Source organism: Pipistrellus kuhlii, unplaced genomic scaffold (assembly GCF_014108245.1).
Source record: "Pipistrellus kuhlii isolate mPipKuh1 unplaced genomic scaffold, mPipKuh1.p scaffold_m20_p_4, whole genome shotgun sequence".
In the NCBI taxonomy this organism is placed as follows: domain Eukaryota; kingdom Metazoa; phylum Chordata; class Mammalia; order Chiroptera; family Vespertilionidae; genus Pipistrellus; species Pipistrellus kuhlii.
Window position 1 is genome coordinate 32716498 of NW_023425540.1, and position 268849 is coordinate 32985346.

Here is a 268849-nt window from a genome sequence, read left to right on the forward strand (position 1 = left end):
AATAGTTCCTCTCTGGGAACATAAAAATCTAATTTTTACCCATTGAAATGTCATTACTGCCTTACCACGTTTTCAGTATTTAGTTGGTTGTTGAGGAGCCTTTCTTCAACCTCATTAGCTACAAAACTTTAGTACCTTGCTATCATTTTGAAATAAGGCTTAAATCTCAAAGCAATTTATCTTTAACTTGGACAAATTCAAGATGCAGCTGCCTCCTGGCCCACAGCCGGAGCCTTTTAGCACCATATCAAGGACCAAACTCCATTTTAAACAAGGAGAAAAACAAGGACCTGCAAATGCTAAATTGTGACCTCAATTCACTGGCCTCAGTGCTTGTCTCCCCGCTGGGGGGGAAGAATAGATGCAACTCTTGACTCTAGTTGGAAACTGCTGGAGTTCCTGCTCTTTCACACATCACTTCCAACAACAAACATGTATGTGTTTCCAAAACCAACACAGCCTAAACCCCAAGGGGAAGAGAAGCTGGCTTATCTCTGCTTCCCCCACCCCACCCCACCCCACCCCACCCCGCTCAGCTGAAAGTACTTCCTTCCCATAGGCTAGCCTTGTGGGCATTGGTTAGAGGCTGGCCTTCTTGTGTGTAGGCGTTTGCCAATATATAAGTTCGATGTCCCCAGGGTTGAAACCAGAACTCACCTTTCCCGCCTAGCAGCTGCTCACAGTGTGCTTGGTGACGAATTATGAGTAGAGCAAGGCAAGGAAACAGGTGCTGCTCAGAATCCATTTCCTGGCCAGGAAGGAGGAGAGGGACCAAGAGACCTGAGACAGCCTACTGGCATGTGCATGAGGGTCGCTGATTAATTTGTTCAGTGGGGTGAAGTTCTGTTGCTGACATCTAAGAATTAAGACCCAATAATTCACTTTGCATTCATTTCTCTTTCCCTCATAGACACCACCCTTCCCCAAACAGATAAAAGCAGAGCAAATGAAGGAAAATCATGTTTTTCTATCAGACTGGAGAAGATGGAAAGGTTGAATGAACTATGTTGATGAGAACATGAGGAAAAACTGCTGCCAGCGGGAGAATAAGCCAGCACAATGTCTGCAAAGAGAATTGGGTCGTTGACTATCAAGTGTACAGTGTTCTGTAGATCTGAGGCCAGCGAACTTTTCCTCTAAAGGACCAGGGCAGGGAGTTGAGGTCCCTGGACATGTATCACTGTTGCAACTACTCTGCTGCTGTAGCATGAAAGCAGCCACCGAAAGTATGTAAACAAGTGGGCACAGCTGTGTTCAACAAAAATGAACGGCAGGTTGAACTTGGCCCACGGGCTATACAGTTCACCAACCCTGGCTAGGCATCCTGGCACTTAGATATGAAAATGTATATTGCAGACTGCATTCTTCCCAGCAGTAGCCTCAAAATGGACACCACCTGACATCCATCAAGGGAAGACAGGCTGAGTAAAATGTGACACACCCATTCAATGGAATACTTGCAGCCACTGAAAAGAAGGAAGCAGTTCTATGTGTGCTGATCAGGGCTGACATCCAAAATGCATGAAAAATGTTAAATGCAAAGTAGAGTCCAGGATAAAGTGTAATTCCATTTTTTTTATTAAAAATGCATATATGTATATGTATGCATTTGTTTATCTAAGGATAGCACATATCTGAAGGAGAGGAACTAGATGGCTGGGGGATACGAGTATGAGGGAGACTTTCTTTCACATTCCATCCTTTGTACCTCTTGAATTGTATACCATGTGCTTTACCGATGAAGAACACACAAATGGCATTTCATTTTTTAATGCATATGATTTTTTACTAGTGCATTGGACCCTTAAGTACAGACAAAGTGGTGCTCCAGACAGCTGACCTAGCTATTCCCAAAGTCCCCTCCCATGCCCAAAGGCTGTGTGTGCCCATCAAAAGGCATCATAGAGGGCATGAGGAAACCTGGCTCCAAGTCCAGACTCTGTATCTGACTCACTGTGCTACCCTGGGCCAGTCACCTCATCTCTGATCATCCCTTTCCTCTTCTGTAAAAAGGAGTCAATAGTGCTTTTGCGTTATGTTATATAAAATAAAGTAATGTTACTGTTACTTAATGTCTATGGGCCTCTTTCCTCATCTGCAAAATCAAAAAATTGGACAAAATGAGTCCTCGCTGGTTTGGCTCCGTGGATAGAGCATCAGCCTACAGACTGAAGGGCCCCAGTTCAATTCCGGTCAAGGGCACATGCCTGGGTTGCAGGCTCAATCCCCAGTAGGGGGCGTGTAGGAGGCAGCCAATCAATGATTCTCTATCATTATTGATGTTTCTATCTCTTTCTCCCTCTCCCTTCTTCTCTAAAATCAATTAAAAAAAAATATGTGTATTTTTTAATGCTCTTAATAATGATTGAGTTGTGTGTGTTTTTTAAGTTGGACAAAATGAGCCTCCCAACTCTCAAATGCATGATTTCATTAATAAACTGTTCAATTACAAGACTTTAGGCAGAACCACATACTTGGCAAGCCAGTGAGGAGCTCTTCTTGCTTATCTCAAGAAAGTGACTTCCCAGTCCAAAAAAGAAAATAAGATATATGTCTGCACTTAGAAATCCAGTCCAACCTGGAGGTGGGAAGGGCTGCCTTCTTCCCAGGACACCACTTTTCCTTGGCCCCGTCAGCCCACCAGCAGGTGTCAGCAGGCAACTATTTTCTTTTAGCTGCCACTAAGTATAGAACAGGCCCTGTTGGAAAAAAAAAATAAATAAATAAAATTAAATTAAAAAAAAAAAATTAGGAAATGTCACTCATCACGAGGATACACTAATATATCAAATAATAGACTCGTCAGGGCTGGCAGGACAAAGAAATAGACAGATCCAGGTCAGGGGGTCCAGGCAGGGAGGGCCTGCTGCCCCGTCCCGACCTCTGGCCTCTGCTACGAGCCATCGGTTGTATTGTTTCAGGAACTCCAGGGAGATGACAGGATGGTGACAAGGAAGAGCAGTGCTGCACTATCCTCCTATTTCTGAGAATTTCTGGTTATTGTTAAGCAAAGATTTGGAGAAGTTAAACTGACAGGAAATCACACACATGTTGAGTTATTAGGTGGCAAATGTTGTGAAATTTGTTTTCCAAAAAGGCCAAGTGGGTGAGAGTGTGCGGGCGGTGATAAGGAGCAGAGCTCTCAGCACCATCGCAGTCGGTGGGAGACTCTTTCCTTTCCTTCCTCAGTCCCGCGGGCTTAGGAGCAAACACTCGGATGCTTTGAGGAGAATGTGGCAAAGACTCTTCAGGTCCCTGGCTTTAAAGAGCGTTTAACTCTGGCATAGGCCATTCTTTGCCCTTTCAATCTTACAACCAGGGCAGCCAGTCAAATCTAAGAGGTTTTAACAAATCACAGACTCTCCTCAGAAATGCAGAGAGCACTGTGAGCTGGGACGGGGGAGAGGGACTGTAGCACAGAGAAAAAGGAGGGTGGGATTTCAAGTGATTTAGAGAATTGCACTTTCTCACTGAGAGGCAGATCTTAGAGTGTCCTTACTTTTAACTTGACCAAATAGCACTAAATTATTTTCCAAAGTAGTTATAGCAATTTATCCTCACACCCACTCCCCACAGGAGATTATATGACTTTTCATTTCATTTTTGCCATTCTAATGCGAATGAAGTACTTTCTTGTTTTAGTTGTAATTTTCAGATTGAAAGATGGCCAGCAGAGGAGGGCAATTAGGGGTGACCAGGCTGGCAGGGGAGGGCAGTTGGGGGCAATCGGGTTGGCAGGGGAGCACTTAGGTGTCAATCAGGCCAGCAGGGGAGAGGTTTGGGGGTGATCAGGCTGGCAGGCAAAGCAGTTAGGGGCAATCAGGCAGGCAGGCAGGCGAGTGGTTAGGAGCCAGCAGTCCCGGATTGTGAGAGGGATGTCTGACTGCCTGTTTGGGCTTAAACCTGCAATCGGACATCCCCCAAGGGGTCCCAGATTAGAGAGGGTACAGGCTGGGCTGAGAGACACCCCCTGCCAGTGCACAAGTTTCATGCACCGGGCCTCTAGTAGGAGTAGTAATAACAAGAAGGTGAAAGATGGATAATAGGGATAGATACATAGTTCATGAATCCTTCATCTCCTAATTTCCATCTTCCCTTTCTATTAAGGAGAAAGATGATTGGATAAAAAATAGTAGAGCACACATTCAGATAAGACCTAAAAGTCTAAACTGGTGGAGAGATTACAAGAGAGCACCTGTTTTCACTACTTTAGTGCAAACCCCCTGGTTCCAACAAACTCCATCCCTGCCTACCACTGGAAGGACGTGGTGATCAAATGAGTTGCTGTTTATTATAATAAAATAAAATAAAACAATCTTAGAAACTAGGACAGGGATGGGCACTGCAATTTTCAGGCAGGTTATCAAACAACACTTTAAACACAGAGAGAATAACAGGAAGCATTAAACATGCCTAGGAGTCAGGCATGATTTAATGAATTAACAGCACTTCCCCTCTCATCCATACTTGGCCAGACTGGTAAATCAGAGGAAGCTGTCAACACTCTGCTTGCACACATGATCTCAGCATTTGACAGACACTCTCACCTTGTGAACGAGGTGGAGGAATGTGGCCCAGATGATCACAAAGATAGATGCTAATTATGAATCAATGTCAGCCCAGAGTCTCTAATACCCCAGGATTCTGTCTTCAAACTTGTCCTGTTCATTGAGTAAGTAGCTGAGAGGACAGCTGGCTGGCCTTTCCACTTCTTTAATGGTTAGGAGAGGTGGCCAATGTCTTGAATGGCAGAGTGAAAATCCAAAGCCAGATTGAACAATAAAAACTTTAATTTGAATAAATATAAATCCTACTCTATATAATAAAAGGATAATATGCAAATTGACCGAATGGCGGAATGACTGGAACGACCACAGCCCCTCCCCTGAGCCAGCCCACTCCCGATGGCTCCCATCAGGTGGGCTGGCTGGACCCCACCAGTGCACAAATACATGCACTGGACCTCTAGTATAAACATAAAACCTATACTTATTACTTCTTTCTTCTAAAATCTACCAAAATGACAGTATATAAATTTTTCTTTAAATAAAAATGTAAGTCCAAAAGGACAAAGAGAATGAGAGAGGAGAATTAGTAGATGGGAGATGTCAGCAACAATTTGAAATATGGAAAGCAAATGGTAACAGATTTGGCAGAACCCACCAGTAAAGTGCCTGCAAAGAGGGATGCCAATGAGAATGAAACCAAGTCACCTGCAAGAGTCCTGGAAAGACCTAAGATTAGGAGGTCCACATTCTGCAGAAGGGAGCGGTGAAGCATGGAGTGAAAAGTAGAAATCTATGAAAATATTAATAGAATGAACTGTTTAATGAGTGTTTATATTCATTGAGGAGGCTCAACAGAAGTTAGACAACTGCTAATAAAATATGGTATAAAAGTCATTCAAGCATTGGATAGAAACTTGGCTCAATGACTTTTAAAGTCCCATCATCTCTGAAATTCTGTGATTCTAATCTGTGGACGCCAAAGGACTTCAGTAACTTCTGCATGCAGTTTCTAAAAGAGTCCTATAGGTGGCGCTGCAATACAAGACGAGACTCAGCAAAGGGCTACTTTTACCTGATTCTCCTGGGTTTTACTAACGTCTGTGGTGATAAGTAAAAACTAGAATGTTTCTGGATTTTTAAAATCAGAAACCTGACCATTAGATTCACAGAATCTAGGCACTATAAAGTCAAGATCAGCCCAGTAGTAGGTACAGTAGTTCTAGTACCTAGTACGTTATGAGTCTTTATGCATTCTTTTGTCATCCAACTTAGCCCTGGCCTTCTGCCTTATTCATATCTCAGCTGTGACACATCTCTTCAGTGTATCTGTCATTCTTGGACAGCAAAATAAGTCGCATGCCAAAGCAACTGCTCCTTCACATCCCAAGTGTCCTGCCTCATTATGCATGCCCTTTACCTCAGGGCTCCTGGGAGTGTGAGGCTCTCCATAAGCCTTATCTCCCTCGATTTAAATAATAATAAGTGCTCACTTGGGCAGCACTTATACTACAACTGGAACATACAGAGGAGATTAGTATGGCCCCTGTGCAAGGAAGACATGCAAATTTGGAAAGCATTCCATATTTTTTGTGGTACATATGCACAATGGAATGCTACTCCGCCATAAGAAAGGATGAAATAGCTCCATTTGCAACATGGATGGATCTTGAGAATATTCTGCTAAGGGAAATAAGTCAGGCAGAAAAAGATAACAACTATATGATTCCACTCATATGTGGGATATAAAACTGAAACTTGTGAACACACACAGCAGTGTGATGACTGCCAGAGGGAAGGGAGGGAAGGGAGAAGGGGACCTAATATGAGGTGACAGGAGATTTGACTCTGTGTGGTGGGCAAACCACACAGATCTAATAGACAGATCTTGTAACACAGAAACCGACACTTGAAACCTATATGTGTATATTAACCAATGTCACCCCAATCAATTTAATAGATAAGTATTTAAATTAAAAAATAAGAACAAAGCAAAACAAAAAACCTTTTTGCCCCCATACAACGTTAGGCCAGTATCTCAAATATAGTTGTCTCTGGCTCTCCTCCCTTTCCCACAGCTAAAGGAGATTTACATTTTGCTCCTTAAAAGCTAATTACTTAATAGCTAGCTCTTCCTGACATATTTTGCCACTCATAGAAGCTGCAAATTCTGATTTACTTATTTCTCTTACTGGCTGTAAATTTATAAGGTCCATAGGAAATTTTTGCTCTGCACCAAGGAATACCTACATCAATTCCATAGATTCAGAGAACCTTGCTTCTCAATTCCAGAAGAACTTTCTAACATTAGGGATTTATAAAACTCAAATCCATTCACTTTTGGTATAACTAGCCTCTTCCAAAACACACTGCTTTTTTTTTTTGCTTTTTTTTCCCCCCCTAATGCTATTAGTCCACCCAAAATCCCAGGTGCCTTCTTTTATATCGGGGTATAGTCTAGTTGACAAAAAAAAAAAAGGGAGTTGAGTGGGAAAAAACTCCACACGCATTCTTCCAGTGACTAGATTTTTCAATAGCAATGCCATCTTGTACCTAATTCCAAGTGCATGTCCTAATTTGGCCCATTATACACTACTAAAGAACCAAAAACTCAACCAAGTACATTTAAAGGTTTAATTGGCTTTATTAAACAATTCATAAAGGTGCTCTTAGTAGCTGAACAAAATAGAAGGTTTTTTATAGGCAGCAGAAACTGGGACAAGAAAATTATTTCAGACGATGCCACCTCCCCTTAGGGGAAGGCAAGGTGTCTTATCGGGCAGATTACCAGGAAATCCCAACTGACTGCTTTAAAATTCCACTCCGGAAAAAAAGGCTGAAACGCCACTTAGATTAGGTAGTAAGTGGGACTTAGAACAAGTGATTCCTGTTTGGGGTCTGCCGTTTCTTATCAAGAAGGCACAGGTCCCCCAACATCTGACTGACTCTGGTTGCTTTGTCTGTTGGGTTGTTTTCTGAAGCAGCCTCTGTACTAACTTGATCTGAACTGAAGAATTGGATGCAGTATCTCACATTTCCAATCTGTCCTAATTCTTATACCAACTTTCTACAATAGATTTGATCTTTTTGTCCTTTGGAGAAAACAGAAATAACTTATTTTATAATTAAACTAATTAATAAAGCACTAATGGAAACATCTTTGACTTGTTTGTCCCACCGAAGAAAGGGTAGCACCTGGCTAGTTAGTCCTCCAACAAAATCATTTCTATGGTTTCAAAAATGCTCTCAGCACTTCCGTCACTTGTGTAAGTGAACCATGTCACAAAATAGAAAACTTTCAAAGACATACTATGCAATTCATTGGACATGTAGATTCTGAAATGTTTATTTTAAATTTCATATGTTAATAGTACATACTTTGTTTCTTAAGGAGCTTACAAAAGCAGGAAGTGGGGCTCTAGTGATCCTTGTAATTTGTAGCTACCAAGCGAATTACAGAGTTTATTTGTTGAAATGGGGGAAATTTTAACTTTGTGGATTCAAATTCAGCATTCAAACCCCTATTCAAGCCAAATTCATTAATGCGTGGTGAAATTATGTGCTGGGAGACCCTAAGGATAAAACAAATCAGTACCTCTATTTCTAATTCATATATATATCCATATATATATAATAATATGGGTGGGGAAAGGAGGCCGGGGTGGGGGGAATGGCTTGGGGCATGCTCCCTGGAGAGAGAGCACCTAATTCATGCATTTTAAAAATAGACTCGGCTTGTGTCACACCAGAGTTACATATGAGATTAAGAGAAACTTCAAAGCTGATAAAAGAGCTGCTCAAAAAAGCATAAAAGCCCTAGCCAGTTTGGCTCGGTGGATAGAGCATCAGCCTGCTAACTGAAGGGTCCCAAGTTCGATTCCTGGTCAGGGCACATGACCAGGTTGCAGGCTTGATCCCCAAAGTGGGGCATGCAAGAGGCAGCCAATCAATGACTCTGTCTCATCATTGATGTCTCTCTCTCTCTCTCTCTCTCTCTCTCTCTCTCTCTCTCTCTCTCTCTCTCAGAATATGCTAATTACTATCACACCCTCACAAACATGGTGGTGCTCACAACCAATAAAAAGAAAATATGCTATTTGATTGCCATGCCCTCAAAGATGGTGGTGCCCAGTCTCCTCAGTCCCAACAGGGCAGCAGGGGAACCAGGCCCGCCCCCAGGTGGGTCCAGCAACTCCACCCACCTACCTCCAGAGTCCCCCAATCTCCTTAGTCCCCTAGCCGCCCAGGACCAGCTCAAGGCAGAGGCAAGCCTCCGATGTTGGCTGCCCAGCCTCCCAGGGCTGACCAAGGCTCAGGTAACCAGGGCCAGTTGAGGCTTGCGCTGCCGGCAGTGGCAGCAGCAGAGGTGTGATGGGGGTGTCACCTTCCCCTGATCACCGGGTCACTTCCTGCCCCTGAGGGCTCCCAGACTGTGAGAGGGGGCTGGCCAGGCTGAGAAACGTCCCCCTCCAGTGCATGAATTTTCATGAACTGGGACTCTAGTAAAAATATATTTAAAAAAACAAAAAACATAAAAGTGTTTTGGTTTCAAATGCATAAATAAGTAAATAAATACGTACACAAATAAATAAATACCTTGAGCCTACACTTGCTTCAAGAAAATTTAAAACAAACAGCAAATAAAAGCAGTACAACAGATGCTCCAAAATTAATTCCTCACTAGGGCACCAAGAGTGCTAGGTCTCTCCAAACATCATTCAAAGAAGCCTATGAAGAGTTCCCTGATTTGTGACTGTTACAGTGTTTATCTCCTCATGTTTATTTTATTTTTTTTAAATACATTTTATTGATTTTTTACAGAGAGGAAGGGAGAAGGATAGAGAGCTAGAAACATTGATAAGAGAGAAACATCAACCAGCCACCTCCTGCTCACCCCACACCGGGGATGTGCCCGCAGCCAATGTACATGCCCTTGACCGGAATCGAACCTGGGACCTTTCAGTCCACAGACCAACGCTCTACCACTGAGCCAAACCGGCTTCAGCTATCTCCTCATGTTTATAGTAAAAATAAGGCCAAGATTATAAAGAGCTTTGACTGGGGTTCTATGAGATTATGTCATATGAAGTATAATTTTATATAGAATTTTACTGTGTTGACCAGCTTGGTCAACTGATAAATAATTTGGAAAGCTTACTACTATACAAATATAGTTGGGGGGGGGGGGTCTCTCATTTAAAAAGAAATTAACCCCAAAGCAAGAATATCACTTCCCTAATTTATTTTTGTTCTATGATTCAACTTGGCTTACTTCATCTTACAGAAACTTTCCTCATTCACACCCATCACAAGAAGGATTTAACTCATGTACGGTACATACAATTAAAATATAATGCAATCTGTAACAGAATATCTGTGCCTGTTTTTTGGTATCAGGTTGCTGTAGATTATATATGAGATTAGGAAAAATCAGCATCTCGACTATGTAGCCAGGTACCATGGGGCATAGGCAAGCTGAATAGCAGGTCCTACAGAGCCTGGGATGCAGTTCCCAGAACTGGAAGGTACCAATGCAGCTGCAGGGACAAGGCACCCCAGGTTACCAGGCTAACTCCTCAGCCGCTGTATTCCTCAGCCCTCCATCATCCTCGTGATTCAGCAACTCTCTCTGTGTCCCAGCTCAGCTGCCAGCAACCAACCACCTCATGCTGAATATCTTTTCTTACCTCATAGCTTCTACTAATTCATGCCCATCCTCTTGGCAGCGTATGCCACCCTCTGTCTGGGGAGCCCAGATCTGCTTCCATTGCCAATTGCCCGTCTCTTTGTTGCCGGTATAAATTCTTGAGAGAGAAAGCCTAATTAATTTAACTAGTAACTTTAGGCCACCTCGTTTGGCCTCTAGCCCGGTGGTTCTCAAACTTGGACGTGGCCTCGCCTGGGAAAGTTTCCTAAAACACCGATTGCTGCAAGCCACCCAGAGTGTCTGACTCAGGATAGCTCTAATAGGGCCCACTAGTTTGCATGTCTAACAAGTCCCCAGGTGATTCTGATGCTTTGGATTGTGATATCGCACTTTAAAAACAACTGCTGTATCTCTAGGTTGGTGGTCTTTAGATAAGATACGCTAAGACATTTTGTATTATGAAACCCTCGTCATTCCAGGTTGCAGCAGGCTACCTCTCCTTTTCTGGCCACAAGCTCTGCCCATGTTCACAGTGGATTGCATTGTGTTATATCGTCCTCTAGTGGTTTCAAAATTGCCTTGTCTTCCTTTGTTTAAAGGCAGTGTTTTTCAGAGGGCCACCCAAACACATGGTGCTCAACTAATGTCTGTGAAATGGACTGGGAAGAATGAGAGAAATCCTATGGGATGATTTTGACTACACGAGATGACCTTGGTCAGCTTCCCTAGGAAAATAGGTAGTTATTTTAGGCTCAGCCTACTTATGCCATCATTGACTTCCCTTTAAAACAGATGATATTAATATAGTTTGATATACGATATAGTTTGCCACTGCATCTTGTACAGTTTCAGGAAATCCAAAGTAACTCTTTTAGGTACTATAACTTGGGAGAACAAAAGTTCTAACAACAATAACTACAGCCCTAGCTGGTATGGTTCAGTTGGTTAAGCATCATCCCATTCACCGAAAGGTCGCCAGTTCGATTCCCAATCAGGGCACATGCCCAGGTTACAGGTTCTATCTCTGGTTGGGGTGAATGCATGTGGGGGTAACCAATTGAAGTTTCTCTCTCACATTGATGTTTCTCTCTCCCTGCCCCTCTCCCTCCCTCTCTCTCTAAAATCAATAAAAACATATTTTTTTCTATTTTTATTGATTTCAGAGAGGAATGGAGAGGGGGAGAGAAAAACATCAATCATGAGAGGAAATCATTGATCAGCTGCCTCCTGCGCACCCCACACTGGGGATGGAGACCACAACCAGGCATGAGCCCTGACTGGGAATCGAATTGTGACCTCCTGGTTCATAGGTCGACACCCAACCAATGAGCCACGCCAATTGGGCAATAAAAACATATTTTTTCTAAATAAAATAAAAGTGATAACGATAAATTCTCTATTTATACAGACAAATATAGCGAGTTGAAGTCTTTAAAGCTTGTCTCTACTTAAGAGTATTATGTGTAGTCCAATCTCGGTCATGTTCAAAATGCAAACATCCTACTTATTAAGTAAGAAAACTGTGTACGCCTATGTTTCATTGGTCTTTCTTTTGTATTAACTTAGTATATTATATCGGGGGCTTTCTTCTATGTATCCATTCAACAAGTGTTTGTTGCTTCGGCTATATGCAAGGTAGGATGGTCAGTTTGGGAAGGGTGGGGGAGAGGGATGAGACATAGCTTTACTCTCAAAGTGCTTACCATGTAGGGAGAAACCAGAGTACACAGTTTTTTAAAATAATACCTGAACATAGCAAAAAAAAAAAAAAAAAAGTAAATGCTACAAAACACGTATAGTGAAAAACCAAACCTCCTTCATCTTTGCACAGGCCAGTGCATTTTGGCAGTGCTCAAGAGGAAAAGATGGCTCACCTGCACAGGAGATTGGTTACATGCAAGAGGACTAAGGATATTAGTCAATACACTGAGGTTAATGGGAGCCAGGTTTCTCACTACCAGGGGGAAAAGGTAGAAATATGGAAACGGGAAAGCCTAAGATAAAACATAAAAGGTTGGATTATAATTGGAAGTATCAGTATGAACTCCTGGTTTCTCATAGATAGATGACAAACAAAAAGATATATCTACATACATACACACACACACATGAACACTTAAATGTATGTGTGTGTTCAAACACAAGTCCTAACTGTCCAGTGAGAGATCAGAGAAGCAGTGAGAATACCAACAACAATGAGTATATCCAACACCCAGCACATGAGACACAGCAGCTCCTTGGAGAAATGACTTATTTCATAGATAAGAGAGAATATACAGTAGGTCTGGAACATCTTTTATACCTAAAAGTATAGAAATTCTCAAGGAATTATAAGGATATGTCAAAATGACACAGGAGCCAAAGTGCTCACACTGGTTAATTCTGAGAGAATTTGGACATCAAAATAATGATAGCAATTGATTATAATCTAGTGAATAAATTAGGAATCCTTAAGCTCATACTAATATAAGTAAATAGATAAATAAATAGGGAGATAGGAAAGTTTTACCTGACAGTAGAAAGTCAATTAATAAATGTGAAAGGGCCCTAGCCAGTTTGGCTCAGTGGATAGAGTGTCCATACATAGGTTGCAGGCTCCTCCATGGCCCAGGTCCTGTCGCGGCTCCTGCAGGAGGTAACCAATCTACGTGTTCTCTCAACCGATGTTTCTCTCTGTCTTCCCCTCTCTCTTCCACTCTCCTTAAAAATCAATGGGGTAAATATCCTTGGGTAAGGATTAACAAAAATGAATAAATAAATGTAAAAAGGATGACTACCACTTGGAAACCTTTAAAATAATTATTTTAGTCAAGGTGCAGAATGAGTAATAATATAAATGAATTAAAGTGAAGTCAGGAAAAGAATCTTTAGTATCTTTAGAATCTCAAAGTATCTCCAGACAAAATATTTATTTATTAACATTAGATTATAATATCTGGTTGATATTATCTTACCAAATAATAAAAAGTTAACTTCACCAGCAATAAAATCAGCATCATGATGCGATACACTGAGATAAACACAGAGTCACTTCTGTGGTATTCCTACCAAAAAAGCATATCCTAAAGCAATCGGGAGGAAACATCAGACAAATCCAAACTGAGGAACATTCTGCAAAGTAAGTGTCCTGTCCTCTGCAAATACGTCAAGATCATGAAAAAGAGAGAGACCAGGACTGCTCCCAACAAAAGAAAACCAGTAAGCCATAATTAAATGCAACACATCATTCGGGACTGGATCCTGGAGCTATAAAGGACTTTATTGGGAAAACATGTAAGATATTTCTCAAGGACCATTGTAGCTCCAGAGATCTCCATGAGGTCCACAGAGGCTTTAGTTGGACTCACCACTTCTCAACTCCTCCTGTGGCCCGGTTGTTTCCTTTCCCTCCTCTTCACAGTTGTTGGTCTCAGAAGCACTGCTTAATAAACATCCTGCATACTGACCTTCATCTCAGAGTCTGCTTCTTGGAGAACTCAACCTGTAACAAAAAGAGTGAATAGGATTTTTAAAAATATTTTTTTATTGATTTCAGAGAGGAAGGGAGAGGGAGAGAGAGATAGAAATATCAATGATAAGAGAGAATTGATTGGCTGCCTCCTGCATGCCCCCTACTGGGGATCGAGCCTGGGCATGTGTCCTGACCAGAATGGAATCCGGGATCCTTCAGTCCAGGGGCTGATGCTCTGTCCACTGAGCCAAACCAGCCAGGGCTGAATAGAATTTTAATAAGTGAAGACAGAGGTAGTGTATTCTGGGCATGAAAAATAGTCTAAGCAAATTATTTTTATTAGAGGATAAGCAGAACAACTGGGTGGGGGGGAAGAGTGCTGGAACCCAGAGATCAGAAGGCAGCTTGATGTGAGATGAAGCCCACATGGGATGTTGTTGACCATGTTAATGATTTGAGTTTGTCTTAAATGTAATGGAAAGCCACTGGAAGGCTGGAGGGTAGACTGTGGTGCATTCTAAGATTTGTATTTGGAAAATATCGCTATTACTGTTGCACATGTGAAACACATATTGCTACCCAAAAATTGCTATAAAAGAAGTCACTTGTTGACACAGTGAAGCAAGACTGTCACTCTCTTTCTGGTGAACTTGGGAAAACTAGTAAGGAGGTTACTGAAGAGGTCTAAACCAAAAATGACAGTCACCTCGACTTTATGGTGGTGATGGAAATGAGAAAATTTGGATGTAAGAAATATTGATAAGGTAAAAAAAATTGACCTGACTTGATGATGGGCTGGATATATAGCATAAGGAAAGGGAGGTGTTAAGGATGCTGCCTATATTTTTGGTTTGCTTAACTAAATAAATGGTGCCAAGAGGATCAGATTTAGGGGAAAGATCATGCATATATTTTTGGACATAAAGAACCTGAGCCAAAACTGGTTTGGCTCAGAGGATAGAGCTTTGGCCTGCAGACTGGAAGGTCCCAGGTTCGATTCTGGTCAAGGGCATGTACCTTGGTTACAGGCACATCCCCAATAGGGAGTGTGCAAGAGGCAGCTGATGTTCTCTTTCATCGATGTTTCTAACTCTCTATCCCTCTCTCTTCCTCTCTGTAAAAAATTAATAAAATATATTAAAAAAAAAAAAAAAAAAAAGCTGAAACCGGTTTGGCTCAGTGGATAGAGCGTCAGCCTGCGGACTGAAAGGTCCCAGGTTCGATTCCGATCAAGGGCATGTACATTGGTTGTGGACACATCTCCAGGAAGGGGCGTGTAAGAGGCAGCTGATCAATGATTCTCTCTCATCGATGTTTCTGGCTATTCCTCTCTCTTCCTCTCTGTAAAAAATCAATATATATATGAAAAAGAACCTGAGCTTTCTTTGACACAAGCAAATGTGGGGTTCTAGAAACCAAGGAAAGAGAAGGTTCCAAGATGAAAGGAGAGATTAACTATGCTGAAAGCTACAGAGAGATGAGACAGCATACTGCTGAGAAATCTCCAAGGCAGAGTTGCTTCTGGGGAGTGATGAATGCAGAAGCTAAGCTGGAGTGGGTTGATAAGTGAGTAGGAATAAGAAAACCAGAGACACTTTTCCAACACCCACACCTTAGTTAAAGCAAATGTACTTATATTGGCATAAAAAAAAATAGTGTCATAATTCTAACCAAATCAGAAATATTAAGTGAGTTCAAGTTCCACTTGGGATGAAATTTAACTTCAACTTATACATGCCATTTTGCCTAGTTCTCTCTAGGAATAGAACTAGCTCTAGAAAAACATGATAGTTGTTGCTACTGTCATTCAAATTAGAAAATAAAAATTCTATCCAAAAATTGCTACCAAAAAAAGCCACTTTGTGAGACAGTAAAGCAAAATGTCACTCCCTTTCTGGTGAGACGAATTCCCCAGGACCACATACGGCTGGCTAAGAATCTCCTTCAATCCTCTCCAGAAGAGAAGAACAGGTACCGAGTGCAGAGCCCCATTTCCTACTTCATGAATGTGAAATGCCACTACCATCCTTAGACATGCACAAACAGTGGTTCTGTGTGTTGAATGCTCTACGGTCCTCTCTCAGCCGAGAGGAGGAAAAGCAAGACTTCCAGAGACACTACTTCAGAAGGAAGCAGCACTAAAAACACCGGAATCAAGGAGAGTGGGGAACTGTCCCAATAAACACATTTTGGACAGAAATAAAAAAGAATGCTACTCTTTGGTGGGCTTTGCTTGCTCTGTCCCACTCTGGGCCAACAAGTATCACCTAGTGCCTGTAAAAGATATGGCCATTGTTGTACAAATTCAATAAACCAACAATGCTATGAAACATTCTGAAGTTAAAACCTCAATACAGCTGAGGGGTATTGTACAATATGTTTGCTCTCTCCTTTGCCTCACATGGGAAAACAGGCATTGTTAGCTTTAAAAGCCAGTCCTTCCTCCGTGTTCTTCACAGCGCCCGGCTTTCCACGGTGCCGTATCCAAAACGTTTTGCCAGTTCCAGGCCCTGTTCTGCCTATCAGTGAGCCTTTTCTGGTTATACCCATATCACACATTATTTGGGAAACCTTCCACACGAAAAGCCAATAACATGAAATGTTGCCACCCAGGCCTTGCTCTCAAATGACTAAATGTCCCAGACTAAGTTATGAAGTTCCACCAGGTAGAGACTGTGATTCTCATTCTTTTGTATGTTACTAAGACTCGTCATGTATATGCAAATTAAGAAGAGGATTGTGAACTAATCATAATTTACACCGCTCCGAGCCCCCTTTTCCCCTCAGATTTCCCTGAGCAATAATAATGTATTGATAACTATACTTGATTCACTGCTCTAGACAGTCTTCACTTACCAACACATACAATCCTCCCAACAAACCTATGATACAGGTATTACTATGTCTATTTTACAGAGAAGAAAATCGAGGTATACTGATTTCTTAATCCATGTGCTTGGAATGAGGAACAAATAGGACCTTGACTCATCCAGGTCTGGATATGCTAAATCTTGTACCAAAAATAAGGAGCTTACCCAGATTTTGATGAATAGGATCTGGGCACACCCGAAACTCCTTTTGACCTTAAACTCCCCTTTGGAAGCCAATAAAATAAATAAATAAATAAATAAATAAATAAATAAAATCTAAAAACCATATACCTATGGATGAGGACAGAGGGGGGTAGGGGGGAGGTAAGGGCAGAGTGTGGGATGGGGACTGGGTGGAGGAGAGCTGTGGGAGGGGGAAGGAGAAACAATTGTAATAATCTGAATAAAGATTTATTTAAAAAAAAATCGAGATACAGAAAGCCCAAGGGACACAACTATTAAGTGGCAGGACTGGCATACAAACCAAGACGTAGGAAACCATGTTCCTAGCATTTTAGCAACAGAAAAAGAACCCAAATAAGTCCTGGTCCTCCCTCCCTCCCTCTGCGCGACAAGTCTCCGCCATATCCCCGACGGCCCATAGGCGGCGCTGCAGGGCCAGGTAAGCACGCAAATGGAGGCGACGAGAGAGGCGGAGCCTTACCCCGCAGTGGGCGGGGCCTCACCCGCAGTGGGTGGGCACTCACCCCGCAGTGGGCGGGGCCTAGGGGAGGGCCGGGCAGCGAGGGCGCTGTGCGCAGGCGCGGGGCCGGGCACTCCCCCGGGAGTGGAGGCTGCTGGGCCCGATGACGTGGCCTGGCAACGTCCGTGCCGGTGCACCTCCCGGCACCCCGGCGCCGCCGGAACTGCCCGCGGCCTAGTCCCGACGCGATCGCGCTGGTGAGGCGGCTCCGGGGCGGCGGCGGCCCGGCCTGCGGGAACCCACGAGGCCGCTGCCATGGGGGAGTGACGCGCGGCGCCCGCTGTTCCGCGGAAGCGGTGCGACATGAGGAGACCGCGCGGCGGGGGCAGCGGCGGCGGCGGCTCCTGAGCCCGGGATGGAGGAGAAATACGGCGGGGACGTGCTCGCCGGCCCCGGCGGCGGCGGCGGCCGCCTCGGGCCGGTGGACGTGCCCAGCGCTCGGTAAGGGATCGGCCCGCTCCACGTGCCTGCGCTCGCGGGCACTCACCCGCCGATCCGGACGGCAGCCTGGCCGCCCGGACACACCTTCCCCGCCGCTGCCCTGCCTCCCCGGGCGCGCGGGGACCGGCGCCGCTCCCGACCCCTGACAGCCCGGGGCGCCCCTGGGCTGGGCGCGTGGCCCGCGCCCCCGGCTCCCCGCTCATCGCTCCCCGGGCTCCTCCGGCCCCGCTGCCCAATGAATGGTCTGAAGTCGGGGAGGCTTTCGGCAGACCGTTCACCGGAGAACCTGCCGATCAGCTCAGGGACAGGTTTTTCTGATCCAAGAGACGTGTTTTTGTTGGTTTCTCCCTAAAATAGTAGTTTAGTGACTTCTTAGCTCCCTGACATCTTCCAGTGTAAATTAGGGGAAGTTGTCACCGTCATATCTCCCGGGGAAGAAATCAAAGTACAAACAGGTTGAACTTCGAAGCTCAGTAACTCCACACGTCAAGAATCCATCTGGTTTTCTTTTCCTTCCATGGTGTATTGTATTGTTAAATAAGAGATGTGTGTGCTCATTGTCAGAAAGTCCCCAGAACAGAGATTCAGAGTAAAAAGTGAAAACTCCTCTGTAAGTGACCCCAGGAGGGACTGGCAGTGACACTTTGGGGCGTGTCCTCGACCTGTCCTGAGTCCTGAGTGTCCAAGATGCATGGAACATGGCCTGACGGTGTGGTTGGAACTGGTGTGCATTGCCTTCGTTTTTAATGACGTTAAGGTTTTCTCGTTCTTTGAGACTTAAAAGTTGGTTTGATAAATGCTTTGACATCATAGAAATAGTATTACTATTTTTTGTGAAAATGAAACAACACAAGATGCTGAAACAACTTAAATCAACTGCACTTTTGTAGTTCGAGTTTAATTTTTTCATCTATTTTGAGCAACTCATTTTATAAATAACAGATATTAGATGTTTACTCTAACATGACAACTAAATGCAATAGGTGATTCTGGTCTGGATTTAGTAAGGAAAAATGCTGAAAAGGACAGCATTAGGTCACCTGACAAAATTGGACTATGGACGATAGATCAAATTATCGTATTAATGTTTAAGTTTCCTGAAGCTGATAACTGCTGATTTTATCAGAGAATGGCTATATGCTTAGGAAATACAGGTATTTAGGGATAAAGGAGCATAATGTATGTAACTTAACTTAAATACTTCAGAAAAAAATTAAGCCTGTATTTAGGGAGAGAGATAAGGCAAATGATACAATACATTAATAATTAGAGACTCTAGGTAAAGGGTGTACTATTCTTGCAGCTTTTCTGTAAATTTGAAGTTATTTTTAAATAAACAGTTTAAAGTTGTTACTCTAGACTAGAACTTATTGCCTTAGGTTGATGTTGGAAACAGTCCTTTGCAACATTTGCATTATTTACTTAGCAGAGCTGCCCTCCTATTGTAGCATAATCAAATTCAACTCAGGACTGGTTGAATTTTGAATAGATTCCAGGTTTCAAGAGTTTTTCTTGATAAAAACTAAAAAATAAAATACTGGTTATAATCTGCAACAAAAACTAATTGACAAATCCTTTAATGGTGGATTTTTAAATATAATTATTTCAAAGAGGAAGGAAAAGGGAAAGAGATACAAACACCATTGATGAGAGAATCACCAATAGGCTGCCTCCTGCACCACGCCCCCTTCTCCCCGCACTGGGGATGGAGCCTGCAATCCAGGCATGTGCCCTTACCTGGAATGGAACCCAGGACCCTTCAGTCCACAGGCCCATGCTCTATCCACTGAGCCAAATAGCTAGGGCTAATTGTGGATTTTTTAATGCATGAATTCACAAATATAAATTGTTTTAAATATTTCTATTTTGGCATGTATAAGTCCTTTATAGAAATGTGCAGAGAGTGGCAGCCAACATTTGTTTAGCTACTCCTATGTTCCAAATGCTTTGAGTACAGCCTCTAACTTAGCCCTTACCACAGTGCTGCAAACTGAGTAGCTGTGTCCTTGTTTGACAGGTTAGGAAACTAAGATGTAGAAAAGTTAAGTTTCCCAATGTCACACACTTAATAACTGAACAGGGAGTCAGTTATCCAAATCCCATGCATAGTGCTTCTATGTAGTAGACACTTGAATATTTCCTGAGTGAATTGTGTTTGAATTACACAGGTTTTTTTTGTTTTTTTGTGTGTGTGTTTTGTTTTATTTTGAAATATACACTAGAGGCCCGGTGCACGAAATTAGTGCAGGGAAGTGGGGGGGCCCTCAGTTTGGCCTGCACCTCTCCAATCTCGGACCCCTCGGGGGATCTCAGACTGTCCGGCAGTCGGACATCCCTCTCTCGCAATCCAGGACCACTGGCTCCTAACTACCTGCCTGCCTGCCTGATGGCACCTAACCCCTCTGCCTGCCTTCTTGCCTGCCTAATCACCCCTAACTGCCTCTGCCTGCCGACCTGTTCACCCCTACCTTGCCCCCCTGCCAGCCTCATCGTACCTGACCGCCTCTACCTGAGCCCCCAGCCTAAGCTGCAGTCTGGCCTCCCTCTGCCAGTCATGGGAAGGCACCATCCCATCACTCACTGCTGCTGCTGCTGCCACTGGCGGCCACCATGGCTGCCTGAGCCTTGGGCCTCACAGCCGTGGGTGCGCTCTGCTACCTGAGCTTTGTGTATCTAAAAGATGTGTATTAATTCATGGAGATGCAAAGTAAAAGGTTTGGAAGGATGTACGAACCCAGTTGGTCACCTATGAGAAGGAAATTAGGAATGACTTTCTTTAAAACTTTTATAATGACCAGCTTCTCAGGTGTGCTTTTGTTTTTTATTAAAAGGGAATTAAAAATGGAATAAAGAAAATTAGTATCAGAAAGATCATAATAGTAACGTCAAGAAGTATTTAATGTTCCATATGACTAAATCTTGCTGTTAAAGTGCCAAATTTTATTTTTATTTTTAAAAAATATGTTCTTCTTGATTTCAAAGAGAAAGAGAGAGGGAGAAATAGAAACATCAATGATGAGAGAGAATCATTGATCGGTTGCCACCTGCACACCCCACACTCAGAACCGAGCCTGCAACCTGGGCATGTGCTCCTACCAGGAACCGAACTGTGACCTGGTTCATAGGTCGATGCTCAAACACTGAGCCATGCCAGCCTGGCTAAAAGTGCCAGTATTTTTACATTTTGTTAATACATTAAACAAAAATTATTTAGAAATAATTTCATATTGCTCCCATCTTCTTAAAACTAGTATTTAAATATAATTTACCTTGTCCTTAGTGACTTCAGGTCATTTTGAGCAAAATCTGGTGAACTGGGCTTAAATACAGTCATTTCTTCAGTGGCTCCTTCGTAGTGCCAGCGTTTTGTGTATGTTGTTCTCTGTACTTGGAAGTACTCTTCCCTTTTTCTTGATTCAGGATTCCTCTTTTGCCCTCGTGTGCGCATTTATACATCTCAAATTCTGAAGATGATCTTTGCTTTCCTTGATCACAATTACATAATTGCTTCTACATCTAGCCCTTTAAATTCTATTATTTCTTGGGTTAACCTAAGATCTTAACTCCTGGAGGACAGGGTCTCTTTTATGTATAATATTTAGAGTCTTCGATAATACCTAGAAATGTGTTTAGATGTAAGTAACCAAAGAAAGAGCTTTCTGAACAAATAGAGACGTAACCTTACGTCTAAGAAGCCATTGGTTGCCTGGCAGGGTAGCTCAGTTGGTTCTGGTGTCCTGGGCACCAAAAAGGTTCTGAGGTGGGCCCTTACGGGAGGTAACTGATTGATGTTTCCTCTCCCCTCTCTCTCTCATCAATAAAAACATATCCTTTGTGAGGATTTTTTTTTTTTTTTTTTTTTTTTTTTAAGAAACCTTGGAACCAGATTTTTTGTCTTTGCTCTCTGCCTTCCTAAGTGTGACTTTCATATTCAGGCTTGTAAAATGTGTAACATTTTAAAGGTAAGTTTTAGACAGAAGCCCTCCCTTGAAGGCAAGAAAAAAAAAAAGGTAAAAGGATTTCTAGCTATATCTTGCCCTTTTATAAGGAAGAGAACAGGTTGTACCTAAAGCCACCCTGTCAGGTTTCTCTTGGGTCTCGTTGGCATCTATCGTATAGTAAAGGACGCGAGGAATATTTGAAGGATGGCTAAATAGCACATGAAGAATGTACAAGACTCTTGGCTGACATCAATATTTCCCAGACTGCTGTGGGTTTTACTGTAACTGTTTTCCCTACTCTTTGGGTTGTTTTTTTTTTCTTTCTTTTAAACAGAACATGATTATATTTAATTATATTTAATGTATAAGTTTGATACAACCAAAAAGTGAAACACCAGAGTAAAATAATAACAAAAGACATTTCATTTGCAATGTATGAGAAATGGTTAACATCTTTAGTCATAAACAAGCTCTTAAAAACTAGTAACACTATAATGCAAGGAAACTTTTTTCTTTTCTTTTTTTAATTTTAAATATATTTTATTGATTTTTTACAGAGAGAGAGAGAGAGAGAGAGAGAGATAGAGAGCTAGAAACGTCGATGAGAGAGAAACATCGACCAGCTGCCTCTTGCACACCCCCTACCGGGGATGTGCCCGCAACCAAGGTACATGCCCTTGACCGGAATCGAACCTGGGACCCTTCAGTCCGCAGACCGACGCTCTACCACTGAGCCAAACCGGTTTCGGCTGAAACTTTTTTCTTTTAAATATTTTTTTATTGATTTCAGAAGAGAAGAAAGGAGAGGGATAGAGAGTTGGAAACATCAATGTTGAGAGAGAAACATCCATCAGCTGCCTCCTGCACGGTAGGGGATTGAGCCAACAACCAGGCATGTGCCCTGACGGGAATGGAAACGCCACCAGCTGGGCTCTTTGTTTTTTCTTTCCTATTTCGTTGACAGTTGTTCCTTATGTATGTATGTGTTTCTGTCCTATTGCCTTATTTTTACACCTAGTTAAGGCCTTTCCTCTATTTGATTCCATCCTTTTCTTTATTGTGAATTGATGGCTGAGTTGCTGGTAGTTTTAATTGCCAGAAGCTTGAATGCCTCTTATGTACTATATTACTGCACTATATATATTACTGTACTAAATATTACTGTTTCACATAAGTTTAATTGTAGAGTTAGCACTTTTTCATTTGGTAAATGTTTACTGAACACATGTTATGCAAGTCCCTGTGTTAGGAGCTGAATAAATAAAAGATTTCTAGCTCAACGATTATTTTTATTGGCTAATTTTGATTGCTACCACAACAAGAGTATTTAAATAGCATTAATATAGTTAATTTACTTACCTCTCTGATTTTCCCCCTCTAGCTTAAATGGGTTAATATTACTAAATTAATCTTAGATTCTAATATACATTTTATTTAATATGTAAGATGATTTTATTGTTCATGTGGACCAGTGTGAATGTGTAATTGGAACAGTTTAGAGGATGGGAATTTTCAAAATCTTTTGGATGAACTTTGATTTTCTGTGTGACATATTAAAAAGAGCATACTTAAAAGTGTCATGGGCTTGACCCTAGCTAACTCTGTGGACTTTAGCTTCCCTTTTTTGGATTTTTGTTTGTTTCATTTTTTATTTATGTATGCTTATACTTTTTATAATGATTCCTACTACCTATATAATAAGGAAAAGCAAAGATTAGAGTTCCTTGTGATTTCAGTGATACTGAAACTTGTTTCTGCTTTTATTTTTCAGATTCACGAAATACATTGTGTTACTATGTTTCACTAAATTCTTGAAGGCAGTGGGACTTTTTGAATCATATGATCTCCTAAAAGCAGTTCACATTGTTCAGTTCATTTTTATATTAAAGCTTGGGTGAGTGTTTTTGGTTCTTTTTTTCCTTAATGTTTTTTTATTTCTTTGAAAATCCTGTTTTAACTGAGTATATTTAGGAAATTTTGTGTGGAATGTTTTGAAATAGAATACCTAAGGTTAGTAGTACAAAGAGATTGACTTTTAAAATAAATAAATAAATAACCCTGGCCAGTGTGGCTTCATTGGTTAAAGCGTCATCCTGAATACTAAAAGGTTTCCAGCTCAATTCCCAGTCTGGGCACATACCTGGTTTCCAGGTTCCATCTCCAGTCAGAGCACATGGATGTTTTCCTCTCCTCTCTCTCTCCCTCCCTCTCTCTCTCTCTCTCTCTCTCTCTCTCTCTCTCTCTCTCTCTCTCTCTCTCTCTCCTTTCTCCCCTTCCCTTCCTCCCCCTCTCTCTAAAATCAATAAGCATATCCCTAGGTGAAATTTTTTTTACAAAAGGGATTGTTGTACAGTAATAGCTTGCCAAAAACATGGACTTTTACCTTCAATTGTGTTAAGGAGGGTTTGGCAACTTTCTGCTTAATTGAAGACAGCTAGATTCTCATTCTGTTTAAAAACAATCTGTTGCAGTATCTTAATGTCAGCTAGCCTCTGAAAGCTCCCTGTACACCCCTGAGGGAATAAGAGGCAAGCAAATAATGTATTTGTTTGTATAGAGATAGTAGTCCTAAAAGGGCCCTAGTGATTCCCAAGCTATACCACCGGTATAGTCCAATCTTCCAGCAGGCATAGAATGTTACCTGAGACTTGTCTTGGCCCAGATGTTCCTTATTTTCTAAGATAAACCATGCTGGACTGTGTTCTCTACATGTTTTTTTCATAGTCCAAGGTCTTTATATAGTATAAACTTAACATAATTCTGCATTTAATAAGAAATTCTCTAAATATTCTTGAGATTGATAGTGATTACCCTCTGTGTTAATAAAAATATGTTAAAAACTCCTGGGGGTATAATTTTGTAATATTTATGGAAAGTGATACTTGACTAGGAAATTTTAAGCAATATTTATATGCATTTTTATGTAACTATTTTGGGAAAGTGAAAGGTAAGGACATACAATTAGTACTCCATTTTTATTAAGATTTATTATTACTAAATTTTGGATAAGATTGGAATTCTTTTCTTTAGTATTTCAAGTATTAAAAAGTACCCTTTTCTTTTGTGGCTTTTGAACTGGTTCAGAAGGCAAGTGCAAAAAAAGAGTTCCCAAGATATTGCAATGGCTGCCTTATTAAAATAAATATTGTCTGGCCAGTGTGGCTTAATAGCTGAGCATGAACCAGGAGTCAACTCTGGGTCAGGGCACAGGCCTGGGTTTCAGGCTTGAAACCAAGTAGCAGGCCTATAGGAAGCAGCTGCTTGATGATTCTCTCTAATCATTGATTTTTTTCTCTCTCCCTTCCTCTCTCTGAAATTAAACACACACACACAATAAGTATTGTTCTTTAGTGTAATTTCTTTAGAGGTTAACATACTTTTCAAGTTATAGTGTATGTATTTATCTAAAATAAGTGTTTTTACTTAAAACCAAATCTTGTATTTAAGATTAATTAATGTTTCAATATCCACAGGACTGCATTTATTTTGGTTTTGTTTCAAAAGCCATTTTCTTCTGGAAAAAGTATTACCAGACACCAGGTGAGTTTTTTGCTGAATCCTTTTTCCCTAGCTGCTTCCCAGTCGCTGGGCCAGATGACAGTGCTCTTTCCTCGATCAGGGTTACTTAACGAGTAATTTAAGTACAAAGCAGAACATTCCCACAGTTAGCTTATCTATTCAGAATTGGAGCATCAAGAGTAAACTATAACGGAATTTTTAAAAGTGCAGAAGAGGGTAGCTGAAACCGGTTTGGCTCAGTGGATAGAATCGGCTTGCAGACTCAAGGGTTCCGGGTTCAATTCCGGTCAAGGGCATGTACCTTGGTTGCGGGCACATCCCCAGTAGGGAGTGTGCGGGAGGCAGCTGATTGATGTTTCTCTCTCATCCATGTTTCTGACTCTCTATCCCTCTCTCTTCCTCTCTGTAAAAAAACAATAAAATATATATATATTTTTAAATGCAGAAGAGGGTAGAACATTTTTAAAACATGCATATAATTATTTTTTTTAGTACAGGATCTTTATTCTGAAATGTTTACAAGTCAGACATGGAGACATGACCCAGAACCTATTACAAATGTCATTTGACTTATTAAATGGAAATAATAATACCTCACTTTCATAGGAATAAATGAGTTTGTACATATAAATTCTTAAAACAGGGCCTAACATATAAATTCTATAAACAGTGCCTGCAATACATACTATGTCACCCTCATCATCATTATCATTCCCTTTAGTCGTCTGAGGTTCAAGATACATACCAGAAAGGTCCTTCGTTCTGCATAATCTTCTCATATAATCACCTGTTTGGATAGTAGTTATCCCCTATTACATGTTTACTTTTGGAAATCTATGCCATGATTTTTTATTATGAATGGCAAATTTAAGTACCTGTTTTAGAGACCAAGATTGTTTTTAAAAATAGGATTAATATTTTAAACCACATCTTAACTTTTTTCTCTCTTTTCAAAGTATTGAAGCACTTACTATTTCTGATAGAAAAGAATTTAAAGACTAAAATATTAAATGTTCCTAGTACATTAGTGATAAACTAATTTGGGGGGAAGGGGGAAAGAGACAAAAAGATTTCAAGATCCAACAGACTCCTGGAAACCAGAATACTGTCTTCAAATTCAAATTTGGTTAAAGGATCTTAACATTTTCTATTTAATTTCAAAATAATGTAATTATTTAGCTTTTAAAGTATTTGCATTGCCATTATTATATTTCCCTATGTGTATTAAGATTTACAGATATTTATGACTGAAATTTTTAATGTTTTATTTCCATTTATAGTGGATCAAAATATTTAAACATGCAGTTGCTGGGTGTATCATTTCACTCTTGTGGTTTTTTGGCCTCACTCTTTGTGGACCACTAAGGTAAATAAAAATATATATTTTGAATGCTTGTTTATAGCTCTTCATTTTGAATATTAGTTTTGTCTCGTTAGATTTTATGTCAAATATTTGTGTCATACCGGGGTGAGTATAGGAGTCGGGAGGGGGTGGGTATGGGGGGAACAAATATGTAATACCTTAACCAATAAAGAAATTAAAATGAAAAAAATACATATTTGTGTCAAAATACATACAAATACTTCTATGACTTCTATAGCTTTGGGTTCAATTCAACAAATATATAGGGCTTGGTTTTCTTTATAGTTTTACCATATATGTATGTATTTCTTTTTCTTTTTAATCGTTAACTTTGCAAGTTTTTACTTGCATGTGTTTTTCTGCAGCATGCTTTTCCCATTGGGCTGCTATAACCAAATGGCATAGATTTAGTGTCTTATAAACAACACATTGATTTCTCATAGTTCTGGAAGCTGAGAAATTCACGATCAAGGTGAGATATAGTCAGTATTTCGTAGAAGGAGCAAGGGAGTTCCTGTGGTCTCTTCTATAAGGGACCACATGCATGAGGACTCTACCTTCCGGGTACATTAAGGATTGGGTTCAACATATGAATAGGTTGGGGGAGGACACACAAACATTCAGGCTATAGGTTAAAGTGTACAATTCTCTATTAGTATATTCATGGAATTTCATTCTTACTGCTGTATAATATAGTCCACTAAATGGATATATTCTAATTTACATAATCTATCTTATCAGTGGGCATTTCCAATATTGGGCTACTGCAAACAATGCTGGTATCTATATAAATGTTCCAATATTGGGCTACTGCAAACAATGCTGGTATCTATATAAATGTTCCCAAGTATACAAATACAAGAAATCTGCATGATATAATTCTATGAGTAGTGTTGAGTATTTATAGCTTCATTTTTTTCTATGGTAGATAATGCCAAAATATTTTCCAGAGCTGCTGTACTTATTTTTCTCATGATGTGTTATGAATCAAGGGGAAATATTTCTTTTTTTCACTCTAGTTGAATTAATGCTTTTTTATAAAGATCAGATACATTTCATGATGATATGTTTTATTTTTGTAGGACTTTGCTGCTATTTGAACACAGTGATATTGTTGTCATCTCCCTACTCAGTGTTTTGTTCACTGGTTCTGGAGGAGGACCAGCAAAGGTAGAACTTTCCATTATTAGCTACTTGAAAATCGAAAGTATACATTTGAAATGTTATCCAAAACAACAAAATAGTATCTTTTAACATTTGAAAGAATGCAGGGGCTTTTTCTATTAATTTTACATTTTTCTTACAACCTTTTTGTCATCATTATATATTCCTATGAAGTTGCATAAATAGTAGAGCATTCTTTGTGCCCTTCACTCAGTTTCAGTAGTACCTTCTTTCCCAACTCAATTATACGGTCAAAACCAGGAAATTGAAATTGGTACAATCCATAGACCTTATTCAGTTTTCACCAATTTTAAATACACTTATATGTGGGTTTGTATATGTAGATTCAGGTAACTACTGCCACAATCAAGATACAGAACTGATTGATCACCACAAACATCTCCTTTATGTTGTACCTGAACCCTTTCCCACCTCGTTTTTAATCCACAGACATTTTTGGAAATACCTAAGAACTTTATTTAAAGCTTGATGAACATTTTTTATGAATATTTATACAACATTTTGCCAACTAGACATTCCTATTCAACTTAATTTAAATATTTGTTTTTAATAAATGAGTCATCCATCTGTAATTCCAATTCTTACAACTGCAATATTTCTATTTATCAAAATTAAATGTTTCCTATGCATGGTACACTATTCTAGTTATAGGAGAAAGGAAAAATAAAGTATAATAGTCCCCTTAGACTTTCAGGCTAAGTAATGGAGACAAGACGAATAAAATAAAATAAACAAAGTAATGTGCCATGTACAGAGTGAGAGACTGTACATTCCACATTGGATCATTAATATTAAAGCATATGCCATTTTATAAGCTTATCCCCTAACTTATAGAGTACTCCAAAATAAATGTTAAGTGAATTGAAGAGTTTGGTGGAAGATATTTGTAAAAGCATAAAATTAGTAGGGAAAATATCACAAAGTCACTTTGTAAGGTGTATAAATATCTAATCACTATGTTGTACACCTGAAACTAATATAATACTTCATATCAACTGTAATTGAAAAATAAATTTCAAAATAAATAATTTAACCACAAAGGGCGGAAACCGGTTTGGCTCAGTGGTAGATCGTCGGTCTGCGGACTGAAAGGTCCCAGGTTCGATTCCGGTCAAGGGCATGTACCTGGGTTGCGGGCACATCCCCAGTAGGGGGTGTGCAAGAGGCAGCTGGTTGATGTTTCTCTCTCAGTGACGTTTCTAGCTCTCTATCTCTCTCACTCTCTGTGAAAAATCAATGAAATATATTATTTAAAAAAAAAACACAAAGGGAAAATTCAATACATTTAACTTTATAATGATTACAGGCTTTTATATAACAGAAATCATTGTGCAAACTAACAGCAGCAAATTGCCACCAAAAAAAAGCTTTACACTTGTTTAAAATATGTCAATTAAGAAAAATGCTTAAAATCCTCAACAGAAATGAGCAAACAGAGAAAAACAACTCATAAAAGAATATAAAGGACTCAAAACATTAAAAAAAAATTTAAAAAAATTTTGCTGCACCAGTAATCAGAAATGAGTATAGATCTTGCATATCCTCTCATTCGTGTCAGTAATGAATCTCAGCATTTATCCAAGACTCAGTGGGTTTTTTCCTTAGCTATGACTAAAGCACTACAAAATTCTATTGCCCTCTTTGTTAATAAAAGATTAGATTACATGCTCCATATTTGAGTGTTGTTGATGTTGCCATATTCTGATTCAATAAAAATTATAAAATTATAAATTGTATGGTTTATGTATACTGACATTTGTTAAAATATCTACCACAGTAATAATTTATCAAGTGTAGTACCGTGTTTCCCCAAAAATAAGACATCCTCCAAAAATAAGACCTACTTACAGGTTTCCTTCTGAGTGAAATATGAGGCATCCCCCCGAAAATAAGGCCCCCCTAGGCTAAACATGAGAGATTTGGTCCACTGATTCTGAAAGAAATGGAGTCACAAGAAATTCAGGAATTGGATTGTTATGATGATGTTCCAGAAGATGATGACATGATTGTCATTGAATAAATGAGTAAATTCTTGATACTGTAGGATTCACAGTTTGTCTGGTTTGTGTTGACAACTACCGTACTACTATACCGTATACAGGTAATAAATTTCCTTTATTTTCATTTAACAATAATGTATACTGTATTCTTCTTCATGGAAAAATAAGACATCCCCTGAAAATAAGACCTAGCGCATCTTTGGGAGCAAAAATTAATATAACACACTGTCTTATTTTCGGGGAAACAGGGTAGTAACACATAATAAGTATAATAGGATCCTCACTTTTCATTTTAAATTTTTATTTAATGAAAGTATCTGGTATTATACCTGTTAATTTGTAAATATAGACTGTATAATAATGCTATTTAAATTGCTTTTGTATAATTGAGTATTTGTAAAAACTAAGTTAGTATGTCCTTTCTATAATTTTCTTTTGTCAAAATCCTTTCCCTAGAATGAGAACATAAAATGTTTGTCAGCTTTTAAGTGCCTTATACCTTTACTAGATACTAAAAATAACTTTGCTAGTTTTCTTATAGCTTTTTAATTCTTTCCCCTCGAGGAGTGTTACCTAGAATATTGATATTATTATAAATTAACTGTTAATTTCTAATTATTCTTTACCTACTTGGGCTTTTCAATCAAAAGCAAAATAACATTTTCAAAGATTAATTCTGTGAACAATAATTGTTTGTGTATGATAACATGGCTAGCCATATTAATAAGTAAACAATTGAAGTTGTCATTACTATGTGTCTTAAGTGCCCTTAAAATATCCTGCAGAATTTATTAGAGCTCTTTACTTTTACCTTACTGTTAATACTGTAAATTTATATTGGGCAGTTAAGGGCTCTAATGTCAGGTATTATTTTACCTTAAATGTTTATTTGCAAAAAAAAATTTTTAGCATTTGTGTAATCATGGTCTTAAAAATCAATTCTTAAAAAAGCCATTCTTAAGATTTTTCTCTTCATTTCCAGACAAGGGGGGCTGCTTTTTTTATTATTGCTGTGATCTGCCTATTGCTTTTCGACAATGATGATCTCATGGCTAAAATGGCTGAACATCGTATCCTTTTGTAACAGATAAGATTTATTTATTGTTGTAGAAAAATAAAAGACTGACAGAATGGGAAATGGAGTGACTGAATTAAACTGTTAGAAATTTAGGGACAGTAAAAGTATTTTACATTGACCTCATGCTAAATAAATGATTTGACACTCAACAAAATCAATTTGCTCCCTTGTAATTTAATAATTTAAATGGTTGTTTTAGAAGTCAGTGGCAATTATCTATATACTCCAGGCCTGTTGCATGAAGATTTGTGCAATAGGCCTTCCTTCCCCTGGCTGGCGGCACTGGTTTTCCTCTGGCACCCGGGTCCCAGGCCTTCACTCAGACCACAACAGAGAAAGCAAGGCCGCAGTATTCAGTGTACTCTGCAACTGTGTATGTAAATTAACCTGCCATCTTTATTGGGTTAATTTGCATACTATCTCCTGATTGGCTGGTGGGTGTCGTGGAGGTACTGTCAATCTGCATCTTTCTCTTTTATTAGTGTAGATATATAAAAGCCTAAGCAACTGTTCGACCAGTAGCTATGACGCACACTGACCACTAGGGGGCATATGCTGAACCCACAGGCATGGAAACAAGGAAGTTTTTAAATTAGATATTCACTCTCTTGCTCTAAATTATTATCTCTGACTCAGCCCCCAATTCTCTCTTATGTAAACCCAACTTCTGAGTCAAGTATGTCTGTTCACTTTCCTCTACAGATATAATTTGTTTTATTTCATATCCATATATCTTTTTTTGCCTACTCCATTATTCAGAGCTTAGAACACCATTTTTTTAAACTGATAAGAACAGATACTACACTTGATCTTAGCCAAAAGGCCAAGAAGCGATGAGAACACCATTTTTTTAGTCTCCTGATTACAGCTACTCACTGCCCAAAAACTTCTTAGTTATATCAGTTTACTTTGTTACAATAAAAGAGGGTGCATTGACTTTGAAATGTTTGCAATACAGCTGTCTCCATACAACCTCATTTGTTTTTTGCTTGCTTTGATGAGGGCTATGTGGTCAATGACTTAGAAACAGATTTAGGACTGATTTTAAAAGTCATTCTAGCCCTACTGGTGTGACTCAGTGGCTGAGTGTCAACCCATGACCATGAAGTCACAGTTCGATTCCTGGTCAGGGCACATGCCTGGGTTGCAGGCTCAATCTCTAATAGAGGGTATGCAGCAAATAGCTGATCATTGATGTTTCTCTCTCATTGATGTTTCTCTCTCTCTCCCTCTCCCTTCCTCTCTGAAATCAATAAAAATGTATATAATAAAGTCATTCTAAAAGAGCAAGTCCATGGATAGGAGTTGTCCAGGGAGGGTCCTTGCTCTTGTCCATTTGTTCCACTTACAGTAGATATGTATATGTCTCCTGGAAGTTAAGAACTAAAATTTAACAGCTATATCTCAGGCACTATTATAATTGTTTTGGAGACAACAAAAGGAATACAGATAAGCCAACTTATTAGTCATATTCCAAAATTTATTTTTAAATTATTTTTAAGGGAAACTATTGAGGGTAGTCAGGTTTGGGGCATGAGACTAGTCTATAGTCAACCTAAAATAATGTACCAAAAATTCCAGGAGGACTTCAGGGCAGTGAGTTAATATTTGCAATTTTTTTCCTTTACTCCAACTCACTTAGCTGAAGGACATCATGACAGTGCTCTAACTCATATGCTTTACACAGCCATTGCCTTCTTAGGTGTGGCAGATCACAAGGTATGTTCTTTTCTTTGTTGCTAACATGGTCTAAGATTCTGAAAAGTTACAGCAACTATAACTTTAAAGGTGTTTAAAATAAGTTACCAGTAGTTTATATTAATGCATGCCATTTAAGTAGTTCAGGAATTTGGAATATGTAAAAACTAGTTCATCTCTTCAAATATTATGTATTTAAAACCTGAATATTGAACTGTGTATATTTCTAATGAGAATTATCTAATTTTGCTCATAGGGTGGAGTATTATTGCTAGTTCTGGCTTTGTGTTGTAAAGTTGGTTTTCATACAGCTTCCAGAAAGCTCTCTCTAGATGTTGGTGGAGCCAAACGTCTTCAAGCTTTATCCCATCTTGTTTCTGTGCTTCTCTTGTGTCCATGGGTCATTGTTCTTTCTGTGACAACTGAGGTAAGATCAGGAATTTATTGGAATAAGTAAAATGAATTGCTATTACTTATAAATTTTAGTTTGGTACATTGTAATTTATTTCAATTTAAGGTTGCAAGTGCCTTAAATTATCTTTGCTTTTTCTTTGTAATTTTTGAAAACTTTTTAATTTTATTGTTTATAGAGAAATCAAATCAAGTACCATTTATATACTTTCCCATGCCTATGGCTCAAAGGAATCAATATATTTTATTTGATTTAATAATTTAATTTAATATCCACCACATGTTAGGCACAAGGATTATGGGTCACCTATTATTTTAAAAAATATTGAACCCAACTGCCGTAGTTTTTAATATTTTGGGGAATATTGTGCCAGTAACTTATAGGTCTTTATTTGGGCATTTTACATATCATATTGAATCATGAGAACATTAGTTATACATAAAGGGATTAACTTAAAACATCTTAAAAGGTATGAACTTTATACGATATAATATTGACACTCCCCCCCAAATTTTTTTTTTAATTTCTAGAGTAAAGTCGAGTCTTGGTTTTCTCTCATTACACCTTTCACAACGGTTATCTTTTTTGTCATGATCCTGGATTTCTATGTCGATGCCATTTGTTCAGTCAAAATAGAAGTTAACAAATGTGCCCGCTATGGATCCTTCACCGTTTTCATTAGTGCTCTACTTTTTGGAAATTTTTGGACGCATCCAATAACAGATCAGCTTCGGGCTATGAACAGAGCAGCACACCAGGAGAGCACGGAACATGTCCTGTCTGGAGGAGTGGTAGTGAGCGCTATATTCTTCATTTTGTGTAAGAGTTTTTCTCCTTATCAAATTTCTTCTTGGATTCTGATGATTACATCATTTGCTCAATTTGGAAATTTATTCAGTGCTTGCATTTAGTGCTGACAGATACTGTGTTGGGTTTTGATAGCTTAAACTTTTATAATATTTTTTTTTCTCTTTTTAGCTGCTAACATCTTATCATCTCCCTCTAAGAGAGGACAGAAAGGTACCCTAATTGGATACTCTCCTGAAGGAACACCTCTTTATAACTTCATGGGTGATGCTTTTCAGCATACCTCCCAATCCATTCCTAGGTTTATTAAGGAATCACTAAAACAGATTCTCGAGGAGAATGACTCTAGGCAGATCTTTTACTTCTTGTGTTTGAATCTGGTAAGATTTTAAAATGTAAGTGGTATATCTTAAAAGCTTAATCTTTTAATTCTGGTATAATTTTAGTAATTCCCAAAATTCTGGTAATTACAAATGAGTTAAAATTACATTTTCTCTTAAGTAGTAGGAATATTACAGGGTTATATTCAGATTACTTAAGCAAACAGTTTTTGAGGCATTTTAGAAACAGTTTAGTGTAGTGTTTCAAATCAATAAATATAGTAGCTTTTAAAGATGTTATCTATTCTTTGTAGGATCTCACTACAGACCAGATGCTAACTTGTTAAAGCTTAGTTTATTGCATTCTACAGACCTATAAATAAAACTATAAAACCATCTCCTTTTAAATAATTTATGAGATGGACATATCTGATTAGTGTAGTTTCTTACAATTTATATGACATGCAATTTTAGTAGAAATACAAGTTAAATAACTAGAGGCAGTTATATCTTCAAGTAAAGATTGGGTACAATTAAGGTTATAATGTGGGTTAATTGGGGTAAAATCCTCATGACTAAATTCTGGTGACTCTCTCTTGAAACAGTATTTCCCAACACACTCCCCTATATATTTTTTTTTATATTTTAGCTTTTTACCTTTGTGGAATTATTTTATGGCGTGTTGACCAATAGTCTGGGTCTGATCTCAGATGGATTTCACATGCTTTTTGACTGCTCTGCTTTGGTCATGGGACTTTTTGCTGCCCTAATGAGTAGATGGAAAGCAACTCGGATTTTCTCCTATGGGTAGGTACACTATCAAGGTGATGTAGTACAATGAAAGTCTTAAGTGCAAATTCCATCTAAGGGACATGAAATTTTATTATTCTTAATACAAATAATTTTTCAGAGTTTTGTTTTTCTTTAATTTGAATTATGTAAGAGGAAATGAACCAAACATTTAATAAATACTAGTTGACAGTAAGCTCAAGATGGTAATCCCTGGCAAATCCCTCTTATAGACAGAGAGCAAATAGTTAAATATTGAGCTCTCTGCTCAACATGTTTCTTTGAGGCAATGGAATGTACATGAGCATCCACATCTTTGCAGTTAAGAGAATTAAAAATGAAGGGGCTATACATTAAATGTCCTTTCATTAAATGAATAAGTCAGTTCAACAAATATTAGAATCCCCTGTTGGTACAAGGTATTTTGGTGAGACCTATTCTAAATAGATTAATGAATTCAGCTCTTATTTTCAACTGTTTATATTTTGAAAGATAAATGAGCCAAAAATACACATGATTTTGGTATAAAGCAGAATCTATGTGCTGAGACAGAGATATAGAGCACATTAGGGGCTTAAAGGAAAAATAACTTCTTGCTAAGAAATTAGGAAAGGCTTTGTCTAGAAGAGGGAACATTTATATATTGATAAATATATAAAATTTCAACAGATATATGTCCAGAAAGTACCTTGGAACATATTAGTATGATGTTTAAAATCTTAGTAACTTTCTAATATTACTTTTATGTAGTTGAAAATTTGGACTTGTTTTCTCATTTGGAAAGTAATAATGTTATACTTTTAAACTGTTTGTCATTTCCTTTTCTAAAAATATGTTCTACATTTTTAGGTATGGCCGAATAGAAATTCTTTCTGGCTTTATTAATGGACTTTTTCTAATGGTAATAGCTTTCTTTGTGTTTATGGAGTCAGTGGCTAGATTAATTGATCCTCCGGAACTAGACACACACATGTTAACAGTAAGTCTTTATTTTCCTATTGTAATTACTGCTCATATTCATATAGTTCTTTCATGCTAAAGTATAACTATTTGTAGTTACTAATCTAAAAAGATTTTATTTCATTTTTTATTTAAATCAATGTAACTTCCTATCTTGTTATTTACACTGCTGACTCTTACAAAAAATTTTCCCCCTCAGGCTGTGCTAGTGTTCCAGGAGCCTGGCAGATTCTTAGCAAAGTCACCAATCCCTAATAAATACGCGGCCACCCTTCCCTCCACTGCCCTAGGGAAGATCCTATCTTTGGCCCTGCCTCCTAGGCTGCTGAAATACTCTTCTGGGCCCCATCTTTTTTGGAATGAGCCTTCCCCTTCCCTTACTCCTCCTCTTTCCATCCACCAGTGCCCAGACACCTCACTGGTGTTGAAAGGAAAATTTTTAAATATAATTCTTATTCTCTTTTTTTAAAGTTTTTTTTTTTTTTTTTGGTAGAATTAATCCTTTTCTCTAATATTTTAGTAGGCAAAATATTAGATTACATTCTAAAACATAGTCTTTTGGACTTATTAAATGTTTTTGTTTGACCCTGGCTGGTGTTCTCAGTAGTTAGAGTGTCAGCACCAGAACCCAAGGGTCACAGGTTCGATTCCAATCAAGGGTATTTACCTGGGTTGCAGGTTTCCTGCCCCAGTTGTGATGTGTGCGAGGCCGCCAGTTGATGAAGCTCTCACAAGATGTTTCTCTCTCTTCTCTCCCCCCACCCCACTCCCTTCTACTCTCTCTAAAATAAATGGAAAAAATATACTCCAGTGAGGACTAACCAAAATAAATAAATAAAATAAAATGCCTTCCAATATTAAAAGCTGATACAACTTCAAGAAATAAAAAATGTTTTTATTTGAAAGTGTGTTTTTAAGTACCTAAAGAAATTTGTTAGAGATAGAATCAGAAGGGGGAAAAAATTTTTTTTTCTCAAATATGTTTGTATTGATTTCAGAGAGGAAGGGAAAGGGAAAGATAGATAGAAATATCAATGATGAGAGAGAATTATTGATTGGCTGCTTCCTGCATGCCCACCACTGAAAATCAAGCCTGCAACCCAGCATATTCCCTGACCAGGAATTGAACCGTGCCCTCCTGGTTCATAGGTCAACGCTCAACCATTGAACCACAGTGGTTGGGCAGAAAAATATTAATTTTATTCCATAGATTATAGTTCTGCTATAGCAATTTTTAATGTTCTACCTATACCTAAACACCTACCTTTATATGTGCTATTTCTTATAGTTGGCCAGTTCTTCCCTTACTTATGACATTCAGACTTCCTTAAGACTTTGCTATATGTCTCCTCTGGTGGCATACCTTCTCTTAAATCCTCTCTTTTCTCTGGAAAGTTTGTTAGATATCCCTTTTCAATAGTCCCATCGCAGTGTTGAGTTATAACTATGGTTTAATTTGTCATTATCCCACAATTAAGATGTAGTGAAGTGTTTTCTGGACCTGAATTGTGTATCATTAACTCTTAAATTGTAGCACCTGGCTTGTGGGAACTCAGCAATTAATTGATGAATGACTAAAAACAATTATGAGTCTTGTTGGTAGAAGCATATATTAGTAAAATGTTTTTGGATTACAGTGGAAATATATCTTGAATTTTAAGTGCTCATATCCTTTGATCTTTAATATTTAATACAGAAATATTCACACAAGTGTGTAGAGATGCATGATTCATTATATCATTATTTGTAACTAAAGGCCCGATGCACGAAATTTGCACAAGGGCCTCTGCTGCCTCTGCCTCAGCCCCCACCTGCTGTGGCTTTGTCCAGAAGGAAGGATGTCCAGAAGGACGTCCAGTCTAATTAGCATATTACACTTTTATTATTATTTACTAGTGGCCCGGTACATGAAATTTGTGCACATTTAAAGGGGATTAATTAGAGAAAATAATTTAATATTGCTATCTGCCCTTTCTCTGTAATAGAAGTGTCAGAGATGAAAGAAAATTAGTAAAATGTATATGAAAATCTCCATGTCAGAGTCTGGGGTGCGCTGCAGGACCTAGAGTCAAATCCCCGACCACCACCCACACACGCTTCAAAAATGCAGGAAACCCAGACCCAGTCAACTCCACCCCATTAGATGAGACCCAGAATCAGCCGGCCCCACATCCATCAAGTCCCTCCAGGCGGGGGGGGGCACAGACTCAGGTTCCCCAGCCCGATGACCGGGTGTTTGGGGGGGTGCAGTCTCAGGTCTCCTGTCAAGCCCCACTGGGTGGAGGGGCACAGCCTGAGGTCCTCTGGCCCAGCAGTGAGGTGGGGGGGCCTTGGCCCAAGGTCCCCCATCAAGCCCCGTTGGATGAGGGTCACAGCCTGAGATCACCTGTAAAGCCCTGCGGGGTAGGGGGTGTGGCCTGAGTCCCTCACCCCAGCCAGGCGCCATGTACCCTCAGGTCCCTGCTATTCAGTCGTGACATTATGGCATCCTGGCTAATTTGCATATTCCTCTATTATATAGATAGCTAGATAATGTCGAGGGGAGAATGGCCACTAATGAAAGGACTAGTTAAATCTGTCACTCATAGAATACTATGCAGCTATTGAAAAGAATGAGTAGGGAAACAAGATGGTGGCATAGGTAAACACTTGAAGCTGCTGCCTTGCACAATCACTTCAAAACTACAACTGAAAGACAAAATGGACATCATCCAGAACCACTGGAAGGGTGGTTGAGTGGAAATTCGACAACTAAAAGGAAAGAGAAAAACACTCTGAGACTCAGAGGAGGTGCGGAAGTAAAGTGCAGAGGTACGGAGGCATGCGTGTGGAAAGGGCTGGCAACTGAGGATGCTGTTGTCTTTTTCAGTCGGGAGGGAGACACAAACTCCTGACTCCTCTGAACTCCAGTTACGGGCAAGACTCTGGGGACCCAGACTCTTATGGAGAGAAACTGCATTTTCTGGCATCAGATGGAACTCAAGGACGGCTTCCTCTCGGAGGTGCTTGCAGCAATTACCGATTACCGTGGGACCTGAGAACCTGGGGACCTCTTTGGGCAGGACTGAGGATCAGCCATAGCTGTTTGCTCTGCCCTATTGATTCCCTTGACCCCACCCCACCCACACTGTATGCAAAGACTTTTGCATATGAATGGCCTGGCCCTTTGCAATCTAAAATTACCTAACTGCAGCTGGGTCAGAGAGCACCAGAACTTCCAAAAGAAGGCCCAAGACCCCAGAGCAGCTTGCATTGTTTCAGCTGGGCCTCATCTGGGCACTTCCAAACCCAAACAAAGAAGAGGAATCTGCAGATCTCTCCATAGCTCCAGCTGGGTGGGCTAAGGCAGAGGCTAAATTTGCACCTCCTTGGAGATCCAAAATCCAGTCTACCCAGTGGTTAGAGTGTGACCATCCAGATTACAACTCCTCGATCCATAGGGCCACACTCAAGGGGCAGACTCAGTGAGCACCAAAGCCCCACTGAAGCAAGTCTTGCCCCATAAGGGTGTCTCCAGCACAGAAGTTCTCCCATTGCAGACATAGCTGATCCTCACAGCTAATTGGCCTGGAGATCAAGTCCTCCCAATGATACCACCAACAATCAAGGCTTAACTACAATAAGACTGTGCACACAGCCCACAGAGGGGTGCACCAAGAGTGTCCACCTCAGGGAATTGGGGAGGCTAAGCTACTGGGCCCTATAGGACACCTAGCACACAAAGCCACTTTATCAACACAGAGAAGCAGCCAAAATGTGGAGAAAAAGAAACAGATCACAAATGACATAAATAGAGGAAAGCAAACTACTGGATATAGAGTTCAAAACCACGGTTATAAGGTTACTCAAGAATCTTCTAGAAATCACTGATAGATTTAGTGAGACTCTCAAGGATATAAAAAAGGATCAACTAGAAATTAAGCATTCACTGACTGAAATAAAGAATAATACACAGATCCAACAGCAGATTAGAGGATCGCAAGAATCAAGTTAAAGATTTGAAATACAAAGAAGAAGAAAAACACCCAACCGGAAAAGCTAAAAGAAAATGAATCCAAAAATATGAAGATACTGTAAAAAGCCTCTGGGACAACTTCAAGCATACCAACATCCAAATTATGGGGGTGCCAGAAGAATAGAGAGAGCAAGATACTAAAAACTTATATGAAGAAATAATGTCAGAAAAATTCCCCCACCTGGTGAAAGAAATAGACTTACAAGTCCAGGAATTGCACAGAACCCCAAACAAGAGGAATCCAAAGAGGACCACACCAAGACACATCATAATTAAAATGCCAAGAGCAAAAGACAAAGAGAGAATATTAAAAGCAGCAAGAAAAATACAGTTACCTACAAAGGAGCACCCATATGATTGTCAGCTGATTTCTCAACAGAAACTATACAGGCCGAAAGGGAGTGGCAAGAAATATCCAAAGTAATGAATAGCAAGAACCTACAACCAAGATTACTCTACCCAGGAAAGCTATCATTCAGAATTGAAGGTCAGATAAAGAGCTTCACAGATAAGAAAAAGCTAAAGAAGTTTATCGCCACCAAACCAGTATTACATGAAATGCTGAAAGGTATTCTTTAAGAAGAGGACAAAGAAGAAAAAGGTGAAGATAAAAACTATGAATAACAAATACATATCTATCAACAATCTAAAAATCAAGTGAATAAAAAATCTGATGAGCAGAATAAACTGGTGAATATAATAGAATCAGGGGCATAGACAGGGAGTGGACTGACAATTCTCGGGGCAGGGGGAGAGGGGGAAGAGAGGGAGTGCAGGAAGAGACTGGACAAAAATCGTACACCTATAGATGAGGACGGGGTGGGGGTAAGGGCAAAGGGTGGAGTGGGAACTGGGTGGAGGGGAGCTATGGAGGGGAAAAAAGAGGAACATCTGTAATCTGAACAATAAAGATTTATTTTTAAAAAAAAGAATAAGTTATACCTATAAATACATACTGTTGAAATGTACCTAGTAATGTAAACAAGATTTCAGGTATAGTGTATACTTACTCTTATAAGTAGCATTTTCAAATTGTTTATTTAAATAAAACAAAACTTCAGTATCGTTTATTTATCCATAAGTCATAAACCAAATACATATTCTTAATCACTTAAAATTTGGATTTACTTAATGAATATAATGAAGTTTTGCTATGAATACTTTCAAAACTATAAACAGAATACATATATAGCTGTATACTAACTTTTGAGCAGCAAGCTAATTTTTTAAATTACAAATTTAAAAGTTTTCTTTTCTCCCTCTTGCTAGCCAGTCTCAGTTGGAGGACTGATAGTAAACCTTATTGGTATCTGTGCCTTTAGCCATGCCCATAACCATACCCATGGAGCTTCTCAAGGAAGCTGTCACTCATCTGATCACAGCCATTCACACCATACGCACAGCCACAGTGACCATGGGCATGGTCACAGCCATGGACCTGCAGGCGGAGGCATGAATGCTAACATGAGGGGTGAGTCCTTGCCAAATATTGACCTACTTTTCAACCATGTTGTGATTTGCTACTTTATTTTATTGGGCTCTGGTACATCTTATTTTGGAAAAACAATCTGTGGCTAAAAAAAGGTTCAAGTTAATTACTGTATAATTATAGAGTTCTTTTCATAGTGACAATTGCATAAATATTATTTCTAGAGGAAATACTGAGTATGCCATTGTGAATTTCCACTACAAAAACAAAACAAAAACATGAACAGATTTTTACTGTACTATAAAGAAAGTTGAGTAGTATTTAGCACTAAATTGAAGTTTTCTAAATGTTTAATATAAGTTATTTGGATAATGTTCAGACTTGGCTCATACACGATTTCTAGGAAGCCTTCCCAGGGTAAACAACACCATCATAAAAGTCATCACACTGTGGTATAGTAGCCCACATCCATACCTTCTTACTCCTGTGTTGTAAATTCCTTGAGGGTAGTGACTATATTTTAGTCATTTAAAGTGACAGGTGAATAGTAGATATTCAATAATATTTATAGATATTTTATGGATAAGAGGACTAAATTAGATGTGATTTAATTTTTAATGTTTTTATATGTTTTACTTACAGGTGTATTTCTACATGTTTTGGCAGACACACTTGGCAGTGTTGGTGTGATTGTATCCACAATTCTTATAGAGCAGTTTGGATGGTTTATTGCTGATCCCCTCTGTTCTCTTTTTATTGCTATATTAATATTTCTCAGTGTTATTCCACTGATTAAAGATGCCTGTCAGGTTCTACTTCTGAGACTGCCACCAGAATATGAAAAAGAATTACATCTTGCTTTAGAAAAGGTACTGTGTGTAATTTCTTCACTATTTTTTTCCTTTTAAAGTAGCATTTGAAATTGATCTAACAAGAAATATGCAAGATATGAATGAACAAAATACAGTTCTATTTAAAGGACATAAAAGAGGAACTCAATAAATGGAGATATTTTCTTGGATGGTAAACTATGTTATGAAGATGCTGATTTTCTTTCATTTAAATCCCAATGTAGTTGCCTCTCATTAAGATTTGTTTGTTTTTGCTTTGGTAGAGCATAGATAATCCAATATTATTGGGAAGCTTATTGGAAAGAGTTAATGCTTGAGAATAAACAAAACATACATAAATTTACAGAATTAACTATTAATTAAAAGGATTCTATGCTGTTATTATAAAACTGCAGAATTTACTAACAGAACTAACAATTTTGTTCTTGCACAAGAATAAGCACATAAATTAATTCTGATTTTAAAAATCAGAAATGGGCCCAGGAGCTTTCAAACTTCAGTATATACCAAAGATGACATTTCAGGTCAGTGAGGAAGAAAGAGTTGACCTACTTATCATTTTCACTTGGAAAAGCAAAGCTATATATATATATATATATATATATATACCATATCATTTCCAGTGAGTGAAAATATTATATGACAAAATGATAAAACTGCTAAAATAAAATAGAAGAACATATCAGAGAGGTAGGGAAAGGAACGCCTTCTTAATATGATGGAAGTAAAACCAGAAGCCAAAAAAGGGGGGGGCGGGGGGAATCTACACATTGGACCAATTGAAAAGTATCCATTGTCAAAAGATTCCATAACAAATATGAAATACAAAAGTCAGGCCAGGAGAAAATATTTGCAGCACATAAAACAGGAAAAGCATATAAATAGTATAAGTTATACTATTTATAATTCTTTAAATCAAGAAAAAGACAGTCTTTGATAACATAAACAGGCAGTTTATAATTTCTGCTATAAATTAGAAAAATAGAATGTCTTTCAGTTATGGCTTGCCATTATCATATTAAAGTAATTAGGATCTGCTGATGAAATTTTAGCATCTTGAATATTAAAGTATAACATCTTAGCCCACTATTTCCATAAATATATTAGTCTGGTTTTCTCATCTTCTCATTAGTGAATACTACATCCCACTAAAAACAAAAATTTTTCATGTCAAAGTAACATGTCTATTACAGAAAATATCAAAGTACGGAAAAGTACAAAAGTGAAGGGACCACATATAATACACTACCTGGGAAGAAACACTTTTAAAAGTTGTTTTTCTATATAGAAATATTTTTTAAAATAAAAGTAGCAAAAAAAAAAAAAAAAAAAGCCTGCTTTTTAAATTTTTCCTCATTTAATTATGTCATGTTGATAAATATTCTAATAACATTTTTTTAAATCCCCACCCAAGGATATTTTTCCATTGATGTTTAGAGAGAGTGGAAGGAAGGGAGGAGGGGAGACACATGGATTGGTTGCTTCCCACACACACCCAACCAGGACCAGGAATCAAATCCAAGACCTTCAGTCTGACCACTGAGCAACACCCGCTAGGGCTATATTGTAATACATTGTTAATAACAATGTAGTGGTAATGTATAGATAGTCTTTAATTTATTTAACTAGCCCTCAATTGCTGCATATGGACGATATTTTTTGTTAATTCTCACCCAAAGATATTTTTCCATTGATTTTTAAGGAGAGTGGAAGAGAGAGGGAAAGACAGAGAGAAAGAAACAACGATGTGAGAGAAACACATCAATTGGTTGCCTTCTGCACAAGCCCCCCAGGGCCCAGGCCAGGCAGGAGCCTGCAACCAGGTACATGTCCTTGACCGAACCCAGGGCTCTCTGGTCCGCAGGCCGATGCTCTATACACTGATCCAAACGAGAGGGCTGGAAGATATTTTTTGAATGTGTAATAACAAACAATATGCAAATGTGTGTATCAGTTTAAAAGAAACTGTATAGTTTATTGAATGTATCTACTGTTTAGAATAGGCAAAGTACATCATACATAAATGAAAATTGGTGTGCAATTGTTGAGTATAAAGACACCTGTACCTTATTAATTTCTTCTTCAGAGCTACCTTTCATGACATCACTCCTAAGTCAAACATTTTTGGCACTTTTATTTTATTTTTTAATATATATATTTTATTGATTTTTTACAGAGAGGAAGGGTGAGGGATAGAGTCAGAAACATCAAGAGAGAAACATCCATCAGCTGCCTCCTGCTCACCCCCCCACTGGGGATGTGCCCGCAACCAAGATACATGCCCTTGACCATAATCGAACCCGGGACCCTTCAGTTCGCAGGCCGACGCTCTATCCACTGAGCCAAACCGGTTTCGGCTGGCACTTTTATTTTATGCTATTTGGCTCTCCTATTCATTTCTCACTCTGGACTCGCCTTTTTACCTTTTTTTTTTTTTTTTTTTTTTTTTTTAATAATCAGTTTAATAGTGGTTGCTGGACCAAAAAGATTGCTTTGTGTTAAGTAAATCATAACCTTTAAGTCCATTTATATCACCTCAGCTTTTATTTGACAGATACAAAAAATTGAAGGATTAATATCATACCGAGACCCTCATTTTTGGCGTCATTCTGCCAATATTGTGGCAGGAACAATTCATATACAAGTGACATCTGATGTGCTGGAACAAAGAATAGTACAGCAGGTAATAATCTTTTGTTTTTAAAGTAATTTCAATTGTAATTCTTGCATAAAATTGCATACATTATAATTTATACAGTTAAATGGTAATTTAACTGTTTGAAAATATCAGTCTTTCATCTGAGGATAACAAAATTTTGTATCCTAGGTTTTCTTTATATCCAAAACTGGTTAAAATAAAATCAAGTTTTAGTATTTAGAGGATCAGTTAAATGTAAAATAAAATTATTTATGATCCACCTTAATTCCCAATAGATGATCAAGAAATAAGTTATTATAAATGTAGCCCTAAATTAATTATAATATTAACATTGGCAGGGTATATGCTATAGTTGAAGATAGGGATCAAACACAGTTCTTGTATCCCTATCTGGACATACTGAATTGGAAGCAATAGCTGTTTCTTTTATTATACTACTTTGAAAGTGAGATCAGAATTTACTCCTTGTTTAAAATTCTATTTTGTGCTCCCTTCGGCAGCACATACACAGAGAAGATTAGCATGGCCCCTGCACAAGAATGACATGCAGATTTGTCCAAGTGTTCCATATTTTAAACAAAAACAAAATCCTATCTAACATTTGCCCAAATAAATAATAAACATTATTTTGAGGATTTATCTTTGACTATCTGTAGCTATAAAAAATGAAATATCAGTTATTTAAGACATGTGCATTAAATGCATTAACCTAAATGCTTTAAAATATGTGGATTTTTTTAATAACAGGTTACAGGAATACTTAAAGATGCTGGAGTAAACAATTTAACAATTCAAGTGGAAAAAGAGGCATACTTTCAACATATGTCTGGCCTAAGTACTGGATTTCATGATGTCCTGGCTATGACAAAACAAATGGAGTCCATGAAATACTACAAAGATGGTACTTACATCATGTGAGATAACCGGGAATTACCTCTGGAATGTAAACAATAAAGATTAAATGACTAAGTATTAGAATATTGCCAGAAGGAAGAAAATTGAACACACTTGTACAGAAACATTTTGCCATATTTGAAAAAAAAAAAATTAAAGTTCCCTACTATTAAATCAAGGAATCTTAAAGGAAACTTAAATACAAAATGGAACATGCATTATTCAAGTAAAATCATTATTTGAATTATGTGTATAACAAGAATCAAAATTTGAGTGAATATAATATATCACATCATCTTTGAAGATGAACATAAAATGACGGAATCAAGTGAAGACCAAAATTATTCTGTGTTTACTTTGTGCCAGAAAGCATCTCCATTGTAAATAATGTATGTACATGTTTATTACAAACCCCAAATGAAAAATTTTAGTCGATTTTTTTGCATAGCTCTAGGATAAAAAAATGAAAGTTCTATATTTATGGATTTTCTGTATATAAAACTAGTTTCTAATTAAAACTTAAATCCATTAAGTAAAATCTGTATTGCCACTTTAAATGTAAAGTAAATTATTTGGGAGAAACTTCAACCACTGATAATGAGACAAGCAGTGAGAATAGGGAAGTATAACTACAGTTTTTGATGTATTACAAAAACCAACCACTCTGTAAAATAAATTTTTTTTTTACTTTTGGTAATATTTGCAAATGAATACTACTTTATTAAGGTGAAGAACTTAATACTAAGTTGTGTCCATGTTATTCACTCACTTCTGCCTCTAAAGTAGAATACTACCTTTCTTATTATGCATCTGGCATTCCTAGTTGTTTATCAAGCTGGTATCCAAGCAACGTTAGGCTTTTCGTCTTTTCATTTAGTTTCACATGTTGTGGAATAGCCATTTGAGAGTCATAAATAATTGTCAACTCAATTTAATTTTCTGCCCATAAATTAAATGTTCTTTTTTTGGTACATGTATATATATAAGAAATATCAAAATATAGGTAGTCATTTAAAGTCTATAAACACTCGGGTACCATGAAATCAAAATATCCTATAACTATTTTCTATAAAAATATCTAATTTATATATTTTTTAACTTCCAATTTAAAAGGCATATACATTCTGAAAAGACTGTATAATAGATATATAATAATATATGCAGTTTTATAAACACCAAAGAACATTGTCCAAAAGAAACTTTTGAATATCTGTCTATTTATAAGTATCTAAATATTTTCATTCTTAGACTAGAAATTTTGATAAGTAGGATGAATTAATTTTAGTATGGGTACTATTTTCTTATCTAACATAATGGCAAATATGTAATGTAAATCATATTTTTTTCTTACTAATTTTAATATGTGAGAGGTTTAGAAATTTGTTATAACTTATTTGAATAATCCTTGTCTTCTCTTTACACATTATCTGGTCCAGAATCTTCAAAATTAAAAATTTATGAATGGTGGGAAAATAAATGCATATTGGTGTTTCAATGCAACTTTTGTACATTAAAAATTTTTAGGTACCGTATATAGGTACAATGAATATTACACCATTATTAAGCTTATCATTTCCCTTAGAAGGCATATAAACAACAGGAAAATAAAATGAATGTGACTGAGAGAAGAAGACAGGGCTGAAGATTAAGGGGGGTCCAGGTAGAAAGCAGGGAAACTCCACATTGAAGAGCACCTAGGTACTGGTTCCAGCTCATACAAACCATGTGACTTTAGACAAATCAGCTTCGAGTATCTTTTTTTTCTCTCTCGTACATAAAATCAAAATTCAATCTCAAATTCATAGGGTATGAGGAACAAAAGGAATAATGTAAGAAGAAATTGAAAGTTGAAAAGGGCTAAATAAAGTTAAAGGATTTTTAATATTTTAAACTTGACTTCAGCGGTTGCTTTTATTAACTTGTCACTTTTTTCTACTGAAATCAGCATCTGAGAGATTAATTAATATTATATTAAGTGAACAAACAAGCTTAAAATAATACCCAAAACAGAAGCTGTTTATAGTTCCTTTGCCCCAAGAAGGGTGGTGGTGGTGGTAGTGAACAAACCTATTGATTTCTCTTTCGTCTCTTCCCAATTCTCTCCTTTTCCTTCCTTTCCAGCTATTGTTTTCCCTTCTTACAATTTAGGCAATGGTGATTTCCACTTAGAATAAACATTACATCTGTTAAAGTACAGATTGTTTCTAGTACATGATAATTGATCAAACTTTACACTTTTCTCATTACAGCAGAAGAATGAGGCTACACTATTATATAGTTAGATATCCCTAAGGGGTCCTGGCTTTACTTTAAATTTAGATTATTGTTCTCCCCTAAAATATTCACTATATTAATTCAGAGATGGCCAGGTCGGTGTGGCTCAGTGGTAGAGCATAGACCTATGAACTAAGAGATGACGGTTTGATTACCAGTCAGGGCACATGCTTGATCCTCAATCATGCAGGAGGCATCCAATCAATGATTCTCTTTCATCACTGATGTTTTTATCTCTCCCTCTCCCTCTCTGAAATCTATATATTAAAAAAAAAAAAAAAAAGCATTTCTCATGATAGCTAAAAACTGGAAACAATCCAATGTCCATCAGGAGAAAAGGTAAATTGTGGTGTACTTTATTCATAATGGAATACTACTCAACAGTTGCTTTTTTAATTATTGTAGTTACAAACAATATAGGTGATTCTCAAAAACATGTTACGTGGCCCTAGCCGGTTTGGCTCGGTGGATAGAGCATTGGCCTGTGGACTGAAGGGTCCTGGGTTTGACTCTGGTCAAGGGCATATGCCTGGGGATTGGGACCCCAATCCCCAGTAGGGGGTGTGCAGGAGGCAGCAGATCAATGATTCTCTCTCATCATTGATGTTTCTATCTCTCTTCCTTCCTCTCTGAAATCAATAACAATACATGTTTTAAAAACCAAAAACATGTTAAGTGAAAGAAGCCAACAGCATGGAAGGGACCTGGAGAGTAGCATTCTAAGTGAAATAAGTCAGAGAAAGACAAGTATCACATGCTCTCATTCATATGTGGAATCTAATTAACAAAAACTTGATGAATGGAGTGGATCCAGAGACATGGAAGCATGGGAGAGTGCAGAATCTCAGAGGGATGACTGGAGAGGGTAGGTGTGTGGGAGGTAATCAACCAAAGACCCAGAATGCACATATGTATAACCCATGGACATAGACAGTAGGGTGGTGAGGGCCTGGGGCAGGGGTTGGGGTGGGCTGGATGAGGTTGATGGAGGAGGGAAAAGGGACATATGTAATACTTTCAACAAGATTTTTAAAATAAAAAGGCGCCAAACACAAGAATTCATACTGTATGATTCCTTGTATATGAACTCCAAAAGCAGAGAAGACTATGGTAATCAAGCACAGAAAATGGTTTGTATTAACGATTACTATCATAACAAATTACCACAAACTTACAGTTCTGAAGGTCAAACATCCAGTATGGGTCTTACAGGGCTAAAATCAAGGTACTTGCAGAGCTGCATTTCCTTCTAGAGGTTCTAGGGAAGAAGCCATTTCCTGGTTCATTCAGGCTAATTGAATTCAGTCCTTGTAGACATAGGACTGAGGTCCCTGTTTGCTGGTGCTTCCAGCTTCTACAGGCCACCTACATTCCTTGGCTTGTGACCTCCTTCCTCTAGCTACAGGGTCAGCAACAGCTGGACATATGCTTCTCCCATTTCTGGTATCTCTTGACTCTTCTTCCACTATAGCATCTTTCTCTGACCACCTCTTCCCCCATCCTCCTCTACCCTCAAGGCCTCACGTGGTGGCAGTGAACCCACCCAGGCAATCGGTAATTCCTACCTCAAGGTCTTCCGAGCCTCTTTTGTCGGGTAAATTAGTCTGGTCTTTTCATATTCACAGGTCTAGACATTAGGGCAAGAACATTTTTTAAAAAACATTTCATTTTATTTCAGGGAGGAAGGGAAGGGGGAAGAGAAAAACATCAATGATGAGAGAGACTCATTGATTGGCTACCTCCTGCGTGCTTCACATTGGAGATTGAGCCCACAAGCTGGGTATATGTATGCCCTGACCAGGGAATCAAACTGTGACTTCCTGGTTTATAGGTCGACGCTCAACCACTGACCCACACCTGCCTGGCTATTCTTAATATTATATGCCAGAACAGTGTGCCACGGAATAAGTTTTTGTTCACTTATTATACAGGGCAATCAGACATCAATTAATGAAATTCATGTCCTCTCTTGTTTATTTCTGTAACTTCCTCCCTGTATTTTCTCAATCTTTTTTTCTCTCTTATTTTCATTTTAATTTTTTTTTTAATTACAGTTGACATTGAACAACATAGTGGCTAGACCTTTATATAACTTACAAAATTATCACCCCATAAATCTAGTACCCTTCTGAGACCATACATAGTTATTAAAATATTAACTGTAATCCCTATTATTTTGCATCTCAGTAACTTTTTTATAACTAGCAATTTGTATATCTTTTTTTAAATATATTTTATTGATTTTTTACAGAAAGGAAGGGAGAGAGAAAGAGAGATAGAAACGTCGATGAGAGAGACATCAACCAGCTGCCTCTTGCCCACCCCCTACTAGGGATGTACCCGCAACCAATGTACATGCCCTTGACCGGAATCGAACCTGGGACCTTTCAGTCTGCAGACCAACACTCTATCGCTGAGCCAAACCGGTTTTGGCAATTTGTACATCTTAGTCCCTTTTCCCTTTTCACTCTTCCGCTCAACTCCCATTTAGCAAACATTGATTTAGTCTCTGAATCTATAAGCTTGTTCCTATTTTGTTAATTCATTTATTTTTTTTTTTGGGGGGGGGGGTTTGTGTGTGTGTTTTTTTAGCTTCCACGTTTAAGAAAAATCATGTTTCTCTGTCTGACTTATTTCACTTAGCAAAATACCCTCTAAGTCCATCCTTGCTGTTGCAAGTGACAAGATTTCATTCTTTTTTATGGCTGAGTAATATCCCATTGTATACATGTATACCACCATCTTTATCCATTTGGCTATCGGTGGAAGATGGACACTTAGGTTGCTTCTGTAGCTTGGCTATTGTAAATCATGCTGAATGATGTATTTTTTAATTAATGTTTGGTTACTGCTTTAATCTCATTGGTTGTCATCTTAATCTCCTATCCCAAACCTGCTATCCCTTAAAAGCTGTTCATCTTTTAGTCTTCTTTGTTTCAGTTACTCAGGTCAAAACCTGAGTCATCCTTGATTCCTTTTCTTTCACTCAAACCATGCAAGCCATCAGGACCCGGCAAGTCTTTCTATAAAATATTTCTAGAACCCTTCTATCGAGCACTACCAGAACCATCTAAGCCATCATCTTTTGCATGGCCTCTTACAAGAGCATCTTCGTGGCTCCCCTAGCTTCACTTTCTCTTGTTTCTCCTCCTCCCCCTCACTTATCAATATATAACCTTACAGTGATTAAGGTTATCTTTTTGAAAGCTGGATTATGCCACACCTTGGTTTAAAACCCTCCAGCCTGGCCTCGGTGGCTCAATGGTTAAGCATCCACCTATCAACCAGGAGGTCATGGTTCAATCCCCAGTCAGGGCACATGCCCAGGTTGTGGGCTGGTCCCCATGGGGAGTGTGTAGGGCAGCCCATTGGTCTCTCTCTCATTGATTTTTTTCCCGCCTCTCTATCCTTTCTTTAAAAACAAAACAAAACACATCAGTAAAAACATTTAAACAAATGTATGTCAATTAAAAAAAAACTCTAAAAGCTTTCACTTCACATATAGTCCAGATTCCTTATCTTGGTTTACTGGACTTGTATAATTTTGCCCTTTCCAATTTCTTTGAGAGAGAGAGAGAGAGAGAGAGAGACAGAGAGACAGAGAGACAGAGAGACGGTAGGCTATATTGAAAGTGTGTTAATAAGTAGGATTAGAAACATACTGTTTCTCTTGCTTCTCAAACTGCGGCTGCTCCACTGTCACTTTCCAAGGCCACACCTGGTGGCACATCATCCCGCCTCGCAGGGGCCGGGCCGGAGAGCGCAGGCGCAGAGCCCGACGCAGGGACGACGCCGCCTTGCTCTGGCCCCGCCCCGTCTCGCTCTGGCCCCGCCCCGTCTCGAACTCCGTCGCGGGATCGCATTCTCGGGAATCGGCAGCCGCCAATGGGAAGGGAGCGAGTGCCGCGAACCGGCCAATGGGGAGAGCGCGGAGCGGAGTTTAAACCTGCGGCCGGGCCGGCGTCCCGGCGTGCTGCGGCGGACGGTTGTCGGTCTGGTCGGGTTTATCCCCGGCTCCCGGGGGCTCTCCCGTTCTCTGCTTCTCCGCTGAGCTGCTGCCTGGGGAAGAGGAAGCCATGGCGCTCCGGGTCACCAGGGTGAGCTGCTGCGGACGGGAGAGGGGCTGCCTTCCTCGCTCCGTGCTCTTCCTATCTCGTCTGCGGAGCCCCCCCACCCCCTACTCCCGGCGGGAGCGGACCCCGGCGGAGATTTGGGGAGGAGGACACGGGTGTTGGTGGGCCCCTGGTGGGAGCTTGGAGATCTGACCGGCCTAGAGAGGAAGGTGACAGATCTGGATGGGCCTTGGATAAATACTGGGGGAGGGGCGGCTGTTGGAGGTGATAGAGGGGGAAATACTACCAACAATTAGATAAATATTTTTTAATTTATTATTTTTAAATCCTATTTATTTATTTATTTATTTTAAAGCCGAAGGTCTCCGGCAATTGGAGACCTTTATTTCCTTTTAAACGTAAATTCGTGGTATTTTAGGGCCAGCCGGGACTAATCGGCAATCCCTCTATACCAGAGCGAAGGGATTATGGAAGGAAACTGGCTTGTCACAGTCTTAGCTAGACCCTCTGGTTCTCAGCCGACTTCCGTCCTAAAAGCCTCTCTTTTGGCTCATCTTAAACCCCCTCTCCCCATTCCCCCGTTTCGGCCAGCTCTCAAATTGTCTTGCTTCTTTCAGAACACGAAAATGAATGCTGAAAATAAGGCGAAGATCAGTATAGCAGGCGCAAAGCGCGTGCCTGTGGCCACCACTGCAACCTCCAAGGCCGGGCTGAGGCCCAGAACAGCCCTTGGCGACATCGCTAACAATGTCAGTGAACAGCCACAGGCCAAACTGCCTCTAAAAAAGGTAACTATCTTCCCAGCCTCCTCCAGACGTATCTAATCGTCCACTTTCCAAATGTGACCCTGGATAGAAAAACATTTCATTCTCTCCCATTCATTTACAGGAGGCAAAAACATTAGCTGCTGGAAAAGTTATTGCTAAAAAACTACCAAAACCTGTGGAGAAGGCCCTGGAGCCTGCATCTGTCCCTGCTCATGTGCATGTGCCTGTGCCTGTGCCTGTGCTGGAACCAGCACAGGAGCCCGAACCTGAGCCTGTTAAAGAAGAAAAACTTTCGCCTGAGCCTATTTTGGTAAACTTACTTTACTATTTTAGAGTCTGTTGATTGTTTCTTTACGAACCTCATTTTATATTCCAATGCATGGAATAGCATTTGATCTAGAGCCAGGTCTAATCAGTGGCACATATTGGATTCAAACCCGGGCGTGTCTGGCTTCACAACTTGTGCTTTTTTATTGCTGTTAATCCTCACCATAGAATTTTTTTTTTCCATTGATTTTTAGAGAATAGAAAGGAAGGAGAGGGAGAGAGAGGTGGGAAAAGAGAGAGAAAGAAACATTGATCATTGATGTGAAAGAGATGCACCTGACCATGCCAGGATCAAACTTGCAACCCAGATACCTGCCCTTGAATCCAACTGCAACCCTTCCCACTCTCTAACTAATGAGCATCACCGGCCAAGGCACAACCTATGCTTTTTAATATAAATGTTTTTATTGATTTCAGAGAGAGAGAAACATCGATGATAAGAGAGAACCATAGATTGGCTGCTCCTGCACACCCTACACTGGGAATCAGCCCAGGCATATGTGCCCTTGACCAGAATCAAACCGTTAACACTTCAATCTGCAGGCTGGTGCTCTACCCACTGAGCCAAACCTGCTAGGGCACAACCTAATGTTTTTAATCGGTTTGGTGTTGAGTAGTAACTGTCTGGACCAAAGATTGAGTTGTCTTTGATACAAATCATTTCTGACCAGAATTTATTGACTGAAAACAGATTGTTCTCTTGAATCTTTTTTATTCACTCGCTAATTAATAATTAATAACCCTGTAATATATAATGGTGTAAAGCAGAAAGAAAATGGAACTCTCCGAAAATAAGTAAAAAGATGAGTTAGCTTCAAAAACCAAGAATTAATGTATTTACTGTGAAGGAAAAATAGGTCATCTGGAAGAAGCTGTTTTGCTGAAATTACAATGAACTGTATTCTGAAGCCAATTGGGAAAAATCTGTGAATGTCATTCAGCCTGACTTGTTATATGGAAGGGTTTAAGATTTAAGGCTCCTGCTTTAGTATTGACCTTCTGGACCTAGCTCCTGCATAATCTTTAATTGGCCGTACCACAGTGCCTGAGGTTTCCTTGAAAGTCTCATACTGATTCTTGACTTTCCCACTGCCTTTCATTTAGCTAGAAATCTTTTCAGCCTTCAAAACATCTCAGAGCCCTAACCAGTTTGGCTCAGTGGATAGAGCATCAGCCTGCGGACAAGGGTCCCAGGTTCGATTCCGATCAAGGCCATGTACCTTGGTTTCGGTCACTTCGCCAGTGAGGGGTGTGGGGAAGGCAGCTGATAAATGTTTCTCTCTCATCAATATTTCTAACTCACTATCCTCCTTTCCCCTCTGTAGAAAACCAATAAAATATATATATATATATATATATATTTTTTTTTTTTTTTTTTTTTTAAGATAGTGAATAAATGTAAGAAGAAGGTATTTTTCCTTTAAGGAATGAAATACATAACTATCAGCAAACGATTTCTTGAGTTGGTACCAATAATCTGATCTTTATTCTCAGATTTTAAATTCCTCTTTGCTATTAATTTTAAGAGTCTCATGCTCTACCGACTGAGCTAGCCGGGCACTTCTTTGCTATTAATTTTAAAAGTGTCTCTCTTTCAAGGTTGATACTCCCTCTCCAAGCCCAATGGAAACATCTGGCTGTGCCCCTGCAGAAGAGTATCTGTGCCAGGCTTTCTCTGATGTAATGCTTGCAGTGAATGATGTGGATGCAGAAGATGGAGCTGATCCAAACCTTTGTAGTGAATATGTGAAAGATATCTATACTTATCTGAGACAAGTTGAGGTCAGTATTATCATTAGAATCTTTGAATCTTTGTAGGGGGGGGGGGGTTCTAAACTGCATCTAAATTTATTAGATATTTTCCATTAATAGTTTAGAATAATTTAAGTTGGGTGTGAGAAAAACATTTAACAATAAATCCCACTTTCAAATTCTCCTTCATTGAATAAAAAAAAAATCACTAAACCAACTTAGGAAGTCTGTATCTGCCATTTTGAACAGGGATAGTTTGAAGTAAAAGTAGATACTACCATGGTTCTAACAAATTACACAGATTGGATGATGTATTTATTTATATCTGTCACAGTTAGAAACTGGCAAGTCCCAAACTCTGGGTTTAAGGAGGTAGATGGTAAAAGAGAATATGTTGGAAAAGCTATAGCTACCTCCAACACAAGGCTTTTGGGGTCAATGTGGCTGATGTGCATGTGGTATCAGGGAAATTTTTTTGTGTTCAAGTTTTTTATTTCATCCCACTTCTGAAACTTTATTTTAGTGGCATCACCTTTACCCTTCTCCACCCCAAAAAGGGAAAACATTCTGTATGCTAACATAAATTATGCGGTACCAGATTTACCCAATTTTTGGTAATGCATACTCTTCCCTTGGCATCATTAACATCTTAATTCTCTTGCCTGTTTCTTTCTGATATCTCCATTTTCTACATGATTTCCCTGCAAGATGACTTCTTGCTAGGACCAGCTTTCTGTTTTGGGTTTATCCTCCCTTCTTAAAGTTTGTGTTCTAACTTTGGAGGAGAGAATTCAGCAGACGTATGTGCCGCTCCTTGATGGTTCATTCTTCACCTTATCTATGGGTGTTTTGGGGTTTAAACCCTGGGACAGGAGAATGGTAGTAGCACGAGGGTTCCAGCTGATCTGAGAGCTGCTGCTGTTTTTCTCTACTTGATAAAGCTCAGGTTTGGGTTTTGGAGTGTTAGGTGAAAAGACTGGAGATAGTAGTAGAGTATCTTTAGTTGGGAACAAGTGGGTACAGGGTGTGGGCCAATGGCAACAATGGTGAGTTGAACTCAGATCTGCCAATACAAATTGTCACTGTTCTATTTAAAGACTCTGTGCTTTTTCCCTTCAGTGATATGAATGGCTGAGCTAAGGACTGCTTGAGATTCTAAATGCTCCAGAGCTATTATGTGGTGACTAATATTTCTGGAGTCTTGCTTTTAATAATAATCAGCATTTCTTTTGCAGGAAGAGCAAGCAGTCAGACCAAAATACCTACTGGGTCGTGAAGTCACTGGAAATATGAGAGCCATCCTAATTGATTGGCTGATTCAGGTTCAGATGAAATTCAGGTTACTGCAGGAGACCATGTACATGACTGTTTCCATTATTGACCGGTTCATGCAGGTGAGCATAATGCAATAATTGAGAATTCTACCCTCCAGGTGTCTTCCCCACCTTTTTCATAACTCTGTCTCCTTTTCAAATGCATATTACTTATTCATCCAGTTGAAATTCCCATTGTAGAATAATTGTGTGCCCAAGAAGATGCTGCAGCTGGTTGGCGTCACTGCCATGTTTATTGCAAGCAAATATGAAGAAATGTACCCTCCAGAAATCGGTGACTTTGCCTTTGTGACTGACAACACTTACACTAAGCTCCAAATCAGACAGATGGAAATGAAGATTCTGAGAGCTTTAAATTTTTGCTTGGGTCGCCCTCTACCCCTGCATTTCCTTCGGAGAGCATCTAAGATCGGAGAGGTACAGATATCTTGAGAAACCTCTGGTTTGGTATATTAGAGAATATATTGCTGGCCGTGCAGATCTAATTCAACTGACTTATACCTGACTACATGGGGAAGGAATAATTCTTTATTTCTAGTCAGGCTGTATATTAATATTATTAAGGCCTTCCATGGGCAATTGCACTTAAGAGTTTTTAAGCAAATATTTGTGCTTACAGTTATGGACATACTGGTATTGACAAGGCAAATTTTTGATAGCAGCTCAGTGATCTGTGTGTGGATTTTATTCCAGGTTGATGTGGAGCAACATACCTTGGCCAAATACCTGATGGAACTCACTATGTTAGACTATGATATGGTGCATTTTCCTCCTTCTCAGATTGCAGCAGGAGCTTTTTGCTTAGCACTGAAAATTCTCAATAACGGTGAATGGGTAAGCTCTGTCCCACAGACCTAGGTTGCCCTAAGCTTTTACATTGTAAATAGTATTTGCCTGAATGCAGAACTGTTTTAATTAAAAGACAATTCAGATGATTCCTACATGTGGCATCTATGGAGGGAATGATTAAAAATGATATCCTGTTTGTGAAGTCTTCATAGAATGCTTTCATTTAATTACCTAATTTCATCTTTCTGTATCCCCTTGAGAAAAGCAGAACAGCTGCTACTCTTTATAGATGGAGAAGTACAAGCAAAAAAAATGACATACTAGAAGTTTATTCATATTGATTGATTCAACAAGTATTTCTATGTGCCATGTGCTACCCTCAGCCTAGGAATAGAATTATGAATGAGAAGGTGGGCCTCAAGGAGTTTGAAGTCTAGGTTTGGATTGGACAAGTCAGCAATTACAAAAGTGTATCCGTTTGAGCACATTAGTGTATGATAGGTTTATGGACAGGATCTTAGAGAAGCATGAAAAAAGAATGCCTAGGGAAGAAGGGGTCTTAAGCTTATCTTAAATTTCAGTGATAAGCAGTCTTCCTATCATACTCTTGAATAATATCTAAAAACTTGATGAAAACCATTGTTGATGAGCATTATTAACATTAACTCTTATTGTCACAGACACCAGTTCTACAGCATTACCTGTCATACACTGAAGAATCCCTTCTCCTTGTTATGCAACACCTCGCTAAGAACATAGTCATGGTGAATTGTGGGCTTACAAAGCATATGGTAAGTCAATCAGTGACACTTTGGGATGTTGTGGGGAAAGTGAAAATAAGGCTTCATAGCCTGTACAGTGTGGCTCAGTGGTTGAGCATTGACCCATGAACCAGGAGGACAGGGTTTGATTTCCTGTCAGAGTACATGTCCAGGTTGCAGGCTCCACCTCCAGTAAGGGTCGTGCAAGAGGCAGCAGATAAATGTTTCTCTCTCTGAAAACAAAGTATATTTTTAAATAAAATAAAAAATAAAGACTTCATGCCAGTAAATGCATAGCTTATTTTTAAGGACGTGGTGTTTTATGTCAATGATGAGGAATGCCAGCCATTGAGCCCTATAATGGCCCACAATATCATTTGGTCTGGCCCTGCCAAGGCATTAGGGGTGAGTTAATTAAATGTTCACCCAAATACAGCAGGCTAATTTTTAAATTGGTAATTTAGTGTGGCCCACAAATGATGTTATAAATATCCAAATGGCTCTTGGCAGAGAAAGAGCTCCCCACCCGTTTTACATGAATACCTGTACCACTACTCTTTTTATGTTTTCTCTTTTCCTTCATTAATTACTGTGCTTTTCTCTTCCAGACTATCAAGAACAAGTATGCCACATCTAAGCACGCTAAGATCAGCACTCTAGCACAGCTAAATTCTGCACTAGTTAAAGATTTAGCCAAGGCTGTGGCAAAGGTGTAACTTGTGAACTTGCAAATACAATTAGCACCATGTGCTTTCTGTATATATGATATGTTACATTTACTTTTAATAAAGCTGTGGTCCTTTTTACTTCCTATACCTTAATTCATTTGAATGTGGCTACTTTCTACTCTAGGGTACCTTAAAAGGTGTATTAAAGATATGATGGGGAATATAGAATATAAAAAGTGCTTTCAATTAACTTGGGGACCCAACTAATAATATATATATATAACTGTTGCTTATATGGTTTTTGTTTTATGTATCTGGTACCTGGTTTTTACTTTAATAATACAAGTTACTGAGATCATGAAGGCATTCAAAATTCTTAACTTCCATAGAGCATACTGCAAGTAAGCCCAGTGATCATGGAGCATCTCCTAGCTAGCTGCCTGGTTCTACTTAAAAGTCTGCCACCTCACCCCTAGTCCCCCTGTTCTCTGTTTCTTCTGGTGGTTGATTCCAATAATTCTAATCTAGTTTTACCACTATTTCTTAGATTACCAAATTTAGTGTCAACTTTTTAACTGGAAAAAATAACTTTATATTCTAAACCTAACCTACTTGACTTTTTGTTTGTTGGTTTTATTGGTTGAGAAAATAAATGGGGCTCCTAAAACATACAAAAGTATCTTTAAAATTTTAATTTATCCCTCCCCCAACTTCCTACACCTCAGTCCATCCACCTGAAGGATGTCAACAGTTGGAATGTATCCTTACATGATTTCTATAAACATAATCATGCATGTAAATTGTTGATATTTTAAAAAATAGGACTATTGTACATACTCAGCAATTTTCAACATGTATAGGCCTTAACCTATATTTGCGTATTATATTCCATATACTATAATGTATTCAGTCATTCTCCTGTTGACATTCAGATTGTTTTTTTCTCTGTCTCTATAAGCAATGTTGTTTAAATGTCATTAAATACCATGTTTTGTTAATGTACACTGGGTTCTCCAAAGAGTATGTGTAATCTAATTTCTAGTGGGTGCTGCCAGGGAACTTTCTCAATGTCATCAGCAATGTCAAAAGTGTGTTTTCTCTGCAGTCTTGCCAGAACTATAGGTAACCATCTTCAATTTCTGTGAAGTTGGCAAAAAAAATATTCTACTTTGCTTGCTGTTTTAATTTATACTGCTAAAGGCTACTTGAATAAATTTTTGTTGTCTACTAACTTGTCAAATTGTAAGGCTTTCCCAATTTGTTATTTGCCCTTTAACTTTATTTTATCATCTGCCATTACACTCTTAAAAGTTATATTATTAAATCTATTTTTTTTTCTTGTTGCTTTTGGATTTTCAGTGTTAAGGTCAACTCCATCCCCAAACCATAAATACTTAAGATTTCCCATTTAGATTTTTAATCACTGTGGTCTGAGGTAGGAATCTTTAGATGGGTTCCTATCCATGCCATTACCATATGGTTAAAATCCTGTCCAACTAAACTGAAACATCAATGACCATCTATTGCTTCCTGATCTACTTGTTTTTTCCTGTGATAAACAATGTAAAACTATATTACCTAGACTTAGAATACCAAATCTAGCCTATCACTATTTTTCAGATATGTTGAGCTATTTTCAAACACATGCACTTTAGTATGTTGTTACTAAAGTGTTAGAATTTAATTATATAACTAGAGGCCAGGTACACAATACTCATGCACTGGGGGTGTGGGAGGATCTCTCAGCCAGACCTGCACCTCACAATCCAGGACCCCTTTAGGCATGTCAGCCTGCTGGTTTAGGCCTATTCCCCACAGGGAGCCTAAGCTGGCAGTTGGATATCCCCAGAGGGATCCTTAGCACTGCAGGAGAGGCTCCTACCACCGCTGCTGCACTAGCCAGCAGTGAGCCCGACTTCTGGCTAAGTGGCAGTCCCTCTTTGGGAACGGACTGACCACCAGGGTGCAGCTCCTGCGTCGAGCTTCTGCCACCTGGTGGTCATTGTGTGTCATGGTGACAGGTCATTCCATTGTTCGGTAGTTTTCCATGTTAGGATTTTATATCGGACTAGAGGCCCAATGCACAAAGATTCGTGCAAGAATAGGCCTTGTTGCCGAAGCCGGTTTTGCTCAGTGAATGGTGCCTCTGCCTGAAAACCAAAGGGGCACGGGTTTGATTCGGGTCAAGGGCATATGCCCAGGATTGCAGGCTCAGTCCCTGGAGGGGGGGGGGGTGTGTGTGCAGGAGGCAGCTGATCAATGATTCTCATCATTGATGTTACTATCTTTCTCCCTCTCTGAAATCAATAAAAATAAATAGAATAGTTCCCCCCCCCCAACACCTTCACTTAAGTTTCTGTAAAGATCCATTATTGTAGTGGTTCTCAGTGTTGTTCCTAACCAACAATATCAGTATCACCTGGAACTTGTTAGAAATGCAACTCAGTAATTTAGACTCCTAGCAATACTTAACCAGCCCTTCCATGATTATGATGAAGGCTCAGATTGAAGAACTGTATTGTCTTTGTCCCTAATTTGGCCAGTGAACACCTGATAGGCAACTGCTTCAAAGGATGAAATTGATTTTGGAAGACACCCCAGGGGTAAAGTGGAAAAAACGCACAATGGGATCACTTTTGTGTAAAAAATGGGAAACTATGTTTTTCTAGGAGTTTGTGGGGAGGAGTGGGGAACTAACATTTATATCCTACAGTGCATTTCGAGTCTTTTACCAGAAGCTGTATTTTATAGTGGAGACGAAGGAAGGGGAGCTATGTGATCAAGTATAACTCAGGGAAAACTAGCTGCAGGAGGGAATGCTCCTCCTTCAACCTGGGTGCCCTGTGCTGCACGGGCAGTGTCTCTTACTCTACCGTCCATAATGAAAACCTAGCTCCAGCAGGCATTTACATGTCCTGCATTTCCTCCATTTCCTGCTCACTGCCTAACTAAGAAAGCTCAATTGTAACCCTGCCAAGTCAACAAGCTGACACTTTGAGGCCACCCACCTCTGTCATGAGTGCGAACTGGACCGATAGCGGAATTTCACGTTGGAAGTCTGGGGTTCGAGTTCCGCACTGCCCCGTAGGGAGCCGTGGGTGGGTCTGAACTCAGGCCATCCCCCTAATACTTCTCCTCAGCTACCAGGCACACCCGTTTCCCAGGGCCGGGGGTAGGAGGGGAGTGCGAACACGGGTCAAAGCCGGCCGGCCGCCAATGCCCCGGCCCAGCGCCGAGGCTGAAGGAGCGTTTCCGTCGGGGTCTTACCCTCCAGGCTGCGGTGGGGGCATCCCCAGCGGCTGCAGCCCCGCCTCTAGCCCGGCACTCGGAAGAGCTGACAAGGAAAGCCCTCGAACCTTTTGAACTAGTGGTTTGTATCCATCTCAAACCAGCGGTAGGGCCAGGTTGAAAAGGGACAGCGGAAGCTGTGGCCGCCTAAGGATGAAACGGAAGAGGCGGGCCTTAGGGCGGAAAGGGCGGGCCGTGTGCGCCGGCGCTCCATCCTCTTCCGGTCGTCAGTTTGGTGGCGGGAAAAGGACCTCTTCCTAGGGTGTCAGCCGGTCCCCACGCAGGAGGTTGTTCGCGGGAGCCAGGATGGAGCCGCAGCCCGAGGAGCCGGGCGCCGCCGAGCGCGGGGGCTCCGCGGAGAACCCCATCCCGCTGCTGCTCAGGTCGTTCCCTCTGGCCCGCGGGCCCGGGCTCCGCCTTTCGCGCTACCCTGCCCGAGGATTTCAAATTCAGCCTTGGGCCCTGATGGGCTGCGTGACTGCATCGTTAGATTAAGCTCCTTAAGCTCTTGGTCTTCGAAAAGGAGACCAAATGACACCTCCTACCGCGGTTGCTAAGGGGGATAAGTGAGGAGTCAGCGACAAGCGTCCAACATGGTACTCAGGGCCCCAGACTCAGCCTTCGAAGCTGTAATAGCTATGAGCCTTTCGATCCACAAGCTTCATTTGTATTTTCTGCCAAATAGGGTGTTTGTTTGTTTGTTTGTTTGTTTTTATATAGTGTAGCAGTGATCATTTAACTTATTTTTAAATGTTTTTATTGATTTTTTAGAGAGAGGGAGAGAGAAAAAAAAAAAGCCTTCGAAGCTGTAATGTTCCCCTCCCTTTTTTTTTTTTTTAATATATTTTATTGATTTTGTACAGAGAGGAAGGGAGAGAGAGAGAAACATCGATGAGAGAGAGTCATCGATCAGCTGCCTCTTGCACACCCTCCACGGGGATATGCCCGCAACCAAGGTACATGCCCTTGACCGGAATCGAACCTGGGACCCTTCAGTCCCCAAGCCGGCGCTCTATCCATTGAGCCAAACCAGTCTCGGCTCCCTCCCTTTCTTATCCCCTCACCCTTAGTGCCCCGATTTCTAGAGGGTTGAGGGGTGCATCCAAGCCCTGAGCTACCGGAGGTAGGTTGTCCGCCCCTTTATTTTATAGCTATGAGCCTTTCTTTCTTTTTTTCTTTTTTTTTTTTTTAATATGTTTTATTGATTTTGTACAGAGAGGAAGGGAGAGAGATAGAGTTAGAAACATCGATGAGAGAGAGTCATCGATCAGCTGCCTCTTACACACCCCGTACTGGGATGTGCCCGCAACCAAGGTAAATGCCCTTGACCAGAATCAAACCCGGGACCCTTCAGTCCCCAAGCCGACGCTCTATCCATTTAGCCAAACAGGTTTCGGCTAGCTATGAGCCTTTCGATCCACAAGCTTCATTTGTATTTTCTGCCAAATAGGGTGTTTGTTTGTTTGTTTTTATATAGTGTAGCAGTGATCATTTAACTTATTTTTAAATGTTTTTATTGATTTTTTAGAGAGAGGGAGAGAGAGGAAAAAAACTGATGTGAGAGAGAAACATCCATTGGTTGCCTCCCGTAGGCACCTCTACTGGGGATCCAACCTGCAGCCTGGGTATATGCTCTGACTGCAACCAACCAGCCACCTTGCAGGAACTTCAGCCAATTGAGCCTCGCAGGCCGAGGACCACAGGGTGATTTTTATACCTTTCCACTGAGCCGTTATTAGGGGAAGGTTTGATGAGAAGGGACGGCAATCTCTAAACTAGTGGGCAAACCACAGCCAAGTCCACCTTACTGCCTGTTTTTGTGTGATAACACTCAAGCTAAGAATAGTTTTTATTCTTTAAATTACAAGAATAGTATTTAATAACATGAAAATTAAATAGGATTCAAATTTTATTGCTCTAACTTAAGGAAAGTATTATTGAAGTACTAGAGGCTCGATGCAGGAAATCCGTGCAAGAGTAGGAGTTACTTCCCCTGGCAGCCGACCTGGCTTCCCTCTGGCACCGGCTTCCCTCTGGCACCCGGGACCCAGGCTTGGCTCCGGCCCCAGCTTCATCCAGAAGGATGTCCGGAATGACGTCTGGTATAATTAGCATATTACCCTTCTATAATATTATTATAGATAGCTTTCCTGCTACAAGGGCTGAGGAGAGTATTTACAACAGAGACCATATAACTCACAAAGCCTGAAATATTTGCTGCTTAGTCCTTTACAAAAGAAGTTGGCAGATTCTTCTAAATTAAAACAGGCAGATTTTTAAAAATAAGCACTATAACTGTTTTTCAGGTTTACCACTGCTTTGAAAGGCTTTGGCTAATAAAGCTCACTTTAACAATTTCTACTTGCAATGTAAAATGCTAAAATATTAAAGATAAGAGCTTTCCCCATCTCAGCTGAAAAGGAATGATTCTTTCAGTGTATTTTTAAAATGCTAGCCTGATTAACGTCTAATAAATTGCTCTTTTCATTTGGGATTTTGAAACAAGGTACTGTGCATGGAGCTTTAGGAATTTGTCTAATGTTTCTTAGCTTCTTTGTAACTCAAAGACAAAGCAACAGTTTCAGATTTATGAAACTACTATGAAGTGTGAAACATCTTGTAAGTACAACTTAATAGCTAATTCCCATTTACCCATAGCTTTTCTACTTATTTTAAGTCTGGTTTTGAATTAAGTAGAATCTAGACAAGAAACCTTGAATTACTTATTTATCCAGAAGTTAGTATTCTTGTTATTTTTCTGGATCTCCTAAGCATGTTCCAATCTGGTTGTAACTCATTAGTGTTTGTGACTTCCCTGTTTTGATCTAGCTCTTAGTATAGAAGTTTTCATTAACCCTCACTTCACTGTGGTCCATTAAGAATAAATTAAGCCCTGACTGGTTTGGCTCAGTGTATAGAGAGTCAGCCTTCAGACTGAAGGGTCCCAGGATCGATTCAGGTCAGGAGCATGTACCTTGGTTGCGGGTGCATCCCCATTGGGGGCTGTGCAGGAGGCAGCTCTTCGATGTTTCTCTCTCATCGATGTTTCTAACTTTATCCTTCTTCCTTCCTCTCTGTAAAAAATCAATAAAAAAAAATGTATTTTTTTAAAAAAAAGAATAAATTAAGCCCAGCCAGTTTTCGCTTAGTGGATAGTGAGTCAATACATTTCGCCATCCACTGAGGGTCTCAGTTCAATTCCCATCAAGGGCACACCTTACCTCAGTTGCAGACTCCATTTCTGCCCTGATTGGGGATGTGTGGGAGGCAACTAATCGATGTGTCTCTTTCACACTGATGTTTCTCCCTCTCCCTTTCACTCTCTCTAAAAATCAGTAGAAAAATATCCTCAGATAAGAACCAAAAATATAAAGAAATAAAAATGAAAAATACAGATGATGCATTCTAGAATTGTACCCCTGAAACCTATATAATTGTATTAACCAATGTCACCCCAATAAACATATTAAAAAAGTGAAAAATAAATAAATTTAAATATCAAGTTTTTAACTTTTCTTCACAGGTGCTGTTTACCACTATATTCCATTTTATTGTTTTTCTCTAAGACCCTAAAGTTCTGTATGCCATTTTAAATAAAATGAGGCCAAACTAGGAGACTTTAATGCCGAGTTTATTTATATTCATTTTGTTGCATTAGCCCCCCCAAAATGAGTTGCTTTATCATACAGTAATGAGTAAAACCTCAATAAATATATGACTTTCTCTTTTTTTTAATTCGTTTTCAGGCTGAGGGCACAGACAAAACAACAACTCTTGGAATATAAATCAATGCTTGATGCAAGTAAGTATTTGCATTTTCAGATAAAGTTTTGTGAGTTTGATGATGAGCAGTACCCTAGTGAAAAGAAAATCAACTTTACAAAAAATTATTTACTTGGGTACTAGGAGTGACATCATAATGCTATATTATACCATGTAAGAAGGCAAAAATCAGCTTGCCCTGCCCATCGGAATTAGTTAGGAATTTGGGAAATAGATATTAAACAATTAAATAACAATACAAGGCAATTAAGTTCTGTTGATCAAAGAATTGAGAAATCCTGGTGGGCTTAAGAAATCAGAATTTGCTATGCCATCAACAACTTTGAAGATTGAATTAGCAGATAAGATAATTATGAAGCAAGTACTCTGAGACCTATACTTTGTTTATTGTGGTTGTTTGTTTTTTTGGGGTTTTTTTGTTTGTTTGTTTTTGAGACCTATACTTTGAAAAGAACTGGATAATAGGGGATTTTTAAAAAATGTGTTTATTGATTTGAGAGAGGAAAACATGGATTAGCTGCCTGAAACCTGAGCATGTGCCTTGACCAGGAATGGAACAGGTGACCTCTCCATGCATGGGACAGTGCTCAACCCATTTAGCCACACTGGCCAGGGCTAAATTGATAGAATTTTAACTGGAATTTGATTAGTATCTTTGGATCAATATGGGGGAAATTGCTACATTTCTCCCATATCTTTCCATGAAAATATTTGATAGTGTTCAATGTAGAGGTCATACACATATTTTGTTAAATTGATTCTTAACTATTTCATGTTTTTTAATTGTCCATGGTATTTTTAAACTTTAATTTGTACAAAAATAGTTAATTTTTTAAAAACATATTTTATTGATTTTTCACAGAGAGGAAGGGAGAGGGATAGAGAGTTAGAAACATTGATGAGAGAGAAACCTTGACCAGCTGCCTCCTACACACATCCTACTGGGGATGTACCTGCAACCAAGGTACATGCCCTTGACGGGAATGGAACCTGGGACCTTTCAGTCCACAGGCCGATGCTCTATCCACTGAGCCAAATCGGTTAAGGCAGTTAATTTTTTAATATTGCTCTTGTTCATTTTTTACTCCCGTTTATTTTCTATAATTCTAACATTGTTTCATCCAATATGGTAACCACCTGCTCTGTTACTGTTGAACACTTGTAATGTCTTTGGTCCTCATTGAGAAAGCCTCTAAATAATAAAATAAGCACAGAAGAAAAGCTTGTGAAATATTTCATTATTAATTTTAAATTGACTACATGTTGAAATGATACTATTTTGCATCTATTCGGTTAAGTAAGGTATATTAAAATTATTTTTACTTGTTTACATTTGTAATGTGGAAACTAGAAAATAAAAATTACATACTTGGTTTGTATTTGTGACTTACATTATATTTCTGGACAGCACTGTTTTAAAATGTTACTAACTTCGAATAATTATTTATTTGTAGATGAAGAAAAAACTCCCGAAGAAATCATTCCAGAAAAGCAAATTGAAAAGTAACTTTGTGGTTTTTACTAAGATTTAATAATAATATCTGTCTTATACCGTAACTTTATTTCCCTCCTCCCTCCCTCCCCTTTCCCAAGTAATTTGTCATGCATGTATTGAGAACTTGTTGACACAGGATTATATCCTGTGATCCTATTAGCACTTTTGGCATTTCCTTTAAGATATTTATTAAAGTATTTCAGGAGGCATCAGTTTACCAAATCTGTAAGTGTATTGGTGTGGCAAGTCTATAGTAAAATACTTTCATTTAGGTAGAGGCATTTTACTTTTTTCAAAGGTTTACTTGAACATTTATTCCAATAATGCCTTTTACTGATATTGCTGAAATTCTTTTGTTTATGCTTCTTTGATAGTAAAATTGAAGACCTAGAAAATGAAATCGAAAAGGTGAAAATTGCTTTTGAAATGAAAAAGCTTGCATTGGACAGGTAATTTTTAAATTTCAGGTATAAGCATTGTGAACTGAAAGCAAAATTGCTTGAGGTAGAGAAAAGAATTTAGTTTAAATGAGCAAAATGATGATTAGATAATGGTCACACAAATTTTGATCCTTGAGAGAAGTTAAATCATTCATTAATATCTTTATTTGAAAAAGTTATATGAGGGTTAATAAGGAAATATTAATCAAGGCAATAGAAATTTGAGGTTAAATCCCACTCAATGTTGAAAGGATTACATGGATTTGATTATTCTAGTAACTGTTAATTGAGTAAAAAAATTGTCACCAAGTTTAAAGTATATTTTTAATTATAAGTTTTGAGTCCATATTTAAAATTTATTCAACAAATATTTGAGTGCTTATTATGTTCTAAGTTTTACACTAGGTGTTGGTATACCATTGTTTTTTTTTGAAATATATTTTATTGATTTTTTACAGAAAGGAAGGGAGAATAGAGAGTTAGAAACATTGCTGAGAGAGAAACTTTGATCAGCTGCCTCCTGCACACACCCCCTACCGGGGATGTGCTCACAACCAACGTACATGCCCTTGACCGGAAACGAACCTGGGACCCTTCAGTCTGCAGGCTGACTCTCTATCCACTGAGCCAAACCGGCCACGGCAGCATACCATTGTTAATCAAATAAATATGGTTTCTTATATATTTTGTGATCTGACTAATTTCAAATAAGTGAATAACTTTTAAAATTACTATCTTATATTCCTGGTCTTCTCAGAGGAATTTTTTTTATATATTTAATTGAAAAGTAATTAAAGCACTTTTCATTGTTTCAAACAGTGAGTTTTTCCCCTCATCTCACATGCTGGCTTGTTATATATCATAGATCGTATTTTTTCACTAAAATGACTTCAGAGGTATTAAGAGATCTCCTTTTAATGAACTGAATTTTCTTGTGTGTGACATAATGAAAGGGCTCTCATATTGCTGAGCTGATGGCCTTTTTTTTTTTTTTTACTTAGTTAGTAGCTGTTTGAATTTGAAAGTGATTTATGTAGCTTGTTGGTATGTAGGCATATGTCAAATTCACAGTTCAGTGTGGCTTTGTACTCCCTGGCTCTCCAGGCAGGCCCTGTTGATCTCCAGTGCTATAATGCTGTGTTGCTTCCTCCTGGCACCAAGGTGGACGGCTTGGGGAACAAAGCTCAGGCTGGATAACTCAGCCCCTCAGCCTGTCAATGCACAACCACATGCAACAGTCCCAACTATCTTAGTGTTATTTCATATTTCTGTGATTTATTTATCATACAATACTGTTTTTAAGTCTACTTGTTTTACATTATATTTAACAGAAATCAATCTTTAACTTGTCACATATTAAAATTTTCTTTTTCAGTGTACCATAAATGTTATCTATGCTTTGTAAGGCAAGCTTTTTCTTCCTCATAGGATGCAGCTTTCAACGGCACTTAGAAAAAACCTGGAGGACAGTAACATTCAGACTAGGTATTATTTTTTTTTTTTCCTGTATTTGGTAAGGATGGGAATAAGAAAGGGCATCTGCATAATGAGTTTTGTTTCTTGATTATTTAAAATGATTTTAGAGCCGGGTCCGGTTTGGCTCAGTGGATAGAGCGTCGGCCTGCGGACTGAAAGGTCCCGGGTTCAATTCCGGTCAAGGGCATGTACGGTACCTGGGTTGCGGGCACATCCCCAGTAGGGGGTGTGCAAGAGGCAGCTGATCAATGATTCTCTCTCATTGATGTTTCTAACTCTTTATCCCTCTCTCTTCCTCTCTGTTAAAAAATCAATAAAATATATTTTTTAAAATGATTTTAGAGAGAAAGGAAGAGAGAGGGGGGAGAGAGAGAAAAACCCATCGGTTGCCTCCCATATGCACCCTGACCTGGAATCAAACACTTGACCTTTCAGTCTATAGGTCAATGCTCCAACCAACTGAACCACACCAGCCAGGGCTCGTGATTTTTAAAAAAATTAACTATCACTGCCAATCACTTTTTTTTAAAATATATTTTACTGATTTTATACAGAGAGGAAGGGAGAGAGATAGAGAGTTAGAAACATCGATGAGAGAGAGTCATCGATCAGCTGCCTCTTGCACACCCCCTACTAGGGATATGCCCACAACCAAGGTACATGCCCTTGACCGGAATCGAACCCGGGACCATTCAGTCCCCAAGCTGAAGCTCTATCCATTGAGCCAAACTGGTCCCGGCTGCCAATCACTTTTATCTGGGGAATAAGAAAAGTAACAGAATTTTTGTGGACCTTCCTCACTCAGCATTACAACAATTTTTACAGTCCTGCTGGCATCTTGTTCATAATGCAATGCTAAGAAACAAATTAGGTTTTAAGGAAGATTTGAAAGTTAGTTTTGTGCACTATTTACTGAAAACCAAGAACAATGCTATCTCATTTAATCCAATAGCAACCCAATGATAGATATAAAGTATACTCTTTATTTTTCATTGGCAGAAATGAGCTTGTATATGTTAATTTGCCAAGGAATATATAGTAAAGACTCTGGCAGTCAAGATACTCTATAATCTGACCTAAATATCTTGCCATAGGAGCCTTACCTGTGATCTTACCTCCCAAAGGTCTAAAATTCTTTGATGTAGAATCCCCTCCCATGAGAGTAGAAAAATTCTAAGAAGGATCTGGTCACTTCTCCTATCTTAGTTCAGACTCCTACACATTCTCCCCATATTCCATTTAAATCTAGGGTTACATAGATCCTAAAATCTTAATTTGAGCTCATTAACTATTGCTACCCATAAATGAACTTAAAACATTCCTTGGGTGTGAAGAGAGCAGACCACCTGAAGAATGGCTCTTCTGTGTATAACACATCCAACAGCAGCTTAGGCTTACTCCTCCCGTCTGGCAGGAGGCTATGACTTTCTCTGACATTACCCCTATATATATTAAATTGCGGACCAATCATGAGGATTCTCATGTTTTCATATTACACAGTGTTTTGCAAAGTATCATATTTTTTAAAAAATATATTTTTATTGATTTTTTACAGAGAGGAAGGTAGAGGGATAGAGAGTTAGAAACATCGATGAGAGAGACATCGATCAGCTGCCTCCTACAAACCCCCAACTGGGGATGTGCCCACAACCAAGGTACATGCCCTTGACTGGAATCGAACCTGGGACTTTCAGTCCGCAAGCCGATGTTCTATCCACTGAGCAAAACTGGTTTCAGCAAAGTATTATACTTAAAAAGATATTAGCTTGTAAGAATATGTAATAAATAACTTCAAAATGTAATGGGCATTTAATTTTAAGGCGTGCCTTTAACATTTATGTAAAATGTTTTTTGTACTCGTCAATAGAAACTTACCTCGACACTGGGTAAAGGAAGCAATAAAACTACTGGCCTGCAATGTGTTTAAAAAAAAAAATTTCTTGAGTTAAAGGAGCACGGGATAGGTTCATCATAAACTTTAAAACCAAGTATGGTTATAACCAGTAGAAAATTAGTTCAGATCTTCCACATCTGTGTAAACATTCCTTTTTCAGCCTCTGTACTACACTCCTACAATATCAGAATAATTAGTACTTTCATAGTGACCACATTGCTGATCCCATTCAGACCTACTGACTCTGAATCTAAAAACCAAGGTGTGGCCCTAACCGGTTTGGCTCAGTGGATACAGCATCGGCCTGCGGACTCAAGGGTCCCAGGTTCGATTCCGGTCAAGGGCATGTACCTTGGTTGTGGGCACATCCCCAGTGAGGAGTGTGCAGGGTGCAGCTGATCAATGTTTCTCTGTCATCAATGTTTCTAGCTCTCTATTCCTCTTCCTTCCTCTCTGTAAAAAGTCAATTACGGTAAATATATTTAGTTAGTAAATAAATACATACATACACACATACCAAGCTGTGGGGGTTGGTGGAGAGAGCAGCTGGCAGTCTACATTTAATAAGCCTCTCAAGGGGTTGTGGCACTTTGAAGTAGAACTGTTTTTCACACCTTTGGCTCTAGCCATTCTAAACTACTTGAGTTAAATTACTTCATGTCCTTTAAGGTTGATGTCCCTTGCTCCACTCTGCACAATTCTTAGAGTGGTTCATATCCATTACCGGTTGTAGTCAAACCATCCTACAGTTGTAGATTTATTTTTCTCCCCCACCAGGTTCTTTGCTCTTCGAAAACAAGTATTGTGTTTTATTCTATTTTACATTCCTAGTGCCTGGCACAGTTCTTGATATGTTGTAGTTACTCAGAAATATTTGTTGCCAAAACTGGTTTGGCTCAGTGGATAGAGCGTCAGCCTGTGGACTGAAAGGTCCCGGGTTTGATTCAACTGACCAATGATTCTCTCTCATCGATGTTTCTAACTCTCTATCCTTCTCTCTTCCTCTCTCTAAAAAATCAATAAAATATATATTTTTTTAAAAAAATATTTGTTGAAGAAATGGGGATAAAAAGCAGCTTATTCAGTGAACTATTCTGTATGATACTGTAGTGGTGGAGTCATGTCATATTTGTCAAACCCATAAAAAGTACAACATTCCCTCCCACTGTTTCTATAAAAATCAGTGGGAAAAAACATGCTCAGGTGGGGATTAACAAAAAATAAAAGTGTGTTTTTTACAAAAAGCAACTTATTAGCAAGTTTTTGGAATTTTTTGTCCTCCTTAAAAATGACGTTTTTAGAAATATTTTTACATGCTTAAATTTGACATTTTTTATTGTCCATGACCAAACTTTTTCCTAGGAAAATGCATCTTTAAAAAAATTTTTTTTAATATATATATTTTTTTATTTCAGAGAGGAAATAAAGGGAGAGAGAGATAGAAACATCAATGATGAGAGAATCCATTGATCAGCACACACCCCATTGGGGATTGAGCCTGCATCCTGGTCATGTGCCCTTGGCCGGAATCAAACCTGGAACCCTTCAGTCTGTAGGCCAACGTTCTATCCACTGAGCCAAACCAGTTAGGGCTGCTTCTCTACTTTTAAACAAAAATCTAGTTTATGATATATCAAGTGATGACTTCCTATTGAAATATATTAATGAAAGTAAATATGTACTACTTGATTCCTTAATGAAATTTATTACTTTTAACTAAGGTTAATCTATTTTTTATTTCTTTTCAGTGAGCTCATGGACAACATGAACCACATATTAAAGCTAAATAAAATAATAATGAAATTACAGCAGGTAACTTTACGCTACTAATGCATTCTCATGATTTCAGTAATACTTTCTTGCTGGTAACTGCATTATGTATGATTAAATAGAATAGCCCAAAAGGACAGGTATGGTTGGAGTTTACTGTTCTTAAGTTTTCTTTCTCTCTTCATAATTCTATTATTTTTCACTAATATTGCTAAGTGAGCCAAACCGGTTTCGGCAATATTGCTAAGTATTTATAATTTAACACAGTAAGCACCCTGTAGATCACGGGTGGCTGACACTATACTTTCCTTCTGAAAGACAAAACAGGCTGGGCGCTTCACATGTTAAGCTACTGTCTCCTCTCTTGATGTGTGGAAATGAAGGAATTAGTAACAGGAATTTTAGAAAACATGAACTAAGATAAAGTTCAGTAATGTAGTATTACAGGTTTGTTCTTAGGTAAGGTCTCTTAATTTTTTTTTTCTATTAATAGGAATCTTGGGATTTGGAGGAAAAATTGCTTGATATTAAAAAGAAGAGATTTGGTATGTAGAACAATTTTGGTCGTTTGTTTTTTGTATAACACATTTTTACTTACTATGGAGATTGATGAGGGCACATCTCTTGGCTACTGAGAATTTTTTTTTAATTCATTAATTTTTTTAGAGAGAGGAAAAGAGAAGGGTAGAGAGCCAAAAAGGTATCCTCTTTGGCACAATGGCACTTCAAACACTTGTCAACAGCTATTATTGTCATACATACAAACCTTGAAAATTTTCATTACTAAATATAAAATTACACTATTGGTATTTTTTATCAGGGAAGCCATATTTAGATCAAAATAGAACTGCAACCTAATATGCTCCTCATTAAAATAAATTTCTTTACTGAAATAACCATCATTTTTAAAGATTCTTGTTTGTAGGAGTTAGCATATATAGTATATTGTTTTATTTTTAACCTCACAGAATTAAAACGAGCTTCAGAAAGTAAATTTTTAGAAATACAGACTGAAAAGAACAAACAGAATGATGATTTGGCCAATATGGAAAATTCAGACAAGATGAAGACTTTACAACAAAAGCTACAGAAGGAGATACAAATTACTACAGTTATTCAACATGTCTTCCAGGTAAAATGTATATAAACTAGGAAGTGGGGTAAGAACTTTAAAAAAAAAAAGTAATTGATTCTGTTACTTTCAGACTTACTTTCAGTTAGTCTTTGATCTTGACAAAATAATTCTGTACTGCCCTGGCCGGTGTTGTTCAATGGATAGACGTCTGCTTGTGCACCAAAGGATCTTGGGTTTGATTTCTGGTCAAGGGCTCATATTTGGGTTGCATGCACATGTTTCTCTCTCTCTCTCTCTCTTTCTCTCTCTTTCTCTCTCTCTCTCCCTCTCTCTCCATCCCCCCCCTCCACCCTCCTTTCTTTCCAAACTCTCTAAACAATAAAATAAAATCAATGGAAAAAATATCCTCACAGTAAGAATTAACAAAACAAAAATATTCTGTACTAAAAATTAGTCTGTTTACATATATCTGAAATACATGTGTATTTAATGTTTAAGGCCTCGATTTTTCTTTTTTTTAAAAATATATTTTATTGATTTTGTACAGAGAGGAAGGGAGAGAGATAGAGAGTTAGAAACATTGATGAGAGAGAGTCATCGATCAGCTGCCTCTTGCACACCCCCTACTGGGGATATGCCCGCAACCAAGGTATATGCCCTTGACCGGAATCGAACCCGGGACCCTTCAGTCCCCAAGCCGACGCTCTATCCATTGAGCTAAACCGGTCTCGGCAAGGCCTTGATTTTTCATTATGGCAATTTAAGTGGAATGATTTTTAACAGCTCTGGGGGGGCAGAATGATATAATGATTGCGAGCACTAAACTGCAAGTTGGGAGTTGGGGGAAAACATGGACAGGTTGATGAGAATCTACACTTAAGATCCTGACTGCTACTTAATAGAAAAAAGAATCATTTTCATTTTCTTTGGCACATATTCCTTCTTACTGCTTTGCAGTTTCTGTTATTCTGCATTTCTTAATTTTTATGTTCTCAAAATTGATGTTAATCTTGGTTTAATGGATTTATTGCAATATTTAATATTATAGAACATAGATTTGGCCAACTTGGGAGCTCTTGGTTCCAAAAGGAAGATCAGCCTTCGAGGGTTGTCATGTTGAATGCCTTCTTTCATCTGCTTCAGTAAATCTAACTGAATTTATATACACAAGCTCTTTTATTCATTTCTAGCAAGAATTTGCCTTACATAGGCCAAAGTTTTATATATTTTATATGTAATAATATACCACTTATTCTCTAAAATTGATTTTAACAATATTTCATTTAGTAACTCAGTATCATTGAGTCATAGGTTTCAAAGAATAATGACCAGCCGAAACCAGTTTGGTTCAGTGAATAGAGCGTCGGCCTGCGGACTGAAAGGTCCCAGGTTCGATTCCGGTCAAGGGCATATACCTTGGTTGCGGGTACATTCCCAATAGGGAGTGTACAAGAGGCAGCTGATCAATGATTCTCTCTCATTGATGTTTCTAACTCTCTATTCCTTTCTCTTCCTCTCTGTAAAAAATCAATAAAATATATTTAATAAAAAAAAGAATAATGACCAGAATTTTCATTAATTATGGCTCTAATCTTTCCTCCATTGTCTACCACAAGAAAATGTTCTTCACCTTTTTCAGGGTCTTGAAACTTTACAAAGACTAAGAACTAAGCTCTTCTTTTACCTCTTTTTAAAAATAGGACATATTACTTAGGCTTAAATTGTTATTCATCATAGAAGTATTAAGTGAATTCTGAACCACAGTTATCATCTTTTCCCCATAATGTAGGCTGCCACTGCAAATATCTTTAATAGGTAAAAACCCACAAAAATGGATAAAGCATAAAAATTGCTAGCATTATAAATTCTGGCATTATGGGAATCAAGGTTGAAGCCTTGCTGAAAAGTGCAAATGAGGATACAAGAATGTGTTACTTGCCCTGGGTGTGGCTCAGTTGGTTGGACATGGTCCCATGAACGAAAAAGGTTGCTGGTTCGATTCCTAAGCAGGACTCATGCCAGGTCTTGGGCTCAATCCCTGATAGGAATCCTGCAGGAGGTAGCTGATGAATGTACCACTCACATCAGTGTTTCTCTCTCCCCACCTCTCCTTCTACAGTAAAAAAATAAATAAATAAAAAGAATGTATTACTAGTTTTTCTCATGATCAGAGAGTAAATCTTCATACCTAGTTTGGTAATTATGTAATAAGATCAGTGAAAGAGGATTTTTTAAAAGCTTGTTACATTTTTTAAAATAAGTTTTTATTGATTTCAAAGAGAGAAAGGGAGAGGGAGAGTTAGAAACATCAATGATGAGAATCACCAATTGGCTCCCTCCTACCCGCCCCTACTGGGGATGGAGCCTGAAACCTAGGCACGTGCCACGATCGGGAATCAAACCCTGACTTCCTGGTTCATGGGTCATTCATGGGTCAGTGCTCAACCACTGAACCATACCAGCTGGGCAAAGCTTGTTAACATTTTATTTTTATTTTATTTTTTTTATCCAAAATGTGTTTATTGGGATGGTTTCCCACTCATCTTGATTTGAGGTGCTTTTAGTGCTGCTTCCTTCTGAAGGAGCATCCTTCTGTAAACCTTGCTTTTCCTCCTGTTGGCTGACAGAGAACAGTGGAGCAACCAACACACAAAACTACCGTTTGTGCGTGGCTAAAGACGGTGGTGATTTTATAGCATCCTGGGCATTTGACACCCATGAAGTAGGAATTGGGGCTCTGCACCAGGCGCTTCTTCTTGTGTTTCCTCTTCTCCTCTTCCGGAGAGAGATGGAGGAGATCCTTGGCGAGAGGCATATTGTCGTGGGGAGGTCGTCACCGCCAGAAAGCTATTTTATTTTTTTTAAATATATTTTATTGATTTTTTACAGAGAGGAAGGGAGAGAGATAGAGAGCTAGAAACGTCAATGAGAGAAACATAAACCAGTTGCCTCTTGCACACCCCCTACCTACCGAGGATGTGCCCACAACCAAGGTACATGCCCTTGACGGAATCAAACCCGGGACCTTTCAGTCCGCAGACCAATGCTCTACCACTGAGCCAAACCGGTTTCGGCAGCTTGTTAACATTTTAAAAGTACAAAGAACATATATACATAACAATAGACATAGAAAATAGTGATGTAATAGCGAGAGGGAAAGGAGAGGGCATGGGCTGGGTGGAGGTGCGAAAATTGTGGAGAAATAGGGATATCAATAACTGTCAAAAATAAAGTTAAAAAATACTTAAAACTTTAATTTAAAAACTTTTTTTTTTTATATTACAGAACCTCATTTTGGGGAGTAAAGTCAATTGGGCAGAGGATTCTGCCTTTAAAGAAACTGTTCTGCAGCTTGAGAAGAATCTCACCATGATCTAAAAAGAATTCTGTTTTGGCATTACTTGTTTCTGTCTATAATGTGTCATTTAAATAGTAAATTTCAGGTGAAATGTGTGATTTTCAGTGTTTTTGTAACTATTATACACAGCTTTTTTAAATAAAAAAAAAAAAGCTTACCAGTATAATATGGAATCTATTGCTTTAAATATGGTCATTAAAATGACTGGCATCCTCAAAAAGAATCTGAAGATTTTAGCCTTGCAAGCGTCTGGAAGGACATCAACTAGTCCAGCTTTCCGCCAATGTGGACATTTTTTCCTACATCCCTACAAGTTCCAACTCCTCCATGCATTTTTTTTGTCAACCAAAATACTAGAAAAATTAGAAAAGTATACCCACAACTTTATTTTCATGGCTGTCAGTTGTATTTTATTCAAGTAAATCTTATTTTAATTTACCTCACTACAAACTTTTTTAAAATATGTATTTCTTTATTGATTTGAGAAAGGAAAGGAGGAGAGAAACATCAATGATGAGAATCATTGATTGGCTGCCTCCTGCACGCACCCTGCTGGGGATCAAGCCTGCAAACTCAGGCATGTGCCCCTGGCTGGAATGGAGCCTACCCTTCAGTCCACAGGCTGACATTCTATCCGTTGAGTCAAGCCAGATAGGCTCCAAACTTTTTTTATTGGGAAAAAATTGATATATAACATTGTGTAAGCTTAAGGTGTACAGCATGTTGAATTAACCACCATGGGTTTAGCTATCATCTCCATCATGTCACATAATTTTTTTTGTTGTGAAAATATTTAGAATCTAGTATCTTAGCAAATTTGAAGTGTATAATACAGTTGTGTTAGCTGTAATCACAATGCTATGCATTATATATCCAAAACTTACTCAAATTCTACCTGTAAATTTGTACCCTTTGACCAACATCTCAATTCCCAAATCTATCTATATCTTTAAAGAGGCTCAAATGCACCTCAGCCTTGAAGAAAAACATATTTAGAAGAATTGTGACTTTTTTCTTTTGTATTTATGTTTATCATGCTAACTTCTATAAGTTAAAAAAACAAATGTTACTTTTCTAATTCAAAAACATAATTTGCCACTTTTTATTCATCCCATTCCAACTTTTGTAAATTCTGATTTGAGCTCTTTATTAATTTGGAGTTGTTGATCATTTTTATAGACAATGTGTTTTTAGCATTCTTTAAAAGACTAAACAACTTGAGAAGATGTGCTGCAGGTGTAATAGCATTTGAAATCTGTTATTTAGGTCAATAATAAAAATACAGAGATTTGCCTTCAGTTGTATACCAAACATTTATTTGGAATATGTATAGTGTTACTTCATTTCTTTTGATAAATCATATTTATTTGTAATTTTGTTCTTTTTGCCTCATCATATGCTTGGAAATTGTCAACATAAATTGTAAAGCAGTATTTTTCTTCTAGAAAAACATTCTAGCCCAGCTGGTGTTGCTCAGTAGTTGAGCATGGACCTATGAGGGCAGATGTATGGGTTTCAACTGATCCCTAGGGGATGTGCAGGAGGCAGCTGATCAGTGATTCTCATCATTGATGTTTGTGCCTCCTTCTGAAATCAACAAAGAAATATAAAATTTTAATAATGACTCTGTCGCCGAAACCGGTTTGGCTCAATGGATAGAGCATCGGCTTGGGGACTGAAGGGACCTGGGTTCGATTCCGGTCAAGGGCATGTTGCGGGCATATCCCCGGTAGGGGGTGTGCAAGAGGCAGCTGATTGATGACTCTCTCATTGATGTTTCTAGCTCTCTATCTCTCTCCCTTCTTCTCTGTACAAGATCAATAAAATATATTTTAAAAAATAATAAAAAATAAAATAAAAACGACTCTGCCCCTGGCTGGTTTGGTTCCATGGATAGAGCGTAGGCCTGCGGACTGAAAGGTCCCAGGTTCGATTCTGGTTATAGGCTGGTGAGAAGAAATTTTTTAATAAGATTAACTGTAATACATGTTTTAGTGTTAGTTTCCCAAGCTTTTTTTCCTCTTGAATTTAAATGGCAGCCTGAGGAAACACACATTAAACCACATACCCAGTAGGGGCTGTGCTGGAGACATCCGATCAATGATTCTATCTCTCATTGATGTTTATCTCCCTCTTCCTCTGAAATCCATAAAAATATTTAAAAGATTTGTTTCTATCATTAAGGAAAGAAACATTGTTAAATGTCTTCCTGATCCAAAATTGCAGCATTAAATGAATCCGCTGCAAATCATTCTATTAGTGATTCCCAAATCAAGAGAGTATCAGTATCATCTGAAAAACTGCATTTTCCTGGGCTTGGATTATCCTGTGTGTTCCCTCTGAAAGTCCAAGTCAGAAATAACTGGCTGAAGAATTGGATTAAACTCTAGGCTGAAATTAGAAACTGGCTTTCTGGAGAGGAAACGGTCCTGTATTACTCATGGCTAACGAGCAAAATAAACCCAACATCACCAACCCTCGCCTGCAAAGGGAAGCGATGGGAAACACACGGGTTCCGGTCGGGAAGGGGGCGGAGGAGCGGCCCGCGGGCCCCGCCTCTGTGACGCTCATAAAGGGCCCGCCCCCCGGCCGCCCGGGGCTCCGGTATCGCCGCGGCTCGCGAGCGCCCCGGAAGCTGCCCCTGCTCGGGGTCGCGATGGGCAGCAAGATGGCGTCGGCCGGCAGGGTCGTGCAGGTAAAGCGGCCGACCGCCTTCCCGCACGGAGGGCGGCGGGGAGGGTGCTGTGTGGAGGGGAGGCGCCGGGAGGGAGAGCGGCGGCGGGGGCTGTGCGGCGGCCGCGGCGGTGAGCGGGGCCGGCGGCGCCGCCGGGGAGGTGAGAAGCAGACCAGCAGCCCGATGGGTCGGGGAGCAAACCGGTGGCCGGAGTGGAGGGATAGGGCCGGACCGCGGGGATGGCGCGGCGCAGCAGGTGGGCACATGGCTGCTCTGGGCCCCCGCGCTGTCCTCCGCGAGGACCTTGCAGCCCCCCGGGAGCCGGCGGGCTGGGCTGCGGGCCGCCGCCGGCCAATCGGCGTCCGGGATAGTCTGCGACGGCCCGGCCCAGCCAATCAAAGCGAGGCGGCAGCGGCCAGTGCGAGGAAGCCAACCCCGTCCTGACCCCGCTCTCCCTTCAAGGTCTTGGGAACAGGCCGAGAGCGAGTGGTGCCCTTGACCTGCACTGGGTCTCCCCCACCAACTCAGAGGTCTGCTTATAGGCCGGATGGGAGGGAATTTTTTAAAAAAAGATTAACTATAATACATGTCTAGTGTTGGTTTCCCAAGCTTTTTTTTTTTTTCCTCTTGAGTTTAGATGGCAGCTGAAGGAACTACACATTAACCCACACACGTTGATTAACTCCTGGTAGCTTTTCTTCTCTAGCTGTGGTCTCGAGCTTAACTAGGAAAGGTGAAATTGGATATAAAGGGACGTAACTTCCACTTTGGTGGTTGGTGTTCATGATCTTTTTCAGCTCTGAAAGTGTATTGTATTATTAACTTTGATATGAGAAGTGCTTTTCTCTTTGCATACGGTAAGTGTATTTCTTTAAATTGTGTCAGTCTGCCCTAGCCGGTGTGACTCAGTTGCACCAAAAGGTTGTGGGTTGGATTGTTCCATTCCTGGTCAGGTCACAGACTGGGTTGCTGATTTGATCCCCAGTGGGAACCCTCGGGAGGTGTAACCCATCTCAGTGCTTCTCTTACATCTCTCTCTCTCTCCTTTCATACCCCCTCAAGTCCCTCTCTCTCTAAAATCAATTACCATGTCCTCAGGTAAAGATTACAAAAAAAAAAAAAAGAGTCTGAAAGATAATCCCAGATCCCAGTCTTTTAGTCCCTTGCAATGAATGATCCTCATTTACTCATTTATTGGATAGTTATTGAGCATTAACTAATTAAAGATTGTTGGGATACAGCAACCAGTTCTTTGACAGATGTTTGCTGTATCCCAACAATCTTTAATTAGTTAATGCTCAATAACTATCCAATAAATGAGTAAATGAGGATCATTCATTGCAAGGGACTAAAATCTATCTATCAATCTATCTATCTATCTATCTATCTATCTATATATATCCCAATTTTAAAATGGGGTAAAAAAATCATTTTGCACAAAAGAAGATATCCAAATGAGCAATAAGCCTGTTCTTATATAGCTATTAACCTTTGGTCTGTTATGAATTTTTTTTTAACTAGTTGGTATTTTTAAATTTGGATTTTTTTTTTTTGATGTGTTAAAGATCTTAATTTGCTTTTTAGTGCAGTCCAAATTATCACATTTTTTTCCCATTATAGGGGAAAGGGTGATGAAATAAGATTGATTGTATTACTGTTGAAGTTGTGTAATGTGTTTATCAGGGCTTATCACCCTACTCTCTCTACTCTTATGTATTTTTAATTATTTTTTAAAATATGTTTTTAGTGATTTCATAGAGAGAAAGGAAGCAGGAGACAGAAACATCAATGGTGAGAATCACTAATTGACTGCCTCCTGCACAGCCCCCCCTGGAGATCGAACCCACAATCCAGGCATGTGCCCTGACCAGGAATGGAACTGTGACCTCCTGATTCATAGGTCCATACTCAAACACTGAGCCACACCAGCCTTGCTATGTATTTTTTTAAAAAGGGGATCTCAAAAAGTGTGGGAATATAACCTATAGGGCATATTATTGTACATTATAGTTTTATATATTCAAATGCAATGTTGAAATGGATTCTTCCTCTCTGATGTACAGTGTATCTCAGAGGTGGATAAAAGTAGGTTTACAGTTGTAAGTATGGGAAATACAATTTATTCTTGTATGTATCAGGTATTTGTATTACAACTGTAAACCTACTTTTGCCTACCCCTGTATTGTTAAGTGTTTGTCTATATACTTACATTAGAGGCCCGGTGCACGAATTTCGTGCGGGGGGGGCCGGGGGTAGAGTGTCCCTCAGCCCAGCCTGCATCTCTCCAATCTGGGACCCCTCGAGGAATGTCCCACTGCCCATTTAGGCCCACTGGGATCGGACCTAAACGGGTGGTCGGACATCACTCCCACAATCCAGGACTGCTGGCTCCCAATTGCTTGCCTGCCTGCCTTTCTGATTGCCCGTAACCACTTCTGCCTGCCAGCCTAATCACCCCCTAACCACTCCCATGCCAGCCTGATTGATGTCTAACCGCTCCCCTGCCAGCCTGTTTGCCCCCAACTTCCCTCCTCTGCTGGCCTGGCCACCCCTAACTGCCCTCCCCTGCAGTATTGATCACCCCCAACTGCCCTCCCTTGCAGGCCTGGTGCCTCCCAACTGCCCTCCCTTGCTGGCCCTGGTATCTGGAATTTATTTACATTCTACAATTGAAACTTTGTAACCTGGAACAGAGCCAAGCCTTCTGCTTGCTCTGTGGCTGCTGCCATTTCTGTTTGGATTTGTTTACCTTCTATAACTGAAACTTTGTAGCCTTGAGTGGAGGCTTAGGCTGGCTAGGGCAGGCGGAAAGCTTGGCTTCTTCTGATTGGCTGGTGGGCGTGGCTGGTGGGTGTAGCAGAGTGATGGTTAATTTGAATATTACTCTTTTATTAGGTAGGATGCCTATATACTTAGGACTACCATACAAATAGTCTATTCACTCATTTGGCAGGTGTTTCTTGAGCACTTATTATGTAATGTATCAGGCACTGCTGCAGAAGTGCTTAGCTCTCTGACTCTACCTTCCCAGGAGCTTAGCACTCCTGTACATCATTGGCTCATTTATCTGTCTGCTGCACAGTATTCTTAAGATGTTCAGAATACCCTGGAAACGCAAAGTCAGCTGAAACCGGTTTAGCTCAATGGTAGAGCATTGGTCTGTGGACTAAAAGGTCCCAGGTTCGATTCCGGTCAAGGGCATGTACATTGGTTGCGGGCATATCCCCAGGAGGGGGTGTGCAAGAGGCAGCTGGTCGATGTTTCTCATCGACATTTCTAGCTCTCTCTCTCCCTTTCTCCTCTCTGTAAAATATCAATAAAATATATTAAAAAAAAAAAAAAGATAAGCAGTCAGATGAGAGGGAAGGCATGGAAATGGGTGGGATTGGGCAGAGATTGAATGCGTATGGAAATGGCATGATGAATTAGAGCAATGAAAAGTATGTATTTCTATTGGTAGAAGAAAAAGACTAAAAGGATTATCAAATGTTTAAACCTGTTTTATATGGGTTTTAGGATTATAGTTTTCCTCTTTGTGCTTTTCTGCATTTTTTCCAAATTTTTTACACAGAACACATTACTTTTTTACTCAGAAAAAGTATTTTTTTTTTTTAATTACCTAATTGTCAATATGCTTTTTGTCCTAATCTAAACTGTTAGACAGTAACATATTAGGGGAAACACACTCAATTCAAGTCAGGAAACTTCCAATTCTTATCAATCAAGAGGTTGATATTAAGTTACACAACATAAAATCCATGTCATCTTTTTCATAGGGTTGTCTTTAAGGTCAGTTGGGAGTATAGTTAAATGTCTTGTGATGTATAAAGTACAAAGTTATTATGAAAAGCAGATAAGATAAATAAGTTAATAATTCATAGTGCAGCTTTCCTGGTTGGGAAAGAGTAAAATTGTAAAATTTTAAATTGCTAACAAAATAAAAATTGCTGTCAAATACTAAGGTATTTTATTTTAATGAAGGTGTCTATGTGGTTCAGTAGATTTTCTTATATATATAGTTAATGAGTTTATTTTAGTGTTTCATCTTTTTTATGCATTTTTTTTTCCTTAGGTAGTCAAGCCACATACTCCATTAATAAGATTCCCTAACAGAAGAGATAATCCTAAACCAAATGGTAAGTTGTACTTTAGATTTTTAAATGTTTCATTTATTGACTTTAAAAGGAAGGAGAGGGAGGGGCAGAAAAGAGGAGAAAAACAAAACAAAACACATTGATTCTGTTGTTCCACTTATTTATGTATTTACTAGAGGCCTGGTGCATGAAATTCATGCACGAATGTAGGAGGAGGAGGTGGGGTCCCTCAGCCTGGACTGCACCCTCTCCAATCTGGGACCCCTCAAGGGATGTCCTGTGGGATCGGCCCTAAACCAGCAGTTGGACATCCCTCCCCAATCCGGGACCACTGGCTCCTAACTGCTCGCCTGCCTGGCTGCCTAATCACCCCTAACTACCTCTGCCTGCCAGCGTAATACCCCTAACTGCTCCCCTGCTGGCCTGATCACCCCTAACTGCTCCACTGCCAGCCTGATTGCCTCTGACTGCCTCGGCCTCAGCCTCTGCCACCATGGCTTTGTTCAAAAGGATGTCCGGAAGGTCATTTGGTCTAATTAGCATATTATACTTTTATTAGTATAGATTGGTTGATTCTCTTATGTGCCCTGACTGGGATCAAACTAGCACTCTAACCAACTGAGCTACCTGACCAACACATATTTTTCCCCCAAATATACACACACACACACACACACACACACACACACACACACACACATGAATATCCTATTTTCATTTTAAAATCAGGTAGATTCGGTAGCTTAGATGAAAATAGTACATACCACCCTACCTGGTTTTGCTCAGTGGATGGAGCATCAACCTGCAGACTGAAGGGTCCCGGGTTTGATTCTGTTCAAGGCTACATGCCCAGGTTGCAGGCTTCCCGGTAGGGGCATGCAGGAGACAGCTAATCAGTGATTCTCTCTCATCATTGATATTACTCCTCTCTCTCTCTCTCTCTCTCCCTCTCCCTCTCCCTCTCCCTTCCTCTCCCTTCCTTTCTGAAATAAAAATATATTTTTTTAAAAAGAAAGAAAATGGAAAATACCTTAGGTTCCGTGCAAGTAGAAATTAATTTATTACTTCCATTTAAAAAGGTAATGACTCAATAGAAGTCTCTGAATTTTTAATAATATTGAGTTTATACAGGGGAATTTTTGTTCTACCTTTCTTTCCTTCTATCCTTTAGAATAATCTCCCACACATTTGCAGATATTGTGAAGAATAATAACCTTTTCCATATTTCTCTCCCAGCTAACCTTTTCTTTCTTTGACTCATTTATCCATTCAGTCAGTAAATGTTTCTTTGATTGCTATAAACCTCAGTAATCATAAAGTAACTAAAGATTCTGAACAACTCCTTTTTTTTCCTGACCTCACTTTTTTACCAAATCCTCTGTCTCTGTCTTTATTATAAGCTATTCTATCCTTAATTCAGGGAGAATTTTATTTAACTAATTTTATACAGATGTTTTTTAACTTATTGTAATTCTTGAATTAAGATACAGGTGTTGAAAAAGTACTGAGAAAACTAATCTCATCTATTGTTACCAAAATTCTTATTCCCCATTGTAAGATATTACCTGTAAATTCCACCATATGATAAAACTTAAGTAATATAGGTTATCTATATGGGTTGAATTCCACTATCTAGAAATTTCATTATTTTATAAATTTGTTCAATTTAGTAACTTATTTAACATTACCTCTTTTTTTTAAGAACTTGATGAAATTAGCTGAAACTGGTTTGGCTCAGTGGATAGAGCGGTGGCCTGCGGACTGAAAGGTCCCAGGTTCAGTTCCGGTCAAGGGCATGTACCTTGGTTGCAGGCACATCCCCAGTAGGGGGTGTGCAAGAGGCAGCTGATCAATGATTCTCTCTCATTGATGTTTCTAACTCTCTATCCCTCTCTCTTCCTCTCTGTAAAAAAATCAATAAAATATATTTAAAAAAAAAAAAAAACTTGATGAAATTATATATAGCTACCCAACTAAGTTACTCTCTAATACTTCTCAGAATTATAATAATACTTAATTTCAAGAATGACTAGGTTTTTCAATAATAGAGAACACAAAATAGTATTTTAAGACACCTGAACAATTTCTCTAATTACATTTTTTTAAATTTCAGTATTAGAAGCTGTGAAAGCAACAGGAGTACCTTCTCACTCTTCTTCAATTTCACAGCATTCTAAGGGAAGTAAATCGTCAGATTGGCTGATGCATCAGGGTCCACCAGACACTGCAGAAATAATAAAAACATTACCTCAGAAATACAGAAGAAAACTTGTCTCTCAAGAAGAAATCGAATATATCCAAGTATGTTGTTGGTCTTTATCACAATATTATGCAAAACGTCTTAATGTATTTGGCTTTTGGAATTTCATATGCTAATTTACATGCCTTCCCCATTGCCTTGTCATGGTGTGTCCATAACTAAGATATGGATGGTCTGATAGGCCATGACTATGAGAAATAAACCATGTCCAATCCCTCAGTTACATGCATATATATATATATATATATGATGTGTAGAAGCAATCAACATAAGTGCATAAAAGAAGCTCAATTAAGGTTCTCAATTTTTCATTTCAGAGTGTAAAGAGTTTCTGAGACCACAAAATTTGAGGACCATTGATCTGGTTTAACCTGAATTCCTTCCAGAACTGAAATTATTTATAGCATTTCTATGAGTGCCATAAAACATGAGAAAACCTGAAATTGTTTTAAAAAAAAACCTAAAGATCATTTACTTAAAATAGTATAAATTTGTATAATGGCCGTGAAAACATTTTTTTTGTAAATTTAACACCTAATCTTGTTTTTATTTTTTATTTTTCAGCGTGGAGGTCCTGAATAATCACGACACTGGCTGCTGTTTGTTATCAAACAAAGAATAGACTTTACAATAAAGGACTTCCAAAATGACTAATGAGAAATTATACATTAACAACTTTAATATTCTTAAAAAAAGAAAAAGAAAAAAGAAATATAGAAAACTTAGATAGTACTTGTATTTCTTAATTTATGTATCTTGGCAGCTTTTCCACAAGCTTACCTAATTGTTTATATACTTTATACTTATTAAAGTACACATTTAAAAATGTTAGTCTATTAATTTACTCTTGGTTATCAAGTATTACCAGTGTTGAACTATTAAAAGCGCACAATGTCTAATAAACCATCATAGATTTCCCATTATTTCGCTTTTCTTTCAGTTTGTTTAAACATTAATTATCAGGCAGAATTGCTTTTTGGAAGTGATTTTCCTGAAATAGGATGAGGATAGGTGAAATAGTGACTCTTATTTGTTCTTAATTCTTTTACCATTTTTATTTTCATCACAAAGTTACTGGAGTATAACTGGCTTAGTAAGCACATCCTACTCTAAACAATAATAATAGAGCCAAGGCATATCCAGTGACTTTGGGGTATTAAGAGTTAACATAAAGGATTATTAGTAATCTATTTTCAGAGGGGAAAAATAAGCCAGTATAAAATCAGACAAAATTAATATAGCAGAAGTATTATGTTTGAATAGAAATTGCTATTATGTTTCTAGGGGTGTTAAGAAAATCTTGTTCTTTGGTTTACTTTACTGTTTTGATTGTATAATGTGTGCAAATTGTGCAAATCATTAACTTTCTCAAACTTAATGTCTGAAAGCTTCATAAAATCAACATAAATATTTACTTCGTTAAAGCAATATATGAAACTTTAAAGGGTTTTCCTGTGCCAAGTGTATATTATTGTGAAAGTAAAGCCGCACAAAGCTAAATAAATTCTCTTTCATACCTTTAAAGATTTATAGAATATACTTTAAAGAAGTCATCTCTAATAGTAAAGGTAGCTTGTAAGCAATAATGAGTAGAATTGAGAGTATTGCCCAGTTGCCTGTGGGTTAATCTTTGCTCCCCCCCCCCCCCCTAATTCTAGAGTTGATCTGTTCCTCACAAATTCTGTGTTGTATTGTAATAAAAATGTTGCCTAACTCAAATTTGAGGTAGGGGTTTGGGGCTAACAGTACACTGCTTTAGTGACAAAAAATACAAAATTCGTGGGTTTTTTATGTTATTTACATTTATTTGGAAATTTTTCTTTAAAACTACCAGTTTTCCCCACCTCCTTAACTTCTGTGTTTCAGTAAAAGGAAGTCCAGGGCAAATTTTTTTACTTTCAGAAACAGTAAGTTCAGTTAATAAAGTGTGGCTTGAGTAATGCTGGATCTCTCTGAGGGCCACCTTTAGGTTTTCCTTTCCAGTACTATCTACTACTTTGTAACAAGTCACCTCAAAACTTAGTGTCTAAAAGCAACAATAATCAATAACTTATGTTTTCTCTGGGTCAGGAATTCCTGAGCAGGTTAGCTGGGCAGTTATGCTCAGTCAGTGTCTCTCATGAGGTTGTAATCAGGTGCTACCTGGGGCTGCACTTATCTGAAGGCTTGACTGGGGCTGGACGATCTGTTTCCAAAGTGGCTTACTAGCATGGCTGGCAAGCTGAATGAAGCTGCTGACAGGAGGACTCAGTTCCTCTCCACAAGGCTGCCTAGGCAAATTCGTGACATGTTGGCTGACTTTCCCTCACAGTAAATCATCCAAGCATCCAAAGACCAAAGCATTAATGCTTTTTATGACCTAAATTCAGAAGTTACATTTTCTGCCATATTCTACTGGTCAGACATAACAGCCTGTTTCATTATTGGAGAAATCTACTCAGTTCATTAACACTGGAAGGCAAGAATCATTGGGGCCATTTTAGAAGATGGCTGCCACCAATGTGTAAAAGTGCTTTTATGCCATAGCACAGACAAGCCTCATAGGTGTACCATCAAATTTGGCTCACTACTTAGCTTATTTTTACTAAAAGTGAGGTTAGCTGTTACGGTAATGTCTTTCAAAAGGAACTTTGGCCTAAGTCATGTAACACCATGGATCATCAGGCATGACTTCCCACAAGTAAAAAAAATTAGGAATTAAGTGATAGCCAAAACCGGTTTGGCTCAATGGATAGAGCATCGGCCTGCGGACTGAAAGGTCCCAGGTTCGATTCTGGTATGTACTACCTTGGTTGCTGCACATCCCCAGTAGGGGGTGTGCAGGAGGCAGCTGGTCAATGTTTCTCATCGATGTTTCTAGCTCTCTATCCCTCTCTCTTCCTTTCTGTAAGAAATTATATATATATATATATATATATATATATATATATATATATATTTTTTTTTTTAAGAATTAAGTGATAAAGATGGTGTGTTTTCTGCAATGTATGAGAAGTTTGCCCATGAACATAGCAGAGCTCAATGAAGACTCAAGTAGTGACAAGAGCTGGGGGGTGACCAACAATAGTTATGAAATGGTTAACATAATTTGAGTTCTATAACATAAATTGAGCACTGTCAGACATTTTTCTAAGGGTTTTTGGAGAGTGAAATTATTTAAGCCTTGCAGCAACCCAATGATTAGCTCCTATTATGGAGGAGAAAACTAGGGACAGAAAGATTAAATAATTTGCCCAAGTTATATATCAATTGAATACTTAGCCCAGGAGTCAATGTGGACAATCTATACCCACAGCAAGGGTCAATCCTTACATCGTACTATCTTTACTAAATTATGAGCCTTGGTATTCTGCTGCCTTTGGCAACATAACTCTGAAAATCAGGATTCTCAACTTTATCAAATGCCCCGATTCAAAACCTTAGAATTATGCTTTCCTTACTCCCTCACCCAAAACAATGAATTTGTCAGCAAATCCTTCTGGCTACAAGTCATCTGGTACTATCTAATACAGGCATCTGGATTACCACAAGAATTCCTTACCTGGCCTTCTTGCTTTTCCTTGCCACCTCCCTGACCCCAAGTTTGGTCTCTCACAACAGCCAGAGTGGACCTTTAGAAAAATGGATATCATTTGTCTGCTCAAAACTGATGTTTGTCTTGTCCCACCCTATTTAAAACTGAAAACCCTAGTCTCTTTTTCCATGCTTTATAATTTCCATAGTTATGTGTTATTTCTATAGCACTTATAACTACGTATCATAGCATTATTAACCAAGTTGTTAATCATATTTTACTTGGTTGTTAACTACTCCCATTTGAAGGCAAGCATCTTTGTCTTTTTTTTTCAGGCTCATTTCCTGGTCTACAATAGAGCCTGGCATATTCAATAAATATTCACTGCATAAATGAATGGATATGTATAATTCCTCAAGCTCACCTCACCCAACCATTGTTGAGGGGCGGGACCCACTTCCAACGTCAACCAATTGGATTCAAGGGTGGGGCCCACTTCCACCCTCACCCAATGGTTGTTGAGAGGCGGGACCCACACCCAACCACAACCAATGGTTGTTGAGGGGCAAAACCAACTTCCAACCTCACCCAATGGTTGTGGAGAGATGTGACCCATTTTGAACCTAACCCAATGGTTGTTGAGGGGCCAGTTCCACTCCTAACCTCACCCAATGGGAGGTGATGGGCGGGTCCAACTCCCAAACTCACCCAATGATTGTTGAGGGGTGGGACCCAAACACCAGTCCTTGGGCTGATGCTCTTACCACTGAACATAAGTGGCCAGAGCTGTTACTTTTAAAAAAAAAAAAAGAAAGAAAATGTTTTTTTAATTTTTATTTTGGAATAATTCTAGATTTACCCCACACTTGCATAGTGAGTACAGGGTTCCTGCGAACAGGTCTGCATAGGTAGTCTCTCCTGTTGTTCACAGCTTCCGCAAACCTGGCCCCGACACAGCTAACTGCTGAAGGCTGCTGCCCTGCTTGTACTGGACTATAGACTTGTGTCTCCCTAGTCTTTTACTAATAGCCTTTTTCTGTTGGAGGATCTACCCAGAACCTCGCACTGCTTTCAGCCCCCTCTGTGCATTGTCTCACAGCCGTCTTTGTTTTGAATGACCTTGCCGAGCTTTGGGGGTGCTGGGTGGAGAGGGGCTACAGCATGTGGGCAGGTTCCAAACTGGGACTCATGAGAGGACCAGTCCTCTCTTGGCCATGTGCATGTCCCAGCTAGGAAGGCAGAGCCTCCCAGCACAATTCTATCCAACCGCTGCACTTGTAAGCTTGAACCTATGGTCTGAACACATGGCCCCAAATGCCTGCGTGATAATAAATAGGCTGCAGGTGAACCAAGTTTGATCAGGTGCATGTACTGGAGAGGATGGAAACCCTGGAGAATCCTGTAAACATCTTGACCAAGCCCTTCCTTTGCCTCCTGGCTTCTGCTACAAAATAAAGACTCGGCTTGTGGGCTTGGGTGCTGTCTCTCAGCAAGCAGCATCCCACCGAGACCCAGGTTTCCTTCTCTTCTCTGCCTTTTCCAAGCTTTTCAGCCTCCCCCTCTCTGGGCCACCCTGGGCCCAGTCTGGTTGCACAATGCTGGTCCCCCGTTTTGAAGGATGTCTTTTGGATTCTCTGATGTTTTCCTCATAATAGACTGGGGTTTAGGGGAGAGTGTCACTGGTGTGGAGCGTGGTCATCGGGCACTGCTCACAGCTGAAGCTTAATTGAGCGTTTACTATGACTAACTTTTCTGCCTGTCACATTTAATCCTCACAACCACCTGTGATGTAGTCTATTCTTTCCACTTCACAGAGTAGAAAACGGATGACCGTAAGTCTGTCCCACAGCACAAAATTCTTCCGTTGGCTGGTATTTTGTTACCCTGGCTGCGCCTCTTCATAGAAAGCGCTGGACTAATAAGAATGCCTCTTGACCAGCCAGCCCTTAAGAAGTGGGCAGGCGTCCTAACCGGTTTGGCTCAGTGGATAGAGCGTCGGCCTGTGGACTCAGAGGTTCCAGGTTTGATTCCGGTCAAGGGCATGTACCTTGGTTGCAGGGCACTTCCCCAGTAAGGGGTGTGCACGAGGCAGCTGATTGTTATTTCTCTCTCATGGATATTTCTATCCCCTCCCTTCCTCTCTGTAAAAAAATCAATAAAATATTAAAAGAAGAAGAAGAAGGAGAAGGAGGAGGAGGAGGAGGAGGAGGAGGAGGAGGGGAAGTAGTAGTAGTAGCAGTGGGCAGGCGTCTTAAGTAGTAACCTGGGACCGCGGGGCCAGGCGTCCATAGTAACCGCAGGGACAGAACAGCCAGACCTAGAACCAGAAAGGGAGACGGGGAGAAGGCCGAGCCTGCCGCCCGCATACACACCTGTGACATTCCGAACTCGGAACCGCAGCAGAACGCTGACCCTTCGCGGCAGTTAAGACCGTAATCTAAGTTAAAACCAAAACCAGGTGACCCACGTGGGCACCACCACCCTACACCACCCGGCTTCCGGCGGCACCCACGGGCCCTGCTGTGCGCAGCTTCCTCGGGGCTCGGCACTGACTCGGCAGGGCCACGCCCATCCCGGAAGTGGGGCGGAGCTAAGAAAGCGTCGGAGCCTGGCGAGCGGAAGTGGCTGTTGGAGGCTTTAAAGTCGCTTTAAATTCCCTCTGCCCTGGGAGCTCGCTCTTTGCGGCTGTACTCGGGCTTCGCGTGACGGATGGCTGTGGACGTGAAGTCGCGAGCGAAGCGCTATGAGAAGCTGGACTTCCTCGGGGAGGGGCAGGTGCGGCTCCCGGGGCTCGGGGCGTCCCGCGGGCAGGGCGCCGAGTCGCCTCTGCTCTCCCCCGGTTTCCTCGCGCCCTCCGGGGCTGGCGGGGCTGCTGGCCCAGGCTTCCCGGACGCCGCTGCCCCGCTGTCCCCCACGCCGAGGGCCCTCTCCTTTCCGGGCACATAGCGTTTTTATTTATTTTTTAAAATTTCTTTATTGATTAAGGTATCACATATTTGTCCTCAACCCCCCATCCCAACCCCCACCCCTCCCTCACACAGCATTTTAAAAATGTTTTACTTGGTTGTTCACTACTCCCAGGCAGGACCACGCTTCCAGCCGCCGGGAGTCCCCCTCCTAGAACCCTTGATTCTTGGCTTCCCAAAATCTAAAGTCAAAAGGCAAACACAATCAAACAGCCTTCCCGCAAAGCTTAGGTTGTCTTTGTTTCTCTCTCTAGTTTGCCACGGTTTACAAGGCCAGAGACAAGAACACCAACCAAATTGTCGCCATTAAAAAGGTGAGTTGCACTTTGTTGTCTTGGAGTCCCTTGGACGATGCAGGGATGTGTGAGTTGGTGGCCGGCCCATTTCGCCAGTCCAGGCCTTGCTCTGCTATTGAGAAGTGCCTTAGGTTATTTTCAAAGGAAGCAGAATTTGTTAGTGTCTTGTGTTCCGAGATATAGAACTCGGGTGGAACTGTTTTTATTGATTTTTAGAAAGAAGAAGGGAGAGGGGAGAAACTTGGATGGGCTGCCTCCTGCAGGCCCCCTCCTGGGGATGGAGCCCATAACCGGTCCTGTCCCCTGACCAGGGATCCCAGTGGTGACCTTGCCCTGCACCAGAGGAAGCCCAATCAACAGATTGAGCTGAACTAGATTTTTGTGCCATTACTGACATTGAAATGAAAAGGGAGCCATATGCCGGCTTTATAAATAAACTCAGAAGTTAGCAAAGGGGGTAATAACTGCCAGTCTGTTAGGTCCTCAAAACAAACCATTTCATGTCATTAATTTCATGGATCACTATTTCTGCCTTACCTGCATCCACTCTATGCATCATATCTATTTTCTGTGGACAGATTTACCATAAAAGGCTTTCACCTACATCAACAACATTGATGTGTGTGTGTTTTTAAAACAGATTTCAGTATCTTTTTATTTGCAATCACTCAAGAAATTTAGGTTACATTTAGCTAACTTTCTATATGCCAGGCACTTTCACCAACATTTTTCATTTAACCCTCAAAATAGTCTTGTAAAATACTTAAATTAAGTGCCTTTATTTTACACTTGAGGTTCTTGAAGCTGAGAGAGATTAGCTGGCTTGTCAAGATGATGTGGGTAGTAATGGCTAAAGCTAGGCTTCAAGTCCAGGTGTCCTGCTGCCAGGTTGATTGCTCTTTCCTATGCTACTGAAATCAGTAACCCTCTCACCGAGAGGCTGTTTTTCTCACTGCCCAAGACCTGCTCATGTGGCAAGTGACCTCCGCCTTACCTTTTCTGACTTCTCTCATCTTGTTTTCCAGCTTTTGTTCTACAATCTAGCACCAGCTGCTCCTTTGTAAAACCCTTTAACTCTCCCGACCCTTCCTAAAGTTATCTTTTCAATTCTGTTTTTCGATACTCTAGCCACATTGACTTTCTATTCCTTGAACACATGAAATTCATTCCAGCCCCAGGATTGTTGCATTTGCTCTGCCTTCTGGCTAATACATTTTTCTTCTAAAACGTGCCCTGGCGGATTCCTTATCCTTTAGATCACACTCAAATGCCTCTTCACCCAGAGACCTTTGCTGGACACTGTAGCTAAAACAGGCATGCCTCCCTCCTCCCTGGAGTTCTTTACCATATTTCTCTGATATCTTCATAGCATTTGTCAAAACCTGAAATGCTTTTATCTATGAGTTTATTGTCTGTTTACTTCCACTCAAATCACACTTAGACAGTATGGCTAGTACATTTGTAAACACTCATTAAAAATGTATTCACTTAACTGACTGATACAATCTCTTCAAACTATTGGCATATTGAGTTCTATCGTTGTCTGAAAGTCCAAGTGGGGTTTTTTGTTTGCTTACTGTTAACATAAATTAGGGTAAAATCCATCCTATTTCTCTGTGATAGACTTTTACCCCTTCAGGGTGACTCAGTGAAACCAAGGGTCCTAATATGTGGTGCCAGCATTCTACTCAGTTTCTTTATAGAGTGCCCTATAAGCTTAGCCCTTTCCTTAATAGTCATTAACCCTCTGAAGCAGCCAGAAACAATGGTCATACCTTGATGAAGGGTTACAAGGTATGTGTTTCTGTTACCGTAAGCTGAAGATAGTATCTTGACCTAAATAGTTTCAGCTGAGGCCTAAGGTGGAACAACCCCCTGGCTACCTTTCCATGAAACTAGAGGAATGCCAGAGCAGACCTCAGAGCTCTCCTCAAGACCTGAAGAAATTATTCATTAACCCTTGCCTCCCCTCCGACCAATCAGCTCCCAACACCACCCTTAACTCCTAACCCACGGGGTCTTAGCATTTTGCCCTATATAGTCTGTGACCTACATGCCATCATGGAGCTTTTGAGTATTAGCTACCCTCGCTCTTGGGTGGTGCCATTCATAATAAAATAGTCTTTCTTCACTGCAGTTCTTTTTTTTAAAAAGAAAGAAAGAGAAAGAAAGAAAGAGTTTTTATTGATTTGAGAGAGAGGGAGAAATATCAATGTGAGAGAGAAGCTTCAATTGGCTGCCTCCCAGGCATGTGCCCTGACTGCAAATTGAACCAATGATCTTTCAGTGCATAAGACAAAGCTTCAACCAACTTAGCCACTCCAGCCAGGGCTTGAGTGACTTTGAATATGTACTTCAAAAACTTAAAGGGCAAGGAATAGTAGGTACTTGATTCTTTCTTATTGTATTATTTTTGCCTTTCTGATTAATGATTACCCACTTCCTTCTTGCTTTTTAATACTAAATACATATGAGTTGTTAATTGTGCCTTAGATCATTTTGCTATAGTTAGGTTTTTTGTTGTTGTTGTTGTTTTAATATATTAAGTATGCATGTGTGTGTATTACCTACACAAACATTCATTAAGTCTAACTTAACATATTATTAATGTTTTCTTTTTCCCCTCTACCAGATCAAACTTGGACATAGATCAGAAGCTAAAGATGGTAAGTTATTTCATTTAATTTGACAGAACAGGAAAGATTTTTATTCCTACTGAGGAATGAGCAAAGTATTCATTAGAGTTAACAATGGTCTGGGTAGAGTCATTGCAGGGTCCCAAGAGAATAAAGGTACACTCAGGATAGAGGCAGGAAATTTGTGACTTCTACCATTTGGGTGTAGAGAAGCACATTTAAGTCACTTCAGAAAATGGAAGGCAGCAAAGTTATTAGTGGCTTATCTATCAATAGTTGTCTTCATTACTGTTTTAGGTGTTGTTACAAGCCATTGTTTCTTCATTTTTCTGAGCTTCTAATTACTTTGAAAATTCAGACTATACCTTCATGGAAGTACACAAAGCTCACTATGGAACTCTTCACCTCCTTACAAAGCCTTGTTTTCTAGAATGCTAATTTGAGTTCTAGCCTTTGCATTGGGAAAAATACTGTCTTATCACTAGTTTGCTATTAGCATAAAGAATCTGCTGCTAATATTTATAGGGCAAGAGAAACGAAGCTATAACTTAGCGTCTCTATGCTTCACACTTACGTGTATTGATATTCCAGCACTGATATGCCACAGATAAAATTAGTATTTTTTTCACCATTTATCATGGTCTATGTACCGTAAGCTATTTTATTACTTTTAAATATTTTTTAATTGATTTTTTACAGAGAGGAAGGGAGAGAGATAGAGAGTTAGAAACATCAATCAGCTACCTCCTGCACACCCCCTCCTGAGGTTGTTCCCGCAACCAAGGTACATGCCCTTGACTGGAATCAAACCTGGGACCTTTCAGTCTGTAGGCTGACACTAATCACTGAGCCAAACCGGTTTTGGCATATGTAAGCTATTTTAAAAATAAAGTAATATAGCCCAGTTTGTATTGCTCAGTGGATTGAGCAAGAGGTCCCAAGTTCGATTACTAGTCAGGGCGCATACCTGAATTTCTGGCTCGATCCCCAATAGGGGCTGTGCAGCATGCAGCCATTCAATGTGTCTATATCATCGATGTTTCTATTTCTCCCCCTTCCTCTCTATCTAAACATCAATAAAAACACATATTTAAAAATAAATAAAGCAATATAAGCCCCAGCCAGTGTAGCTCAGTTGGTTGAGCATCATCCTGTGCATCCTGTTGCTGATTTGATTCTTGGTCAGGGCACACGCCCAGGTTACAGGCTTGATCCCTGGTAGGGGGCATGTAAGAGGCAGCCAGTCAGTGTTCTGCTCTCACATTGATGTGTCTCTTTTCTCTCCCTTCCCCTCTCTAAAAGTCATTTAAAATTTAAAAAAAAAAAAAGCTATATAAAGATTTGAGAATTATTTTTCACTTTTTGTTTTGTGCTTTTATGTAGGTATAAATAGAACAGCCTTAAGAGAAATAAAATTATTACAGGAGCTAAGTCATCCAAATATAATTGGTGTAAGTATGATCTAAGTTGTTTCTGGTATGTTGACTGAAAGCCCAGCAAAATGAATTGTGATAAGCAAGCCTTGCAGAAAAGCTTAATAGTTTATCAGGCTAGTATTTCCTATCCTAATTGTTCCTGTAGGCCCTATCTTTTAAAACGATGCAACGGATGAAGTAAATTAAATATTGGCATACAGGCTAATTTTGTCAGAAATCATTTTGAAGCCTAGAGAGCTCTAGTATGTGTAAGACCCTAGCACAACCTTAGAGGGTTGTGGTGATCAGCTACTTAAATACATGTAAAGTACCTGGAATAGTGCCTGGCATGTGCTCATTCAGTAAATGATGGATGCTACTGTGGTTTATAGAATTTTTTTAGGTAGGAATTTTTCTGAAATAGAGACTGAGGTGAGGTTTTCATCAATTCGTTTATTATAACTTCCAAAATTTTGGGGGAGAGGTTAAGTATTTAGTGACTTTTTAAAAAATAATAAATATTTTTGTGCCTCAAAGTACAAATTCCTAGCAAACAAAAACAAAATAAATGTCAAATTTATTAAAATTACTTAAACTTTACAGGGAATTATTGACTGTCCAAATGCTTCTTTAAATTTTTAAAAAATTACTTAGTTGGTGTAATACTGTCAAGTATTTCATAGAGAATCACATTTTTATTTTTTTGAAATTTTGCTTTGCAGCTCCTTGATGCTTTTGGACATAAATCTAATATTAGCCTTGTCTTTGATTTTATGGAAACTGATCTAGAGGTAAGGTTAAGATTCCTAAAGAAATTTCTTTTCTTTGTTTATCAAAAGAGAACCTAAATGTTTATTCCACTTATGAAGTTACTGGTAATCAAAAGAATGCTTAACTTTGAAATCTGGATTTACTCTCAAATCTTGGATCTTCTGATCCATTTAGCCATATTCCCAGTATTAAATACAGAGATTGGATTTCTTTAGCATTGGCCTACCAATTTACCCTATCCTTATTGACATTATTTTTATTTTTTTTAATTTTTCAAAATATATTTTATTGATTTCATACAGAGAGGAAGGGAGAGGATAGAGAGCTAGAAACATCGATGAGAGAGAAACCTCGATCAGCTGCCTCCTGCACACCCCCTACTGAGGATGTGCCCGTAACCAAGGTACATGCCCTTGACCGGAATCGAACCTGGGACCTTCAGTCCACAGGCTGATGCTCTATCCACTGAGCCAAACCAGTTTCTGCTTGACATTATTTTTAGAGAAATTAATGCTAGGCCTTTGAAAATTCAGAGCTTTTTTTTCATATTATTGTAAAATATCAATCAAGTTTCTTTTTGAGAAAAATAAAGTTGTATGCTTTTCATTATTATTAATTCAATCTCAAAAACTGACAATCCAAGGGTATGGAGCAATTGGAATTCTCGTGCTGGTGAGAATGCAAAATGGTGTAGCTACTTTGAAAAATAGTTTTTCATTTTCTTATACAAAAAAACAATACATTTAAGCAGTACTGCTGCTAGGTATTTACCCAAGAGAAACAAAGAAGCCAACTGGTACACAGATGTTTAGCTTTTCGTAATTGCCCAAAGTGGAAACAACCCAAATATCTTTCCTTCAGTGAATATATAAACTTTGGTACAGCCATACAATGGAATACTATTTGGGAATAAAAGGAAATGCTAATATATACACCAGTTTAGACAGATCTCAAATACTTTATACTAAACTAGAGGCCCGATGCATAAGCCTGATGCACAAAGATTCTTGCAGGAATGGGCCTTCCTCCCCCAGGCTGCCGGCACCACCTTCGCTCTGGCCTGAGCCACTTTCCCATGCTGACCCAGAGTGGCTGGGGCGCACCGCCCCCGGTTGTTCAGCACCTGTGTATGCAGATTAACCCTCCATCTTTGTTGGGTTAATTTGCATAGTCACTCCTGATTGGCTGATGGGCCCCATGAAGGTACAGTCAATTTGCATCTTACTTTTTAATTAGTGTAGATGAAAGAGGCCAGATTCAAAAGGCTAGCCAAAACCGGTTTGGCTCAGTGGGTAGAGCATCAGCCTGCAGACTGAAGGGTCCCAGGTTCGATTCCCGTCAAGGGCATGTACCTTGGTTGCAGGCACATCCCCAGTAAGAGGCATGCAAGAGGCAGCTGATGACTCTCTCTCATCAATGTTTCTATCTCTTATCTCTCTCCCTTCCTTTCTGAAAAAAAAATCAATAAAATATATATATTTTTTAAAATGGCTATCTATATATATAAAAGGCTAATATGTAAATTGTCCTCATGGGAGTTCGACTGGGAAACTGGAAGTTCGATTGCTCACTATGACATGCACTGACCTCCAGGGGGCAGTGTAGAACAAAGGAAGGCCTCAGCCAGCAGCCAGAAGTCCCTTATTGGCCCTGATCACTGGCCAGGCCTAGGGACCCTACCCATGCACAGATTTTGTGCACTGGGCCTCTAGTATGTTATATATTTATCTTGATATTTTGAGAAAAGCAAAACTAAAGAAACGGAAATCAGATCAGCGGTTGCTGGGGTTGGAAGTACAATGAGGGATTGAGTACAGAGGGGCCTGAGGGACTTTTGGGGGATTATAGAACTGTAATCTTGATTGTGCTGGTGGTTATACAACTGGGTGTGTTCATTAAAACTCATAGAACTGTGCTCTAGAAAGGGTACATTTTACCTAAATTTGATTTTTTTTGTTTAAGAAAATGGGCATATTTAGTTTATGTAACTGATAAGTCTAGGAATAAACTGGTTTTGGGCACAGTTATTATCAGAAGTCAGTCTTGTACTTTAACTCACTCTTTTCTTCTCTGTTGTCTTCATACATGGGCATAATTTCTCAATATAGTGGCTCAGATACTTCCAGGCTCATCTTTATTATTGGAAGTATTAACAGATGTCCTCTTCGATTATTGTTCCCCCCATTGACCCCCTCCACCCTGTACCCACCTCTCCCAGTTCTTCACACTATGATCTGTATCTATGGGCTATGTATATAAATTCCCGGTTTATCTCTCCCCCGCACCCTCCCATTCCCTCTTTGTTGTTTTTAATTCTAGCACAAGTACTTGGTCTGGTTGATTGGCCTAACTTGAACCATATGTTTATCCCTGTACAGTCTCCTGGACAACAGTGGTAATTAACTATGCTTTGGTCATGAGCCTACTTCTAGAAGCCACAGATGGCGGTCAGTCCATTTTTAACCTTGTAGATTGAGGTGGGAACAGGTAGCTTCCCAAAAGAATTCTAAATGCTATGACCAGATTAACAAAGTTTATTGTTACATATAAACTTTGAATCCTGGGGCAAGTGAAAAAACAAGCAATAGGAGACAAACCACTGCTTTCTTTCCAAAGCAAAGATACTTCCCCTAACTCATATGACTGAACATTCTGACCATCCTTCCTAAGGAGAGTTTTGCAGCCTTTCTTGAGATTCTCCTTTTATGTCTGTAAATGATTTTATATGATGGCATTTATTTGTGAAAATAAAGTTACCTATATCTTTTTTACCTGTTTTACAGGTTATAATAAAAGATAGTAGTCTTGTCCTAACACCATCGCACATCAAAGCCTACATGTTGATGACACTTCAAGGGTTAGAATATTTACATCAACATTGGATTCTACATAGGGTAAGGTTTTTAACCAAGTGTGATAACTTCTTTATGTTGTTAAGTTTTATTTAACTAGTTTATTACATAAATGATCTAAACATGTAGATTGTTGCCGAAACCGGTTTGGCTCAGTGGTAGAGCATCAGTCTACGGGCTGAAAGATCCCAGGTTCCATTCCAGTCAAGGGCATGTACGTTGGTTGCGGGCACATCCCTGGTGGGGGGTGTGCAGGAGGCGGCTGGTTGATGTTTCTCTCTCATCTATGTTTCTGGCTCTCTATCTCTCTCCCTTCCTCTCTGTAAAAAAAAAAATCAATAAAATATATATAAAAAATAAATAAATATATAAATAAATAAATTGTTATAAAAAAATAAACATGTAGATTGTTAAAGATGTAGCTGGACTATTTTATCCTTCTTTCTTAGTGTGTTCCCTCCATTGTTCCACCAGGTGGTGCTGTGAGGATTGTAAGTTACTATGTGAAATTTAGAAATGGAAGAATCCTTAATACTTTTTCAAAAATTAAGAATTAAAAAAAATTAAAACCCTGAGTTACCTGACCATGGTTATATTATTTTTTTTCAAGGTCAGTAGCTGATAACTGACAGTATTAGAACCTAGATTTTTTGGCCTTTAGTCCAGTGTTCTTTGTGCTATACCATTGTTAGTGAGAGTATGTGTCAGGGGACAGGGAGGAAATACAGTGAGAATCTGGATTAATTATACAATGCTACAATACCTTTAGGAAGATAATTCTAGTACTGTAAAGTTCTATGAAGTAATAAAATAAAATTTCTGAAATGGTCAGATCATTGTTCCAAAAGAACAAGAGTGATAATTTAGGTAGGTAAATGTTCTTAGGTACCCTATTTAGGAGAATAGTTAAGAGTATATAGTTTATAGTTGGTAACTCTCATATCTTAAATTTAGAATCCCTTTTAGTTTATTGCTAATATCTTTTTAATATAGATTTTGAGACTGTTCCTCATCCTTTCTAAATGTATAATGTTTTTATTTACTAAAATTCATATATATTACTGTTATTGAATTAATGTCAGTAGCCATTTATTGAGTGCTTACTATTAGCCTGTCATTACACTAGGCTCTTTACAGAAAATATTAAATATAATCCTCACAACCCTGTAAAGTAGGAAAACTTAAGTTCAGTGAAATTAGGTTCCTTGATCCCTGGTCAATGAAAAAATACTGATTGTTGTTTAATTCGAGTGTTACTCTGTTTTTGCTAAGTTTAAAGTTGAGCCAACTATTAAATGCCTTGTTATAGTAGTCTCCCCCATCCTGCTTACATGTTTGTTTAAAACTTCCATAACATAGGATCTGAAACCAAACAACTTGTTGCTAGATGAAAACGGAGTTCTAAAGCTGGCAGATTTTGGCCTGGCCAAATCATTTGGGAGCCCCAATAGAGCTTATACACATCAGGTTGTAACCAGGTAAGAATCCCTGAAATAACTGAAATTTATATTGTGCAGGATATTAACCACAAGTGAGCATCATTTGGTTTCTCTTGGCATCATCGTTGGTGTTTTGATGAAAATACAGCTGTTTTTATGTTATGTATATCTTACCACAGTAAAAAAAAAATACAGTCCTTCATTCAAACAAGAATTGAATTAAGTCGATCCTCAAACATTTATCTAGTAGTTTTTCAATATATATAATTGTTTTTTAACATTGATTTTTAGAAAGGTTGGGGGGAGGTAGAGAAACATTGATTTGTTATCCATTCGTTGGTTGCTTCATATATATGCCCTGACTGGAACTTGCAATCTTTGTGTATGGCAGTGGTTCTCAACCTTTCTAATGCATTTTATTGATTTTTTTACAGAGAGGAAGAGAGGAATAGAGAGTTAGAAACAACAATGAGAGAGAATCATCAATCAGCTGCCTCTTGCACAACCCCCACTGGGGATGTGCCCGCAACCCAGGTACATGCCCTTGACTGGAATCGAACCTGGGACCTTTCAGTCCGCCGACCGACGCTCTACCACTGAGCCAAACCGGTCTCAGCATAATGCCTTGACCCTTTAATACAGTTCCTCATGTTGTGACCCCAAACATAAAATTATTTTCGCGACCTACAGGTTGAGAATTGCTAGCCAGACCCCCTAGGACCATCAGAAAACACAGATATTTATATTACGATTCATTAACAGTAGCAAAATTACAATTATGAAGTAGCAACGAAAATAATTTTATGGTTGGGGGTCACCACAACATGAGGAACTATATTAAAGGGCCAAGGCATTAAAAAGATTGAGAACCACAGGTATATGAGGACAACACTCTAACCAACTGAGCTACCTGACTAGGGCTAGTAACTTTTTTGTTTTGTTTTGTTAATTCTCACAAGAGGATAATTTTTTACATTGCTTTTCAGAGAGGGAAGGAAGAGAGGAGTGGTAGAGAGAGAAACAAACATCAGAGTGAGACACACAGACTGGTTGCCTCTTGTACGCACTCCACTGGGGGTAGGGAGGTGAACAAATCCACAACCCAGGTACGGGCTCTTGACAAAATCAAACCCAATACTCTAACCACTGAGATACCTGCCAGGATGAGCTAGTAACTTTTGAAACTAATTTATACTTTTACATTTCAGTTACATAGTTTTTGAAGTTTAGTGGCTATCTTACCTAATAATAGACAAACTTGTAAATTGACCATACCTCTGCCATGCCATCAGCCAATCAGGAGTGACATGCAAATTAACCAAACAAATATGTTGGTTAATTTACATACACAGGCACTGATTGATTGGGCAGGCCAGGTGACAATGCAGATGTTATGCCCCACCCCAGTCTATCAGGGCCTCTGGATAGCTTGGGAAGGCGGGGCTGGAGCCTGAAGAGGCAGCTCTCAGAGCTGAAAGAGGTGGCTCTGGGCCTGAGCAGAAAGGGGCTGGGCTGGAGTGGAAAGGCAGTGCCAGCAGCCAGGGAAAGGAAAGCCCATGCTAGCACGAATCTTCGTGCATCGGGCTTCTAGTTTTACATCATCAGCTGATTTAGAGGGGACATATGTTTATTACTTTATTGGTTAGTCCTGATTCCATATTTTATATCATTCAGTGTGAGTGAAAATTCTCTAAACAGAACAGTGCATTGATATTTGGATTTTTCATGTTGTTATACTTGTATTTTATGTTTTTACTTTTTCTTTTTTAATAGTTTACTGATTTTTTTACAGAGAGGGAGGGAGAGGGATACAAAGCTAGAAACATCAATGAGAGAGAAAAACATTGATCAGGTGCCTCCTGCACACCTCCTACTGGGGATGTGCCCATAACCAAAGTACATGCCCTTGACCAGAATTAAACCTGGGACCCTTCAATCTGCAGGCCAACGCTCTATTCACTGAGCCAAACTGGGTAGGGCTGTTTTTACTTTTTGTAAATAATTAAAAATCACATTAAATAGATGGAGATAGTAGATTTTATAATTTTCATCAGGGTGGCATTTGTTAATTTCCAAGACTTTTTAAAAAATATATTTTTATTCATTTCAGAGAGGGAGGAGTAGTGAGAGATAGAAGCATCAATGAGAGAGAGAGAATCATTGATTGGCTGCCTCCTACATGCCCCCTTTTAGGGATCTAGCCCTATCCAGGGGATTTCCCCTAACTGGGAATCAAACCATGACCTTCTGTTTCATAGGTTGATGCTCAGCCACTGAACCACACTAGCCATACCCAAGATTTTTTATTTATACTTATATATATATATATATATATATATTTTTTTTTTAATTATTGATTTTTTACAGAGAGGAAGAGAGAGGGATAGAGAGTTAGAAACATTGATCGGCCACCTTCTGCACACCCCGCACTGGGGATTTGCCCACAACCAAGGTACATGCCCTTGACCAGAATCGAACCTGGGACCTTTCAGTCTGCAGGCCGATGCTCTATCCACTGAGCAAACCAGTCTCGGCTTTACCCAAGATTTTTTTTTAACGATCTGTGAAGATCTTCATTTTCTCTTATTTGTTCCTTTAAATTACTTTGTCACCTTCCATATCTCATTGTCAGTCACCTAAAGCCTGAGAAAGATGTAAATGGATATAAATAGTTATTAATGTAACTGCTCTAAAGATTAAGACTATCGTTCAGGAACTTGGGCAAATAGGGACCCACATAAGAGCACTGTACACAGTGTTTTTCATTTTATTTCTCATATTTTCATGCAACTCAAATGCTACTAATGGGTGAGGTAAAATGAGGACTGAGAATTGAGACAGGTTAATGATGTGGATATCATTGTTAACCTTGACAAGAGCCATCTTAGTGGAGTAATAGGATAAAAGCCTAATTGAAAAGAATTTAAGAGAGTAAGAAAAGAGGAATTGCAGACAATAAGAGCAGACAACTCTTCAGACTACCAGAGAATGAAGAAGTAGCTACTAGGGGAAATAGGATCTAAAGAAGTTTGTGTTGTTTATTTCTTTTTCTTTTTTAAAATTTTTTTTTAATTAATTTCAGAGAGAGGAAGGGAGAGAGAAAGAGAGAAGCATTAGTGATGGGAAAGAATCATTGATCGGCTGCCTCCTGCACACTCCACACTGGGAAGCAAACCAGAAACTCATGCATGTACCCTGGCCAGGAATCAAACCATGATTCACAGGTGGACATTCAACCACTGATCCACACTGGCCAGGCTATTTCTTTGGTTTTTAGTTTATCTTTTATTTTTTATTTTATTTTATTTTCAGAAGAAAATCACTTTATTGTAACCGATTTATAAACATCACTAAAGCTGGTTTAAGGAGGCCACACAAACATCTGCTCAGCCCCAAACTGAATTATTATCTTAATGAACTTCTACACTGTAAGCACACTCTCTTCTACTGCAATTCTGAAGTGAGGAAACTATTATTGATATAGGAGAGTTAACTAGTAGTTTTATATTTCACTATCAATTATATTTTTATACTAGGTTAACTTAAACATGAGAGGTGATTTCCCATTTCTTCAACTTGACCTTCTTGATTAGGCTAATCCATTTGCAAATTTGCATTGTTTCAGCACCTCGCTGAAACCCTCACAAAGCTTAAGGTCACCCTGGTTCTGCGCACACTCCAAGAACTGTTTCATCTCATAGTGGCAGGGGCCAAACTGCTGCTGCTGCTGCTGGTATGCCTGCGTTCCCTGGGGCTCCTGGTAAGTGATGTCGGGCCTTGCGGGCACCGCATTACTTCCTCCACTGAAGCCCCCGGTGATGGCATGGGGGTAGAAACATCGATGAGAGAGAAACATCGATCAGCCGCCTGTGGCCTATGGCAGAGCCCACGGCCACCCCAGCGGCGGTGGTCGCCATCTGGGCCGTCAGACCTGGCTGCTGGGGCGCAGCAGCAGGTGCGCCAACAGCAGAGGGCGCAGCTGGTGCTGGCGGGTGAGCTGCTGGTGCTGGCCTGGGGGCAGCTCTCATCGGAGGTGCCCGGCTGGCCGGAGGGGCCATGTGGGACGTGCGGCTTCGGCTTCCACGCGGCATCGCCACTGAACAAACCGGTCGGCGTCTGCAAGTGCGAAACTCCTAGAAGACCCCGGCGACTTCTGCCGAGCGCGAGAGAGCGGAAGACCTTTTAGTTTATCTTTTAAAGCCAAAGAAATAACAGTATGTTTGTATATTGATGGTAATAGTTTAGTAAAGAGCAAAAAGTTGATGTATTGTAGGAGAAAGAGAAGAGAATTACAAGAGCAATACCCTTGAAAATAGGCAAGAGGATGGTATCTAGTGCCCAGGTTGATAGATTGGCTTTGAAAACAGTCAAGGATAACCCTGGCTAGTGTGATTCTCTCTCATTCATACTTCTTTCTCCCTCTCCCCTTTCCCTTCTCCTTTCCCCTTTTCCCTTCCCCTCCACCTCAAGGATAGTTATAGATTGGACAGCAGATTGAGTAATACAAATGATTAGGTGAGTCCATGGAAAAAAGTGAATTTCATCAGTAGGATAATGTTTTGCTGAGTTTTTTCTTAAGAAATACTTTAGCTAAAACTGGTTTGGCTCGGTGGATAGAGCGTTGGCCTGCGGACTGAAAGGTCTCGGGTTCAATTCCGGTCAAGGGCATGTACTTTGGTTGTGGGCACATCCACAGTGGGGGGTGTGCAGGAGGCAGCTGATCGATGTTTCTAACTCTCTATCTCTCTCCCTTCCTCTCTGTAAAAAAATCAATAAAATGTTTAATACTTTCATTGTAAAATGATAATATTTCTTTTTGTTTTTTAGATGGTATCGGGCCCCTGAGTTACTATTTGGTGCTAGAATGTATGGTGTAGGTGTGGACATGTGGGCTGTTGGCTGTATATTAGCAGAGTTGCTTCTAAGGGTAAGTCTTGAGATGCTGTACACACCTCAATATTGTTATAGGTACTTGTTTTTATTATTTATGGAGGAATTATCTTCTTAGAGATAATTTCCAGAGTGTAGCACCATCCTTAAAACAAAAAGCCAATAAACCAATTAAAACAAAATCCCCATCCCTACTACAACCTTTTTATTAATGCTAATGTGAGATAGGATAATAAAGGTTTTATTATTGATCATTCCTATGTTCTGAAATATAACTATAATAAAACCTTCATTAGATTGTAACATGGTAATGTCTCTGCAGTAACTAAATGTATCAGGATGAACTTTTGTACTCATGGGACTTTGGGGTGTTTAAATGTATACTTTAAGAGCTATGCAATACCAACCACAGCAGCTACAACTCTGTGTTACTAACTTAAACCTTAAACCTTGTATGAGAGGATTGTTTTAGTTCTCTTCAAGCAAAGCAGACACTGTGATCCTATACCATTTTTCTGAGTGAGACCATACTAGGGATGGAGCCCACAACCTGGGTATGGAACCCACAATCCTGGGCATTTTCCCAGACCGGAAATCGAACCATGACCTCCTGGTTCATAGGTCGGTGCTCAACCACTGAACCACACTGGTTGGGCAGTGTTTCATATTTTAAGCTGTCCCTTTGCTCTTTGAAAATATCATCGATGGAAATGCTTTCCATACAGTTCTAGATCTGTGGTGAGATCTGTAGTACAAACATAATAATTGAAAATAGAATCATTACATAATATTGTTTTATTGTATACTAGAGTCCCTGTGCATGAAATTCGTGCATGGGTTGGGTCCCTAGGCGTGGCCATTGATCAGGGCTGATTAGGGCCTTCTGGCTAATGACCAAGGCCTTCCTTCATTCTGCGCTGCCCCCTGGTGTTCTGTGCACATCATAGCAAGTGATTGAACTCCCAGTCTCCTGATCGAATTCCTGAAGGCTTATATATATATTAGCCTTATATATGTATGTATGTATGTATATATATACACACACACACATATACACACACACACACACACACATATATATATATATATACACACACACACACACACATATATATAGAGAGAGGGGGGGGGAGAAGATAATTACAAATTACATATTTTAACTATATAATTATGTTATATTGTATAATATTGATAATTATATAATATTGAATGCAGAATAGTTAATAGATTCACTATTATAAGCTTTCAACTCTTCTTAAAGTTTTGACTTTTATTTAAATTTTATAAAAGTAAGTTTAAAAAGCTACTTAATCTAGAAAATAGAGGATCAATAAGTAAGCCTATATTCTACCAAAATAATCAATGTAATTAAAACATTTTAGAAGAAAATTGGTCTGTATTCGGAACCTCCTCTGTTATTGTTAAATAAACTGTTTATTTGTGGAGTGATACTTAACTTGGCAGGGCAAGACTTATCCATTTCACCCCTGTGATTTCCCCAAATGTGGGAACTCAGCGGTATAATTTATGGTATGGGGGACTGCATTCATGGGAAAAAATAAAAGATTTGTGGAATGAATAAAATGGTCCTGTTTACTGTTTTTAGCAACGACAGGACCTAAGGCCACATCCAGTATACCTAGACTACATTTTAATTTTTGTTATAATTTTGTTTTTCTTATTTAATGTATAGTTTCATTTGCATAATGACTATTACAAACCACTTTGAAATATTTGGCTCTCTCTTTCAGGTTCCATTTTTGCCCGGAGATTCAGACCTTGATCAACTAACAAGAATATTTGAAACATTGGGCACACCAACTGAAGAACAGTGGCCTGTAAGCGTTCATACATTTTCTTTGAAATTTGGTTAGGATTATATATAGTGCTGTCACGTAAATATTCCTTAAAGAAATGTGTTCATTGTCTTTTACTTTACTGGTGATTAATTTAGTAATTTGAGTTGCTAAATGTTATATGTACAGTTCATTAAAATATCCTCACTTGTTCATAAATTAAAATTATAGACTTTTTTATTTTCCTTATTATAGCCTCATCTCCTGGGAAATAAATACTAAAAAAGGGAAATTTTAATTAGACTGTTATCTTCTGCAGTGAAATTAACTAAAGCTGGATTTAGGTCAAATGAGTTTATTTTCTGCTATTATTTCCTCAACTTTCTAATTGAAAGTTTGCTATGTGTTCAAATTATAAGACCTCCCCTATTATCATTTATTGATAAAATTTATTTATCAATTTTAGATGTGATCCTTTTTCAGTTAGTTTTTTTTTGTGTGTGTGTTTTTGTTTGTTTGTTTTTCTTTTTTTAATCTTTATGTTGAAAGTAATACTTTCAATACTTTGAGGTAGTTTTTGTATGAGTTGTGAGACTTAGGTCAGGGTCAGTTTTTAAGTCTTGAAATCAGATAGCATGATTCTGCTTACTTTTTCTCTTTTTTAAAAATTTTTTTAATTTTATTGATTTTTTTACAGAGAGGAAGAGAGAGGGATAGAGAGCTAGAAACGTCGATGAGAGAGAAACATCGACCAGCTGCCTCTTGCACACCCCCTACCAGGGATGTGCCCGCAACCAAGGTACATGCCCTTGACCGGAATCAAACCCGGGACCTTTCAGTCCACAGACTGATGCTCTACCACTGAGCCAAACCGGTTTCGGCACTTTTTCTTTTTTTATACTTATTTTATCTATTTTAGTTCCTTTGGCTCCTACATAAATTTTAGAATATATATATAAAGGGCTAAGTATCCATCTGTCCGACCAGTCGCTACGATGCACACTGATCATCAGGGGCCAGACACTTAATGCAGAAGCCGCCCACTGGTGGTCAATGAGCTCCCACAGAGGTAGCACCATTTAGCCAGAAGCCAGGCCCTCTCCCGCCTCCACAGCAACACTAAGAAGCAGCGAGCAGGTGGGCAGTAAGGAGTGAGGGGTCCCAGTGAGGGAACCCCTGCCCAGTGCACAAATTTTAGTCTATATATACAAAAGCCTAAGCAACTGGTTGTCTATATATACAAAAGCCTAAGCAACTGGTTGACTAGTCGCTATGATGCACAATGACCACCAGGGGGCAGAAACCCAACTCAGGAGCTACCTCCTTGTGGTCACTGTGCTCCTACAGCCAACCTCCCGCAGCCCCTCCCCCTGGCTTGCCAGCCTCCCATGGCCCCAATCACCAGCCAGGCCAATTTGTGCACTGGGACTCTAGTTTAAAAATAAACGACACCACAGACCTGGTGCCGATAAACCAATACTCGCTTTCCCCCAAGTGGGACACAGGCCCCACCACCACCCCAGAATGACACCCCACCAAATCGCAGCCAATGCTGCCAAGATCCCATGGCACAAAATGTGGCTCACAGCCCAGCCCCGCCTGAAAACGGTGACTGTGGGTTCCAGGTAATGATGTCACGTACAGCACCCGGCTTCCTCTCCCTAGTGACTAGTATCCTTGGAGTTTCTTCAGACTAGAAACCTGCTTGCTTTATAGCCAGGTGCAAACATTTTACAGTTTAACCAGATGTTTGTGAAGCGTTTTCCTCTGTCTCATTTGATCCTCACATAAGTCCTTGTATAGGTAGATAGGAGACTCTGTAGAATCCTATTTTCTTTTCATTAGGAAAGTGTGAATAATGCTATTAAAATATTTCTTCTAATTAATTTCCTTTCAATGTGCATGAATTCATGCACCAGGATGCAGTCTTATATAATAATTTTGCCAGAATGTTGGTAAGAATTGCATTAAACCTATCTATAAATTAGAGGAGGAATAACATCTTTATGATTATGAATCTTTCAATCCATGAACATGATAAGTCTCACCATTTATTTAGAGCTTTGATTTATTTCATCAATGTTGTGTAGTTTTCTGTATAGTTCTACACGTGCTTTTTAGATTTTTACCTAAGTTTCATTGTTCTTTCTGAGTGATTCTAAATGGCATTTTTAAAATCTCATTGCTAATATATAGAACTACAATTGATTTTTGTACATTTATTTTGTGCAATTTTACTCAGTTAATCTAGGAGTTTTTATATGTATTTCTTGGGATTTTCTACATAGATTATGATATCATCTGTGACAGTTTTATTTCTTCATTTGAGATCTATATGCCTTTTAATTCTTTAAGTTTGAATTACAAAATATTTTAACAGGACATGTGTAGTCTTCCAGATTTCGTGACATTTAAGAGTTTCCCTGGAGTCCCATTACCACACATCTTCAGTGCAGCAGGAGACGACTTGCTAGCTCTCATACAAGGCTTATTCTTATTTAATCCGTGTACTCGAATTACAGCTACACAGGTATTTTAGCATATCTTTCTTGTATTGGGAAATATGAGGGTCATCTTAACTGTAGCACTGATAAGATAAAAATAGGACTTCATAAGATTGTCTAACATTCTTTACTAAACTGGAAAGATGTGTTTTTGTTTTAAGAATAACATTTTATCTTCAAGCTACAAGCTCTATTCAGATTGGTATTAAATTATGTGTGCACAACTACAGGACAGTTTATTTGGAACATATACATATCAATTTCATAATTAATTGGCTTTCAAGTAGTCTTCCTAGAGAAGAAAAAGTAACAAGGTTTGTGTTAAGACACTGGTATTTTTCTTTTTTAAAATATGTTTTTATTTCAGAGAGAAAAGGGAGAGGAAGAAAAACATAGAAACATTAATGATGAGAGAGAATTACTGACAGGCTGCCTCCTGGAAGCCCCCTAACAAGGGATCAAGCCCACAACCAAGGCATGAGCCCTGACTGGGAATTGAACTGAGAGTTCAGGTTTATAGGTTGATGTTCAACCACTGAGCCACAACCAGCTGAGCAAGACACTGGTATATTTCAATGAGACGTTTGATGTATAATAGAAATGTGCCAACCCTAATGCCTAAAGCGTTTTGTTGTTTCCCATAAAATACAGTCCAGATATGCACACTAGCCATTATTACAGTCCGAAAGTGAAAATGGGTAGAAAATGGTATAGTTCAGTAAACTGTGCTTACAAGGGATTGGAAAATAGTCCAAATAGAACAAACACTGAAACTGACAGTTATTTAAAGAAAATAAGAATCAAACTCACCCTAGTTAGTTTGACTCAGTGGATAGAGCATCGGCCTGCAAACAAGGGTCCGAGGTTCGATTCCAGTCAAGGACACATGCCCGGATTGTGGGCTTGATCCCAGTAGGGGACATGCAGGAGACAACCAATAGATGATTCTCTCACATTATTGATATTTCTACATCATTGATATTTCTCTCTCTCCCTCTCCCTTCCTCTCTGAAACCAATAAAAACATTTATTTTTTTTAAAAAAAGGAATGAGGCACCGATACATGCCACCACCCAAATAAACCTTGAAACATAAAAAATAATCAAACTCAAGAAAAACTTGAAAGACCAAGTATATCTGCTCTTATAAAAGAAGAGAGAAATGTTACACAACAAAAAAATATAAGAACTATAGCTGTGAGAAAAACAAAACACATTTTCCTTGTTTAAAAACAAGCACACAGCCCTAACTGGTTTGGCTCAGTGGATAGAGTGTCGGCCTGCGGAATCAAGGATCCCAGGTTCGATTCTGGTCAATGGCATGTACCTTGGTTGCGGCCCATAGCCAGTGGGGAGTTTGCCAGCAGCAGCTGATGGATGTTTCTCTCTCATCAATGTTTCTAACTCTATTCATCTCCCTTCCTCTCTGTAAAGAATCAACAAAATATATCTAAAAACAAGCACACAAACAGAAAGGGTAGAATCACAAACACTTAAAATCGGGGCAGGGATATGTAAAACTGTAACAGCGCAATGATTTGGCTTCATAAAGGAAGAGACTGATTAAAATGAAATGTCAAGTCTTCCGATCTAACAACACTTGTTAATGCACAATATATCAAGGATACAAAGTGGACTTCTTTCACTTGTTTATTGCAGATTACCAAATCACTTTTATATATTTACTTCTATAAGCCTTCTCTTTTTATGTAAATGCTACATTAATACATAAAACTACCTTTTCACCCATATGTAGATGCATAAGAAACTTCAGATCAGGTCAAATTATCTAGAAAGTTGTTTTCATTAATAGTAAAACTGTTGTGTTTTGAACTATAGAACCCATAATGCATAGAAAGCTGAATTACATAATATCTTATTAAGGATATTTCATATTTAGTATAGACTGTAATTGTGGAAAATTAAAAGGTAGTCTTTCTTACAGTAATAGAATTATCAGTCAATCTTGGGCTCCTAGATGTTTTTTTTGGTAATAATTTGCTTGTCTAAATACTTGACATTAATTTCATTTTTTGGAAGCAGGGGGCTTCACATAGCACTTTTAATATCCCAACAATTTAAGGTTAGATTTCCTTAAACACAATCCAGATACTCGTTTAAAAGTTTACTTTCTTTGCTATCTGTTCTTTTAAAAGGCATTGAAAACTAAGTATTTCAGTAATCGGCCAGGGCCAACACCTGGATGTCAACTGCCTAGACCAAACTGTCCAGTGGAAACTTTAAAGGAGCAGGCTAACCCATCTCTGGCAACGAAACGGAAGAGAACCGAAAACTTGGAACAAGGTAAAAACTCTCAGTTTTATAAGAAATGCAGTGAATTCAGATAGAATGTGGTGTTTTTAGCTGCATTTGTTGAAATTCCATTGAGAATATTTACATCATGCTCTTTAAAAGGACCAGAATACTTGAGTGTACCTCTGAGTAACCAGAACTATCGATGTGTACCTTCTCTTCATGAATTCCTACTGTTATCCTGTATGCTTAATGTTTAACAAATGTTATTGGAAAATTTAAAGCAAGTGAAATAAATGTAATGGGAATGCAGTGACTGCTTAAAATTGCCATAAACTTAAATGTGAACAACCTCTTTTTCTTTTTTTTTCACCTAGGAGGATTACCCAAGAAGCTAATTTTTTAGTTACAGATAACACTGGACAGTATTTCACTACTGAAGGAAATAGTAAAAAAGGCAAAAAAAAAAAAAAAAAAAAAAAAAAAGTATATATTAAGTAAATGCTATAGAAGGAATTGTAAATATTCTACACTTGTAAAATATGTAAAACTATTTTTATTAAATGTATTTTAAAACAAACTTAATTTTGATTTTTCTGATTAGAGTGCACAAATAAGTTCAGTTCTCTGAAATGCATTAAGGAAATAAAAATAATTTCTAGTTATTTTGATGATCTGGCTCCTATAACATCACAAAGTTGTAGTAATAAGGACAATATAGTAGTAATGTAGCAAATACTTTAGCTAATACGCTAAGTAGGGAAAAAAAAGAAAAACTATTACAGATAAAATTGAAGTCTTTAATATGTCATTCTATTCAGTTTCTCCTTTTCACCCTACCCAAAGGAAAATGACTCAGGAGATGAGTGTGTCCTCCTTGATTTTATACTGCTATTTTATAAAATTACATGTAGTAATACACAGCATTGTTTTGGGTCTCAAATTTTTATGTGATAGATTGTATATCTCATCCTGCAAATTTTTACTCAAAACTTTTAAATTTATTCTAATATATATACATCTACTTTAAGTGTCCTATCATATAGCATACTAAAGGCCCAGTGCACAACATTCATGCACCCGGGCAGTGGGGGGGTTTCCTCAGCCCAGCCTGCGCCCTCTCACAGTCCAGGACCCCTCAGGGCATCCTCAGCACTGCTGCTGAGGTGGGAAAGGCTCTGGCCACCACCTCTGCACTGGCTGTGAGCCTGACTTCTGGCTGAGTGGCACTCCCTCTCTGGGAGCACACTGACCACCAGAGGGCAGCTCCTGTGTTGAGTGTCTGCCCCCTGGTGGGCACTGAGCATTGTAGTGACCAGTCATTCTGCCATTTGGTCAATTTGCATATTGCTTTTTTATTATATAGGAGGATTATGTCTGATATGTGTACAATACTTACATATGCTCTATTTATGGACTTTTTTTATTTTGCTGCATAAAAATTACCATAAATATAGCAACTTAAATTAACAAAAATTTATTAGCTCACAGTTTTGAGATAAGATAGGCCAGAATCAAGGCATCAGTGAGACTGGGTGCTTATCTGAAGCTCTAAGAAAGAATCTGTTTTCAAGCTCATTTATGATTTTTTAATGCGTATGCCATCTGTCCTTCCCAGCTGTCAGGGACCTCTCAGCTTCTCAAGGCAATGCACCTGCCTTGTCATATGGCATTTTCCATCTGCAAGCCAGCAACAGTGCTTCAGGTTGTCTGTCTTCCTCATCAGCTACTAAGAAATCTCTGCTTCTTAAACAAAATGGGTAGGGGAGCTGCTCACCTAATTGGATTATTCATATATTAAGGTCAACACACTTGGATTGTAAATACATCTTAAAAAATCTCTTCATGGCAGTTACCTACACCGTCCCTAGATGGGAATCATGAGAAGAATTGTTTTTAGAATTCTACCACGTGGGTATTTAGGTTATTTTCAGTTTTTCACAATTATTTTTTAATATATTTTATTGATTTTTTACAGAAAGGAAGGGAGAGGGAGAGCTAGAAACATCAATGAGAATCATCGATCAGCTGCCTCTTGCACACCTCCTACTGGGGATGTGCCTGCAAACAAGGTACATGCCTTGACTATAATAGAATCGAACCTGGGACCTTTCAGTCTGCAGGCCGACGCTCTATCCACTGAACCGAACCAGTTAGGGGTTCACAATTATTTTAAAAATAGAGCATTTATATGCATATGCATTTTTATTTTTTCTATTTTTTTATTTTGAAATTTCAGAAAGGGAGAGAGAAAAATATCAGTGATGAGAGAGAATCATTGGCGGCCTCCTGCATGCCTCCTACTGGGGACCGAGCCTGCAACCAGAGCATGTGCCCTTCATCAGAATTGAACCTGGAACCCTTCCGTCCCCAGGCTAATGCTCTATCCACCAAGCCAAACCAGCTAAGGCTCCTTACCCTTTTATGTTATATGAAATTCTTATATATACGAGGTCTGTTTATGGTCTATCCTATTCCATTGACCTGCTGGTACCACATTGCGTTAAGTAGCTTTATATTATTAGGATAACATATCTTAATATCTGATAATTATAGTTCTTCATCATCCTTTTTTTCAAAGTTCATTTGCCAAGTTTTCAGCTTTTATTATTATTTACTAATGCCAATTAAATATTCTTCCTTTAACACAACTATAAATGATTTATAGTATTACCTTATACTCTGTTGTTACCTATTTAAGTAGTATTCAGTGAAGCCATATATCTTTTCACTAGAGATCATAATTAGATAAATCTTATCATTGCTGGTAATGTAATACATTTCCTTTGACATAATTGTGATGCTTCTAATATAGCAACATTCCCAAAAGATATTAAAGATTATTACTATGTAATATTTATAGAAATAGAAAATTAAGTGGCCTAAAATTTAGCATCAAGACCAAGAAGTTCTCAGACTGGTCTGAATACCAGAATTCTGTGTAGATTTGGCTACAGAATGTCATTACATCAACAACAAAAACTAGGAAGGTTACTAGCTGTGACTTTGAATATACTTCTGCCAAAGTTCCACCATACTAACTTTTAATTGAGATTAAGGAAGTTTTAAGAAATATTACATGGCAAATGAAAAATACTGAAAAAACAATAAAACATGATATATGTATTTTAAAAATTAACACTCTATCACTCCTAGGCATTGTTGTTGTTTCTTAGAGCATTAATTTACATTATATTCTTGCTTGAGCTGATCAAAGATGCCATAGTCATTCTAAATAATTAAATAATTTTTTCTCTCTCAAAATAATTACTTTGTTTTTAAGATGTTGGCAAATAAGATTTTAAAAATATAATAATGTAATTTATAAATATGTTACCACGGAATACTAACAAATTTCTTATAGAAAACATTTTGAGTATTTAAGATGTCTCCTAGCATTTAGAAATATCCGGAAAACATACAATCCTGAAGATGTGGCAGTGTTTACACAATCTTTTTTTTTTAAAATATATTTTATTGATCTTACAGAGAGGAAGGGAGAGAGATAGAGAGCCAGAAACATCGATGAGAGAGTAACATCGACCAGCTGCTTCTTGCACACCCCCCACCGGGGATGCGCCGGCAACCAATGTACATGACCTTGACCGGAAACGAACCCGGGACCTTTCAGTCTGCAGACCGACGCTCTACCACTGAGCCAAACCGGTTTCGGCTACACAATCCTTTTTCAAAAGTCCCTTGACATAAACAGTTCTCAGTTCTAATTTCAACTGCTTTATCTTCAAAACTTGATATTTTGTGGCAAAGAATGAGATCTTTTCAGAGTTCTTCTATAGTTTTGATCTGTATGAAGATGCTGGATTGAACAAACACAGCCCACAGAATTAAAAATGTGAACACTTGAATGTATAGGATCGTGCAAAACAGAGAATTCTGAAGTTTTCTGCTTGGGGTGTTTTAATGGAAAATTGTTTTTCATGGGATTTTCTTTATTCTCTCTTGAGCCTATGTCTTTGTCTTCCAGTGCCCGGGCAAGCATGTAGCTAACTTTTCTCTGATGAGCCAGAGCTTCTTCTTTATCATTCAGCTGCATTCACAGGAATTAAACATATGCCAGTTAGTCAACAAGTAACAGTATAGAACTATAGTCAGAAATATTTTATCAAAATGTTCAATCTAGCCCTAGACAGTTTGGCTCAGTGGATAGAGTGTTGGCCTACAGACTTGAGTCCTGGGTTTGATTCTGGTCAAGGGCACATGCCTGGGTTTCAGGCTCAATCCCTAGTATGTGGTGTGCAGGAGGCAGCCAATCAAAGATTCTTATCATTAATGTTTCTCTCCCTCTTCCTCTCTGAAATCAAAAGTACACTTAAAAAAAATGCCAAACTTTAAAAAAAAGTTCAATCTGTCAAGTCAATCAGTATGAATTAATTAGGTATCCACTCATTCCCAAGCTTCATGCTACAAGTTATTGATATTTTTTCAAGGAAGAAAACTATTCTTTCTGCTAAAAATTGTAAGTCATCAGAAGGGAGGAGGAAATACATATAGAAGTATATATGTATATAAAATCAACATGTGCTTATCACTGTAAAAGAAGGTGAAGTTAAATATAAAATTGTTTTTACATTTATATGCAAATAACACTCTCCTATAGATAAGCATGTTTGTATAATGTGAGTCTCTTTGGTCATCTGGAATGGGGATAACAGGACTGGTTTCAAGCATGTGGCAATGATTAGAGGATCTCTGAGGAATTGGATAAGTACAAGGTCTTGTCATAAACTACATTTCAGTGCAGATGACAGATGCCCTTTTTCTCAGAGGTGGAGCTTATGTAGAGAGTATAAGGAGAAGAAGGAACATAAAGGTTTATGTAAAGAGGAAGAGTTGAATTAATAAAAAGAAAGCAAAGATACTAACCAAATCTATTAGCATCTTAAAGACTTCCTGAGGATTATCCTGGTCTTCAGTCTTCTTAGAATTGTTTTCTGAAGGGAGCATACCCAACAGTTTCTGCCCTAAGGTCTTCTTAGTCCTTTGTGATAGTGATCCTAAAATTGAACATGAAAATCCAGCTGAGACATAAAAAGACACAGATGTAGTACTGCCAGGAAAAGAGGTACGTATGACCCAATGCTAATTCACTCCTCAGGAGACAGCTACTAGCACAGGTGAGTCAGTGGAGTGGGAAGAGCACAGGCTTTAGTGCCAATATAGTAAATGCAAGGAGAGGACCACAATGGAATCCAGAGCAACACGCTGCCATTCTGTTGCATCACCGCTCCTCAGCTGGCTACCATGAAGACAGTGCCCTCCCGGGAGAGAGTGCAGCCCATGCTATCAGATCATCTAAGTCCTCCAAAGGAGCCAACCGTCCAGATTTGTATGTGATATATCCCAATTTTAGATGTTAGCCACTTACATTATTTGAGAATACCATGCAGACCCCACAAATCATATCTATAGGCCAGTGGCCTCTGAACCATGTGAACTCTGCTTTAGAACCAGAAAGACCTGCACTTGAATTTTAGCCACTTGCTAACTGCATGACCTTGGACAAGTTCTGAGCTTCATTTCCTCACCTCTAGAACAGGAATAGTGCCTGTGCCTCAAGGTTGCTATGTTATTAAATAATAGAGCATCCATTGCGGAAGGAGAGTGGGCAGTTAGCATTTAATGGGTACAGAGTTTCTATTTGGAAAAATGAAAAAGTTCTGGAAATGGATGGTGGTGATAGTCACACAACAATGTGAATATGCTTAATGTTACTTAAAAATGGCTAAGGTGGTCATTGTTTTACCACCAAAACAAAAAAACTGACAGTTGTGAAAGCATCTAGCCCAGGTACTGACAATGTTGAAAAATCCACAATTGGAAGTATGTCACTAATGCTCTCCTTCATCCATAGAATAATTTGTAACACAAAGTACAAAATTAATAGATTTATATAGAGAAAATGTCAAGATTGTTTTTGGAATGCTTTACAAATGGTCTGCTGGGAAACCTGGAGCAGATAAACCACAGTGAATGGGACTCACACTGATCTCTTCTGTGAGCAACTGTGGCAAAGGAGAAACACCAGACCAGCTGACCCACTCGGCAACTTCAATGCCTGGATGAATCTGTCTCTACATTCAGCCTACAAAAAGGACCTGTGCTTGTCTCACAAAGAAAAGTTGATTCCTGAAGTGTTAACCACACAAAAGAAAATAATCGTCCTATATCTGCTCAGATTATTGGAATATAGTACTAGTAAAAGTGATCAAAATCTTGTCACGAAGAAACTCACAGTTACTCAAACTTGTAAGGACTTGTAAAGTCTTTTCAGAGATGAATCAATCATTTTAAATTCTGCTTCTAAATCTCTGCTTTAAGGAAAAGCAAAGACTGGGAGCTACACATATCAAATAATTTATGGGAAAGTTCCTAAGGTTTATTACTAGCTAAGAAAGGCAGGAATTCTGGAAAATAAAATGAGTCCAGCTCTAGCCGGTTTGGCTCAGTGGATAGAGTGTAAGCCTGTGGACAGAAGGGTCCGGTTTTGATTCCTGTCAAGAACATGTACCTCGGTTGCAGGCTCCTCCCCAGCCCTGGTCAGGGCATATGCAGGAGGCAACCAATCGAAGTGTTTCTCTCACATCAGTATTTCCCCCAGTAGTGGGGGTGCAGAAGGCAGCCAATCAATTTTCTTTCATCAATGTTTCTCCCCTCTCCCTTCCTCTCTGAAATCAATAAAATCAATAAAAATATATTTTTTGGGGGGGAAGGGGGAATATATATATATATATATATCTCCATCCATCCATCCTTGGGTGAGGATTAAAATGTAAATAAATAAAATGAGTCCGGCCCAGATGGTGTGGCTCAGAGGTTGAGTGTCAACCTATAAACCAGGAGGTCACAGTTCAGTTCCTGGTAATGGGCTCCATCCTCACTAGAGGGCATGCAGGAGGCAGCCAATCAGTGATTCATCATTGATGTTCCTCTTCTCTTTAATCAATAAAAATATATCTTTTTCAAAAATACATTTTATTGATTTTTTACAGAGAGGAAGAGAGAGGGATAGAGAGTTAGAAACATCGATGAGAGAGAATCATCGATCAGCCGCCTCCTGCACACCCCCCGTCGGGGATGTGCCTACAACCAAGGTACGTGCCCTTGACTGGAATCGAACCTGGGACCCTCCAATTCGCGGAACGACGCTCTATCCACTGAGCCAAACCGGTTTCGGCAATAAAAATATATCTTAAAATAATAATAAAATGAGTCCATACTCAAGTGCTGAAATGAGTACAAATCTACCTCTTAAAAGTCCAGCTTGGCCTACGTAGCACTACCCTTATAGCCTATATCCATACATAGTTAGTGGCCCTTCTATGCCAGTGACATAAGGTTACTTTTTAATCATGTCTTCCCCCCTCCTTTTCTTTCATCACTCTTCTCCCTACAATGCTGCCCTTAAAGAGTATACCTTTAAATAGTTGCAGTGTGGCTCCTATAAAAGGCATAGCAGAGAGAAGAGATGCCCCAAAGGATGATCGCCCACACATTTGTTGTCCATGGTAGAAATAGATACTCTTAATGTTTCCCTCTGATTCCTAAAAGGCTAAATACATGGACTATGTTTTATTTCCCTGGAAAAATCACCTACCTTGAGTTGGACATTGAAGTTTTTGTCAAGGAATTATAGAAAACCATATAAATATTGATTTTTGTACTTCCTATAAATTACTGTTGAGGACTTCATTATATTTGCTTAATGGCCTCTATAAGTCTCATGTCACAAAAACTTTTAGAAGTTAATTTCAGGACAATGCGAAATGCCATTAGAAGAGTACTAAAGATTATCCTGTTATTTTATGGCTTTGTTAATCCCAATAGCTCATCTGCATATATAATATCCAGTGACTCCTTTCTTCCAATAGATACTAAAATTTTAAATCACAACTGTATGCAAAATTTTAATTATATTTTTAATTGTATTAAATATGCTTAATCAACTTTGCTTATAACCAAGAACTTCCAAAATTATACCTGATTTTGTCATTATAGTTCATATTTACCATCCTCTTTAAGGTGCTTCCAATTTATCCATTTTGTTTCTTTTTTACACATTTTATCCATTTGTGTCAATCTTAGTGCCTGGTCATTTTTCCTCATTAATTGTTGCTCAAATGCAATTCTGAATGCATCTGCCATTATGTAAGCTTCTTCTTTTCTCTTCTGCAAAAGTTCCAGCTGGTTTTGAAAGAAAGTTTGAAAGGTGTCAGAGGCAAAACCAGAATAATTCTTGTCTGAATGCTGAGTCAGATTAGCAAGTGCAATCTCCCTGCCTAGCACGGGACTACTGTCTGTCTTTCGTCAATTTCATCTGCTTTAGTTAGTAAGTGCCAGTTCTCGCTGGCAGGAGCTGCCCACTCTGAACTGGATTACCAGAAATTCCCCTTGTGCCTGTCCATCCTTTTGGGCTTCATTATCATAGACAGGTCTTGTGTGTGTTCTGCCCCTCTAGGGAGAGGGGAGGCTGCCAAAGGCTGCATTTCAGTACTCCAGTGGGCCGTTCCAGCCCATGCCACTGAAAATGGTTTTGAATTATCATCTTACACACGCCTCCTATAGTTGACCCTTACTCTGAACTATGTAATTATATGCTTCTCCTGATGAATTCTCAATATTTAGCTGTTAGCTTTTCCATATAGTCTGAAGATTTTAAATTCCATACCTTCAGTAAAGGTAAAATATTTTTGAAATAATGCCCCATGCACTGTATTTGTTATTAAAGCTAATTAAAATGACAGCTACCATTTGATTAAATGCTGGTCATGTGCTAAACATATATCTACTCCTCTAGTTCTTACAACCATCCTCAAGACTAGTTATTACCCTTTGTCTAACATATGTGTCCAGAGCCGGAGCTAGACAGTGATAGACCTAAGATCAAAGCTAGGTTTGGTAACACAAAGGCTCCTTCCGCTGAACCTCACTGCTCTTAACCTTCATGTTTATCTCATTAATCACTGTTGCAAATCCTAGTAATTTTAAGTATAAGTGCACCTTTTCCTCCAATCCTATATAATAAAGGGTAATATGCAAATTGACCCTAACAGTGGAATGACTGGTTGCTGTGACATGCACTGACCACCAGGGGCAGATGCTCAACACAGGAGCTTCCCCCTGATGGTTAGTGCGGTTCCACAGGGGGAGCACCACTGAGCCAGAAGCAAGCTCATACTGTCCAGCACAGTGGTGGTGGCGGGAGCCTCTCCCGCCTCCATGGCAGAGCTAAGGATATCTGACTAATGGCTTAGATCCACTCCCCGTGGGAAGCGGGCCTATGCCATTAGTCAGATATCCCCTCAGGGCTCCCAGGCTGCCGGGGAATGTCTGACTGCCAGCTTAGGCTCAGTTCCCCCAGGGAGTGGGCCTAAGCCGGCAGGTAGACATCCCCCAAGGGGATGCAAGAGGGTGCAGGCCAGGTTGAGGGACTGCCCCCCACCCCCCGCCCTGAGTGCACAAATTTTCATGCACCAGGCCTCTATTGTATAGTATAAACAAAAGAAATAGAATTTAGGGCCAAAACCGGTTTGGCTCAGTGGTAGAGCGTTGGTCTGCGGACTGAAAGGTCCCAGGTTCGATTCCGGTCAGGGGCATGTACATTGGTTGCGGGCACATCCCCAGTAGGGGGTGTGCAAGAGGCAGCTGGTCAATATTTCTCTCATTGGCGTTTCTAGCTCTCTACCTCTCTCCCTTCCTCTCTGTAAAAAATCAATAAAATATATTTAAAAAAAGAAAGAAAAAGAAATAGAATTTAGGAAGTATTAACTACAATCTTAGGCAACCAACTTTATGTGGCTACAGTATTGTGCCAAATACTATCTGTATTTGGAACCATGTCCAATTTATAAGTTAATGCTATTGTATAAAACTAAGCATAAGATCCACTGCCAATGACTACTAAAATGAAGCTAATAATTGCAGATACTTATTTATTCTACTATTAATAGAGAAACAAAACCAAAGCTTTTACTGTTCTGATAATGCGATACCTCTTGTTTGAGCTGAAGCAGCCTTTTCTGAGCAGATGCCGCCGTTTGAGCACAGGAACAGGGCCTTCCTCCAGGACCATGACAGAGGCAGGCTCCAAGGACCGCAAGCTTTAAATCCAAAAGCATTACCCCGTTACTAAGTGTCAGAAATGCAGGACATTACTCAGCTGGACAAAAATGCAGGGGCACACCCACACATACCCATGCACATTTCTAGTCAAGCATCTTATTCAAAGAAACTGGAAAGGAAAACAAAAATAGAAGAAAACCGAGAACTGCATTTCAGGACTCAAGAGAAGGTTCATTACATGCAAATAAGGAAAGAATGTTGTTACTTGGAACAAAAATGTAATGGAATTCTACTTTCCTTCTTTTCACTCTCCACCTTCACCTTTAACCTGGCACCAGTTTCCTATAATTCTGAATCCTTGGCAGGACTTGACCTAGTGAAGCCAATATTAACATCCACCATGTGAACTTCCTGTGACTGGACTTGGCCCTGCTGCCTAGCATTCACTACTGCCAGCTCCTGTCAGGGAGAGTTGCATACTCAAAAGTGAATGGATTTTAATGTCAATGAGAAAAGCAATCATCTGTCCACTCCTAAAAAACAACAACAATCTATGGCCCTATCCAGTTTGGCTCAGTGGAGAGAGAGTCAGCCTGCAGACTCAAGGGTCCCAGGTTCGATTCCGATCAAGGTCATGTACCTTGGTTGCAGGCACATACCCAGTAGGGAGTGTGCAGGAGGCAACTTATCGATGTTTCTCTCTCATTGATGTTTCTAATTCTCAATCCCTCTCCTTTCTTCTCTGTAAAAAATAAATAAAATATATATTTTTAAAAAATCTATGATTATATACCGTGAAACCCTCCTAACATAGCTTCTGCTAAAACTGTAAAACTAAGAAATAAAAGTAAGGAAATGGCCGGAACCGGTTTGGCTCAATGGATAGAGCGTCGGCTTGGGGACTGAAGGGTCCCGGGTTCGATTCCGGTCAAGGGCATGTACCTTGGTTGCGGGCACGTCCCCAGTAGGGAGTGTGCAAGAGGCAGCTGGTCGATGACTCTTTTTCATCGATGTTTCTAACTCTGTATCTCTCTCCCTTCCTCTCTGTACAAAATCAATAAAATATATTATAAAAAAAAAAAGTAAGGAAATGGCTAACACATCCCTTAATCTCCAAGAATGACATGCATGAAGGGTGTGGTACTAGCAAGACAAGAGCTGAACTAGACAAACCCATGGGCCTCTCAGTCTCAAATTGTAAGTAGGATGCTATAACGGGAATGTGTAACAGATGGTGATGGTGGGAAGTAGAAAATTTCCATCCTTCTAAGCTTTCATACCTGCTTACCTACCTCAAGGCCCGAAACCTCTGTAAAGTCACTTTTAGCATCGCACATGTTTTCCTGAGCCGTCTTCTGCTGTTTGATTTCCAGCATCGCAAGGGCTTCCAAATACTGTAGATTCAAGCCTAGGAAGGGCCATACAAAAGAATGTAGTTATGAGGGCTAACTCTGGTCTCACCTAATCTTATTACATCAACATCTGTACTCATTTCTTTACAAGCAATGCATATACATCAGGCATTGCCCACAAAATTTGGCCCCATCCAGAAAGTCTGCTAGAATAGTGGGAATGGCTGAAGTGAGAGAATACATGTGTAACACTAGATAAAATGTTATTACTTCTAATGTGGAAGTGTCTTAACTTTGCAACCTAAGTCTGGTCTTCATTTACCCGGAGTTTTTGATTTATAGCATTTTCAAAGAGAAAATATACAAAGGCAAATTATTCACAGACTTTGTAGATAACCAGATGATGGACTATCATATTTGTTTTTTGTCAAACGTACCAGCAATCCGCCCTAGCTGGTTTGGCTCAGTGAATAGAGCATCAGCCTGCAGACTGAAGGGTCCTGGGTTCAATTCTGGTCAAGGGCACATGCCCAGGTTGGGGGCTTTATCCCCAGGAAGGTGTGGGCAGGAGGCAGCCAATCAATTATTCTCTCTCATCATTGATGTTTCCCTCTCTTCCTCTCTGAAACCTATATTAAAAATAAATAAATAAATAAATAAATAAATAAATACATATAATACATATACATATATACATATATACATATATACATACATATAAAAAGTACCAGGGATCCAAACTATCAGATTTTTTTCAAGAATTTTCACAAGAGGATCTCAAACCATTTAGAACATTTCTGCTATTTACTGGAGAGCAGAAAACTTTAACTTCTCCCCTCTTGTTGCAGGGCGGAGTGGGAGGGAGGATGAGGAGGGGTTGTCACAAGCAACTTCTGTCTGGAGCACTAACCTAACACAGGAGAAATCACTGGTATGGAGAGCACTGTGTGAGTGTGAGTGTGTGTGTGTGTGTGTGTGTGTGTGTGTGTGTGAAACTGATTTGGCTCAGTGGATAGAGCATCGGTCTGCAGACTGAAAAGTCCCTGGTTCGATTCCGGTCAAGGTCATGTACCTTGGTTGCAGGCACATCCCCAGTAGGGGGTGTGCAAGAGGCAGCTGATCGATGTTACTCTCTTATCGATGTTTCTAACTCTCTATCCCTCTCTCTTCCTCTCTGTAAAAAAATAAATTATACATATATATATACTTATATATACATCTTTGTTGATATATATCTTTTTTCTTTTCTTTTTTAATATATTTTATTGATTTTTTTACAGAGAGGAAGGGAGAGAGATAGAGAGTTAAGAACATCAATGAGAGAGAGTCATCAATCAGCTGCCTCTTGCACGTCCCCTACTGGGGATGTGCCTGCAACCAAGGTACATGTCCTTAACCGGAATCGAACCTGGGACCCTTCAGTCTGCAGGCTGACGCTCTATCCACTGAGCCAAACCTTTTTGGCTGATATATATACATATCTTTATTGATATCAGAGAGGAAGGGGGAGGAAGAGAGAGATAGAAACATCAACATCAATGATGAGAGAGAATCATTGATTGGCTGCCTCCAGCACACCCCACACTGGGGATCGAGCCCACAACCCAGGCATGTGCCCTCGACTAGAATTGAACCCAGGACCCTTGAGTCCACAGGCTAACACTGTATTCACTGAGCCAAACCAGACAGGGCAAGAATTATTCACTGTTAAATGGTAATTTTGTTACATAAATTTTACCTAAAACATTTTTAAAATTAAAAAACCTAAAAGATGCATTTCTTCTATTATTCTTAAAATATATTACTTCTAAATATTAGCACTTCATCTCTATTGATGTGTATGTTATTAACATAAAACATTATATAAAATGAATCTTTTAACATAATATTTTAAAAGAATCATCAAAATACTATTCTTACTTGCATTTTCAGACTTCAGCATTTTAATTTCTTCCGTTTTTAGTTTCAAAGTTTCTTTGAGGACTGCATTTTCACAGTTTAACCTGGGGAAAAAGTACCCACCAAATGTTAATAACTAAAACATTAGTGCTTTGTACTTAGATCAGAATGTTTTTACCACATAGAGCACAAAAAATAAATATAATTTTTCCTACTTCAAAGTCTAGAATTTAGATGTTACAAAATAAAGACAGTTTAAAGGAGTGTGGAAAGGTTTTGAACATACTCTAAACCCGTAAGTATAGCTCAGAAAAAATCAGAACCAGAAATAGCTCTAAGGCATCCATTTTGAATATTCATTCTCTTTACTAAAGTGTTAATTCAGCTTAATAAACATATCCTTGGGTGAGGATTAAAAAATTAAAGTTAAATTCACACTAATGAAAGAGTTGATCAAAAGATTTTGTTTGAAAAAATAGTGTCAATGCTAAAGTAATTTGGGAAACAATGACTCTTACATTGTTTTTAAAAATACTGCCGAAACTGGTTTGGCTCAATGGATAGAGCGTCGGATTGGGGACTGAAGAGTCCCGGGTTCGATTCCGATCAAGAGCATACCTTGGTTGCGGGCATATCCCCAGTAGGGTGTGTGCAAGAGGCAGCTGATGGATGAGTCTCTCTCTCATCGATGTTTCTAACTATCTCTCTCCCTTCCTCTCTGTAAAAAATCAATAAAATATATTTAAAAATAAAATAAAATAAAAATACACTTAGCCCTAGCTAGTTTGGCTCAGTGGATAGAGCATCAGCCTGTGGACCAAAGGGTTCAATTCCGGTCAAGGACACGTACCTAACTTGCAGGCTCCTCCCTGGCCTGGGCCCTGGTCAGGGCTCATTCAGGAGGCAACCAATCGATGTGTTTCTCTCACATTGATATTTCTTGATAGCTCTCTCTGTCTTCCTTCTCTCTCCCACTTTCCCTAAAAATGAATGGAAAAAACATCTTCAGGTGAGGAATAACAACAACAAAAAGTAAAAAAAATAAAAATACAGTTTAGCCAGGCCAGTATGGCACAATGCATTGAGATTCGTCCCATGTACCAAGAGGTCCGATTCCCAGTCAGAGCACACACCCGAGTTTCAGGCTGGATCCCCAGTAGGGAGTATGCAGAAGGCAGCCAGTTGAAGTTTCTTCCTCTCTCTCTAAAATCAATAAAAACATAAATTAAAAAAATACATTTTATACTATTTTAAACAAGAAAATTAAAACTAACAGAAAGACATGGAGCTGGTAAGTGGACAAGCAATAAGAATTTTATAATACAGTTAGCTCAAGGAAGATGAAGGCCTAAGCTACATTTGAATACAAACATTTTAAAGATTCACAAAGAAAAACTATAGAATAATAATATGCAAACCTGTCACATTTTTGGGTCCAAGTTTCCTCTATATTTTTAGTTCTATTCTGTTCAAATTCTATTTTCCACTGCAAGGCATTTATTTCCTATAGAAAAAAAAGAAAGTAGCACTTCAGGACATTGTGATTAGCTAAAATAAATAATATAATCACTTCACAGAAATAGGTTCAAGAGAAAAAAAACTAAGCATTGCTCAAAAAGAGTATGACATTTGTAAACCCACATAACACACCACTTAACACTCAAAAGAGCTTTGCCAGAGCTTGCTTACTATAGGAGAAATTTGAAATTGTTTAGCTTAACAATTTGCTGGTCCAAACCTGGATTTCTCATCATTCCCCCCGAATCCCCTAACCAGTGGTCGGCAAACTCATTAGTCAACAGAGTCAAGTATCAGCAGTACAACGATTGAAATTTCTTTGGAGAGCCAAATTTTTTTAACTTAAACTTCTTCGAACGCCACTTTTTCAAAGTAGGCTCACCCAGGCCATGGTATTTTGTGGAAGAACCACACTCAAGGGGCCAAAGAGACACATGTGGCTCACGAGCCGCAGTTTGCCAACCTCGGCCCTAACCCATTCAGACTCCACAAGCAAAATACACTCCTGGAAGTCTGAACCCAGGGCCGTTTCTTCAAGGAGAGTATTATCGGCACAGGAACAGGACCTTCCAGGGTGATTCCTAACTACTGTTTTAGTGAAGATGAGGTGGCCAGACAAAGGCAGGCTCTGGAAGCAGAAAAAGAAAAGGAGAAAAATAGGAAGTGTCAACATGGCAGGCCTCCTCTTCTCTTAAAATGAGGAAGTAAAAGAAACCTAATACTTTGTCCATTTCACAATCTGGATTATAAACTCCTAAAGGGAAGGAACCATATGAGGTGCAGCACACCTCGCAGAGGGTGTGTACAAACAACATATCCACTAATCAGGTGACCTTTAAGGAAATTCTGCCTGAGAGCTTGTTGGATTAACTACATCTATGCTAAAAATGCAAATACCTTCTCCAAGGATCTCTTTTCGTCCACAGTTTTTTGAAATATTGCCTGGGTATGGCTTGTGGCTTTGCCAAATATTGCCTAAGAAAAATAAAAATCATATCAGTACAAATTAAATTTCTAATCACTCCTATATGCATGATGAAGTTAACATTTTTATTTTAAGACAACAGAAAAGTAATTTGAGATGAGAATTTCCACAGAAGACTACCTTTTATGGAGTGTTTGATAGATCAAAAGTCAGAAGATCTTGGTTGGGGTCTTTCCCACTGAATGTGAGCATGCACAAAAGGATTCCGCACAAAGACTTGTACACAAACATTCAAAATATCCAAAAAGTGGAAACCCAAATGCCCATCCACTGGTGAATGGATAAAAAAATGAAATGTGTTATACCTGTATAATGGAATATTATTTGGCAATAAAAAGGAAGAAAGTGTTGACACAGGCTACAGGATGCTTGAACTTCGAAAACATGCTACCTAAAACAATTAGGTGCAAAAGAATCCAGACACATAGTGTATGATTCTATTGATATGAAATAGAAAAGACAAATCTATAAGACAAAAGGTAAATTTATGGATGGAAATAGTGACTGCTAAGGCATACATAGTTCCTTTTTGTGGTGTTGAAAATGTTCTAAAATTAGATTATGGTGATGGTTGCACAACTTCAGTTTTAGTAAAAATGAATTGTTTGCTTAAAACGAGTGAATTTTATAGCTTGTAAATTATACCTCAATAAGACTGTTAAAAAAAATCTAGACCTCAAAAAAGGACCTCAATTATAGTGAGCCCTGCTATTTTTGAAACCATACCACTTAGTACTGAAATGTGAAAGTGATGGAAGTTTAAAAAAAAACTTCTTACCATGCTTTGAAGAATTTTCAGTGCTGCCACTTTACCTTCAAGTTGTCTTTGAGATGCCTCCAGTTCGGTTTTTAAATTCTCTACCTCCTGAGGAGAGAAATAAAATGAGTCTTCTTATCGGCAATCCCAAATGATCACTTTGATAGTCTACATTTAAGCTCCACATCCAGTTTGACTGGATGCAGTCTGACCTTATAAATGAGGTTGGAAATTAGTATGGGCTCTATAAGTGGACCAGACAGACCAAAATTGAGAGCCTCACTATCAGGTGCCATTTGTAACTCAAAACCCCAAATATTTTGCTTTTACCCATCTATGCCACACAGTTAAGAACTTGAAAGAAAAAAAAACTTCCTTAGGCCACATAAAAGAAACACGAGTATTCACACAGCTACAGTAGTTATGATGGGTTGAATTGTGTCCCCCTAAAAAGAAAGGTTCAAATTCTAACTCCTGATACTGTGATTGTGACCTTATTTGGAAATAATCTTTGCAGATGTAATCAAGTTAAAAGGGAATCAGATTGGATTAGGGTGAACCCTAATGATGGTGTCCTTATAAAATGAGAAAAATCTGGGCACAGACACAGGGGACAAGGCCAAATGGCAGAGGCGGAAACTAGAGTGATGCTTCTTTGAGCCAAGGAATGCCAGGAGCAAGCAAGCATTGTCGGATTCCCCTCCAGACTTCTCAGGGGGAATATGCACCCCACACACACCCCTTGATTCTGGATTTCTGGCCTCCAAAGCTGAGAATAAATCTCTGTTGTTTTAAGAGTATATGGCACATTGTTTCAGCAGCTTTCACAGGAGTCACAGACACACACCAAGACCGGCTGCCTGCTTCCCACAGGAAAGGCACCCCGCCCCCCAGAAACTCCTGCTCCCAGCTGGCAAGCCACCTCCTGGCAAACTTTTTGGTCTTTTGACTTCAAAGAGGTTAAAGTAAGGCAGGTTATTTCAAGCCATACATACAGGAAAGACAGATGGAAAGAAGTGGTAACTATTTTCTCCAGAAGATTTGAGAAGTAGTAGGTGAGAGGCAGATGGGAGGCGGAGGAGAGACACACACACACACACACACACACACACACACACACACACACACACGAGTGATGACGACGACTGGTATTTCCGTAAAGAGCCTTTTTGAGAGATGAGGAGGATAAGAACCTGAGGAGGCCAGCTCATAGTTTTACCCCATGGCTCCTTCACAATATCTGGAAAGCCAACATTTGCCTTCCACACAATTCAAGGATTCCTTAAACAAAGTATCTACCAGTGGACCTTTATCCCCATGAGAATTTTTATATTCACCAGAGTACATACCTCTAATGTTTCATCAAGACGTTGCTTTAACTCTACATTTGACAATTCGGAATTAGAATCTATTAGGAAAAAAACAAACATTTTCTTTAACTAGTAATATAAGGACATTTGTTTACAAATTATCAAATGTAGATTTCCCCTAAATTGCAAAGAGAAATGAATTGTAATACACCAAAAAATTATAAAAATAGGTAGCTTAAAATATTTTACAAATGAAGAGACACATACTTTGAATAAAAAGACTTTTAAAAAGGACTCTAAAATAAAACTGTTGTAGCCCAAGCTGGTTTGGCTCAGTGGATAGAGCATCGGCCTGCACACTAAAGGGTCCTGGGTTCGATTCAAGTCAAGGGAACATGCCTAGGTTGCAGGCCCAATTCCCAGTAGGGGGCTTGCAGGAGGCAGCCAATCAATGATTCTCATCACTGATGTGTCTATCTCTCTCTCCCCCTCTCCCTTCCTCTCTGAAATCAATTAAAAAATATATTTTTAAAAAACTGTTGTTAATAATTTGGTCAGTTACTATATATTATTACTATCCAAACACAATACAAAAACACATGAATGTTGGTGAGTGAACTAAATAAGTTTTGTGTTGGCTTAAATTTGGTCAATGTAGTGATATGAATAGCTAAGAAATAACCTGAATTTAATTTCTTTCCAATGAGAATGACTAGCAGTCTCTTGTGACTTCAATTATTCTCTCCTTATGTGATCAACTGAGACATTACACTGAGCTTTCCAGGAGCTTAATTTTCTTTTCTTTTTAAAAAAATATATCTGCCGAGACCGGTTTGGCTCAATGGATAGAGCGTCGGCTTGGGGACTGAAGGGCCCGGGTTCGATTCCGGTCAAGGGCATGTACCTTGGTTGCGGGCATATCCCCAGTAGGGGGTGTGCAAGAGGCAGCTGATCGATGACTCTCTCTCATCGATGTTTCTAACTGTCTATCTCTCTCCCTTCCTCTCTGTAAAAAATCAATAAAATATATATATATATAAAATATATATATATATATATATTTTTTTTTTATTTTATTGATTTTTTACAGAGAGGAAGAGAGAGGGATAGAGAGTTGGAAACATGGATGAGAGAGAGTCATCGACCAGCTGCCTCTTGCACACCCTCTACTGGGGATGTGGGCCCAACCAAGGTACATGCCCTTGACCAGAATTGAACCTGGAACCCTTCAGTCCGCAGGCTGGTGCTCTATCCACTAAGCCAAACTGGTTTCGGCCAGGAGCTTAATTTTCATTGCGATCTCACTGGCAACAGAAAGATGTTATAGTGACAAGTTACAAGCAGGAGGAAAAGTAGAAGAAAACTAGAATATATTGAGGAATATTAAAATTTTCTCAAAACAATTTTTTCCTTTGCTATTCTGAATTTTCATCAACATGACAGTATCCAAGGTAAAACCTATTTCATATTTTCACTCTGATGATGCAACATTTCAAAGGAGGAACAAAAGTGACATTGGATTGACAATGACAAGTTGTTTTATTAATACTGTGGTAGGCAGAACAATGGCCCTGGACAATGCCAACATCTTAATCCCCATAACCTGTGAATACACGGCAAAAAGGACTTTGCCGATGGGATGCACCTGGAGATGGAAAAGTACCTGGGTTACCCAGGGGGGTCCAATGTACTCACAGGGTCTTTATCAATGAAAGAGGAAGGCAGGAGAGTCAGTGTCAGAATGACAGGAATGAGAAACACCCCAACAGCCACTTCTGGCTTTGAAGATGGAGAAAGAGGACCATGGAAGCTGGGAACGGCCAGGGAACGGGTTCTCTCCTAGAGCTTCCAGAAGGAAGGCAGTCCTGCCGATGGCTTGATTTTAGCCTGGTAAGACCTGTTTTGGACTTCTGACCTACAGGACTGTAAGATAATAAATGTGTTTTGTTTTAAACCATTACATTTCTGGTAATTTGGAAATAACCTATTAGGAAACTCACACAACATTCTCACCTAGGATCGGGTCAACTTTGATAAAAGATAAAAGTCCATAACCCAACAAAACAAGAACTCAGACTATTACTGTTGCATCTTGCTTCCATCCCAGTGGTTTCCCCATGTTTTTACAAAGCATCATATTCAGTTTTCAACATCTAGCTTGCAAAACAGTATGCACTCCTATGCATGATAAGAAATTGGAAGAAAAATACAAAATAATCCCATCCTGATTTCAAGAAGGATTTTGAGGGAAAGGGATAGATCCCCAGCTACATCATGTTGTTCGTGTATCTAAAATCATGCTTCTTGAATTACTTTTGTGTTGATCTAATGTGTGTTGGCTCCACTTGTGTGAGGAAGTTTTACAATGTGGATTACAAAAGATACAGTCACAAAAGCTGTGCCACGGCGTAGGCATGGCCTCATCCTTGGGTTTCCAAACACTTGGAGGCAAATCATTCTATCACAGTATGATCTGCACTTTATTCTTTCCTTAATGTACAGCATCATTTATGTTTAGCTATAATAAGTGAAGATTAATTTTTTGTTGTTTTTATTTATTTCAGGGAGAGGGGGAGAGAGAGAGAGGAACATCAATGATAAGAGAGGATCATTGATCAGCTGCCTCCTGCACACCCCTACTGGGGATCAGGCCCACAACCCATGCATGTGCCCTGACTGGGAATGGAACCATGACCTCCTGATTCATGAGTCAACAATGCTCAACCACTGAGCCACGCCAGCTGGGCAAGACTACTTTTGTTTTGCTAATTTTCGAGAATTTTGTAACATCCCTAAAATAACCAGAAACTTGTGTGTTCTGCTGGTAACACTCCTCCCCCACATAAGCACTGGGCTTGCCTGTTCAAGTGTCACCTCCGTAGCAGGCCTCCCCTGACCCTTGCCCAAAATAGCAGTGTCCCAGCCCCTCCAATCACTCACTATCCCTTCACTTACCACTACCTGACGTTGTAGGTTTATTCTGTGTCCTACAAATAGGGCCTTGGACAATTTTGTTCAATAATATTATTCCCAGAGCTTAGAACTGTCCCAGGCACCAAATAGGTACCCAGTAAATATTTGTTGAATTAGAAAAAAATAAAAAGGAATACATGAAGTATACCACTATATCACACACACACAAAAAGCAAGGTGGGGAATTATTCACTGATATAACTAACATATGTGTATTAATGCAGAATAACTAGCGTACTTCTCAATTTGAACAATTCTTGGAAACAGAAACATGAATTATCTTTGAACCATCACCAATCTCAAGAAGCAAATAAAGAAACATTCCTAAAATGCACTCTGGAGACCACTGTCCTGAGTGGGGAGGGAGGTGGGGACACGGCATCCTTACCAGTGCTGCTGTGTCGCCTGTGATGGTCTTGAGGCCAGGAATGCTGAAGTGTAGCACCACTCCTTTCCTCCCCCTTTCTGGGGAATGGGGGAGGGCTGACGGTCGTCTCATCTGACCTTTTCCTGGATGTGAACAAATGTGAAACTTGCACTTCATAAATCCCGCCGGGCCTTCTTCCGAGGCCATACCCTAAGTCGCCTTCTGCCATGTCATCGTCCTCTGCTTCCCAGGTCTGCACCCCGGCCTCACTTGGCAGCCTCAAGGCCCTGCTCATCGGTGACCATAAGGAAAAGCAGGCCCTCTGCAGTAAGAAAAAGAGTAGTTAGCTCGCCGTCCGTACAAGAAAGTTGGGTTTTCCAGGGCAGAAAAGTTCCTGTTTGTGTGAGCACCAGCACACAAACGCCATCCAATTCAACATTTCAGGACTCACTGGAGAGAAAAAAATCCCACTTCTTATTTCCAACAAGCAGCAAATGGTAAGGAAGCAGGAAAGGCAGTTACTGAATAACCTACTGATCAGGATAAAGCAGGTGGGTCTTTGCCAAGCTTATAAAGCAACAGGTTCTGTTTTCACAAGCCTAAAAGCGACATAAAATTCAGACAATTCTTTGAAAACACAACAACACGAGCCTTGCAATGAAGGACTAACTAAGATCGTCCAGCCTCGGTTCCCTCTCAGCCCTTTATTCAATTCAGGTGCCAGCGCTCTTCCGGGGCAGCCCCACTCGGCTCCTTCCTCCTTGGCCATTTCTGTGCAGACGCTGTTAGCAAAGGTCTTGTCTGTGGGACAGTGATAGGTGGGAGGGGGGAAGTGCCCCACCTCCCTCTCAAATCAGATTGCCTCCGTTCAAAACCGATTTTGCAAGGCAACCAGCTTGGCAACCGCAAAGCCTTCTCAGTGGCTGAGGGCTTGATGCCCATCTCTGCCCGCCCTCAGCCTAGGCTGACTCCCTGGCCTCCCAAGCTGTTGACCATGCAGGCCAAGTACTCCTGCCCCAGAGCTCTGCATTCACCCTGTCCCCCGGGGTGGGGGATGGAGAGGGGGAATGAATGCTCTTCCCCCGGAGAGCTGACAGCTGATTCCTCACCTCCTGTCTTGTGGGTCCTTCCTTCTTCGGCCTTACCTTCTCAGTGGGGCCTTTCCTGGCACCCCATCCAAAACTGCAAACTTCTCCCTGTCCCACGCATCTCTCCTGGGCACTATGACCTTCCAACAAAGCCACTGCTTTGTATCATATTTTACCCATTTCCACATCACGCCTCTAAAAGGGGAAAGGTAGTACAAAAGAAGGAGCCCAGTGAAGCTGAGGGTGGCTCCAGCCTGCCTGGAATGCCTCTCAAGAGCTGGGCAGCGGAAACCAGTTTGGCTCAGTGGATAGAGCGTCGGTCTCTGGACTGAAAGGTCACAGGTTCGATTCCGGTCAAGGGCATGTGCATTGGTTGTGGGCACATCCCTGGCAGGGGATGTGCAGGAGGCAGCTGGTCGATGTTTCTCTCTCATCAATGTTTCTAGCTCTCTATCCCTCTCCCTTCCTCTCTGTAAAAAAATCAATAAAATATATTGAGAAAAAAAAAAGAGCTGGGCACCCTGAAGATTCCCCCCGAGAGCCCAGGCCTGCGGTGGAGGCCCTAAGAGAAAAGTGAAACAAAGGAAAGCCTCTCCACCAGGGCAGAGGCTTTCCTTTGTTTGGTTCACCACTTGTTCCCAGCGCCTAAAACTGAGACATAATTGGTGCTCAAGAAATCCTGTTTAATAAAAGAACAGTCCAGCTGGAATGGCTCAATTGATCAGTGACTCCTATATGCACCCTGACCAAGGATCCAGCCCACAACCTGGGTATGTGCCCTGACTGGAATCAAAACCACCACCTTTTGCTGTAGGGGATGATGCTCCAACCAACTGCACTGGCTAGGGCTTAAGGGCTTTTGCTTTTACACATTGAAAACATATGGTACTTGGACCCTAAAAACAACAGAAAACCCTTCATACGTGATCAGATCTATTTGGCATCTATGTATGGTTTTAATGGTGGAAGAATAAGAGAGAGAGAGATCAGTAAAAAATGAGATGTAACTATTTTTGAAAGACTGCATATATGAGATTTATTTTTGAAAGTCCTGGTAAGCAACAACTTAAACAGCAGGATATTTAGAAAAGTATGTCAGATGTGGGTGGTTGGTTTTTTTTTTTTAATGAGTCTTGTGAAAAGGATGAAATATTTCTAAATATTTCCAAGTGGCTGTTTGGTAACCTGTGGTGGTGAAAGCCCCTCTTAGCTGCATTCTGTTCTGGGCTGAGCATCTCAGGTGCTCTCCAGCCACCAGGCAGGCCACGGTCAGGTCGGTGCCCACGATGGTCTCCAGGCCGGGAAGGCTCAGGGATGATTTCCCTGTGGGGCGTTCCTACCTGGAGATGTTTTCTTCTGGGCAGGCAGTTAGCCCCATGGTATGGAGTGTGCAGCCTTGCCGAGGTGATGGTTTTGTTTTTCTGCCCTAGAGGCAAGTTGATTTCAATTGGCATAGTCTTTCTTTGCTTTATTCTTTTTGCTGTCGCTGGGTTTTTTGTTCGTGTGTGTGTGTGTGTGTGTGTGTGTGTGTGTGTGTGTGTTAATGCTCACCTAAGGACATGCTTAAAGAGGGGAAGAGGAAGAAGAGAGAGAGAGAGAGAGAGAGAGAGAGAGAGAGAGAGAGAGAGAGAGAGAGAGAGAGAGAGAAGAGAAAGAAAGGAGAGAGAAACATTGGCAGATCCATTTTTCCCCAAAAACTTTAATAAAATCATCTTGGTTCCTTTACAAGTTTACTTCCTAAATAAGTAAGTTCTATTTTAATTTGTCAGGGTAGATAGGAAGTTATGTGTTACCTAAGATGCTGTGTTTTCTAGATTCCTGTTTATAACCTCATATCTCTGCTAAGGAAGATGTGGTCAGGGTTAGGCAGCCAGCAGTGAAGAAAATGGAATTGGTCAACACAAAGGAAAAATGCAATAAGAGGAAAGAATATGCAACCACAGGATTAGCTAAGAATATTTTTTAATGTACCCCAAATATTCAGGATCATGAGAACATCTTCCTGCTATTAAGAGTTTAACATAATAGTAAGCTTTCACATGGTCCAATGCCCTACTGTTTTTTAATTCAGGAACTATTGGCTGTGGACCCTTCCAATTTTTATACACTAATAGTAATATTAATGTGGAATGCAATCAAATTAAACTTGACTTTTGGAACATATTATTAACATTCCATTTGACTAGTTTTAAATGCATTTAATGTTGACAGCCAGGGAGGCAGTAGATGGGCAACAGAGAAGACCTGGCCTCGGGAGTTCTGGCTTCCAATTTCACTCCACTGCTGCTATTCTGTGACTTCTTGGAGCCTATCTTCAAATTTCCAAAATGGGTTTAAGCATAACTACTTTAGAGAGTTATGCTTAGCTCTATAAACCCTATATTTGGGCACCACTATTTGAAATCAATGTTAAATGAATTAGAATTCGAGTATTAGTTTTTCCATTTGTCAAATGGAGGAATTGGACAAGATTTTTTTGTTCTTTAGAGCCCTAAAATTCTAGTTCTGTATCAGCATTTTCTTCTTTTTTTTTTAATATATATTTTATTGATTTTTTACAGAGAGGAGGAGAGAGGGATAGAGAATTAGAAATATCGATGAGAGAGAATCATTGATCAGCTGCCTCTTGCACACCCCCTACCGGGGATGTGCCCGCAACCAATGTACATGCCCTTGACCGGAATTGAACCTGGGACCTTTCAGTCCGCAGACCAACGCTCTACCACTGAGCCAAACCGGTTTCGGCTGTATCAGCATTTTCCAAAGTGCCGCCTGGAACCCTAGTTCTATGAACTGTGAGGTGTTGCTGAGAATGAAAGAGCCCTTCTGGTTTTATTAAGAGCGGTATTTTACTATGCCAGTCTAGGCACAGACGCCTAGCCTCACACCATACAGAACTTAGGAACCATCTCTCTGCTCCTTGTTCTGTGGTCTGGTCACTCGGGAAAGGCCACAGGATGAACAGATTGCAGACAGAGCACGAAAACAACTCTCTGAAAAGAGACCAGTGACTTCCTAGCCACTAAATCTAAGACCTAGTCTCGTCCCTCCGCCACCTCCACTTCTGCAGAAAATGTGCCTACTGACTCACCGCCCAGGCCCCTGGCCCCACAGGAATCTCGTTGGGGGGGTAGGGGGTTTGAAAAGCCAAGAAACCTTCCCCTACCCCACCCCCAATACTGACTCTCTCTTATCTGCCCCCTCAGGCTCCTTTCCTCTTCCTGTCCCTTCAGTATATGTTTGGCTTCCATTCTTAAAGACACATCTCCCGCAGGATATCCTGGTAGCATTCAAACACAGCTTGTTTAAAAACAAATTCATTCCCCTCCCCAGTTCCAGCTGTGTCTCCTCCTGCGTCCTCTATTTCTGCAAACGCTGCAACCATGCTCTAAAACACCCAAGGCCAAACTTCGGAATTTTTTTTCTTCTCTTTGGTACCTTCAGTTGTCAAGTCCTCTAGATCCACAATCTCCCAATGCCTTGTCCTTTGCACCTGAACTTCATGGGCCTGGCTGAATTTCTTATTCTCCTGGTCTAGACCAATAATTCCCTAACTGATCGACTCCAAGCTACCCTCCACACTGTTGCCAAGCACAGATCCAGTGATGCCTGTCCACTGATGGCTCCCATGGCCTGTATGATAAAAGTGTTGCTCTGCTGCCCAGCCAGTGTGGCTCAGTGGTTGAGGTCACAGTTCGATTCCCTGTCAGGGCATATGCCTGAGTTGTGGGCTTGATCCTTAATGTAGAACATTCAGGAGGCGGCTGACCAATGCTTCTCTCTCGTCATTGATGTTTCTATCTCCTTTTCCCTTCTCTGAAATCAATATATATATTTTATTTATTTATTTATTTATTTATTTATTTATTTATTTATTTATTTTTAAAGTATTGCCCTGTTTGCTTTAAGAATCCTGTTTTCACTTCCTGTTTCAACTGTGAGTACTCCCTGGGCTTGCCCTTTGCTCCCACATGAGAGAACTTACATCTGCTCCCAAGTAGTGGCAGCAGGGCCACCTTCAGTTCCCACCCCAGGGATGCTTTCCTCCCCTTAGGTCAGCCAGGCCTCCAGAGTACCCTGGCCACATGTGATTGCTCCAACCTTAGCCCTTCTAGCTCTGCACTAAAGTTTTTACTAGTCCTTACTTCTATTTTTTTTTTTTTTAACAGTCCTTACTCCTTACCTAATGTTTTTACTGGACACACCCCTAGTGCAGGGAGTATTTGTGTCTCGTTTGCTTGTGCATCACAAGTGTCCCAAAGATAGCTGACAGATTTAAAACAGGAAACAGATTCCTGCCTAGAAAACTGGACTGGGAGCATCCACACCCAGTAGCCTAACAGCTCTGGCCTCAGCAAACAGGTTGGTCAAACAAACAATTCCTGTCAGGCCTGGCAGAGAGCAGTGAGCTGGATCCCTGCCTGCACAGTGGCCTGTCGCACAGCCCCGGAGGCTTTTGTTCTGAAACTTTTCCTGTTAAGACAACTTTAGATTTACAGTGACTTGCAAATACAATACGGTATGTCCTTTACCTAGGTTCCGCTAGTGTTAATATTAGGGTACTTTTATCAACATTAAGACGTTAACGTGAACTAAACCACAGACTTTATCAGAAGCTCCCCAGTTTTTCTCCTGATGTCCTTTCTCTGTTCCAGGATGCGATCCAGGACACAGCATAGCATTTAGTGCGCGGTCATCGCTAAGGCTCAAAGTGAATAGGAAAACAGTAAGGAAGGGAGAGAGAGAGGCGGAAACGGCCTTTCAATCCTATTCCTTATATTTTCACCGTCGGACAGGCAGATCCTCCCGCTTTTGGCGGGACAGACCCGATTTTTAAACAATTTCCCCCGCGGCGTTTTAAAAGAGTCCAGATTTGTAATAATATGAACAATAAAGATTTATTTAAAAAAAAACAAAACAAGTTCCGATTTTTGGAAATAATCTTTCCAAAAATCGGGACTTTTTTAAACGCCGCGGGGAACATTGTTGAAAATCGGGGCTGTCCCGCCAAAAGCGGGACGATCTGGTCACCTTACATGAAGCCAGCCTCGGCGGGGAGGGAGCCGGCCGGCCAGCTCGTCCACAGCCGCCGAGTCCCCACGGCTGCGCGCCGCCCGGGCCCCCCACGCGCGGTGCCCCCCTGCGGGCTCCGCCCCGGCCCGGGCCCCACCGCCCGCGAGGGGGGGGTGTGGGACCCCGGGCCCCGCCAGGCGATGGGGACCCCGCCGCCCCCGCGCCCCGCGCTCACCCGGCGCTGAGCCTCCGCGTCGCGCGCCGCCCTCCGGCCACGTGACCGCGGGAGGCGCCACCCGGGCATCACCTGCGGGGCCGAGGGCGCGGGCAGCGGCTCCGCCTGCAAAGCCCGGCTTCCCCGCTTCCTGCTCCACCTGCAAAGCTTTCCCGCTTTCCCGCTCCGGCAACCCAGGTCTACATAATAGCCCGGGGCTGGGGGAAAACACGCCAAGGCCAAGTGTGTGCGTCAGTGAAGGTAACGTTAGACCGTTCAATGCTATCTAATAAGCGCATTGCACTGATCTTGTCCTATTATCAGGGGAAGCTTTTAGAGTCTCGGTTCTGTCTACTTTTCCATCTATCTAGGTATGTTTGCTTTTGAAAAGCAGCTGGTTGCCGAAACAGGTTTGGCTCAGTGGATAGAGTGTTGGTCTGTGGACTGAAGGGTCCCAGGTTTGATTCCGGTCAAGGGCATGTACATTGGCTGCGGGCACATCCCCCCTGGGGGGGGGGGCGGTGCAGGTGGCAGTTGGTCAATGTTTCTCTCTCATCAATGTTTTAGCTCTCTGTTCCTCTCCCTTCCTCTCTGTGAAAAATCAATAAAATATATTTTTTTTAAAAGGAAGGAAAAAGAAAAGCAGCTGGTTAAGGAAAATGTGGAGAAACACTAAATATAGAATAAGTATTACCAGCCCTCCTTTCCTTAAAAGGGAATACAAAATGGAAGCTCTGGTGCTTTATCTTTAGACTTCAATTTTATTTTACGAGATCATGTTCATTTTCTTCTTTAATAAACTTAAACGATATTCTTCCACACATTTGGTCAGGTTTATTTATTCTTTAGCAATTGAAAAATTAAACAATGACAGTTTTTATTCTCAACCTTTAAAAGAGTTATATTCATTATACTTTCTTATGGAAAAAAACACATGCAAATATAAACCTTTATACTATCCACCTACTAATCCTGCAGCATAATTTTAATAAAAAGGTTTCCTAATAAATGGATAATTTACATGATGTGGGCAGAGAAATATTAAGAGTGATTATAAAGTGGCCAGTCTTTTAAGTCAAGAGCTATGATCTTTGGTCCATTGCTCAATCCATTTCAATATCTGATTGATATTATTCTCTAGATCTTCTGGTTTATCGCTGGGCAGTTGATGCACTATGTCTTCGCTGTAAGATGCTAATGCTTCTTCATAAAGAATTTGAAAAATTTCACACTGAATATTATCTTTTAATTTCTTCTCATTATAACCCCTAGAAAGCAGAGAGAAGAAAAGCAAACAAATAGCATTAATTGGTGTTTTAGGAACATACCAGAAACTGGACACTTTGGAATATATGAAAAATCATGCAAAAATATTATACTTCTTGTAGTCTCCTTACCTATAGAAAATAGCCTGGCATCTATAATGAGGGACTTCTTTGTCAAGAGCATTAAACTAAAACCAATGTTTAGGTTTGTCTGAAATTTATTTCCTCCTGATTTTATGTCAGTCACTCAGTTAGCAAAAATATCTATCACAAGCCAGATTCTGAGCTATGAGGTAAATAAGAAGTCTACATATATGGTCCTAGATTTTAAATAGAATTACTAGAGGAGTTAAGATACAGATGAAATAAATAGATGGCATATAATAAAATAAAATGCATATGATTGAAATACTGTCTACTAATTTGGATACTTGATCACAGATATAGTTCTATTTTACAAATTCCAAAGACATAGAAAAAATAAACAAGTAATCTTTAGGCAGTATATAAATTAGCCCATCAATTAGCTAGTGAAAATTATAAAGAAAATTCAAACTTGAATTAGTTAAATCTTGTAGCAATAAAAATTAAATGGAACTACTTGGAAGATGATTAATTTTATGAAAAGACTGTCTTTTTTAGGGGGTTGATGAACATTTTTGAAAATTGGTTGTATTGCTCTAGCTGGTTTGGCTCAGTGGATAGAGCACCACCCTGCGGACTGAAGGGTCCCAGGTTCGATTCCGGTCAAGGACATGTACCTTGGTTGCGGGCATATCCCCAGCAGGGGGTGTGCAAGAGGCAGCTGATCGATGACTCTCTCTCATTGATGTTTCTAACTCTCTATCTCTCTTCCTTCCTCTCTGTACAAAAATCAATAAAATATATTTTTAAAAAAGTTGCTATAGTACATTTCATGTATATCAAACTGTCAGTTGAGGTATTCATTTAGTTACACAAACACCTGTGTTATACAAGCATTTGTATGTATCTTTTGTAAGCATCTTTTTCTCTTACATTCAAAATGTTGATAGAGACCAAATAAAATAGTCACATTGGCCAATTTCTGAATCTGAATAAAAGTTTGTATTATACTTTTAGAATTCAATGTACACCCTTTCTTACCTTGTTTCAAGTCTTTTGTACAATATACTGTTATCTGTTTTCAGCACAAAAACTATATGAAACCAGCGTTCAGGGAAGAAATCACAACCATGGTAATCAACAATAACTCCACCTTCACTCATTTGGTTTTCTAACTCATCAACTACCTGTAAGAAAGGTGGAGGAAAAAAGGTGAGTGCTGCTTAAAAAAATGTATGCCAACTTCCCAATTAAAAATTTTTTAATGTGTATTTATTTTAAAATTCATACTTACTCTATCTTCATCTAAAATAGGACAGTCATATTCTTCATCATAGCCATCATATAACTGTCCTGAAAGAGATTTGCATTGCATTTAACAAGCAGTATTTTCTAAGTAACTTTCAGTAATATTCAATTAATTCTAGACTTTAGGAAGGGAAATATATCATCACTCTTTTAGAGACAATGAAGGGCACTAAGACAATAAGTGTCATATGGATACTGTGAAAAATACTAATAAATTAGAATTTTGTTTAGAGGGAAACTTGCATGGCCACAATCCTGAAACTGTTTTAGTTATCAAAATAGATGCCAACTAAAGAATTAATAATAGCTATTTCTGAATTTGTAGGGCTATCAGAAGAGAACAGCATTAATTTTGATGACCTACATATTGATAGGAAGAGGGGACACAGGTATACAAACAATCTCACACACATTAACACAAGATTAAGTTCCAAACTTATTTGGCCAAGGATATGAACCTTTTTTAAAAAACAACAGGTTCTCAAATTCAGAAATAAATCCTATTGTCACTGAGGTCACACCTTCATATAATAGTTTAGGAAAAGAGAGTCAATATCCAGATACTTCTCAACAATAGCTTTACTTCTAGTTTTCCAATATCCCCAAAAGTCAAGGGTTAAATGATGTTTCTATCTCTCTCTCCTTCTCCCTTCCTCTCTGAAACCAATAAAGATATATATTTTTTAAAAAGTTAAATCTCTGTTCAATGAAAAATATAACAAAAAATGAGTGGGAGAAATATCTTGTAGGATAAAGTACTGAAATATGGATTATACAAAGACCTTAAAAATCAAGATAAAAAATAGTAGCTTAACAAAGAGTAAGAATTCACACAGGAGGGAGAGTACAAAATACATGTGGGGGGGGGGGGGGAATGTTGGACTTTCCCAGCTATTAAAGGGGTATAAATTAAAATGACCCTTTATATGCTTATTGTTAACTGTTTATGCACATTTGTAGTAAATCAACTCTAGAAATGTATTTTTTAAATAACTTTAAAAAGAAAAATATACCCATTTGGATTTCCTCTACCATTTAATTTCTAATCAGAAAAAGATTGTAGGTAATAAAGTGATTTAAAATGTTCACCAACAAAAAAGTTCCAATAGTTAAATCTTGATACACTACTAGTAACTTGATTAAAATTTATGTAATTAAATAAAGTTCAAGAAATAAGTATAAGACAGTCACAAGTACTCTGTAATATAGACTAAGTAGCAACATGATAAATGCTTATAAGTGGTAAAACATAAAAAGCAGAATTCATGGTTATTTCAAACAGAGACAAGATTGGGAAAAAAAACAAAAGATGGAAATAAATTAGTAGAATTGGGAGTTTTTCCTTAGTATTTTTATAATACTGTATTTTTTTTACATGCCACAAAATATAAGAATAGCTAGCTATAGCTGATTCTCTACTGTGTGAGAGTCTGGAGTATGCTGAGGTTCCTTATATTTTAAATCCTTGACTCTTAAAATCATTTTTATTTTTCCTCACCAGAGGAATGTTTTGTTTTGATTGTTTTAGAGAGGAAAAGTACAAAGCTCCAACCAAGTCCACTGGTCAGTATTAAATCCTTGACTATTAAAAGACTAGTGAAATATTTTTAAATATATGCTGTCTAAAATAGACAACTATTGCAACATTAACTTTTAGAATTAATGTCTATACTGCAATACTGAAATGCAGGATTCGTTAAATCATGTTAATATCCTGTACTTGAATAGTGTCATACAAGCCTTCAAGCATTCATTTCAAAACCCATTTATCAAACATCATGTACCAGTGACTTGGGGGTAATGAGGATGTAATAGTGACTAAAACGAACCAGAAAAACTAACAGTCCTTCCCTCATAGTTTATAATAAAATGACAAGTAACCTGAAAATTATAATATATATATATACATATAGATTTTAATTTTTACTGAAAGTATTATATGTGCCCCCCACCCCCCCCACCCAATGACCTCTTCTAGCCAGCCCCACACCCTCCTACCCCTATTGTCTGTGTCCATGGGTTATGCATAATAGTTCTTTGGTTGATCTCTTCCCACCCTCCCACCAATACCCGCTATATATAATTCATTTCAGAGAGGGAGAATCATTGATCTGCTGTCTCCTGCACGCACTCCCCATCCCCCACCACCACTAGGGATATAGCTCACTGGGCATGGGCCCTGACAGGGAATTGAACATGACCTCCTAGTTCTTAGATCTACTCTCAACCCGAGCCACACCTACCAGGGATTTTTCAAACAAACTCAAAATTTAAAGGTTAAATGGATCCTTGCAGTGTGTGCATGTGAGTGGGATAGGAATCAGGAGTGAGCAAGTAGAGTCAGGGATAACTCCTGCATGTACTTTTTAAACATAAATTTAAGAGTTGTCTGGAAACTATCCAGATGGTCCATTTAAGTGTTAATTATAAACTTAAAAGTCATTAAAAGGGCATGACTATTCCTTAGTGAGATTACTAGAGGGAGGGGCAGAATTACAAGATGGCTGCAGTGAGCCGAAACCGGTTTGGCTCAATGAATAGAGCAGTGTTTTCCAACCTTTTTTGGGCAAAGGCACTCGTTTCATGAAAAAAATCACGAGGCACACCACCATTAGAAAATGTTAAAAAATTTAACTCTGTGCCTATATTGACTATATATAAAGTAATTCTCTTGAATAGGAATCAAATAAACACAAAGAAAGTATTTTATAATTACTTTATTATGAAATATTAAGTAAACAAAATAGTGAAAAATTATAAAATTCTTGTCTTGTCTGCACCTACGGCACACAGCGGTTGAAAAACGCTGGAATAGAGCGTTGGCCTGTGGACTGAAAGGTCCCAGGTTCGATTCCGGTCAAGGGCATGTACCTTAGCTGCGGGCACATCCCCAGTAGGGGGTGTGCAAGAGGCAGCTGATTGATGTTTCTCTCCCATCGATGTTTCTAATTCTCTATCCTTCTCTCTTCCTCTCTGTGAAAAATCAATAAAATATATTAAAAAAAAAAAAAAAAAGATGGCTGCAGTGAAATCCCCAGGGAGGGGTGTGTGTGTGTGTGTGTGTGTGTGTGTGTGTGTGTGTATATATATATATATATATATATATATATATATATATATATATATATATATATATGGTGGGAGGGAGAGAATCAGGCACAAAAATTGAGAGAACAGTATTGGAAAGGCCAATGAAGTTATTTTAAAAGGCTTCCAGTAGAGAGAAAAGATAGAACACATAAGAGCTCAGAGGGAGGATGACAAATTTCTAGAAAAGGCAAGACATACTGTAGGCTTTGTGAGCTTATCTTTAGCTAGTGATTCCTATAAAAACAGCAGCAGTTTGCCATCAGTAGATTCTAAGAGTTGAGGGCCCAGCTATGCTTTACAATTTCTAATTGAAATGAATCCAATGTCAATATAACATTACTTTGGACCTACAGACATCCTGGGGTTAGGAACAGAGGTTTCAGACTGATAAACTGGTGGCAAGAAAATTAAGGATGCTGGTAAATGTAATTAAGTGATTGTTACATGGGAAAGATATCAAAGAGGAATCTGAGGGACTAGAAGAACAGGGATAAGAAAAGCATTCTTAGCCACACAATAGTTTTATTAACCTTAATTTCCCAACTAATTTTTCCTGCCTGGATTCCAAGTGGCATAAAGATGGTCTCTTATAGTTGACCCTTGAACAATGCAGGAATTAGGAGGATTAACCTCTCACAAAGTAAAAACCCCATGTATAACTAGCCAGCCCTCCACATAAATGGATTCCCAACCAGAGGAATTGCACACATCAGTTGAAAAAGTTGCATATAAGAGGACCTGTGCAATTCACACCCAAGTTGAAGGTCAACTATAATAGAGCAATTCAATATGATTGTTAGGAAGGTAATAAATGCCCATTTAGACAGTTGTTTAAAACAAGTTTTTTTTCTTTAGTCTTATAGCAGAGCTTCTCAACCTCAACTACTACTGACATTTTGAACTTGGCAATTCTTTATAGATGTGAACTGTGGAATGTTTAGCAGAATCATTGCCCTGTACCCATTAGATGTCAACTAGCAACTTCCTCAACCCCAGTTCCCTGAAGGGCAAAATCACCCCCAGCTGAGAGCCACATGGCTTTATAGATGGCGTTGTTTTCCTTAAAACATATCACCATTTGAAAAATATGAGGCTGGGTATCTAAAAATATTTTCTAACTAGAGGCCTGGTGAACGAATTTGTGCACCAGTGGAGGGTCCCTTGGCCTGGCCTGTGGGTTAAGGCCGAATCCAGCTCTCCAACATCCTCAGAGGGGTTCTGGATTGTGAGAGGGGGCAGGCCAGGCTGAGGGACCCACAAGTGCAGTTTGGCCAGCCAGGGAGGGACACCACAGGAGGGCTCCAGGGCACGTCTGGTTCAGTCCCAATCAGCTGGACCCCAGCAGCAGGCTAACCTACCAGTCAGAGCATCTGCCTCCTGGTGTGGTCAGTGGACATCATAGTGAGCTGTTGAGCAGCCTTAGCATATCATTAGCATATTATGCTTTGATTGGTTGAATGGCCAACCAGACACTTAGCATATTATGCTTTTATTATATAGGATAAAATACAGTCCAGCTGGTATGAATCAGTGGATTGAGCATCATCCCATGCAACAAGAGGTTCAATTCCTGGTCAGGACACATGCCTGGAGGTGTGGTACCAATCCCCAGTAGGCAGCTGATTGATGTTTCATCAATATTTCTTTCTCCCTCTCTAAAATCAATAAAAATATTTTTAAAAAGATTCTCAGATATATTCAAATGGCATGAGAAAAAAAATCTGGTAAATTATGAGAAACTTTACAAAGCACCTCATTCAACACCATTATCAAGTCAGATGAGAAATCCTTTTCCTTGGCACTATGAGGAGGAAAACACTTTTCCTTTAAGCTTAAATTCTATCTCATCAATAAAAATACTAAGAGAATGGTTGAGACTATATGGGGTGGGGAACATTTAGGGCCCAAGACATCATTTGATCTGGCCCTGCCAAGGCATTAAGGATGAGTTAACGAAAAGTTATTTTTTTAAATGTATTTTTTATTGATTTCAGAGAGGAAGGGAAAGGGAGAAATAGAAACATCAGTGATGAGAATCACTGATTGGCTAGCAGGCTTATATTTAAGTTGATAATAGCCTGCAGATTATGTTGTAAATATCTAAATGGCCGTTGGCAGAAAGATTCCCTATCCGCTATACACTATTAGATGGGTACACAACTTGCAAAAATAATGTGAAACAAGTAGGAGGATCCAGTGATCCACTGTTACTGTTTGTTGCAATGCCATTCATGATCAGTTATACAGTAACTTCATTGTTTAGAAATGTTAAATTGAGGTGAGATCAAACTGGATGACTTAAAATGACTACAGTATGACTCTAAAATCACTTGTCAAAAATTGTAAAGTTCAACAGGCAAAGAAACAAGATTTCAAATAGGTATAAAATGGAAACTTAAAGCTAGATACAACAGCAAAATAATGACCAATGTTTTACTATTCAATAAAATGCCAGACCTGGATTGAAAATATGAGCATAGCCCTAGCCGGTGGTTTGGCTCAGTGGATAGTGTGTCAGCCTGCAGACTCAAGGGTCCTGGATTCGATCCTGGTTAAGGTCATATGCCTGGGTAGTGGGTTTGATCCCCTGTAGATGGCATGCAGGAGGCAGCCAACCAATGATTCTTTCTCATCATTGATATTTCTATCTCCCTCTTCCTTTCTCTCTGAAATCAATAAAAATGTTTGTTTTTTTAAAATATCCTATATAATAAAAGCATAGTATGCAAATTGTCCCCTCCACCAGTTCTTCTGGGAATTCAACCAGAGTGGAGGGAGTACTCAGCTGGCAACCGCCAGCTCTAGGAACCCTACCCCTGCACAGTTTTCATGCACTGGGCCTCTTATATATGAGCATGGTAGTCCTGGCCAGTGAGGCTTAGTTGTTTGGAGCATTGGTCTGTATGCCAAAGGACTTTGGATACAATTCCCAGTCAGGGCACATATCCAGGTTGCAGGTTTGATCCCGGGTCGGGGGACATGTGAGAAGCAGCTGATCAGTGTTTCCTTCTCACATTGATGTTTCTCTCTCCCTTTAAAATCAATAAAAGCATGTCCTTGGGTGAGGATTAAAATAAATATATGAGCATGATAATAACATATCAAGACTATGGTAAGCAAGAATGAACTGACCTGCAAAAGGGATAATGGAAAAAAATCAACTGGAGAGATACTGGGAGACACACCAGGGTCCTTAAATGTAATGAAAGGGATAGAAAAATAGGACCAGGAAGAATTTGAGCAATTGAGGGAAATAACTCCAAACAGATGAGGATTCACTATGAATAAAAATCCTGACCAAGTGTTCTCTCCAAAAAGGAAACATGGCCATACTTCAGTAATTTGAGAGAATGGCCCATAAAAATGACTTATACACGAGATCATACTACGATTTAAACATCTGAAGACACTAGAGATCACATTCTAATGGCAACAGACTGCAACAATTGAAGTTAGAGCTATTATTCCTGTCGGTGATAATGAGGAATAAAATTGTTTCTAAAAAAGTAACTTTCAAAGTACCAACAACCAAATTAATGAATGACAACTTTATTTCTTAAAGGCTGATGAAAAACCATTACGATTTCTAGTAAAGAAAATACAACATCTCAATTAAAAACTGTAACTATATTTTCTCATTAAATACTAAGTTTTCTAAAACACAACTTGAAAACATCTGGCATGCATGTTTAATCTCAGAACAATGGATTCAAAACCAAGTATACATGTTACATGCATCAAGGCTAAATTACAAATTATCATAGTCATCATCATCGTCATCGTCATCATCATCATCTTCACGTTTTCTTTTCAATGCATTTGTTGATTCATTGGCTGCATTTTGTGATGACACCATGTTAGTTGTAATAAGAATATTTTTGGACCCAATTAATGATGGATTAATCAGAACATTCTGAACAGCTGATGTTGCAGGAATTGATGCCTTTACAGCTGGGGACTGTGAAGTGGGCATCTGCACTGTGAACCTTTGCCCTGAGAGGGACATTGGAGTCCCTACTTTAGTTGACACTGACATGGTTTGTGGGGTTGGTGTGCCAAGTGTGGGAGTACTTGGTCTACTAGTAACTGAACCAACACTTAACCGTGGAACTGTTATTCTTCCTGCAGAAGTAGATGCCTTTTTTTGTAAAGATTTAAGTCTATAGTTTGGAGCAGTCAAGCAATATCTATCAGGTGGCAATCTAGGACCTGAATATGGCTTGATCAATGGCAATGGGGTTTGATTTCTTTGCCTTGCAATATCTAATAAAAAATCTCTTGGGGGAGGAGAGGTAAAAGACTGGTCAGCACGACACTGGATTGCCAATCGCACATCATCTGCATCAACAGTAGCTTTCTTAGCATGGCTTGAATAAATTTTTGCATCATCTAGAATTGTGGTCACATATCGGAAGGCAAACTCCAACATCTGATTTATAACTCTTGGCTCATATTCTGTAATCCCCATATCCTTCAGGATTTGTGCCATCATCTGTGCATCTTTCGGCATGCTCTTGGGAGAAGCCATCTTGCCAGACTCCATGATATCCGGTGATCAGACTTTAGATCATTTGAAAAAAATATGTACATTAGATCAAACCTGAAATAGTTACTTTACGTAGCAACTGTCAGGAACTTAAAAAATTTAAAATGTCATATGTTTAAAAATATATTTATATTTTAAAGATATATGTGAAATATTAAATATTTTTAATTTCAATGAGGCACACTTAAAGTTCCCTTTACTTGAATTTGAGTTTCTACCTGTACAAATCATTACAGAATATAAAAAGTTAAAGACAGAATAACAACGTAACAAAGATTGAGGGAAAACTGGGTAAAATAAATAAAAACATGTATCATTTTAGGGTATGTGCAGTTTCATGCAGACATGCAACTATCAAGTTAATATAAGAAAATACCATAGGACAGTCATGTCCTATGGCTTGAGTTCGGAATAATCTTTTCTTTCAGTGAGATCAATATAATCACTGACTCCACAGATATGCTTAGCACCCACCACCCTAACCTTTATGTGTTCACCCATCTCAAAACATTCTCCCTCAGCCCCGGACAGTGTGGCTCAGTTGTTGAGCATCAACCTATGAACCAGGAGATCATGGTTCCATTCCCAGTCAGGCCACACACCCAGATTGTGGGCTTGCTCCCTAGTTAGGAGTGTGCAAGAGGCAGCTAATCAATGATTCTCTCTCATCATTGATATTTCTATCTCTCTCTCCCTCTCACTTGCTCTCTGAAATCAATTTTAAAAATATATAAAAAACAAAAACAAATAAAAAACATTCTTCCTCATATTCAGTTTCTACCTATCCCAAGTCCAACCAATCTTTTCATGACCGTTCAATTATTATTATCTATAAGAATTGCCAGGCAACTGTGGGGGAGGCAATGTAACAGTCAGAATAACCAAAACACAGCATTAGACACTTAATTTCAATTTTAAAAAGTATATAAGTTCCTTAATGGCTATCTTTCTCTGCTTTTTGAATGCTCTCACAGTACAGTACTAATACTCTATTATTTCTCTATTTTTAAAAACAAATTTAACATCAAAATGTCCCTTACCTTCTCGAGCTAAATCACCCACATTAACGTATTTCATTCCAGATCTTGCTGCAAGTTCTTTGCCTAGTGTGGTTTTTCCAACCCCTGGTGTACCTGTTAAGACAGCCACAGAAAATGTTGTATATGAATTACTTATTAGACTTGACCTACTTATCAGCCCCTCTTAATATTCTTAACAACTGAGGCCCTGGCCAGGTAGCTCAATTAGTTAGAGCATTGTTCCATATATGCCAAGGTTTTGGGTTCGATCTTCGGTGAGGGCATATACAAGAATCAACCAATGCTGAAACCGGTTTGGCTCAGTGGATAGGGCATCAGTCTGCGGACTGAGGGGTCCCAGGTTCGATTCCAGTCAGGGGCATGTACATTGGTTGCGGGCACATCCCCAGTAGGGGGTGTGCAGGAGGCGGCTGGTCGATGTTTCTCTCTCATCGATGTTTCTAGCTCTCTATCCCTATCCCTTCCTCTATGTGGAAAATCAATAAAAAAAAAATAAAGAATCAACCAATGAATGCATAAGTAAGTGAAACAACAATCGGTATTTTTCTCTCTTAATTAAAAAATATATTCTTACAATTGGAACGAAAAGTTTCGTAATTAGCCATCTATGTGAGTAACATACACAAAGCCAGTTTGATGACAGAACCTCACCCGGTTTATGTGATTTTATCAGAAACAGGGTTTGGTCAACTTTTGATACCAATTTACAGAATGCCTGCCACCACCATGTAAATTTCCAGAATAAAACTCAACTTAATATCATTATTTTGTTTAATACCTATTGCAATTCAAGGTAAATAATCAAAGGCATAATTTCCAGCTCTTCAGGTTTAATGCCACTGAAATAACAATCATAATCCAAGATAACAGATAAATCAAGTCCCTATATACAAGACAGTAACATTTACCGTAAGTCCACTACCGTATAACACACCACGTTTGAACCCTGGACTCACCCTGTTTGCAACAAGATGCTCACATTCAGATTTTTGACAACACGGCTTAATATTAAAGACCAGATCACTGACCCAAACAAGTCAGGTGTACAATTTTCTCCTTACAGAATCTTAAAGGTTAACCATTCATTTGGCCTCAGAAACAGACCAAAACTGTGGGTGGCCAACAAGGTTTTGTTAAAAGGTAAAAACCTTTATGGCTTTCTTCCCGCAAAGAGCGTCTCGATTTTGCTATCTACACCAATAGACTTTCCCATGAATGCCCCATAGTGCTAAGTAACGGCTCCAATTTAATAAACACTGAGCCGAAGTCATTCGGCATTTCAGTGCCCCTCACATCCAACAGGCCCCTGAGAGGACGGATCCGAAGACCCGGCAGGGACCCTACGGGAACCTGACTGCATCCCCTACGAGAAACGACCATGTCTGCTCAGATGCCTTTTCTTCAAATAAAAAAAAAAGGAGGATGGGGGGAGTTGGTGTTAACTCAGCAGCCATAGATATAGCAAATTAATCACCCTGCGCCACAAACATCATCCAGCTCTTACCGGAAGCTGCCTCTCCGCTACAAAGGGAAAAGGAAAGGCCGCCCAGGAAGGCCAAGAACTAGGCATCCACCGCTACCAGAGCGACTGACAGGATCTCGCTACAAGCCAAAGGCAACCAACCCAGGAAAACAAAATACCAACATCCATTCTACACACCAATACCAGATTCAGGAAAACAGGCAGCTTGCCAGGAAGGGGAGCTGGTTGGTTTTCCTCTCTCCAACCTCACCGAGCAGCCTGGCGCCACCACGAGTGAAGTTCCCCGGCCCCTCCTCCCCGCAAAGGTCGCGAGGGCCCGACAACGGCCACGCCGGGCGGCCCCCGACCAGCCTCGAATCGGAACACTGAGCTGCTCCCCGTTCGGCCGCCCGGAGCCCCGGGCGCTCGGCGCCGCCTGCCCCGCCGACCAGCCCCTCCCCGCGCGCGCCCTGACCCGTGAGCAGGATGTTCGGAAGCAACATGGTCCTCGACGCGAAGCCTCTGGAACCTCGGCGCGAGGGCCCTAAGCACAACAGGGAGGAGTCGGAAGGGGCGGGCGGGCGGCGGCAAGCGCCTGTGGCCCCGGAGTCCGCAAGACCCTAGCGGCGCTGGCGACCCATCTCCGCCGTCCCATCACCGACTATTGGTTCCTTGGCCCTTTATGACACGCTGTCATCGCAGGGTTCAAGGCAGGAAAATAGGCGGGGAGACCGTGATTGGAGACAGGCAGTGCTCTGGTTGCCTAAGTCTCGCCCTCCTCTGAGGCCCCCGCCCTTCGGGCTGCGTCGCGGAAGCGCCGAGCGGTGTGGAAGGACCCGGGAGGCGGGACCTCGGAGGGGCTCGGCGCAGAGCCCTGGTAGTGCCGGGCGGCTGCCCTTCCACCGGGAGTAGAGCCTGAGCTCCTCCGCTCCTCTCCGCCCACGAGGGCATGCAGCTCCCGGCAAGTAAGGCCGCCGCGGCTGCGGCTGTGGTGTGTGAATGTCCTAAGAGACGCGAGTCCATCTCTGCCTGCACGCCTCCCCGGGTCCTCAGCGCCTCTCTTCCGGACCTGCCCGTCCCAGGGGGAGACGGAGGGGGGGTGGGGGTGCAGCCCGCCGGCCTGGAGCCGGGGCGGTTCCGTGGCACAGCGGTCCTAGCTCATTGTCCCCCGTGCAGCAGTAGGTAGGGTGGTGGTGGGTCTGCTAGAGAGATTCTCCAAGGTCTCTTCTACCTCTGACGTCTCATTGCAGGAACGTGGCGTCCTCAGGGACAGTTACCTGCTTCTGAAAGGAGGTAATTGTCAGTCTTGTTTCCAAACAACTGGCGTCCGGGACCGTAGCTACCCTCTGCGCCTTTTATGGCGACCTGCCAACTGTATTTACTCAAATAGGTGTCCCCCCCCCCCCCAACCTATGTACCTCTTTGAAACTCCATAGCAAAAACCTCTCTGATCGTGAATGATTTGTGGGTGTACGTGTACGGTTTGTGGTTTTTTTTACGTGTGGGAAGTAGTCACACGTTGTGTCTTAAGCTATGAGTCCAACATACCTTCCAATTTATAAGTTTATGGATCTTTAGAAAAACTATCCTTCTGGCTAATTAAAAATTGGCGAATTTACTAGTTTGTACAAGTATTGGAGAATTCTGAAAGTCAGAAAACTGTGCTGCCAAAAAATTTCCTAATGTGTTCAAATAAATAATACAATTTACAGGAAAAATTTATAGTTAGGTTTAAGTCTTTAAAGTGAATGATAAGTTTGAATGTATTGAATGGAGGAGATTTTTTTTTAAATTTTTGGTAGTAAAAAGCAACTAATCTAAAATGAGGGAAATTTTAATTTTCTGTATAAAAACTTTGTATAAAAACTGGACAAATAAAATTGCCTAGTTTTTCTTAATGACAAAAAATAGGTACACATATATATGATTTTCCTGTTTTTTTTTAATTATTGAGTTCATATGAAATACTTTTATTGATTTTTTTTCTTTTTTAGAAAGAGAGGAAGGGAGAAAAACATCCACTTGTTTCACTTATGCGTGCATTAATTGATTCTCTCAATAAATACTTTTATTGATTTCAAAGAGTAAGGGAGAGGGAGATAGAGACAGAAACATCAATGATGAAAAAGAATCATAGATTGGCTGCCTCCTGCAAACCCCCTACTGAGGATCCATCTGGAAACCAGGACATGTGCCCTGATAGAGAATCCAACAGTGACCTCCTGGTGCTTAGGTCAAAGCTCAACCACTGCCACCCCAGTAGGTCCATTGGTTGATTCTTGTTTGTGCCCTGAAGGGGATGGAACCCACAACCTTAGCATATGGTGACAACTGAGCTACCTGGCTAGGATGAAGTATTTTCCATGTATAACACCATAAATAGATTATTTGGCTCAGGTTATAGTCATTAAAGTTAAATTTTATTTTAGCATTTTGATACTTGCTTCACCTATGTTTATACTGTGTTCTCTTTCACTGGTCTTGAGCTTTAACTTTATTATCCTGTTGATTATATCTTCTATATTACCTTTCTTACAGTTGTTTGTCTTAATTAAGAAATTTCTTTTTTCCTCCTAGGTGAATTATACTTCAGTGTACTACTGGCTGTACACTACGGATGGAAACTCTCAAAGTCTATAATGTCAAAAACTTTTCTTAGACGAAAAGTATCTTCCACACAGGTATGATACACTGAAATGGTTAATAATTGCCAGGATATAATTACATTTTTTATACGTGTTCTCAGTGATTTATTACTGCTGTCAATGTAATGGTGCTCAGTATCCGTTGTAATTAGTGATCCAAAAAGTCTAATTGTAAGCTGTGAAACAACTGGACACTGAAAGTACAACCTTAATTTTGAAGGAAAAATATTATAATACTATAATAGTAATAAAGAAAAGGCTAACCATTCTAGAATGAAAGAGCAGAAGAAAATTATGTAAGTTGTAGTTGGTGTTAGAAATCATATGGTTCAGTGAGCTAGTTCTCAGCAAAGTTAGGAGGTAGAATAGACTAAGGTCAGACAATATGATACTCATATGCAAAATAGCCATTTTCCTAGTGTTTGGTCTGATTTATCTTTTAAAAAAATATATTTTTTTATTCATTTCAGAAAGGGAGAGAGAAACATCAATGATGAGAATCTTTGATCAGCTGCCTCCTGCACGCCATCAGTTGGGGATCCAGCCCGAAACCAGGGCAAGTGTCCTGACCCAGAAATTGAGCTGTGACCTCCTGGCTCATAGGTCACTGCTCAACCACTGAGCAACACAGGCCAGGCCTGATTTATCTTTTTTTAAAAATATATATTTTATTGATTTTTTTACAGAGAGGAAGGGAGAGGGATAAAGAGTTAGAAATATCGATTAGCTGCCTCCTGCACACCCCCTACTGGGGATGTGCCCACAACCAAGGTATATGCCTTTGACTGGAATCAAACTTGGAACCTTTCAGTCCACAGGTTGATGCTCTATCCACTAAGCAAAACCAGCTAGGGCAAGTAATTTTATTTCTCTGTTTTGTTTTTGCTTCTTTTTGATAGATAATTTAAATATTTAGGTTTCAGTCCTACAAATTAGTTTTAAAAGAATCAGCCTACGCTTTATCCTGGGAAGATTACATTAATAAAAATAATTAAATTTGTATTTGTATTCCTTTATATAGTATTCATCATTACCATGGTCAAGTAGACAAGTTATGCATTTGCACTTATAGTAAAGTACAAAAATAACAAATATTTATGGAATCAGTTTTATTTAAATGGCTAATTTGTGAGCTTTTTAAAATATGTTACGAATATACAAATTTTTTTTTTACAGAGTAGTTCAATTATAGGGAATAGATACAAAAAATATAATAGTATTTATATGATTTCTTTTCAGGTAACAGATTGGGTAGATCCATCATTTGATGATTTTTCAGAGAATAGAAGCATCTCTAATACTGCCATATTAAATGTGAATAACTCAAGTCATAGAAGAAAAAACGTGCCTTCCACATTAGAAAGCAGCAAATTTCCAACTAGAAAAAGAGGAACGCAGTCTTCCTCAGAACAGATATATGGCCTAGAAAATTCAAAAGAAAGTCTGTCTGAAAATGAACCATGGGTGGATAAATACAAACCAGAAACTCAGGTACTAAATATCATGCAAACATAATTTTATTCCAGGAAGGAAAGGGATGTGCATTTTCAGATTATTACTCATAAAGTCTTTCTAAATGAATTAGAAAAAAACAATGATTTCCAGGTTTTTTAGATATCCCAAGGTTCAGCTTTTTGCCAAGTTTTTCTGAAGTTGTACCATTGGTTATTTGTCTTAGATTAAATTTAACCCCAACATAGAATTTATCTGTTTTTTGTTGTTGTTGTTTTGTTATGCTAAATGTAATACACTTCCCTATTTTTTTTATTACTATGTCATGTTAGTTGTGTGCTACTTTTAAAATGTTTAGATTAATCTGTGCTGATGTACCAAAAATCCTTGAGTTAAAATGTTTTATTTTAAACTTGACATTTTTAGCATGAACTTGCTGTGCACAAAAAGAAAATTGAAGAAGTTGAAACATGGTTAAAAGCTGAAGTCTTAGAAAGGCAATCAAAACAGGTAATTAAATAAAAAATACATTTTAAATATTTAACGCTAAATGTCTCTCTGTCTTATAGGTGGTTTTAAGAAGTTAAACTTTTATGATGATTTATTCAAATAAATCCAGATCACTAGCTATAGAAAGCTTTCTGACCTTACTACTTCTGGCCTCATTAAAAGATTTTGAGACTTGACTTTTCCCCTGTACTTATACCTTTTTCCCCCTCTTATGTCCTGTCATCAACATAAAGCACAGTAAACCAGTTCAGGTGCTAATATATATATAGCACATAAGATTATCTCATCCTGAAGCAAGCAGGCAAATTACATATTAGTTTTGGTACTAAATATAGCCTAAAACAGTCATCATTAATTTATACTGATGTTTGTTGTTTCACTTCCTAATACCACAAATACTCTCAGCCACCAAGCTGAATATTCTCTCTCTCTCTCTCTTTTTACGTTTTCCTAATCTAGAAATTCCTCAAACATAAAAATAGGATGGTAAATTAATACATGTATTTGAAGTTTTGTAAGAATACTTTATAAGTTGTGTTATTTTATATTGCATCATATCAGAAAATATGTATGGTTCTGCAGTGGGTTTGCTTTTTTATCTTTATTGGTTTTATTTTATTATTTTTATTGTTTTTATTGATTTTTAGAGAGAGAGAAAGAATAGAAACAGAGAAACATCAATGAAAGAGAAACATGATCAGCTGCCTCTTGCATTCCCCCCACTGGGTGTTAAGCCTGTAACCCGAGCATGTGCCCTGACCAAGGTTGATGCTCAACCACTGAGTCACTTTGGCCAGGCTCTTTGTGTAATTTTAACACAAAACCAAAGGTTTAGATACGAAAGCCAAATAGAAAAAACCATGGTTCAAAAGAGGACCTGTTTCTATTGTAGGCAACATGAAACATTAACTGCTTCATCTCAAAGTTTAAAATTAAAGGAACTGATTTTTTAAATCAGATTTACTGTATGAGGGAATATTCCTGGGATTTATTATCTCTTTCTTTAGAGTCCTGTCTTCTAAATATGTTTATTAGTATACATTTCTTTAAAAATCTGATGTACAAACTGAGGTCTTCCCATTAGAATATTTAGTATTTGTGTAGTAGTTAAGTATATTCCAAAGAGTTCTGTATTAAGATTGAATTTTATAAATTTAGGTAACCTCTAAAAATGTTTGTTTCAGATGTTACCTCCTTAATTTAGTTGAAGTTTAGTTGTTTTAATTTGGCTACTAAATAGTCCTTGGGAGAGGCATAAATGCAAAAAGTGAAGCATTACTAGAAGCTACACTTAAAGTTCAAGAAATAAATTTAACTTTTATCTAAAGCTGGTTTATTCCAGCTAGGATTGTTGTGAAATGTAATCTGCTTATGCTAGACAGTCAGTAAATACTTACAGAATTAATTAATATTTAGAAAGAAAATTCAATCATAATATTCTAGCATTTCAGTGAATTTGATTCTTTATGTTTGTGTTTGGTTTTAGGGTGGATCTATTTTATTAATAACAGGGCCTCCTGGATGTGGAAAAACAACAACTATAAAAATACTGTCAAAGGAGCTTGGTATCGAAGTACAAGAGTGGATTAATCCAGTTTTATCAGATTTCCAAAAAGATGACTTCAAGGAGATATTTAATTATGGTAAGATTTGCTGTGAAGGTAATGGAAGTACTGGGAAAAGTCTGTGCTACACAGATATTTGAAACAAACTTTCTAACTATATATATATATATATATCCTTAAGATTCCTGAGATCCTTTTTGGTTTATGTTTTTGAGACCAAAGTGTATATTGCCTCTGTTAGATGGGCATCTAACCACTACCAACTGCTTTACAAAGTCAGAGTAGCAATCAAATGAAACTATATGAGTGCATTTTCTTTCATACTTATTTACAGAGAAATAATCTCAAAAGAAAAAATGAAAAAGAGGAGAATGGGATTCCTTTTTATGTATTTCTTTTTATATATTGTTCTTGATTTCAGAGAAGAAGGAGGAGGGAGAGAGAGACAAACATCAATGATGAGAGAGAATCATTGATCGGCTGGCTCCTACATGCCCCCACACTGGGGATTGCACCCACAACTGGGCATGTGCCCTGACTAAGAATCCAACTGTGACCTCTTTCTTAGTTGTGGGCTCAATTCCCAGTAGGGGGCGTGCAGGAGGCAGCTGACCAATGATACTCCCTCATCATTGATGGTTTTTAAAAAAATATATATTGATTTTTTTTATAGAGAAGAAGGGAGAGAGAGAGCTAGAAACATCGATGAGAGAAACATCTGTCAGCTGCCTCCTGCCACTCCCCACTGTGGATGTGCTTGCAACCAAGGTACGTGTCCCTGACCAGAATCGAACCTGGGACTCTCAGTCCGCAGGCCAGTGCTCTATCCGCTTAGCCAAACCGGTTTCAGCATCATTGATGTTTTTATCTCCCTCTCCCTTCCTCTCTGAAATCAATAAAAATACACATATTTTTAAAAAGATGTATTAAAAGAACTTGTCTCCAAACAAGAGGAGAGAACTTAAATCATATCTGTGAGAATCAAATCAAAGCATAAATAAAAGACTATCTTTGGAATTGGGAAGGAGGCCTTAAGACAAACATACAAAAATAATAATATCAATTGAAAGATGTGGTACATAATAAATTTACATGTATGTTTATATACTCCAGCACAATCATTTTTAACTTTCATAGTTTTTCTTATTGCTACTGTACTAAACTAGGCGTAGCGAAATCTCCTAGGCCATTTTGAAGTGAAGGGTTCTGTAGAAGGAACTTTTTTTTTTAATGTGAAATATTCCTCAAAATACCTTCTTTGGGAATATGCTCTGTGCATACTACTGTATGCTTACTATACACACCCTTATGTTGCTAGCATCCTATATTCCTAAAACTGTTACTGTTTTTTAAATAGGAACGTTACTTTTGAAAATCTAGTAAGTCTTTATAAGTAATCCTCTATATCCGTGGTTGGCAAATTATGGCTCGCGAGCCGCATGCGGCTCTTTGGCCGCTTGAGTGTGGCTCTTTCACAAAATACCACGGCTTGGGCGAGTCTATTCTGAAGAAGTGGCGGTAGAAGAAGTTTAAGTTTAAAAAATTTGGCTCTCAAAAGAAATTTCAATCATTGTACTGTTGTATTTAGCTCTGTTGACTAATGAGTTTGCTGACCACTGCTCTATATGAAACATGATTTTGGAGAACTTGCTTTTATTCCCAAGTTCATTAAATAGTCATTCTGCTTTTGTTGTTAAACCTTCATTATTGAAAAAACTTTATTTGTAGTCACAAACTCATTTGGAGAGTTTTCATTGTATAGGCAAGTTATAAGTATTTTTACCAATTGTATAGAATGACAGATATGTTCTGAAGTCAGTTGACTACATTACATTCACTGGTGTGAAAAAATTCCTGATTTTGAAATGAATATTCTAGCTTAAATTTGAACAGTTTGCCTAATTAGAAAACAGTCTATAGTACTGTGAGCTGTTCTTGCATATGTAAATGTACTCATTAATGTATATATTATGTACATATGTGTAATATTGATGTGTGTGTGTGTATATATATATATATATATACATACATATATATATAAATTGTTGAAAATAAAAGGGTTAAATATGTTTCCTTTCAGAATCAAGCTTCCATATACTTCCCTACCAGTCTCAGATAACAGTTTTTAAAGAGTTTCTACTAAGAGCAACAAAATATAACAAACTACAAATGCTTGGAGATGATCTAAGAACTGATAAGAAGATAATTCTGGTTGAAGTAAGTTCAACTTTTTGAAATCTGCAGTAGCTATAGAGTAAAAAATTGCAAGATATATCTTATGTGATAATGACTAACTCTCTTCGTAGTACTAATAGTGGTAAAATATAAAGACTTGATAATAGAAACTTAAAAACCTATTTAGTGAACTTGAATAGAGTAGCTATAGGTGAGTGGACTTTAAAAATTTAATGACTTAAGTCTAGAAAAGCAAAATTAATATTTGGAAAGTGATGTCTTTGTGAAAATACTATAACTAGTAATGACCCTAAGAAATGTAATGTGGCCCTAGCCGTTTTGGCTCAATGGATAGAGCGTCGGCTTGTGGACTGAGGGGTCCCGGGTTCGATTCCGGCCAAGGGCACAAGCCTGGGTTGCGGACTTGGTCTGCAGTGGGGGGCATGCAGGAGGCAGCCGATCAATGATTTTCTCTCATCATTGATGTTTCTATCTTTCCTCCCTTCCTCTCTGAAATCAATAAAGAAATATATTTTTAAAAAAAATTTTAATGTGAAAATTGGGTTTCCCATTGATAGAGAGTTAGTTGAGGATATCAGCTATTTCATATTCCCTTTCTATAAAAGTTCTGGCTACAATACGTTGAATGGATAGCACTTTTTCCTATCTTTGTAAATATAAATCTGAACATCAATTTACATGGGAATAAAACTGAACGAGTATTTATTGTGTATTTTCAATAGGATTTGCCTAACCAGTTTTATCGAGATTCTCATACTCTACATGAAGTTCTAAGGTGAGTTTCAGTGAAGCTTTCTAAAATTCCAAATTAAATGGCAAGTGGCTTAAATTTCAACATTGCTGTATTTTGTTATTTTAGGAAATATGTACAGATTGGTCGATGTCCTCTAATATTTATAATCTCTGACAGTCTCAGTGGAGATAATAATCAAAGGTTACTGTTTCCCAAAGAAATTCAAGAAGAGTGTGCTATCTCAAACATTAGGTATGAGTTAAATTTCTGTCTAAAATGTTCACATATTGTATTTTAAATTAATCATTTAACCATTTTCTTCTTGTATAAAACTTTGACAGTTTCAACCCTGTGGCACCAACAATTATGATGAAATTTCTTAACCGAATAGTGACAATAGAAGCTAAGAAGGTAAGTTTCTTAAGAACTGATTAATTTGAATCTAAGATTCTAATTATACAAAACCAAACTTAAATGGTATTATGTAAACTTGAGTTGGAGTATTACACTTACAAGGTATGTCATTTTGGGAAATATAGGAAATATTAATTTAAAAGATCCTTAACCTTTTTCTTTTAAAACTTAGCTTTCTCTTTCCCATTAGGTCAATTTCCCTTTTTTTTTAGTGTTTTAAATTGTGTCTGTAATCAAGAAACCGTTAATTGGCATCTAGGTACATTAGTCATCAATAGTACAACTGTACTTTAGTTCGTTGTCAACTTTTTATCATTGCAGTAAAAAACACATAATAAAATTTACCATTACAAATATTTTTTCCAGCTTTATTGAGATATAATTGATATAACATCGCATAATTTTAAGGAATACAGTGTGTTGACTTGATACACTTACGTATTGCAGAATGTTTACCACCATAGCATTACCTAACACCTTCATCACATATTATTTCACTTCTTTTTTGTGGTGAGAACATTTAAGATCTACTCTCTTAGCAATTTTTAAATATATAATAGCCAGAATTTGGAAACAGCCTAGGTGCCCATCAGCAGATGATTGGATCCAAAAACCATGGTACATCTACACAATGGAATACTATGCTGCCATAAAAAAGAAGGAATTCTCATCATTTGTAGCAACCTGGATGGAATTGGAGAACATCATGCTGAGTGAAATAAGCCAATCAATGAAAGAGAAACACCACATGACCCCACTCATTTGTGGATAGTAAAGATCATTATAAACTGATGAACCAAAAGATAGAGAGACAATAAAGCAATAAGCAGATTGTCAAATTACAGCGGGGAGGGGAGGAGGATCTAGGGGAGATAATAGATCAATCGAAGGACTTGTATACATGCATATAAGTACAACCAATGGACATAAAACTTTGGGGAGGGAGGGGATGTGTGAGTGGGAGGGAGGGGGGCAAAAAAAATCAATAAAATATGTAAAAATAAAATAAATGATTAAAAAATAATAAATAAAAGGATAAAAAATATAAAAAATATATATATAATATAGTATAACTATACCACTGTAACCATTTTTAAGTATACAGTTGAATAGTGTTAGGAATATTAACATGGTTGTGAAACATCTGTCACTTTTAATTTTTTTTTTTTTCTATCGTTCAAATCATGATGTTAAAATAAATTGATGGAATTTCTCTAGCAGCATGGTTCTAGATCTTACATGAAACATTTATTTATTTTTGCACTGCTGGGATCACAGGAATTGAAGGAAATCACCAAGGAAGGGGTTATTTGAAATATTAAAATAATGTATTTGTGTAGAGCACTTAACTGAATAACAACTTCTAATAATGAAATATTAGGAACAGACTGAGTCCAACAATAATGAAGCAGTTATACAGTTGAGCTATTATGTCATTAATTAGTATTTTGAGAATATTTAGTGACATGGGATAATACAATTAAATGCCAAGTTAAAAATAACAATATACAAACTTATATGATAATGCTAAAAGTAAAAATATCTTCAGCTCTTTATATGTGTTAGTCACTATATAAAGTATTTACATACTTGATCTTATTAAACCTCGTCATAACCATATAAAATTGGTACATTATCCCTATTTTACATGCAAGGAAACTGAGCTTTGGGGCAAATAATTTACATAATATTCCACAACTGTTAAGTATCAGACAGGTTTGAAATTTGTTCTGACTCCAATTTACTGTGCAAAACAAAATAAGCAATTGTCTGTAACAACAAAATGTACACACATATATAAATCTACACATACTAGCAAAAGTACATATAAATGTTAAATGTGATCAGTTCTGTATGTTTGGATTACTTGTGATATTTTAATATCTTCTTGAAAAAAATCTACATTCTTTGTATGAGCATAACTAAATTAATAGGGGAGTTTTTGGTTATGTGTTTTATTTAGGAAAACATTTAAGATTTTTAATTTTCTCATTTCAGAATGGAGGAAATAGTACCGTCCCTGATAAAACTTCTCTAGAGTTGCTCTGTCAAGGATGCTCTGGTGACATCAGAAGTGCAATAAACAGCCTCCAGTTTTCTTCTTCAAAAGGTAACTGGAAGATACATTCTTACAGCATTGTATAGGTGACTGCTCTCTCTTAGTTGTTCATGAAATTAAATCAAACTAAACATATTTTAACTTATAATTGTTATATACCTATTTCCACTTACTATTTTTTTTTATTGAGTCGATGTCATAATAAATGTATATACACAGACCCCTATGAATATGACATCATATGTATTTGTACATCTGAGACAAAACCTGATTCATTTATGCAGTTTGCTACTTTACCTTTGAAAGTTAATTTGACTTCCTGGGTGAAAACCTTGGCTCTGCCACTTAGCAGTGACAATCTTCCAGGTGACTAAATCTTTCTGTGCCTCTATTTTTTCACCTTTTATATAAAAAAAGTCTTGTTATGTGAAGAGTAAGCGAAATAATACTTGTATTTATTGCAGTGCTTGCTACATTCTAAGGGCTCAATAAATGGCCAGCTGTTAATGAATTTAATAATATTGTGCTCATGTAGGTTTAGTTTTAAACTTCTTTCATAATAATTTATATATGATATGTTTAACAAATTAGTTTCCCTTTACTGTTATGTAAAAGGGGGTTGCACAACCATGTGATATTAGATAGCCCCACAATGAGTTGCATTTTTACTCCAGTAGTCATAGTTCACTGAACACAGTCTTCATCAGAAAACATTGAACAAATGTTGATACTTAATATTCAGAAATGATCTTAAAAAATTAAAAGCAGCCGGGACCGGTTTGGCTCAATGGATAGAGCGTCGGCTTGGGGACTGAAGGGTCCCAGGTTCGATTCCGGTCAAGGGCATGTACCTTGGTTGCGGGCATATCCCCAGTAGGGGGTGTGCAAGAGGCAGCTGATCGGTGATCCTCTCTCATCGATGTTTCTGGCTCTCTATCTCTCTCCCTTCCTCTCTGTACAAAATCAATAAAATATATTAAAAAAAAAAATTAAAAGCAATCTTGGAGCTCTCAAAATCCACCTGAAATACTAATTTCTACTCATAAGTGTAACATGTTCATCTGGTTTACATTGTTTTTCAAAATAACTGTAGAGAAATAGGCAACCTGACACAACTGAAAACAATTCTGCTTTCTGTAGAAACTTAAAGATAAATGATCTTTAGGTTCACTACCGAAATTATGTGTTAGAATGACTGAAGTGGGCCACTTTGGATCCTAACTAGCATTTTTAACATTATTGCTCTGGGCTCACAAATTGTAAAGGGAAGAAAATAAAAGTTTTTTTAATAGATCAGGTATTAGCAATTATTGAATATATGTTTTTTAATTTAATTCTCAGATCAGCCTAATGAAAGAAACAGTATTAGTATTCAAACCCATATCTTGTGTTCTTTCTACTATTCCAGGCTGATTTTCTTAAATGATATATTTTGAGTTTTAAACAATAGAATTATCAATAAAATTTGAACACAAACATACTCAAATTGGAGTCTGACCACATCATTAGAGGTAATAAAGAATACTAGTTATCAAGAATAGGCTGTAGAACCAGGCTGCCTGGATTCAAATCACTTACTAAATGATAACCTTGAGCCAGTTACTTAACTTCTTTATACCTCATTCCTTTTAATATATTTATTAATTTTTTACAGAGAGAAGGGAGAGGGATAGAGAGCCAGAAACATCAATGAGAGAGAGACATCGACCAGCTGCCTCCTGCACACCCACTATGAGGGATGTACCTGCAATCAAGGTACATGCCCTTGACCGGAATCGAACCTGGGACCTTTCAGTCTGCAGGCCAGTGCTCTCTATCCATAGAGCCAAACTGGTTTTGGCTATACCTCATTTCTTTAACCTGTATAATAATAGTTCTTTTCCTAATACCGTAGTAGTTCTTTTCCTAATAATAGTTCTTTCCTAACAAGGTTTTTATGAGGATTAAATTAGTTAATACATATTATGTACCAAGAATAGTACCTTGCACAAAACACTGAGAAATCAAGGTCATATGGGTATGACTGTATTAAAGAATGTCTCAGCCGGGACCGGTTTGGCTCAGTGGATAGAGCGTCGGCCTGCGGACTGAAAGGTCCCGGGTTCGATTCCGGTCAAGGGCATGTACCTTGGTTGCGGGCACATCCCCAGTGGGGGGTGTGCAAGAGGCAGCTGATCGATGATTCTCTCTCATCGATGTTTCTAACTCTCTATCCCTCTCTCTTCCTCTCTGTGAAAAATCAATAAAATATATTAAAAAAAAAATCTCATTTGTATGTGTGAAAATTTGAAATGTGTCATGAAGTGCTTTTAGATGACATTTACTCTGTTTAATAGTTTAGTAACTCAAAGAGGACTCTGACTCAGTTCAGATATTTTATAATTATTGTTTATTAGAAAATAATTTTAGCCGAAGCCGGTTTGGCTCAGCGGTAAAGCGTTGGCCTGCAGACTGAAGGGTCCCAGGTTCGATTCCGGCCAAGGGCATGTACGTTGGTTGCGGGCACATCCCCGGTGGGGGGTGTGCAGGAGGCAGCTGGTCGATGTTTCTCTCTCATTGACGTTTCTAGCTCTCTACCTCTCTCCCTTCCTCTCTGTAAGAAATCAATAAAAATATATTTAAAAAATAATAATAATAATTTTAAATTAGAATACTTAGTATAACTATATCTGAAGTGTTCTTAGTTTTAGCTTGCATATTTTAATTTTATTTTAAATATTGACACTTGTGTGTATATTATTTAGGAAGGAACAATTTATGCCCAAGGAAAAAAGGAATGTCTTCATTAAAATCAGATGCTGTGATGTCAAAATCAAGACGAAGAAAAAAATCTGATAAGGTTTTTGAAAATCAAGAGGTCCAAGCTATTGGTGGAAAAGATGTTTCTCTCTTTCTCTTCAGAGCTCTGGGGAAAATACTATATTGCAAAAGTAAGAAAACTTATACATTTTTTTTAAAGTTTGTTAGATATTATTCTTACAACTGAAGTAAAATACCAAAATTTTTTAAATATCACATATTTGTTTCTTTTATAACAAAGAGTTAGAGCTAGGTCAGATGCTGTTTGGCAAGGCCTACACAGGAAAATGTATTTACCCAGATAGAGTATTTTTGGAATATGAATAGGATTAAACCAAAAAATGAAGTATACTCTAGGCCATATCAATATCTGTAAGTCTTTAAAATTATTAGGCATCAATCCACCTAAATGTTTAGTGTTAAGTGTTTGTCGCTCAAGTCTTCTTACCATCAGGGCCCTAAGCAGATTGCTAGGTAGCTTCAGGTTTCTTTGGATTCTATTGCATTTCTCTGGTCCCTTCACTAGCAGCTCTGTCCCCAACCAGAGATGTTCTTCCTTTCCCTCTTCTTTTCCCCCCCCAAAAATTCTTTTCCCTCTTCTGACTTTAATGACTGCTTCTCCTCAGCCTCTTCTCCTCCATTCCCAACTCTAAGCTCCCAAATTGTCTCTTCTTTCAATAAAATCCCAAACTCCTATTCTTTACGTGGAAAATATCAGTTTTCCGTCTTATGATCCTGAAGGAAGAAAATGGAGATTTTTTTCTTTTTTAAAGTTTGTATTGATTTTAAATATATTTTATATTGATTTCAGAGATGAAGGGAGAGGAGGAGAGAGAGGAGAGATAGAAACATCAATGATGAGAGAGAATCATTGATTGGCTGCCTTCTGCATGACCCCTACTGGGGATCAATCCCATAACCTGGGCATTGTGCCCTGACCAAGAATCGAACTGTGACTTCCTGGTTCATAGGTCAGCATTCAAGCACTGAGCCACTGTAGTCGGGCTGTATCTATTTTAGAGAGAGAGGAAGGGTCAAGAAAGAGAGAGAGAGACAGAGACAGAGACAGAGACAGAGACAGAGACAGAAACACCTATCAACCACCTCTTGCATGCCTCCCACTAGGAATCGAGTCTGCAATCTGGACCTATGCCATGACAGTGACCTCTCGGTGCACGGGATGACACTCAACCAACTGAGCCACACCAGCCAGGGGAGATTTCTTCTTTTTTATTTTTTTAAATTGATCTGGTGCAATTTTTATAGAAAATAGTTTACACAGAGTTTTAGAGGAATAGTTCAGAATAGTTTTATATGTTATAATAAAAAAATAATTCATGATGCCCTAACCAGTTTGGCTCAGTGGATAGAACGTTGGCCTGCAGACTGAAGGTTCCCAGGTTCGATTCTGGTCAAGGGCATGTACCTTGGTTGCGGGCACATCCCCAGGAGGGGATGTGTAGGAGGCAGCTGATTGATGTTTTTCTCTCATCAATGTTTCTAGCTCTCTATCCCTTTCCCTCTCTGTAAAAAAACAATAAAATATATTAAATAATAATTCGTGATAAGCAATAAAAAAGTCTTATTTGTACAGTATCCTCAACATTCTCTCAGTTGTCCAAATCTCTTGTAAAATAGCTGCAAATAACCGTGGATTGTAAAATGATACAAATAATTCACTGAAACCTCATGCTATCATGCCCATTACTATTTGAGATCGTTTTCTGGTTGCCAAAAACCCAGTTGTTTCAAACTACTGTTTTTTCATCTTCCTAAAAAACTGTGAATGCCTTTTACACCTGCTTTGTGTCTATCATTCTTATAAAAAATTGGGATTTCTAAATGGAAACCTTCATGCCACATGAGGAAAATGAAACAGGCATCACTTGGGTGGAAATGAGGACACACTGTCTCTGGCTCCTCTGACCTCTGGAGCTTAGTGGCCATTCACTGATTCCTTTCCTTCCACCCTTTTCCTCCTCGACACTCTTTTATAACCTTCTGTATTAGGGAATTGGATTTCTTCTTCTCTCCTGCAGAGAATATCATCCGCCAGATAGTAAATAAGCTGTAAAGGCCTCTATATTGAGATAAGAATAAAAAGAAGAAAGCAACTTAGAGCTGGAAAGGTGAAATGTGAAATGCTTTAATTCTAGAAATGCCATAATCCAGACATCAGAATTCTACATTTTTCTTAATAGCGAGGCAACTCACATAAACTTACAGTTATTTTTAACAGTTTAATTGGTATTTTTGCATTTATGTTCCTAAAGTGTTGAAAAACTTTTCAAATGAGAGGTGCTATATAATTATAAAAATATTTTTGATCTGGAAATTTTTTATAGGAGCATCTGTAACAGAAATAGACTCTCCTCGATTGCCCTCCCATTTATCAGAGTATGAACGGGATACATTACTTGTTCATCCTGAGGTAACGTATAAAATCTTTAATAACACTGAGTACTACTTACAAGACATATAATATTTACATTTGTGGACATATACATTTGACCACAGCATTTTTACCAAAATTATATATGTATTTTTTTGTTTTGTTTTGTTTTGTTTTGTTTTGTTTTTGTTATAGGAAGTAGTAGAAATGTCACACATGCCAGGAGATTTATTTAATTTATATCTTCACCAAAACTACGTAGATTTCTTCATGGAAGTAGATGATCTTGTGAGAGCCAGTGAATTTCTGAGTTTTGCAGATATCATCAGTGGTGACTGGAATGTAAGACTATTTGACTTAAATGTTTTTGTTTTTTATTACTTATCAGAATTGTGGGAAAATTTTTTATTTTTATTCTTAATTACTTGACATGACTTATATAACCTCTTAATAGCTATGAGAAAATTATTTCATCCAACTCAGTGTTTGTAATGAAGCTTCAGCAGTTAACTTGATTTTCCTGGTGATAAAATAACATTAATTTTTTCTAAAATTGTTTTCTGATTATAAAATTAATATACAGAAACTTTGACAGCCATTGAAAAGTAGATAGAAAGAGAATAACTACTATTTTCTATACAAATTGAAATTATTCACTATAAAATTTGTACTTTTTAAAAAATATATCTTTATGGATTTCAAAGAGGAAAGGAGAGGGAGAGAAAACAAACATCCATGATGAGAGAGAACAATTGATTGGCTTGCCCCACGCTGGGGATCGAGCTGGCAACCTGGGAATTGAATGCTCAACCACTGAACCACACTGTCTGGGCTTTCTTAACATATTAACAAATGACCAAGCTAGTAGCCACTAGCCACATCCAGCAATTAAATTAAATGAAAATTCAGTTCCTTAGTCACACTAGTCACATTTCCAGCATTTGTTACTTACATATGGCTAGTAACTATATTGAACAGCCCATATACAAAACATTTCTATCATAGAAAGTCTCATTGGTTAACACTTTTGATATGTTAATATTTCTGTATTATAAATGTTGAAATAGCATTAATAAAACTAGGAAAGATAAAAACATTTTGATATAGTGTATCATATTTAGAGTTTCATTATTCAGCAATTATATTTGCTTAATTTTTTTATACTTTTTTATTTTAAAATTTCCCAATTTATAGACAAATTAAAAGAATAGTACAGCCCTAACCAGTTTGGCTTAGTGGATACAGACTGAAAGGTCCCAGGTTTGATTCCAGTCAAGGGCCTGTACCTTAGTTTTGAGCACATCCCCAGTAGGAGGTGTGCAACTGAACAATGTTTCTCTCTCATCGATATTTATAACTCTATCCCTCTCCCTTCCTCTCTGTAAAAAATCAAGTATATTAAATTTTAAAAAAAGAATAGTACAGTGAGTATCTATATAACTTGAACTGTTGCTTACCACTTTTTCACATTTTGCTACATTTGTTTAATCTCTGTGTATTTACAGACTTATTTTAACTAGTTGGAAAGTAATTACAAACATCATGACACTTAATACTTAAGCATCCATAATAACATTACTCTGTTACAAGCATAATAGCCTCCCATCTAAGAAAATTAACATACTGTCTTTATTTTGATTTCCCTATTGTTTCAAAAATGTATTTAAAGTCATTTTTCCCACTCTCATCCAAGATCCAATCAGAGTTTACACATAGCATTTGAATGTTGTTTCTTAGTTGGACTTGTTTTAAGTAATCTTGTAGCATATTATTTTTAGGCCTACAGTGATGTAGAAAGGGCTAAGTATGATTAGTCCTTTTTTGGTGTCAGAAATACCATTAGTACTATTTTATAAATCTCATGTTTTCTTTATTTCACATCTTTTCTTTTTTAGACACGCTCTTTACTCAGGGAATATAGTACGTCAATAGCTACAAGAGGTGTGATACATTCCAACAAGGCCCGAGGATTTGCTCATTGCCAAGGAGGAGGATCAAGTTTTCGGCCATTGCACAAACCCCAATGGTTTTTAATAAATAAAAAGGTAAAAAAATAAAAATAAAGGAATTATACACTTTCTATAGGTGAACTTTATGGCATGTGAATTACGTGTGTGTGTGTGTGTGTGTGTGTATTTTAGTATAGCAAAGGTGGAGATTTATTGAAGAACAATGTAGGGAGGGGAAAGGATCCCCTTAATATATTTTTGTTGAGAGATAAGGAGAGAAAGAAAGATAAAAACATCAGTGATCAGAGAAACATTGATCAGCTGCTTCCTCCACACCCCATACTGGGGATTGAGCTGGCAACCTGGGCATGTGCCCTGGCCGGGAATCAAACTGTGACCTCCTGGTTCATAGGTTGATGCTCAACAACTGAGCCAGGCCAGCAGGGCCATAAACAATTCTTTTGATTTTTAAGTGTATTTTTCATTCTACCTAAAGTATTTTTTAAATCAGTATTGCTTTTAAATGTATGTTATTGATTTCAGAAAGGAAGGGAGAGGGAGAGGGAGAGAGACACATCAATGATGAGAAAGAATCATTGATTAGCTGCCTACTGGAATCAAGCCTGCAACCCAGTCATGTGCCCTGACTGAGAATCTAATCTTGACCTCCTGGTTCATAGGTTGACACTCAACCACTGACCCATACTTGTCTGGCATAAAATATTTTTTATTGCTATAATGTCAAATGTGAAATTGTTGTGTTGGTAAAATGTTGTACTAAATAATGCTAGAATCATTTTAAACAACTCATTAGATAAGAGTATATTTGTAGCATATAAGCCTACACACTTTTGTAATATAATAAACTTAGTGTGTCTAGGAATACTATTTTTTTTTCTTTCACTTTTTTTTTATTTTCCATACAGTATCGGGAAAATTGCCTGGCAGCAAAAGCACTTTTTTCTGACTTCTGCTTACCAGCTTTATGCCTCCAAACTCAGCTGTTACCATATCTCGCTTTGCTAACCATTCCAATGAGAAATCAAGGTAATAATATGGGTTATTTTCCCCAAGAAGTAGTGTTTTATAACATTATTGTTTTTGTAGGTCAACTCATCCTGTATAATAAAAGGCTAATCTGCAAATCGACCAAATGGCGAAACTTCTGGTTGTTATTATGTGCACTGACCACCAGGGGGCAGACACTTCGACCAGTAGATTAAATTGCTCCTGGGGTCATGCCGATCAGCACTGGGCAGAAACAGGCCAGACATGCCTTGGAGCCCAGTTGGCCCCAATTGGAACTGGGCAAGAAGGGCCCTCCCGTTGTCCCTCCCTGGCCCTGATCATGCACTGGTGGGGTCCCTTGGCCTGGCCTGTGCCCTCTTGCAATCCAGGAGGACTCCTAGGAGGATGTCAGAGAGCCGGTTTTGGCCCAGTCCCCTCAGGCACCCCACTGGTGCACAAATTCGTGTACTGGACCTCTAGTTGCTATATAATACTGAGACTAAGTTTTTCCCCTTTATTTATTTTTTAATTTGTTATTTTTAAATCTTTATTGTTGAGAGTGTTACAGATTTTCCCCTTATTTTCCCCCCATTGCTCTCCTCCACTCAGATCCCACCCCCAATCCAGGCCTTCACCACCCTATTGTTCATGTCCATGGATTATGCATATATGAATATAAGTTCTTTCTTTAATCTTTACCCACTCTCTCACCATTGCATTCCCTCTGAGACTTTTTAAAAAATTTTTATTGAATTTATGGGAATGACATTGGTTAATTATATAGGTTTCATTTGTACAATTCTGCAATACATCATCTGTATATCGTATTGTGTGTTCACCACCCCAGGTTAAGTCTCTTTCCATCACCATTCATGCCCACTATGCCTTTGTCTACTTTCCCCCTCCCTTTGCTTATTTAACAGGGTTTCCTTTTGTTCTTTGAACATATTTGTAATGGCTTTTTGAAGTCTTTTTCTATTAAATTTAATTCTGGGCCCTCTCAGTTTCTATTGCTTACCTTTTTTCCTGTACATACTTTCTTGTTTCTTTGCTTAGTCTCAGTGTTTTAGGCAATACATTGTAGCAGTTCTGGAAACAGGTTTCCCTTCATCTTCTGGGTTTGTTTTTGTTGTTGCTTATTTATTTGTTTACCAACTTGGCTAAACTATTTTTTAAAAATATATTTTATTGATTTTTCACAGAGAGGAAGAGAGAGGGATAGAGAGTTAGAAACATCGATGAGAGAGGATCATCGATCAGCTGCCTCTTGCACACTCCCTACTGGGGATGTGCCCGCAGCCAAGGTACATGCCTTTAACCGGAATCAAACCTGGGACCTTTCAGTCCGCAGGCCAATGCTCTATCCACTGTGCCAAACTGGTCCCGGCTTGGCTAAACTATTTTAATGAAATATTCTCAAAGTGCTCAGCCTTGGGCATGCCCACAGTCTTCTTGTGATGACAGTGGTTTTAGCAGGGCTCACTTTGATTTTATTTCTCCTTGCTTTATTTCTTGGTTAAACTGTCTGCCTTGTTCGACATCAAACCAACCTATCACCCTCTACTTATTACTAGCTATCAGTTTGGTTTATCAGTTTCAACAGTTCCAGTGACATAAATTATTCCAGTCTGATAGAATTAAATTGGGCAGGTGTAGACTTTGAGGCATGGTATCTCATGTGTGTTCTGAACCCAGGAGGGCTCTTCTTAGTCCCTTTCTCTGGTTCTTTCAGATGAAGTAGCTGACTTATGTTTAACTTGTTGCTCTTGATTAAGAGGAGGCATTTATTTTAAGATGTCTCTTAAGCTTGAACTTTCCCACACTCTTAAATAAAGTCAGTTCCTTTGGGCAGAGCTTCGGAGCTCTCCCTTCATATGGAATGCCATTTCCCCCTGGGCAAATTCCTGACCACTATCCTGGTGGGTGTTCAACTGGAGGCAGTCTCCGATTGGCATGGCGTGGAGTAGAGTTCCCATCTTGTGGATGGGGCTGACCACACTCACCAGGAGAGAGCCCTATGTTCTTGGCTGCACCCAACTGGAGTGAAGTCTCCCTAAAGCTGAGGAAGAGAGGAAGCAGGTCTTAGTTCAAATGCTGCAGACTCTTTGTTAGATTTTCTTTTTTGTTTTGTTTTGTTGGCCACACCAGAAACACATAATTAGAGGGTTGGTGCTTTTTTTTTTTTTAATTTCAGAGAAGAAGGGAAAGGGAGAGAGAAATAGAAACATCAGTGATGAGAGAGAATCATAGATCAGCTGCCTCCTGCACACCCCACACTGGGGATTGAACCCCAACCCGAGTATGTGCCCTGACCAGGAATCGAATTGTGGCTTCCTGGTTCATAGGTTGATGCTCAACCACTGAGTTATGCTGGCCAGGCAGATTTTCTTGAGCAAATATTTCCTCATAACAAAATTTACCATCTTAAACCATTTTTAAGTATACGGTTCAGTTGTGTTAAGCATATTATTGGGCAGCCAATCTCCAGAATTTGTCATGTTGCAAAATTGAAACTATACATATTAAACACTAACTTACCACATTTTGTTTATCCATTCATCTGTACACTTAAGGTGCTTCTGACCTTTGGCTACTATGAATAGTGCTGCTATATAAACAAGGATACACAAATAACTTTTTAAAAATTCTACTTTTAGTTTTTTTGATGTATACCCAGAAGTAGAATTGTGAGATCATATAGTAATGCTATTTTTAATTTTTTTAGGAACTTGCCTTCCCGTGTTTCCCAAAGTGTGGTACGAGTACCCCCAGGGGTACGGGAAGAGTTTAGTGGGGTACGCGTTGCACCGGAATTTGGTGGGGATATGCACTGCACCGTGCTTAGCTGCGCCTAATTCTACGTTCTCATGAGTACGAGGGGTACTCAGCGTTACAAAAATTATAGAAGGGGTACATATATGTCAAAAGTTTGGGAAACGCTGACTGCTACACCATTTTATACTCCCAGCAGCAGTGCAAAAGGATTCCAGTTTCTCTACATTCTTGCCAAATCTTTTTGTGTTCTGTTTTAAAAAATAATAGTCACCTTACGGAGCATAAAATGGTATCTAGTGGTTTTGATTTACATTTTCCTAAAGATTAATGACTTTGAGCATCTTTTTCTTTGTTTATTGGCCACTTATATATCTTTGGAGAAATGTCTATTTAAAGCTTTTTTAAAATCTCTGTTTCAGCTCAGATTTCTTTTATCCAAGATATTGGAAGGCTTCCTCTGAATCGACACTTTGGAAGGTAAGCTGATGATTTTAATTTTCAAAGAACTGTTACTGAAATGTCCACTGAATATGTTATTTTTCCAGTGTACAATCAATAAATGTTATCTGTAAAATTGAAGAAATACATTTTGGGCCCATTGATTAAAGACCATGATTGCATTGTAGACCAATATTTCATTATATACAAAAGTGTGTTTTCACCAGCTTACAATGGAATATCAGACTAAATAGAATCATGGGATCACAAAGGCAGAGAATCTTTGAAATCATCTAGTTGAACAAATTTTACATATCTGGAAACAACTTTTCAGTTTTCCTATCAAGAGATTTTCTTGCCTATGTTTGAAGCCTACAATGACCAAGCACTATCTTTTATTTACTTATCATAGAAAATCCAAACAATTGGCCGAAACCGGTTTGGCTCAGTGAATAGAGCGTCGGCTTGGGGACTGAAGGGTCCCAGGTTCAATTCCAGTCAGGGGCATGTGCCTTGGTTGCGGGCATATCCCCAGTGGGGGGTGTGCAAGAGGCAGCTGATCGATGACTCTCTCTCATTGATGTTTCTAACTCTCTAACTCTCTCCCTTCCTCTCTGTACAAAATCAATAAAACATATTTAAAAAAGAAAGAAAGAAAGAAAATCCAAACAATTGATAAATACAGATACTATAGAGCAATAAACCATTCATTTTATTGAAAAATTGTTTCTGTGCTAATACCAGTGATTAACACAATATTTTTAGTTAATTTCTTCTTAGCTTATTTGTAAGGTCAGATTATACACCCAAGCATTTGTTTATTTTTAAAAAATATATATTTTATTGATTTTTTTACAGAGAGGAAGGGAGAGGGATAGAGAGCTAGAAACATCGATGAGAGAGAAACATTGACCGGCTGCCTCCTGCACAACCCCCACCGGGGATGTGCCCATAACCAGTGTACATGTCCTTGACCAGAATCAAGCCTGGGACCCTTTAGTCCGCAGACAGACGCTCCATCCACTGAGCCAAACCTGTTTCGGCAGCATTTGTTTGTTTGTTCATTTTAATCCTCACCGAGGATATGTTTTATTGATTTTAGAGAGACAGGAAGAGAGAAAGAGAAGGATATATATATATAGAGAGAGAGAAAGACAGAGACAGAGACAGAGACAGAGGGAGAGAGAGAAGCATCGATCTGTTGCCTCCCATATGACCTCAACTGTGGATAACCTCCGGTGTACTGGAAGACACTCCAACAAACTGAGCCACCAAGCCAGGGCTGCACGCAGGCATTTAAAAGAATTAAAAAGCGTTAATCATTATTATTGGTTTATATACTGACTTTGTCAATGCTACTTATTACAATGCCTAGTACTGTTATCTTTCATTGATGATGACCACATTTAACATTATCTTTGATTCATATTGATGTTAAATATTAATATTTAGCTTCATATTTTAATAGCTGCATAATTTTCTTTAATTCACCTGCACCTTATTTTTCTACATTTAGCTTACTTCCTACTTTTATCACAGCCTTTATTATAGCTAAATCATCATGCACATGAAATACTATTTATAGAGGATGAAATAGCTGAATCACCGAATATACATTCTTTCTGAGTCCTTTGCTCTATATTGCCAGATTGCTTCCAAGAACATGTTGACAATTTTATGTCCTTTTACAGTGTATTAGCATTTTCTTTTCTCCTAACTCTTGCCACCACTGGGTCATCTTATTTTATTTTTTAAAATATATTTTACTGATTTTTCAGAGAGGGACAGATAGTTAGAAACATCGATGAGAGAAACATCGACTTAGCTGCCTCTTGCACGCCCCCTACTGGGGATGTACCCACAATCAAGGTTGCCTTGACTGGAATCGAACCTGGGACCCTTCAGTCCACAGGCCAACGCTCTATCCACTGAGCCAAACCGATTTCTGCTGGGTCATCTCATTTTAAAAAGTCTTTGCCAGTTTAAAAGATGAGAAAAATTGTTTGTTTGTTTTTTAAGGGAGGGACATAAAAAGGGAGAGAGAGATTTGTTGTTCCATTTACTTATGCATTCAGTGGTTGCTTGTATGTGCTCTGACCCGGGATCAAAGCCAAAACATTAGCATATTGGGATGACGCTCTAACCAACTGAGCTATGGGATCAGGACTAATAGCTTATATTTTTATTTTTATTTTTAAAATTATAAAACAGGTTGAATACTTTATTTAGTTACCTTTGCTACTTTTTTCTGTAAGTTGTTCCATGTTTTATGCCCATTTCTCTTCTATTTTTTATTAGTTTGTAATAACTCTTTATTAAAGAGATTATTCAACTCGTTTGTATCATAAGTTGTAATGGTTTATTCACAGGTTTTCATTTACCTTATACTTTTGTTTATATTGTTAAATAGACTAGAGGGCCTGACTAATGAATAGGATGAAGGTAAATGAAAGCATCAGGAGATGGTTTCATAATCTTCATGCTCATGTATAAAGAAATCTCCTTTGGTTATTATTAATGCCTGTGTCATCAATCTGTAGATTAAAAATGGAAGCCCTGACGGACAGGGAGCATGGACTGATAGACCCAGAAAGTGGAGATGAAGCCCCGTTTATCGGAGGACAGCCTTCAGAGGAAGCAGTGGGAGAATCTGCTCAAACCCAGGAACCTGAAACCTGCTCTCTGCCTTTGAGTCAGAGTAGTGGGAATGAACTGCCTGCCAGCCAGCCTCAGCCCTTTTCAGCCCAGGGAGACATGGAAGAAGACGACATGAGAATAGAAGACTATGAGAGCGATGGAACATAGAAACCAGCCCACCAATCACATTGCTACTTGACAGATTCATGTTAGTTTTATTCAGTGATACTTGAACAGAGATATAATATACATTTCAAGTGAATTACAGTATAAGACTTCACTTGTATTTTAGCACAAGAAACTGACTCTTCTCTCGAAGTAAATAGAAAAGCCTTCAAATATATCTTTTCCCCCCTCTAGTATTTATTTAATCTTATGAGTGGTATTGGGAGAAGAGGCCAGTGTGTGTGAAGTGTTTGAACATTATACTAAGTATCTCAAAATGTGAAGGAATAATTCAGAATACAAAAGTTTATGGGGTTGTAAATATGAATTATTAAACAGCTTAGTATGCAATTATGAGTGTAAATAAAACTTTGTGCCTTACAGTTTCTCCAAAGGCTCAACTTCTTGGATACCTTTTTAATACGTTGTACAATGGAATATTTTGATTACTTTTTGGAAAGTTACATAATTTATATCAACATTAAAGTGTTTAATATCTTTCTGTTTCTCCTATCTTAATATTGCCTAACGTGTACTCCCTGCGGTGTATCATTGGGCATAGACTATAGTATATGAAACTCCTTTCCAGAGTCAGACTTTTGTTAAAAATAGGGAAGACCGTGGCTGCCTTGCCATGAGCACTCTCCGGAGGGCTTGGTCACACCTTCACTACCCGCCTGGGGCCTTAACTTTGCTTTGCGGGCGGGGAATTGGGGGGCGGGCACCTCCCGGCTAGGACTCCTAGCGGGAGCCCGACCAAGCCAGGCGGGGCTCCGCTGGGCCCGGCCCCGCCCCGAGAGCCGGACCGGTTTCGGTGCGGCGGCGGGAGCGGCTCTTCCGGCGGCAGGTGAGGGGGGCGGGGGTGGGGACGCGGGGGGGCGGGCCGGGCTCCCGGCAGGTGCGGATGGAGTGAGCGGGGATCCTCGGTCCCTCGGAGCTTCCTGGGCCGTGGCCCCGCCTTCACCTGCGGCCGAGTGCGGACGGACCCGGCGGTAAGAGGCCGCGGGGCGCGGGTCCGAGGGCCGGACCGGCCGGTCCCTGTCGGGGACGCAGGTGCGCGGCGGGCGCTTCCGGGCGCGGATCCCGCTCCTGGGAGTCGGCGCGGCGGAGCCGGCTGAGTTCCGGTCACTCTGGGGTGGGATCTCCACGGCGGAGGGGGACCTCCACCCCGAGCGCCGGGACGGAGCCCCCGGCGGCGGGCAGAGAGGCTGGGCGAGGCGGCGGGCCCGGCGCGGGCGGCGAACGCGGGAGACAGCGGAGCGGAGAGGGTGGCGGCCGGGGCACGCACTCAGAATTAAAACCCCGGGGCCTGTCCCAGCCCCTGGGAGCCCCACACGCCCTAAATCTGCCCCCTGCGTGGGCCCAGCAAAACCTTAAAGCCCGCCCAAGCTGTGGTTTGCGTGTGTAAAGGTCGCCAAGCTCGATTCCTGGGACACTTTGCGGGGTGGGGATTAGGGGGAGATATTGCTCCCCCCGCGGCCATGGCTTTCCCAGAGGGGAACGCAGGGAACGCAGGCAGGGCCCCCAACCAAAGACCCACCCGCCTCAGGGCACCGATCTGTGTGGGCACCCTGGACCCAGACAGCCAAGACGCGCTCAGAGACAGCTGAGCATCCCCTCTGGCATAAAGTATTTTGCTATTACACAGTTCTTCAGGTTTATACTTTTTTTTTGTTTTTTTATTTAAACATTGATAAGGTGGTCTAATTCAAGTAAGCCACCTTTCCCTGGTGAAGATAAATCCACTATTTGTTTGTTTACAGCGAGTTTAAATTAAGCAACAGAGTCAATCCTTTAAATGCATAGACAGTATAGCTATTGAGGAGTATTGTGTAAAACTTGCTAAAATGATTGTGCTTTTTGCGTCTACTCTTAGGGAAATGTATTTCAGAACTGTAGGAGTACTTTGCGTTTCTAGAATTGAAGCGTAGGTAAAGATAAAAAATAAAGGGGCAACAAATAATTTTTATCCCTTCTAAGAGTGCCTGCTTTGCATTGGGCACCGTGCTAGGACCGGCATAGTTAATTCTTTAACATTGGAGTGTCCCCTTAGAAGACCCCAGCTTAGACTTTTTTATCACCACCCACTTCTTGGGTGCCTCTGTCTCGTCTGTGGCAGTACCTGCCCTTCTGTACATGGACTGCATACTTGGCACCTCGGCTGGATTTCAAACTTTGAGGCTGCTTCTCCCCAAGGCTAACCTGGAAGGATGGAGAAATGTTGCTTCAAAGTAAGGTGCTCCCAGAGGGAATAGGTAGGGGATATAGATGAAACACGATTGGTCATAAATTGCTAATCATTGAAGATGGTTGATGGGTGCATTGGAGTTCATCATACTATTCCTTCCATTTTTATTATGTTAGAAAATTTACATTTAAAAAGTTTAATTAGGTCATTTAACTTCCAGTGTCAAAAATTTGACCTCTTCTTGCTATCTCCGTTGCTACCACCATGGCCTGCTGGATTGTTTCCGGGGCCTCCTCGCTCGTCTCCGTCTTCACCCTTGTCTCCCTGGCCTCCATGCCTTAATAGTTCCACACGCCAGGCTCTCTCACAAGACATTTGCAGTAGCTGCTCCCTCCACCTGGGATGCTTTCCCTGAATACCTGCCTCGCTTCCTCCTTTCTCTCCTTCATTTCTGTATTCAATACCTTGTTCCCTAGGAAGACTTTCCTGGTCATTCTATTTAAATTATAACTCCCTGCTCATAGTGCACACCTAATCCCCTTCCTTAACCTTTGTTCCTGAGCATTCCATCTATTTCACTTCCCTTGTCTGCTATCACCTGTCACACCGGAAGGCAAATATGTCAATTGGCTTCCTTCACTGACACACGTTCAGCATGGCACATAGCACCGACACCCCTAGTACACAGCAGGTATTTAGTAATTATTTGTGGAATGATCAATCTCCATTTTACAAAGTAAAATAAAGCAAGCCTTTGCAATGTCTGAATTGTTCGACATTATAAGGTGGATTAGCCTTTTAAGTTTTGATGCCCCACTCACACACACACACACACACAAAATAAATTTAAAAAGTAAAAACAAAAAATAAATCTTGATGCTACCTCCATAGTGCCAAGTACAATGTCATGTGCCCAGTGAATCTCCGAGTCAATATACATGTAAGCAATTTGAGGGAGAAATTCATGTGCAATAAACCTAGTTACATTAGTAAATGCCTTCATTCTTTTTGTATTTGTGTCCATGAAGGAAATTAACAGGTTTAGTAAAAGTACTTTTTCTGTGCCTTATTTTTTGGGTGGATTGAATACCCTTTAAGGTAGCTTCTGAGTCTCTCCATGGCGATAGCACTGGCATTTAGATAATTGTTCTGAAAAGAGTGATATACATGGTCATTGCTGCCGCTCTGTGTTTCGCTTTTGAGGAATCTATACTTTTGGTGATATTTTTTTCTCTGAGAAATCAGTTTTTAAAATCTAGTGTCAAGTGTTAATATTTCAGAGTGGCAGAAGCAATGCCCCTAAACTGGCTTTCCTGACTTAAGAAAGAGGGGCTCTTCATTCCCGTGTTTAACAGACTGCTTCTCGGGACCATTCTTCTAAAGCAGATTTGAGTTAATGAAAATGAAGAGTATGTACTGATGGCGCTGACATACAGTGAGAAGGTGGAGAATTTTTTATTCGCTCAAACTATTAAATATTTAGATTTAGATGTTTGAGGAGAGGACTCTACTTGGAAAGTGGTAGCATCCTGTCTTGTTAAAATGTAGTCCTATTTTTGTTTATTTAGATTTTGTTGTTTACAGAGCTCATACATAAGTTAGACTTACAAATGTTTTAATTCAGCGCTAAGATTTAAGTTTTTGTTTTTTTTAAATATATTTTATTGATTTTTTACAGAGAGGAAGGGAGAGAGATAGAGAGCTAGAAACGTCGATGAGAGAGAAATATCGACCAGCTGCCTCCTGCACACCCCCCACCGGGGATGTGCCCGCAACCAATGTACATGCCCTTGACCGGAATCGAACCCGGGACCTTTCAGTCCGCGGCTCTACCACTGAGCCAAACCGGTTTCGGCAAGATTTAAGTTTTTGATTGCCCTTAAAATTGTATAGAATGATGCCTATGTCCCCGGCTAACATAATTGTCATATATGCTTAAAATAATACATATTTATGTTATTTTATATATCATATAATAGACATGATCCTATGGGCTCCCTAAATGTGATCATTGGCTATTAAGTAAATAAAATCAGCATTGAAATAATAAAAACAATTAAAAAAAATTAATCATAAGTGATATCTGATCTTGGCCACAGGTGTAGAAACCACAAATGTCTTCAAAGGATGGGAGATCCAGGGATCGAGACAGGCACTACCATGAGGTCCGGAGGGACCTGGCCCAGGAAGACGGCACCACAAGGACCCTCCAGACTCTTCGTGACAGCGAGCTGGCGGTGAGCGCCGATCCCCTGCCTCCGCCCCCTCTCCCGTTACAGCCTCCGTTCGGCCCTGACTTCTACTCCAGTGACACCGAGGAGCCGGCCGTGGCGCCGGACCTCAAGCCCGTCCGGCGCTTCGTCCCCGAGTCCTGGAAGAGCTTCTTCCGAGGGAAGAGGAAGGACCCAGAATGGGATAATACGGGCTCGGACATCAGGTACATCTCCGACGGCGTGGAGTGTTCGCCTCCGGCCTCTCCGGGGAGGCCGAACCACCACTCCCCCCCGAACTCCTACCGGGACCCTTACGGGGGCTCCGGGGGGACCTATAGCTCCCGGAAGGAGGCGGAGGCCATGCTGCCCCGGGAGCCCTGCGGGTCGCTGGGGCGCACACCCACGGCGCGCACCTACAGCGAGCAGGTGGAGGCCTACCGCCTGCGGTACTCCTACATGAAGTCCTGGCCCGGCCTGCTGCGCATCCTGGGGGTGGCCGAGCTGCTGCTGGGCGCCGGCGTCTTCGCCTGCGTCACCGCCTACATCCACAAGGACAGCGAGTGGTACAACATGTTCGGCTACTCCCCGCCCGCGGCCCTGGGCGGCCTCGGCGGCGGCCTGGGCAGCGCCTACGGGGGCTACTACTACAGCGGCCCCAAGACGCCCTTCATCCTCGTGGTCGCCGGCGTGGCGTGGGTCACCACCATCATCCTCCTGGTGCTCGGCATGTCCATGTATTACCGGACCATCCTCCTGGACTCCAACTGGTGGCCCCTCACCGAATTCGGAATCAACATCGCCTTGTTCATTCTGTACATGGCCGCGGCCATCGTCTACGTCAATGACATCAACCGGGGGGGACTCTGCTACTACCCGGTGTTCAACTCCCCGATGAACGCGATGTTCTGCCGCGTGGAAGGAGGGCAGACGGCGGCGATGGTCTTCCTGTTTGTCACCATGATTGTGTATCTCATCAGTGCGTTGGTGTGCCTCAAGTTGTGGAGGCATGAGGCGGCGCGGAGACACAGGGAATACATGGAACAGCAGGAGGTAAGGAATGTCACAGTCTTTCACCTTTTCTTTTTTTCTTTTATTTACTCCCTTGTTAAATATGTATAGTTCTCAAAACAAGGATTTTATAGAAGCCCCCCCCCCCTTTTTTTTTTTAATGACCTGAAGTTCAGAAGCTCCGTATCTACCATGGTAGGCCTGGAATAGCCCGCCCTGCAGTGCACTGTGGTGTGGCATTGCAAGTAGACACCCGGTGTGTAACACAATACAGAGTTGGTTGGCTGCATTAGTTTGTCTCTCTGATGCTTAAGGGGAAACATAGCTTCTGAATCCCTGCAAAGAAGAATAACAAGATGCTCAGGAAGTAAAAGGTCTCATTATTAAAGTAAGTTAGAGGACAGTCTTGATTCCTCAGTATGGTAAGACAATGGAAAAACTATAATCTTTCCGTTAGAGGAGCCAGGTGCTCATTTAAATCTGTTATCGTGAGCCCCAGTTTCTTCCAGTGAGTTAAAGTCAAGTAAGAGTACGGTGAATAACAAGATGCTCAGGAAATAAAATGTCTCGTTATTAAAGTAAGTTAGAGAACACTCTGGAAACTTACCCAGGCGTTTTGACGTTTCATCCTTACTTTAAGGAGATGAGTGTTCCAAAATTAGAGTGGGATCCATGTACTTTATTTCATTTCTAGGATTTTACTAGTTAAATACACGAAAGAGAAGGAGGAGGAGGAGAACTAATAATACCTAGAGAATAAGATTGTATCAAAGCCTTACTTAAAATAATTTTATTTGAACATTTGAACGGTAGCAAAAATGTTAAGAGTATGTTGAACTAGCTTCATTATACCCTGAAATAAGCTAATGTTTTGCTTTAATCTTTTTTGTTTTATTTTTGTCTTCTAAGGAGTGGTGTGTAGTAGAATTTCCTATAACACTGAAAATGTCATATTACTTTAACTTTTTTCTTTATTTCAAGTTAACTATATTTGCATCTTTTCCTGATTTTTCTAAAGATCACCTAGATACTATATAATTGCACATAGTATACAGGGATAGGCAACAGTAGGTTTACAGTTGTAATACAAATAAATAATACAATAATTAATAAGTAATAAAAGGATATACTGTTTCAAGTACTCACAACTGTACACTTACTTTTGCCCACTCCTGTATATTGTGCAAAACTATAGATAAAATGAAATCCTGTCATTATTTACTGGATGAACTATTTGTTTGCTGGTTGACTTACATAGTTTCCTTTTATTCTTTTGCATGAATCTTATGCATAACAACTACAAAAAAAAACTTAACTAAGTTTATATCAAGAACCTTCTTCTTTAGTTTTAATTGGTAAAATTTTTATTTGGGAAAAATATAACCAGTACCTTATTTAATATGGAGAACCTCAGTCTGTTTCAATGTGATCCACACTCTTTTGTCACAAAATATACTAATCTTACTAGAACTTGACCTAGATTTAAGTTTTTTTCCAAAAGCTTATTTGGGCATTGTTAAGCATATTTCTTAAATTTACATCTGTGTATACAAAGTAAAGAACTTGTATACAAAGTAAAGAATTTCTATCAGTTTAAAATCTAGGTAGTGAAACATACATACATCCTCATAATTTTAGGTAAATTTAATAACAACCGAGTTCTTAATATCATTTCAAAATTCTACATTCATAGCATCTGTAATTATCAACATAATTCTTTCTTTTTCTGATAAAAACTTGTTCCTATCAGACTTTTCATAATGGCTGGAGGGACTTGAATCACCTCTGATGTCGCTATAACTTCCTAAAAGGTAGAAGATGAAATGGCCTGTGGCTTTTTTCTGTTAATTTTATAATGTAACTGTGTCAAACTCTTTAATTGTGCAAGGTAATGGGAAGCAAGAATAAAGAAAATCTCTAGGTGATTCAAAGCAACTTACCTAAGAGACTGCCATCTCCGTATTTCCAATTCTCTTTGTTCCTGATTGACAAGGAATTACCATTACCCCATCTCCTCTGGCCCATCAACATGTGGCCAAAAGTAAGAGGAGCTTAGGAAAAGTAGAGAATCAACCTTTGTAAAATTAAGATTGGGCTATAAATGCAAATGGATGAAAGTATTTGCAAAGTAATTTTACATGCCTTTAAAAATCATGTTAACTTTTTTTGTTCCAGATAAGTGAGCCATCATTTCCATCAAAAAGAAAAATGGTAAGAAAACAGTTCATATTATATTTTGTCACTATATTTTGTTAAGTACTTTTCTCTCTTGTCTGTAAATCTGCAGAGTAGATCCTCTTTCTGTGAAGGTGTATCTATTACACTGAGTTCATTAAAGGACATCCAGGTTTTTTCTACTACGTGAAGGACCAAGTTAGAGAAAGCTAGTAATAGCTTCTTTTATTTTTGTTAGATGAATAATTATGCAAGTGAATTCTTGGTTCTTGTATTTTTAAGTTTTAATCTTTTAAAATAAAATTCTCCCAAGCTTTCTGCAGTCTTTTTAAAGTTCTTTCAGAAGCCAAACTTTATAGAATCAAGAAAGAAATTTCTATTCCACCATTTACTAACTGTGTGGTGATAAGCAAGTATTGAACTTTCTAATGCTTTAGTTTCTTCATCTGTAAAATTGGAATAATAGTAATTTCTACCTTGCGTGATTGCTGAATTAATTAAATGAGATGCTATTATTATAATTATTTACATATATGAAATAATTTAATATAATTTATTTTATTTTTAAAATATATTTTTATTGATTTCAGAGAGGAAGGGAGAGGGAAAGAGAGATAGAAAATCAATGATGAGAAAGAACCATTGATTGGCTGCCTCCCACAAGTCCCCCACTGGGGCTCAGGCCCACAACCTCAGCATATGCCCTTGACCGGAATGGAATCTGGGACCCTTCAGTCCATAGGCTGACGCTCTATCCTCTGAGCCAAACCAGCAAGGGCAATAATTTAAAATATTTTAATCATGATTTTACCTCATTGAAAAGTTCTATTTTAAGATTTGGGTATTATTTCTAAGCAACAAACTGAGAATCCAGTTCATCGATTTGTGTCTTTCTTTGAAAAAGAAGTGTATTCACTTGGTCCAAAATTCAAAAGAAGCTCTAAATTCAAAAGTCTTCTCTCCTATATTCGGCTTTCCAGTTCTCCTACTTGGAGACATTAGTGTCCTGTGTTTCCTTTCAGAAACGTGTTATGTATATATTGGCTCTCCTCCCCCTTTTACACAAACAGTCGCATACAGTCTACACTGTTATGTTCCTAACTTTTTCCACTTAACAATACATTTATTTTTTAAAATGTTTTTTATTTGTTGATTTTTAAAGAGAGAGAATATGTGAGAGAGAAAGAGAAGCATTGGATTTGTTTTCCACTTAGTTCTGTATTTATTGGTTGCTTCTTGTATGTGCCCTGACTGGGGAATCAAACCTGCCACATTGGCATATCGGGATGATGCTCTAACAACTGAGCTAGCCTGCCAGGACAAACAATACATTTCTAAGATGTTTCCTTATTAGTACATAAAGAACTTCTCCATTCTCTTTTTATAGTGCAGCGGGATGCAGAGGAAATAAACTTTGGGATCAGGCAAATCTGAATTGGAATACAAGATCAGCTACTTAATAGCTCTGTGACACTGGGGGAATTACTTACCATCTCTGAACTTCTGTTTTCTGTCACTTGTTTGTAACTATCTACTAGGCTATTCCTTCTTTGGTATCTTTTTTTTTTTTCCTTAGAGGTTTTTAAATTATTACTAGTGATTTTTAGAGACAGAAGGGAGATGGAGAGAGAAACATCAGTGTGAGAGTGAAACATTCACTCGCTGCCTCTGCACTGAGGATTGACCCCACAACCAGGGCACGTGCTCTGCTCAGAGATTGGATGGGAAAACTTTGGTGCCAAAAAGGATGCCCAGCCAACTGAGTCACACCAGCCAGAGCCATTTTTGGTGTTTTAACAGCCACAATTTATAAAGAGCAAATAAGATCATTTAAAAAATAATAATAAATAGACATACAGTAAGATCAAATAGAGACAGAAACAAATTCTAATAAATGCCTAAGTACTGAGCAGATTTCTTTCCTAAGATAGAAAAGCCAAAATCTGGGTTTTGGATCGGGGGCCTATGCATCATTACATTATACTCTCAGAGGGAGAGAAAATGGGAATTGGGCAGATGGACACTGAAACACTTACCTAGCTCGCGCTATTTCCAACCTAACAGAATATTCATTCAGCCCCCCCCCCCTTTTTTTTCTTTTTTTCATTCAGTCCATTTTTAATTTGAGAGGCTTAGTAATTATATCCAAAGCATTACTTGCCCTGTTGCTTAATTACCTTCTCTTGGCTCACAGTAAAGCTTTTCTGAAATTTGCTGACAAAACTAGAGTTTTTTTTTTGTGTGTGTGTTTTTAAGTACACTTTATTGATTTTGTACAGAGAGGAAAGGAGAGAGATAGAGAGTTAGAAACATCGATGAGAGAGAGTCATTGATCAGCTGCCTCTTGCACACCCCCCACCGGGGATATGCCCTTGACCAAGGCACATGCCCTTGACCGGAATCGAACCTGGGACCCTTCAGTCCCCAAGCCGACGCTCTATCCATTGAGCCAAACCAGTCTCGGCTGACAAAACTAGTTTTTGTTAGAAGCAAAGAAAGGCCCTACATGGGGGCTTGTGTTTGTCATCAGAACGCTGCTGAGCGCGGTCTGGCTGGGGCTGGAGCCAGGGCATCCTTCCTGTGAAAGCTTAAAGTGGTTTGATTCTGTCTCAGGTCCAGTTCCAGGCCTTTTCCAAAAAAAACCCTTTTTCTGAACTGGTGATCAGTTCACACCAAAAGGGTGGAAGGAAACGTTATGAGCATAAAAACAAAAACACACTGAAGCAGATGAAATGGTCTTTGTGGAAGTGTTCTGGTTTCTTAAAACTCCTTCTTTATATTAAAAAGTAACTCTTGGAAATAGGGAAAGACAAGTAAGGAAAACGAGCAGTTCCTGCTTGAAGAAACTTCACCCAGGAAAAAGCCAACCCTCCTATGGACTGTCCTGCCCCTGTGAGGGCCTGCTCAGAGGCGGGCTGGCTCCCTTTCCGGGCACCTGGGCTGCAGACTTCTCCTTTCCATAACCCTCCCTGCTGAGCAGCCTCGGAGGCTGATCCTCTCATCAGCCGTGCGGTTTGGCGAGATAGGAGCTAGTGGTTTTTAGAAGGAGCTAATGTTAGACCAAACCTCAAAGGCAGCCTTAGCGATAGGAAATCAAGAAACAAAGGATTTTAAAAGCTGCCTGGCATGGTTTTAAAACCTCACTTTACATTTGTTTTCAGTGAAGTGGGGGCCTCCCAAGCTACTCTCCGTTTAGTTTAACAAGCATGAGCCAGGGGTCCGTGGGGGCAGAGGAGGGGAGCGGACCCCTCTGGGGAGGCATCAGTGTGCCCAGCTCAAGTTCATTCCACCAGCAGGACGGCGTTGCCCGCCCCGCCCTGCTCAGACTCCTTTCTGGCGTGCCACCAGCACCTCAGGGAACGTAGCGATTGAACAATATACAGCTACGTAGACCAGTTTCCTTGTATTACTCCTTTGAAGTTATCAGTGAGCCAAAAGGTTCTGGGTTTTCATTGTGGCCTTTGCACGTCACAGCCGTCACAGCCGTGGGACCTTGGAGAACGTCTGAAACCTCTCTGAACAGGGCTCCTTTACATGTGACATGGAAACCCCTTTCCTGGCATCCACCAACCGTACCAGCTGGTGTGGTGGTCTGGGCACTGCTTAGTGGAGTCCTGAACTCTCTCTTCTCAGCCCCAAAGCTGCACACCGTCTTAGCCGGCCTGGTCTAGGGCAGGCTCGCCCGGCCTTCCACTCCCACTGCCCTTCTTTCGGCTCTTTTAGCTCGTGAGGCTTGTCCCCTGGGCCGCTTCCATCTTATGTTCTTTTCCTGTCTTTGGAAAGTACCATTTTTTATTCAAAAGGCCTCTAGCACTCTCCAGTGTAGAAACCAGGGTGACTTAATCCACCTCCTCCAGGGTCCTCACAGCCTCCATGGAATCCCAGGTTAGGGACACGTGGGCAAGTTCAAGGCATCCACCACCTCCCCTCTGGATTCGTTGCTTTCCTTTCAGATAATGAAAACAATGCAACGTGCATCCCTCTCTGACCTGCTCAGTGCCTACTTGTAATTCATTCATCTCAGGTTCTGGTGTCATTCTTTCTTATTCCATGTAACTAGACTTGTTCCATTTTGGTCCTAAATTTCCCATTTTGGACTACATTTTTTATCCTCTTACAATTAGTTAGGGGTATAAATCCTAAATAAATGAAGTACTTAAGTCACACACTCCCACCATGTCATCGTCCATTTTGGACGTACATGTGATTGAGGTCGGAGGGTGTTATACCTCGTGTGTGCTCTCCCACGTCTCAATGTTCCTGTTACAGAAACAGAACAACTTTGTGACTGTAACACATGTAATTCTAAAGCAACACGGAAATTGTTGTTCCTGCTTTTATTCTTCTTGCCCCTTCATTTTCTTCTAAGAATAAAATCCTTCTGTCTCTGTTTATAAACAAATCTTCTTTTTCTCCCTAAACGATAGTGTGAAATGGCCGTCGGCAGTGACAGACAGAGAGACCAAGAAGTTCATTTCAAAGAACTGAGACCAACAAATATGAAACCTGAAATACTGAGTGGACACATCCCCTCGGGCCACATTCCCAAACCTATCATGTTGCCTGACTATGTGGCGTGAGTATCAACATAAATCCTCCTTCGAGGTAGAAACTGAGAGTTTCCATTTGGGCTTTTCATTTTTCTTTGTCTCCAAGTCAATCCCCTCTGCTTACAATCACTTCTGTTTGAGCAGTTGTTTGTTACCTCTGAGGTAGCATACTGAGTTGGAGGTACACAGTTTGGTCAGTGAGGAATAAGCTAAACTGATTTCGCGTTCAGCTTGTTTTAGTGAACAAGTTATAACTCTGGTTAATTCCTCCCCCCTTCCCCCCAGGAAATACCCCGTGATTCGGACGGATGATGAACGAGAGCGCTATAAGGCAGTGTTCCAAGACCAGTTTTCAGAGTACAAGGAGCTCTCTGCAGAAGTCCAGGCCGTCCTGAGGAAGTTCGACGAGCTGGACGCAGTGATGAGCAGACTGCCGTTCCATTCGGGAAGCCAGCAGGTCAGTGTCTGCGGCTGCCTGGGACACTGAGTGACCTTTTTTGAAATACAGAGAAGTCATAACCACACGCGTCTGCTGTGTGTGTCTAGGGAAGTAAGTCACTTGAGGTCTTCAAGGTGACTAGTCAAGATTACAATTCAAATTACATAATGTCTTCGGCCTTAAATTATTAGACAGGGGTTTTATTTTCTTATTTAAGTAAAGTATAAATTGCACATTTTTATATAAAACTTAAAGTTAGAAGGAACATTATATTAGCTGTTTTCAAAAGTTGAATAATCTGAACCTCTCGATCACAATATGTGATAACACAAAAAAGAGCTTTCCAACGAGGCTGAAAATGATGCTGAGTAATAGCGAGTGTGATCACTCTGTGCCAAGCACTTTACAGGGGTCATTTCATGTAAGTGAAGCTTCTCACCGTCCTATGAGGTACGTACGTATGGTTATTGTTTCCATTTTGCCAGTAAGAAAACTGAGTCTTCGCAGGGTCACGATCTTGCTCAGGGTCACACCGCTGGCAGGCAGTGCCGCTCAGACTCGCTTCTGGCTTCATGCCCGCGGGGCCTTTCCCCTGTTCACGCCTCAGCCCGGTGCCTGCACATAGTAATCCTCACACGTCCAGTGGATTGCATTTGTGTGTATGAATACAGTGATTGCAGTCTTAGGTAAAAATTGTTTTCTGTTCTAATTCCCTGTGTACTTTGAGACACATTCTTGAGATAGGTTGTGAGTAAATGCAAGTGTTTTAATTCAAGTATACAATATGCCATTTCTAGGAACATGAGAGAATTTCAAGAATCCATGAAGAATTTAAGAAAAAAAAGAAGGTTAGTAAAATTATTTTGTTCAAAGTATATTCTTATCCAGGTATAATACAATGGAGACAACTGGCAGATTTTAGATTCTTTTAGCTTTAAAAGTAGTTCTTTCTTCCTTCCTTCTTTCCTTCCTTCCTTCCTTCCTTCCTTCCTTCCTTCCTTCCTTCTTTCGAGTGAGAAAAAGGGAAAAAGAGAGAGAAACATCAATGGGTTGCCTCCTTATCCATCCCAACAGGGGATTGAACTTGCAATCAGGGTATGTGCACTGTCTGGGCAATTGAATTGTCAGCCTTTCGGTGCACAAGACAATGCTCAACCAGCTGAGCCACACTAGCCAGGGCTTTTTTTCTGTGTTTCTTAAGATTCTACTTGTTCAGGGACCAGAGGTGCCTGCTGGACACCTTTGTTCTGTTCTGATGGCATCTGTCGTGTCCTGATTTCGCCACCCAGGGAAAGGAGCACTGACACACAATTGTCACCCACATTTCCTTCCGAAGGTTATGTTACGTTACACGTTTCGAACTCCATCCTTCGCTTGTTTGCACAAATCAGTAGAGGCCAAAGAGAGCTTTCATTAAACATTTCTATAGTTGTTGTTTACTTTGAATGTATTTTAAACTACTAAAGTTATAGTTAGTTCAGCTCTTTGGATTTCTCAACTTTGCTGTGAACCTAAAACTATTCTAAAAAATACAGTTTATTAGAAACCTGTGGAGAGCTTAGCTGGTTTTCTTACTAAGCAGATTTTGAAATCTGCTGCAGGAAAATCTGTTAAGAAGGGAGATTTTCTGGGTGATGGTATATGTTTCTGAGTTCTTTGCTGAGGTAGCACAGGCTGACATACAACTGTGTTTCTTTTCCAGGATCCTACGTTTCTGGAAAAAAAGGAGCGCTGTGACTATCTAAAGAATAAACTTTCTCACATAAAGCAAAGAATTCAAGAATATGATAAAGTAATGAATTGGGATGTACAAGGTTATTCTTAAACCTTATTTGAAACCACTTTTTTTTAATACCAAACTTAATATTTATTTACTATCTTTTTTTATATTGGTCTCTGTGATATTCGAGAAGCAAGTACTTCCTGAATCAGGTTTCGGTTGGTTTAGCCAGCCTGCAATGTTAGAACAGTATGGTTTCCCATCAGACATTTCAGAAAAACCTCAACTTCACTAAGACTGGAAGACATACTGAATTCATCCGAGCACAATTTATGTTTCTCTTTGTTGAAATTGAAAGTGATTTAGAACTCACGTCCTGGGGTGTGAGAGCAGCTCTGGTGCTGAGAAAGTCTCGATTCTGGTGCTGTAGGGGATCAGGTTTTCCTTTTTTACTCAGGCCGGCTCCCAAGATTTTCTAGGACACATTTGTCATCCTAGCCAAACGTGTCATTTTTTTCCCCTGAAGAGGGTTTGAATTCAAGATCAACATTTTCAAGCCTGACGATCTTGGGCAAGTTGTGTAATCTCTATACGCCTATTTCCCCGCCTGTAAAATGGGGCTAAAATAGTACCCACCTCATAGGGTTGTTATGAGGATCAAATGCGTAGAATAGAGCCTGGCACATTCTAAGAGCTACATTAGTGGCATCTATAGAAATGTTTGTGAAATTGATAAACTCCCTAGAAAAAGTCTCTGGAAAGGTCCTTAATGAGCAAGCTCTGCCAGCTAACCACAAGGCCATGTGTCTCCTGACCTTCTCTGTTGTGTTGTTAATAACGCTAATCACACGTCTAACCACACGTAACCTTAAGTCAGTGCTTTCATTGTGGTTCTGTGCCCAGTGGGTCTAACACAGCCTTGCCATCTGTTTTGTTTGTTTGTTTTGCTGCAAAAAGCTTGATTGTTTCATTTGGTCCAGTGCATAGGAGAGGGCTCCAGGGTGGCTAAAAGAATGGCTAGTAGTTTGAGGAAGAGGCTCGGATAAAAGCCAGAGACACCAGGGGGATGCAGAGAGGCCTCTGAAAGACCTCTGCACTCCACCGGCTCCTAGTTGTGCTTGAGGGAGAGCCTTTCGAAGAGATGCTCCCAGCCTGCGGAGGTGAGCCAGGTGTCGCCCATCTTCTTGATCAGTTTCACCTCTTCGCCCAGGAAGTGGTTCTGCAGGAAGTCACAGAGCTGAGGGTCTGCACGGATAGAACCCAGGGCCTGCAGCTCCAAAAGGGCCTGGTTCAGTCTCTTCTCCAAGGCCAGGGTGGCTGCCATGCATCCTGAGCTTTGCCCCAGACTTCTTGGGAAGGTTTCTGCATGTCCTGGAAGACAATGCTGCCACCAGGCTTGTTTTGCAGCGTTAAGAAATGCTCAGCGCCCTTACACTTCTTCTCCGCCAACTCGCGGAAGAAGTGGCCCACACCCTCCAGAGCCACATCGTCGTGGTTGAAATAGAAGCCCACAGATGCAGGTTGGCCAGGCGATAGAGTGCAGCCTCCACCTTGGTGGAATAATTCTGAATTTGGGAGCTCATGGTTGTTCGGCAATAAGAAGTGAAGGCAGAAAAAAGAAACCGGTGTGGTGCTTGGTCCCGGAGGTGGTTCTGAAGGTGGTGACTGGATGAGACGCAGGAGAGTGGGTGGAGGCTGGAAGAAGGGGTGTCCCGGGTCTGTTCCAGGGACAGAACATTGCTGAAACAAGAGACAGATCCGGGAGCTCCAAGTGCACTGCCCAGCCTTCCCATCTTTAATCAGCCTCACCGTGCACACATCTCCACAGCCCAGCTGTTCTGTGCACATCCCACCTCACAGGACCATGTGAATGTTGTTTTGACATTTTCTCTACTGTTTGGACGTTTATCCTCAGGCCCCATGACGTTACGTTTACTTAGAATCCCCCTTTTCATTTATTGGGATGCTTTATCTTCCCAAGAACTATCTTGGCTTTGGGGATTTACTAGTATTCATGAGAAATGTTTTATTTTTATTAGTATGAATAATGAACTGCCTTAAAACATTTTTGGAAAATCCTTGTTATTGGATCCTATTCAGCAGCATTTATATTGTAATTTCCCAGGTATAGAAATACAATTTCTGCTCAATATAGCTGCCATTCAAATAATTGGTGTCCAAAGAATTTTCTAAAGTGAAACTGCAGAAAAACATGGGAAAGCAGAGGGTTAAAAGTGTTGGTTACTGAATGAACCTCCTAGTTTTTCTTTGTCAATGAAATCTTATTATTTTAATACCATGGTGCTCAGACTATTCTTAGGGCTCTAAGAGTTTTAAGAGGTGACATGTAGCCCTGACTGGCTTGGCTCAGTGGATAGAACATTGACCTGTGGACTGAAGGGTCTCAGGTTCGATTCCAGTCAAGGGCATGTACCTTAGTTGCAGGCATATCACCAGTAGGAGGTGTGCAGGAGGCAGTTGATCGATGTTTCTCTCTCATTGTTGTTTCTAACTCTCTATCCCTCTCCCTTCCTCTCTGTAAAAAATTAATAAAATATTTTTTTTAAAAAAAGAGGTGACACGTAGAGAAGCGTGATCCCCCTCTGGAAGCACAGCCTCCCCCCCCCCCCACACTAGAACAGCATCCCTTTTTATTTTATGTGTTGGGGCCCCATGCTAACATTTCACTGAAGAGCACCAATGCTTTAAAAAAATAATAATACATTTTGGTAGACTGTAAAAAGTTAGGTTAATATTGAAATGAAGTGTTTAGGGAATTTAACTTTGTGAAACTTTATTTTACTACAATTGTAAAATGTTAATTTTTGAAAAGCGGAATTGTAACACTAATTTTTAAAATATTTTATATCAGTACCTGACATTAAAACTTGTTACCGGTTGTTTTGCTTCTCTAACATTCTTGTGTTGACTGGGCATGTTCTTGAAAATATTTTTCATGATCATAAAGTACACTGAGAAATCATGGAAAACCTGTAGGTCATGATATTCAGGTGGCTGTTTACTCCTCTCCCATTACCTGTAAATTCAAAGTCAAGGCCACTGTGTTGATTTCCACAGGCTCCCACAGCAAAGCACCACAAGGTGTGTGGCTTAAAACAACAGAAGTTTGCCCAGACCGGTTTGGCTCAATGGATAGAGCGTCGGCTTGGGGACTGAAAGGTCCCGTGTTCGATTCCGGTCAAGGGCATGTACCTTGGTTGCGGGCATATCCCCAGTAGGGGGTGTGCAAGAGGCAGCTGATCGATGACTCTCTCTCATCGATGTTTCTAACTCTCTATCTCTCTCCCTTCCTCTCTGTACAAAATCAATAAAATATATTTAAACAAAAAAACAAAAAAAAAACAGTTTATTGCCTCTCAGTTTTGCAACCTAGAAGTCTGAAATTCGTATGTCAGCAGCGCCAAGCTCCCTCTGAAACATGTGAGGAATCATTCCTGGCTTCTGGTGTTTACTGTCAATCTTTGGCATCCCGGGGCTTGAATACGTATCACCCAGATCCTGTCTTCACACAGCTGTCTTCCTGTGAGGACACCAGTCCTATTGGATTAGTGACTCACCCTCAGTAGGATGACCTCATCTTAGCTAATTACACCTGTAAACTCTGTTTCCAAATGACATCACATTCTGAGGTACCAGAGGTTAGGACTTCAATAATCTTTTGGGGGTCGAAACCACAATTCAACCCATAACATCCACCTCTGGCAAGGTGTGAAGATTTGGAAGCAAAGATAATTCCCTGTACAATTTTTTTTCCCTCTGACTTTAACATACATTCTAACCTCAAAGTTAATATGAGAATATGTCAGTGTGTCTAAAACTGGGAAAGAGGAAAGTGCATGTTCTTTACTTATTCATTTGCCAGTAGTCTGCCAAATGTTTTCACTGAGCGGTTGTAGCATTGAAGATACAGTAGTCAGTAGTCAGTAGTCAGATAGAGACCTTGGATTACTGTCTAACAGGAGATCTGAATGAGAAGACAAGAGGGTGATGTAGTATACATTTTGATGTGCATTTCTAGAAGTGATTTGTGTAATAAACCTCATAGGAGATGCACCAGTGGTCAGATAAACGATACAGGCAAAATCAGTAATTTTTTTCTGACTCATCTATTTAAAAAACGATTGGAAAGCTTTTTAAAGGAAAAACACACACACACAAAAACAAGTGAGTTATAAAAGCTTAGAAAATAAAAGTCCAACCACTATCAGTTCCACTCCCTGGCGATATATACTGTTGGGAGCATATCCTTCTAGTCTTTTTGTTTGTTTTGTCTTATTAATCCTCACTCAAGGATATTTTTCCAGTACATTCCCTTGATTGAAATTGAACCTGGGACCCTAAAACTGCTGGCCAAGGCTCTGTCCACTGAGCCAAACCAGCTAGGGCTCTTTCTAGTCTTTATGATACATATAATTATTTTAAAATTACCCACTTTATTTTTTTTTAATATATTTTATTGATTTTTATAGAGAGGAAGAGAGAGGGATAGAGAGTCAGAAACATCGATGAGAGAGAATCATCGATCAGCTGCCTCTTGCACACCCCACACTGGGGATGTGCCCGCAACCAAGTACATGCCCTTGACCGGAATTGAACCCGGGACTTTTCAGTCCGCAGGCCGACGCTCTATCCGCTGAGCCAAACTGATTTCGGCAAAATTACTCACTTTAATACTTTAGATGTGTTTTAAAGAGTGTCTGAGAGACTGCACCAAGTCTGTGACAGAGCAACTCCTGTAACATCTCTATGGAAACAGTCAAAGGTAGGCAGGATGGGTCAGCCCAGCAGAAGGAGACTGGGCTTTTGAGCTCACAACCAACACATCTCTTCCTGTATGATTCTGATAAATGAACCTCTTCAAGCATCTGCTTCCTTATCTGGGGATGATGATACTGCCTGATGAAAGTGTTGTGAAAATTAAATGCAATAATGTACAGGAAATATCAATTGCTCAATATTTGGATATTCAAATATACTTTCATTGAGTTCAATAATGAGTTGACTAGTTTAAAGGTAGAATATAAAAATAACTAATAACAATGACAAAAGGCTTTTTCAAAAAGTATGTAGGTAATGAATTTATTGTAGAAATTTTAGAAAATGAAGATAAGCTTATACTCTTCCAAATACACACAAAATTGCTTATAATCCTACTCCCCTCATAGGTAGTCACTATTAATATTTTGAAACATATCCTTCCATTCTCGTCTTAATTATATACAGCGTGGGGCAGAAGTAGGTTTACAGGTGTGAGTATGCGAAACAGTTTATTCTTATATTATTTTTTATATTTGAGATATGTGTATTTTCATGTGTACATGAAATTATCAAATTCCAAGTTTTAAATTTAACATGAGCAGAAAACAAATCATCCTTGACAATTTCCCGAGTATTCTGAGTTAAGACTTGCATTTGTGTCATCATCAGCGAAGCTCTGTAATTCTGCAGAGAGTCCCTGGGAGCATGTTCACACGCCCAGTCCTGGGTAATGATGGACCAGTAGTAAGTAAATGGCATTAGGACTATCCTCTCAGATTTCAGTAAGTTTTTGCCCTGGAGGGTCTTGCCTTGATGGTGATGGCTGTTGACAGATCAGGATAGTGGGTGACTGTGGCAATTTCTTAAGACAATGAACTTCGCCACATTGAGAAGTTATTCATGAGAGGAAGTCAATCTGTAGCACTGAGCTCTTGTATTATTATTTACTTTCCCATATTCACGACTGTAAGCCTACTTTTTCCCCACCCTGTATTTACACAAGCATCTATAATAATAAAATTGTAATATGCTAATTAGACCAGACTTCCTTCTGGATGAACTTCCAGCTGTGAGGGAACCCTGGGTCCGGAGTGCCAGAGGGAAGCTAGTGCTGGCAGCTGGGGGAAGGAAGGCCTACTTTTTGCACAAATTTTGTACATTGGGCTCCTAGTATTAAATAAAGAACAATTTTTGGTATTAATAAAATATTTTAAAATTATGATATGCTGCGTTTTGTGTTTTAATTAAATAATAAGACTAGATTGTGTGATTTTCCTGAATTTAGAGTTTGTTTTCTACTTATTTCAATTTAATGCAATTTAGTTATATTATTGTTTTAAAGTTACTGATGTTCATATTGTATGGTTGAAAAAGGAATGGGAGTTAGGTCTGGGGTCAAGCTGTGTGGCCTCACTTAACTCCCCTGAGCAATGGGAGCAGATGAGATAAATGTATCTGAAATCATATTGTCAACCATAAAACTCTTAAATCCTTACATTTAGGTACACATTCTTTGTTCTGATGTTAAAGTACAGTTCATTATTAATAACTCAAGCTGTTAATGAGTGTTTATTATATAATCAGGCTTCTTTTGGGGGGTCTGTATATTCTGACACAGTCTATTAGCTACACACTGGCATTGAAATAGTCAAATTCCATTTCCATTTCCATTTCAACTAATTGATTTGTTGATTCGCAAGGTTCCATGCTAATGTGAAAGGAGGAAGGAGAAGAGAAAGCTTGGGAATGGGCAGCACTTTCTAATTAACAGGGACATGGATCTGGCACCTTACTTTCTTCTTTATAAAGAGGGGGGAAGGTCCCCAGATACAAGGAACTTATCATGCATTCTATGTGCAGGTATGTAGTCAAAGACTTAATTCTGTTTGCCCTGTAAAGTAATTTGTTTAATGGGTAACCCTACCATTTACTTGCTTTGGAGGAACTAAAGTTATTGCAAGATGTTAGATCCGTAACAGACAATTAACAAGACAGTAAGATTTGTAAGTAATATACAAGATTGCTCTTTTTTACACACACAAAAAATACTTTTGTGTTACCATCTTACATAATAAAAGGCTAATATGCAAATGACCGAATGGTGGAATGACTGGCCACTATGATGTGTGCTGACCACCAGGGGGCAAACAATGCAGGAGCTCACTGGCTGGTGAGCATAGCCGCAGTGGTGGGAGCCTCTCCCGCCTCCGTGGCAACGCTAAGCCTTCAGTCAGACATCCCTCCAGGGCTCCTGGACTGTGAGAGGGCACAGGCCAGGCTGAGGGACTCACGCTCCCCCCTCCCCTCCCCCCAGTGCACGAATTCCGTGCACTGGGCCCTCTAGTTAAAACAATATTTGTAATCATCATTTTGTAGGGAATTTTGCTAGGAGGATTTAGCAGTCAGGATTCTTCGTTATAAGTCACAGAAACCTAAGCTGTGTGATTAAGAATAAGAAGAATTTATTGCCATCTACTACCTAGCTTACGGAATTGCTGGGAGGACGGGAGAACTGTGCTGGAGGCTTGGCAGCAGGGACAATGTCCAGAATCACACCTACAATCCCAGCTGGTGAGGAGAGCTCTCCCGCTGCCTTCGGTACCAAATGCTCCACCTACCCTCCCATCCTATGATGCCAGAGCCCTCGTGACTCAGACTGAGATGACTCAGTGGGAAGTGGACTGCTGGAACCCAGGTCACTGCCCAGATTCATTGCTTGGGGAGTTCCCAAAGGTATGAAGGGATCTGGATGCTGACAGCCAGAAAGAAAACAAATAATCACCTACAGAACAGTAGTTGTCCTAATTGTGAATGTAGTCAAGAGTTTATCTTATTCAGTTATGAATAGGCCAGATATACAAATGGCAGCCAAGGCCAGAATATCCTTAACCTTATTGCTTCCAGGACTAAGAAAACAGGCAGGAAGGGTCCCCACTAACATCCTAGACATAGGAAATGTGTTCCTTGTCCCCATGGTTAAGATTCAGAAAACACCACCCAAAAGCAATGCAGTACAATAATTTCCTGGTCTTTCCAGATTAGGTCAGATCTTCCTATTATATGCTTGTATACATCTGCATCCCCTATTGAAATGAGTACAAATGTTACCGTTTGTAAAGGACCATTCTAGCAGTTTTACTCATAATAGCCCCAAATTGGTGATAAACCAGATGTCCTTCAACAAAATAGTAGAAATGAGAAGTAAACTGTGGTTAAGTCATAAATACTACAGGGCAGGGGGCAGGGCAGGGAAGAGAACCACTGTTAATACAAAACATAACACAGTGCTGAACAAAAGCCGGATACAAGTATATACTGCATAATTCCACTTATATAAAGCCCCAAAGCAAAATTGAGTGATGGTGATCTAAGAATAGTGGTTATTTTGGGAGAGCCAATTATTAACAGGGAAGAGGTATGAGTAGTCTTCTGGGGTATGAAAACGTTTTATTTACTGCGCTGGATAGTAGTTATATGAGTATATACATATTTAAATATTTCACCCTACCCTTGAAATTAGCTCACTTTATTTTTATTATTATAATTATTATTTTCGTTCACTTTATGCACTTAAATATGTCAGTTCTGTATCAATTAAAAAGTTGCTTTATGCCCTAGCTGGTTTGGCTCAGTGGATAGAGCACTGGCCTGCGGACTTAAGCGTCCCAGGTTTGATTCCGGTCAAGGACACATGCCCAGGTTTCAGGCTTGGTCCCCAGTAGGGGGCATGCAGGAGACAGCCAATCAATGATTCTCATCATTGATGTTTCTGTTTCTCTCTTCCTCTTCCTTCCTCTTCCTTCCTCTCTGAAATAATAATTTAATTTTTTTACATTGTTTTAAAAATCTAGTCTGTGGTGAAAGAATTCTGAGATGGTTATTGGCTAGGAAGGGGCATGAAGGAGCCTCTGGGTGCTTTACCTTGATCTGGTGGATTACCCGGGTATTCATCAAGCCGAACACTTAAAATTAGTGCCTTTTTCTGTACATATGTAATATCTCAATTTTTTTCACAGTATTTCTTATTCATTAAGAGAAACTACTCATATATATATATATATATATATATATATATATATATATATATTTAAATTATTTACATTTCAAGGTCACCTTGCACTCTGACAGATGCCAGCCTTCCTCATCTCCTGGAAATTTTTCACGGAATCATAATTTCTGTGGAAATCTACAGGTGCCTTCTTTCTTGGTTCAGCCTCAGCAATCACAGAAAGCTGCGACCCCCAGGAATACAGCCATGGCTCCAACAAAATGAAATGGCGGACGCTGGTCAGGAAGACACCCATCAGAAGTTTTGTCAAAGCACTGGAAGACATGGTAACTATATTCTCAATGCCAGCGTCCTTCCTAGTGGAGAAATGGACGACGCTCCTGTAACACCTCAATTTTTAACAATCATATGTATGTTTTAAGAAAAGTTATGTTTACAGTTTAAAACAATGTAATTTTTTAAAATTTTTATTTATTTATTTTAAAATATATTTTATTGATTTTTTACAGAGAGAGAGATAGAGAGCTAGAAACATTGATGAGAGAGAAACATCGACCAGCTGCCTCTTGCATACCCCCTACCGGGGATCTGCCCACAACCAATGTATATACCCTTGACCGGAATCGAACCTGGGACCTTTCAGTCCGCAGACCAAGGCTCTTCCACTGAGGCAAACTGGTTTCGGCTAAAACAATGTAAATTTAGAAACACAATCCTTTCAGAAATTAAGAACTGCCTACTGTGCTAGTGGTCTTTTGAAAACATTTACAAAATTATGGCTAAGACAAGAGTCTTCCAACTGTTGGTTTAATGACTCATATTTGAAAACCAAGATTGTGTGTTTGTGACTTTGAACCAAACTCCCCAGCTAAGATGGCAGCTTATAACCATTTTCTTCCCCTTTCTTTCTATGAGCAGTCCCCAAACAGAACATCTACAAAAGAACGAACCTGAAGATTGTTTATTTCTGTTCAAATGCTTTTATCCTAATGCTGTATTCATGCCTATGAAGTCTCTTTCCTGCCCTATGGTTGGTGCAGGAAAGGGTGTGTGACAGGTGAGGAAAATGCTGTTACTAATGTGTGAAAAACAGCAGCCCTGACCTATTTAAATCTTGTGTGTGACCAGGAAGCCTGCCAATGTTGTTAATAGTCAAGGGTATTCTGGGGATTGTTATTGCTGAAGGGCAAACCCAAGTTAAACCATGGGACAAAGCTATGCAGAACTACCCTAACGAGTATTTGGAAGGTGCCTGCCATGTGATTCAGCCACCCAGAGGCAACAGGGTGGTGGAAATGGTCTGCTGCTTTTCATGGAATCAGTGGTGTTATCCAGGGTTTTCTTAGAAACCCTTGGGATTAAAATCAGAATATGGAGAGATTACATACAGCAAGAATGTTATTGTATAATGGGTGTCTGATGTCAACATGCCGTATGTCAATAATTCCTCCTGAGTCACTTTTATAGTATCACGGTTTCCCTCCAGGTTGCTCCTTGATTTTTTTCTATTCTCATGATGAGAACTTGGTGCTGAATGACTGGACTACAGTAATTCCTCTTCATCTTTGTGACATTCAAGTCCTCAGCAGCTCACATCCAGGCTGGAATGGCCACCTACCTGGTCTTCCCATCTCTATTTTGTGATGTAAGTTGAACATGCATGAGCCTCTCCCATGTGCAAGGCAGATGCTTTTGCTTATCTTACTCATGAGACCTAGCCATGCTTTTCTTTCATGGCAGTCACTGGTGTGCCATATGGCCTGAACTTGGTTAGAAGCTGGGGAGGAGAGTGGTTAGGAGTGCTGGTTCTGGAACCAGACTGCCTGAACCCAAATCCTGACCATGCCACTTACTAGCTGTGTAAGCTTAGACAAGTTACTTCACCTTTTTATGCCTTAGGTTCCTTATTAGATAATGGGAATAATAATATCATCCCCTTGTAAGGTTTTGTGAAGGTTGAGCTAGAGCATGTAAAACAGTTAGAACTGTGTCTTAGCCCACACTATCATAGCAAACATTCACAAATTTTTCATGAAATGTGCTTTTATTTTATGTTGTATTTACATCAATGAATTATTTTTGCTTGTGTTAGGGTGGGAGGCTGAAGGATATGGACAGGTGAGGAAAATACTGTTTGTTAGGAATGTGGGAAAAACACCAGCCCCTCTACTTTGGGTGTAGTCATAGAATGCTACAGTGCTATAAGAATGAACCACTCTTACCTGAAAAATGTGACAGAATATTAAATAAAAGCCAGACAAAGGTAGATACTAGACAACCCCATTTATCTAAAGCTCCAAAAACAGGTAAAACAAAGCAATGGTGATGTGTCAGAAAAGGATTCTTATTTTTTCCTTTTCTCTGAAGCCCACAGCCTTTAAGTGGTTGACCAGGTTATCAGAAATACCCAGGATGCTATTTTTTTCCTTTTTGTTGGATTTATTGTGGTGACACTGGGCAACAAAATGATATAGGTTTCAGGTGCACAATTCCACAACACATCATCTGTACACTGCATTGTGTGCTCAAGTTAAGTCTCCGGTGTACCATTCATTTCTCCTATGTCCTCCTCCATGACCCCCACTGCTCCTCCCCACAGCAATCACCACACTGTTGTCCATGCCCATGAGTTTGGTGCTGTTATTAATTTAAATTCTTAGTTCCCTCCCTGGGATTTTTTTTTTTTGCCAGTTTGGAAAGGGGGCCAGGAGTTTGTAGTATGTCTAGCCTATGCAATACCCAGGGAAGAAATCCAGAGAATAAATATTCCAACCTCCTTCTTCTCCTCCTCTTCCCATATCCTGCTGGTACCTCCCATTGTCTGAACCCAACAGAAGGCAGAGACAAGGAGCCTGTTGATGTAGCCTACCCAGATCAGCTTCCTGGGTCAGAGTGGAGAAGTGAGGTGAGTAGATGGGGAGGAATCCCAACCAACACCAACTCTACTATTTGAATGCTATTCTTATCCCATTTTACAACTGAGGAAGCTGGGGCCCAGAGGTAGATCCTCAAGATTCCTACACAAGCAATGCTCACTTCTACCTACAGGGTATTATTACTCTTAATAGGATTTGCATGGAAGCTCTTATGGCCTGGATGCCTCACCACTGAATGCCCAGCTTACTTAACTCTTCGCCCTTCGCATCTTCACCCTTTTTCTACTGCACCATTTATAGTCAGAGCTGCAGAGGGCACAACTCATTATTCTCCTGGTTCCATAAATGTCTAGACTGCTGGAGTCAGAAAGATAAAGGAGAGAGAGAGAGAGAGAGAGAGAGAGAGAGAGAGAGAGAGAGAGAGAGAGAGAGAGAGAGAGATTTGTTGTTCTACTTAAGTATGCACAGGATTGAATCCAAAACCGCATGTTGGAACCATGTTCTTTACCAACTGAACTACCCAATCAGGGCATCCTGGTTGCTTTTATAAGCTGGGGACAGGCAGGCATTTTGGAAAAGGTGGGCATTTAGAATTTTCCATGTCAGGGTTGAGCTACTTTCTCCTTCTGTCGGTTGCTAAGGAACTATTGGTTTTCACATCTGCAAAAAAGTCAGCAGTTAGAAGGGAGATAAGAAAGGCTACTTCTGCACTCTCGGGCCAGGAGTGGCGGAGTGGTGACACTCTTGTGGTTAGCTTATCTGGTGTTTCTTCTAATCATTTGGCATCCTTGGGTTTCTGGGTCAAGGTCCCTACATGGTATCAACAGCATCATTATTGCATCATTATTCACAATAGCTAACTTGAATGGTATTCACAACAACCCAAGTGTCCATCAACAGATTAAAGAATAAGCAAAATATAATATGTATATATAATATAATATTATTTAGTCATAAAAAGGAAGGCAATACTGACACATGCTACAACATGGATGAATCTTGAAAATATTATGTTAACTGAAGTAAGCCAGACACAAAAGGACAAATATTGTATGATTCTGCTTATATGAGGAATATAGAATTCATATATATGAGACAGAAAGTAGGATAGAAGTTACCAGGGATCATGGGGGAGTGAGAATGAGGAATTATAGTTTAATGGGTACAAAGCCTCAGTTTTGGATAATGAAAAATTTCTGAAAATGGACAGTTGTGATGTAAACATTGTGAACATGCCAATGAATTGTACATGTAAGCTCCTGAATCAGTTCAGAGGACCTTCCTTTCCTCTGTGCTGCTTCCCTTGTGCTTGAGCTTAAGCTTAATAAAATCTGTCTGAAATTTTCTCTGGGGTTTCCTCTTGATTTTTATCTTGGGGAACCCAAGAACCCCAATGGTGGTAACACTATGAATATTAGTATCTGTTTGAGTCCCCACTTTGAATTGTTTGGGGTACATACCAAGGAGTGAAATTTCTGGATCCCATGGTAATTCTATGTTTAACTTCTTGAGGAACCACAAATTGTTTTCAACAGTGGCTGCACCGTTTTACATTCCCACCTGCAATTCATGAGGGTTTCAATTTCTCCAATACTTGTTATTTTCTTTCTCTCTCTTCTTTTATTTTTAAATATATATATTTTATTGATTTTTTACAGAGAGGAAGAGAGAGGGACAGAGAGTTAGAAACATCGATGAGAGAGAAACGTCGATCAGCTGCCTCCTGCACACCCCCTACTGGAATCAACCTGGGATCCCTCAGTCCACAGGCCAATGCTCTATCCACTGAGCCAAACTGGTTTCAGCTCTGTGTCTTTTAAAAATATATATTTTTATTGATTTTAGAGAGAAAGGGAGAGGGAGAGAGAGAATCATCAATGATGAGAGAGAACATTGACAGGCTGCCTATTGCATGCCCTGCACTGGGGATCAAGCCTGCAACACGGGCATGTGCCTTGACCGGAATCAAACCCAGGACCCTTCAGTCCGCAGGCCAACGCTCTATCCACTGAGCCAAACCAGCTAGGGCATTTCTCTGTCTTTTTTTAAAAGAGTCACCCTAACAAGAGTGAAGTGATATCTCATTATGATTTTGATTTGTGTTTCCCTAATGATTAGCGATGTTGAGCAGCACCGTTTCATGTACTTATTGCTCATGCGTACATCTTCTGTGGGAAAATGTCTATTTAAGTCCTTTGAGAGAATCAACCATCTCTTGACTCCCACAAATCCCCCTAAATGAGAATCTAAACTGCCACTTTTTGGTGTACAAGACAATGCTTTAGTCAACTGAGCCACAGTGGCTAGGGTGTAAGAGTTCTTTATATATTCTGTATTTGATTTAGTTTTGAATTTTTAAAAAATATATATATATTTTATTGATTTTTTACAGAGAGGAAGGCAGAGGGATAGGGACCTAGAAACATTGATGAGAGAGAGAGACATCCACCAGCTGCCTCCTGCACCCCCCCCCCACCGGGGATGTGCCCGCAGCCAATGTACATGCCCTTGACCGGAATCGAACCTGGGACCCTTCAGTCTGCAGACCGATGCTCTATCCACTGAGCCAAACTGGTTTCAGTTAGTTTTGAATTTGACTAAATCCTTCTCTTTATTAATCAGAAGACTTATAAATACAAATCCAGCCCTGCTGGTGGGGCTCATTGGTTGACTATCGGTCATGTACCAAAGATTGTTGGTTCAATTCCTGATCAGGACACATGCCTGCGTTTCTGCCTCAATCCCCAGTAGTAGGCCTACAGGAGGCAGCTGATCAATCTTTCTCCCATCCAAGTACTAACCAGGCCCGACCCTGCTTAGCTTCCGAGATCAGACGAAATCGGACGAGATCGGACGTATTCAGGGTGGTATGGCCGTAGACAACTGATCAATCTTTCTATCTCTCACTCTTCCTTTCCTCTCTCTCTAAAATTAATTAAAACAGTATTTAAAAAAATAAATATACTAGAGGCCCGGTGCACGAATGCATGCATAGGTGGGGTCCCTCAGGGTGCCCTGCGTCAATCGGGCCCCAGCTTGCACCCCCAGCCTCACAGCCCCACAGCCTTGCCTGGCACCCCACGTTGGCCTGGCCCAACCCCCTGACCTGCTCTACAATTCCGCCTGCAGGGAGATCAACTGGAGCTGGGCCCCTTGCCTGGCTTCCTCAGCACCTGGGCACTGGATGGCAGCCCCATCCCCCCTGCCACTGCAGCTGGTCTGGTCGCTGTTTGCAGGTGATTGGCAAGGCAATAGACACCCCCCACCACCACCACCTCTGTCTCTGCTCACACCTGCTCACCTGCTCCACCATCCAGTCACAGTCTGCTATTATCAGGTCCCATTGAGGCAGGCAGCACCTCTACTGCTGCCTGTTGCCAGCGCTACATCAGTAACACCTGCCATGTTCCACACCGCCTCCTGGTGGTCAGTGCACATCATAGCAAGCAGTCAAATTCCCAGTCAAACGCCTGGTCAAAGGACTGCCCACCAGAAGGGCCAATTTGCATATTAGGCTTTTATTATATAGGAGGGCCAATTTGCATATTAGGCTTTTATTATATTAAAAACTCCAGAATAATCTGAACTAAATTTTCTTCAGAAGCAAAAATAATATGAAATAATATAATCTGACGGGGTTTTTACAATATAATAGTGGAGTGTACTTAGGTCAACAGAAGTTTCTGCTGGACTGCCCTTCTGGGTTGGCCAAATTAGTTAAGAGCAGTAAGCCAGAAAGAAAAAAAATGTTAAGCAACAAAAGACAAGACTTGTTTCAGACCTGTGTTTTCTGTGTACCTTTGTACCTAAGCCTCTCTGCCTTGGTGTCCAAAAAAACTGGTGGGAAATTAAAGAGATAAGTTTCAGAGATGCTTTGGCTTGTTGTGGAGGAAGGAATGCTCCAGTAAACCATTCGGGGGTCATCTAGGTAAAGAGACTCTGAAGAAAATTGAGTCTGTATTTGGGTAACATACGATGAGAATAGGAATGACATTAGGAGTTCATGATGGGAGAGCACTTTCAGAGACACTGAGAGAATGACCTGTATAAACATTGAGTTAGAGAATATGAAACTACTTATTCAGCAGTAAATATGGGGGGCCAGGGTTTTTAAATTAAAACAAACCACCCAGTTATGCTTTTCACCCCCCAGAACTGGTTTTAGAAACACTATCTTGTGGGAATATAGCAGCTGGGAAAGTTATTTTAAGAGGCAATCTAAATATTTACTTTCTTGCTGCAACCTTTGCCTTGTTTGTAGTCTAGTTTAAGCCTTTAGACTGAAGACAAGATACAGGCATTTAGGTTCTGAGATAGTTACATGAATATTAAAAATAACTGGAGCCCCATGCTAACAAAAATCTACCTTTTCAAAATAGAAATACAAAAATTGGTTATATTTAATTTTAGAAATAAGTAGAAAATAAAATAAATAGAAATTACTTTTATGTAGTATTTCATTATAGTTATTTAACATTTATTCCAAACAAGAGGAGGGAACGCTATTTTAAAATTCTACCAAAGCCTGCTAATAAGTTCTTTAAAATTATGCATAAGTAACTTTTAAATTTCTGGGTTTTATTCATCTATAAACTAGCTTTTTAAAAAGGGGCCTGAATCATATATATATATATATGTAGTATATAGGTTTAATTTACTGTTATATTGTATAAAATATACAATTTAATTGAGAGAAAAGTGGTGTAGAGCGGTTTATTATAAAAAAGAAAAGAAAAAAGAAAGAGGACATAGGGTAAATATTTTCTTATTAAATCATTGCCTGGAGTTAGGCCAAGAAGTGGAGAAAGGTTTGTAAATGTTTGTTTTTGTTTCCATTGAAAATGCAAACTTTGTTATTTTGCCAGCTTTGAAAGCGTCTTTTTTTCTCTGAGGGGCTGGGGTGGAGGCAGTTGGAGGGTATGGCCCCTAGGAGCTCAGCAGACCAGGAGGAGCGTTACTTCCTCTTCGAGTTTTAAACGCTGCGGATGGCTAAGACCAGGCTCCAAGGATAGGGAAGGATGTGGCGTCATAACTCCTAGTGACCTGGAGAGCAGGACCAGATCAATTGAAGTCCTGGATTCAGTTCATTATGACTTTTAATCCAGGAAGGGGAGAGGGCAAAGGCTGCGGCTCTGATTGACACGCGATTTCTGAGGACGTGCCCTACGAACAACCCACTCTGAGATGCTTTTTACCAGGAAATGACTCTGTCTTAATCCCGTGGAATACTGCAGAGCAGAGGGCTCAGAGAAAGTCTTTGCTTCCTTAAATTAAACACACACACACACACACACACACACACACACACACACAATAAATAAATAAAATAAAATAAAATAAAAACTGGGATGGGGTCAGATCTATTTTTCTTCCCAACACTTGCTTCTAAATGTTGGAATTTTCCTCACAGTGAGCAGGTTTTGTATTATGAGGGCTGGGTCCAGGGAGCCCCGCCCACGTGAATAAGACACTCCTGTGGAAAACAGCCCGCTGCTTTCCTTGTGGCCCCCCCTGCACATGCTTTACTTGCTCCACCATCCAGTTCATCACCAGGCTTTACACCCTCAGTAGTTCTCAATGCCCTTGGGTCCGGAGCCCTTCCAGGCATGGTTTCCACAGACTGATCAGACATCCACGGAGTGTCAGACTGTGCTGGCTGCTGCAGATACAGCAGTAAACCAACTCCAGTTTGGTTTGGATTGGGATATCACACCATGCACATCTTAAAGTCTGGCTCCTTGAAAATTATGGCTGAAAAATCCTACTGATGCAAATAAGCATTGTAAAAACCACGTGGTTAGCAAAACTTAATACCAAATGGGTAATAATGAAGTTAAACTAACAATAATTGAGATTTAAAAAAAAAGATTAAGGCAACCTAATACTTAAAGACCAACCTGAGTCAGCATTGATAATGCATCTTTAACAAGCCTTTTGAGCTTGACAGCTGAGGAATTCCAACTCTCTGGGTATTTACACAGTGGGAACTGTGCAAATGTGCTGGCCAACTCAACTTCTCAGTACAATGCTGGATCCATTCCTGTGTAAACTTACAGGCTAACACTCTGGTTTATGAAGAACAAAAATGAGTTACCCTGAATAACTTCTGAGGAAGGCGATTAGTGGTCTTTAGTATTTTTTAAACATATAATATATTGTATTGATTTTTTTTTTTTAGAGAGAGGAAGGGAGAGGGATAGAGAGTCAGAAACATCGACAAGAGAGAAACATCAATCAACTGCCTCCTGCACACCCCCTACTGGGGATGTGCCCGAAACCAAGACACATGCTCCTGACTGGAATCGAACCTGGGACCCCTCAGTCGGCAGGCCGATGCTCTACTACTGAGCCAAACTGGTCAGGGCAAGGTCCTTAGTATTACATAAAAATTTACTCCTTAAGCCTTAGCCAGTTTGGCTCAGTGGATAGAGTGTCAGCCTGTGGACTGAAGGGTCCTGGGTTCAATTCTGGTCAAGGGCATATGCCCAGGTTTGGGGCTCAATCCCCAATAGGGGAGTGCAGGAGGCAGCCAATCAATGATTCTCTCTCATCACTGATGTTTCTATCTCTCTCTCTTTCTTCCTTTCTCTCTGAAATCAATAAAACACACACACACACATACACACACACACACACACACACACACACAACACATATATTTTTTTAAAAAAATTTTAAAAAAGTTTACTGCATTTTTTAAACATAAAAACCAAGGGAAGGACTTCCAATTTTGGATTGGCAAAGCCCCTTAGGAGAACAAAGCTAACCCTGAGACGGGGTGTGATGTGGCAGAAGAGAGGGAGTGAAGGTGACAGAAGAGGGATGACCCCAGATTCCTTTGAGAAAGATGAAAAGTGGCGGAGATTTTCCCAGTAGAAGCACAGCTCCCTTGAGCCAAGCTGGAAAGAATGTGAGGGCTAAGCAGGAACATGATGAAATGCATCGGTATAGTTAAGTACAGGGCTCTTTAGAATTCACAGAAGTTTGACAGGCATTTTTTGCCCTTCAGGAATTTTCCATTGACCTGAGGATGGGAGAATATGTTTAGGTTGAAATAACAATTTAAGACACACTATGCTTGAACGTTTATAAAGTCCTTATCCTTTCTTAACCACTTTTACATAGCTTATGTCTGATTGACAGACCCCAGGAGTTAGGAATTCTGGGGAGGGGGTATTATGCAGAGGCTACAATAGCTTTGAATGGCCAGAAAATGCTGGAGAAAGAAGTAAGGGTGGAATTGAACCCTGAGCTGGGTTTAAAAAGCAGGGTGTTTTAAGAGGCTCAACACCGACAGGACAGAGATACATCAAAGGGGTCCCTCTTGTGTGCTCTTGTGTGCACCCCAAACAGGGATCAAACCTGAAACCGAGGTCTGTGTACCAACCAGGAATCAAACCCTCGACCTTCAGGAGCACAGGATGATGCCCAACCAAGGGAGCAACCCAGCCAGGGCAAGCTAAGCTTTATGTTGCTCAGATGCACTGAGGGCTTTGGAAGTAAGGAAAACGTCAGGTTTTTTTAAAAAAGCCACACAACAGTAAGCTCGGTCATCCATCTGAAGCCTCTGTCTTTCCCAATCCTACTCTCTCCATAGTCACCAGGGGTCTTTAGTCTTCATACAGTTTTGTTTGTGCCACTTCCCTCCAGAGTTCCCCTCCATACCAATGGGGACGTGAGGGCCTCCCAGTTTGGGTAGGAGACGGGCATCTGCATAAGCAGTTTTATGGTGGCATGTATTTGTGGCCGGAAAAACGTGTGTTTTAAATCCTCAGTTTTATCCTTTCTTGTTGCGTAATGTGAAGCGAGTTTTTATGATGCATGAAACTCAGTTTTGTTATCTACAGAATGGGGATAATATTTAACTTACGATGCAGTGACGCGGAAGTTACTCAGTAAACAGTCCCTTCTCTTTCCTTTCTTACAACGTACAACAGGCAGTGAAGGAGCACGTTATCTGGCTGCCGCAGGGGCCAGGTTCCTGGATTGCAAGTTTGATAATAAGCACAGCTTCCAAATACCACTGCGGATACCAGGGACATTCTGTTCAAAGGCGGTATTTTAACTTTTCTACATTTAGATAAAAACAACCAAATTGCTATACGTGATTTCTTAAAGCTTAAAGCAACCTTGGTTCTTTCAAGTGCTACTCCGATAACCTAATATTTTTGTTTCGTTTTAAATTTTATTTTATTGTTCAAAGTAGTAGTACATATGTCTCCTTCCCTCCCCCCCCATTGACCTTCCCCCCGCCTCCCCTCCCCCCCGGGCACATGCCCCTTCCCCCTCCCCCCAATAATCTAATATTGTGCATAACTCCTCTTGTACAGAAAGGAACAAATATTTGCTATTCATCTTCATTGTTTGCTGCGAGTTGGTTTCCTGTTTTTTCTTCCCCCTCTGTCTAGACTGGAAGGGAGTCAAGGAAACTTCCTTGTTAACCTGCTACTGAACAGAACTTGTTTGGGGAGGCAGGGGGTGGGGGATGGACAGAGGGCAAGAGTAGAGTTCCTCAAGATTATTACCAGCATAATTCAACCCCAATGTACCTGAGCGATAGTTTATTGAGGCATTGATGACTGTTCATTTACTCACTTAACGCAGCCGAAGTGCAAAGTGCCAGAAGGAGGGTCCCCCAGTGAGCCCAGGTAAACCAGGAGAGCTCACCCTGAGCGCGTCCAGAAGGCCCGCACACAGATGTAAGCAAGTTAGAAAGTCAAAGAACTAGATAAATTGACTTTGGAATAAGTGCAGAATTGGGAGGAACCACTTCTCAGAGAAGAAGAGATGTTAAAGAAGGTTTGTTGTCATTGTGGTTGAGTAGAAGAAGTGATGGCTCAGTCGGGAAGCACTGGCAATAGTATAGTACAGTGGTCGGCAAACTGCGGCTCCCGAGCCACATGTGGCTCTTGGGCCCCTTGAGTGTGGCTCTTCCACAAAATATCACGGCCTGGGCGAGTTTATTTTGAAGAAGTGGCATTAGAAGAAGTTTAAGTTTAAAAAATTTGGCTCTCAAAAGAAATTTCAATCGTTGTACTGTTGATATTTGGCTCTGTTGACTAATGAGTTTGCCGACCTTTGGTATAGTATATGAACCTGCAAACACAAAGGTAGAAGGAAGAGTAATACATAATCTTATCTAATGTACAGCACATAATCACATTGCACCAGTTGTCCCAAAAATGGTAGAGGAATTGGTGTGAGGAAGAGATAAGAGACAGAGACAGGAGTGGGAGGAAGATGTGGCAGCCAGGTGAGCAGTTTCACTTAGTCACAATAGAGAGTATTTATCTTACCACTCATCCAACACTACCTGCCCTTTATTTTTATGAGGGTATACCTCATCTCCTAGAGTCTAGGACCTAGACTATGTAAGGGAAAAGTGCTTTCCAAAGTATGCTATACCTTCTCTCCACATGACCCCCCCTTCTTAGTAAATAACAATACCTATATTATACTGGTGAATGGATTGGTTGACTTCTTAAAGGCAAAACAGAAGGAAATTGTATCATCAAAAGGAAAATATTATGTCAACATTTTAACGAATTAGAATGTATTACTCTTCATTTTGTGAGGGTATGTTAATGGGATGGTAGTTATGAACTGAATGGTGTCCCCCCAACCCCAATTCACATGTTGAAATTCTAACCCCCAATGTGATGACATTAGGAGGGAGGGCCTTAAGGGAGGTGATTAGGACATGAGGGTGGAGCCCTCGTGAATGGGGTTAAGGCCCTCGTAAAAGAGATCCCAGACAGCTCTCTTGCCCTCGGCACCATATAAAGAGAAAACTGCTATCTGCAACCCCAAAGAGGATTCTCACCAGAACCTGCTGTTTAGGGGATCCTCCCCTAAAACTGTGAGAAATACACGTCTGTTGTTTATAAACCACAGTCTATGGCATTCTATTATAAGCAGCACTAACTAAGACAGTGGCTATGTAGGAGAATGTCTTGGTTCTTGGGATATATATGCTGAAATATGTCATCATATCTGCAAATCACTTGTAAATGGATGAACCAAAAAAGTATAAATGTTTGCATATAAATGGTTGAGCAAAAAGAATATACTATGTACTGTACACATTGTGTATGTGAGAAAACAAGAAAATGTGGACAATATTAACAACTGGTGAATTTAGGTGAAATTTATAGTTCATATAGTGCTATTTTTATCAGCTTTTTTTTAAAGGTTTGGGTTTTCCAACATAGTCAATTAGAAAAAAATGAAAATATATATATTTTTCCTAATCATCAAACACAGTATATGCTTGTTCATTGAGGAGTTTTACAAAATCTAGGGGAAAAGAAGCATGTAAAATAAAATAATCATGTGCTATGGTAGAACTTCTCTTACCATATCCCTTTCTAGTCCCTCCACGTCTTGTATGTCTTAGGCAATCTCTCTAATTAAGATTCCAGTAGGAAGATGAATAGGAATCATTTACATTTCTCCAAGATCCTATCAGTTGGGTTTCAGATAACCTGGGCTCTTTCTCAGGTTTAATCCTTTCTATTCAGAAGCTACACACTTTAAAGATAAAGATAAATCCTCAAGTGTTAAAACAAAACAAAACACATTACTTTAAAACAAAGGACAGCCAAGACCGGTTTGGCTCCATGGATCGGCTTGGGGACTGAAGGGTCCTGGGTTCGATTCCGGTCAAGGGCATGTACCTAGGTTGCGGGCATATCCCCAGTAGGGGGTGTGCAAGAGGCAGCTGATCAATGATTCTCTCTCATCGATGTTTCTAACTCTCTATCTCTCCCCCATCCTCTCTGTACAAAACAAAAATAAAATAAAATAAAACAAAGGACAATTCTTAGGTTGACACTAAAAATGCCACAAAATTCAAAATTCAAAACATAACTCATCTCTATGAAATGGCTAAACCCCTAACGCGCTCCCATTGTAGTGAGAAGAAAACACACACTCAGGTGGCTCAGCTTCCACTATCCAGCTGCTGCCTGCCTCAGGCTTCATGGCCCACACTCTCCCTTTCTCCGGGCCTGCTATACTTTGAATCTCCAAAATTATCTTAGATTTTGCCCTATGGTGTTCTTGGCTCAGATTTTTGCTGGGCTGGCTCCTTCACATCATCAAAGTCTCAGTCCAAATGTTATCTCTTCAAAGGGGCAGCCAGCAACTTTTACCTCAGGCAGCTCCTCCTCCTCCCCCACTACCTCTCCCAGTCCTCTCTGACCCCTTAGCTTGTTTTGTTTCTTTCAAGTCACTCACTCCGCACTATCCGAGTTATCTTGTTCATTTTCAGTTTAAGCATCTTTGTTTCATGTATTCTCCCAACTAGAATATAAACCTCATGAAAGACCCTATCTGTCTTAACTCCACTGTATCTCCAGGACTCAGATAGGTTAGGGCTTCAAACATATCAGGTACAGAGTAAACATTTTTTTTTTTTTTTTTTTTTTTTTACTAAACAAATATTCCTTTTCATACACAATTCACAAATGTGCCACTTTGACCACACTATGTGGGTTAGCAACAGCATTTTGATATAGTAGTCAGACAAACAGACAGACAGGAGCAGGGTAGGAATGATTAGAGTCACCAGGGTAGAAAATTTTAGGTGCTTAGCAACTAGCAAGGGACAACGGTAAGGTGGGAACTTGCCTCCAGGGTGGTCTCTCCTTCCCTGGTGTGTCAGTGGTCATGCCCTTAAAGGAGGAACAAGTGGACCAGAGATAGCCTCATAAGATTCCCATATTAAGCCCTGCCATGGCTCCCCCCTTACACGTTAAGCCCTAGAGTTAACAACTAGGTCTCAGCTGTTTTTCAGCTCCAGGCCCTGAAAAGCAGCAACACCAGGGTAACACCATAGCTGACATCAGGACTGGCTTCCCTGGCACCAAAGAATCAGTAGAGACCACCCTAAGGGACAAGGCACACTGCACACCAGGAAAGCTGATGAATATTCTAGAGAGATCTTCCCCTGAGATCAACCACCAGGTAAAAGCCCTTAAAAGAAAGGACCCAGCCTGGTTCTCTCTCTCTCTTTTCTTCCCTCAAGGTACATACCTTCACTTTCATTTTCCTAAGCTCCAAGGCCCCTTCTTTTGCCTCTGTAATTTGTTTCCTGAGCCCACATAGCTCAGCTGGCTCATTTCTTCTACCTCTTTGACTTTCTAAATAAACCTTTGCTTGTATTTGAGTCTTGGCTCTGAATTCTTTCTTAGCCAGGACGGAGGTCTTGTGCCATTTGCCATTAACAATTGCAGGAGTTATACTGAGTTTCTCTGTGTGGGCTCCTAACAGCCAGGTAACTTGAATCCAGGTGAAGAAAGAGAATATTGCCAGCACCCAAAAGCATCTCCACTCTTCTCTTCCCGTCTTTACCTTCTCTTCCCTTCTGGAGGCAACCGCTATCTTAACGTTTATGATAATTATTTCCTTGCTTTTCTGTGTAGTTTTGCCACTTACATAGAGAATCTCCAAATGATGTAGTTTAGTTTTGCCTGTTTTTGAACTACATATAAATGGAATCATACTGTATTTTGGGTGTTCTCATGTATTTTGTTCAATATTATGTTTGAATGATTCTCCATGCTGTTAGGAGGAGCTCTAACTGGTTCATTCTCATCCATAACACTTGTTGCACCCCAATGAAAAAAATTTTAACTGATTTTTTTTTAGAGGAAGTGAGAGGGGTTGAGAGAAACAACAGTGTGAGAGGAAAACATTGATCAGCTGCCTCCTACACCACCCTTATTGGAGATTGACCCCTAAACCTGGGCATGTGCTCTGACCTGGAATCAAACTGGCTACCATTTGGTGCATGGTAATCACACAGGCCAGGGAGATTTTTTAAAAAAATATATTTTTATTGATTTTTTACAGAGAGGAAGGGAGAGAGATAGAGAGCTAGAAACGTCGATGAGAGAGAAACACCGACCAGCTGCCTCCTGCACACCCCCCACCTGGGATGTGCCCGCAACCAACGTACATGCCCCTGACCGGAACCGAACCCGGGACCCTTCAGTCCACAGACCGACGCTCTACCACTGAGCCAAACTGGTTTCGGCAGATTTTTTTTTTTTAATTTTTATTTATTGAGAGAGGAGAGAGAGAGAGAGAGAGAGAGAGAGAGAGAGAGAGAGAGAGAGAGAGAGAGAGAGAGAGAGAGAGAAACATTGATGTGTTGCTCCACTGATTTATGCATTTATTGGTTGATTCTTTTTTTATTTTTATTTTTATATATTTTTTAAATATATACATTTTTTTTTTATTCTGGCATATTCCATATTTTTAAGAAAGCAATTAGTAACCATCCGGCCTTGGGTAAGAACTGGATGATTGTGGGCTTAAAAATTACAAATTTATGTAAAATATAAGTAGAGAAACCTCTAATTTTCCATTCAAAGTTCTGGTAATTTTAAATACTTTCCAAAAATAGAGACAATTTCCAGCGGTTTAAACAATGGATGTAGAAATGAAGAAGAGAAGGCATATGACTGACATCTGAGGTCAGAAAGTAGGTGTGGTTTTGCACTCTTTCTCTCGGTGTTGAGTTTCAATGATTGGTTGATTCTTGTATGTGCCCTGACCAGGGATCGAACCTGCAAGCCTGGTGTGTCCAGATGAGGCTCTAACCAACTGAACTACCCCGCCAAGACAAGACTATTTTTTTTATGGCTGCATTCTGAAATCTTTTTATAGGTAGTTTAAAGGCATTTGGTTTTTTGTTTTTTTTTTAAGAGACAAAAAGCAGTAAAATTGTTAAGAATATTAATTTGGGAATTAGACCTGTGTTTGAATATGGACTATAATTTAGTAGATTATCTTGAGTACATGATCAAACCTTTCTGAGCTTTACTTTTCCAGAAATGGGAAAAATAACATTACATCATAAGATTCTTAAAAAGAAAAAAGAAAAAAAAGTCCATAAAGCACTTAGTGCAGTGCCCCTGAGTAAATGATGATGATTACTATTGCTCTTGGTCTGCTTGATGATGATTACCATTACTCTTGGTCTGCTTGCTGAAGTTCCAGTTTAGGGGCTGACTCTGTTTAACCATGGCTCCTCCCAGAGGATCTTACTTAATACTTAGGAATTGAGGAGATAGAGCTTTCCTCTCCATTCGTCATCCTCCTCTCAGACATTGCCTTCCTGCTGACTTCCTCATAAACACTCCATGAATCTGTCCGGGAAACCGTCCTGTGTGGACAGGGAGCCTCCCACCTTGTAATTGGCTGGAGAAACTACAGGCCCTTCCCACCAGGCCCTCAACAACTCCAACCTGAGTTGCTCTAGAACAAATACCAACCTTTGGATTCATTCATTAAGCAGGTGAGGCAGAGTGGAAGTATTCTAATCCCTTTTCTTTTCTTCTCTAAGACCTAGTACTAGAGATGTAAGTCTCCAAATTCTATTAAGGAATGTGCTGTTTTCACAATGGCAGGAGATGATTAGCGAGATAGACAAGACTCCACAGGTATGTTGGATGTCAGAATCAGGGTTATAATATGCTCATTCAACAAGCCTTTATGGAATAACTTTGTGACAGGAACTGTTTCAAGCTACAGTAATGATTTGGTAAATTTATTGAGACTTGTTTTGTGGCCCAGCACATGGTTTATCTTGGTAAATGGTTCAAGGGCCTCTCAACAGTCTTATGAAAAGAGTAACATTTATTATCATCCCAAATTGACAGAAAAATGAGGCTTATGTACTTCAACTCCCTTAAGAATTAATCCTATTCAGCTAATAAGTGGAAACATGATATTTAAACCGAAATTTCTGACATCATATTCTGAGCTCTGAACTTTCTCCTTTACATATAAAACCTTTTTTTTTTTTTTTTTTACCATGCATTTGCCTGCAGGGGAAATCAACAATTTCTAATCATACCTCTGAGAACAATATTTCCTTTGTTTGAGTCATGAATATTTTCATCAAATAATGTTCAATAGTGGATCAAAGTTCATAATTCCACTGAGTTGCCAAGAAGGAATATTTGATTAAAAGTAATTAAATATTTGCTACAATTTATGATTACGTAAGATGATTGCATTGAACATAGCATCATTTAGCATCCAACAAATTTTGTTTTTCTGTTGAAGAATGATGTATTTAGGTTTTGAAGCTGGATTTTCCTTCTGAACATTTTCAACTAGTACCTACTATGCACACTATTAGGCAATAGTTAAAATAACACAGTTTCTAGATTTTTCAGTTTTGTGAGCATCATTTGGAAAATTAATCTGAATGGAATAAAAAAATGCATAGAACTTTCCAACAGAAATTTAGTTTAGTATTAAGTTAACCTACATGAAACTGTCATTTTGTGGTTAAAAACGATCAACTGTTTCTAATTTCATACAGTTCAACTTCATAAATTCTCATATTCCAGATGCATGAATTCAGCAGGAAAGTAAGTTCTGCTAAGACAGGGCTTTTTGGGTTTTGTTCACTATTGTACCCATGGTAGTCACTCAGAAAATGGTTGTTGAGTGAATGAATAAGGAGAGCAAATAAAAGGTGGCACCTAACCTTGTATTCTTTTTGAAAATAAAATTTATGTTTTTATTGATTTTTTTTTTTTTAGAGAGAAACATCAAGGTGAGAGAAACAGCCATCAGTTGTCTCCTCGAACCTGCAGCCTTGCAGTGCATGGGATGGCACTCCACTGGGCCACACCGGCCACGGCTAACTTTGTATTCTAATACAACATGCCTTTGGGCTTAGGTTTGGTGTGGGAAAAAGAAAAATATCATGATATGCATTAGTTAGAGTAAAATGCATTTTAAGAGAAAAATGATAAAAATTCTAATTAAAAACCCTGCCCAAGAAAATTAAAAATGGATGACCACGTGAAAACCTGCCCATGAATATTCATAGTAACAGTATACATAACAGCCCAAAGTGGAAATAACCCAAATGTCCACCAACTGATGAAGACTTACATAAAAGGTAGTATATTTATTCAGTGGAATAGTATTCAGCCATAAACAGGAGTGGTAGGCACTCTAACATGAATGAATTTTGAAAACATTATGCTCAGTGAAAGCAGCCAGACACATGTATTATATATTGACATAAGATGTCCAGAATGGGCAAGTCAATGCAGACAAAAAGTACAGTAGTGGTTGCCAGGTCAGGAGGCAAGGGAAAATGGGAGTGACTGCTGAGGGACGAAGGGCTTATTTTTAAGGTGTTCGATAGTAGTGATAGTTGTATATCCTTGTGAATATACTAAAAACCACTAAGTTGTATGTATACTTTAAAATTAAGGTTGGCCCTGGTCAGTTGGACTCAGTGGATAGCGTGTTGGCTTGTGGACTGAAGGGTCCTGGGTTCAATTGTAGTCAAGAGCGCATGCCCTGGCTGTGGGCTTGACCCGCAATAAGGGATGTGCAGGAGACAGCCAGTCAATGATTCTCTCTCATCATTGGTGTTTCTAACTCTTTCTCCCTCCGTCTCTGAAATCAATAAAAATATTTTATAAATAAATAAATAAAATGAAATTAAGGGTGAATTTTATGGTATGAGAAACATTTCAATTTTAGAAAGTAGGAAAAACACTCTAAGTTCTTTGTAGAACATGTCAACATACACTATAAAATAATAAATATGTGTTTATAATTAAGCGTATTAAGAAATGTTCCCCTGTTTAATTATAAACCGAGTGGAATGTGTGGGGATTTCAGTAATCTGACAGGGAACATTAAGAGGATTAACCTGACCCCCAGTGTTAGCACCACCAATTTAAACTGCATCACTCAAAAACTACAGTCATGTTAAAACAATTGCAGAAATAACTTCCATGAAAACAACACCAATCAGCTTAATTGCCCATTAAGGTTGTCATCACTTTATTATTATTTTTTGTCGTCACTTTAAATACCTCATATTTATATAATGCTTTTGCTTCCTCAAGTATTGAATTATGGCTTAAGCCCTATTGTATGGGAGAGTCACATCTCTAACCACTTAATTAAAGGCAGAGAAGTGGATGGGATTGGACAGAAATGTATTAGCAATGCTGACATTCCAGACTGGAACAAAGTGAAGCAGGATTTAAGAAACCTAAATTCTAGCCTTCAATGCAGATGGCTCAATAGCAAGAATTAAAATTATTACATTCTAGTACTAGCTAAAAGAACATATTGAAATACCACATCCTATATAATAAAGAGGCAATATGCAAATTAACCCTCATGCCCTCACAAGATGGCTGTCTAAGACCAGGCCACAGGGGGGGATAGTCAGGGAAGACCAACAGGTGACTGAACAGCAGGCTGCATGGGGCGACCAGGCCAGTGGGGAGGTGGGGAGCAGTTAGGGGTGACCAGGCTGGCAGAGAGGGGCAGTTGGGGACGACCAGGCAGGTGGGAAGGGGAGCAGTAAGAGACATCCAGGCCAGCAGAGGGGGCCAGTTAGGGGCGTCGGGCTGGCAGCAGGCAGCAGTATGGGATGACCAGGCTGGCAAGGGGAGGTAGTTGGGGGGTGACCAGGTCCGCAGGGGTGGGGGCAGTTAGGGCAACCAGGCAGGCAGGCAGGTGAGTGCTTAGGAGCCAGTGGTCCAGGATTGTGAGAGGTCCCGGAACGAAGAGGGTGCAGGCTGGGCTAAGAGAATTTCATGCACCAGGCCTCCAGTACTCATATTATATAAACGTGTATACATCCTGAAGTGTAGACTATGATTTTTCCTAAGTGAACACTCCTTTGGAAACAGCCTCCAGATGAAGAAAGAGAACAGCCGACAAAAGTAGTCTTTGTTTTGTTTTTAAGCCAAAGAGAATATTACCATTGTTTAAATCACGCTCTCCCCCACTCCCCCCCCCCCCCCCCATTCTCCATCAACCACAGTTACACTTGGGAGGGCGCAGAGGACCCAGAGGTGGTAACACTGTACACCGTGGTGTGTATTTGGATGGCAAAGCTACCGACACGAACACCTACCGTACGGTACTTCACCTTCATTCAACTACTCTTCCCCCCCCCCCCCACCCCCCTGCCTGGATCCAGAGATTAAAAACAGCTCCTAAACTTACGCACGGCTTTTGAAAACCTCCCACATCTGGATTCCCAACAAAACTGGAGCCACATTTTTGGAGCATGAAAGTGCTTGCTGTGCGAGACGTGGCTTTCCTGCCCCAGCGCGAGGAGCCACCTCGGCCACTCCCTGTTCGGGGGGAAAAACAGCCCCTTGCAGACCTCCTCCCACGGCTCCTTCCCAAACCCCCGAGCTCCCCGCGCGCCCCGAGTTCCCCGAAGCCCGAGCCCCGTCTCCCGCTGGCTCCCCGCACCTCCGCCCGAAACAAGGAGCTTCTCCTTTAACTCCGCGCTCCGCCGGCCTCCCGCCTCCTCCTCCACCTCTCCCTCCCCTCCCCTCCCCTCCGAGTTTCAGGTGAATGGGTCACGGAGGGAGGCGGCGGCCACACTGCACCTCCACCTCCGGCGGGGACGGCGGCTCCGGGGAGAGCGCCCGAGCGCCGAGCAGCCGCGCCGCGCACCCAGGCAGGTGGGGTCCCCGGGCGGGGCCGCCGACCTCCCGCAGCCCGGCCCGGCCCGGCCCTGGCGCGCATGCTCGGGGGCTGGGCGGCCGGGTGGGGTGGGGTGGGTGGGGGGACCCTAGAGGAGGGGGAGGAGGAGGAGGAGGGCTGAGTCCCCTCCCAGGTCCGGGGTGAGTGCGGGCGGCCCGCACAGCGGCAGGTGCGCCCGCCAGGTGAGCGCGCTCCCGGGCTCCCGCCGGCCTCGGGGTCTGGGGGGTCGGGCCGGGCGGCTGGGAGTTGGGGAGCGTTGGGCGCGGCGCCCGGAGTCCCCGCTGAGGTCCCCCGGCGCCGCGGTCTGGCCGGGCGAGCGCGGGGGCAGGGCGCTCGGGCTGGTTTCGGTGGCGGTTTCGCCCCGGGACTGGGACTCGGGGAGCCGGCTGGGCGCGGGGCGCGGAGCGAGGCCGCCTTGGCCGCTGCGCCCCGGATTCTGGGCCACTTGGAGGCGCCGATCAGCCCGTCGGGCTGAAACGCTGTCCCGTCCCTGCGCCTGGGCGCGGACACCTGGTCGCTTTGGGGAGGCGGGAGGCTCGGGAGGGAGACCCCTGCGCCCCGCGCTCCGGGCTGCAGTGCTGGGGGGCTGGGAGGGGGTTCTCGGGGTGAGTGAGGGGCGCGGCGCCCGGCTCCTCGGTGGTGCCGAGCCCCGGGGCTGGCGCGATGGGGGCGCTGGCCGGCCAGGGGGCTTAGATCCCGGGGTGGGGTGGGGGGACCTCGTCCTTCCCGCCCCGCCTCACCGACCTTTGGGTGTCCCCGGGGAGAGAGGGTGGTTGGGTTGAAATGTACACACACTGAATTCCTGGAGGGACGGGGCGCGCCGACCGCAGGTTGTGAATGTTGAGTCCACTGAGTAGGAGCTGACCGGGCCCCCAAGGGTCCAAGCTGGGGAGACGGGGGTTTCATGTCGAGGGAGGCAGGACTTCGAGGGAATCTGCTCACGCCCGGGCTCTCAGCCGTGACCGGAGGGAGGCCCCGGGCGGTCCCCGCTCCGTGCGCGCCGGGCCAGCGCGCCCGCCGCCGGGAGGTGCTCCCGGGCGCGGCTCCCGGACCTGCCCCGCCGCCCGCGGGGCTTTGGGACCTGCAGGTCCAGCAGACATGTTGCCTTTGTCGGAGGAAGTGCGCGGGACGGGGGAGAGGTGGGTTGAGGGGCCAAAATGGCCTCTGCACCTTGGGGCTGGGAGGGCAGATCCGAGCCCCTCGGGTCCCCGGTGGAGCCGCCGGGCGGGAGCTGCCCGGGGCGCGCTGGCAGGCCGCCCGCTGGGAAGCGACCTGCAGCGGGAGGAGGCAGCCTGCCAGGTTGGTGTGTGGCCCTCGGGCACAACAGGTGCATTATTGGGATCCCTGGAAAAGAGGAACCCTTCCCTTTCAAAAAGGCTTTGCTGGCCGTTCTTTAAACTGGTTCTTTTTATCCCGAGGCAGATTTCTCACAGCTCATTCCCAACTGTAACAATGTTTCTTTCGCATTGTACATTGGATCTTTATGTTACATGTCTGATATTTTCAAAAGTAGATATTAAACACGGTGGAGTCACAGTAATAGATAACTCAGACAAAGCAACACTTGTTTATTTTTTTTTTTTTTTTGTAGTTTTGCATTTATTGAGCTATGAGATGCCTGCTTTGTTAGGTGATGGAGAGCAGAATAGTGAGATGTAGACAATTTTGCACGTTATTTTAGGGGAATCGTGGGCGGTGCCTCCTGTTTTCGAGACACTGTTCTAAAAGCTTTTGTACTTAATATCATTTAACCAACCACTCTGAAAGGTAGGCCTAATAGAATTCCATTGTTAAAGATGAGTAAACTCCCTTAAGTCTAGTTACCTTCTCGATCTTGAATGTGGTACTAATCACCTGGGATCTTATTAAAATGCAGATTCTGATTCATAGGGAAGAAGTGGGGCCTGGAGTTCCGCATTTCTAAGGAATTCTCAGTTGGTGTCCATATGTTTTGTTTTTTTGTGTTTTTTTTGTATTTTATTTACCCTTTTCTCTCTTTTTCATCTGACTGTAAGCTCAGTTATGTTAGTTGAACCTAAAGGATTGTATTTGCTGGGTGTATTGAGCGAAGAACTTCAATCTGGTCACTGGTGGGTGGAAACCTCAGCTGTCATATGGGCTGTTGGTCTTTATAAATCAGATACTGGTAGATCATCACTTTGTACCAGGGATGGGGTAACAGTGATGGTCAAAACAGACATCTCAGTGCTTGTGAAGACGGTATTCCAGTTGGAGCAGAGGTAGATAGTAGTGGGAAGGGGGGGAAAGAAGAAAAGAAAAACTAATATTGTAATTTAGTCGGGGGGGGCGGGGGGAAGGAGGGAGGAATGCCCTGTGAAAGTAAAACAGGTTTAGTGGATGGAGTGAGGGCCTGGGAGGGTATCTCTGAGGAAGTGACCCTTGCATGGAGAACTGAACAAAGGCGGTGCCATGTAAAGATCCAAGTGTTCTGGACAGGAAACTCACAATATCAACGCTTTTGTTTTAGACAGTGATTCTCAGAATCTATGGTGTGCTGAAAAATTATCTGGAGAGCCCTGGCTGGTTTGGCTCAGTGGATAGATTGAGGGATCCCGGGTTCGATTCTGGTCAAGGGCATGTACCTTGGTTTCAGGCTCATCCCCAGTGGGGTGGGGAGAGAATGCAGGAGGTAGCTGATAGATGTTTCTAACTATCCCTCTCTCTTCCTCTCCCTTCCTCTCTGTAAAAAAAATCAATAAAATATATATTTAAAAAATTATCTGGAGAGCCGAGACCAGTTTGGCTCAGTGGATAGAGCATCGGCCTGCGGACCGAAGGGTCCCGGGTTCGATTCTGGTCAAGGGCATGTACCTTGGTTGCGGGCACATCCCCAGTGGGGGTGTGCAGGAGGCAGCTGGTCGATGTTTCTAACTCTCTGTCCCTCTCAATTCTAACTCTCAATTCTAACTCTCTATTCCTCTCACTTCCTCTCTGTGTAAAATTAATAAAATATATTTTTTTAAAAATTATCTGGAGAGCTTATTTAAAATGCATTTTCTGACACAGAGCTTATCTATTTCAAAGTTTGCCTAATTTCAAAAATTTTGTTTACTAATGAAGTGCCTATAAGCTAAATATCAGGCACAACTTTAAAAGAAACTTTTTAAAGGCAAATTAACTATTGCTATATGAGGTTGAAAAGGAGCAGACTGCCCTTCAATATAAAAAAGTTTATTTTTTGACAATTTGTTTTAAGGAATAATTTTGGGTTTAGTATTTTCAAACTTTTCTCCCTCATCTTAAAAATTTTTTTTGTTTTTTTTGTTTTTTGTTTTCCTTTATTAGGACAGTGTGTGACCAGTAAACATAATCATGAAGGGAACTTTTGTTTTATGTTAACATTAGCTGGCTTTCAGCACAATGTTCTACAAGTGTTTGCTGCTTCTCTTTTGCCCCTGACTCTTAAACAGCTATTTGACTTATGTCCCTTTCGCTGTTACGACTTGCTGTGCTGGACACTGGACAACAGTCTGCTGAATCTTGGCTCACTGGAGAGAGACCTTTTAAGTCCTGTCCAGACCCCTCAAATATCAAACAACCTAAGCTTTGCATAATTGGCATCCGATCATATTGTTGTTATTTTTTGGAGGGTATGTGGGTTCAGGGTGAGAAGGAACCTGACCCTGGTGGTGGTGGTGGTGGTGTGTGTGTGTGTGTGTGTGTGTGTGTGTGTATGTGTGTGTATATATATGTGTGTGTGTGTGTGTATGTATGTGTGTGTGTGTGTTTTCAAAGAACCATGTCTAGGACTACAAAGATGGTTCTTCAGATATTTGAAGGTTGCCATATGGTCCTTCTAATGTTGAGTTCTCCAGGCCATGCATTTCCTGTTTTTCCAATCATTTGTGTTAAGCATTGATTTTTCTAGATCTTCAATAATCTTAAATCACCCTCTGGAGAGGGACTTAGTTGGAACATGATGCACAAATTTTAAGATGATGTAGAGGTTTGCTTCTTTTTATTTTATTTTTTTACAGTGTAAAATTTTTATATTTAGAATTAGGCAGCTGGACTCAGTTTAGATGATTCCAATTTTGTTGGCAACATCCATAGCATCATAGTCAGGAGCCAGCCGAATGTATGCCTTCTTCTCGCCATCAGGCCTGATCAGGGTGTTGACCATGGCCACATCAATGTCACAGAGCTTCCTCACAGCCTGTTTGATCTGGTGCTTGCTGGCCTTGACATCCACAATGAACACAAGTGTATTATTGTCTTCTGTCGTCTTCATGGCTGACTCGGGAGTCAGGGGAACTTGATGATGGCATAGTGGTCGTCAAGCTTGTTTCTCCCGGGTGCGCTTTTCCGAGGATATTTAGGCTGCCTCCGGAGCCTTAGTGTTTTTGGCTGTCAGAAGGTGGGTGACATGCGGATCTTTTTTTTTTTTTTTTTGTGGCTGTGGATGCCTTTCACTGTGGCTTTCTTTGCCTTCAAAGCCTTTGCTGTGGCTTTGGCTTTGGGAGGGGTTTCCTTCTTCGCTTTCAGCACCATCTTCGTAAAAAGGGTTTGCTTCTTTTTCATAACTGTGTCATTCCTACCTTCAAGCACTGTCTCTGTGAGTGCTATCTGAGTTTGGAATAATAGGTTAACTTTTGTTGAAATTACTTGTAAAAATGGACCGTTATTAAGCCAGCTCTCCTTATCCAATACTCACACTATTAGTTTTTTAAAAATTGAGTTTACATTTAAAAAAATGTTTTTATTCGTTTTAGAGAGAGGAGAGGAGAGGGGGAGAGAGAGAAACATCTATGAGAGAGAAACATTAACATGATAGATTGCTTCCCGCATGCCCCCGCCTTGGGGATTGAGCTGCAACCCGAACATGTGCCCTGACCTGGAACCCAGCTGTGACCTCTGGGTCTATAGGTGGATGCTCAACCCCTGAGCCAAACTGGCCAGGCTTAATTCATCGTTTTATTAAGTTATCCCACCTCAGAGGTTAGGTTATCCCCCATTGGACAGAGGATGGTAGTGAGGCTCAGAGGTGAGGAACTTGTGGCAGGCAGTGAGTTTTTACAGCCACTAGGTTTCTTTCCGTCATCTTTCTGACCTTACCGAGAACTTGTCAGTTTGATAGACTTCTAGTGGGTGAGGTCCCTAACTGCAAAGCTGATAAGCTTGTTGCCTCCGCTTTGTGTGTAGCAGAACCACTGGAGACCTCCCTCCAGGGGTGGACATAAATGGTCCATTCTTTCATCTTAATTAGATCCCATTATTCAGCTTCTTAAAAATCTGCCCAACACGGTCTGTACAGCAGGGATGTGCGCAAGATTCTCAGGACTCCCTCTGCACTTCCTTCATCTAGCAGTTTGGTAACCTCAACAAAGGAGGTGAAGTTGGTGTGGCATGACTTGTTCTTAATTAGCTTTCTAGATTTATTTGCTCCACAATTTAAAATCTCTGTTACTAGAGGAGTCATGACAACTAAACTCTGAATCTAGGAAATAATAGTTTAGAAAGGGATTTTGTTGTTTGGTTTTTTTTTTTTTAATTATTATTATTTTTTAATATATCTCATTTGTCTTTTACAGAGAAGAAGAGAGAGGGATAGAGAGTTAGAAATATCGATAAGAGAGATACAATGAAACATCCCACTGGGGATGTGCCCGCAACCAGGGTACATGCCCTTGACCAGAATCGAACCCGGGACCCTTCAGTCCCCAAGCCGACGCTCTATCCATTGAGCCAAATTGGTCCTGGCTGAATTGATTCAGTTTCTAACATAGTGATGTAAGATTACACATACTTCATTTGAGAAGAAAAAACATTAGATACTTTATATATATATTCAGATATAGATTTTTTAATATTTCTTTTTAGAGAGAGAGAAATACCCATTTGTTGTTCCACCTATTCCTGCATTGATAGGTTGATTCTTTTTTTTGTTGTCAGTTCTCATTGAGGATATTTTTTCCATTAATTTTTAGAGTGGGGGGGAGGGGTGAAGTGGGAGACAGAGAGGGAGAGGTGTGAGAGAAACACATTGATTGGTTGCCTCCTGCACACACCCAGCCTAGGTCAGGGATTGAACCTGCAACTCAGGTACCAGGAATGGAACCTGCTACCCTTTAGTGCATGGGCCAACGCTTTAACCACTGAACACACTGGCCAGGGAAGATAAAGGTCTTGCTCAAGTGTCCTTTCTTCCTATTTCCTTCCTTTCCACTTCCTCTTTAAATCTTTGGTCATCCCCATACTGCACTTTATCGCGTAGTTTGGTCCTAATTAATGCCTATTGGAGTAGGCCGGGAGAGCTTTGTCTCATACTTAATTTCCACAGGTCCTGTGATATAGTGGAGGCACTTAATAAATACTTGTTGATTGAATGAAATTGGGACAAACTGAGAAATGTTAGAACAAAATCATTCTGCTTTTGCTTAGAGGACTCTTTAATACAATGTGCATTTAATGTCTTCCCCCATAATTTGTAAAAATTGTGCCCGGTTTGGAAGATTTAGAAAAGCAGAAGGGGAAACTACCCATAGTCCCACCATTCATAGATGCATCTTGTATGTAATCATTTGTAATGAGAAAAATATACTTTTTAAACCAGCTTATGTTATAGTTAACATTGATGATCTAGTATGTGTTAGACTCTGCTAGATATGCACTTTTTTTTTAATGTATTTTTTTTTCAGAGAGGAAGGGAGAGAGAGAGAGAGAGAGAGAGAGAGAGAGAGAGAGAGAGAGAGAGAGAAACATCAATGATGAGAGACAATCATTGATCTGCTGTCCCCTGCATACCTCCTACTAGGGATTGAGTCTGCGACCCAGGCATGTGCCCTGACTGGGAATCGAACAGGGATCATATGTCGATGCTCAACCACTGAGCCACACGGGCTGCGCAATATGCACTTTCATATGCATTCTCATTTTATATGAACTTTCCAAAGGAATATGAAACAATACATTTAAATAATGCTTTTTTCTCATACCCATGTTACATATATATATATATATTTATTTTAATTGATTTCAGAGAGGAAGGGAGAGGAAGAGAGAGATAGAAACATCAATGATGAGAGAGAATCATTGATTGTCTACCTCTTGCACGTCCCACACTGGGGATCGAGCCCGCAACCTGAGCATGTGCCCTTGAATCGAACCTGGGACCCTTTAGTCCACAGGCTGACACTCTATCCTCTGAGCTAAACCAACTAGGGCCCATCTTGTTCTTTGAAGAGACTGTTTTAAAAAATAAATACATGCCGGGACAGGTTTGGCTCAATGGATAGAGCGTGGCTTGGGGACTGAAGGGTCTCGGGTTCAATTCCTGTCAAGGGCATGTACCTTGGTTGCGGGCATATCCCCGGTGGGGGGTGTGCAAGAGGCAGCTGATCGATGACTCTCTCATCGATGTTTCTAATTCTGTCTCTCTCCCTTCCTCTCTGTATAAAATCAATAAAATATATTTGAAAAAAATAAATACAATTTTTTTTAAACCTATGCTGTAGAAGCATTGTGAATGTTTTATTACTACAATGTAGGATTTCAAAGTAAACAATATTTTTACCCCAGTGATGTACAGAGCATGGTGTGAGGAGCTGTGAGGACTCCCAGGCTGAATAATTCCTGTGCTCAGTGATTTCCTCTGCTCACGGAATTAATGGTCCAGTGTATAAAAACAGTAATGGGAAGGACAAGAGAAATAAACATGGTGTGAGAGGTTACTTGAGATTGGTATCACTAGTTTTCTTAGTGATGCAAGGAAACTCTGAGCTCAGTAGTAATGCCATTACCCTACTTATGTTGCTTAGATTGGCTTATCGTGGGAGCGACAGGACATTGCTCATTGTGAAGATCAGGTGACCACTGACCATGTCGTCGAGGCCTTTTGAAAGTCCTCCTCCATACAGACCTGATGAATTGTAAGTAAATATTTCTTCAGTCTTCTTTTTTTTTAAAAAAGTCTATCACATGTAAAAGAAAAAAATATGTACCTATTGTTGAAATTTTCACCTATTTTTTGTTTGCTTTTAAAAATAAAATATGTGTATTCAGTGAAAAATGAGTTTCCCTCTTACCCATAACTTCCAGGATGAGTTTTTCTCTGCAAAGACAACTACTGTTACCTGTTTCTAACGTTTGCTTCAATATAGTCTAGGTTTCTATTTGTATGTATATGTATTCCTTTTGTTTTCACAATTGGTATGACACTTCCGTATTATGCCTTGTTTAAATGACCATTGGCAACATGGCATCACTTTTCTAAATGACATTTTTATTAAGGTTTAATACACACGTCCTACAACCCACTCATTTAGATTGGGCAGTTCAGTGATTTTAATGTCATCCCAGAGTTGTGGAAGCATCATCACAGTTTTAGAACGTTTTTATGACTGCCTCCCCAAAGACATTCTGGCCCGTTGAAGTCACTGCCTATTTCCCCCTTGTACTCAGCAACCACCAGTCTACTTTTCTGTTCTAGGTTTGTCCATTCTGGACATTTCATATAAACAGAATCGTACATGTGGTCTTTTAATATATTTTTATTGATTTCAGAGAGAGAGGGAGAGAGGGGAAAGAGAGAGAGAGAGAGAGAGAGAGAGAGAGAGAGAGAGAGAGAGAGAGAAACATCAATGATGAGAGAGAATCATTGATCAGCTGCCTTCTGCATGCCCCCAACTGGGGATCAAGCTCGCAACACAGGCATGTGCCCTTGATCGGAATCAAACCAGGGACCCTTCAGTCCGCAGGCCAATGCTCTATCCACTGAGCCAAACCAGCAAGGGCTGTGATTGACTTCTTTCATTTAGCATCATGTGTTCTTCATGGTCAATTTTAAGAGTGAGTCTTGCCATCATACAAAAGAAGCAAAATTGATGGTTCTTAGCATTGCTAATTATTTAGGGATTTAACAGTGAATTCTTCCATTTTAAATTTGTTAGCAAGCATTGCTAGGGATTGCCTCCTTTAAGTAGTTTGTAGCTTTAACTCTTTGATAATTGTAGTGGAGCTGTGTTTGTATTACTAGTACATAACCTCCTGCCTAATATTTGAACGTGGTATGGACACATTGTTTATGACAATGTGGTCATTAAAATGTTAGAGAATATAGTTACTGAGTAGTGTTCCATTAGCCTGATGGTTATTTTATGTTGCTTTTATAAACGATGGTGAAATATAATATACAAATAGAAAAGGGCACAGAACTTATGTATGAGATGAAGAGTAAAGACAAAACGAAATCATCACCTAGGTAAAAAAACAATACTTTTCTCTGTTATCTCACCACTTTATGCATCCCAAAGAGTACATAAGTTTTACTTGTTTGTAAATTTTCTTCATTTTTGCTTCAGAGCAGTGCTGTACAAATATAATATGAGTCACATATATAATTTTATGTTTTCTTCTAACCATATTGAAAATAAAATAAATTAATTTTAATAATATACTTCACTTAACTCAATATATCCAAAATATTATCATTTCAACACAAGATTCTTATAAAGACTGATTCATAGGTTAGTATACATTCTGGGTATTTTTTTAAGCCTTTATATTTTAGAGCAATTTTACAATCATAGCAAAATTGAAAGGAAGGTACAGAGATTTCCCATATTCTTCCTGCCCCCACACATGCAATAGCATCATCCATTATCAATATCCCCCAGCAGAGTGATAACATTTGTTATAATTGATGAACCTACACTGACACATCATTATCAGCCATAGAACTTAGTTCATGTTAGGGTTCTTTCTTGCTGGTCTTACTTTTTTTTTTTTCATGTTGTGCTTACTTTGTATTTTACACTTAAAAGCACATCTCAGTTTGGACTGGCCACACTTGAAGTGGTCAGTAAATCCATGTGGCAGGTGGCTGCCATATTAGAGCGTAGCTCTGTAGCTCCATCATATGGATATATCACAATTACCCATTAAATTGGGCCCCTGGATCCAGTTCTAATGTGGGGGGTTCCCCACACACCAGCCAACAACTCTCAGGATACCACCAGGGCGCCCTCAGTTCTGACACTGGCTCACTGTAGATAGAGTTCGATTCCATACGTTAAGGTGCAATCCTGCAAGACTGCTTCCCTCCACCCCACTAACAATTCTCAGATAACAACAGGTTGTTCAAGAATTCAACTCCGTTTACCCAGAGATAGCATTAGATGCCACAGGTTAATGACTGCCCCGCCCCCAAACATACCTACTTCAGAGGGCAGCCACAAGGCCAGGCTCCCTGTGCTTCTGACCAGCTGGCTACAGAGGGGAGAATGCCACATTGTTCCCTGCACTTCCGACTGGCTACAAACCAGAGGTTCCCACAACTCTCTCCTTGGGTTCAGTTAATTTGCTAGAATGATTCACAGGACTCAGAGAAACATGTTACTTCCTAGGCATGCAGTTCTTAAAGTCAGTCTGTCCACACATCAGTGTGCCTTTCACAAGCCATGTTTATGCATTAACTACTGGCGTTTGCAAGATATTTTTTATAAAGGAGACTTGGGATCCAATGAGGCATCACCCTGATGAGCCCTCGTTACATATTTGATTTACTTTACAAAACCATAACTAATTATAGATCATGTCGGGATTATTGTCTTCCGGCCCCGATAGAGATTCAGCTCTGGGAGGATCCTGGACCGAGGGCTGGTCATTGTTGCATCCCCAGTACTGAGCACAGTGCCAGCCTGGCTCCAGGAAATGGCTGTCAGTTGAATAAATGAATGAATGTGCCTCCTTAGGGGAGTGAGGCTACTGGGAGTTGCACGTGTGCATCGGTAGGTCATTAGAGGTGTCATGTCTGAATGCCCTGTTCTCAAGTCACACAGGCAAAAGGGTTGACACTGTTGCTTGAAACTTCATGGGTTCCATCCCCAGGTATCATGATTTAACTTAGGGGTGTCGAACTCAATCAGAGAAGGGGCCAAAATCTAAAATCCAGCCTAAATCGCGGGCCAAAAGGTTTACTGAACAATCATAAACTGTCATTGTGATGGAAACGCAGCGGAGTGCAGTGATGACAGCGCGGTGCGGGCCACATTGCAAGGCCTGGCGGGACGGATTTGGCCCGTGGGCCTTGTGTTTGACACATGTGAACTGGTACAAAGTTCTCCATCTGGGGATTTTGCACATGCCTAGGTGATTCTAATATGGAGCAAGATTTGAGAACTTCTGTTCCATACATAGAAACTAGAGCAGTGATTCCCCAGACCAACAGCACCCGCAGCACCGGGAGAAGTGTCTGACTCCAGATCTGCAGACCCAGCAACGTCTGGGGTGGAGGCCCACAAGCCTCCAAGGGGTTGTGATGCACAGGTATCTTTACTGTTCAGTGGGTACCTGAGTCGCTTCTGGCTGACATAACAGAGGACTCTAGACTGGGTAGCTCCTGAACAACAGACATTTCTTTCATTTCTGGAGGCTGTAATTCCAAGATAGGGTGTCAGCATTTTCAGACCCTGGTGAAGGCCCTCTTCTGAGTTGCAGAATGCCAACTTCTAGTTGAGTCCTCACTTGGTGGGAAAGGTGAGAGAGCTCTCTGAGACCTTTTTTTTTTTTTTTTAAAATATATTTTATTGATTTTTTAAAGAGAGGAAGAGAGAGGGATAGAGAGTTAGAAACATCGATGAGAGAGAATCATTGATCAGCTGCCTCTTGCACACCCCCTACTGGGGATGTGCCCACAACCAAGGTGCATGCCCTTGACCGGAATTGAACCTGGGACCCTTCAGTCTGTAGGCCGACGCTCTATCCACTGAGGCAAACCGGTTTTGGCTCTGAGACCTTTTTTATAAGAGTGTTATTCCCATTCTTGAAGTCTCTGCCTCAGAACCTAATTTCCTCCCAAAGGCCCCACCTCCTACTATCATCACACGAGGATTTAGGATGCTGACATTTTTAAAAAATATATATTTTTATTGATTTTTTTACAGAGAGGAAGGGAGAGAGATAGAGAGCTAGAAACATTGATGAGAGAGAAACACCGACCAGCTGACTCTTGCACATCCCCCATTGGGGATGTGCCCGCAACCAACGTACATGCCCCTGACCAGAATCGAACCTGGGACCTTTCAGTCCGCAGACCTGACGCTCTACCACTGAGCCAAACCGGTTTCGGCTAGGATGCTGACATTTTAATTTGGGGGGACATATGAATTCCCCCATGGCAGTTGGGGCAGTACTAACAATAGGGTTTTTGTTTGTTTGTTTGTTTTATTATTTTTGGCCAAGGGTCTGTTTAAGTTCTTCTAGGTATTTTATACTTTCTGCTTACCTCCAAAAAGTGCTAACTTGAAATTGTTCTCTTGTGCATTTCAGCAAACCAAGCCATTACGCACCGAGCAATGACATGTACGGTGGAGAGATGCACGTTCGACCGATGCTCTCCCATAAGGCGTATTCTTTCTACCCAGAAGATGAAATCCTCCACTTCTACAAATGGACCTCTCCTCCGGGAGTGATCCGGATCCTGTCCATGCTCATCATCGTGATGTGCATTGCCATATTTGCCTGTGTCGCCTCCACCCTTGGCTGGGACAGAGGCTATGGGAACAACATCCTAGGAGGTGGCATAGGTTACCCTTACGCTGGAAGTGGCTTCGGAAGCTTCGGAAATGGCTACGGTTATGGTGGCTACGGTTACGGCTATGGAACTGGCTACACAGACCCAAGAGCGGCAAAGGGCTTCCTGATATCCATGGCTGCCTTTTCTTTCATTGCTGCGCTGGTGATATTCGTTACTAGTGTTATAAGATCTGAGATATCTAGAACACGAAGATATTACCTGACGGTGATAATCCTGAGTGCCATCCTGGGCTTCCTGGTGTTTATTGCCACCATCGTCTACATAATGGGAGTCAATCCAACTGCCCAGGCTTCGGGATCTATGTATGGTTCACAGATTATTGCCCTCTGCAACCAGTTTTATTCACCTACAACTTCTGCGCTATACGTGGATCAGTATTTGTATCACTACTGTGTGGTGGATCCCCAGGAGGTATGAGCAGTTTTATTTTTTCACACCTTGTGTCAGAGGCTCTCAGCTCGGGATGCTGATAATAGAACCACGTTGGGGACTTTTAAACAATATTGTTGCCAAGACCCCACTTCTATTTTAATCAGACCCTGGCAGAAGGGCTAGGTGTCATTATTGAGGTATAATTATTGTACCACATAATTCATCCATTCAGAGTTCAGTTTGTTGGTTTTTAGTATAGTCACAGAGTGGTGCAACCATCACCACAATCAACACTTTCACTTTTCCCCAAAGAACATTTCACTAATTCATACAGTCAGTTGTCACTTCCCTAACTCTTCCCAGACCTATTGTACAGATTTGCCTATTCTGGATTTTATATAAACAGAATCACACAATATATATGCAGGTTTTTATGATTGACTTCATTTAGCACAGTGTTTTTAAGGTTCGTGTTGTAGCAGGCACCAGTACTTCATTTCCTTTTTATGGCTGAATAACATAGTCCTTTATTTGGATATGCCAAATTTTTTTATTCATCAGTCGATGGGGGCATGTTAGGAATAACTCTCTGAACATTTGTGTGTAAGTTTTTTGTGTGAACATGTGTTTTAATTTCTCTTGATTCTATATCTAGGAGTGGAATTGCTAAGTCTTATGATGACTTTGTGCTTACCTTTTGAGGAACTGCTAGACTTTTCCAAAGTGGTTACATTACTTTAAATTTACCTGAAACATATAGGATTCCAATTTATGCACATTCTCGCCAACACTGTTTTTGTCTGTCTGATTCCAGCCATGCTAATGGGTGTGAAGTAGCACCTCATTTTGGTTTGGATTTGCATTTCTTTGACAGCTAATGAATGATGTTGAGCTTGTTTTCTTTGTGCATATATCTTCTTTGGAGAAATGGCTATTAGAATCTGTCAATTTTTTAATTGGGCTACAAGTATTTTTATTATTGAGTTGTAAGACCTCTTTATATATTTGAATACAATAGAAATAGATGTGTGATTTGCAAGTATTTTCTCTCATTTTATCATTTTCATTTCACTTGCTGTATATTGTTCTATTGTTCTCTGCACAAAAGCCTTTCATTTTGATATATTTGATTTTTTTCTTTTGTTTGTGCTTTTGGTGTCAATATCTAAGAGCACATAACCTAATTCAAAGTCACAAAGATTTACTCCTGTGTTTTCTTCTAAGATTTAATTTTAGCTCTTTCAGTTAGGTCTGTGATCCACTCAGTTAGGACGTAGTATGAGGAAGGAGTCTAACATTCTTTGCACAGTTGTATTGGTATTATTTATTGAAAGGACTGTTTCACCATTAAATTATCCATGCTTTAGTAAAAAATGAATTGATAATAAATGTCAGGATTTATTTCTAAACTCTCAATTTCATTCCATTCATCTATATTTCTTTCCTTATGCTAGTACCTCACTATCCTGATTACTGTAGCTTTGTATGTTTCGAAATCAGGAAGTGGGAGTTTGCTAGTTTTGTTCTTTTTCAAGATCATTTTGGCTAAATTTTGGGTCCCTTGTGTTTTCATATGAATTTGTGGATCTGCTTCTCAATTTCTGGAGGGGAAAAAAAAAGCCAGCTAGAATTTTGAAGGATTGCATTGAATCTGTAGATCGATTTGGAGAGTATTGTCATATTTACATTAAGTCTACTAATACATGAACATAGTATGTCTTTCCATTTACTTAGGTCATCTTTCATTTCTTTCAAAGTGTTTTGTAAGTTTTAGGGTGCAAGTCAGTATTTTTAAAAGCCATCCAGGTGATTCAAACGTGCAGGTGGGGTAGAAAGCCCTTCCTTCAGTAGCCATGAATCACCCCCTAATTATATTCAGAAAATGTTTCTGGGTTACTAACTGACTCAGGAATTCTCATTCTTTTGCCTCTTTTGAAGTCTGAAATGTTTTTCCCTGCAACTGAAGGTTTTCAGAATGTTTGTGGTTGACAGGGCTGAGGGTCAGTACTGCCATCTGACCACAGCCCCATCCTTTTCAGTCCTCTGACTACCCAAACCTGTATTCTTTGAGAAAGGATATCACTGTTAGATAGCTGCAAAGAGATCCTCCTGCTACCCACAGGTCCCGGGCAGAGTGCTGGTGCCTCAACTCCAGGTGCCCCTGGGCCAGCGGACCACTTACCACATCTTCCCTTCTTCCCGGCCCAGGAAAACAGTCATGGGTAGGGTTTCCCCATCACAGAGCCCTTTCTAGTGAGTCAATGAAAGACTCCAAAACAGAAAAACCTGCCAGACTAAATGAATCATTAGCCAGGTTCCTCTAATTTATAGCTCAGATTGTGTCTGCATAATTACGGGTAAGGCCCATCCTCTGTAAAATACCGCCCCTTGGTGCTCAAGCTTTTGTTGGGAATAGTTTCCTGTAAAATCCTGAAATGGGGATGATGATAGTACCTAACGTTAATGAACTGTATTCTGAGGATGGAATTAAGGGGTGTGTGTTTTACTAGCGTTAAGGAGTGTGGGTAGGTTTTATAGTTCTAAAATGCAGCCATTTGTATCAGTTTCGTATCAGTTAAGTCACAGATACTCAGTAGGGTGTTTGTAAAGGGTGGATTAGGTACTTGCAGAGGGTGCATTGAACTGAAGGAAGCGATTAAAATGTAATTATATCATTATCTTCACTCTCTTTAGGCCATTGCCATTGTGCTAGGATTCATGGTTATTGTGGCTTTTGCTTTAATAATATTCTTTGCTGTGAAAACTCGAAGGAAGATGGACCAGTATGACAAGACGAATATTTTGTGGGACAAGGAGCCTGTTTATGATGAGCAGCCCCCCAATGTTGAAGAGTGGGTAAGTATTAAAAAAAAAACCCAGCAAGCATCCAATCTTCCATTAAACCCCTAGGTTTCTGTCTCTGAACTTGACCTTTCCTGCTTTGTGAAACTGTTCTTAGAATTATTGTCTGTGTAGCAAAAGTTTTGGTCTCAGGTTTTACTTTAAAGAAGTTGGGATAAGGAGAAATTATTTTATTACAAGGTAAAAAATCAGGTTTCCATTTTCAAGAAGTAGATCTAGGCACTGAAAATGAATTGATTCTCAGGTAATCATGTGAAAAAATAAATAATCATGTGGAAGGAATTAACACAACTCCCCACCCCTACCCAGGCACCTTTTACTTTCCTGCTTATCCTTTGGAGGGAAACACTATTACCCAGGTATCCCTGGGATCAGGATGGCCAAAGGGTGTTTTTGGAGTGGTAGCAGGTGGCAGTCTTAAGCTTTTTACATGGAGGACAGCCTGGTGAATCACAGTGTCTGGTTCTGCACTAATATTCACAGTATCGATGAACTACGGTACTTAAGGAGGCCGAGAGAGATTAGAGCAATTTCCTTTTTTGTATATACTGTTTACCCACTGGTAGGTAGCCTCCTATGTGATATGATTTGCTGAAAGCTCACCAAGATAGCTCACTATCTTCAAAAGTATCTCCCCAATGCATGTTATTGAAAACCTAACCTGTCTTTAGAGATGTTTGAAGTGAGACTTTGTATTTTAGAAATCATTTGTTAGGATGATGTTGGGAACAACCCCAGAAACTGCCATCATCGGGTTTATTGAGCAGCTTGATTGCTTCTACGAGGGTTAGCTGAGAATCCTGGACACTGGTTCCAGGATATTGCTGGTCAGGGGTAAAGATATTGATCATCCCCAAGGCTCCTTTAGCTGCAGCATCGCATACATCTTGTGTTGGAAGAATTCTAGAAATGTAGATGAAAGGTATATTTTTACTGACTTTACAGAGAGAGGAAGAGAGAGAGAAACATCAATGTGAGAGAGAAACATTGGTTGACTTCTGTGTGTCCTGACCAGGATTGAACCTGCAATCTGATTAAGTGCCCTGACTGGAAATTGAACCCGAAATCTTTTTGGTGCATGAGGCAGTGCTCCAACTGAGCACAGTCCAGGACTGAATTTTTATTTATTTTTTTAGTTAAGGAGCAAAAATAAAGCAGTCTTAATTTTGGTGGGGCATATGCCGTGGAAATGATAGTTGTATGTCCCTGCCCTTGAAGAAATCCTCTGTTAGGATGGATTGTTCTTTGTCCCTCCTCAGTTTTTCCACCCATAAAGTGTGAAGGTGTTAGGGAATGTTTTCCTTTAACCTTTAGCCCCAGGCAAGGCCAACGCAGATGGAATAGGACAGTCCATTGTGAACTATGAAGTAAATGTTTCTTGGGAGTTTCTGGGCGTGTCAGTTTTCACTGGCTGTTGGGTTTATTTACTTAAGGTTTCGAGAGCCTTAAAAAAAAAAAACCCCACTGACTTACGAGAGACCAGAGCCAGTAATAATAGAGTCCCAGTGAACTTTGGGCTCTCGTCTGATTTTACTGTCATGAATGGTTAGTCAGTTCCAGGTGCTTTTGATAATTTGGCAAAGGCTAATCATAACTTACGGAGGTGATGATGATGGTAATGAAGTGGAAAGGATGTAGCTTATTAAAAGGCATTATTTTTATAATGCTTCCTCACTGAATCTCTAGAAAAATTGATAGCCCAGACGAGGCTGTTTGATGTATACTTAATAGTTTCTCTGTAGAAATAACTGTTTTGCTGTACGAAACTTAAAGAATCATCTGATATATAGCAGGTATACAATTTTGGCATGGTAGTGTTTTATGTGATACTTGCAAATTCTTTATTTCTTTTCCCTTTCTCTTCTTTTCTCCAATTGAACCGCATAAGGAAGGCTAGTACTTGAAACTAGAGGTTTGGTGCATGAAATTTATGCATGGGGGGGGGGGGGCATCCCTCAGCCCGGGCTGTGCCCTCTCTTAGTCCAAGAGCTCCAAGATCAATTGCCCCGCAGAGGGAGGACCTGCTGTAGCCCACTGGTCAGTGACCTGGGCCTCCCTCTTTGGGGTGATCATGGAGCCCCCCTGATTGATCACCCTGCTGGCTGGTGGCCTGGGCCTCCCTCTGTGGGGCGATTGTGGGATGATGGTAACCCTCCACCCCAACCAACTGCATTGCACTTGCCTTGGCTGGCCTGGTGCGTGGTCGTCCGGACGGCTGTTCAGCTGTTTGGTCGATTTGCATATTATTACACTTTTATTATTATAGATAAGCTACTTAGAGGTGGTTTTAGCCACAGGTGTATTGCTTTTCCTTTCATTCTCTCCTCACCTGCCCCACGTTTGCTTTGCTAAACTCAAAACCAGCACCTTCGACCTTGCACCCTCGATTTCCCACCTTCTCTGTTGTTCAGCAGATGAGCATCCAGCCCTCTGCTGTCTCAGGAGTATTTGATCTGTACATAGATGTATATCTCAGTGTCTTCTTGGGAGGGGCACGTTCGGCATCCTCCTCCGCTGTCACCATCTTGGACCTCCTCAGGAAATGTGCAACTTTCTAATTTCCTGTCTCTGAGTCTTGAGCACAATGGTTTCTCTGCCTTCCTAGGGAATTTCAGTTTTTTTTCCTACCTCCCCTTTCTGTATATCTTGTACTTTGTAAAATAAACAGACCATGTTTGCATACTGGGTGTTAACCTCGTTCTTTGAAGTTCACTTAAGTTTGTGCCAACATTGTTGTATTTTAAATGTTTAAAGGTCCTTTTAAATAAATATACAGACCTTTATTTTTTCTGTCTGTCCTCAAGCCCGAAGACTAATGGGTACTTTTTGTGAATGAAAGTACAGTCAGTCATTGATGAGCGATGGGGATAAGTTCTGAGAAACGCGCCTTAGGCGATTTCATCTTTGTGAGCATCGTAGTGTAGACTTACTCAAATCTCGATAGCATAGCTTACTGCACACCCAGGCTACATGGTATAACGTATAACTTCTAGGCTACAGGCCTTAACAGCCTGTTTCTGTACAAAACACGTATTAAATCAATTATGAGAGACAGTGCAATCAAGAGACACAGCAAATGCAAGATCTCTGAAGTTCCTGAAGTTCCTGCCAACATAACATAGCATACTGTTTTACAGCAAACATTATTTTTTAAGTAGAAAGAGGACACTCAAGTAACAATAACAAGTATAGTGTTGTAACTAAATAAACCATTATCATTGTTATTTATTATCAAGTATTGTATATTGTACATAATTTGGTGTAAAGGTATGTGCTATACCCTTATACAACTAGCAGTGCATAGGTGTTTTTTTACAACACAGCATCATCACAAACACATGAGTAATCATTTCATTACTGTGTTACAAGTCACTAGGTGATAGGAAGTTTTCAACTCCATTTTAATCTCCCAGGCTAGCCACCTTGTTAGTACCCTAACTACAGTAATCCTTTTGGACTCTCATAAGAGAAACTGAGGTTTGCAGATGACTTAAGTAATTTGTCTCAGACTTGACATTCTAATCTACAGGACAAGTATTATGTTTGCTGTTATACCTTGTATTTGTTGATGTGTGTGTGTGTGTGTGTGTGTGTGTGTGTGTGTGTGTGTCTTTTTTCTCTTTGAGACCCAGTTTTCTTTGTCAATAGAATTGGAGAAAATAGTATATTTTCAATCCATAGTTGGGAATCTGCATATGGGGAGGGTCAACATTAGATTTCATGGGGTCTGGCACTCCTAAACCCTGTATTGCTCAAGGGTCAACTATACTGAGTATAACTAACAGATTACAATGAAAATATATGTGTAAAATGCTTATCTCTACTACAGATCAACATACCAGCTATCAATGAATATATTCTACCTGTCTGCTAATTTGCACCTTTTCTTGTTATTGCCACATGATTATTTCAGAAGCAGGTATAGGCTAAGTTTGGAGACAGCATGCCTTAAACTTGTTTCTCCATTGTAGTAATTTGTTTTAAAGCATTCTATTTTTAGCCCTGGCCAGAGTGGCTCAGTTGGTTGGCCATCATCCTGTGCACCGAAAGGTTGCCAGTTAGATTCCCGGTCAGGGCACGTGCCTGGGTTGCGGGTTAGATCCCCAGTCGGGAGCGTGCAGGAGGCAGCCCATTGGTATTTCACTCTCACATTGATGTTTCTCTCTCTCCTCACTTCCTCTCTCTCAAAATTAATTTTTTAAAAATCCTTTGGAAAATATTCTATTTTTAAGTAGGAAATACTTAAAGCTAAGTTTGTTATCTAGGTAGCTCTATTTCTAGAAGTTTCTAAGCCTTTGACATTGTGTCACATCATTTATGCAGCATTGCTCTGAGGATTTACCTGACAAGGTAGGAGCTAGTGAGGATGAGCTGGCTGGGTGTGGAGAAGGGACAGGGCTCCTCATTGTTCTTTGTGGTGATGAAGACTGTCACTTTGTTTATTTAAAAGGTTCCTCACGTATAGCTGGGGAAAATACAAGTTCCACCTACAGATTGGCTGATTCTGTAACAATTAAAGGGCTTAGGTCAGTCTGGACCAGCACATATTTTATTAATGCCCAGTACATTTTCGCTAGAGTAGCAATTGTTAGCATTTGCAATGATGAGTGTGAATACGGGAACTTGGCTAAGAGGACCCAAAAAGTAAGTACATTTAATATTGGTTGAAGTTTAACTTAATTTTCCTCTTACTTATAAGCTTATAAGCTAGCTACAAGTTCTGATAAGAACTTTTTTTTTTCTTTTCTGAAAGGGTATAAGCAGACCTGAATAACATCTCCTACACAGGATGGGGGAAACAGATATAGATGGTGTAGATGACTGGGACTGAGCAATGGTGGTAATCAGCATTAGACATCTGAAGAAATTTGAATAGCTTTCATCTGTTGTTGTTAATCCTCACCCAAGGATATTTTTCCCATTGATTTTTATTTTTTATTTTTTATTTTTTAAACTATTTTATTTATTTTTTAAAATATATTTTATTGATTTTTATACAGAGAGAAAGGGATAGAGATAGAGAGTTAGAAACATCGATGAGAGAGAGTCATCGATCAGCTGCCTCTTGCACACCCCCTACTGGGATATGCCCTTGACCAAGGTACATGCCCTTGACCGGAATCAAACCCGGGACCCTTCAGTCCCCAAGCCGACGCTCTATCCATTGAGCCAAACTGGTCCCAGCTTCCCATTGATTTTTAGAGAGAGTAGAAGGGAGGGGGCAGAGAGACAGACAAAAACATCAATGTGAGAGAGACACATCGATTGGTTGCCTCTCGCACATGTCTGGACTGGGACTGTGGATTGAACCTGAAACCCAAGTATGTGCCCTTGACTAGGAATCAAAACCGAGCCTCTTCGGTGCACCCACAGACACTCTAGCTGCTGAGCCACATGGGCTAGGGCTGAATAGCTTTTTAATTTTCAGCCCCTACAACCATTCTTTAATGTCAAAGCAGCCATTTTACAGGGCTTCTGACTACTGGTGTGCTATATTGGTATACTGTTACCTGTGGCCTCAGATGAGTCAAAATGAAACAAAAGTGGAAGTGCCCTATCTGGCTCTTGACTTTTAGTACCCACCAGCACGGAGTACTGAGGCCCTGTCTGTCGGGCACTCCTGTGAGTGAAAGGGGTGGGAAGGCGAGCAGGCCAGGGCCTCCCGGGAGCCGGGGTAAGAGTTGTAATGGAAGATGCAGTGGGAGGGGAGTATGTGGTGAAGTTGGTGATGTCTTTGTGGCTCTCTGAAAGCAGGAATTCCTAGATTTCAAGCACCACTTAGAACTAACGATAGGTAATAGTATAATGGTCCACATGGGACCGTTGTCTGCCTCGGTCAGTGGTTCTCAAACCTTACAAGCATCAGAATCACCAGGAGGAATGGTTAAAACGGCTTGCTGGGCCCCACCCCCAGGATTTCTCATTCAGTAGCTCTGGGATAGTGCCTGGGAGCCTGCATTTCTTTCTTTTTTTTCTTCCTTCCTTCCTTCCTTCCTTCCTTCCTTCCTTCCTTTCTTTCTTTCTTTCTTTCTTCTTCTTTTTTTTTAATCTTTATTGTTCATATTATTACAGATGTTCCTCTTTCCCCTCTCCCCTCCGTTGCTCCCCTCCACCAGGTTCCCACCCCACACTCTGCCCTTTCCCCACCCGTCATTGTCCTCATCCATAGGTGCACAGTTTATGTTCAGTCTCTTCCCACATCCCCAGCTCCCCTTTCCCCCCGAGAATCGTCACTTCACTCCCCTTCCACACCTCTGATTCTGCATTTCTATCGAGTTTCCCCAAGTAACGTGGATACTGCGGGTCTGGGGGCCGCACTTTGGGAACCCCTGCCCTGCAGAGCCACGCTGCACTGGGTTAGGGTAGGCACGGGGCCTTTTCCACATCATGGTCACATTGTACAGAGTCCTGGAGGAAATGAGGGGATTGGAACCCCACATGGTGACTGACCAGGGCTGTGAGAGCCAAGGTGTTCCGGGCCCAGTGGCATGCCGTTGGGGGAGCGCTGGCATAAGATACACGAGTATTAAAATACAGTCTGCACCAGGACTTCCGTTTCTAGAGCAAGGAGGCCCTGAATGTTATCACTCCCTTAGGATAAGGTTTCTCCAGCTCACCCTCTTCCAAAGCTCTGTTAACAATTCATCGACTCCTAGGGAGTTTCAGAATTCATCTGTTGGTATATGTTAGTATTTCCCCACCGGCTGCATGAACCTCGGTTGGGGACGCTGTTTGCTAACTCCTCGGTGCCACCTGATCAGCAGTAAATGAATCGGACGGGGGCTCAGACCTGCCCACCAGCTCTCCCTTGGTGGGATCAGTGCATTCGGGAACCTCTGCCTTCCGGAGGCCCAGCCTGGAGAAAAGTCTGAGGGAACTTTCCAGAGGCAATTTTGAGGCTCTCGTTGGGGGAGCATCTTGTGGGTATAATCTCAGAAAACAGGAAAAACAAGTTGGGCCACGTCCTGGTCTGAAAGTGGACGCAGGTTGTAAAACTGGAGATGGTACTTTGAGATTAAGGGACTCCTCCCTCTGGTGTCTGATCTTTCTCCACTGTAATTACCAAGCAGGCAAGGCCCTTCTGTGGCCCTTCTGTTCCCCTTCTGGGAGGGTGGGGGCGGGGCGTTTTCTACACTCAGACCTCAACAAAGGCACCTGGTGACTGGAGCACAGGCTCACAGTCATTTTGTGTCAGAAGCTGCTTTCACTTTTGTCTAAAAGGCAAGGAAGGCTCTTCAGAATGGATACATCTCATAGGGTGTGGTGAGGAGCTGAGGCAAAGAGAATGACGCCATTTGTTACAGGGACTAGTTAGTATCCAGACTAGATAGGCACACCAAGCTGTATTGAAATTACCGAGGTTGCAGTTTGTTAAGTGAGAAAAGGTGGACTAGGGTTCAAGTCCCGTCTACCACATCACTTTGTGTGTGACCTTGAGCAAATTAATTTAATCGTAGAGGCTCAGTTTCCGCATCTGAAAGTGGAGATAATTGTATCTGCTCCGGCAGTGGTGAGGAGTAGGCGGGTCATAAATACATAACAGGTGAACTTTCCTCTTGTTCTTGGAGGCAGTGACCTGTCAGATTGCTGTGAGTTGGATGCAGGTGGAGCCTGCCTCTGTTCCCTCTTGTGAACTGAGAATGAACATGAGGAATGGCTGTGAAATCTCCTTTTTTGCTTGTACTGATTCCTAATGACATGTGAAGTTTTGCATGGAAAGAAGTGGTTTCCCCAAACTGTGTTTTGCGGGAGAAAAGACTTTCAAAGGGCCCTAGAACATTATATTTTTAATTAATCCCATCTGTGACTTAGAAGGGTCAGGGTGGGAGGCTGGGCATGACTCAATAGCCTTCCCACACAGGATTGAGTACATCTGTCTTGGCGCCCGCCCCCTCCCCCCCACCCCACCCCCAGCTCAGGAAGGCACAATGTTGACAGGATTGAATAGAGCCACCCCCAGTTTTCCCTTTAGCACCCCACAGGGATTTAGGATATTTTCATGAATTCCCCAAGGAGTGTTAGAGGTGGTTACAAAGGTGTGTGTGTGTGTGTGTGTGTGTGTGTGTGTCCCCACACACACAAGTGGCATAATCAGAACTCTTCATAGGAGTAGAATTAAATTTTGAATAAAATTTAGTCCTCATAATTACCTCTTGTGAAGACCTTTTGGAATTATTTTATTTGAATTTATTTCACATTGCCATTTCAGAAACACTCTTGTTCTTCTCTGGGATTGAAATACGTATCTTAGTAAGATTTCCCCTGTGCCTCGCCTGAAGTAGTTGTTCACATTACTTAAACAAGGTCGGTGTGAGCGCTTGTCCTGTTAGAATATAGTCTCCAGAGTGTGTCTGAATCAGTTTTTTGGTTGCTTAGGTGTCTTTTTCCTCAGCATGTCTTTCCTTCTGTTGCCTTATCTTTCCCTTCTACAGTCTGCGTGTGGGGTGCGGGTGCCACTAGGACCAGGACTCCTCCAGCAGATCCCAGATAAGGGAAGCTGGCTGGGCCCTGCTGGGTGGATTTCTGCTGCCCGCAGCTCCCCTGCCTCCCCTTCACACCGGCCTCCTCCCCTCCGCAAGGCCCTGGAGGGAGGGGCCCTGGGAGGCCTCCCAGGCTCCTCCGTGCTTCAGAGCAACAATTGCAGCCTTGGGCTTCTGGAATGATTGGCACTCAGACTTTTCCTCTCAGCACTTAGTTAGAAGCCAAGTCTTTCTTCATTTGTGTTTTTACTTCTGCTTCTGATTGCTCAGAGCTGTCCCAAGGTTACTTGAGGAAAACTGTTCACCATTTGCTGCTTAGAATTAAGCCTAGTTTTTCTCAGGTTCTAAAACGTTAAACAGATTTTATTTATTACAATGATTAAAATGGTGGGGTTTTGTTTGTGTGTGGGTTGTTTTTTATTAAAAAAAACAACTTTACATCATTGAGTCTTGTGGGCTGGCTAGGTGGGGATCCTATCAATAATAACCATGAAGCTCAGAAATCTTTTTTGTCCGAATAGGACGCACAGGGTGAGGACTCCCTATAGAAATTACTAAATCCTGGTCTCTGCACACTGGGGCTTTCCCCTTCCTTCTCCTGTCCTTTCAGGGCATCAGGTTTGTACTCATTTTGCATGGGTACTGTGAGAAAAAGTAGTATTTTTTAGCTCCCCCCCCCCCCCGAAAAAGTGAAATATAAAAAGGGGGAAATGACCTTACTCTTTATTTTATAAATATTATAGAGGCCCAGGGCATGAAATTTGTGCACGGGTAGGGTCCCTAGGCCTGACTGGCAGTCAGAGTTCCCTGCCTCCCCGCCTCCTCATCCCCTCACTCCATCAGTCCCCACAGTTGCCATTGGTCACCCACCATGTTCCATGGTCTTAGGCGACCCACGTGAAAGGGGTCGAGACCCACAGGTTGAGAACCGCTGTCAGGGTCGCCTCAGACCCTCGGAAATCACAAATATCTACATTATGATTCATAACAGTAGCAAAATTACAGTTATGAAGTAGCAACGAAAATAATTTTAAGGTTGGGGGTCACCACAACATGAGGAACTGTATTAAAGGGTCGCAGGCATTAGGAAGGTTGAGAACCACTGCTCTGTACCCTTAAGCTCATTTTAAGGACATGGTCTGCTTTTTATTCTTCTCTGAGTCTTTACTGGGATTTTTAAAAAATTAAATTTTGGGGTGAGCCCTGGCTGGGTGGCTCAGTTGCTGAAAACATCGTCCCAATATACCAAGGTTGCAGGATTGATCCCTGGTCAGGGCATATACAAGAATCAACCAGTGAATGCATAAATAAGTAGAACAACAAATGGATGTTTCTCTCTCAAATCAATAAAAATAATAAATAAATAAAAAATTTTTGGGGGGGCATTGATTAATAACATCTTACAGGTTTCAAGCGTACAATTCTATATACATCACCTGTATATTGCATTGTGTGTTTGACATGCTTGGCAGGGGGTTTTTAATGAATTTTCTTTGTAATATTCCAATTTTAGTACATGCTCTGCCAAAACAAACAGTACCTTGGAATTTTTTGTGTGCATACGTATAAAAAAGGTTTGAGTATCCAAAGACCTGCTGGATAGTGAAGTCAGTAGACAAGTTAGTCCTGTCCTGCTAAGAGACAAAGGTCAGCACAGAGCAGCTCATTTAATACGGTGTTTGGCTATACACAATGTAGAGCAGCAGTGAGTTAACCTCTGTGCAGCAAACTCTGGGTTCCTGGTTTGTGCCAGGTACTGTGCTGGGCTTTGGAGACCCAAGAGAAGGCAGGGGGCCGCCCCGGGAGAGGTGGTGGGTTGTGGCAGAGGCTTTCCAGTGAGCCCTGCGTTTAAATTCCACGTTGCCATTTACTAGGCAGAGGTCTCTGGGAAAGTTGTCTGGCGCTCTGAACCATAGCTTCCTCGTTTCTGAAAAAGGAATCATAGTATTTACCTCTAAGGCTGTGCTTACTAAATAATGCATGAGTTCAGTGTCTGGCACATGGTAAGCAGGCAGACAGTGGTGGCTTTTAGAACAGTCGACTGCCTACTGAAGTTAGAGATACGGGAGCAAGCCATTCTACTGTGTGCAAACAGTGGTTCCCACAGTGCGTAAGTGCAGTGGTGGGTGGGAGGTCTGTGGGCACAGGTGCTTGAGGAGATGGGAGGATAGATAGGCGCAGGGACACAGGTGGAAGGCCTCCAGGAGGTAGTGACATTACTACTGCTTGGTCGGGAGCCAAGACTTGAAGCCCAATTAAGGATTAGCTGGCAAAGATAGGAGGAAGGACATTCCATTCCAGGCAGTAATAAGTCTCTACAGGGACACCCAGGCACCTTTTGTCAAGTTTTGGTTTCTGGTGTGTCAGAGTCCGTAGGAAATCTCCAAGCTTTGAGCCCTCTGCTCAAGTTGTGAAGGGGGAAAGAACCTGGAGGAGTGTGACATGGGTTGTAAAGAAAAGGAAGCCTTTTTGCACTCTGAAGTCTCCAGAATGAGAATAGGCCTTTGTTGAGTCCTGAGGAATTCATGTGGGGAGCCAAGAATGGTTCCCACCCGCGCCCCCTGTGGTGGGATCTTAGCACACTCCTTGGCAACCCACCCACCGGCTTCCCAGCTGCTGCCAAACTCCACTCCAGGAGGAAATGATCCCATTCTTTTCTGACTCACAGGACTATCAAACAATCAAGGAGACCTCTACGGCCTTGTAGGGGTGGGTAAATAAATATTTCGGGCTGTGGCATTGCAGTGATAGGAAAAGAACAAACAGCTCATGTTGTAATGCTGTGCTTAACGGGAAACAAGTCGTCAAGTGTGTGTGTTGCAAGGAAATACCCTGGGAAACAAGACGTCAAGTGGGTGTGTTGCAAGGAAATACACTGTATTGACACTGAGCCCGATTGCAAGGATGCATAATAGCAAAGTAATCCAATGAAACGTCTTCCATCACATTCAAATACTTACACAATTCTTCGTTTAGATCCAATGGCTTTAATGCCAAAACCCAGCATCTTCCCAGTTTTTACTGTGTTCTTAAAGGCACTGTGCTAAATGTGATACCTTGTCGTGTCACTTAATTGTCAAAACAACTTGATGAAGTAAGAAGTTCCTGCATTTCTTCCAGATGAGCAGACGGAGACTTTCTAGAATTTGTAGTTGGCAGATCTGGAGTAAGCCCAGATAGTCTGGTGCTATCACCCAGCTAACTAGTCCCACCCTACCTAATATTGAAAAGTTGTTCTTTTTCTCAGAAATAGCTTATGGAGTTTTAAAACTTTATTTATGGGTTGATTTGAGAAAGAGAGAGAGAGAAATACCTTGAATTGTTGTTCCACTTATTGATGCATTCATTGATTGATTCTTGTATGTGACCAGGGATGGAAACCTGCCATCTTGGCTTATCGGGACAACTAGCCAACTGAGCTACGGCCAGGGCCTATGGAGTTATTTTTAATGTTTCCCCCCCATGCTTTATTTTATTCCTTTACTTTGAAACTACTCAAAATCTAGCAGTTACTTTTAATCAATTGTGCTAAGATTTTTAGGTGAAATTTAAAGTGTGTTGGCTCTGCTTCATGAACTCTAACAATGTTGAGAATCTAATTGTCTATGCTTATTATATTTAAAATCTTCCCCCCAAGGTTTGGTAAGAAACCTTTCATGTTAACAAAGCATAATGCCTAATATATATTCCTTCTTAGTACAAATTCACTTATAGGTGAGCAGAGAGGGACAGCAAGGATGGGACTGTACTGTACAGGCTACTGGTAATAGTGCCATTGAGCATTTATGTCGAGGGAGAATACACAAATCTCAAAGAATTATAGCAGAAATCAGTTTGTGCTTCTTAATTTCTTCTGTGGTTTTAGTGGTCCATGTTTAGGGTGAATGGGTTAAGAAGAACAATGTCCTTTGCCCTAGCTAAGAGGTGTTCCAAGTGTGGTCCTTAGGACTTGTTAAAAATGAAAATTCTCACACTAACGCAGTCCTGACCTACGTAAAATGGGACTGGTCTTCCTAACATGGGGGAGAGGCAGTTACCAGGGATAATTATTCCACCTAAACACACCAGGATGAGAATTGGGTAATTGGTGAGTTTTCTTCTTCTTTGTAATTCATTCTGGACTTGTTAGACTACAGCAATAGCACCTTTATGTGTTTGTAAAAATACTGATTTGACAGCCAATTACAAGGCAATCATGCCAATTACAAGGCAATTAATCGTATTTAATGAGCCCAATAAATACTAGATCATTTTATATGTATTTTTTCTTCCCCCTTTAAATTACAGGCTAACTAATAGCTGTCTCCCCGGGGCTGTTTCTTTAGGTGAAGAATGTCTCTGCAGGCACACAAGACATGCCTCCTCCCCCGTCGGACTACGTGGACAGGGTGTACAGCCCCGTGGCCTACTCTTCCAACGGCAAAGTGAATGACAAGAGGCTGTATCCGGAATCATCCTATAAGTCAACTCCGTGAGTAGCAGCTTCTTTTGATAGAATGAGTCTAAAACATAAACACTTGCACTGTTTTGTTACTGTTTTGTACCATTTACCTTAAACAAAAAAATCCATCAGTTTGCATAAAGGCTGGAGGCTGATCTTTGCATGGTAGGTGGATGCCGAGGCTTACAGGGAAGGTAAGAAAGGTGGGACTGTGCGGCAGGGTTCTCTTCTTCTGAGCAGAAAATGCTTTCCTCCTGATGATGGAATGGGTAAAGGTGGGTTAGGTTCTTTCACGCTAGGGGTATGGTTCTCTGCCCTAGTTCTGGTTTTGAGTTTAGGTGTGGGTATAAGGGCGTTCCTGATTGATAGCAAAGCTAAGTGCATTTCTCAGTCTCTCCTTTTGCCTATAATTATTAGAACTCATTTAGAGTGCTGAATAAACACACACACAAAAACAGGAAGCTTTGGCTAGAAATAAATGATAATAATTTACTCAAGGGTCTTAGAGTTTGCAAGCTGGAAACATACCTAGGCAAAAACCTATAATGCATGTGACCAGCTATGCTTCTAAATTAATTGTAAGACCTGCATGGTTACATAGCATTCCCACATGTTGTCCATTTTCATGAAAACCAAGATATTTTCAAATTCATTTAGATCAATTTAAAAATCTTACTTATTCTTAAGTAAGCCAATACATTCATAAGTAAAACTGAAAAGGGACAAAACAGATCTCTGGTTCCTCTCCCTGGAGGCAGCTGGTATTACCAGTTTCTTTTATATCCTTCCAGAGGTTATTTTTAAGTAAAATATGCTGGCCAAATATGAATATTGGTGTGTTTTTTCTTTAAAAAATACTAGCATATTAAATGCCTTGTTAGCACTGTATCTTGGAGAATGTTCATATTGGTATACAAAGAGTTTACTGATCTATTTCATAGCTGCATAATATTCCAGCAGTAACTTCTTTTGTTATTCCCATATCGATGCACAATTGTCCCCCAATGTTTTGAGATTACAAACCGCCGCAGGGAATAAACTTGCACACTTATCACTTTGCACATATGTGAATGTATCTGGAGGAAAAATGTTAAAAGTAGAATTGCTGGACTAAAAGAAATTGCGTACTTCATTTTGATAGATGTGGTCAAACTGTATTCCATAATGGTGGTACCAGTTTATACTCCCAACCTACACCCTGGAACTTTTTTGAAGGTCTTGGCAATGCAAATGTGATGCTTAATTTTAGAACCCAGAGTGGGAGGAGGGGAATGGTGCTAAGGGATACAAACGTGACAGCGAATCCCATGGCGCAGCACCTGCTGTGTGTGGTGGTGATGGAAGAAGAGACTGGCCGCCTCCCGGGAGTAATAGGAATTGTCGAGTGTCCGGGGAGTAATAGGAATTGTGGCGGGTTCAGAGTGCGTCGGCCATGGAGGGAGAGGTGCACACTGAGTCATAGTCTGTTTTTCCGCAGGCTTCCTGAGGTGCTGAGAGCCCATGAGCAGCTCTCCTCCTTGCTATTTTGGTAGGCAGAGACGGTGTTAGAATGGGAGCATTGTGTCTGAGGTCCACGGTTCCTCAACACTAAGATTTTTTCCCCCCAAAAGCATAATGTACACTTAGTAAAGGGCACTAATCTTGAGTATACAGACTGATGAATTTTTTAAAATATATTTTTATTGATTTTTTACAGAGAGGAAGAGAGAGGGATAGAGAGTTAGAAACATCGATGAGAGAGAATCACCGATCAGCTGCCTCCTGCACCTCCCCCCACTGGGGATGTGCCCGCAACCAAGGTACATGCCCTTGTCCGGAATCAAACCCTGAATCCTTCAGTCCGCAGGCTGATGCTCTATCCACTGAGCCAAACCGGTTTCAGCCAGACTGATGAATTTTCACAGAAGAACACTGAAGTCATCACCACCACCCCAAGAGAGACATCTCTAGCACCCCAAAAGGTCCTCTGGTGTCCTCTGTCATCCCCCGCCCCCCTATTTGGATGCCTATCACCATGGAATATTTATTTAATGAAATCACAAACATACTCTCGTGTCTGGCTCCTCTTCATCTTAATGTCCTGTGCGTTAGAATTTCAGGGTAGATGGACTTAATCCTGGATTAGGTGACAGCAGAAGGTGGTTGCCTCTTGACCCTTCCTAAGAGCATTGGGAGAGCCCTGTTAGGTACACTCCCTCGTGTCCTGTCCACACCCGGGGTGAATTAACCCTAATAAACCAAGGGAGCTGAGTGTGGACACTACAGAGAACTTTCAAGGCAGGATGACACCCTAGGGCGACAAGTAAGACAGCCCGTTGTTTGGTGGTAACAAATAGGCTGATGGAGTAATCTGTTAGGACTTTGATGCAAGTCGTAGGAATTCACTGGCCCAGGGATGGGTCTGTGACAGGCATGGCATATCCAGGGTCCAGAAGATATCAGGGCTCTTGTCGCTATGTTGTCTTTATTCTCAGTACAGCTTCCCTTGGAACAGGATGGGTTATCCAAGTTCCCATCAGAAAATTCCTCCTTGGCAGGTGTGGCTCAATGGATTGGGCGTTGTACTATGCACTGAAAGGTGGCTTGTTCCACTCCCAGTTAGAGGACATGCCCAAGTTTTAGGTTTGATCCCTGTTGCAGGTGCTTGTGGGAGGCAACCAATCAGTGCTTTTCTCTCTCCCTCCCTCCTCTCCTCTCTTTCTCTCCCCCTTCCTCTCTCTCTAAAATCAATAAAAACATATTTTAAAAAAGGAAACTCCCCCCCCCCCCCCAAAAGCTTGCATATCAGTCTATTGGAAAGATTCTGATTGGCCCTAACTGGTTTGGCTCAGTGGCTAGAGCTTCAGCCTGTGGACTCAACGGTTTGATTCCAGTCAAAGGCACGTGTCTTGGTTGCAGCACATAACCAGTAGGGAGTGTTCGGGTGGAAACTGATCGATGTTTCTCTCTCATTGATGTTTCTAACTCTCTATTCCTCTCCCTTCCTCTCTGTAAAAAAAAAAAAATCAATAAAATATACTTTAAAAAATATTCTGATTGGCCTTTTAGATCATTGTCATCCCATGGTCAGGAAGATGAAGTTCTGTGATTAGCAAGGATTAGTTATCCCCCCCATTAATGGTGACCATTCTAAACACCATATATAGGGTGTCCCCCAAAAATGTATACCGTATATACTGAATAATTAGTCCTTCCAATGAGTTAAATCTGAGAAGTAAAAAAACATCAGTTGACCTATCAGAAAAAAGTGTGTGAACATTTTTTTGGGGACACCAGAAAAACAATGGATATCATTCTGACAGTTGAGACACGGGTATTAATTGTGCATTGTTTCTCCCCCATTGATACTGGGTGTCATCAGAAAACAGGACTCATGTGACTGCTTTTAGGTGAGTAATTACCTTGAACACCTGCCATGCACACAGTCCTGGGCCAGCTGCCCTGGGAATACCAAGTCCATGCTCTCGTGGAGGCGGCAGACTGACAGGGCGGAAGAAAGTGCACAATGACTACATTGAGAGTCATGGCAAGATAGCAGCAAAGGCATGTGAGGGTGTGTGAGAGAGAATAAAACAAGTGAGTAAGAAGGAACAACCCAAAAGCTACAAAAGGGGCACTTCCAGACCTGGGAGACTGAGTTGGATACTGAGGAAAGAGTACTGCCGGTTACTGTTCTGGGTTATGTGGATTTTGACCTAATCTTACTCGCATCTAAAAATGGGTTAGAAGCCCTAACCGGTTTGGCTCTGTGAATAGAGCGTCGGCCTGTCGACTGAAGGTTCCCAGGTTCGATTCCGGCCAAGGGCATGTACCTTGGTTGTGGGCACATCCCCAGTATGAGGTGTGCAAGAGGCAGCTGATTGATGTTTCTAGCTCTCTATCCTTCACCCTTCCTCTCTGTAAAAAAAATCAATAAAATATATATTTTTTTAAAAAAGTAGGTTAGAAGATTATCAAGAGTACACATATTCCCTAGTTCTTAAATTTATGTATTCTTTTACTACTAAGCAAATTGTTCTTAGCTTTTATGCTATATTAAGTATGTTACTGTTTAGTATTTTAAAGGGTGTGGGAAGAGGATAGTTGGAAAACTTCCAAGGTAAAGATTTATAATATCAATACTAATAAAAAATTAGTGGGAAGCCTGCTTTAATGTTGCCTTTTTTTTTTTTTTAATTTCTCTTGCCCTTTCGTTTCCTTCCCTCCTGGCACTCAGCCTCTCAAAGCCAATGAAAGCTAAAGGTTTTGTTTGTCATCTCCAAGCAAGAAGCATGCATGGCGCCTGGCAATTTTGGCAATGTGTCTAGGAACTTGCTTAATTATTAACTCATGGAGAAAGTCACATTTTCCCTCCCTTTAGAGGTAGCATTCACTTAGCACATAAAGCCATGCTAACCTGGATAAATTTGGAAAGAAAAAAATAAATACTACGGCCACCCCCAACTACAAACGCATACACACCTTTAGACTTTTGACAACAGAGTCAGGCAGTTCTGGGTCACCTAGGAAAGAGAGTAAACCTTGTAGATAACACTCAAGATTACAGTTATGGTAAGTTGAAAGAAATAAGCGAAAATCTTCAAACACCTTTAGTGGCTGGTTTGAACAGCAAGGCTGAGGTTGGGAAGTCTCAGGTGCTTGCCTTGCCTTCCTGCCCTTTCTCTTGCCCTTCTCCAGCTTGGCCACAGGTGAAAGGGAAGCTTTGCGTTCCTGTTACTCAGAAGTGGGATACAGTTGCCATAGCTCTGGGTATTTTATTCCATGTTAGGCTTCAGCTGTAAGCTTGTGGCTGAAACATTACGGGCAATGAAAAGCCTGATTCAATACTGAACAATTGCATCAGAAAAATAAGTGTAGCCCTAGCCTATTTGACTCAGTGGATAGAGTGTCAGCCTGGGGACTGAAGGGTTCCGGGTTTGATTCCAGCCAAGGGCACATGCCTGGGTTGTGGCCTTGATCCCCAGTAGGGGGCATGCAGCAGGCAACCAATCAATAATTCTCATCATTGATGTTTCTGTCTCCCCCTTTCTCTCTAAAATCAATAAAAATATATTTAAAAAAGAAAAGTGTAATGGTAACTCCTCTGTTCCATTCATTCCATGTGGCTTCAGGATTAACAAAGCAATTTTACAAAAGAAGTCTACATGAGCCTTTTCATCTGTTACTGTATAAAGCTTTTCAGTGTTTTTTTTTTTTTTAATTTTTAGTTTTTTTTGAGACGTCTTGAAAAGGAAATTGATGTAAAGGAGTCTAAGATTAATACAAAGGCCCATCTCTGTGAGTCAGCTTCCAAAGGTAGAGATGCGTGTGCATCCCTCTTCTCTACTCAGCATGCCACGGAACTCAAAGAGTGTGTGGAAAAGAATCATGGCCATTGTTTTCCTGACAGCCTTTCGTGGAGTAGATCCCCAGCTCAGCTCAAGTCAGGCACGCCTGTCTTCCAGACCAGCCTAAATTAAATGAAAGCTTAGATCTATTTTACTTAAAAGGTTTACAACTGGGCTCCTCTTACACAGGAACCTTAAATCTTCCCGTGTGTATTAGAGGATCTGACCTGGTGCTACCTTGAATGCAGGATGCCAGGGGGGCCCCTCAGTGTTGAGCATATGAGCTGCTCGAGTGAATGCACCTCCACGCAGATCTCCTAAGTTACCGTTGCTGCTCTTTGTGCTGACAGCGCACTGGCAAAGGCTTGTCGGGTGCCCAGCGATCACTGAGAACACATTCCTGTTTATTAGGGTGCCAGAAGTGGTGCAGGAGCTGCCAGTGACTTCCCCGGTGGATGACTTCAGGCAGCCTCATTACGGCAGCGATGGCAACTTTGAGACCCCGTCCAAAAGGGCTCCCACAAAGAGAAGGCCGGGAAAGTCGAAGAGGCCAGAGCAAGACCACTACGAGACAGACTACACGACTGGCGGCGAGTCCTGCGATGAGCTGGAGGAGGACTGGATCAGGTACACGGCGCCTCTTTTGTGGGAACCACCTGCACATTTGATATTGGCCTTGGGGAGCTGTTGCATCCTAAACTGGGGTATAATTCCTTTCTTGGCCAACCAGGACTGGAGATTGGTCTTTTATGTTTTTTTTCTTAGTACTCGTCCGTAATGAAGGTGGACCATGGAGGGGATATGTTTGGCTGTAATCATGTCTTACATGGCCCCCACACATGGCTGATAAACTTCACCAGGACTCTTACTTTTGTCAATAATGACTCAAGAAAGGCCTTTGAATAAATTACATACACGCACAGAGGAACTTCATCTTACTGATTATAAGTTTCCCAGGCTTGTGCCGTGGCTCTGCTTCGGCATTTTTAAGCTTCCACGATGGCACCAGAGATTCTTTTAAAAGTTTATCCAAAGGATTTTGGAAAACAGTTCTGTAAACAGTTGTTAGCCAATTTAGTGTTCTGGCCAAGATTGAGGTTAAGTTCCTTTTGTGTGTGTGTCAACAGTTTTGTTATAGGCCATCAATCAGCACCAGCTATACTCGTGTTTGATGTAGCCCTTTTATGCCCAAGTATTGTGAGGAATGGGACTCAAATCAGAAACATTTGTGGTGTGAATGGTGATGAATGAAAACATTGCTTCTCAAGGTGTTATGGATGTGTGGTGTGTGTGTGGTTTGAAATCCCCTACACACTAGGGTTTTTCAGACCTCATTTCCCTTCTCTCCTTAAGGGTTTTTTGGCCTAGCTCAGCCATCTACCTGTGAAATATTTGCTTAACTTATATCATAGAAGATTTAAATGAAAACTTTTAGAAATTCTAGATTCTTGTTTCCCTTTTGAGCAAATCCTTTAATTTATCCTCTCTGCAAAATGAAGGTATTAGGCTGACGTAGGTCTAAAATTTGAAATTCCATATTCCTAAGAAGATCTGTAGTTCTGTGAAACAACTCAGTGTTTCCTCCGTGGATTAGGGGTGAAGAGCATTGCCTGCATGTGTAAAGAACAGCTGCTATATTGAGAGATACAGTGATTCAGAATCTCAGGGCTTTTTTTTTTTTTTTTTTAGTTCAGTGCATTGCCAGATTATTTGTACAACGAGCATGCATTTTTATACATGGACATTTTAAAGTCTACTTTTATCATCAAAGGACTTAAAATAAGCTATTTACCCTTAGGAAAAACAAGACCAAGATAAAAAATAAACAACAACAACAAAAAAACACCAACCCCATACCCTAAACAGTCTGAAAATGGTAGAAGATAGCGGAAAACAGCCAGCTGCCAGTGGGCTACCCTGTCCCCACAGTGACCACAACACACCTCGGGTGCCATAATACCAATTCTTAGACGTTAAACATAAGTTGCATTATCGTGTTGTATGTGCAGAATAAGTGAGTTCTTAGAACTTGAACCTTAAATTTCATAAGTTACTTTTAACTTATTTCCCAAAATTATGTAGGAATAGTTTTTATTAAAAAAAATATATACATACAACATGACCAGTGATGTATAAAGTATAGTTCTTCTTAAGAGAACTAGTTGTAGCCCATCTTCCTCTCCCCATCAGCTATAAAAAGAAGAATGTCATTCTCCACATCCCATCAGCCCTATTATCTTTGAGGAAGAAACACTGGATTTTATGTCTGCTAAAGGGCACGTAGTCATTTTTTCACTCCATTTTTAGGGAATATCCACCTATCACTTCAGATCAACAAAGACAAGTCTATAAGAGAAGTTTTGACACTGGCCTGCAGGAATACAAGCGCTTACAAGCAGAACTTGATGAGATCAATAGAGAACTCTCTCGTCTGGATAAGGAATTGGACGATTACAGAGAAGAAAGCGAAGAGTACATGGTAAGTTCAAATATGATAATTATATATTACATTTACTTTACTCTGATCTATGGGGATCCAGTATCCTTTATACTGATGTTAATACAAAATTTGTTAGTAATTATAAAACTGTAATTTCATTGAAGAATAATTGAAATTGAATCTTGGATGCAAGTCTTTCCAAATTGAAGAGTATACTAATACTAATTTACTTAAGAATTACAATACATAGCAATAGTCTACATATATTATCCCTTCCTCTTTAAAAGAAATTAACTATAGCACTTTTTCTGTTTATACATCCAGTTCATTCTTTATGTAAAGAATTCAAACAATACAGAATTGCCTAAATTCCTTAATTTCCACCACCTATTTATCACCAAAATATGGGTTGTTAAATACCCCTCCCTGTAGAAGTGCACCTACACACATGCAGTCTTTGATAAGGAATCATCTATGTTTTACCTATCTCTCTCCTGCATTTTTACTCAAAAATAGTTTATAGTTTCTTTCTTCGTCGGTCAACTGGCAGAGGTAGTATTTATCTATGTAAAGTCACTCCTTCCGTTGGAATGCCCCTTTCCATAACATATAATTGACCACACTTTAAGAAATGGAGACTAATGCTCCAGCTCTCCAAAGGAGATGTACCTACACAAATTATTCTGAAGTCTTCTGCATGGGAAATGGGTCACTTCTCCCATTTTTAAAATTTATTTAGTCCGTCACTTTTCAGTAAGGGTTTGTGGATATCTTATTTATACATTTGGCTCAGTCGATAGAGCTTTGGCCTATGGACTGAAAGGTCCCTGGTTTGATTCCAGTCAAGGGCATGTACCTGAGTTAGGCACATCCCCAGTAGGAAGTGTGCAGGAGGCAGCTGATTGATGGCTCTCTCTCATTGAAGTTTCTAACTCTCTATCCCTTTCCCTTCCTCTCTGTTGAAAAAAAAAAAATCAATAAAATATATATTTTTTAAAACAACAACCTGTGGTACATTTACACAATGAAATACTATGCTGCTGTAAAAAGGAAGGATCTTGCCCTATCTGGTTTGGCTCAATGGATAACTGTGTACTGAAGGGTCCTGGGTTCGATTCTGGTCAAGGGCACATGCCTGAGTTGCAGGCTTGATCCCCAGTAATGGATGTGCAGGAGGCAGTCAATCAATAAGTCAGTCAGAGGAAGTTAAATATCACATGATCTTGCTCATTTGTGGATTATAATGAACAACATAAACTGATGAACAAAAACAGATCCAGAGACAGAGAAGCATCGATCAGATGGTTCCCTCAGAGGGAAGGTAGGGGAAGGTACAGGTCTTGTATTTCCTTAGTCAAGTTTATTCCTAGGTATCTTAATTTTTTTGGTGCAATTGTAAATGGGTTTTAGTTTCTCTTTCTGTGAGTTCATTATTGATGTATAAAAAAGCCATAGATTTCTGGGTGTTAATTTTGTATCCTACTACATTGCCAAATTCAACTATTAAGTCTAATAGTTTTTTTTGATGGAGTCTTTAGGGTTTTCTGTGTACAGTATCATGTCATCTGCGAATAATGACAATTTTACTTTTCCAATTTGGATGCTTTTTCTTTCTTCTTCTCTGATTGCTAAGGCTGGCACTTCCAGACTATATCAATCAGGAATGGTGAAAGTGGGCATCCCAGTCTTTTCCTGTTCTTTGGAGAAATGGTTTTAGCTTTTGCCCATTGAGTATGATGTCAGCTGTTTGTTTATCATATATGGTTGAGGTATGATCCCTCTCTTTCCACTTTGCTGAGAGTTTTTATCAAGAAAGGGTGTTGGATTTTGTCAAGTGCTTTTTCTGCATCAATTTTAAAAAAATATATATTTTATTGATTTTTTACAGAGAGGAAGGGAGAGAGATAGAGAGCTAGAAATGTCAATGAGAGAGAAACATCGACCAGCCGCCTCCTGCACACCCCCTACCAGGAATGTGCCCGCAACCAATGTACATGCCCTTGACTGGAATCGAACCCGGGACCTTTCAGTTCGCAGACCGACGCTCTACCACTGAGCCAAACCGGCTTCGGAGGTGTATGATCTTTCTAATGTAATCCTGGATCCGATTTGCTAGGAATTTGTTGAGGATTTTAGCATCTGTGGTCATCAATGATATTGGCCTGTAATTCTCTTTCTTTGTAGTGTCTTTATCTGGTTTTGGAATTAGGGTAATGCTGGCTTCATAGAAAGAGCTTGGAAATGTGCCTTCCTCTTGAATTTTTTGGATTAGTCTTGAATTTTTTAGTTCTTTGAATGTTTGGTAAAACTCCCCTGTAAAGCCGTCCAGACCAGAGCTTTTGTTTGCTGGAAGATTTTTTTATTACTACTTCAATTTATCGGTAGTTACCAGCCTATTCAAGTTTTTTTTTTTTTTTCTTCCCCAGTGAGTTTTGGAAGCTTGTATTTTTCTAAGAATATGTCCATTTCATTTACAATAGTTTGTCCAGTTTGTTGGAGTAGAGTTGTTTGTAGTATGTTTTTACAATCCTTTGTATTTCTGTGGGGTTAGTTGTTACTTCACCTCTTTCATTTCTGATTTTGTTTATTTGGGTCCTCTCTCTGTGTTTTTTGGTGAGCCTGGCTGCAGTTCATCACTATTGTTTATCCTTTCAAAGAGCCAGCTCTTAGTTTTATTGGTCTTTTGTTTTTTGGTCTCTTCTTTTATTGCTTTTGTCTGATGTTATAGTGTTGTCATAAACTTTCATCAATTCATTAAGCAGTATTGATCATTATTATGCCCTAATGTAGAAGTATGGAAGTTAGGTAAATAAAATCCTGTGTCAGCCCTCAAAGAATTCATATCCAAGAGAGAAACTTGATAGCTAAACAACCTAGACAATGTGACTAATGTCATAGTCATGTTATATGTAGAAAGTACTATAAATAACTGCTGAGAGAAGGAATTAGATCTGCTGAAGGCCTAAAGAGTTTAGGAGAAGCTTCACTGAGAGGTAACCATTATAGATTCATTGGGCAAAATAAGGGAAGGGTACATGAGTACAGCTTTAGGGAGAACATGATAGAAATCTGGAAGCATTAACATGATTAATTGTTTAATTTGTAATTAAAAGGAATTGCAAATGATGAATGCTAAAACTGAATAGTTAGGAGACTAGATGAGTAGAGAGGTTAATGGGGAGCTCTGACAACTTGTATAACACTATATGACATGACGGAACAGTGTTTTATAAGAGACTTCTCTGGTGTCAGCGTGGCACATGGACTGGCATCAGGAAAGATGAGAGGCAGCAAAATAGTTACCTGCCTATGTGAATGGAATGTAAGAACTAAGAAATATATCAAAAGTTTCTCTTCACCAGCTTCCTCAGGCCTCCTGCTGACCATAATAGTTTTAAGAGCTTTAAAACGTCATTATTTTAATTTCCTGTATTTTTTGCATCTTTAGCTTCAAATTATAGCATCAGTGATGATATTTTTGAACATAAAAATGCCCATTGAACATATTCTCTTGTGTTTCTCATTAATAGGCTGCTGCTGATGAATACAATAGACTGAAGCAAGTTAAGGGAGTAAGTATCCCAGTTTGTAAGATTCTCCGAGGAATAATTTTTCTGTTGCATGTTTTTCCTTTAACCTTTAGAATACCTTGTCACGCATGTACTGATTATAGACAGAAAGCCCAATAGTTACCACATAAACTATAACTGAGAAGTTGGAACCTCAGTTTAAGTTGTTTGGATCTATCACCAATACTGATTTTTAAAAACTTTTTTAAAGGTTGAAGTATATATACATACAAGTACACATCATAAATGTACAAGTTGGTAAATTTTCACAAAGCAACCTTTGTACCTGGCATTCAGATCAAGAAATTTCCTTGTAACTCTGAGAATGCCCTTCTGTACTTTCTTACAATTTTTGCTCTCTCCAGAGGTAACCACCATTCTCACCTCTAACATCACAGATTAATATTGCCTGTTTTGAACTTCATATAAATGGAACTATTAAAAAAATGGAACCATGTATGTATGATTTCTCTCTAAAAAACTATTGATTGACTCAGAGAGAGAGAGAGAGAGAGAGAGAGAGAGAGAGAGAGAGAGAGAGAGAGAGAGAAACATTTATTTATTTTTCCATTTATTTATGCATTCATTGGTTGCTTTTTGTATGTGCCCTGACCCAGGACTGAATCCGCAACCTTGACATACAGGGATGATGCTCTAACTCAGTGGTTGGCAAACTGTGGCTCAAGAGCCACATGTGGCTCTTTGGCCCCTTGAGTGTGGCTCTTCCACAAAATACCACAGCCTTGGTGAGTCTATTTTGAAGAATTGGCATTAGAAGAAGTTTAAGTTTAAAAAATTTGGCTCTCAAAAGAAATTTCAATCGTTGTACTGTTGATATTTGGCTCTGTTGACTAATGAGTTTGCCGACCACTGGTCTAGTGGTAAATACCTGAAATTCTACCTCAGACAAAGCACTTCTCATGAAGCTAAAACAAGTAGCTCTGGGTGCAAAAATAAGATCATATTTTTAATTGGCTGTGAGGATCAGTTGTGTCTATGATGGGAGAACTTCTGTGCTGGAGACACCCTTGTGAGACAAGCCTTGCTTCAGTGGGGCTTTGGTGCTCACTGAGTCTGCCCCCTGAGTGTGTCCCTTATGGATCTGAGGAGTTGTAATCTTATGGTCCTACTCTGATCCCTGGGTACACTGGCCCTTGGATCTCCAAGGAGGTGCTAATTTAGCCTCTGCCTGAGGCGACCCAGCAGGAGCTATAGAGAGAACTGCAGATTCCTTTTCTTTGTTTGGGGTTTGGAGGTGCCCAGATGAGGCCCAGCTGTGAAGCAATGCAAGCTGCTATGGATGTCCTTGGGCCTTCTTTTGAAATGTTCTGGGTCTCTCTGATCTAGCTGCAGTTTGTAAGATAATTTTAGATTGCAAAGGGCCAGGCCATTCATATACAAAAGCCTCTGCACACAGCTTGGGTGGAGTGGGGTCTCAGGGAATTAACAGGGCAGAGCAGACAGCTATGGCTGATCCTCAGTCCTGCCCAAAGAGGTCCCCAGGTTTTCAGGTCCCACGGTAATTGGTAATTGCTGCAAGCACCTCTGAGAGGAAGCTGTCCTTGAGTTCTATCTGATGCCAGACAGTCCAATTTCTCCCCATATGAGTCTGGATCCCCAGAGTCTTGGCTGGAACTGGAGTTCAGAGGAGTCAGGAGTTTGTGTCTCCCTCCTGACTAAAAAAGACAACAGCATCCTCAGTTGCCAGCCCTTTCCACGCGCATGCCTCCGTACCTCTGCACTTTATTTCCGCAGCTCCTCTGAGTCTCCTCTATGCTTTTCTCTTCCCTTCTAGTTGTAGAATTTCCACTCAGCCAGTCTTTCTGTGGTTCTGGATGATGTCTGTTTTGTCTTTTAGTTGTAGTTTTGAAGTGGTTGTGTGAGGCAGCAATTTCAGGTGTTTACTTATGCTGCCATATTGGTTTTTCCCAGTTTTGGGTTGTGGTGGGTTTTTTTTGTGTTTTTTTTTTGGTCACTTTACAAATTGTTAGAAATTCAAGTATCATTTTAAAAACTCAGGTTAGAAGATGTTGTTCAGCAAAGAGCATCAACTGCCTCTCTGGTTTGAGATAGTGCCCGGTGCCTTATGTAACATGTTACATCATTTAACACTCCCAACAATTCTGGTGACTAATAGTCCCCTTTTTTTAGTTGACCTTGCCTTCCCAGCAGCTACACATAACTCATTTTTATTTTGTTAAATTTACCTGGTTCATATTTTTTTTCCTTTTCAGTCTGCAGATTACAAAAATAAGAGGAATTATTGCAAGCAGTTGAAGAGCAAGTTGTCCCACATCAAGAAGATGGTTGGAGATTATGACAGAGGGAAAACAGAAAGCAAATTCCAGATTGTTTGAGTGATTGAGAAGTGTCTGACATCTCTGCTGTGGTGCCAGCATGCAAAATGACTTTGGACTCTAACCAGAGAAGCCAAACCTTTGTGGTCATGACAAAGTTTTGGTAGCTTTAATATCATTGGTATTGAAGCATTTTATAAATAGCTTTTGATAATCAACTGGACTGAACACTCCAATTAAGGATTTAATGCTGTCAACATTGGTTCTGATATTAAGAACTGTTGTTTGAAGTTTTTAAACCTTTCAGGAAGGTTGCTCTGTGTACTGTGCCGTGAACTTTCACGCCCTAGGCAGTCATGTCTTAGTGCCTCATTAGTTCCAATAGGTAATCTCATTGAATCCTCCCAGAATCCTCCCTTCACATAACTGTTATTTATAATCATTCCTTTTCATATAAGGAAACTGGGTCCCTGCAATGAAGTGAAACCACTTGTTTCCTAGCTTGCAGTTTTGGTTAAGTCTGTTTTATGACTCCATTAATAAAGTCCCTAACCGTTCATATCTACTGATACTACATTCTACCAACTTCCCTATTGATTTTTTTTCTTCTGTGTGTAAATGGTTAAAAGAACTTTTTATTGTTTTATGTTATCTTGGTAATAAAGACCATATAAAAGTAACAACTTGTGAAATTTAAAGATTGTAAATATATATTTACTTTTTAAAAATCAAAATTTAAAACCACTGGCTAGAATTTTATTGTGTATATTTTAAAATACTTTTTAATCTTTTATGGTTTACATGCTTTTTTTTTTTTAAAACCATCTAGGCGCTTTCATTATATCAGAGTACCTGATTACATTTATAATTCAGTTGTGACTTGAAATGCATCTTACAGGAATTTTCAAGTTCTGTACATATTTTATAAGATATTAAACCAGGTGTTTTCTTTCTATAATAGACCTGTTTGATGTCATTAGTGCTGTTAATTTTAAGCTTTGCTAAACTACACTCAGCAATTATATCTGTTATTGTTTTAAACTCCTTTGGGTGTTATGCTGGTTGCTTGTTTCCCAATCTGTTAATAAGGAAAGGAAGCCAATTCATTTGCTCTAAAATCTCAGCACTTCCTTTTCATTCAGATTTTTATTAGTAAAGTAAAACTAGCTGATAATACTGGGCATGTCACTAGCCAAGTTGATTGTGATTATCCCTCCAATTTAGAACTATGTTTTTGTGGAAATATTTTGAATCTGTAAGTTGATCATCAGTCTGCAATTCAAACATTCAAGTATGTCAATATACCTATAGAGATTTATTTAAAATTTTTTAATATTGACATTATTGCAGAGTCCCCCTCCCCACCCTTTGCCCGCCTCTGCTCTCTCTGGCCTCCTTCTTCCTTGGCCTTTACCAAATTACTGTCCATGTCCATGGGGTATGCATATATGAGATTTTTAAAGGAGTTTATTTGAGCCAAATGTTTTGACAATATGTCAGGAAGCAAGATCTCAAATGCTCCAAGAATTATACTTTTGCAGTTTCTTTTGTGTATTTGGAAATAAGGAAGATTACATGAAGATTGGAGAAAGCAAGATAGGGATTGTATTACAAGAAAAATGATGTGTTCTCTTGAGGGTGGTTATGCCTTTGAGGAGTCTGAAAAAGAGGAATAATCTGACATTTTAAAGGTTTATGAACCTAGAAGCACAAGAACAATGGACAGGGCTTACGTAAGGCAAAGGTAAACCTTTTACTGAAGAAGCTATATGCCTGGGGTGTGACTACCACCATAATCAGCACAGGAATTTATGATCAGCCTTGGACTTTTCAGATTTATTACAGAGCCCCATTTTCATCAAGTATGTCCTTTTTTATATACTAGTCTGAATAATTTTCCAAAGATAAACTTTTTTATTTATTTATTATTGATTTTTAGAGAGAGAGAACCATCAACTCGTTGCTCCGTCCATTCATGCACTTATTGGTTGCTTCTTGTTTGTGCCCTGACCAGGGTCAAACCTACAACCTTTACATATCGGGACAACGCTCTCACCAACTGTCTTGCCTGCCAGGGCCCAAAGATAAACTTTTAAGTAATGTTTCCATTATAACACCAATTCATTTGTTCAAATTGAAGAAATTCTTAATTTCCCAGGTGCTTTACCTACTTTTGAATAAAGATAATAGTCTATGCTTTTCATACCTTTTGGATTCACATCAAATGGTAAGGACTCTCTTGAGCCACTTAACTGATTTCTATGTGTGCTAAAATCTCAACTTTGTGCTTGGAAGTCAATGTAATCATTAGTTCACGAAGTCAAGCTTGCCAGTGTTTTTACAAAACCAATTCAGCTGAATACAGAAAATCAAATAGCCTAAGTTTGCATTGTAAAATGTGCCATAAAATTGGACTTTAAAATACAAAAACAAAATCATTTTTCAAATGTGGTACTTATTAAAGACCACTTCATGAGCCAGGATTAGAGCGTTTCTGATGGGATTGACATTAACTAGTTGCATATAACTTTGAAAAGGCACTCAAGCAGTTCCTAGTCTTAAAAGGAAGAGGTTTAGATTTGATTTCTGAGGTCTCTTTCATCTCTGTGATTCTTATGTCTGCATTCTAATATATATATATATATATATATATATATATATATATATATATATATGTATATATGTGTGTGTGAATTTGTTCAAGGTTTTGTTGTGAAAGCATATGGTCTATTTGAT

General features: G+C 40.0%; 12 protein-coding genes, 2 long non-coding RNA genes, 2 other non-coding genes and 3 pseudogenes across 52 annotated transcripts; 12 read left to right on the forward strand and 7 right to left on the reverse strand.

Moving 5' to 3' along the window:
• Positions 1 to 5990: 5990 nt before the first annotated feature.
• On the forward strand, positions 5991 to 6096 carry LOC118703967. Its single transcript, XR_004983208.1, has one exon. It is a non-coding gene; the product is annotated as a U6 spliceosomal RNA (small nuclear RNA).
• Positions 6097 to 17249: 11153 nt separating this feature from the next.
• On the forward strand, positions 17250 to 47037 carry SLC30A5 (solute carrier family 30 member 5). Of its 2 annotated transcripts, none has more exons than XR_004982799.2 (16): positions 17250 to 17617; positions 23330 to 23452; positions 25032 to 25098; positions 26358 to 26443; positions 27523 to 27610; positions 30608 to 30695; positions 32346 to 32422; positions 32658 to 32828; positions 33344 to 33632; positions 33792 to 34000; positions 34590 to 34747; positions 35579 to 35708; positions 40974 to 41175; positions 41776 to 42002; positions 44525 to 44667; positions 45391 to 45442. XR_004982799.2 is itself a non-coding variant. In XM_036408814.2 (16 exons), the coding sequence occupies exons 1-16, from the start codon at positions 17532 to 17534 to the stop codon at positions 45559 to 45561; spliced, it is 2301 nt and encodes a 766-aa protein (XP_036264707.1). In that variant the 5' UTR covers positions 17252 to 17531; the 3' UTR covers positions 45562 to 47037. The 2 variants fall into 2 exon arrangements, 1 of the variants encoding a protein (XP_036264707.1); XM_036408814.2 differs by having other exon boundaries at positions 17252 to 17617; positions 44539 to 44667; positions 45391 to 47037.
• LOC118704054 lies at positions 31411 to 31538 on the reverse strand (annotated as a pseudogene).
• On the forward strand, positions 45130 to 45218 carry LOC118703981 (annotated as a pseudogene).
• A 4701-nt stretch (positions 47038 to 51738) lies between the features above and the next one.
• CCNB1 (cyclin B1) lies at positions 51739 to 59516 on the forward strand. Of its 2 annotated transcripts, XM_036408832.2 has the most exons (9): positions 51747 to 51908; positions 52502 to 52672; positions 52773 to 52961; positions 54578 to 54760; positions 55966 to 56124; positions 56245 to 56481; positions 56758 to 56898; positions 57534 to 57644; positions 58223 to 59516. In XM_036408832.2, exons 1-9 carry the CDS (start codon positions 51888 to 51890, stop codon positions 58328 to 58330), a joined length of 1320 nt encoding a protein of 439 aa, XP_036264725.1. In that variant the 5' UTR covers positions 51747 to 51887; the 3' UTR covers positions 58331 to 59516. The 2 variants fall into 2 exon arrangements, with proteins under 2 accessions (XP_036264726.1, XP_036264725.1); XM_036408833.2 differs by lacking the exon at positions 56758 to 56898 and having other exon boundaries at positions 51739 to 51908.
• A 2269-nt stretch (positions 59517 to 61785) lies between these two features.
• CENPH (centromere protein H) lies at positions 61786 to 78187 on the forward strand. 2 transcript variants are annotated; one of them, XM_036408856.2, is made up of 9 exons: positions 61786 to 61953; positions 65317 to 65372; positions 66808 to 66856; positions 67223 to 67297; positions 68717 to 68773; positions 72407 to 72470; positions 72922 to 72973; positions 73397 to 73560; positions 76789 to 78187. In XM_036408856.2, exons 1-9 carry the CDS (start codon positions 61877 to 61879, stop codon positions 76879 to 76881), a joined length of 687 nt encoding a protein of 228 aa, XP_036264749.1. In that variant the 5' UTR covers positions 61786 to 61876; the 3' UTR covers positions 76882 to 78187. The 2 variants fall into 2 exon arrangements, with proteins under 2 accessions (XP_036264749.1, XP_036264750.1); XM_036408857.2 differs by lacking the exon at positions 61786 to 61953 and adding an exon at positions 64042 to 64189.
• Positions 70088 to 70214, forward strand: LOC118704034. The gene has a single exon (XR_004983263.1). It is a non-coding gene; the product is annotated as a small nucleolar RNA SNORA11 (small nucleolar RNA).
• Positions 76002 to 76366, reverse strand: LOC118702663 (40S ribosomal protein S27-like). The gene has a single exon (XM_036408861.2). It carries the CDS (start codon positions 76316 to 76318, stop codon positions 76064 to 76066), a length of 255 nt encoding a protein of 84 aa, XP_036264754.1. The 5' UTR covers positions 76319 to 76366; the 3' UTR covers positions 76002 to 76063.
• Positions 78188 to 79409: 1222 nt separating the features above from the next.
• Positions 79410 to 87087, forward strand: MRPS36 (mitochondrial ribosomal protein S36). Its single transcript, XM_036408860.2, has 4 exons — positions 79410 to 79556; positions 83608 to 83671; positions 85743 to 85930; positions 86454 to 87087. The coding sequence occupies exons 1-4, from the start codon at positions 79518 to 79520 to the stop codon at positions 86469 to 86471; spliced, it is 309 nt and encodes a 102-aa protein (XP_036264753.1). The 5' UTR covers positions 79410 to 79517; the 3' UTR covers positions 86472 to 87087.
• A 1944-nt stretch (positions 87088 to 89031) lies between these two features.
• LOC123651188 lies at positions 89032 to 91950 on the reverse strand. Its single transcript, XR_006739720.1, has 2 exons — positions 91776 to 91950; positions 89032 to 89500 (listed from the first exon to the last, which is right to left on the reverse strand). It is a non-coding gene; the product is annotated as an uncharacterized LOC123651188 (long non-coding RNA).
• Positions 91951 to 91991: 41 nt separating this feature from the next.
• On the forward strand, positions 91992 to 121208 carry CDK7 (cyclin dependent kinase 7). 13 transcript variants are annotated; one of them, XM_036408841.2, is made up of 12 exons: positions 91998 to 92178; positions 92624 to 92683; positions 95298 to 95331; positions 96685 to 96752; positions 97439 to 97507; positions 100271 to 100381; positions 101699 to 101817; positions 106606 to 106705; positions 108420 to 108506; positions 110845 to 110994; positions 113124 to 113271; positions 120635 to 121208. In XM_036408841.2, the coding sequence occupies exons 1-12, from the start codon at positions 92113 to 92115 to the stop codon at positions 120748 to 120750; spliced, it is 1128 nt and encodes a 375-aa protein (XP_036264734.1). In that variant the 5' UTR covers positions 91998 to 92112; the 3' UTR covers positions 120751 to 121208. The 13 variants fall into 13 exon arrangements, with proteins under 13 accessions (XP_036264739.1, XP_036264738.1, XP_036264735.1 ...); XM_036408843.2 differs by lacking the exon at positions 120635 to 121208 and adding an exon at positions 113598 to 113800 and having other exon boundaries at positions 92000 to 92178; XM_036408846.2 differs by lacking the exon at positions 110845 to 110994 and having other exon boundaries at positions 91992 to 92178.
• On the reverse strand, positions 116329 to 140939 carry CCDC125 (coiled-coil domain containing 125). 4 transcript variants are annotated; one of them, XM_036408825.2, is made up of 13 exons: positions 140798 to 140931; positions 134483 to 134783; positions 131161 to 131219; positions 129833 to 129919; positions 128967 to 129044; positions 127970 to 128055; positions 126573 to 126655; positions 124593 to 124708; positions 123231 to 123338; positions 121248 to 121422; positions 118105 to 118235; positions 116903 to 117268; positions 116329 to 116673 (listed from the first exon to the last, which is right to left on the reverse strand). In XM_036408825.2, the coding sequence occupies exons 1-12, from the start codon at positions 140864 to 140866 to the stop codon at positions 116963 to 116965; spliced, it is 1599 nt and encodes a 532-aa protein (XP_036264718.1). In that variant the 5' UTR covers positions 140867 to 140931; the 3' UTR covers positions 116329 to 116673; positions 116903 to 116962. The 4 variants fall into 4 exon arrangements, with proteins under 4 accessions (XP_036264718.1, XP_045427474.1, XP_036264720.1 ...); XM_045571518.1 differs by having other exon boundaries at positions 116900 to 117268; XM_036408827.2 differs by lacking the exons at positions 131161 to 131219; positions 134483 to 134783; positions 140798 to 140931 and adding an exon at positions 130024 to 130206.
• A 575-nt stretch (positions 140940 to 141514) lies between these two features.
• AK6 (adenylate kinase 6) lies at positions 141515 to 154176 on the reverse strand. Of its 2 annotated transcripts, XM_036408858.2 has the most exons (5): positions 154047 to 154176; positions 152110 to 152202; positions 143420 to 143478; positions 143167 to 143312; positions 141515 to 142044 (listed from the first exon to the last, which is right to left on the reverse strand). In XM_036408858.2, the coding sequence occupies exons 1-5, from the start codon at positions 154072 to 154074 to the stop codon at positions 141852 to 141854; spliced, it is 519 nt and encodes a 172-aa protein (XP_036264751.1). In that variant the 5' UTR covers positions 154075 to 154176; the 3' UTR covers positions 141515 to 141851. The 2 variants fall into 2 exon arrangements, with proteins under 2 accessions (XP_036264751.1, XP_036264752.1); XM_036408859.2 differs by lacking the exon at positions 152110 to 152202 and having other exon boundaries at positions 154047 to 154120.
• Positions 150057 to 154079, reverse strand: TAF9 (TATA-box binding protein associated factor 9). The gene is made up of 3 exons (XM_036408855.2): positions 154047 to 154079; positions 152110 to 152202; positions 150057 to 151083 (listed from the first exon to the last, which is right to left on the reverse strand). The coding sequence occupies exon 3, from the start codon at positions 151064 to 151066 to the stop codon at positions 150272 to 150274; it is 795 nt and encodes a 264-aa protein (XP_036264748.1). The 5' UTR covers positions 151067 to 151083; positions 152110 to 152202; positions 154047 to 154079; the 3' UTR covers positions 150057 to 150271.
• A 196-nt stretch (positions 154177 to 154372) lies between the features above and the next one.
• RAD17 (RAD17 checkpoint clamp loader component) lies at positions 154373 to 179806 on the forward strand. 11 transcript variants are annotated; one of them, XR_006739721.1, is made up of 18 exons: positions 154373 to 154536; positions 156149 to 156252; positions 157456 to 157707; positions 158095 to 158178; positions 159665 to 159821; positions 161824 to 161960; positions 162662 to 162714; positions 162799 to 162924; positions 163014 to 163083; positions 165085 to 165196; positions 167890 to 168075; positions 170290 to 170375; positions 170532 to 170678; positions 172232 to 172381; positions 173212 to 173332; positions 176488 to 176545; positions 178046 to 178171; positions 179047 to 179177. XR_006739721.1 is itself a non-coding variant. In XM_036408816.2 (18 exons), the coding sequence occupies exons 3-18, from the start codon at positions 156211 to 156213 to the stop codon at positions 179309 to 179311; spliced, it is 2046 nt and encodes a 681-aa protein (XP_036264709.1). In that variant the 5' UTR covers positions 154409 to 154536; positions 154822 to 154864; positions 156149 to 156210; the 3' UTR covers positions 179312 to 179806. The 11 variants fall into 11 exon arrangements, 8 of the variants coding, with proteins under 8 accessions (XP_036264708.1, XP_045427479.1, XP_045427481.1 ...); XM_036408816.2 differs by lacking the exon at positions 178046 to 178171 and adding an exon at positions 154822 to 154864 and having other exon boundaries at positions 154409 to 154536; positions 179047 to 179806; XR_006739722.1 differs by lacking the exon at positions 178046 to 178171 and having other exon boundaries at positions 173234 to 173332; positions 179047 to 179130.
• A 294-nt stretch (positions 179807 to 180100) lies between these two features.
• Positions 180101 to 193751, forward strand: MARVELD2 (MARVEL domain containing 2). Of its 5 annotated transcripts, none has more exons than XM_036408820.2 (7): positions 180101 to 180155; positions 183591 to 184759; positions 186893 to 186928; positions 191320 to 191468; positions 191728 to 191899; positions 192679 to 192729; positions 193584 to 193751. In XM_036408820.2, exons 2-7 carry the CDS (start codon positions 183611 to 183613, stop codon positions 193704 to 193706), a joined length of 1680 nt encoding a protein of 559 aa, XP_036264713.1. In that variant the 5' UTR covers positions 180101 to 180155; positions 183591 to 183610; the 3' UTR covers positions 193707 to 193751. The 5 variants fall into 5 exon arrangements, with proteins under 5 accessions (XP_036264713.1, XP_036264717.1, XP_045427482.1 ...); XM_045571526.1 differs by lacking the exon at positions 180101 to 180155 and adding an exon at positions 180275 to 180361 and having other exon boundaries at positions 183596 to 184759; XM_045571527.1 differs by lacking the exon at positions 180101 to 180155 and adding an exon at positions 181016 to 181038 and having other exon boundaries at positions 183596 to 184759.
• Positions 193752 to 194535: 784 nt separating this feature from the next.
• On the reverse strand, positions 194536 to 195768 carry LOC123651189 (annotated as a pseudogene).
• A 6707-nt stretch (positions 195769 to 202475) lies between these two features.
• LOC118702666 lies at positions 202476 to 205669 on the forward strand. The gene is made up of 4 exons (XR_006739739.1): positions 202476 to 202715; positions 203308 to 203446; positions 203876 to 204034; positions 205224 to 205669. It is a non-coding gene; the product is annotated as an uncharacterized LOC118702666 (long non-coding RNA).
• Positions 205670 to 223612: 17943 nt separating this feature from the next.
• On the forward strand, positions 223613 to 268207 carry OCLN (occludin). 4 transcript variants are annotated; one of them, XM_036408829.2, is made up of 9 exons: positions 223613 to 223747; positions 231548 to 231658; positions 236058 to 236736; positions 239392 to 239553; positions 252365 to 252510; positions 258219 to 258434; positions 260115 to 260286; positions 263778 to 263819; positions 266051 to 268207. In XM_036408829.2, exons 2-9 carry the CDS (start codon positions 231609 to 231611, stop codon positions 266171 to 266173), a joined length of 1590 nt encoding a protein of 529 aa, XP_036264722.1. In that variant the 5' UTR covers positions 223613 to 223747; positions 231548 to 231608; the 3' UTR covers positions 266174 to 268207. The 4 variants fall into 4 exon arrangements, with proteins under 4 accessions (XP_036264722.1, XP_036264721.1, XP_036264723.1 ...); XM_036408828.2 differs by having other exon boundaries at positions 223672 to 223790; positions 231540 to 231658; XM_036408830.2 differs by lacking the exon at positions 223613 to 223747 and adding an exon at positions 223850 to 223951.
• The last annotated feature ends 642 nt before the right edge of the window (positions 268208 to 268849 follow it).

Excerpts from the sequence above, each read along its gene's own strand:
- SLC30A5 (XM_036408814.2), top strand. The coding sequence starts at position 17,532 with ATGGAGGAGAAATACGGCGGGGACGTGCTCGCCGGCCCCGGCGGCGGC. Across the intron at positions 23,453-25,031 it reads ATTTTTATATTAAAGCTTGG|GACTGCATTTATTTTGGTTT; the intron begins GTGAGTGTTTTT and ends CAATATCCACAG. Across the intron at positions 44,668-45,390 it reads AACAAAGAATAGTACAGCAG|GTTACAGGAATACTTAAAGA; the intron begins GTAATAATCTTT and ends TTTTAATAACAG.
- CCNB1 (XM_036408832.2), top strand. The coding sequence starts at position 51,888 with ATGGCGCTCCGGGTCACCAGG. Across the intron at positions 54,761-55,965 it reads CTTATCTGAGACAAGTTGAG|GAAGAGCAAGCAGTCAGACC; the intron begins GTCAGTATTATC and ends TTTCTTTTGCAG. Across the intron at positions 56,899-57,533 it reads TTCTCAATAACGGTGAATGG|ACACCAGTTCTACAGCATTA; the intron begins GTAAGCTCTGTC and ends TTATTGTCACAG.
- CENPH (XM_036408856.2), top strand. The coding sequence starts at position 61,877 with ATGGAGCCGCAGCCCGAGGAGCCGGGCGCCGCCGAGCGCGGGGGCTCC. Across the intron at positions 65,373-66,807 it reads TAAATCAATGCTTGATGCAA|ATGAAGAAAAAACTCCCGAA; the intron begins GTAAGTATTTGC and ends ATTTATTTGTAG. Across the intron at positions 67,298-68,716 it reads AAAAAGCTTGCATTGGACAG|GATGCAGCTTTCAACGGCAC; the intron begins GTAATTTTTAAA and ends TCTTCCTCATAG.
- LOC118702663 (XM_036408861.2), bottom strand. The coding sequence starts at position 76,318 with ATGCCTCTCGCCAAGGATCTCCTCCATCTCTCTCCGGAAGAGGAGAAG.
- MRPS36 (XM_036408860.2), top strand. The coding sequence starts at position 79,518 with ATGGGCAGCAAGATGGCGTCGGCCGGCAGGGTCGTGCAG. Across the intron at positions 79,557-83,607 it reads CGGCCGGCAGGGTCGTGCAG|GTAGTCAAGCCACATACTCC; the intron begins GTAAAGCGGCCG and ends TTTTTTCCTTAG. Across the intron at positions 83,672-85,742 it reads AGATAATCCTAAACCAAATG|TATTAGAAGCTGTGAAAGCA; the intron begins GTAAGTTGTACT and ends TTTAAATTTCAG.
- CDK7 (XM_036408841.2), top strand. The coding sequence starts at position 92,113 with ATGGCTGTGGACGTGAAGTCGCGAGCGAAGCGCTATGAGAAGCTGGAC. Across the intron at positions 95,332-96,684 it reads TAGATCAGAAGCTAAAGATG|GTATAAATAGAACAGCCTTA; the intron begins GTAAGTTATTTC and ends GCTTTTATGTAG. Across the intron at positions 113,272-120,634 it reads AACCGAAAACTTGGAACAAG|TGCTGCCCTTAAAGAGTATA; the intron begins GTAAAAACTCTC and ends TTCTCCCTACAA.
- CCDC125 (XM_036408825.2), bottom strand. The coding sequence starts at position 140,866 with ATGCCCGGGTGGCGCCTCCCGCGGTCACGTGGCCGGAGGGCGGCGCGC. Across the intron at positions 129,920-131,160 it reads GTCTTGATGAAACATTAGAG|GAGGTAGAGAATTTAAAAAC; the intron begins GTATGTACTCTG and ends TTCTCTCCTCAG. Across the intron at positions 118,236-121,247 it reads GAAGCACCTTAAAGAGGATG|GATCACTATCACAAAGGACT; the intron begins GTAAATATGAAC and ends GTTCAATTTTAG.
- TAF9 (XM_036408855.2), bottom strand. The coding sequence starts at position 151,066 with ATGGAGTCTGGCAAGATGGCTTCTCCCAAGAGCATGCCGAAAGATGCA.
- AK6 (XM_036408858.2), bottom strand. The coding sequence starts at position 154,074 with ATGTTGCTTCCGAACATCCTGCTCACGG. Across the intron at positions 152,203-154,046 it reads TCCGAACATCCTGCTCACGG|GTACACCAGGGGTTGGAAAA; the intron begins GTCAGGGCGCGC and ends CTGTCTTAACAG. Across the intron at positions 143,313-143,419 it reads CTATTTTAGATGAAGATAGA|GTAGTTGATGAGTTAGAAAA; the intron begins GTAAGTATGAAT and ends CCTTTCTTACAG.
- RAD17 (XM_036408815.2), top strand. Across the intron at positions 165,197-167,889 it reads CCAGTTTTCTTCTTCAAAAG|GAAGGAACAATTTATGCCCA; the intron begins GTAACTGGAAGA and ends TATATTATTTAG. Across the intron at positions 172,382-173,211 it reads GGTTTTTAATAAATAAAAAG|TATCGGGAAAATTGCCTGGC; the intron begins GTAAAAAAATAA and ends TTTTCCATACAG.
- MARVELD2 (XM_036408820.2), top strand. The coding sequence starts at position 183,611 with ATGTCTTCAAAGGATGGGAGATCCAGGGATCGAGACAGGCACTACCAT. Across the intron at positions 184,760-186,892 it reads AATACATGGAACAGCAGGAG|ATAAGTGAGCCATCATTTCC; the intron begins GTAAGGAATGTC and ends TTTTTGTTCCAG. Across the intron at positions 191,900-192,678 it reads TCCATTCGGGAAGCCAGCAG|GAACATGAGAGAATTTCAAG; the intron begins GTCAGTGTCTGC and ends TGCCATTTCTAG.
- OCLN (XM_036408829.2), top strand. The coding sequence starts at position 231,609 with ATGTCGTCGAGGCCTTTTGAAAGTCCTCCTCCATACAGACCTGATGAA. Across the intron at positions 231,659-236,057 it reads CCATACAGACCTGATGAATT|CAAACCAAGCCATTACGCAC; the intron begins GTAAGTAAATAT and ends TGTGCATTTCAG. Across the intron at positions 260,287-263,777 it reads AAGAAAGCGAAGAGTACATG|GCTGCTGCTGATGAATACAA; the intron begins GTAAGTTCAAAT and ends TCTCATTAATAG.